Source organism: Takifugu flavidus, chromosome 2 (genome assembly GCF_003711565.1).
Source record: "Takifugu flavidus isolate HTHZ2018 chromosome 2, ASM371156v2, whole genome shotgun sequence".
Taxonomy (NCBI): Eukaryota; Metazoa; Chordata; class Actinopteri; order Tetraodontiformes; family Tetraodontidae; genus Takifugu; species Takifugu flavidus.
Genome location: NC_079521.1, coordinates 10,566,165 through 10,826,309, shown reverse-complemented (window position 1 = coordinate 10,826,309; position 260,145 = coordinate 10,566,165). Strand labels below are relative to the sequence as shown.

At 44.0% G+C, this 260,145-nt stretch overlaps 7 protein-coding genes and 6 long non-coding RNA genes across 24 annotated transcripts in view; 6 read left to right on the top strand and 7 right to left on the bottom strand.

The window, feature by feature from the left end:
• Positions 1-14,125: 14,125 nt before the first annotated feature.
• On the bottom strand, positions 14,126-28,972 carry LOC130517475 (uncharacterized). Its single transcript, XR_008947721.1, has 3 exons — positions 28,810-28,972; positions 14,884-14,994; positions 14,126-14,807 (listed from the first exon to the last, which is right to left on the bottom strand). It is a non-coding gene; the product is annotated as an uncharacterized LOC130517475 (long non-coding RNA).
• Positions 28,973-40,371: 11,399 nt separating this feature from the next.
• Positions 40,372-60,214, bottom strand: slc6a5 (solute carrier family 6 member 5). 2 transcript variants are annotated; one of them, XM_057025447.1, is made up of 16 exons: positions 59,641-60,214; positions 58,365-58,832; positions 57,168-57,315; positions 56,762-56,893; positions 56,482-56,655; positions 55,192-55,342; positions 54,855-54,987; positions 53,851-53,985; positions 53,682-53,785; positions 53,190-53,314; positions 50,509-50,621; positions 48,605-48,736; positions 48,301-48,400; positions 46,464-46,564; positions 44,938-45,105; positions 40,372-44,025 (listed from the first exon to the last, which is right to left on the bottom strand). In XM_057025447.1, exons 1-16 carry the CDS (start codon positions 59,641-59,643, stop codon positions 43,870-43,872), a joined length of 2,343 nt encoding a protein of 780 aa, XP_056881427.1. In that variant the 5' UTR covers positions 59,644-60,214; the 3' UTR covers positions 40,372-43,869. The 2 variants fall into 2 exon arrangements, with proteins under 2 accessions (XP_056881427.1, XP_056881426.1); XM_057025446.1 differs by lacking the exon at positions 59,641-60,214 and having other exon boundaries at positions 58,365-58,841.
• Positions 60,215-62,301: 2,087 nt separating this feature from the next.
• On the bottom strand, positions 62,302-94,062 carry prmt3 (protein arginine methyltransferase 3). 2 transcript variants are annotated; one of them, XM_057025126.1, is made up of 16 exons: positions 93,990-94,062; positions 93,607-93,727; positions 93,335-93,417; positions 93,203-93,252; positions 92,996-93,101; positions 91,926-92,082; positions 91,331-91,472; positions 89,837-89,902; positions 88,662-88,783; positions 86,579-86,678; positions 80,963-81,041; positions 77,219-77,406; positions 75,357-75,443; positions 69,372-69,422; positions 68,745-68,832; positions 62,302-62,534 (listed from the first exon to the last, which is right to left on the bottom strand). In XM_057025126.1, the coding sequence occupies exons 1-16, from the start codon at positions 94,009-94,011 to the stop codon at positions 62,425-62,427; spliced, it is 1,572 nt and encodes a 523-aa protein (XP_056881106.1). In that variant the 5' UTR covers positions 94,012-94,062; the 3' UTR covers positions 62,302-62,424. The 2 variants fall into 2 exon arrangements, with proteins under 2 accessions (XP_056881106.1, XP_056881105.1); XM_057025125.1 differs by having other exon boundaries at positions 93,981-94,040.
• Positions 94,063-97,024: 2,962 nt separating this feature from the next.
• On the top strand, positions 97,025-101,146 carry LOC130521636 (uncharacterized). Its single transcript, XR_008949396.1, has 4 exons — positions 97,025-97,149; positions 97,237-98,064; positions 99,300-99,481; positions 100,829-101,146. It is a non-coding gene; the product is annotated as an uncharacterized LOC130521636 (long non-coding RNA).
• On the bottom strand, positions 98,708-102,151 carry htatip2 (HIV-1 Tat interactive protein 2). Of its 3 annotated transcripts, XM_057025349.1 has the most exons (8): positions 101,645-102,142; positions 101,503-101,548; positions 100,801-100,990; positions 100,618-100,725; positions 100,185-100,322; positions 100,038-100,099; positions 99,234-99,468; positions 98,708-99,130 (listed from the first exon to the last, which is right to left on the bottom strand). In XM_057025349.1, exons 1-7 carry the CDS (start codon positions 101,658-101,660, stop codon positions 99,252-99,254), a joined length of 777 nt encoding a protein of 258 aa, XP_056881329.1. In that variant the 5' UTR covers positions 101,661-102,142; the 3' UTR covers positions 98,708-99,130; positions 99,234-99,251. The 3 variants fall into 3 exon arrangements, with proteins under 3 accessions (XP_056881329.1, XP_056881328.1, XP_056881330.1); XM_057025348.1 differs by having other exon boundaries at positions 101,503-102,039; XM_057025350.1 differs by lacking the exon at positions 100,185-100,322 and having other exon boundaries at positions 101,503-102,151.
• An 18,157-nt stretch (positions 102,152-120,308) lies between these two features.
• On the top strand, positions 120,309-127,439 carry dbx1a (developing brain homeobox 1a). The gene is made up of 4 exons (XM_057012585.1): positions 120,309-124,758; positions 124,857-124,961; positions 126,409-126,611; positions 126,727-127,439. The coding sequence occupies exons 1-4, from the start codon at positions 124,416-124,418 to the stop codon at positions 127,012-127,014; spliced, it is 939 nt and encodes a 312-aa protein (XP_056868565.1). The 5' UTR covers positions 120,309-124,415; the 3' UTR covers positions 127,015-127,439.
• LOC130513694 (uncharacterized) lies at positions 126,335-126,864 on the bottom strand. The gene is made up of 2 exons (XR_008946804.1): positions 126,630-126,864; positions 126,335-126,522 (listed from the first exon to the last, which is right to left on the bottom strand). It is a non-coding gene; the product is annotated as an uncharacterized LOC130513694 (long non-coding RNA).
• Positions 127,440-127,475: 36 nt separating the features above from the next.
• Positions 127,476-198,031, bottom strand: nav2a (neuron navigator 2a). Of its 7 annotated transcripts, XM_057012506.1 has the most exons (41): positions 197,263-198,031; positions 180,458-180,575; positions 178,380-178,432; positions 171,416-171,488; positions 170,843-171,074; positions 170,589-170,645; positions 169,571-169,704; positions 162,833-164,036; positions 161,782-161,891; positions 161,592-161,700; positions 160,577-160,987; positions 156,063-156,185; positions 146,894-147,023; positions 144,930-145,248; positions 144,154-144,838; positions 143,382-143,601; positions 142,274-142,548; positions 141,455-141,520; positions 140,869-140,913; positions 140,245-140,399; positions 139,920-140,102; positions 138,424-138,476; positions 136,951-136,974; positions 136,567-136,641; positions 135,379-135,462; positions 135,177-135,300; positions 134,916-135,088; positions 134,797-134,817; positions 133,024-133,196; positions 132,784-132,937; positions 132,353-132,539; positions 132,159-132,259; positions 131,789-131,884; positions 131,513-131,690; positions 131,188-131,423; positions 130,858-131,009; positions 130,639-130,710; positions 130,338-130,534; positions 130,140-130,258; positions 129,856-130,056; positions 127,476-129,727 (listed from the first exon to the last, which is right to left on the bottom strand). In XM_057012506.1, exons 1-41 carry the CDS (start codon positions 197,479-197,481, stop codon positions 129,602-129,604), a joined length of 7,467 nt encoding a protein of 2,488 aa, XP_056868486.1. In that variant the 5' UTR covers positions 197,482-198,031; the 3' UTR covers positions 127,476-129,601. The 7 variants fall into 7 exon arrangements, with proteins under 7 accessions (XP_056868486.1, XP_056868507.1, XP_056868496.1 ...); XM_057012527.1 differs by lacking the exon at positions 170,589-170,645 and having other exon boundaries at positions 197,263-198,030; XM_057012516.1 differs by lacking the exon at positions 134,797-134,817 and having other exon boundaries at positions 197,263-198,029.
• LOC130513705 (uncharacterized) lies at positions 135,217-139,903 on the top strand. The gene is made up of 2 exons (XR_008946808.1): positions 135,217-135,707; positions 138,055-139,903. It is a non-coding gene; the product is annotated as an uncharacterized LOC130513705 (long non-coding RNA).
• A 26,940-nt stretch (positions 198,032-224,971) lies between the features above and the next one.
• Positions 224,972-230,258, top strand: LOC130513698 (uncharacterized). 2 transcript variants are annotated; one of them, XR_008946806.1, is made up of 4 exons: positions 224,972-225,847; positions 227,868-228,073; positions 228,580-228,684; positions 228,772-230,258. It is a non-coding gene; the product is annotated as an uncharacterized LOC130513698 (long non-coding RNA). The 2 variants fall into 2 exon arrangements; XR_008946805.1 differs by having other exon boundaries at positions 228,580-230,258.
• A 13,532-nt stretch (positions 230,259-243,790) lies between these two features.
• Positions 243,791-246,444, bottom strand: LOC130513703 (uncharacterized). The gene is made up of 2 exons (XR_008946807.1): positions 244,528-246,444; positions 243,791-244,388 (listed from the first exon to the last, which is right to left on the bottom strand). It is a non-coding gene; the product is annotated as an uncharacterized LOC130513703 (long non-coding RNA).
• A 6,483-nt stretch (positions 246,445-252,927) lies between these two features.
• e2f8 (E2F transcription factor 8) lies at positions 252,928-259,197 on the top strand. The gene is made up of 13 exons (XM_057012607.1): positions 252,928-253,202; positions 254,162-254,412; positions 254,497-254,650; positions 254,777-255,091; positions 255,171-255,332; positions 255,441-255,590; positions 255,666-255,887; positions 255,971-256,052; positions 256,138-256,618; positions 256,696-256,956; positions 257,046-257,175; positions 257,267-257,592; positions 258,575-259,197. Exons 2-13 carry the CDS (start codon positions 254,242-254,244, stop codon positions 258,740-258,742), a joined length of 2,622 nt encoding a protein of 873 aa, XP_056868587.1. The 5' UTR covers positions 252,928-253,202; positions 254,162-254,241; the 3' UTR covers positions 258,743-259,197.
• A 373-nt stretch (positions 259,198-259,570) lies between these two features.
• The window catches only part of csrp3 (cysteine and glycine-rich protein 3 (cardiac LIM protein)), a 2,541-nt gene continuing 1,966 nt past the window's right edge, over positions 259,571-260,145 (top strand). The window contains exon 1 of the mRNA XM_057012596.1: positions 259,571-259,711. The gene's annotated coding sequence lies outside the window, so the exon portion shown is untranslated. The remainder of the gene's footprint in view (positions 259,712-260,145) is intronic.

Sequence of the window (260,145 nt, the reverse complement as noted above, 5' to 3'; positions counted from 1 at the left end):
GCAGTTTTGGAGGTGAGAAAGGTTTTTTCGAGGGAAAGTTAGAAGGCTGTTCTCACGCAGAGAATATCCTCCGACTGATCTCTTGAGACAGATTAACAAATTAGAGCAGATTTAATGGACATGACGACGCTTTGACAGTGGGAAAATACAGATATGTTCGTGGGGAAATTCTAGCACATCAGAGGCACAGATGATCGAGATTCTCCTCTCTGCACCCCCATAACATCCTCCACTTTGACTTATCTTCCTCCCACCTTTCCCATTCTCACAATCCCTGGGATTTATGAGCGCTGCTACTACAGTCCCCTCTCCTCTGAGGCCTGTCCTTATTGGGAGCCATTAATCATACCATTCTTTTGCTGCCTCTAATTTGTGTACATTGTCAGCTTGTCTAGGTTACCTTCATCAAAATCGAAGCGAGCGGCACATTCGGCTCTGTGATTATGCCGTGTGCTCCACACCGGATGGTCTGCTTTGTGATGTAGGTCATTGTTTCACCTTTTCAAATTAGTCTGTAAACAATAGCAGCATTTCTCAACATGATCCACAGTTTCACAACTACAAAACCACAAAGGAAAACATTTAATCGCAGGTTGCAGAGCTGCGAGGAGGATGAGGAGAAAGGAATTTTAGACTGTTGAAACACAATCAGGATTGTTTTGGTGAGAGCTGGTACAGTTTGTCGCTTTGCAATATTGTTGTGGTGTTTTCAAAATGTGCACTAATATGTCCACATAGGATTACAGCTACTGGTACTGGGGGAGTACAGGCTGAACACTGGGATAATTGGCTCATTTTGGGGAAATGAAAGCCAAGTTTGTTTGACAGTCATCACACAAACTACCTGACATCCAAAAAAGGCCCTTTTTGGTCTTTCCATGACTGGTTACTATAGAGACATGGCGTGGGCATAAAACACATCTTTATTTATAAGTTATGCTAGAAATGAGGTCTACATAGTTAGGCCAGATTTAAAATTGGAGTGATTCTGGCGGTGAGAGCCGAGTGTTGGATTGGAGGCAAGGAGACAGAAGTCTCACAAGGATCAAGAAGCTGAGGCACAGGTAAACACGGTGTTAGTTGGGATTCAGGTACGGATTCAACGTGAGAAAATCCCCAGCCGTGAGGTTGGCTGTGGCGTTACCCCAACTGAACAATCTTGGCCTGGGAAGCAGCGCCGGGATATACATAGGCCTAAAGCCACAGGAGTCACTACTGTGCAGGTGAATTGGCAGCTAGAGAAGAATCCTAAAACTACGTTCTGAAAAAGAATGATGGTGAGACGGAGCTGCAAGAAGCAAAGCAGCAAGAAACACAATTACAAGGGTGAACAGCGGAAACAGCAGTGCTCTAAGAGGAACACCCAGTACTGGGAAATTTAGCGCCAATTCCACTTCAGCCCAGTACCGTCAGGTCAATACCTTCTTTATTCTTCGAATAAAATGCAGTAGATTTGTTTTAGAATTTTTTTAAATGTTATTTAGCTCTGTTTAGCTCTTTGGGACCTGTTGCCTGCATTTTTAAACTGTTCAAAAATTTTGCCTGGAGGCACAGTGGTCAGTATTATTGCCTCACCACAAGAAGGTTGTGGGTTCAATCCCCAGCTTCAATAGACCTTTTTGGGTCTCCCTGGGCTTTTTCTGTTTCCTCAACCATTAAGAGCACGCCTAGATTGGCCTACAGTGGAAGAGAGGAGCCATTTCATATCTGTGTGCATATATATTTATCATGTGCTCATCAAATCAGCTAGTACAGCCCAGTTCACTCAATGTGGAATGACTCCAGTCAGTGGACCTCAACCACAATACAAAAACCAAGGGAGACCAGAAAGAAAAGTGGATGCACACCAGTTTGCTGAAAACTGACAAGTTCGCCTTGTGGAGGACGCTGTTGTGTTTGTGGGCGGAGCTTAGTGTCTATTCTAAGTGAGCAAAAACAAGCGGGGAACATCCAGAAAACACCAGCTTTAATGCTCCATTTGCTCTGATGCAAAATCTCGGAGCATGCCCTGCAGGAACAGAGCGAGAGAATCTTCAACCATCTGTCTGTGCAGTTTGTGAGAGTTTGGGGCTGCATTTTTAAAGCTGGAAGTCATAATCCACAATTGTTGTCTTCTTTTACAAAACAAATGACATAACATGAGTTGGCTTGAAGCTTGAAGATAAAGTGAGCCTTCAGTATCTGGAAAAACCAAAAATGACATGCATATTATATAACTTGCTATACCTATATTATTGTAATATGCTGCAGGATTGTTGTCTGCTATGGCTCCATTTTGTTTCTCTCTTAATTATTTTTTTTTATTTCCCCAGACATAGTTCATTTATAGTGCGTTACAGTGAATCCTCTGCTCGGTGGCACACAGATGTTGTGACGTGGCATCCTGCTGCGTCACGCAGTCAAATTAGGAGGCAGGATTGTGATGACAAGGCTGATTCTATTACTGAGTGCAGAAAAATAATGCAACCCAGGTAGACACAAACTTCTGACAGGGCTTTGAACACAAAGCTGAATGTTATCACCCGGTTAGGGAACACTGCCGAGTCCCAGGGGCAGACCCCCTGGGACCCCCCCCTTTTAAAGACAAAATAATCACATTGCTACTGTACACATTCTTGTAGTTCTATGTATGTGAGGAATTTATTGGCATAATGGATAACCCAGCTCCTTTCACTAAATCCAAATCTAACCTCAACTGTTAAATCATTTAACCCTCAACCATCCTCTGAAGTTTTGACGACCAGTTGAAATGTCCTCATTTCCCAAAAATGCCAGTTTGCTAGTAGGATGGAGATTTTAGTTCTTGTATTATTATTATTAGCGAGTACGAGAACACACAGGTGCGGTTTTCTTCATTTTTATTCTTGTGCTGTTGTATTTTACAAAGGCTGACCTCAGAAATACAACTGAACCTGCCCAGATCGGGATCTTCATTCACTGGTCAAGTAGATGCGCATCCACGCAAGAGTCGAAATTATTTTCCATCTTATTTTCAAGCAAATCAACTGAAACCATTTGTAGGCCTGTCTGCTGGGAGCTCTTACACACACACACACACACACACACACACACACACACACACACACACACACACTTTAGACCTTGAGAGAAAATCTTACAAACTTGACATCTAAGAAAGACGTTTTTTTAATTAACTAAAATGTTTGTCTTTGATATTTCCTCACCATACTTTGGGAGAGAGCAATGTTTTGGGGTTTTAGCGATGTGGGGGAACATGGCTCAAAATGAATTGTGGTTTAACCGTGACACACTTTAAGTATATTATCCTTAGAAGAAGCCCAGACTAGCACTGGCAGTTTTGAACATGCCATCAGGTGGTTAAAACAGAGAGGTGGAGGTGAAGCCTCAGTAAACAGTGCGTGTTATACCTTTCAGCAATGCTGTGATGTAGTTTATGTCCAATCTGGCTTTAATGGGTTCAGCAGTGGGGGTGCAGAGTATCTGAGGGTTATGAGTCTGCACTATTGGAGTCTTATAAAAACCGGGGGCACGTCCAGAGGGACACCTTAATAGCACTCAGGGGAATCAATGCTCTAACTTCATTTTGTCAGCCACAGTTGAATCTTCGTTCACTGTCACTTCTCTGGGAGCATGATTAATGTGTTCCTTCAAGGTACTTGCACCACAACAGCGACAACAACAAAAAAGAGTTTTGCCAGCGCGCAAATGCAGCAGTGTGCATTCTAAAGTGGTGCCATTCAGTAGTGACCGAGCTGCAATGATTCCACAAACCCTCATCTCGAAACTGCATTTGCTTTGCCAGAATTTTTAAAATGGTTTTCTGCATTCATACCAGAGGGGGCTTCTGGCAGGTGGCTTTGATGCTTTTACTCGAGCCAGCTGTGAAAGCAGAATAACGTGTATTGAGTGGGTACCAACAGTGTAAACTGGTGCATTGTTCACAAAAACTGTTGCCGGGAGGCAATAATCAGGCTGCACAGCAACTCATCTCTGGACATGATGGACATGAATTGTCCCAGCAAGTTGGGTGGTGTGATTCCTTTGTCAAATCCAGAAGCACTTATCCCGAGCCTGACCCACTTTTGCTCTCAACTTTCTTCAGACAGGCAGAGGTAATCATCCTTGGTACAATTTAGATGGGGGGGGGGGGGGGTAAATGCAACATCTCTCTTTTGCGGACTGCAGCAGTGTGAATGGAATGCCAACCCACTCGCACCAACCCCTCAAACTGAACTGAAGAGATTTTTGTGAGCTATTCACTTTAAACCAGACTGTAGAACATTAATACTGATAATATCAGGGATGAATCAAGATGCTGCCACTGCCCAAGAAATTCTGTAAGAGGTTTATATCAAATGCAGGAGCGCATTAGTGTCAACTTGCAAACAGCAGCAATAAAAATAATTAGGAGTATTGAGTGTTGCCCTTACAAAGCCAGAAAAGATATGTTTCCTCTTGAGTCTGCATGCTCACACCTCATAATGAAAAAGCAATACAAAAATGCAACAATTAGGCTGATTGAAATGATTGAATTTGCTTTTTTTTTTCTTTTTGTCTCAAAGTGCAACTCTGGGGAAAGACAGATTAGAAAGTTTGAGATATTTGCTGATATTCTTCAGCATGTGATGTTTTCCAAAGTGCAATAATCAAATCAAAGGGAACAAAGTTATTACATTTAATCTTGAGCAGAGAGTGAATTTGTCTGTTCAGTAGTTTTGTGCAGAAGCTCTTGGCGACTAGAGGGTCAGATCAGGAGGCAGAATCCTTTAAGTTTCAAATGACATCAATACCAATGTTCTTACAGCAAACAAATGAATTACACACAATCACACAACTTACTGGAGGGTTACCGTCTCATATTGACAAATAAGAGCCCAAGAAAAGTAACAGTGCTGAAAGATGACACCCGGAAGAAGAGAAAGAAGTAGTCACACCATTAAGTGTTCAGATGAAGGTGCAGATTCTTCTCTGCTTCAATTGTTTCCCTAATCTCAGGTCTTGAGCAAAAGCCCTCAGGCACGTTTTCTCATTGCAGTGAGATTTCTCTCATTTACCCATTAATATGTAGAAGCTGAACATGTTTATAACGGCACTAAAGGTTATAACCAAAAAGGCGGCTTTTATTCTTGGTGCAAAATGAATGCAGCAAATAAGGATTAAAAAGAAAGGGCTGGAAAGCTAAGTGCATTTTGCTTCTTCAGAACTATCAAGCCTTCTTTTTTGCTTTCCTATAGTTGAGCATTAGGCACTTGCTCCTCCATGGCAAAAATCCAGCAGCATCTCATTTTCCAGACCGACAGCACTCACTGAAACATATATTGCCAAGGCTTGTGCAATAAAACCTTTTTAAAAGGTTAAATACTCATAAAGCAAGAACACAATGCATTAATAAGTCATCAACTGTCCCACACTGCGGACAAATGTCCTCCTAAATTTACAGATTTGCTGTTAATCATGTAATCTTCCGTATGGAGACGCGTCCTCATAGTTACAGCCAGCGGTAGAAAGTATTCTGCGTGTGATGCGTCTCATCTCTCTCGCATCATAACCCACTGAGTCATCTCATTATACTTGCTTCATTATGCAACTGCCTTTTTAAAATCAGTGCCTCTAAGAGCAGCACTAAACACAGCTGATGGTTTATGGTCCTGTTTTTTTTTAAATATTTGTATTATGCCATAATGTGTAATTTACACAAATGGAGCTGTGATTATTTCTAATTGAGTGAAGTGCTTAAAGATGATTGAACCTTGATAGCCATCTCCTGCTTGGGATTATTAGAGTACAAATGACGTGTTGCCTTTCAGTAAACAGAGTGCAGAAAAATCCTCGGTGGTGCATTATGCCAGAAAAACAACGGTGAGATCATATTTGTCTGTTGTGGGAGGCCATATGGACTCCTCCCCCTTAAATCCTGAAATTCACACCTTGGCTGTTGACGTGGGACCATAAATGTAACATGAACAGCTGCTGTTATGAACATTGGATTTTTTAGTTTAATAACGTATCTTGAATTTTAATAACGTGAATAATGTAGTTATTATTGTGTTAGGTGATTACTTTTGATATAATCAACATTACAATTCAATAAACTTTGTGATGCTTTAATAAACAGGGGGAACAAACATACCAAATAGGAAATAAACCTTTTAAAAATCATAATTTCAGCATAATTTACATACAAAAAAATAGAAGCACATAGAAGTTTAAAAAAATCTCTGCTGGAGGTCTTGCTTGAATGGCAACAAGCAGATCTTAGAAACACTGAAAATTCCCGACAGCATTCAGTTCCCTGAAGCCTCCGCGGTGCCTTCAAGGACAGCCCTTCTTTCAGACAAAGGCTGAAACTGTACTTTGGCCAATATTGCAAATAATCACCTACCATGTGAAAAAGTTAGTTTAAACATGGAGAGCGACATAAACAATGAAATCAACGCCTCGTGCCCACCAGTATATGTCTGGACTTTTTCCAATGGCACAAATGGATTGAAAAGGAAAACCTCACATGGGTAATATTCTTGAATCCCCCCATTACAACAACACAGGGAGGAAGTACTTCATGACTTTTTAAACACCTCCATTCCAAAAACATGTGGTCTCAAAGCTGCAAGTCCTGCAGGTACATGCAGTATTTTATCTATGAGCAGCAGAGAGAGGGAAAGCGTTATTAATGGAACCAGATTACACATTACGTCATAGATTGAATTAATTATTCATTCATTTATAGCCTTTGTGTTATCTGTGCCCAAAATACCCACCGTGTGTTTGCCTCTTTGAGCCATTCCACCCTATCTTTTGAAGTCGGTGTCATTATCTGATATGGGGTTGAAAAAAAGCCCATAAGCCATTCTGCAGCACAGTCTTCAGCACCTTTGTGGGAATCTACTGACTTTCTCATGCCGGACGAGTTAAAAATAATCCATTCCCTTTCCATTTGCTCTATCCAGTAGAACTCCAAAGGGAAGCATCGATGTCCAAAGTTTTATCTGAAAGACCAGCAGCTTTGTGGTGTTGAAGATTCTTACCCTTTCTCCAAGACTAATCCCAGATTACCCACTAAAGTGCTCTTAGTATTTCTTTTCCTTTCCTATCAGTCATCATCTGCCGCCTTTAGTCACATGTGAAGAGTGCAGTGCGATCTATCCTTTATTTCCCTACAGACCGACAGAAAAATGCATTGCAGCTTGTTCTGGAGATGGTGCCCTTGCATAAATAGCCAGAAGAAGTGACTTCTGTCAGTGATTAATGGAAAATTCAGGTAGATAATCCCAGCGGCCAGAGGGCCACGCTGATACTAAATGACCTCGAATGGCACATATGAAGCCAGACTGCTCCTTTACCCACACCACACTGAGAATTACAGACTTTCCCCCGGCCATTGTCTTATGAGCTTTGTGGGAATTAGACAAATGTAATCTGTCTTCTGTGTCTTCTTCAGCATCTCTAAAACACCTTCAGTGCACCAATATTAGGGAAATGTTATCATTGTAGGACATAAGTCATCATATGAATCAAATATCTATAAAACCCTGTCGACATTTGGAAGGATGTCGTGATCATCTTCTGCTTTTAGGAACGCGTAATGGAATATGCCGTGTTGTTAAGCTAATAGTAGTTAAGTAGTTTGGGAAGACTTCCTGTTGAGAGCTTCATTTGTGGGAAATCGGAGAAATGGGATTTGAATGACGCATCGCAGCAGCTGTAACGGCGGTGCGTCGTTGTCAATAGATGTTATATCCTCATCCTGCACTTGTCAAGAAACTTACCTCACAGCAGTCCATCCATGTTGAGAGATTATGTCAAGAACTACAGGGAATCATCATCAGCATCTAATTGAAAGCCCAAGATTCATGTCCTCAAGCGCTAAAAGAACGCCTCAAAACGTTCATGCTGAAAATGATGCCATCATCTTGTCCCGCTTCTAGAAGATGGAAGCTCAGCTATTGTTACGGGGAGCAGCTAATTACACCAACTGTACAAAAAGGAGACAAGCTTTTTGTCTTCATGATTATCATGTGTTTCAATCACTATCATTCTTATTGTTCTATTTTGATAAACATAATGAGCTCTCCATTAATGCAAACTAATAAAGTTACTGAACAAAATCCAGATTTTCATCCATTAGGCAAATTTATTGTAAATAACTAGACACAAACTTCATTTTCCAGTACATTACTATTAATTTAAACAAATCAGTCATACAGATATCAAAATAATGTTGATACTTATATCAAAGCTGGGGTTTTATGTCTTTAAAGTCCAAGAATAAATATTCAAATAATTTTCTGACAAAGTACAAATTCCCAAGGTGCAATTGAATATCCCACTGGATACGCAGAGTTTTCAGTCCAAAAGTTTGTTGGAAATAAAACATTTTATATTGCAAAAGGGATAGAACAAAGCAACTAGAGCGATGCGTGCTATTAACAAAGACTTGCATTTACAATCAGTCGTGTCCATTCTGGGCCCCTGTGGAAACAGGGTGGTGCTACGTTCCAGCACCCATAGAAGGGACCCGGGTTAATATCATTTTTGGATTTTGTACCGCCTCATCTAGTGGCCCACGTTGAGCCCAGAAAAGAATGTCATCCAACCACATCCCAGTAATTAAAGTTTTGAATTAGATTTAAGAAAAGCAACATTTTTGCTGACAAAATATAGATTTAATGGATTTTAGCAGCACCTCAATGTTGGGCCTCATTGCTGGCATCAAATTGGACAAAGGTTACAATTTCATTCATGATTTTTCCACATTTATATGTTGAATTACTACTTGATTTAGGGTTAGCCAAAGTAAAATTTGACCACATTGTGAATGATATACATAATGCGCAAGTGCTGACAGTTTGAAGATGGATTTCTGTTTTTACGTGATTATCAAATAGTTTGGATGCAGGTTGGCCCAAGGTGGGGTTCATTTTAATAGCTTTAACTTTGAGATTTTCTCTGCTCATTAATGCATACAGCCTCAGCAGCCTCATTATTTAAGCTAATTAGAAAGAGCAGTAGGAACGTCAGAAGAACATTGTTACAGTGAATGAAATATTACAAAGGGCAAGAAATAAAAGTATTTCTGCAGTCAGTAGGACGCAGATTTATAGAGCATTTAAATGGTCAAACTTCAAATGAAATGATCAGTTCGTTTTACAGTGATGAAGCTTTTTAATCATTTTAGATGATTGATAGAAGTAAAAGTGGGTGAAGAGGTCACTAATAATGTGGCTGCAATGCTCCGTTTTTGTACCGAGATAATGTGATATCATATAAATATATAACCAAATACTGGCAATATGTGAATTTGAGGTCAAGCTTTGCGTTGTTATACACAATACAAACATCTCATCCTGCTCTGTCCTCTGCATCTTCTTCTCTCTCCAGCTAATGTCATGTCCACTCTAACTTTGTCCATCTATCTATTCTTGGTTCTCAGTTCTGCATTCTTCCCCTAGTTTAGTCATTTATTCTCCAAATCATCTCAGTTTGGCCTCCCTGACTTAATCTCAAACATCTGACATGTGCCGTCCCTCTGATGGACCTATTCTTGATCCCATCTCTGCTCATTTCTCCAAAGACAACCTCAACCTTTCCATCTCTGCCACCTCTAGCTCTGCTTCTCCCTGCCACTGTCTCTGGTCCCACACCATCTTCTATACCTTTCCCTTTACCATCTTTATACCTTTTAATTTGCAGGAAGGGTTAAAGGGTCATATCCTCTCCGTCCTTGGCTTATTTACAGTTCAAGTACAAGAGCGAGCTCTGGTTGGTGTTCTGTATTTGGTGCTTATGCTCCTTCATGGCATCAGGCAACACATGGGTCTCCAGGAGAATAGTCTGCAACATTTTTCGTCCCCTAAGCCAAATTAGATTAGATAATGTGCAAAGATGTGAAAAACAGAATAGGAAGATTTTCACCCACATCCAGCCATCATAAGGAAGATGAGAAAGAAAATGTGTCACAAGAGAACTTTGACTTTTTCATACTGGGTGTTAATAGTGCCAGAATTAAATTTAAATATTTAATTGAAAAGAGCAATGTTCAAGGCCAAGGCAAGAGCCCCATATTATTTGAGTCATGCTCCTCTAAAGACTGATACATATTAGATGTAATGCAATAAATCAAAACTTTAAGGCATGCCAAATTAGTTTCTTGCATTTTATATTTCTTTTATTGACCATATATTGCAGCTGCTGCTCCTCGGCCCCAAAAACCAAGAGCATAATGTGGGTTTTTTCCCAGCCGTCAAGTGTAAAATAACTGACATCTCTGGTTCCAACCAGGATATTAGTCTTGAATCATTTATAAACATGCATCTGCTAAAAACTAAAGTTAAAGTCCCTCCCTTAGCAACAGAAAAACCCAGTGAAAACAGTTTATTAAAGCTTATGTCACGATTCGAAAACATAGTCACTGTGATGGGAAAAGTTCCCAAGGACTCGATCAGTCAGGGCTGCCAGAACAAATAAAACACTACATCAGGAAAAAAGGCAGCAAAACGCCACGGACAGGTCACCAGCCCATCACTGGGCACTCAGACCTTTGGGTGTTACAGCGTTGTATAGCAATCATGCGGCTTAACCTGCACATCAGGACTGTGGACAACAGAGTCGGACACAAGCGTCCAGTAAACACAAACATTACATCGCGTTACTCCAGTCAGTTCAGCATCGTGTATGATTAAGTTAGAAGCAGCTTTTATGTTTGTAGTGTTACCACGTGCTGCTGATGGTGTTGCCTTGCAGCACTTTGACTCCCAACAGAGTGTTTAATTGAAAGTTAGCACACAGCGAGTGAGACAAGCCAGGAAGGCTGTAACTGTCTCATAATCTCTCCAAGCATAACAGCGATCACTACCTGAAGGAAAGGAAATCACTACAATAAAATGGGTGATTTTACTCAAACCGCTTTAAAGACGGTGTTTAAAGTGCTGTATAACAATAATAATGAGGAGAATCTCTGATTAAGCAGTTGTCTTATCCAACTTCCCACGAGTCTAAATGTCTTTTCTCACTACAGAAATTATACAGTGTGGATCGCACTGATCTCATTCCTAATTTACATCATAAATGTACTCTATTCAGTGGGACTCTTAATAAGCCAAACTGACTGAAACCTTAATTCAATATGAACAAGCAACCTGGAGAAGAACGTTATATCCGAGCAAGATAAGGTTTTACTCCTGGAACTGGGATGAAAATAAACTACTGCATAATTCATAACAGCTATATTTATATATATGTATTTTTCAGTTATTCTTCCCGTGCATGTTTAAAAATGGCTCCAGACACCTTTGATTTGCGGGTGTTTTCATGCCGCAGATTAAAAAAAAAAATCACCTCAAACCCAATCCAGTCTGATTCATTAGACTCTCTCCTGGGTCGTGAGGAGGCTGTAATTTGTCCCACTTAACAAAGACCAGTCACGTTTATGCCTACAAACAATTCTGGTTCACCAGTTCATTTGACTTGCGTGTCTTTTCGATTGTGTTGTCAAATACAACATGCAATCTCCACACAAAGTTTTTCCCAATGTCTTTACAAGATGAAAAGGGAACAATTTGCCCTGGGAAACGTGCTGTTCTGCAGTCTATTACGCAGGGAGGCTCTGTTTTTAAAGCCATACAACAGCTTGTGCTGCTGCAGAGCATCAGGGGAGGAAGGCAGGCTTGCTTTGCATGATGCGTTTGTTGTTGGGAGCTTATTACTTTGGCTCTCCATTATCACTTCTGTGAGGTTCTGACTGGGCATTTTATTGTGAAAGTAAACAATTTTAGGCCCCATTTTCTGAAATATCTTTTATTATAAGTCACATTTACGATTAAATCTGAAAATCATCGTCGGGCATCTTTTGTTCACCTTCCCTCCACTGTTGCAGATTTCTTGATGGTCTCGATTTATCTTCCGTTAGGTCTTGGTCTTATGGTGACGCGAGCCAACAACTTCATGAGCAGTAAATGCAACCGACTCATTTACAACAATTGAGGTTACATTATGACTTGTGAGGGAGCGGAGTAATGATTCGAAGCTGAGCGCAGGTCAATATTATTTTGCTTCCATTTATCAGCTGTTGCAAATGTCCAATAAACTGTAATATCAATGCATTATAATTATTGGCCAATGATGATTCAATATTAATTTAAATTTGATCAAATTTCTTCCGTTCCCATCTAAAAATAAAAAAAATTGTACAATTTGTATAAAAGGGCAACTAAAAGACAAATAACATTTGAATTTTATAGTCACAGAAACATACAATTAAAAGCATCCCATCATCTACATCTATCAGGACCCTGGAGCTCCACTGGCTCTGTATTCAATGTGTCCTGGTCTCATCACAACCATTTGACAGTGGTGGCTGCAGCACTCATCTTCCTCTTTCCCTCCTTTCTTTGCCATTTTCAGACCAGCGTTTAATATAGCAAGAATGTAAATGTGGAATGTTCTTAGCTTTGTCATTCTTCTCCCCAGTTCTCTGATTAGTTTCTCAGGAAGTGCTACTTGCCTGGAACAAAGCCTCAACAGAAGTTAATTCTTTAATTAAATGGAAACACAACGTGGCTTAAGGGTTCTGCTGCATCCTAATGAGTCGTGCAGCATAAAAACACGTGTCACTGTTGCTAGGATTGTTTGCAAAGCATTTTCACGCTCTCTTGGGCTAATTTCACACATATGTTTAAGTGCAACATTAAACATTCAGCTTGGTGCAATTACAGCATTCGGAATGTACTTTACACACATTTGTGGCTGATATCATCATTGATTATTTTATTTAATGACCTTCACCCTCCCTTGCCCTTTGCTAAAATGTGAACGTTCTCTTTGATGCCACAGATTTGCCTTTAATAGTCTATTAGAGAGAAATATCTGAGGAGCTGGTTAAACGAAAGCAAAGTCTCAGCTTGAGACCAAGCTAAAAGTGCACATTTGCTACGATGGAATGGTTCTGCCTCTGTGGTTATAAAGCCAGGATTCTTATCTAATAAGCGCGTTGAAGTGAGTTCTTCTCGGCTTCACAGCTCTTGGCAGGACACGTCATGGAGGACAAAATATTTACAAGGCAAGAGGTAATTGCAAGACTCGACCTTTCAGCCCAGCCAAAAAAAATAAATAAATAAAATAAACCACAAATGCTGGTTTTTGGACTCGCTAGTGGAAAAACTGGTCACCGCCGAAGACCCCTCTGGTGGGCACACCATGGCTCCTTGCTTCAGAGCTGCGCAGTGGTTCTCCAAGCTGAGCAGTGAGAAGGTAGAACGCGTCTGTGTGTTACTCACCGCACAGTTGGCAGGAGTGCAGCCGCCTCTGTGCAATTGATTAATTTTACACTCTTTGACTTTGAAGCTAAGGATGATGGCATTTTTGCCGGAGCCTGTTCTTCTGGGACGAGAGCTTCATGGTGTGGGCCTGACCTCGTCATTCTTAGCTCAAGCTTTTCAAGTTAATAGTTTTTCATTTGTCTGACTAATGGATTTACTCAAAGTTGTTTTCATTTGTGATCACCATTTCATAGAATATTGGATCTATATTCCCTTGTGCAGGGAGAACATTAAAGTGCTTGTAACGCTGTTTTCATGCATTTATATTCCTGTTTGCACTGCTGCAGTCAGACCTATTGTGTGTGTAATTTGTGTGACAACTCAGATGGCAAAAGGGACCATATTAGCATCATGGAGGCTTTTAAATTCATTAAAAATACACAAAAGATTTCATAGTAAAATTAAAATGCCAAATTAGCATTTAACAGACTCAACATATTAACAGTAGAAAACTAAGCATCCAACTTTTGTTTTTTGTTTAAATTCTGGCAATACCAAACTAATACTAGTAATACTAATACTACTAGCTAGTGCAGTTGATGGGGCACACACAAAATACTGTGTTACATTTGTGTAGAAATCAATAGAGTTGCACAGTGCTCGGAACGCGGGTGCTGAACATGCATAGCTTATTTCGAGGTGATAATCTCCTACTGATTTGATGTAAATCCATACCCTCTCTGACACCGAGTCAATGATAATCACACCCCTTTTCTCCCCAGATATAATGCAAGCGCATCTCTGCAGAGTTGGGATTGATTTGTGAAACTCCATCTGCAGACTTCTTTGGAATCAGTTCGACCAAGAGGTTTGCACAGCTAAACCTCGTGTTGTTTTAATCTCTAAAATAGCATTTGTGAAATCGACTGACTTCAAAAAATTGCTGACAGCATCATTCATTTTTATGCAAGAAGATCAAACTGATGTATTTTAATTTGAAAGTTCTGTCCATTAAATCATCTCCTACAGCTTCAAGTTACAACATTTATTTGATACATCTTAACACTTCAAATATCCCTTTAAAATGTCTGTCAAGTGAGCACTCAGATTTGAATCCTCCGATTTGATAGTTCCTTTTGCGCGTTGATTGTACACATCTTTTGTGCTGTAATTGATTTGCTTGTAAACAGCTTATTAGTGCAAAGATTGCTTTAGGACTCAAACTCATCTCATTAAGACTGAAACGCATTAGTGCCGATAAATACAGAGCTTGAATACTGATGATGCGACATGCAGGAGAGCGTCAGAAAAACCTGAACAATCATCCTTTTACTTGGAACAAAAAACAAACAATACACTTTCAAGCCTGCAAAGAACGCCGGGAAGTATGTCAGCAGCTATCTCGGCTTTTCAGTCCATCTGGTGCTCTTATTAGTTTCAAGCCACACGTGCTCGCCCAAGTGCTGTGCAGGATGCCAGTGGGCAGTGCGGGTGTGAGAATGCCATCTGTAGTCACACCATCACATCCACCCTGGCGGCTGTCCAAACTAGACCCTGCTTATTTATCAGTGCCTGGCAGAGAATCTTAATGCTAATTGATTTTCCAAAGGCCTCCCCTAATGCAGAAACTTGGACCTTGTGCTCCTACCTCTACACATCAGCGGGATCCCTCCTGCTGAAACTACGGGCATCGTCACCGAACTGATGTGCTGGTTATCATGTGTCACGGAGACACGACAGTGCTACTGTAAATAATAGGCTGTGGAGAGAAAACAGAGATCAAAGGCTATGAGTGTATTGCACATGCAGTGGAGCATGTGACTGGATTGTGCGTTTAGCCATGAGGCTCTAGTTTACGTCTCCAAGAGGAAAATGAAGGAGCGGATTGACAGCACTGCTGCCGAGAACTGCTGCAGCGGGAGAAGCGCTGCTGCGACCAGCAGCGGGAACAATGATGGTGATTAACACTCCATGACTATCACAGACGCCCCGATGTTAAAAATGATCTCCGAGTCTGAGAAGACTCATTAGGAGTCAGGTACACAGAGCGGTAGTGTGGTTCTTATGGCAGATAATCAAATTTACTGGAGACATTTCAAAAGACTTTCTTCTCATCTCCGTAGATGAACAAACATTGTTCCACACGGAGTATTTGGCACTTTAGAATGGTCTCAAAGTTAAGAGATTTGAGGGTTTCGGCCAGTTGGTCCTCATTATCGCAGTGGAGATTTTGCATTTTGGTGAGAATGTTGTTGATTAAAAACTGCATCTTTTGAAGAGAGACAGCAATGACTTGCACATTTATATCAATACTAAAAATGTTCATGTGGAAGATCTGTGAAATTCTTTTATAATGTCCAGGGAAAGATCAGTGGCAACTACCTTCCACAGTGATACAGAGAAACATAGCCAGGATCCAAGCCAAGATCAGCGATGGAAATAAAAGCACATAGTCCGCAGAGAACATCACACACATTTTATACAGCAGGTTTTACATTTTTTGTTTAAAGTGTATATTCTAATCCTGCTCAGATGGCAAGAAAGACTGTTGCCTCCTTCACATATGTTAGGAAGTTGCATTATAAGGATACGTGTTATTTATGACATTTACTGTGGGGGTTAGGTTGAAGACACACCAGAAGGATACCTTAAACAGTTGTGATGTAGATACAGTGAACAGAAACACATACAGATTGTAAAGGTGAAGAACATGTTGGTCATTTATACATTTTAGGTTACATGCATGCATTTTCTCAGTCGTATTTGAAATAGTTGTTTGTTTTTTTATAAATCCTTCCACACTGACATCACAGAGATCTTAGATGCGCACAGCAAGAGATTTAATTATTTTTTTGAAAAACTGACAAATCAAATTAAAAAGCAATGTGAAATCCTGCTGTGGCTCGCATTTAAAAATAAAGCTATAATTTATTTGACCAGCCGTGATCAAGCTAGCTTCCACCCCCAGGTTTACCTGCTACCCTGTGCTAAGTTCTTCCTGATCGCCATTCGAGACTACTGTTCCTTTGTGATTGCGTAGCCCCCCCATCTTCATTCTTATTCATTTCAGGATAGATTCTAAGGGTTTGTTTTTAAGGCATGGGGGGGGGGGGGTCATTCTGGATCATCTGTCTGAGTTATTAAACTTTGGTCTGCATAACAGAGCTCAGAGCTGGAGGAACAGAAAAAAAACAAAAAACAATGAAATTAGGATAAAGAAACAAAATATTTTAGGTATATTTGAGAGGTGCGTTAGGTTGCACATGTCTGTACTCTCAAAGCTGTCCAAGTCAAGTTTTTATATAAAAAGATGGTTATGTTCTGCAGCAAAAGATGAATTTTCTTAAAAGTAAATCATCAGAATTCATGTCAGACAGTGGGCCATCACATATTTAGTTCAAGGACAGGAGCCATTAGGGGCTTCCTTCTCCCCTCTGTGGCTGGATCTTTGCCCCACAGATCTTCAAGGACAGAAGCTACAGTGGAGGACTAAAATAAGCCCATGATGTGCCTGGCATAATCAATGGCTCTCCCACAGCTGGCCTACTTTAGCTTCCCTGCACACTGAACCTTGAGCAGAAAAAAACAACATCTAAACATATATGGAAGCTCATTTCTGTCCTCTAATCTCCTCATGGGGGTTTCCCCCACCACACCCTCAGTCTTGTCATCTGTGGAAAGTTCGAGTCGCTCAATTAAATTTGCATCATAGCATCTTAAAATATATCCTTTTGCAATCAAACACTTCAAATGACACTTTGTATGCAATTTAACCATAAAAGCAACTTTAAATGGTAAGTGACAGATGCACTGAATTGAAAAATGCTTACGGCCACCTGAACATAAAGGCAAATTGACAAACTGAGCCAACACTTAAATAGGTTAAGTGCTTTTTGACAGCAGTCCTCGGGTGACTGTCAGAAAAGTACGGTAAAGCTAAATCAGTGGCTGAGCAAACAAAAGTCAAGTTTGAGAAATGTCAGCATGAGGAGTAATCAGGAATGACACTATTTCCGAGTCCCATTATCTGGTTTCTAACAGTAACTGCGCACGGCTTCATGAAAACGGAATTATACTCAGAAATGCAAAATGCATTGTGTGGTTTGAGTTGGGGTTTTTTGTACACTGCAGTTTGTCATCCTGCATCACAAGAGGGTTTTTCAGGCTACCATTTGTCCACGAGTCAAACACCTTTTGTCCTCTATTGACAACTGGCAGGTGGAATTCCAAGCAGTCCCACATCTGGTGAGGTTATCCTATAGATATTGTAAAAATAGGCTGAACATGTTTGTTTCAGGGTATACTTTAATTGAATAAGAGACGCATGCATATACCCATATATGGTTGATGTTGCCATGGCATCCACGGGGTGGAAGCCGCCCCCCATCACATCTTCCTCTGCCAAGAAAGCCTTTATCACAACAGTGGCATCTGTCAAGGTTCTAACATCTTAGGTTCCAATCAGGAAGGAAGGAGAGCCTCCATCCTGGAGATGGTAATATCATTTTACTGCAGGTTTAAAACTCATTATATACTGAACGTACCAGTTTTGTTTTCAGGAAGAAATTAATATTCACAGCCAGTGAGCATACAAGTTAAAATCATCATCAGCCCACTAATTTTAAGCTTAGCACCAACCAAATGATGGGTAATAACTTGTGCAGTCATAGCTTGAGGAAATCGATAAAAGACTAGTTCCTAAGGACCACCACATGCACAACACTTTGGCGGCAGGTGATTACCCCGAGTCTGCTTTTATTAACAGCTCATTATATGTGCGATTTATCTTCTTGGGGAAAGAATATTTCCATATGTGAGAAGGTGTCTGTAGAGGCCCTATAGAGGAATTTAAATATGATGTCATTATCGCCCTGAGGATGATGCCGTGTGAAATCTGTGGAAGAAATGGTGTGAACAGCAGACCTCCACCATTTCTTTGAAAGACCTAATTATCCAAACTTCTTCCAGGTAATAAAAATCATTTTCTGCCTCAACTGATCAAAAGAAAAAAAGACTGAAAAAACATTAACTAGCAGAGTTGTGGATAGGCTTCAAACCGATTAGTGTGTGACTGATGGTGCTTGTCTTTCTTTCAATGGATGCTGGAACGGTAGTTACAGCTCTCAGAGGTAGGCCGGATGATGAGGCTCCATGAAGTGTGTGTATAAGAGGTTTCTAGGACCGCAAACACACATGAATAAAGAGCAGTGATGCACGAAGGGGCTGGTAGAGAATGCTGACATACAGGATGTGACAGCCTTTGATAGATTATGAATAATGTAATCCAGAAGGGGAAGGACACATCAGTTTTTAAAGCTATACAACTTTGATTTCTATCATTTATTTATGAACAAATTTATTATCAACTGGTCAATTTTCCAGGTGATTGTGATAAGGGCTTTTAAACAATTCAGCTGAACCCTCTCCACCCCACTACCCGTTGATGCCTATCCAGCATATTTCAATACATTACACATTTCCTCACTTTTCCTATTTAATTCTTTAATTTTGACCAATTTCTCAACAACCAGAGAATTATCAGCCATGGCAAAATACACCATCTACCTGTGCATAAGTTCTGTTGATTATGAATGTTCCAGTAACACAAATAGGCCTTCCTCTCAGATTCTGTTACTTTGCTCTGAGCTTTTGCTTCCAGCTCACCAACAGGATTGTGAGTAAATGATGGATGATGACGACTGGCAGCATTCAGAGAGAATCATTAGGAACTAGACAAATAGACGAACAGAAGAACAGACACGTCCTCTACCAAACCGCAACAAAATGGTTTAATCCCATTTGTTCCAAGATTAACTGTCTCATGTGGAATTAAACTAAAAGTGCAGCACTTCTGTCAAGCACACTTTTCAGGGGTTCTTTATTTTTCCAAATAAATGAAAACATTAGTGTCAGCCGATGACAAAACCATGATAAAAAAGGGCCGAATGTCTCTACGGACCTCGAGGACCAAAAAGAAATAATACTTGCGTCAACAGTTTTGAGATGGACTTTGTTATCAGATCACAGAGGACAATATAGAAGAAAAGATAAGAGGAAAACAGATGTAATCATTGCTTTCATTGATGGATTTGCCCTCTATTGTCCCGTCAGCAAATTACAGGAAGACGGTAAATGGGATTAGGGTTACTTCCCAGCATGCAAAGAGCAAGTCTATTGCTTTTCTTATGAAACACAATCACAACATAAGCCAAGTGTATGTTTGAAAATGAAACATATTACAATATAATCGAGTAATTTAGCTTAGTTTGTCAATGGAACTGTTATCTCATTTACATCCAAATCTTATAAGCCCTGTTTTTCTTCCAAGAATGGTTCTTAAAAGTCCAAAAAGTTGGGTTTTAACGAGTAGCCTGTAGCCTTCATGTCTGAGAACAGATCCGTATACCCGTTTCCCGTTAAACTCCGTCCTCGTGGCGAGTTTGAGAACATTGGCCGAAAGATTTCTCTTATATGGCTCAATGTGAGAGATCACTTGATTCATTAAGTTTTATGAAAGTAAAAGTGATGGCTTCATCAATATGCAAATGATGTAACGGTATCGTCTGTAGAGCCTAGAGGTGGCTCAAATGCGTTTCAGCTTGTTTCCAGTATCAACACACTTAGATAATGAAACTTACACCCTCATTTGCATACATTTACAATTCAGTTTTTTCCTCCCACCAGAAGGTGGCAGATCACAGATTTTATTAGGTTGCAGCTCACTTCTCAATTGGTCTTGTTCATAGTGGCCATAAATATATATACACCATATTACCGGTATATAAATTATAGTATAATAAATGTACTCTTGTAAATGAGCATTCACGTGTTAAAAAGTGTGGGCTCTTTAGAAACGTGAGAAAGTCAGGTTTCATGGGCAATACATTGTTGTACATTCCACCCTAGATGTGCTACATTGCTGGACTCAAAGTTAAGCCCGTCTGCTTTGTCTCTTCCGGCTGCCGTCTGTCCTCTTATATCCTTTCCTGTGATCAATAACTCATTGCTTTGTTTTCAGTTCCTGGGTGGAAGAATTCATTTCAGAAACCAAAACAAACAGGTGAGCTTAGCCTGAGAGGAAGGAAGTTTTGTTCTATTGATCAAGAATCCTTTCAACTCCCATTGATGTATTGTGGTCACTTTCTTGTATGGGTCAATAAAAAATAAAAACACAATAAAAGGGTCATCCTAACCTCATTGTATCCCTTAGCCAAAAGCCTAAGGTTACAATAGGATTATTGATTATTAAGAGAGTAGATAATTCACAAGGAGGCTGGCAGTTCAGCTTAAATGTTGTTACTACCAACACGTCGATTAATAACATCAGGTGCCACCTCGGGCTCCATGCAATGACACATTAGTTACCCTTAGAGCATCACACAGGTGCTGATCAAGATCAGCGTTTACTATAATTAAGTCCACCATGTTTAAGACATCAAAACTAGAAATATTGGGTTGGCTCATCATCTGCACCTTATTGAGAAATAGTCACTCAAATGGGGGCGTCACTACAGAGAGGTATATCCCATCTGTAAACTAATGATGGTTTTAGAGGGTTGTAAGGCTCACCTTTATTTTTGAAGTGTGTGTATGCCATGGAAATGTCCCAATAAACAAGGAAATGTTTAGCCATTTAGGAGCAGCGTAGCTACATGAGGTTGGCTACCGGATGGTGATGTAAAGGGGCAGAAGAGATTAATCACAGGATCAATCACAATACTGTGGTCTCATTCAGCTAAATGAGGATCTAAGCTACATGTTAGGTGATTTTACATGTATCATGAATGAAGCGGGTCTACTTACACAAAATAAAGCACTTCAGATGCAGTGTCTTAGCTGGTATCAGGGTGCAGTCATCCTGAGGTAGATTATGCACACCTGCACAGCTTACACTCTTTAATCACGGTCTGCTACAACTCATCAGCAGCTTAGTTGGAAATATGACGTGCGGCAAGAATGCAGTCGTGTTGGTGGTTCCAGAGAAACTCAGCTGAATTCCAATCAGTCGTCAGCAAACCTCACATTTTAATTCATCGTTTTTGCAGTGACAGTTTACACTGCAGCAATTCTCTCTTACAAGTCCTGCAAATGGAAAGTGCTGTGAAATGATAGCAGCCAATATGCTTTTGTATTTATGAAACTCAAAGACGCTCAGACAATTTCAATTAGTCAATGTATTTTTTTTTAATCAGGCTTTTAAGAAGTCATCAGTGAGCCGTGTTTCTATTTGACATGACCAGGCTTTGAAGGAGAAATATTAGTACACGAAGGCCAACCTAATTTAACCGTCACTGATTCGATGCAAGCCAGCTGCTGGAAGACTTTAATGGGTCTTCCAAACAACAGCCTCATACATTCATGCACACTGATAATTCCTGAACGAGTGGGTACATTAGCTGAACAGATAAGTGGATGAGAAAGATCTTTATCTGGTCCTGAAAATACTGCATAGAATTAAAAGAAAACCTCAAGATTCCACCAATGTGTAGGTGTCAAGTAATAACTAATTCCACATATTAGTGTCTTAAAAGACTTCTGTTCATTTATAGGAAAAACACCGCAGGTGAACACAGGCCATGGGGCTGCAAAATAATGAGCTCCTGGATTCTGGCTAGCCAATATCTCTAAAAATCCTGAAAATATGCCATGGCTCCACTTCTCAGTTGCAGCCAGAGCGGCTTTAATAATTAGCACAGTAGTGCTGTAAAACAGTAACAAAGCAGAACGGGCCATCATGAAATTGATCTTCCACCACAGAGGCACTGAAACAACTGCTGAAAGCTCAACATGTGGCTCAGCCACTACATTACTGTGCATGATGTGGGATGGGGGGGGGGTAGAGGTCATGTAAATTAGAAATTACAGAAATGTGCTTAATTGATATCTATAGACAGTATTTGTATAAGTGTTTCAAGTAATGACAGCTTGAGTTTATTATTGATGCAGGAACTTCTGCCAGTTCTGAGCCAACATGGGAACAAACTCAAGGAAACATTATTCCTAACCAACAGTAATTTATGCCATGTAATATAAAAACACAATGGCACCAAAACAAAACGGCAAGAACTGCACACTGGACCATCAGGGTCTGAAGCAGTAATCCTAAAATCTTCCTATTCAGGCCCAGCACTCTCCTGCCCACACTACAGTACATGGCTGACAGCAGCCACTGCCATGCTCCAGAGATCAGTGTCCTAATTCAAGGGGGACTGGAAAATGGTGGCATTGTGCCACTGAAAGCCAACTGCCAACAAGCAGTTGGAGGCAGGAACAAAATAAATGGTCAGAACCAGCCAGTTCTGGCCTGTAGGAGGAGCCAGCTTCTCCGAATGGATCCAGAAGGACATCTGCACACTTGAAAACCTCATGCTGATAGAGGCCACAGTCATTACAATTTCCTATTTTAGCCATCAGCGAGGCTCTCCCAGATAAGCAGTGGAGATCTGATTTGGTCAAGTTGGCTCTCGAGGCAGAATTCAATCAAATCTCAGTAGCAAACATGATGGAACAACACTGCAGTTGCATATTAGCATTTGTATTGCGCAGCTCTGTTGTTGACCAAAGCTGCTGTGCCTTATCTGTCAACACAAGCTTGTCAGGTCTGCACCTCACAGCGAGCGGCTGCTGGAGCTTCCCATTCAGGACTGAAGCACCAGGAGCACCGACCAGCCTGGATGGGAGTTCTAATCTGACAGCAGAAATGGATGAACAGCATCCAGGCCACACGTGTGGCACAGCCAGCACATACACACGCAAATTCTCCTCCAGCTGCTGCAAAGAACCCAAGGTTTCTGTTCCCTTTACAGCAGGAGGACATCTAGTGGAACTGCACACATTCCTGGACAAGGTTGCCATCACTTCCACCATGACATTCTTTATTCTGAGAGTTATTCAAGTGACTTCTTCACCGATTTTCACTTTATCACATGGTCGTCAAGAAAGGGCTGCTTTACTCACGCTTCAGGGTTTTTAGATCGACAGCTTTTTTGGGTTCTTTTCAAACTCACTTTCATGATATTTTAGCTTTTTATTAGACCCAAACAAGCAGAAAAGAATTTGGGTTCATTGAAGAACTAGGGGCTTTGTTTTTGAACCAATTAGAATCTGTCAATTTAAAACCAAGATTAAAGAATTTAAATGCCACAAACTAATTGACTCCAACAGATCGACTCCTGGCTCATTTGCCCTTTTCCATCCAGAAATCCAACAACATACAAGCTCAGTTAAATAAAAAGGTATCACCCTTAAATGATGCCTGCACAATTAAAAAAAAAAAAAAAAAAGAAATACCACACACAGCATTAAGAAGAAAATAATCCAGAAATTCTTGTCTGTACCTGCACCTCAGCTTCTACCCATCAAACACTGAAAAGGAAGATTCAGCTTTATTGTTCTTTGCTGAAGATTCCAAAGCTTTTCAGGCTTAAAATCAAACTCTGCAGAAGGCATTTCTGTGATGTGTCATATGAGCCCCTTTCATCATCATCTCCATCATCCAATGAAGCATATTTTCAAAAGGGGGGGGGGGGGGGGGGGGTTGAAAATGTCAACAGAACCAGGTTTTTCTTAACCTTGGATTATAGCAGCATTAAAAAGGAAACCGAGCTAAGACGGCTTGAAAAATATAAATGAGGCAAGACTGCATAAAAGCTAAAAGATTTTCATATCAGAGGCCATACTGCTGAGCTTTTTCCACAGTTCTGTCAATCTAACCTTGGTTTCATAACATCCCAGCGGCACACCACTAAATCCTAATGTGTATTATAAAATCAAAGTACTCAAATTTGACTCTAAACCCATACACACACACAAACAAATGCTTGTTTGTGTTCTTGGACCACCCTCTGTGCATTGTTGCAGACTCCAGAAATTATGGGGGAAATGATTAACAATTATAGTAATCAGCATCCTTAAGTAATCGTGTTGTTCTCAATGACTGATCCCAGATGAAGACAAAAGAAAACAAAAAAGGCAGAAGGGAGTTGCCAACACTGCAGGTGAATGAGGATGATTGCAGCTCCATGACGTGTATGAGCCATGGCAGGTAATTCCAGCGGGCCATTGTTTGTTTGACAGCACGCTGCTCCCTCCAACAGCTTCCGCAATCACAGAGTTTATATAGCTTTGCTCTACATGGAAAAAGTGAAAAAGGCCATGCTGACAATGGCAACAGCCGACAGAATGGCCAGAACAATGGCAACGGGAAAGCAAATATATCAATTCACAAATTTATCTAAACGAGTTACCTGTAGAAGAAACCAGGCACCTCATTATCTGTAGGTGAGGGACTCACCTGAGAAAAGTGTAATACACTGATAGAAGCTCACCGTGATGTGGAAATTGCCATTAGTGCAGATTCGATGTTTAGTTACTGGCGTTTGCAAAACCAAATGACAAAGGTGGGCTTCAAATTGTTCAGAACTTCAAACAAAACCCAGACTAGGATACATAAATTAGCAAAAGACTTGCCCCCATATCAGCCACCATTTGCTAGCAGCGTTATTAGTTATTATACTTGCTAACATGGAGGCTAAGAACGGTAGTTAATTGGACAAGTAAATAAGTAGCTCCGTGATGTGTTGCGAGGCGTCATGAAGCAAAGCTTCGTCTAAATGAGTCACATTGATCATCTGTCAGCATAACAAAGTGGAGCTTTAAAAAATAAAAAATAAAAATATTAAATAAAAAGATGTCTCTCTGAACATATCAGCCAGTGCTAAACCAGAAAAGAAAAAAGAAAAAACAAACAATGGATATCTTCAAAAAGAAGGTTGATGTTTTGGATGGATATTTCCAGCTGGGTTCTCAGCAGTTTGCAAAGCAGCAGGGTCACACAGAGGAATGTGCAGCTCAAAACCTCTCGATCAGCTTGTGCGTTCTGTCTGGTATATTTGTCATCTATGCCATTAGAAACAGGCTAATTCACAGAGACAAAAACAGTCAGTATCTCACTTTGTTCTTCTTTCTCTTCATTAACAGGTCTACCTTTATAATTAACCAGCACTAAACGTTGCCTCCTGAAACATTTTTATTTACAGCATAGATAACTTGCCTTCCTGAAATGTAAATCATACGAGCACATTTGATTTATGTTTTTCAAAAACAAGAATGAACTGCGCCGCAGTCCATGCTTACACTTTGAACTTACATGGCTTTAATATATTTAAACATGAATTTGGGTCCATTTTTATGCCAAAACATCTTTAAGATAGAACTAAAACAATTTGCAACTAAAGAAAATACTATGACCATGAAACCAAATGGGATTTACAGCTCCTACATACTTTAATAGAAGCTGGCTTTGGACATCAGTTATGATCCCTCTCAGTTCCACTATAAATGAGTTACTATAACTATAAATAGACCAATTTAAACACCTACAGTGTACCATAAAAAGGTGATATATTTAAATCACCATAATAAAACAACATTAATGCACAACATCATTAAGACACGTTTCTTGAGAGTTCAGAGTGATTTTCTTTATAGAACATTAGCAAGCTCGTGAACACCATTTTAAACAATTCATTAAATCTCTTCAGTCAACCGAGGGCAACAAGACACGTGCTGGGTTTTCATAAATCTGCAGGCTGTTTTGATAGAACCAGAGGGCGTAGCCATGAAATTTAAAGGAGTTTACTTCTGCTTCCATTATTGTTTCTGATCAGTGAAGATTTCCTCTATTGGCGTTTCAATGTAGAATTAATTGACTGACAGAATTTAAATTAGAGAGGAGGGTGAATTTTTTCAAAATTGGAAAACAATGAATTTATCATCGATAGAGTGAATGCAGTACACGGCAGGAGAATTTGGAAGAATCAAGATAAAATTTCCATTTAATCATCAATATAAAAATAGTTGTGAGCTCTGTGAGGTCACCAGTTACAAGAAAAGTTACCAGTGAAGCCTGAAGTAAGGGATCCTCTGACCTGAGGTTTTCCGTGCCGTCGTCAAGCTTTGTGCGGATCAGGTTGAAATGTTTTAATGTTTCAGTATTTATGACAGCCAGAATTCCAGAGCAAGCACTCAGAATAAAAGATACTCATAACGTTCATAAATGTGCACTTGCAGCAGACCATCTATCATAATCATGGGAGCATACTGTACATAGCTCAGTGGGCCCAGCAGTCTCTTTCCATCCCAGCTACTGACATTCAAACAAAGCACAGCGACTCCTCCACTTCTCTGCTGGATCCCAACGAGAAACGAGGATGAATGAATCACAGGCGGCAGCGGCAGCTCCTTTGCTTCCTTCACGGCGTATAAAATGTCAATGCACACAACAATTCCTTACAGTGATGGATGCTAGACTCACAACGCAGAACAGTCCTGCAGTTCGCGCTGCCTACACGTTTCATACTTCTTTGTAAATGTCACCCACGAGCTTCGTACACAAGGTGCGTGCTCAGGTGTCATTTTACTGAATGATGAATTGAAATTTGGAAACGATATTTATGTTGGAGTCAAGGCATGAGTTTGAGACATTCATGCCTCCAGTCATGTGACCCTGAATACCCCCATGGCAATGAGAGCTATTAAAATAACATATTGAAACAAAAATGTTACTATTAATCTCAGGCGTGACACCTGACTCTGATGCATGTAAGTAATTAATGAGGTGTGCTTTTGGATGTGCGGTGGCTCCCTGAGCCTCAGGGTCCGTGGCCAACAGAACACAGCAAAGCTTCAGACTACAAACGGACACGACTGCAACTTGTAATAAGCTGTGAGTTTGAGAGGTTTTTTTCCCCCCCGTCAGCAGCAGGAAATTAAAAACATGTGAGTCAGCAGGGCATCAGCCATCATTCGCTTGGAGATTAAAACAAGACAAGAATTAGCACACACACACTCATGTCAAAGTGTGCAAAAGTTATTCGCACAAAACAAGCACGGTCCACCAGTATGGCACTGGGAAAAAATGAAGGTCTTGTATCAGCCTCAAATGTCTTGTTTTCTAGAATGAATGCTGACCTGAGGTCAGTCTCTCACAACGATAGTATGACCACTGATCATTTCAGACGTTATGGAACAATCAGAAACAAACGTCACACACCTAAACACACCTGAGGCTGCACAACAGGTTAAATGTGGACGCAACATCCATTGATAACAGCTCCGTTGTGAATGCCAGATGAATTGAAATGAGCCCAGTCGGAGTTGGCCTCGACCTTTGGAAAATGCACGGACACACCGCAAAGACATTTATCATTTTCTAATTAAGTTGCGTAGCAAAGGTCCATCTTGTGTGCCTAAAGTCTGTGCAGAGATTGGTCTCCATCAGGGTGGAATTATTACAAAGCCATGTTTAATTAATGAAAATATGACCCAAGTGTCAGAACTAATATATCAACAGGCTACAGTTTCACACCAGCGTGTGGCAGCAGAGTTGGGGCATCAGCTGGAAGATGGTGTACAAGTACAGACAGGAGAATTTTCCTGGCATGAGTGAATTGAATGAGTTTAATTTAAAAACTCAAGAGATTTGCTGGTATACAAACGAGAATGGGAAAAGTTGAAAAAGGAATAAATCAGCTGTATATTGTTGCACTACTCTAAATCAGTTTGTTTCTTTTTCAAGATACTTTTACAATTCTGTCTGCTGAATTTAACAGCTAAATCAAGCCATTAGCTCTTTGCTGCATCCTGATCTCTTGCTGCTGAAGCACAGTAGCACCAAAACGCACCCCTTGCCAGCGATTTGACTCCCAGAAGCTCTTTTCCGTGCATGGATGAAATAAGCTGGTGCGGACATACAAATGTGTGGGTTCAGTTTACCCTGCCCTCCGCCCAACTCGCTGCCCTTTGCCTGCAGCTGTTGCCTTTAGTAGTAAAAAGGTCTACGATGTTGCACAATATCCGGTTTACTGAAGACTTTCAAAGTCACAGAGCCGACATGAGACTACTGACAGTCACTGCAGGGATTTCTCTTGCAACCAGCTCCACATTCAGCATCTCCACGCAAAGTTTCTTCAAGTTCAGATAGGTCAGCAGCACAACAAAGAAGAGGCTCTTTTGTGTCAGTGAATGCAACATGATTAGAGAGCGGGCCTCTACAATCACACATTAGCTAATTTTGCTTCTTGGCAACGGTCTGAAAAAGTGTGAGGAGAGCAAAGCAAAGGACTTTTAGAGGCACTAAAAAAATAAATCAGATATTAACTGAACATATATAGCACACACAGTGTGAGCCTACCAGCAGTGTTGTGTATTTATGCCCTTGTGCATAAAAGGAACCCTTTCCAGCATGATGGCAGGATGTTATATTCTGTATGCTGCGCTTTAGTGTCTGTGATGTCACCGAGAGTCAAAGAGGAAAAACATCCACACACAGCTCTTCCTGAATATTAAAACCACCCACATCAATATGCTGTCAGCATGCTGACTCCTGTCAGAGTGTAACACTGCCATCCTTCCAGATAATACATTTCTCTCACTATGGATCCACATCTTGCCTCATCTAATCAATCTTAATCACCTCACTTCAAACACTCTGAACAACTAGAGTTCGCTGATCTGGAAATTAATGTCACGTGTTCATGAGTCGAATATTCTCATTAAGAAGAAGTAAACTCACCATCCTAGAGATTGGCCAGGATCCACATCCAGCTAGCTTAATCAGCACACAAAATCCACTTCCAGTCCAGAAAAAACAAGGTTAAAGACTCAGAGAAACTAAGTTTAAACATGGAAGTGCAAATCGCAATGACCTGAAAAAGACAAAGGAAAATATATGGGTGTGTGTGTGTGTGTGGATGGGGGGGGGTTAAAGCAGCACAGAGCACAGATGAAACACATTAAGGCAATCACAGGAAGACAGGTGGGGAGGGGTCAAGAACCTTCAAATTTAACAGGAGATGACACAAACAATAGGAAGTACAAGAAACATAAACCCAAAAATAGACTTGAAATCATGATTCTCTCAAAACAAGAACCACAAATATGTGTTTGATAGGCAGCACTAACCAGGTGTGGGGGAGAATATGGACTTGATGGTTTGACAACAGGGACATCATGATGGGTTCAAGATACAGAAGACGCCATCATGCCACAATAAATCCCATCCCAGAATAGTTCACGGCAGCTTAATTACAGGGGGGACTTGTTTATATGGCACACCTGAGGCTGCGCTTAAGAAAAATGTAAAACAACTATTGGCTGAATGGGAGGCACAGTGAGCTGTAGCTGGATTAATAATAGAGGCTGGTTAGAAAACACTTATCTTAACTATGTTCCACCAAACCCCACCTGGGATCTCCAACCATCTGGAACATAGACAGCAAACTCCGTTAGCTAGACAACACAGAGAAACAACAAAAAACAGCAAATATAGGAAATAGAAAGTCAAAATATTTGAGTCAATAACAGAATGACAAGATCAAAGGTAAAGAACCAGTCTGTTCTTTGAAAAGAAATACTGTTACGTGATATTTTACAGCTCTATAAATGTATTTAATCAGTGGGGAAATATTCAGTTTCATCCAAAACTTTAATAGGCAGTGTTAGGAAGTAAATTACCGGGTTGGGGATCTCACAAAATGTTAGAATTGTCACCCAGAACAGTTTACTTTTCTGTTAATTTTTACAGAAAAGTAAACAGTGTAAGAACTATCATCGAGAGGTGTGAAAGAAACTTGACAATTTTCATGTCTAATGAGTTTTGATATTGTCGTTATTATCTTGTGCGCGTGGTGATCGGAGAAACACGTTTCCTCCGCCTCTTCCCAGTGTGGATATGTTTCTTGTGTGAATCTTTTTCCTGATTCCTCTCCCCACAGCAAGCTCTCCAAGCAAGTGTGTTGCTGCGCCACTGAGGCTGGTAATCTTGCTGACATTTGTGTTCACTGCTCTGGGGCCCAGACAGCATTAAAAGCTCAATTTGATGAGTTTGATGTGTTTTGGGGGGGTGGGAGGATTTGAAGTGAATAATTCTTTCAAGCTTCCAAAATAACGGAGTTGCTCACCAATCAAGTCAAATCAGTCAGTCAAAATCTCATTCGAAAGCTCCGACACCAGCTCCAGGAGTGAGGGTTTCACCACTGAGGGCAGTGAAATAATCTCATTTATTCCAGTCAAGTAGCCCCAACAAATTGGACCTAATTAACTAAATGTTAAATAAGGTAACGTTTTAAAAATAATAGCTTATAAGTCATGTGTAGACCACATTTCAATGATTTGGCAGATCTGACTGGTGCATTTCTGAGTCCGAATCTCTTTGTATGACATTAACAAAAAAAAGACATATGGTAAAATGGTTTAGTGAGTCAGTGGTGAAACCTTCAGGCTGTTACGTGGACGTTAGCTCAAAGAGCTCGTTTCCATTTCCTCCATACTGTTTCTGGGCTCAGCCGGGTCAAACTCATTCAGGACCTCTGGATGTACAAAATGTACCTGTTACATTTAATTTACACAAGCCGCAAAAAGGTTAGTTCCCAACATACAGGGTATCCTGGGGAGATTGATTTAAGAGGAAATGTAAATTTGGCACCAGACTGTTTTTCTAATTGCTCAATAAGTTTAGTGTGAGTTTAATGAATAAAAAATTTGATTTAATGGGTTCAATTAACACAAGGCAACTTCTGGAGCAACAGATGGGCCGATTTTGGCAATCGCAAAACACATTTAGCATTTTAAAAAAACATTTGAAATGGTCTCGTGAGAAATGTCTGATGCACACAGCTGAAATGTTTAATTGTACAAATAATTGACGGCCTTCTCCAAACACATAATTCTAGAGTTTATGCATCCATTGAAATAAACAACCATATTCATTTATTGTATATTTCTGGCCACCAGCAACACCAACTTTGCATTATCAAACACAACACTTAGAGTCTGGGAACACTGCTCAGATACGGCTGTGATTATGACCCCTTAAAGACGGTCATGTGACTACTGTTACAATCAGGTCATTTTGTAAGTCCCAAAATGGCCTCAATGGTTTAATTTCTTTAACTAGGTAATTATAATATTGGTTATGTTTTTTTCTCTTTAAAAAAAAAAAAATTCTGGATATTCTGAGTAATGGTTATACTATATGAAGCTCTTTTTCTTAAGCCTCCTGTACTCAAATCACGGAATATTTTCTTCAAAGGAGGAAAAGGAAAGGAAAAGGGGAAAAAAAGCAGTGATGAATATTTTCAAACCAGATGTCATAAACAAGAAGAATCAACTGAAACCTGCAAAAGACAATGAAGCAGGTTTGGAACAGAGCAATGGCTCCCAGGTGCAGCACTGACCAGAGCAGAGAGGAAAATCAGATCCACGTCTCCATCCAAGCCTGATAATCTGTCAGCAGATCTCATGAATAAAGTAATATGATTCTTGGAAGGCTTTTAAATTATACACATAAATACTAGTAACAGGGGGCTGCCTTGTAGACTGAGAGTTCAACTGCAGACAATTGCTCTTCGAGGTAAAGGGCAATTGTCAATTATGTTTCACTGAATTATCTAAAAAATGATGGTAGATTTGGAGGATTTTCAGGTTGCCTGCATTCAGCCAAAAAAGCAACAGAACTCTGTTCTGTAGTTTTAAAAAATTACATTTTTGCATGTGACTTTGATCCATTTTTTTTTTCTCATCCAACACCGTAGTTGTGTAATTAGTTGAACAAACAAGTGTTTCCTCCTGTTTGGAAAGACTGCAGTAATCCCAGAAGGCTGAGAAACTCTCCGGGGCTCCTCCTGGCTTCTCATTTTCCACCTCCAACCTGAGGCTGTTGCTGAAGACAGCTGCTCAATTACAGCAACAACAAACTCGACAACAGCCGGCACAGACAGAAAACACGGCGTGAGCATCTACCATCCTGCCATGTGAATGTTCTAACATGCACGGAAGAAACACAGAGTTGGAGTATTTATTAAATCTGGATGATGAGCTAATGATAAACACATGTGCCTACTGGGCTGTTAAACATGCCAGATCGGTTCCTAATAGGAGGGGCATGGTCACCTGTTACCTGTGTCGTATAGATCCTCTTCAGTGATTGGTTAATGTCTTCTGGAGACAACGCCGTTCATACTGGAAGACAATGAAACACCTCAACTGGTAGTTTGTTTCTGTTGCAGGTGACACAATCTTGGAATCTTGAGAGGGATCCACTTCACACCACTTGTGTTCCATCCAGTATTTATTTGCTGATGTTTTTCGCCACCTCACCCTGTCATGAAAGGTGACCTACTCACACCTCAACACTTATATTTGAGCTGCTTCTCCTGCTGCTGCCTAAAGTCTCTGTTAGTCTCAGACATTTTCACTACCACACACACAAACACCTACAGGTATTGCCGACCCCATTAGTTGTGCACTGACCTGTCAACCAGCCCCACTGAGTCATCCACTTCTAGCTTAATTCTTCTGAGTAATTAATATCTGAATGTTAGGTGATGATCACTGTACCCTGTATAGTGCACTCAATGTATCCCATAATGCAATTGCAAAAAGTAATAGACAACCGATGCTAACCAAGCAATATAGCTTATCAAAAATTATTATCAATGGCATAATACTACATCAACAAATGACCAATAATCATTTTATACTTATAAATAAGTGGAGCAAAATTAAATTACTCGCCTGGCCCTGAAGTATTAATTATAGTTCTGCTTCATGATTTCCCCTTTTTAGATATTACAAGTGCAGGCTGGTCGGCTACTCTGGAGCTATAGGATGCCCAGTTATTTGGCTCTGTGTATGTCCCAGGGAAAGTCTCCACCATTGGATCAGACCCTGAGTCATTTGTTATTGCAGTGATGACTTTGTGAAACCACAGTGCATGGCATCCCATCTGGACCAAGCACAAATCAAAGAGCCCATAATAGGCCAGACAGATGTTGTTCTTCCTCCGCACACAGCCTTTTCTGTGCTGATGCGGACAAATATTTGATTCCATTCTCACATTTAGCATGTAATGGCAACGGTGTCCCAAGACTCGGCCACAGATTACAGACTAATTAACACATCTCAGTGGCATTAGCAGCTAATGTTGATTTCTGTAGGTTAACGCTGAAAACTGAATAAATGACAAATCCGAGGAGGGCTTTCAGTGGACGGGGTGGTAAATTGAAAACAAGGACGGTACAAATTGCCTCTCCTAGACACACAGATGTTGACCATATGTCTTGGTTTTTGAAGAAGTGTAAATGGTGTAAACGTTCTGGTGTAAATGAGGCCGTCTTGTTCCAGAGCTGTTGTGACTCCATCAGGCTGAAGCTGCAGAATGATCCTACCCCTCCCAACAGTTCCAGCAGGTACCAGCACTGCTGAATTATAGCAGACAAGGTAGGACAGGAAACTGCTGTATCCATACTTTTGAAACTCTTTCAGAAAGAACAGAGAAAAATTGGACATTTAATGTCATATTTTTGAATCACTGAATCATTTCATGGTCAACACTGATTCATGACCGCCTATTTTCCACCTAAACAGACCCCTAAGCCTAACCCAAAGGCAGCGTACAAAGGCCGAGATGTTCACCCCCTTAACAGCAAACAAAGCAATTGTCAAATCCTAAAAGTCGATCCAAACAAAAATCACACAAAGAGTGATGGCATGGACAGAAAAACAATATAAATCCAACAAGCAGGCTGATTAGAATGACAAAATCAGCTTACAGTTAATACTGGAAACACACTAAAAGAAGCAAAGAAAAATGACTCAGAAAGAGCATACAGGCGTATACAAAGGAAGTGGAGATAATTGGATCAGTGCAGTTAAAATGCATTAGGAAAACGTCAACTGTAGAAGTGGAGCAAAAGGAACGATGTGAGGATGCCTAAATGGAAACACACCAGCAGAGAATAAAGTTAAACAGGGACTAACAGAAATAAAAACAAAGACAAAGGCACTATGAGCAGTCGCTTTTTTCCACCTGTTCTGTATCTGCTATGTTCCAATCTTCTCTTTTTAAGCTGGGATCAACTGTTAAACGATTGTGTTCCTTCTCCTCAGGATTTCTCTCTGTCCAGCTGTTCCTCATTTACATTTGTGGGACCTTCACTGAGGGGAACTGACCATTGGCAAGCCAGCCTGCTGTCACCGTTCCCTCAAAACCGATTTAGAACGGCAGAAGGCCACACACGGTGCGTCAGCAGGAACAGCAAGGAAAGGTGTCATTTTTGTGATTTCATTTAGAAAATGTTAGTTTGAGTTGGCAGTTAATTTGTGCATGGCACTGTTTTGGGATTCCTGTGGTGCTCCACAAGTGAGCTCCCACCAGAGATTTCATATAATTATGGTTGATACAACAGCCATTGTTTGGCTCCACTGTCATAGGAGTATCAGGAGAAGCTTATCTATCACAAATGTCTCCCATGGTGGCAGGACCAAAGGATGAAGGAGCATATGGGCCTCCGACAGGGAACCAGAAAGCATTATTACTGGGGAACTGGTGTAAGCAGCAACAACAGACACCAGAGGGTTCTCACCCTAAATCCACACAATTGAGCTAAGGCTGGGTAGATGCTAGCAGGTCTTTGGCTAAAATGGTGAAAAATACACAACTTGTATATCCCAAAATTACAAACATTGTGTTATGATCCTGTGTCTGGTCTGTGGTGCTCTGCTTCTCCACTAGGGGTGTGGGTGACCCACCTCTCCTGCTGGCAGCCTCGACACCTGCAGCTGATCAGGTTTCTTAGCAGACCTTTTAGGCAGCCAGCACCAGATGTCCTGGGTCAGATCGTTTCGGCAGTACCAGTGGTAAACCGAGTGCTCCAGACTTCTATTCCTTGAGCTTGCTGCATTTAGGTCACCACGTCCTCCCTCCAGGTCCAACACCTCACTAGGTTTTGGCTTGGCATTTTGTTCAACGTCATTTTCACGAGTGGCACGTGCACATTCCTTCACTGTTGTAAATATTTTGTAAATAAACTGTTGTTCACTGAAGCTGCCTTCCTTGTCTGTCTTCTCAGGTCCCGCCTTGTGTTTTGTCAGTGAGTTCTAACACATTGTTTGCCTCCGAGGGCTTTTTGAAGCTGCACTGTTGTGACATTCCCTGTCATTAGATCCTCGAACCAGGTCAGAGAAAAACCTAAAACCCTTTTAGAGATAAAGAAGAAACCTGAAGGGGAGCCACAGCTGGGGCATCCCTTTCCCTTGGACAGACAGATGTGCAGTAGATGCCTTATGTACTGTATATCACCAGCTCCCTGGTGGCTCTCTACCAGGAAGAACTCACTGCTGTTTGAATAGAATATTGATGGATTGATGGAAAATGAGGAACAGTTACTTAGACAGTGATGATGGGCTCAAAGGTCTGCTTTCGTCCTAATCAAGTCCTCTAATCTGATGATTGCCTCCATTCACTCGCTGCTTTCATGAAGCAAAGGTCATTGATTTCTGCTGGTTTGCTGCGTCATATTGTGTTAGAATTATACTGATGCTTGTCTCCTCAGGGACCTGGATAGTGGATGTTTTTCACATCAAGGTGAAAATTCATATCATCGTGTCGTAACCGTGGTGCTATGTTGCATCCACAGGACAGCTCTGACATATGAGCTCAGGTACGTCATCATATGTATTAGGAATTACTCCATCCATGAGAAAACTAGGCTTTTCATTTGGCTTCACCTTTCATTAAATTCTTTCATAATCCACCACAACATCCACCAACAGTTTTGTTTTCTTACTTGTTGCTGCTTGAGGGTTTAAGAATGGAGAAAGCTGATTAAAAAAACCTAAAACAACCTCATTTTGAAGTGATTTTCTACTAGATTAATGATGTGATGCAAAATTAATGGCCTCAGCTTGCATAATTGTCTCCTGTCATGAAAAAAAAAGAGAAATATTTGTGAAGTGAGGGGAGATTATTCTGTATTCTTTGAAAAGAAGGGAGACAAACACCATGCAAACCGTGTGCTGTGACATTCCGCTCACCTTAACTGAGATGATTCGGGCTGGCACTCTTATATAGTGGAGCTGACACACATTATTCCGTACAAGGTAGCATCCTCCATGCAAAGCTTCCTCCCTGATCATAGCAGGTGCTGCCCTACGATCAGCGCGACCTTCAGCTGAGCAAATTGTTTTCTGCGAGTGGAAATTTAAAACAAAAGAATACCTTAAACACTACAGAAGAAAGAGTTGCAAAGCAGTTTTCAGTGCTGCTACCTGACAGTTTTTCAGTTAATCGGTCACTCAAAACCTGTCTGTGGTTGTAGAAACAATACACGTACGCGGAGTTCTATAAATCTGACACACACTTGCTTTTGTCACCTTCACATCATCCGTTTAACAACGATTCTTTTCAGTTTTACAGATGTAATTCACCAATAATTGTGACCACAAAGAATATGTGACATCAATTCAAATCAAGGTCTGGTAATTATTAGAGGGGAGTGAGTTCAGCAGTATTGCTGGACCTGAAAATGATGAAAACTGGGACCTTACCAATTTTATCTGACAAATCCAAGGATAAAATTGGATTAACAATCTAACGTCAAGTTAAAAATTGATGTTACATTGTTATCAAGTTAAAAATTAATCAAATCTCTGACAATGCACTGAAATGAAAAGGAATGTTCAGGAGGATGGGACAGGCTCAACTATTAAGCTGTTTTCCAAATCCTTCAAAGGCGAAAATCAGTGTATCGTTGTTGCTGTTGTGTGAATGGATGCAATAAAATTAGAAACATTATTTACATCATTTCAATCCCAATGGCACGCTTGGATTCCATATTATTATCCATTACCCATGACAAAGCTTTCCAGTACTTTAACCTCACCTTATGAAGGACTCAGCGCTCGGAGTGTCCCGTCCAGCGGGCGCCGTTCCTGACCTGAGGACAAATGCAAAGTCATTCTTTTAAACTTTCAATCTGAGTAAATGTCCCCACAGCCAACATCTGGTGTGCTGCCAGTCATTTTCAAGTTGGAGCGACTCCTCAAAGTCCATAATTAAGTTTAGCTTAGCATCATTTAATTTGCATTTGAATTAAGGGCACCTTGCTCGATTTAACATTAAAGCTGCAGAAAAGGCTGCACGTTCGTTTAAAGGCGGCACTGGAAAAACAGGTCTGACTTCAAATCACTTTGAAATGACTTTAATTCCAGCATGCTGGCACAGACACATCCACACACTGGTTTTATACGTGATGAGGACTTGATATGAGAGCTCCTTTGTCAGTGGGGAAAGCGCGGTCTGCAGAAGTGCTGTGAAATCACACAAAGACACACCTCAAATGTCTTAGTCTGTATTTGGATCAGTGGAATGTATTTTTAGGTGTCTGAGCCACTCTTTCTTTAGGGTACATTGGTGAAATGATGAAATACGAACGCTGGTATGTTGAAATGTTGAACTGGCAAAGCTTCAATACGCCTTTCAGTCTTCCGCCGTCTGTATAATTCACCTTTCATGGAGATATAGTTAATGCATCTCTGAAAACCGTCCATGTATATATTTTTGGAAATACGGAAGCAAAAACAGTAGCTGGTTACAGTTTGAACGGGGTTTGCTCTGCTCTAAAGTTCCAAAACGAGTTTGTGTTATTTTACTCTGCACTTCAGGTGCAGCCACACTGACGGACAGGAGACGGCAACAGCAGGGGAGGGAAACTATTACCCTGCTGCTGATGGAGTGGCTCTCCGAAAGTGAGCACTATCTGGGAGGAGTTCACAGACGAAGTAATAACAGCGCTCTCTGCATTGTGTCCTCCCACGCTGCCTTTCACATGGCTGGGTGTGGGTATGCATCATTCCACTTCAGTGCTGAACCTCTGCTGTTGTGTATAACCCCCCTCCCCCCTCCTTCCCCCTCCCAGAGTGGAGGCTGCTCCAGGTGGCCATGACACAAACAATAATCTGACCTTTCCTGAAAGGAAAATTCTTTTTTTTTTTCCCCTTTGGAAGTCCATTTATTTTGCTCAATCCTTTTAGACATCCCTTTATCCTTTTCTTGTTTCTAAAGATTCCTTTTGCAGGATAAACACAGCTTTGGGGAAGATAACCCTTGACATACAGTAGTTCTGACAGTGCTTGGACGTCCTTAAACAAAAAGAACATAGACACTTTTCAAGCATGACCTCATCCAAAACTTTTCATTAGACTCTTAATCTAAGACCACTTCTAATATGCAGGGATATTTTGCTGCGAATGCTCACAGAATGTGGGGGGTCACCACTGCGAAACAGCCAAGAACGCACTGCAGATGTGCTCTTGGTCCTGTACGAGTTTGTCCTTGTTTCCATCTAGAAAGGTTTTGCAAGTTAACACAGGGTCACCATGTTTGCTCTCCTGATTGATGCCCTCGAGTCAAAGGGAAACACTTCACACAACCAGGGCTTTCAAATATTTGCACCAGGCAGCATTCTCAGCCATCCTCTTACTTCATGACAGGCCTCAATTGGCAAACAAGGCACGGCTAAGAGCCATTTAATAATCATAGTTCTGTTTTAACATCTTGCAATAAGCTAAATTTAGACTCTTTAAAAAGAACAAAACAGAAACATCCCAAATTCATGTAAATATTTTAGATTTAAGCTGTTATTAGCTGCATTCAGAAGATCACGTCGTCCTTCCGGGACGATGAGTCGTCATCTCTTCAAGGACAGCTGCCGCCTGCCTTTATCTCATCAGCTTTCATGGGATGATGATGGAAATCAAAGCGGATTTTCTTGTCAGCTGAATACAGGCAGGAAACTGTCACGTTGTCTTCAAGTGGAGGGCCCGGCAACTGTTAACTGACGGAGATGTAAACAAAGAGGGTGTCGTGAGGGCGGGAAAGCCACAGACAGAATGCAAATTGTCTGAATGCCAGCACCTGCGGAAGCAGACAAGATCTCTCAGCTCAGAATGTCTTCACATCAGGATCGACTGTAAATGATGCAGGCAGGTTTGTGGGTCCAATGCTTTGATCCACTGGAAAGACTGTTGAAAGTATGAGGTTTATTTGGGCTTTAATTGATGTGATTTTTGTAACTAAGGCATATTTTCTTAATTGATTGTTGTTATTTTGATGTGGCTCTATATGAACGTAGATGAATGTAAAGGGATTACAAGGTCAGTCAAGGCCAGTGGTCAGCATGGTCAACTCATATCAACAAGCTTCTGAGCTTAATTCTGGTTCAGGCCTTCCTTTATGGAGTCAGCAGGTTTTCTCTGTGCCTGCATGAATTTCCACCTGCAGCCCAGAACCTGAAATGAAGACTCCACATTGCCCCCAGGAATGCCAGCCCCCGCTCAGTGACTTATTAAAGAATAAAGTCTGGAATACTATCAGCTCATATCCAACCATCCATCAGACATGCTCCTTATTCCTTAAAGGGTAACAGACAAAGGCAACCCCCCCCCCCACACACACACACACACACACCCCTCCGACTGGCCACCAGGGGGTTACGATAACTCAGACTTTACACCTGACTTCTTATTGGAGGTAATTTATATCAGGCATCGCGTTCGGCAGCATTCTTTTGTGGTTCAAAAAGAAAAGGACTTTTATTTCGTCTTGGGTTTTTTTTTGTTCGTTTTCTTCAAAGGAACGATTCTTTATTCACCCCCTGCTGGCCGCAAGAAACAATACAGCGTTCAAGTATTAGCACACTAGCTTCGTTGCTCAGATTCTGTTTTATATCATCAGCTCCTGCCTCAAATAAGGAGGTGCAAGATGCACTGATCACAGGTTGATTCCTGGAAATCATATATAGGGCTTACTTTGATCAATTTTTGGCACACATTATTCACACTACAAATGAATAATCAATAGAGCCTAATTCAAGCATTCTTTAGTCTTTCTGCTCCCTGGCGTTGTTACAGGATTTCTCACCGCTGCTTTGTTTGATATGCTGGATTCATTTAAATTTCAAATTCGCTTGAAAATGAAATATTCAAGCGTGTCTGCCACAGGAAGTGGTGTTCCACAGCCGAGCCTCTACCAACAAACATCACACCGGCGGCAGCAGTGCTTAAGTCATGATCTTTGTTTTTTTTTTCATTAGCATGTCTTCGTCTTCCAACGTGGTTTTGTTTTGTTTACAGTCGAGAAATAGCGCATGTCAGGATGCATTCGGTAATTTTGTAGCTGAATACAAAAGCTGATGGATAGTTTGCAGAGGGTGACGCTTACCTTGTCCTATTTACTTTGCTGCGATCATTCAGTACTCCATGTGCGGCAGGGTGACAAGAAGGTATTGACAACGAAGAAAACAATAACATTTATTTATCGATTGATAGGTTATACATTTCATGATATAATAGCGATATATTATTATTGGCAAAGATACTATAATCCATTTGCATTTCTATACATAAATACAAAATCTGAGGTAGGGCCTCAAAGATTGATGACAATGAAAATAAATAAAGGCATTTCACAAATATGATATAGCTTCTTTTTATATATATATAACACGCTAATTTTAAAATGTATTCATAATATATTTTAATCTCTACTTTTAAATCATGGATGTCGTGAGCTGTAGGAGGCACATATCTATATCCATAGGCAGCAGTGCCTCATGTAGAACACACAGAAATATATGACATTACTCAAGTAATTGGAAATTTAACCTATGCATCCATAGGTCAGACCTTAAAGTGCCGAAATGACACAACAGACATAACAATAGGAATACTGGTACCATACTAGACAGACAAAAAGCTATTCTGTGGTGTTATTTCTGAAGTACATACAATATTCTACCATTAGAGGACAACTATAAGGCCAATGGTTACCTGAAAATGTCTTGTAACGTATTGGCAAACATCAAGGAACACTACGTGGGGTATGAATGGCAGTTTCTCAAGCCTCTATATGCAGATGACACATTCCAATATTCTTAGTTTTCTGTTGTCGCTAAAGACTCTAAAGTTTTCTCTCTTTGGTTACCTGCAAGTTGACCTGCAGGCAAAGCAAAACAACCATTTTCTCAATTTTTTAGTCCCCCTTTTTTTGAAGGACAACAGCAAATGTTTGTTTCTTAGCATGATGCAGAACAAAAAGCTCCCTGAAGTAAACATGCACAGACTTCTACGACTGAGGGAGAAGGGACAAAGTTTACGCTATATGGACACTGACTTACAGTAACACAAAGTGCACATGCACGCTCTTAGTTATAGTTGCTTTTTAAGCCCTAGCCACCTCTTTCTGTCAAAAATAAAGACAGAGAAGCGCAGCAGGAATGGAAGCATGGGGACACAAAACATATAGCTTTTTTTTTTATCTGCGGCCCTAAAGGAAATCATTAAAATCTATCTCAGGGCATAAAAGGCTTTTCAAGTCTCACAACAAAGATAGTACCATCCAATACATGATTCAAAATCCCAGCCTGCTTCCTCGAACGCTAGCTAGTGTTACATGTGTACTTATATATGAGGTGTTTAGGTTTGTGTCGTCCAGTTTAAGTTCATATTTGGCACTTTACATCCTTCAAAACATTCTGCAACCGACAGCCATGCTAACATTTAAGTGATATCTAAATGGAGCTCTGTGAAACTACAACAAGCACACAAACCTACGCACATACAGTAGGTCCTCCTTCCATATAAAGCCAGACAGCGAAAAGTCTCAACAGAAGCAACATCCTACAAGCTAACTATTAGCAACAGGGCTTTGTGCTCATTGATTAAAGTTTAAAATAGCACTGCCTCTTGAATCATATCTGTGCTGTTGTGAAAAACATGGCTTAGAGGAATAGTCAGGGAGACCCTTAAACCTCTTAAATGACTTATTGCATCCATCCCAGCAGGATCCATTTAAAACGCATCAGCCACTCAACAAGAAATGCCTGCAGTGTTAAAGGACAATCAAGTTTGTGGGCCAGCATGGAAACACGTGACCAACTGGTTGAAATGTCTGGTGGAAAGGACATAATTCGGCTAGCGAGGAGGCCAAAGAAGCTCGTAGCATGCTCACCAAGCCTGAATACGGTGACCACAAAGCTGCTGAGCTCTTTAGCCTTTTGCTCAGTGTAAAGCAAAGTCCCATCTCAAAATTGATTTATCTTCACTATGTTCACTCACACAAACTGTAAAATTGTCCGTTTTGATCCTCTTACAGACCGCTTTCATCACATTTTTGTGTAAAAATGGCTCGTCACTCTGTTTCCTATGTACTTAATGTTGTCATTTCCACAGCTGCAACAGTAGTCAGCTGGAGTCGAGTATACCTGAGACCCTGTTGGTTGTTTTTTTTACGTGGACACACAGTGAAGCGAGAGGCATAAGTCTGACAGAGGATGGCAAAGAGGTCTCTGGAGCTCTACCACAAACATCGAGAGACAAAAGTACACTTCCAGAGAAGACGGAGGCCTTATTTCTAATGTAATCGACACCTACTCACACACAACAGCTGCTCTTAACACTGTGAGGACGCACACGCATACGCACGCTGTGAGGACGCACACGCATACTGAACCACTTTAAATAATATTTAAACAAAAGTGCACTGTACAAGATATTACACTAGCAAGACAACTGTGCTCCACAGAGACTTGGAAAAACACACGTACTCAATCTCTGCCTTGCTGTATCTCTTTGTCAACGGCTAAAATATACTACTGCCAATATATGTACATTTATTCTGCTTTTAATCTCTAACTCTAATGATTGGAAGTACATTGTAAAGGATTTGAAGGTGGCTTAACAAGATCACGACACATATAGCGATAAATGCACCTCAGGTCAGGCTTTTTGGAGACGCAGACAGATTAAATGGCCACATTATTTCCTACTGAACTGTAGACGACTCTAGTGGAATGTGCTACTTCACATTTAAGGATAATACGGGAGACGCTAATAAATATACTAGGAGAGGGTATCGTAGGGTCCCTCGTACTGAGAGAGAAAGATAGGCCCGGGCCACCTTTTATCTACTCAGAGTGTTAATGGGGATGCATTCACTACTCTGCTGGGACAGAACACAAACCATAAATCACGTAATCTATTTTAAAAAGCAGGAGGAAATGAGCAATAGCGCATGTGAATATATAATATACACCCCAGGACAGAAACAGAATGTAATGCTATTGCATACTGTGATTGCTCCCTCCCCGGGCCCGAGGCAGTTGATATTATTTGTGTTGCCGATGAAATTTTGTACACAGATGGAACAAAACAGAGATCCCGTTGAGCTTGCTGAACTGCTGTTTCTCTGCTGCTCAATTTCCCTTTTTTTTTTTTTTTTTTTTCTTTTCTTGTTTTCGGGTATCTGCTTGCACCGGGGTGGTTCATTATCTCTACACACAAGTTTGATGGCACACAAACACACGTATACGCACGCGCAACTCCGTAGGGAGCAGCTACATTGAGTCTAATATTGCCAGTCTGAGCTCTGTCACTTTATGGCACTATTTTTTTAACAGGATAAAGATCCCTGGGAAAGGGTTCAGGAGTGGTCACTGGTCAGGTACGGGTGGCGATAGTCACCGGCTACTGAATAAGAAGCAGCGGTGGAGGCGTGAAGTCCACCGGGGGCAGCCACTCCTCCTTTACAGGAGAGTAAAGGCGAGGGAAAAGGGAGGGGGGGAGACAAAATGGAGTCTATTTCCATGAAATCTACTACACAAGAAGGTTGCTTAGAGGGTTTAGGGAGAAAGAGACAGGCAGGAGAGAAGAGGGGGAAGAGAAGGAGAGGTGGTCAGCCCCTATCCCAGCGTGGTGCCTGCAGGGGTTGGAGGAGATGTCTGAGCTGCTGCCAGGGCTACTGATAGGAGCCAAGCTGGAAGTCCTTGGGGGGCAATTTGAGACCCAGAGAGTTGGTTCCCAGAGGGTCAATCATGTTCTTGTAGCGTTCCCCACGGTGCTTCATGAGGAAAGGACCCCAGTCGGGCTGGGGAGAGCAGACCAGCTTCAGACGCTGCAGAGAAGCAACGTGAACATGGTTATAAATAGTCCCAAAATAAGTGGGGAGGATTTCTAAGCAGTCTGAGTTGAGTGATGGTGGAAATGGGACAAATATGGAGCTGTGATTTGTATTCTGTGTTTTCAGGAATGCTTTTACCAGTAAATATTACCTGTTTCCCAATGAAAAACATCCTCTGCTGAATAAAACCCAAAGTGCATTTTGGGCAATCAGCCACAAACCATGACAAATTTACTGGTATCACTTAATTATTGTCCTGTTGTAAAGCAAATTTCTTTGCCATTGCAGGACCCACACGTAAACTACAGCACACAATTTTCTAAAAATGGCCTTGGATGTCCACATTGGAAGAAATAATTGAAACACAATTTAAAAACAGACTTTAATCACAGGGAAGTATGAGTCTGATTTGATTAAATTATTCAATTTCCAAAGTAATTTACATTATGTGGCACTTTGCATTTAAAAATCAAAATCGAAACCCGGGATCTGAGGTGAGATATTCTTGCAGCTGAACCATTAAAACATCATTAACTGTTTGATGATTATGCAGTTATTAAGCAAGAGCGAGGATGGTGTGTGATTGAGGCGGCTGACAGAGGGAACAGGGATGTCAGGAGACAAAGCACAGATCATCTTCCACTCATCTGGGCGTTCCATTTGGAACTGCTGGGCTCCCAGAAAAATGGTCAAATAAATTAATTAATAGTTAGCCAGCACTCCGCCTTTCCCTAATGAGCAAAGGATGACTATTGATTTTTCAAACAGAGCACGGAAGTGCGTATGTGTGTATGTGTGTGTGTGTGTGTGTGTGTGTGTGTGTGTGTGTGTGTGTGTGTGTGTGTGCGCGCGCGCATGACATCCAACGCTGACATCATCAAGCAATGACTTCAGCTAAATGATTACCTCAATTAAGGTGCCAGGCGCGAGATGCATCTTTATGACAAACATGATGGGGATCCAGATGACGGAGCATATGACCATGAGCCAACCCAGAACCATGGACCAGGTGGGGTAAGTGTAGTCCTCATATGTCATCACTTTCCACTGGTACAGGCTCAGTATCAGGATGCCCTGTGTAGAGATGAGAGTGCAGGAAATACAGATAAGCTGGTTTCTACACAACTGAACTTCAACACAGGAAGTATCGCGAGCTGAGTCCTGTTAGCATCAGCAGCTAGCCTCTGGTTCCTGACAAGAATATTCTTTTGAAGTCCTCAGCCAATTATTAAATATTTATCTGATTGATCACAGTGATGATGAAGCTGCTCACAGACTGCTCAGTTTTCCCAGATAAATATGATGAAAACCCTCAGAGTTTGTTTAATGTAGTTGATGGTAGAAGAAGGTAGATGCAGCGCCAAGACTGCTGTTGCTTTGCATTAAAGAGCAATACAAATTTGTTTGCTAACTGTTGTTTTCATGCCCAAACCTGCATAAGGTGAGCTTGGCTAGAACCCACTGTTGAAGAAGCTACTGAATCATGAACAGAAGCTTCTGATGTTGCAGCGTCATGCTGCAGATCTAATTAGCTGCATTTTCAGAGTGTAGAAACTTAGCAGATCTGTGTCAGTGGCAGGTGAAAAGCTCAGTTTTTTCTTCCTTCTGCAGCCAGATTTTGGTTAAATTACAGTTTTATTAATAAGGCGAATCAGAAGTTCAAGCTGTGTGGGTGGTGAAACAGGTTGATTCACTCGGTTTTGATAAATCTGGACTGTATTTGCATTTCTTTCCAAATTAGGAGCACAGCTCAGTGTCCCTTAAAGCTTAGACTGTGTCCACTCCAGCATACGCATTTAAGATGATGAACTTCCTTTTCTGCTCGATGAGAAGCAAGAGCCAGATAGAGGGAAGCAGCAAACAAATCGACAAAGACAGATTAGAATAAGTCAAAGGAAAAGGAAAACAAACCGAAAGGAGGCAGACAGAAATAGATTAGCCTGCAGTTGTGCATCAATGAGCTCCCTGAGGAAATGTGGTGTCACTGGGGGAGGAGGCCAGCCCGCCCAAATGCTGCTCCATTTGTCATCGTCACTTCTGTTTTGGAGCTACAGTGGCTTCCGTTATAATTAGTAATGGCCGGCCAGTGTCCGGCTCTGACGTGCTGTTAAAGTCTGTGCAATGGAATTTACAACTTTTCTTACAGACCAGGGGAGAAATAAGTGGCCATTTTGAAGAAAGCCTGCTCAAGAAAAACATGTACATGTGTCTGTGCTACTTTTGCTAATGGCACTCAGCTCTCAAACTTGCCACGTGGTGGCATGACAGGAAGTAAAGGGAAATTTCTGGCATTTTAGTGCAACAGGAACCATTTCTCCAATGGATGTGAAAGGTGGCAGAAGTGTTAATGGACCTATCTTCAGCTGCACACACCTGTGCGTGTCTCCATATATCAACAAGGGAACAAGATGAAGAGAGGGACAAATATGTACCGTGAGAATGGTTGGAGTTACAAAAGCCCAGCAGAGTCTCCAGAATTGGTTCGGCTGGAATCCGATCATCATTTCAATGTCCTCGCAAAACCTCTGTAGACCTGAATTGAAAGAAAAGAAGTAGGAAAAGCCAGAAAAGGGAGACAAAGGGAGTGACCCAGGTTTAACAAGGGTCTGTTTTAGAAAATTCAATCCATTCTTAGGTGCATGTTAGCAGAGAAAGATCGGTTTCTGCCATCCTTGAGAGAAAGCGAGGGAGCAGATGGCTTCATTCGGCCTTTATTGATGGATAACAGTGAGTGACATGAAGAGCCAGAGTCACACAATCATTTCACTATGTCACCTGTACCGCTGCTCTGACAAACGGAAGCAGAGGCGTTTGTTTCTTGATAACAACCTGCTGGCGCACACCTGAGCTCCTGTCTTAGGCACTTCTATGTGACAACAGCGAGACCTAGTGGCCACGGCTGGTATGCCACCTATGCAGTCAAGCTGAATCTGTATCAGGCAGGCAGGAGTCATGTTCTGCTTGCTTCCCAGACGGTACTGCGGTCCAATAAAACCATGCAAGGTGTTCCTAAATCACTGAGTGCTAGCGCCACCTAGTGGCATATATCTGTACAGCGACGTGGCAAACATCTGACCCTGTAATATTTTCAAACTAAGGTGCTTTTAAGTCCATTTACATGATGATGCTACTGCAACAATAAGATGGAGAGAATGCAAAGTACACGATCGTCCCCTCCTAAACACTAATGGGGGTCCTCTTGATATAATGGTAAATGAGGGCTGAGAGAAAATTTGACTGTTGGATGATGGGCATCTTTGCAAAGGTACAAAATGGAATTTGCTAAATAGAAAAAAGCAAAATTTGGAACATCCGCTCTGAACAGCATATAATCCGTGATTAATATCTGGCAGAAACGGAAAGCCCACATATTTCCACTGTCATTACCTGTGACTCACAAAAGCCCCCCAACGTTTGGTGAGTCATGGAGTGATGATGATGTCTCTCTTCGTCTTTAATATATCATATCACTGATGTAAATAGAGACAGACCACATCTCTGCGTTTCCCCTGCAGTGCATGAATCCAGCCAAAATAAAAGGCATCATCTTGAATTAATGATAAATTAAGCAGAAATTAGCAGAAATGTGGCACCAGCTTCCCAAAACACACCCACCACCCGCTGGCGAAGCTCATCTGTCAATCATCACATTTTACCCAATTTTACCCAATAAAATGAAAAAATGCCCATAATAAATGTTGAATTTGATACCACTGAGACCAATACGTCAGCCCAGCACCAGGGGGGAGGTCAAAGATTTAGCAGCAGTTTTTGGAAGCTGTTTAAAGTGTGATGGGTTATAGATGTGCTGGGACTCTAACTCTTTTTAAGATACCAGAAAGCATTTAAATGTTCAATGATCTTTGGCTGAAGAGAGTTTATGATGCTGATGACTGCTAATTTATTCAGGAAAAGTTTAAAAATAAAAAAGCTGCTGACAGAAGATCCTTATGAGGTATCAAACTCTCCATTAGTTTGTACAAGTTAGAACAGTTCTTTAGCTGAGGGTATTTCATTTATTATTTATTCACTCGTCTTTCGTTGCACCAAAAGATCAGAATCTCATATTTCTGAGATATTGGTTTCAGACAGCAGAGATAGGGTTCATATTTTTACATTAAATAAGTGAGGCCAACAAGTTTCTCATCAAAGACACACAACAAGGAAATGTAAATGATCTTTTGATCTATTTGCATTTTAATGGTAAAGAAGTAAAATGACCAAAGCGCCACCTGGTGGCAGGAATGTAAACATGTCAGACTGACTCACCATAAAGGTATGAAATTCCCACCAGCTCAAAAATGGCAATAATGACCAGCGAGTAAGAGGCTGCAAACGTGTCCACCAGCTGCAGCATGTACATCCCGTTCTGTTCAACACACAAAAGATTCCAGAAATGAGCCGTAGCTTCACATACTCCTCTGCTCCACTATGTTTTCATACCAGACGGTTCAGGGGGGATTTGATTGTTTTAAAGGACCCAAACCTTTGTTCTGTTTACAGGACGTGTCCTCTGAAAGCATCAGGAATATATTTCACTCAAAGAAAAGGTGGATGAGCGTTTCCTTCATACCTCTGTGATCATTGGGAATCCCAGGATGAAGAAGGAGATGCAGCAGGCCAGGGTGAAGAGCGGTTTGTGCTTCCTCAAATACTTGGGAAACTCATCCGAAACCGAGGTTACGATGGTCTCAATGGTGGCAAACTGAAGAAAAAGGAGGAGATAAAAGGATTTCATTCAGAAAATGCGCATTAAATAGCACTGTAAATATTTAAAGAACATCAGGCAGAGGTCAGGAGGTCAGAGGTCAGAGGTCCTCTTCTTTGAATCCAGAGCTGCTGCATCATGGTTCACTGTTGATGTCTGTCTTCACCACATCCGATCCAGCAGACTTTCACTGCACTTTCATTCATTTCCCGATACAGGAGCCCCTTCCTAATCCCCAGCAGGAGACGATTTGTAAAGGAATCGGCTTGAAGAATTTAAATGACAATGGGGAGACCTGACAGGTGAAGTCTGGAGATTAGGAAACGTGAGATGAGAGTAAAGGAGGAACCCGGAGGAGGCCAGTGAGTACACAGACCAGCACACAGAACACGCTGCGTTCAGCTGTCTGACACTTTTGGCTTCCCTTTCCCCTCCTAAACTCCCCAAACTAATTTCCCACCAGTATCCCAAGCGATTAACACCCCCCCCCCCCCCCCCCCCCCCCCCCCCCCCCCCCACTGCGGAGTAACATCATCATTTGCCGTTAGTGTTGACTGGAGCCTTAATGCACCTCTGTGCCCTGTGTTCCTCCACCCCGCCCAGAGGAACCCTTGAAAGAGTTCCTGTCTCATCCTGGGGGTGCTCTATCCTGTTTGAGATCGCACCAACATGTCCTCTGGACGGGGACAGCAACCCTGAGACTCCAGCGTTTGTTCAGCAACGTCAAAGTGGGTTTGTTCTGGGAAAAGAGCTGCTTTAAAGTGACTCTCAGGTGTCCTGTGTGTGTGTGTGTGTGTGTGTGTGTGTGTGTGTGTGTGTGTGTGTGTGTGTGTGTGTGTGGTGTGTGTGTGTGTGTGCAGTTTGGGGTTAAACTCCAAACTGCATATTGATATCATAACAGGTTAAGGCAACATTTGCCCTCTTATTCGCTATATTGTCCTAAGACAACATCTTTTTTTCATTTTATTGCTTTTGTATTTACTTAAATTAGAAGAAATTGTGTAATTAAAAAAAAAGGTCGAAACAGAGGACTGGATTAATAGTGTTTGAAACCAACCATGGGCAGAACTGAGGTCTGTTCTCTCCATTTCGGCAGCCCAACAGTGTCGCTGCAGTAGCCGATGGCCTTTGACAGCTGCAGTCAAGGTTTCTACTGGTGTATAGAACATAAGCTGCACTCACACATGCGGACAGTCTCCTTGAGAATGCTGTAATCTACTTCAATGTATTTCCTTCAGTGTTCTTCCCTCACTCCCGTCGTGCTGCCCAGACGGCAGCCTGGACTCCGTTTGGGTCATCTTCATAATTAGGTCAACGTGTGCAACATTTGTATTTAGCTGCATGGCGCTCCCAAAGTCCAACGTGCCTTTTCCCCCAACACCATTAGAAAGTGAACATATGGACCCGCTGGTGTAATTTTCTACCCTCAGCCTGCTCGTTCGTCTCGGGTTTAATGCACATTTACTGCTTGGTTCAGTCTCGCTGCTCACATTATCCTCACTCTCATTAGCATCATCCAACTGCTCTTCACAAAAGGAGCCCTACTATATCTAACAGTACCACATAGATAAAAGAGACCCTGGGATGTTTAGCCATGTATTATATTTTAGCAGAGAATGGTGTGAGCGTTATGATATGTTTTAATCTGGGTTTCTAAGAGGGGACAAACTTCACACCAACAACAGGGGTGATTAACCCTTCTCTTTGGTGTTCATCTTTCATTTCTACTCACAGACACACATCACACACAGTGAAGGAGCAGTTGTTACCATGGTATCCAGGCCAAGAGTCAGCAGCATCAGGAAGAAGATGATGGCCCAGAAAGGAGACAGAGGAAGCCTGGTCAGCGCCTCTGGGTACACCACGAAGGCTATGCCGGGGCCTGTCAACAACACACAGGCAGGAATCAGAACAGCTAACTGTAATGCCGGTTGTGACCATGTGGCGGCGCACTGAATGGTTCATGGTGGAATGAATGGAGAGATGTCAAGAAATAGTTTTCTAGTTGCTCCCTGAAGGTCGTGTCCTTGAGTATGAAGTATACAGGAACAATACATGGTGTCCCAAGTTTATATCTCATAACAGAAGGAGTCTCGAGGCACAGCTAACTAGTTGGAGGAGTTTTAATGATGTGGAGAGTGAGAGCAGGTGACTTGCTGAGCTACCGAATATGGCGATGTAAGGGCCAAATTGTCTGAAAAACTGCAGTTCAACCCAAAGTTGGATTTGGGTACCACCATAGTTCAAGCGAGGCGTGAAGAAGCAACAAGCTGTTCTGCAGTCAGCTGATTCATCAGGGCAAATAGATGCAGCGTCTCCTGGCTCCTGGTGTAAGCCATTGTCAGCCTCAGCCTAGCTCATCCGAGTCAAAGCAGCGTGCGAAGTGTGTGAATAAAAAAAGAGGGGACGGTCTGCAGATGTGTGCAGATCAGCTCAAAAGTGGGACTCAAACGCGTGAAGTGGCGGCTTATCTAGGAGCTGTTGACCATCCACAGCCATCATGGACTGAAATACTTACCAAGAATGGTCAGAAGTTACACTTTAAAGTGCATACTGGTGTGTGTGTAACCGCTATCCCAGAATCCGAATATGTACAGGACAGATATGACAGCCGCCTCTCTGAATGACAGCATGCACTTACCCTTTAACGCGCTGTCATCCAGAGAGGGAACAGGACCTGATCGCACCCTTATTGGGTCTCCCTGCCATTCGCAGATGATCCCTAAGCTCTGTGGCACAGTGACATAGAGCCACACCCTCTTAAGCTACCAGCCTTTAAAGGGTGAGGACAACGGGAGTGTGATATCGGAGAGAGGCACATGTTCCCAGCAGCAGGTGAGGCGCTGACCACGCTAGAACGAGATCAGGCTTCTGCCAGGTACCGGTCCATAAAGACTATGTTGTTGAGCACATTCATCACACCAGGGGGCGACTAAAACTTCAAGAGGTTGGCTTTGGGTGTGTCATCAACATCCGAACATTTCCTAAAGAGGAGCTCTCAGCTGATTGATGCTGACGATATCCGTGTCTCGGGAAGGGACCGGCCAGAGGTGACGAACAGCTGCACACAGTACTGCACCAATAGAGAAGCTCTGAATGAGAAATACCAGTTTACCATGACGGACATTTGCTTCCTGGGCCGTGTTATTAATTCTAAAGGGACGTCTGACCTAAGACGAGTCAAGATTTGAGCGTACATGAGGATACTTGAGGTGGCTGGACTTTTTAATTAGAACTAATCACAAAGCACTTATACATAGTTCAGAGCACTGGGTGGCCTCCCTGATCATAAGGTTGAGAGCCAGGCTGCTCAGATTCCGTTATCAACATTATCCACACCTGATAACAACTAATGCCCTGTCCAGGGTGCCCCCTCCAGCCACAGCTATGGGGGGAGCAAGACTTGGAAAAGGAATTTAAGGCTGCTAGGTATATTGCTATTGCTTTGCACTACTTCGAGAGTTACGAGAGTTACCGTATATTGTGCTTGCACTAACGTTTGATTTACCACAACAGCACTACGTGATAAAAATGTTGCACTAAATCGAAGATTTATTAAACTCCACTACATGATAAAAATGTTGCACTACCTGTTATAACTCGCTGTTATTAAAAGAACTGTGTTACGAGAAAACACTACGTCACTCGGGAAAAATAATAAAACAGCTGTTTATTCATTTTGGGAGTGAACGGAGTTGTGAGAACGCCGGTTTGTATTCTATTAATAAAGTTTGACTGACTTATCTGACTGTTTTATTAACATTCCCGTTAGCGCAGCTCGATCTAGTGAATGTGTCATGAAACCGCAGGCACTACCATAGTTTCTATGCTATGTGCCTTATAACGCGGTGCGCCCTATATATGAAAACAGTTCTAAAATAGGCCGTTAATTGAAGGTGCGCCCTATAATACGGTGCGCCTTATGGTCGTGAAAATACTTGAAGGTAGCATGCATGATAGAAAACCTCCCAGCCAGACTATCAAAGCTGGAACAAATTTAGAGTGCATAAATCTCAGATAACCCTGCAAATCTCTCAGATGATACATTGTAAATGGCTGGCCTGAACATAGTAGAGATGTGCACGAGCTTCCGCTGGCCTACTGGCCCGAAAGGACAGTCCTGCATAATGGAAGACTGCCCATGAAAGGCCTACAGCGATTTCACCAGGGGCATTAATGTCTAGTAATGTCTTTGTTAATTCTTCCTGTTGAATGTGTTTCATTGACTTGAGGTTCTGCCAAAACATTTTAACTTTCATCAAAAAGGGGGAGGTGTAGTTATGGCCATGGCCATATGATGGCGTATTGACTAGTTTATGGTGGAATGAATGGAGAGAAGACAATAAAAGTTATCTAGATGCACTCTGATGTTGTGTCCATGTATATAAAATAAAAACAAACAATGCACTAACTAACATACAGTTTAACAAATTAATCTTTGGCGTCTCACCTTCATCTGCTACCTTCTCTATGGGCACCTTCAGCTCATGTGCCATGAAACCAATGACCGAAAAGATGACAAAACCAGCAAATATACTTGTGGCACTGTTTGTACATGTCACAATAACAGTATCCCTGCAGGGGGAGAAAGAAAAAACAGAGACAGTTGCCAACTGAAATTGATCTGCTTTAGCTGCTAAAAATAAAATACAATTCATGTATGTTGTAGTCACACTTTGTCTACACATATAAGAGACGCAATGTCACCATCTAGCGGCAAATATATGCACTGCAGTTTCTGAAACCTCTGACAGCATTTATATAAACTGACCACAAGAGGGCGCACAGTGGCGTCTTCATATATTTCAAGTTTTTTCCTGCTTTATAGTATTGTAGCGTAAAGAATACATACTCTTTGCTACATCATCATAACAATGATTTCACCTTAACAGAGTGATTTCTCAGTGGAGCCGAAAGTATGGTTTACCTTTTATGTGTTTACCTGTAGCAGTTATTGTGGAACTTGTTGTAGGAAGACAGGGTGATGAGGCCTCCCCACGCAGCCGACAAAGAGAAAAAGATCTGAGTGGCTGCGTCTTTCCACACCTGGCAAAGGACGACAGGTTAAAGACTAACAAAAATACAGTCGTTGCTGGTGGATATGTGGGTACCTTAGCGTCATTTAGCTTCTCCCACTTTGGTGTGATAAAATAAAGGATGCCATCAAAGGCGCCGGGCAGAGTCACTCCTCTGATCAGCAGAATGATCAGCACAACATAGGGAAAGGTGGCTGTAAAGTACACCACCTGTGCAAAGATGCCACATGATGAAGAGTTTAAATGTGTAGTTAAGGAAAGTAGGAAAAGCTCAAATTCAAAACATTTCTTTACATTCCTTTAGCGTGCTTTTATGAAAACCTTCCTTTGGAAATAGACAATAATAAATGAATGTGGAGGTTCTCAGACCAATAAAAATAATTTAGAACATTCACAACAGTTGATGTGATTTCTTAGGCTGAAATTAAATTAAAAATTTTGGGACTCAAAAGTTTGATTTAACAAAGATGGTGTCTCCATTTTGTCCACTAGAGGGAACCATTTCACGCGTATTCACGAGAGTTTCCTATTTTTTATTCTGAATCATTGCAATAAGTGATCAAATTCTTTAATTGCCTCTTGGAAGAAAGGAAAGGCAAATGAAAAAAAACATTTTGATTCACATTTTCAAACACGTCTTAGTGTTGTGGGGTTTTTCTGATTTCAAAAACTCCAATCCTACACATGTTGATGTAAAGAATTACTGAGCAACTGCTGCTCTAACAGCTGCAGGCAGATTATGGTTAAGATATATGTAATTATGGCTGCATGACTCTAATCTTTCTGATTAATGCGAGAAAGGAAATCTTAATTTATACAAACTGAAAGCTTTCAACTGTTTTTTAGATGCCATCTCAGCTTAAAAATTATTATTTAATTAATTTCCAGGCGTCTTATTTTCCCCTTATTTCCACAGAATGTGTTTTATTAATGAAAGAATAATAAACGTACAGTTCACCTACAGGACTAATTTAAAAAGCTGTAATAATTATAGCCGCCAGGGGGCGACTACGACCGAGAAGTTGAGGCGAGAGAAGCTCCGATGGAAAATGATGAGAGCAGTGATCGTGTTGCGTCACCTTCCCAGACGACTTGATTCCTTTGGCTAAAGAGGCATAAACGATGAACCAGGCCAAGAGCAGACAGCCTGCCAGGGGCCAGCGGATGTCTCCGGGGAATTCAATTCCTTTAGAGATGTGTAACACATTGTACCTGCAGGGTGGCGTTTATGAATTTAAAAAAAATAAATCAGTCTCAGAATGAACAAACTAAAATACAATTTTGCATTAATAAAATAGCTGGTGTAAATCTATTTAAACAGCGCAATTTTCCATCCATCCCATCTCATTAAAATGTCTGTGCAAATGTCCCTCTTCGATTGTTGTTTATTCATTTACATATTTTAGTTACACTCACTTGAAGTACTCCTCACTGGGACTGACGTAAGTCTTGTTGCCCTCCACAGTCATGTTGATGAGCTTGGTTAAGTTTCCCACAGCATTGGCGGACAAACAGAAGCTGGAGTTCATGACAGAGATGCCGCTTCTGTCCCGCACGATGCAGGAGTCTGTCCGATCAGAAACCAAACACGCACACGTCAAAGATGCGGAGTGAAGCCAGAGAGGAGGAGGATGCGGAGGCTGAAGAGTGGCTCAGCCTCACGGGAACAGGCTCTTTTATTCTTCCGGATACACGACATCTATGTCCTGGTGTATCATGCATATGTGAATAATATCTCTATTATTTACATTAAAAGGCGATATTTATTTTACAGATTCTGCTTTTGCGTGCAGAAAATTCAGACATGCAGGACGGACAGTTTCCTAAATTAAAGCCAACAAAACAACGATATATTATCGTTCCATAGAAAATTATTAAACCCTTCAAATCCAAGAGCCTTTAAAATGAATGTGCTGAGTAAAGCAGGGTAGACGTAAGATATTACAAAGAAAATCCTCCCCTATTTTTGGACCATACATCAGGAAGTCAAACTAGTAAATGAATTATCCCTACAATGAGTGACTGTCGTGTAGTTGTTGTTTGTACAATTTCCTAATTTTTTGTTAAATTATTTTCATATTTATCACGTTTTAAATAATTTATAATAATGATACGCAATTTCTTTGTTTTCCATAATGTCGTTATTTCTCTTTAACCAGTTTTTTTCTTTATTTTCCAGAGACGTGTTGAATGTGTGTGTTTCCTGTCCTGACCAACAGGGGTCACTCTCGCGCTCACTGCAGTACTGCAGTACAGTAAATTTGTCAAGCAAGCAGTTTTTCTGCTGAATTCACATATTCAAAACGGGAACATTTCACACTAAATTCGATTTTTTTTTAAAATATTACTTCGATGCAGGTCGATACACAACATTTACGAAACATTGACGGAACAATGCGCGCGTTTCCTTTCAATTAAAAGCATGTGTTACTCATGCGTAATCACTTACACCTGTAAGGGACGGATTTTAAATCTGACATTATCACGCAGAGAAAATTGGAAATGCAAATGCTGCTTTCCCATCACGAATAAGCCGCATTTGTGTGCGGGAAAAACCCGCAGAGAGCACAGGTCAGGATTCATTATACCGCAGGACACCTCAGCAGGGGAGTCGTGACGCATTGCGCAGTGTGGAGAGAGGGGTGCTTTAGGTGTGTGCGTGTTAAAGTGCGTGCGTGTCTGTGTGTGCGCGCGTGTGTTCCTTACCTAACAGCAGCATGTCTTTGTCCTTACATTCCACCGTGTTCCAATCATTCCTACAGTTAGCCCATGGCAGTGAGCCCTTCAACGAAGCGAACAGGTAGTACAGTGTCCAGCACATTATAATGTTATAGTATATGGCTATCAAGACAGATATTATCAACATGGCAATCCCGCAACCTAAAATAAATAAATGAGACGAAATATATACATTACTCTTAAGTAGAGGAGAAAAAAAAGAAGCTTTCATTTTTGCTTGAATGTTTCCTGGAGTTCAGTAGTTTACCTTGAAGAGCTGGGATACATTTCCACACAGACACGGGCCCCTGGCTGGCAAACTGGCCCAGGGACACTTCCAGCAGGAAGATGGGGATCCCAGCAATGCCCAGCATGGTCAGGTAGGGGATCAAAAAAGCCCCTGGGATTAAAAAAATAGATATGTCTCAATAACTATAAGTCGAATTCTTCTTTTTTATTATTATTATTATTGACATGCTATTATTATTGACATGTTATTTTGGTGCATTTTCTCTCATGTTTTTGGTCTTTTTAAAAAATAATAATAGTTTTTAATGTTCAGCCAAGAAAACATCCAGACGCTAGAGGACACAGTGAAAAGTATTAATGTTATAGTTTTTTTGTTTTTTTTAAAAAAGAGGGGTTATTTTAGAACTTTTCTTTCCTCCACTCACCTCCGCCGTTTTGGAAAGCGAGGTAAGGGAACCTCCACACGTTCCCCAAACCCACCGCATATCCCACCATGGACAGGATAAAATCCATCTTATTGGACCAGTTTCCTCTGGCCTTATTCTCATCGCCTCCCTCGTCATCGTCGTCACTCTAATAAAATAACGATTATTATTCAGTTATTCATTAAAAATCATTTTAGTCGTGCCGGACAAAATATAAATATATATCTGAAACATTAAAAAAAACACTTTATTTGGAGGGAAAACACCTGATATATATAAACTGATATAAATTAATGCTACATTTAAAATCGAAAAAAATTCTAACAGTAAAAGGGTGCCATTTATGTAAACCACATTATCATTCCTGGTTTAAACAAGTTCAGTATCCTTAAATAAAAACATGCATCTTTCACGTTTCCGGCCCTTCATCACCAACCACGAAATGACACCAAACACACCACTCAAATAAATCACCGCAGACTTCATTCAGAGAGTTAACTAATTATAATCACACAAATGTGCGTGTGTGTGTGTGTGTGTGTGTGTGTGTGTGTGTGTGTGTGTGTGTGTGTGTGTGTGTGTGTTGGGGGGGGGGGGGGTTCCCCTCCTATAAAAAATGCTGCATCTCATCAGGAGAACACCTGAGCTTCCGCGACACAGAAATTACCGCGAGACTTCAGGATTTCGTTTTCTTCACACACAAACCGCAAACGTGATTCAACAGGTAACTAAAACATCCTTGTTCCTGCGATCACCGACATTTTTAAAGTTCTTATGGTGGTTCAAAATGAACCATGATGAATCATTTCCTTTGACCCTTTTGCTGTAGCGACAGTCGAACCCTTTTTTTTCCAATCGCGTGTACTTAAATTAAATTTCAAATCCTACACAGAGCAATAATAAAGAGGAAAGGGGTAATTTCAGGTTTTAAGTAAACATCTAGATGGCTTCAATAAAACACACCTGATTCAGCTTTAAAGTTTTGCGGGTGCAGCTGATTACAGCGCACGTACGCGTACATGCCCCGTTCGCATGAGCAGCACGTGTCTACTGAGACTCTACCGGGAACAGAAGCCCCCCCGGGCTTTGCTCCTTCCCTGGCTGCAGAGGAATACTCTCAGATTTGTGATCTGCGGAACATCCGCGCCGCCCCCGCGCCCTGCCGCTTCGCTCCCCGCGTCATTTACGATCACTTACCGCCGTCACGGTCCCGGGCTGAACAGACGTGTTTCCATCTGTTCCCAGTATGATGGTGGTCTGGCTCATAGCCGTCCAGTTGCCCGCCGTGTTGTTCTGCTCTGCAGTGGCCCGGAGCGGGTCGGCGTTGCGAACGGACCCGCCGCGGGCGGAACCGGCAGAATCCTTCCTAAAGGCCGAATGAACGGCCGCGGACCCGGGCACCGCCGGAGCGGCGTTTTTAAACGTCCCATACGCTTTGCTGCTGTCCAGTTCTCCAGGTTTATTTTCCGTGGGACAAAAACTTTTGCTTTCATTGCTCGGTGGTGGAGGCGCCGGGTGATGGTGAGGCGCCGGCGGGGGGCACGCTGCTGCGTTATCCGGTTGGTTTGTTGTAAGTCCCGCAGCACCATCGGGCTGCTGCATCGGGATGTAGCTGCTGGGTGCACAGGCCGGCTGTTTGGACATGTCTCTCTGCTCAGAGGAATCCTGGAACATGAGTGACAGATTAGAAAGACAAAAGCAGACGTGAAAGCGTGACGCTGCTGCAGCCCATCCCAGCTCCGGGACTGGAAATGCTCTGCGTTCTCAGCGTTTCGGCGTTTTTCTGCAGCATTTTCCCTGGCTGTTCTGTACTTCACTTCTCACTCTGGCGTGTGTGCGTGCGCGCGCGCGCGCGCGCGTTTGCGTGCTGTGGGAGGGGGTGGCTTTGCTTCTCCAGTCCTCGCTTTCTGCAAGATTCTTTAATTTTACGGCCCATTTCCCCCTCATGTCATTCAGCCACACACATCCACTGATTTTTATGGGCAATAGACAAGCTGCTGCGGGTCTCCGGTAACTCCGCTGTAGCCGGCAGGCATGCGAGATCACCGGCGTTACAGCAGCGAGTGGACCCGGGGCGCTGGATACACAAATGATGCTGTAAAATTTTGCATGGGGACCGTTGAAGCAGTAGAATAGGAGACGAGGTTGTTTCAGAAAAGACGGTGAATTTGGGTTTATTAATAAAAATAAAATAAAAAAAATGTTGGCTATAATTGCGTCGATTACAAGAATAAAGTTTGAAAAAGACAACTCAGCGTTTATGCTATTAACAAAAAAAAAAGATTTGTGTTTTGAAAAAGTGAAGTAAAAGTTTTTGAAATGAGGTGGAAGCTGCGCGTCAGCACCGCGGACAGCGACGCGCGTCAAAGTGCGTTTAAAAGTCTGGAAATGGCACAAAGAATAAAGAATAAACTCAGGCAATGTTCGAATGCGAAAGTGCAAAAATGAATAAAGTGGCTTTTTAAGTCCTTACCATGTCTGGAGAGCGCTGCTGACAGTGTGGAATCAGCTGTAAAAAGCGGCGGAGAGGACTGAAGCGGACCGAGAGAGTGCAAAGCTTCTATAGGTCCGTGGGAAAGAGAACAGTTTGCGTCAGTGCAGAGCAAGGTGCCCTTCCCCTGACATTTTCTTGATAATAAGAGTTTGATAAATCATTGGCCTTGGATTCGGATTTTTAAAGGAACAACCGGAGCCAAGACGCAGGGGGCGCGTGCTGTGCTTGCGTGAACGCTGTGCGTTCCAGTTACGCAAGGTGCATGCGTGAGCGACGTGGATGGACTTTCAAAGCTGATTAATAGTCTTGTCTCTGTGGACGGTTCTGCGCACACATGCACGCATCTCAGAGGAGCAGACAGCTGGTGGCAGAGCTCCGGGTGTGGGCGGCAGAGCCAATGCTGAGTCTGGTTATTATGGTACAGTTAAAAGGATTGTACAATCACACCAGAAAGAGAGGGGCAACAATATATAGATTTCTCTCTTTTCCTTCTTTTTCTTTTTAAAATGTAGGCAGCAGCTTTAAAATCCAAGTTTTCTCAAGTTTTGTAGCGACATATAACATATATAAGAATATCCCACAGCACTGTGTATTTTTTCCCATTTGTAAACGTCAAGCATGTTGCGGAGTATCTAAAGAAAAATGAACTATTAATAGTTTTTGCGCTTGAGGAGTTTTACGCACGTCAGCCTGCATGTGCGTCCCTGTGTGCGTCACCGATACCATAATTGATCAAGTTTTTTATTGGGCGAGGTCTCCATAAAGCTACTCATTTGTTTAAATCGTGCACGCAGGGGGGTTGAAAGGACCCGGACCCAACTGGAGCCTGTGTGGAAGCAGTGACAGAGGAGGGGGTTGGGGGAGTGCACCACTGGAGATTAAAAGCACTGCATTGCGCATACCTTTGTTCAACGGTGGAAAACGCTAATTCTGGCTGCTGATATGTCCAAACCAGAGGACACACAGACGTCCAGCAGTCTGTCTCATTACTGATAACTTTTTAATTACAGCCCATTTTATCTTTAGGCCTTTAACGGCTGGGTCATTATGAAGCGACTGGAGGAGCATGAGACCATGCGCACAGAAGCAGACAATTTGTAAAGTGTAGAAACATCCCAGAGGCCGCGCGGTCCGTTAATGGAACTATCTGGATAAAAAAAAAAAAAAACAGCCGCCAACCTCACCACTGCGACCGAATCCAACTGGTTGTGGAATCTAGAATGTCAAGCATGACAGTTCAATTATAAATGTACAGCATTTAACGAAAATAACCAGCCAGGCGTGTGAGTAGTTGCTTAGCAACCGCGTTTTCGGGCTCGTTTTTGCAGAACAAGCGATAAAGCGCCGGAAGAAATAAATAAAAAAGAATACTATAATAACAATAATGGGGGATTGGGCAGATTTTTTGGCAGCTGCGGAGCTCCTCTGTGCGGAGAGCAGGCCGGTCATTTGACATGCACGCTGCGCTCCCTGTGCGGGCTCCAGATAAGAGGCAGGAGCGGTTGTATTAGCCGCCGCCTTGACTTTAATTACATTGTCAACAGAGAATAATTGTAATTGATTCCTACTGCTCGTCTTTTCTCAGGTCTGTGAACGCGCAGCCGCACGGAGGCACACCTGAGAACTTTCGAACGGAAAAACTGATTTAAAATTCCACTTAAATTCAACAATTTAAAACTGAGCCAATTTCATTTCCTCTCCCTGCTCTGAAACGACACAGCCCTGCAGAGAGGTTGGGCATCTCTGCTTAATTACAGGCGATGCAATTAATTACACGTCACGTGATTAATCGATCGCTCCCAGTCTTCGGGGTGATAAGAGGCCTGTGCAGCTGGATCTTCAGGCAAAGAGGGTTCGGGTCAGTGGGTCGTCCGAGGATCATTAGGGTCCATTTCAAGTGCATAGAAAATCTGTTTCAGATGCAGTTTTGTTTGAATACCAAGGATGTTAGACGGGATGTGAGGAGCAATTCCATCCACCCTGTTCCTCTAGGAGCTCCCGCACATGCTGCATTCATGAAAGAGGCCCAAATGATGTTTTTTGCGGGTGAATTTAGTTACAGGATTGCCTCCTTCTCCCTACTGTTGTATGTAATTGCCAATGAGCTCCATGATTCAGACGAGCAACATTTCCATCTCACTTCCTTGGTTCATGGCTGCACGGTTCCTTCTCCTCTCTGTGTCGGACGTCTTTAACTCCACGTCCTTTGTAGTTTTGTCACCTTTTTCTCTGTGTATTTATATGAAGGCTCTATGGCTGGGAAAATACATTTAATGATTTGCATGTATATCTGTTTATTGCCCTCCCCTATTCCCCCATTCCTCTTCCATTACCTGGCCAGCCATCAGCAGGAGCACTGAAGGTGAATTTTCTTCCAAAGGAGGAGGGAAAGGAATAAATATGGTGGGAAAACAAGAGAAAGCTGAACAGCACCTGGGACATTTTAATCACAGGTCCTCTTGGGTCAGTTTAAAAACGCTGCACCTTTATCCTGCTCACCGATTCACAGCAGGAGGTCCAGGAGGGCCGACACCAGATGTGGCGCATGCATAAAGTCAGTGAAGAACAGCGGAAGAATGAATGTACTGATCAGACAGGATCAGGGTCAAAGGTCACCCCTTAAGACAAAACACTTCAAAATGAAAGGATCTGAGATCAATTTTATTACAAAGAAATAGTTCAAACATTACACATGCAGCTTCCAGCATACAGATGGAGGTATATGAACATATACATGTCCATTTTCCACACAGAATCCATCTGTTACTGCAGGCTGTATGTCAGCTTCCTGTCTCGGAGGTCAAAGGTGACCAGCAGCGAGCGGGGGTCCTTCTTGTTTTTGCGTACTGTGATCTTTCCTTGCAAATCCTCTCCTATAAACGAGAAGGAAACAGAAAATTACGAAGCTAAAGCAACATTTTCTGAACGCAAGACATTGAAGTTCCTCAGCTCAACTGTGTTTCCAAACGCAGGGCGAGCGGGAGACAAACTCTTCCTCCGGTTTCTTGGAAAGACGGAACTAAAACAGAAATTCCTCTGATGCCGATGAGCTGCTGAGAAATGCTGTGTATAAAACCGCGGCGGGTTGATGGATGCTGATCAGCGCACGTGCTTGTGCTGCCTATGATTATCACACATTATCACTGTGATTAACTTCACGATTGGCTGCGTGACGTAAATGAATGTTTATCCAGACAGGCATCCTCTCTCTCTCTCTCTCTCTCTCTCTCCTCTCTCGTCTCTCGAGAGTCTCCTATCTCTCTCGAGAATAGCTCTCTCTCTCGCTGAGCTATATCTCCTCTCTCTCTATTATCTCTCTTACTCTCTCCTCTCTTATCTCTCTCTTCTCTCTCGCTCTCTATCTCCTATCTCTCTCTCTCTCTCTCTCCTCTCTCCTCTCTCTCTTCTCTCTCTCTTCCTCGCTGGGCTGGCCGTGCTTCATCGCTGGAGGTTAGCGGAGGACACAGAGTGAAAGCGCTGAGCGGGGCTCTTGCTCCGCTGAAGCGTCCACTATCACCGCTGTCGCCTCCTTTTTGTTACTAGGGCAACACCCATGTTACCGAGTTGTTACTGAGCTGGTGCTGCATTCATTGCCATTGTTGCAGAGTGCCAGTGTGCTGCAGAGAGGATGAGGGTGGCGTGAGAAACCGGAGTGTTGCGTGCTAAAGTCCACGTTTGGACACCTTACAGACACTAACATCTATGGGAAGAACCTCAACTAATCAAATTTTAAGCCCTAATCAATAACAATCATGCTTTACGAGACCATATAATCTAATAAAATAACCACTTCAACCCAAAAGTAATCAAACCATTGACACATGACAAAAACAGCTAAGCAGCACCTTGAAAACACAAAGTCCAAGAAGAAGCAGAAACTATCCCAGATAAGAATACCAGCTATGGGACAAAAATTAAATTGTGTCTCGTACATATTGTACATTCATATAAATATAAAGGATTGTAGGTCTATGTTGGGTAATAACTCATGTAATGTGCTTTCTCTACGCTCTAGTTTGCACAAACCACATTTCACACACTACCACACTTTGATGTGAAAGACAGAGAAAAGGACAAAAGAATTAAAGCGGGTTGTTCCAAAGCCTGGCCATGGTCCCCTTCAGCCTCGATTCCAGATCATGGAAATTGCTAAGGCTGCTAATTTGCTCTCTGCTCCTGGCAACAGAAAAATTCAAGCAGCAGCAGTCCGAGATTTATTTCGCTATGATTCATGAGGGATAAAGGCAAAAGCGGTCCATCAAATAACATTTTACACTGACGCCGGTTTATATCACAGAAAATGTACAGACTGACCGAGAGACAGGAAACCAAAGCTCATTAACACCAATCAACCTGAGGGACATGGGGACATGATGTTGTCGTAGTCACGCCGTCTGATTTGTTTTCCCAGACTTGAGGTTTTTCCCAGGTAACAACAGCGCTGAATTGACTGTTTAAATGTGTAAACAGGACTAGACTGCAACATCTGAGCATGTGACGTAACCTTGACTTTTAATACCTTAGCAGGCAAGTGTAGGAGTAATTACAACACCAGATATATTGATAATGTGTAGAGATAAATGCAAGGTTAAAGAATGGTTCCCTAGTGGTTCATATGTGTCACGGTCACTAGTACCAGTTTAAATAGCAGGACATTAGATTCCTGTGATGAAATATGGATGCAGTTAGTGCCATGCTCACTGAAACTCTGTGCCAAAATGTGGATGGAAGGGATTTTCCTGACATTTTCACCCTATTACAAAAATGGTGCAGATGGACAAAGGGATACACGAGCGAAGCCAGACCATAATCCCTCCAGCCCAGCTCCAATGTAATGAACTGAGTCAGTGCTCAACATGCTGGAACAACCCAAGGAAATGCCAGTGAAACCCTTGGGTTTATCCGAGTGGGTGAACACTTGGATCTGTGACATGGGACGGAAAAAAAATGGAAATTATATCGACAACCTTCAGCGATCAGCCATCAGTTTCAGTTAGCCGGGCATCCGCCAAGTTTCAGCAGATGCTCAAAACTGTAAAAATGTACGTTACATCAATAGACATGACAACTTCCTGCTGAGGTTGCAGGAAGTTGGCCAACTAATTCAAAAACTTCAAGTCTGGGAAAACAAATCAGACGGCGTGACTACGACAACTCTACCCTGACAACCTGCCCCCGGTCCCGATGGAGGAAGGCCCAGCTGACTTCAGTAATCTGGCTACTCAGATGCTGCAGAAGAAGAGTTAACCATGTGTAGCAATGAGTGGGGAAACGGAGCCACCATGTCGTACATCAAGGCGCCAGTGTCATTAAGCCTGGGCAGGCCTGCGGAGGCAGTCACACGCAGCCGTTCTCCATGAAATTACACTGGAAACACGCGACATGCTTTGTGATTAATTCACGCTCTCTTCATGTATTTTTTATTTTATCCATTTGTCTATACTTGAACTGTATCTGCCTCTAATATCACGGAGTGAGAATAAATAAATGCAACTCATTTGTTTCTAAATTAACCACAAAAACAAGATTTTTCACCATGGATCGGTTTAGTGTCACCTGCACTCGGAGGGAGATGAAGGTGCGAGCCCAACGCTATGATAAATGTTTCAGCCAACAGCCAAAATGGTTAGAAGCCCATCTCCCAGTTTGTCCCTCCTCAGCAGTGAAGGACAAACTGACATCAGTATTGGTGCCAAGTTCATATTGGGTACAAGCAGAGTGATGACAGCTTTGACCTTCTTCGCTCTGCTCAGCTGGTCTCCTTTCCCAGCTTCCTGTCTTTTCAAAACTATCATATAAACTGATGTGAATCTTGGACACCTTTGTTAAATCGGCACTGTCCTGTAACCGGCCGCCCTCATGAATTCTCATTTAAGTCAATAATTCTCCATAATATTCAGTTTAACCTGACGCAAAAGTGTTCCAACATGTGCAGGCTGCACAAAAAGCCTAATCGGAGCCACACCTGCATCGTTATATTAAGTTGCAAAGAAAGATTGATTACAACCATTTTGTTTTATTCCAGACTGAACTGTCTTCGAGATGCGTATCGATGTTTCACAATTAAATGTACACCTGTCCTATCGTATGCTGAAGGAGCTCGGTGGAGAGAACCTCAGCTCTCAGAGGCTGTAGAGGGTGAAAAGGAGGAGAATCACAAACTATTACTAAAACAGAGGAGGTGAATCATGAAAGTTGGTGGCAGCGTGCTTGCCCAGGTCACTGCCCCTCCACGAGGATTAAGGGACTTTGTGACCTCCTTCCTGTGGTAAAAAATTAAGTATAAACTATGATGACCCTCCTCTTCAATACTCCAGCTACGTAAACACACCGGAGCATGACAAATGATTTGCTGTTTAATTTATTACGCTGCCAGTTGGGATTGTTTGCAGGGATGTTTTGTTCCAGGCTGCTGCGTGCCTTCTTTCTCTTCTGCCAGAGCCTCCCACAGCAGAGTGGTCTCACAGTTAATTACTGTCACACTTGTACAAATACATCAACATAGCTCTGGCGCCAGATAAATCACCGCCGACAGAGTCTATATTAAAACAAACCGCTGGATATTTACGTCTGACCCTCAGTGCAGCCCGTCAAGGCAGAAGATGCTCCTTGGATGATTCCTGTGCTGATGAGTTTAGTCATTTTCAAGGTGCCTTTGGAAAATATTCACCTAAAGCCGCACAAAAAATTTAACAGCGATGCTAATTTTTAGAAACAGCCCTGTAAATGTGACCATTTCGGGATGCAGGTGTGCTCGGAATGGTGCTACAGGAAGCTGGTGGATGCTGTTAAAAACTCAATTTCTGGTTTACAGCCCTCGGAGGAGGCTGAGGACTGTCAGCGTGCCAGGGTGGAGTAAGGACATCAATAATCTGCTGCCCCCCCCCACCCCCACCCCCATCTCGTGCAGTCCTGAGTTTTTACAACTTTTCTTGGACACTCTGTGTGGTGATGGAGCTTTGGAAAACGCAGATTAAGATGAAGCTTTTGGCACTGTGTGTGCACTCTAGAACATGCATATGCACATGCACATACATAGTGAAGACCAGATTATGTATTTGACCTGCAAATTGAGGGCATTCTGACAAGGCTTGACAACTTTAAAGCACTACGTGAGGGTTAAGACTAGTTTTGAGGTGAAGGTTAGCGTGAGTTTTAGGTAGGACACTATATGATCTAAGGTTTCAGGTTATCCTGTGCATTATGTACGTATAACAGGCAGAAACACACTCGTGTACAGTGTTAGTGCGCCATCATCTTCAGCTCTCTCGCTCAGCTGTGTTTATCTGACCTAGCAGAAGTCCTGCGATAGCGTTTCAGCAGCATCAGAGATTTTGATGTTCTTATCGAGGGCCTAGTGTGGCTGAGGGCTGCTCGACATCGGGCGCTTCCTGCTCCTCGTAGGTCGTTTATTACAGTAGGCTCCAGCAAATGGTGCCGGCCCCTCAGCCTCATCCATCCTCACATCAGACAACATCCCAGATTTCCATTAGGATAAAGAACAAGAGGGCCTCAGTTTACAGCAGATAGGCTCATTTACGCAACATGGCGGTCATCGGTGTCATTAGACAAAATTAAAAGCTTTGTAAAGATTACAGGTGGTATTGTTAGGGTTGTGCATGCACGTTTGGGATTTTTGTTGGTATCATGGTATAATGTTCATATTTTTATTTCTATTTTTTACATGTTTTGTGTACAGAGGATTTCTATTCCTATATCAATTTCTAATTTGTATTTATATACTTATATTCTATTCTGGAATGGATGCAACCGTAACGCTAATGTTCTTAGTAGTATGACAAATTAAGAAATGACAATAAGAAAGAATCACATCAAAAGAGATTCCACTGTCTTGTGTTTTGGGACTGCACAGTGATTTCTAAATAATTGTAAAACATTCAATTATACATGGAAGAAACCCTGAAAATGGTGAGTCCCTAAAGGTTTGAGACCTTATATCAGGGTTAAGACCAGAAACTGGGAAGGGGTCAGTGTGACAACAATCACAAGGAGATAGTGGAGAAAGCTTCCTCGGGTCAAGGGCAGGATCACAGTGGTTCTAGATAATATTGTATCGACGTAGCTGACATTCATTCTTAGGACTGAATAAGATAAATTTGACAGTTTCTGGAACATCTGGATAAACTGCATAGAATCTTACAAATAAGTAACTGCGTAAAAAGATAAACCCACTTAGTTGTGACTCCACTGATCTTGTTCTGTTAGGAATGTGAGGCAGCCAAACTCACTGCTATGGATGTGGTCATTTATTTACATTTGCTGTCATTACAGTCTTTTATCTTAACGTTATGAACCATTATTTATCCTTTCCATAATCTTAAAAGGGCTTAATGTACAGATAATTCTTGTCTTAAAATAATTCCAGTGGTTCCAGTTGACATGTCACTGTGCAGATGTTCGTACTGTACCTAGTGGGGTACTGTGATAACGGAGAGTGATGAGATAATTGGAAATTCTACTCTCGTTATTTGGTTTGACAAGACGATGGGGACACGAAATTGTATAACCTTTGAGTTTCTTTCAAATAAAAACTTTTAGAAAAATAATGCAATAATTGTAAATACATGAGGATCTTTTCATAATGTAGTAAAAGTCTCCTGACAGGAAGCTTTCGGTTCCATCCCCCCAGTCACTAAACGGTGTTCTGTCCGCCGAAATTGCGACTGTAACTTTATCACGTTTGTGCCCAGTCAATGATAAATTACACTCAGGTTAACACAAAAAGTCAAAGAAGATGCTCCATATTTCAGAGAACATCCATACATTCCATCCATCCATCAGGGAACAAACCTAAATCTGCTGATGCAGCCATTCTGGCACAGGGGGCTCATCTTTAATGTGGGGATCTGAGCGCTGGGAGCAGCCATCAAATGGGGTTTTACATGCTGTCTCAGATGCCTGATAGTGATCTGTTTGGACCCACTGTCTTTGCAAGTGACAGATAACGGGTGTTAGGGTGACTCCTTGGTGAAGCGGACTGTCAAGTACCACCGATGTCGTCGATGGGAAAACAGCGCAGCGGGATCGCAGCCCCGTGTGGAAACTGTGTGAGGCTGACTGACCTGCTTTGACGTGAAAAGGCCGCTCCAGCAGAAAAACCGTCTGTTTCCAGTGGGTCTTCGGGACCTGAGGACCCGTGGAGAACATCACCTGCAACAGTAGCATGGGATGAAAAAACAGCAATTCCAACGAACACACCTCTCAAAATCTCACTTTGAAACCAGAAAAAAAGGTGAACTTTAAAACAGGAAATCTTTATAGGTTCCTGATTATTAGGATTAAAATAAAGCTCATCTTCTATTTCATGTTTTTCTTTGTTACAGTTCTGTGTGTCACATCTATTTGTCAATTCTTCAAACTGTGCTGTATTTAACGCTGAAACAGATAATCTCCTGTTACATTGTTCCATTCGTGAAGCCCAGAAATGGAAATTTATGAGAGCGTAGATAGAATGCAGTTAAAGGCTGAGGTATGGAGGGGACGTGCAATCAAAAGGCATAACGGTGTTGCTCTCAAAGCTTGGCTTGGGCTGTTCCAAACCGCTGCCTCTGCTGGGTAAATGCTTATATCAGCAGTTGGAAAAGACGTCCGTTGATTGCTGGCAGCCGCCTTAGGGAGGAGGAACACGCTAAAGTGTGAGCATAATTGAGTTTCCGTTAAATGGCCTGGTTGTTGCCGCTGCTGCTTACCTTGGTGCTGCAGCCTTTGTCAAAGAAAACGTCAAAGTAGCCGACAATCGCCTGGAATGAAATATGAGGGGCGTGTTAGAAGGTGACAGTACATTAAACCCCTGGATTTGTTTGAGGTAAAACAGTGCTGGTAAATCTCAGTAAAATGATCAGTTTAATAGGATTCAAAAATTGCTGTATACATTTAGAAGTAAAAAACAATTTGCAAACCCCTTAACCTTCATTCAGCTATAGTAGGTCATGATAAGACAGCATTTCCTTTAAAATCAGCCTGATTTCTAGTAAAGGCTGAGTCAACAACTGCCCCCACGTGCTCGTGTTCACCTCATGGGACACTTGTCAAAGAAATAAATTATGAGACAGCCATGATGAAACGACGAGAAACTGCTGATGCTCAAGGAAAAATATACAGTTTAGCGCGTGAAATTAACAGTAGGTGGCTATTTGTGCAGCAGAGTTGTGACTTTAATAAGATACAATCAGTGGTTTAGGCCAGACTGGCGTGATTTAGTTAGATTATATCAAAAGGGAAGAAAATAGGATGTGTGCTATTAATATAAAATGTTTAATATTCTTGTTACATAGAACAAGTTCCAAAGTTTCCCCCTTTTTAACCACGCTGTAGTTACCTACCAATGCAATTAAGCGAAGGCTAAATCATCCACTTAAACAAAAGAACCACGTTACTCCCGTTAGCAGAGGTAAAAACCAACCCCCAGGGTTGTTTTCATCACACTACTCCCCCCACTGGAGAAAGAGAGGCACTCTATCAATCTCATGCGTGCGCTTGTAGTGGCAATGATGCAGAACTAATAGCTTTTAATCCTGACGCAGCTGACAACTTGGAGGCCAGCTCTCTGAGACAAAGAAGCCAAATCGATGTAGAAGAGGGAGGAAGAGGGAAACAGCAGGATAGTAGAAGGGACAGGAAGATAAAGGAGGACAAGATTGTGAGAGGAAAACCGGCAGACGGAAGATGAAGTTAGGAAAGCAGGTGAAAAAGAAGGAAAAGCTGAAACATCATGTAAAAGCCGAGGAAGGGTTTCTTATTTACAGCATTTTTAGAAAAAATACTTTTGTATAAATCAGTGCAACATCTGTTCGCCACGTTTGTTCACTCCTAACGGACAAACCACACAGAGCGATAGACATGTGCCAGCATGTGTTCAATGCACGCCTCACACCGAGGCTTCAATCAACCTTTATCGACTCCGACAGGCACGGGCGGTACCGACGGCTCCCAGCTAAACTGCCAAAAAAGAACCCAGAGTGGATAAAAGAGCATGTCAACCAAATGCAATTATGGCTTTTAATGAATGCTACCGAGACGCTCGGTGCTGAGGTAATTAGGAAATTAGCTGTAATTACTCGTCAGGCAGAGCGGATTCACCTAGTTCAGGCGGAGAGTCACAGATCATATTCGCCGCGCCTCGCCGGTGACGGAGACTCGTAAACTAGATTTATTGTCACTGCGTTGGGCGTCTTTCACTTGGCAGTAAGATGAGCAATTTAAATGAAAGGAAAACTTCCTGCTGCATGTACAGTATTTCTCAAAGGAAAACTAAGCTCTTCGTGATGAAAACAAAAGAGTTTGTGAAGTGAAGAACTTAATGACTCCGACCTAACAGCACCTTTTTATAGTAGAAGCTAAAAGTTCATCATGAGTGACAGAGAATGTAAAGTACTCAGCTTTTGGGTCCTTGGTCACAGCCTCTAACAGAGGTCTGTATAAATTATGCAGATCAGAAGTAAAACTATCATGAAGTCCAACCATTTAAGTTTGATAATGTGTTCAGCTCCTGGCAGTGTCATCAGGGATTGTGCTGTTCTGGGCCGCTGGGCTCGTAGCTTATTCACACAGATGGGACAAGATTTCATAATACAGGAAATGCAGCTAATGGTCCTCCTCTATGCACTTCCCTTTGGGCATTTTAAAATGTAAATATTCTTTGCATGGTGGTAAGCATCAACTTTTCCTTCTTTTAACAGAGATTTCTCACCACCTGTTAGCCTTCCATCATTGTTCTCTTCTCAGAGTATACATTTGTCTGCCACACCCCTTTTACAAATACTGTAGGAAAGAATGTTGTTGGTTTTCCTCACAGCTAATAAACAAATGAATTAATCAATGAATGCATCGTTTGGTAGCCTTACAACAACTATTACTAATAATAACAATATTTCCACAATGATTTTCAGCCTAAAATGATTTGTAAAACTTTTTTAAACCAATAATGTCTCTGTGTGACAATCTACAAATGAACATAAATAATCACATACACGTTATAAATACATATAAATCAATTACAGCTTTTCTAGCAGTAGGCAGTGAAGTGTTCACAAAGAACTGGAGGACTGAGAATGAGAAAGAAGAAAGAATGGGGAAAAGAACAGGTTTGAGTTAAAACACAAGCAAACACAAAAACACAGGACATTTGAGAATGAGTGCTTTTCATTTTCATCAGCGTTTCAGCCTTGGGCCCAGCCTCTGTCGGTGATAAGTGATGATAGGGGGCTCTGTGACGGCCCACGGAGGAGGCGCCGTTACACCGCAGTTCTCCGGCCCCCATTCTCCGGCTAGAGCAGGGGGAAAATTAATAATTATCATCGTGGATAACACCAACAGGGAGCAATTCATCATTGCTCCCCTTTTGCCCGACTGTGTGTCAACGAGCCGCGTGGCCCGGCCAGATACTATTATACAATGGTGGGGGAGGAGGAGGGAAAGGGGAGGCATCGTATGGGAGGAAGGGAGGGACGGGGGGGGGGGGCTAATGCGCTTTTGATGGTGTTTATCCAGGCGTGGAAGCTTCAAGCACGACCACCTCACTGGCAGCTTGGTGTGAATTTCCCCCTCCTCAACCCCCCCATCACTCATCTCTGACTGCTGCCACTCCGGAGAGGTGGAGAACTGTCATCACCAGCTGCAGCCACCGTTCCACGCCCGTGACACCTCAAATGCAACTGTAAACGTAAACGGGGATCGCTTTTTCCCTCTTATCTTACAATCAAACATACGGGAAACTTTTTGTATTCAACTTTCAAATTTTGAGCAAACGCTGAGCGCATTCATCAGTGTTGACGCTCCACAAGAAGCAGCAACCGTCTGCAAGTTCCAAATGACAAACCGCAAATGTGTTGCCGTGCAGGCATCATTAACCGGCACAACTGTTACTGGGAGAGGGACTAATTGGGTCTTTTACTACCTTTGGTTACTTTTCTGAAGGTTGTTAGTAGACTCTTCATTTAAGTTCCAGCTTATAGACCCAAGTGATTGATTCACGCTTGAGACGCAGCTGTCAATCATGATCTTTGTGAAGAGTGAGCAGAAGCTTCAATATCAGACAACAGATCAGGCTATAAAAGCAATAGAGCATTTGAAGCAAGAGGAAAAATATGAATGCAGCTTATTAACTGACTCAATAATTTATCCATACAGCCATGTTATGCATTTGTCTTTGTCCAGCCATGGAAGACCAGATGCAGCATAGAGTCTCTGGTCTTTTAGAAACTGGATCTTTGTGAATTTACCCACCACTCATTTATAATAAGGGTGTTGGGTCCCAGCACTCACCAGACAGCTCACCAGTCCATCATAGGTCAAACACCACTTACACTCACACCTAGCGGCAATTTAATGTGCATGCGATTAAACTGGAAAAGAGAAAAATCTTGAACTGATTTCATATGTTTCAACAATATCAATGGCTTATATAGGATAAAAACTATTTTACTAAAGCTGCATACCAACAACTAAACGCAACAAATAAAGTAGTGCCGTCCGGGCAAATCTTCTAGTGTGTTGACAATGAAAATGTCAATTTAAAAGCTGTCGATACAGTTCTCGTTGACAGTTAGCTGATAACCCACCCCTGAATACTAAGCACTGTGCTTCCGTCACACTCGTGAGAATTAAAGAGTGGGTTTTTCCATGAACTTCTCCCTTCTTGGCGTGTTGAAAATCGCCCTTGAAGTTGAAGAGTGCTGCCCTGTCAGTCCAGAAGGCCGTTCTCTGCCTCCACAGAATGTAAATTTGATGGAGGGTAGGTGAGAGATGGATTGCGGAGACCGCGTTCTCTGTACGCTACAGTAGCTACATCAGCAGAGGTGTTAAAATTAATTACAGGCAGAATGTATTCTGCTCTGCCTGTGTCGCACTATAATTGTGCGTCCCTTTTCCGTTCTTCAGGTAAATTTTACCAGGTGATACCAGGGCTGGGACTAAAAACGCGGTAATTAAAATGACATGGGCAAATTTCTGCCGCAGGTTTTAATATAAGTGTGTCTCCTGTTTGTGGCTTTATTGTTTGTGAAGGCGAAACATTCTAAACAGCACACGTGACATGTAAAAAGTGCAGCGAGAATTTGTTGTGCGTGTGAATGGCACAGACTCGGGGGTTGTGCTGTTCATTTAATGCAAGGTTAGGCAGGCTGAGCTGATGAATGGACTGTCGACAGGAGAACAAAAGCAGGCGCTCCATCACAGGATAGGAGCTCTCCCTCACCAATCCACACCACGCGCCCATGAACCCTTTATGCCATCTAACTATAACTTCTACTAGGGAGCTCCAGCCAGTACTCAGTGCAGAGCACCAGCTTTCTGCGGCAGTGTTTTGCTCCACCTCAGTTGAAGACGGACTCCACTAATTCTGCATCGCAGCTTGAAGTAAGAGAATGAAACAGAAAAAAGAAAAATTACACCTGTGTAGTGTTTGATCGCATCATTTATCTCACAGTGGCAGAACACTAACATGACTAGACTCCTGGCCCAGAAATAGACACTGGATGTTTTCAATTACAGAGCAGAAAAGACAGGAAAAATGAGAGGATGTTAACAAATCCCATTAAATTCCCCAGCCTTTCCCAGGGAGCGCGGGCTAGATAATAAGGCCCTATTGATTATCCATTGAACCAATATGCCAGACAGTGCAGTAACACTGCAGCACAACACAAAGCTGCTGCAACACAATGAGCTTTATTCCTAGAGACACATCTCTTCACACAAAGCATCCGAGCCTGCAGCATTGACACCCTTATGAAGGCATCGGGTAACTGAAGATGTCTTAGAGGGAGGGAAAAGTTGCTCGGCCAGTGGAGATGGTCCTGCTGAAGTGGGTGACAGTCAGCACCCCACAAAATACACTTCCTATGCTCTGGTGCCTGCTTCTACAGTTCTTCAAAACACACACCTACAATTTTATCTGCACACCTCAAGGAACATTTTAGGGAAGTTATCTCATGTTCTTTTTCTTAAAAACTGAATACACTTAAAAGTGGTTGATTAATTATAATGTGTTTAAAATGATGTATGCAAGTTTGCTGATAGGAATAATAAAGAATTATTAAACAACACTAAGCATGAATTACACGTCACCGTGATTGAGGGTGAACTGCATCAGTTGATGCCACATGATGTACTGTTTGTGTATCAGACTGTCTAGTGACATTTAGTGACACTTATCACATCAGTTCCAGACCAGATGTGCACAGCTCTGACAAGAGGTGCACAGCACAGACTGTGTGAGGTGTGTATGCATTTGTCTTCAAGTGAGTGTGTTTGAGAAACAGTAAACATGGCAAGCAATCTAAACATTCACTGTCTTCTGACATGTAATTCAATGTCATATGCTGCTTTCATTTCATTTGAGATGCTTTAACCATCCATCTGACAGACAACCTCTTAAATATGAAACCATAGTCTGTCAGGAAGGGCACATGGATGCTGCTGCTGTTTGTGAGGCCTCTCTGTAAAACCATGCATCTCATACTGGGAATGACAGTTCATGGGAGAGCTTTTTACACGTGTTTTGGTTTTTAATACGTAAAACCAATTATGTTCTTAAAGATAAGCCCGCCTAGTGTAGGTAATTAAGCCCTTCTTTCAAGGGCTGTACATGATCATGATCGCTATAATGATGGTTGAAGAATACAAGGAAGACTGATTTTCAGGCTGCAGGCGTGGAAGAGGATAGTGTGTATACTTACTGTGCATTCTGTGGTGTTTGTTATCTTCAAGCTAAAATCTGATGTGAACTCCAGCTCAGAGAGACACACTCTGTTACAGTCAATTGTCTGTAGAAAGTTAAAAAAAAAAAAAGTAAATTCAACATACATGAATCACTGATTCACTGAAAGTGAATTTGAATTATGTACAGTATTTACGTATCTCCTCGTTAAATGTTTTTCTTTCACAGGCACCAAACACATGACAAAGTATAATTTCAAATATATTAGCTTAAAACCTTGGACAGCTGGTTAACAAAATCCAACATTGGTACAAAAGTAGCAACTAGTTGTAGCTAATATTATGCTAATACTTTCAATCTCATACCAAGTGGGTCATGCAGGGTAACCACCTTACCTGCTAATTTAAGCATGTTTTGCAAATATATTTATCACTGGCAGATTGACGTGTGAATATTATGTATGTTTAACTTTTAACAAAAGCTGAGTCTTTTTAAACTTCTAAAGTGTGTGCTAAACACATTTGTTTTGCAAGAATTTATAATTTCACGAAAAGGCCACTCAATTTTATGGAATAGCAGCCAGACTTAATGGAATACTATTGGATCGTATCAACGGGAGGCAATAGATGATAGCCCATGTAATTTGTGCAAAGGCTCTGTCTATTTGTCACTGGAGGGAAGAAACTATTGATTAGAGGATTCAAATTCCATTATGTCAACTTCTGCCCTCATTCATCACATCCACAGCAGAGAAGACGCTGTGAAGCAATCAGGCCACCCTGCAAAGAAATACACACTTCTCTGAGAGGCACGAAGGACCATAGTGTCTACACACACAGGCTCGGAACTAGAATCTCGGCTCTTGTTTGCTTAATGTTAAGAGAATGTGTGTTTTTCCCCATGAGCCCAGTGAACGCTCATCTATCCATCAGGTCCTAAGTAGAAGGAAGTTTCCTTAAAAATAACTAAGACGAGCCTCAAACAGTTCGATCCCAACATTTATGCTCCCTTCCACAGCACACCCCTGATGTCCTATCTACAGCTTCAGCAGCACACTTCCTAAAAACTTAATTTGTCCTATTTGCTGCTTCAGAGATCTTTGCACACTAGGATCATGCTGATGCAGCACTTCATCTATCTTGGGCTCCCTTCTGTGTCTCATATTGGGGGTTATAGGGGAGGGTCTCCTCCCTCTTTTACACTGATGCACCTGATTCCAGCCAATGCTGGCTAGCAGGAAGTAATAAGAGCTTCCATTGAAGTCACGTCATAGGAGTTTCCAGTGTGAGACGCTCACTCATGCTACTCAAGATGACCGGGGTTACGCAAGTAACCTAAAGTTTTGTCAAACATCAAACACATCAAGCGTGTGGTCATCTACAGATGACAAATCTGTACTGCTACTCCTTTAACTACAGTTTCATTATCTTTAGTTGTGGAAGAATTTAAAATTGTGCATTTCATTTGAGAAAACCGAATAATAATAAAATGTATCACTGAGAGAAACAGGCTGTTTTCTTCAGTCCACCTGATGATAATTGTCTCATTCCCACTAATGCATCTATTCCATTGTCCAGGAAAGCAGAACATCAATCCAGCTCTGAGCTGAAGCCCTTAAGCTTGGAACTAAAGTGGTTTGGACAACACAGGAGCTTAGTGTGATGCCAATTATGTGGGCAGGTAGTTCTTAAACAGAGTGGTTTCCAACAGTTAACAGTGTTTATCTTGTATGTCGTCTTCTGGGTAATGATTATTATTCTGTATTCTACAGCCTTGTTTGAACCCTTAGTTACATTTTTAAAAGTAATTTCTCCAACATCTACATACAGTAAGTAAACAATGTCTACTAAAACACATTAATTATAGAAAGCCATGTCGAACCTGTATGACTGTAGGTTCAGATATGAGTGTGTCAGCCTTCAACACTTCCACCACAGCCTCTGCCACCACAGCCGTCTTCATGCACGCCATATCGAAGCCGTACACATCCTCCCAGAATGCAATGCGGTCCCGGTGTCTGTCTGTGTCTCCAACTGCCGCTAGGCTGATGTTGCAGAGATCTGGATACACTAACGAAGGAGAACAAAAGACAACTCTCAAAACAAATAACCCAGGAAAAAACAGGAGTCAGACAGACATTAACCTCCAAAAGAAAGGAGATAAAAACAGGAAGATGTCCAGTGTGTCACGCACAGAGCAATTAAAATCTTTTCTTTAGTTAGTTTACAGCATCGCCATTTCTTTTAAAACCTGGTTGTCTAATTTTTATTGACTAAACACCTTCTGAGAAATTCTTTTTTTGCTTGTTTCAAGCAAGTTCATTGCTATTATTACTGCCAAAGTAAAGAAACGGGCAAATCTCACTCCCATAATTCTTACTGCTGAGGTCAAAGACAAACCTTAAATTAAATTTATTACAAATTTAATCAGAGATGGCTTTCGCATCTTGTGGGTGTGGTGCTTTACATCAATTTCATAAGGCTGCTGTAATGACTGTATCCATCACGCACTTTTAAAAAGATGGCTGATGAAATTGTGTCCTACTTTGGATTAGACTTTACGATCCATACAACACATGGCAAAGGTATGCAGAAGGTGTTTTAAATGGTGGACATCCTGTGTAAATTACAGCAAAAAATTTAAGCTCACATTTATTAAAACAATGACGTTTCGTGACAATGAAAGGGAAATTACACTGGCCTTAAACTAATGTATTATTCAATAAGAAATAGATTCTGAATTACAGTGGAATTGAGCACTTTTGTTTCATGGCCAGAGCAGATCTACACATCCACGGCTGAGCATCTCGCAGAAAAGTGGCTTTGAATTGAGTTGCTACCACATTACATAACAGTGGTGATTGAATTAACATTATTCCTGATTAAAATGACCATTAAACACGAGTGCTAACATTGTTTCATACATAGCTTCACTTATATAGATATTATACTTGGTGATTAGGTCAGAGCATGGATGCTCGAAGCCTCCGTATCCCCACTGAGAAGAACATTAGCTAATGCAGAAGCCTTGGGCCTGAGCTAAACTTTAGAACACAACTCTGTGGATGAAAAAAGATTTTTTTTCTCTGTTCTTTGCATTCTTGCTCTGATCCAGAGAAAACAAGCTTGTGGATATCCTTTGTTTGGTGGTACTTCCTGAAACAAACAGTGAAATAAATGAAACCTACATTCTCACTGCAGCTGAACCAACCAAGTCCAAAAGAACAGTGTCCTACAGGGTGTACATTCTATTTATTCCATCGAGCATACATGTAGATGCTCAGTCTTATATAACCTTCGACACATCAGACCATAAACTGAGTGAATGGATGGTGACAGCTTAGTGATGGGCAACTCATGGCCTCTCATTATTAGCCAGAGCCTTCGTGTGACCCTGCGAGTGTCATCATGCCTAACGACTGTGCACATGCATATTTACACACACAAACAGAAGATTTGTCATTTCATCATTCTCTGATTAGTGAAGCGAGCAGGTAATTACGAGGGCCAGGTAAAAGGAGGGGGCAGGGGTGCTGATTGGTCATAATCGCGATCGTCACCGTTTGAGCGGTGCATTAAAAAAGAGAGAGGGCAGGGAAGAGGGAGATATAGAAGGAGAAGAAGGGGGAGTTGTGTGAGGGAAGGGCAGAAAGGGGGGTATACACACAGGCGTTCACAGATTCATGGCTTTGACATCTGCGTCCTTCTCGACTCACTGCTCAGAGCCCGTTTGTCATGCCCCCCTCCACCACCACCTTCCTGCTTTTGCCATCTCCCTATTGGTCAGCTCTGAAAAAGGGAGAGAGAGTTTGGGAGGGGGCACAGGGAAAAAACAGATTCCTTTTCCCTGGACGTTCTGCAGTGCGAGGCATGCAGGGACACATTTAAGGATGAAGCGGGGGTTAATGTAGTGGGGAGAATGACGGAGCCGCTGTAACTTTCTAGTAATGTATCTTAAACACACATAGCAGCAGCAGTGCTGCAGAACCTGACTGGTGCTGTTTACTCACAACTGTGACAACACCAAAAAAAATAGCTTAAGAGAAAGAAACCGCTATAAATGATGGAAAAATATAAGGGTAGAATTGTTCAGAACGGTTTATCTTTGGGGGAAAACACAACTTCATATCGCTGATTCACTCATGTTCAAATTATACTCTTGTACCCCAGATTTCTGCTGACAGACGTCCACAAAGCTGTGATCTTGGTTAGATTCATTTTTTTATGTGTCAGCTGACCCAGTTGAGAGTAGGTGATGTTGGGATCATCATGGTTAAAGGTTCATGACGACAACAGGGCCACCTCTGACCTGTCACTTTCTGCATCGCCCTGTTCACATTTTTGCTTGTCCAACCTCCACTAACAGATTCGTCTCCATACATGCAGCTGCTCTCTCTCTTTCAATGGGCGCGTGCACATACATGCACTCCGAGAAAAATTCCTCATCCAGTCAGTGATTCTTTTGCTGGGTGCAAAACATTCATTGTGGTCAGTGACAAATGTCAGACACAAACGCAAAATAATGCTAATTGCTAATTCTAATGGCTCAAAGTGCAAAAGTAATAAAACTTAAGTTGACATCACTGAAGTCATGATTCTTTAAACAGAATAAGGCAACAAGTTGTTCCACTAAACAGCTTCTCATTTCTTCATTAACATCAGAGGTTGCGTCTCATAACAGAAGGCTGAAACAGTGAAATCTGGCTTAACAACTATCCAACTCATGATTGTTTCATGAATGTATAGTAATGATTTTTAATATTCAAGAGGTAATGTGCATAAAATATCATAGGAAACGTGTTATGATCTGGGGTTGTTCATAAAATTATGTCAGTTGTCTCTCTAAATATGCTGAATAACATTTATTTTCTTCTTTGAGTATTATTTGAGCCAGACTCAGGCAAAAGTAATAAAATCATTTTTCAGCTACAGGCCAATAGCAAGCCTTCTTTTGAGGAAATTATCTGAAAATAATTTGAAAGAAAACTGTAGCAGGGTTTGTGATATCCTGGAGGCGTTTCAGTCGAGCTGTAGATCACACCACAGCACTGCTCTCACTAAAATCCCCTCAGAGTAAAGTCTGATGAGAAAAAAGTTTCATTGAAACAATTACACAGCTCTCCTGAACCCAGACATTAGCTGCATCACTAGCAGTGTAAACTAAATGAGTAATAATTTCATGAAGCTAAACAAAGACTAAATCAAGATTCCCCCAAAACTAAAAAAAAAATGCCTTTCAATAATTGTGGAAAAAATAAGTCCCTAAATTAAACCTGGTATTCTCTTATTATCTCTTTATTTTAGTATTGAGAGCAAGTGCTTATTTTAGAGTGCAGGTGCTCGACACCTTCTTTTAAAAACTGTGTTAACACAGTTTTTAAAAGAATTAATTTGAATCTTTATGTTTTTATATAAAGGATAATTCTGGGATGGTTTGATTTCATCACCATATTACTGAGTATTGATTTTTTTTTAATCAAGCCTTTTATTTATCTGTATCTGAGATTTTTGTATCTGATGCAGTTAGTGCTGGAGGTCTTGAATGAAAAGCACTGTACAAATAAGGTTTACTATTATTATTAGTAGCAGTAGTCATGGTTTGTGTGAAGGAGGTAATTTGACCTACCAGAGCCACTGTCAGACAGGTAAAGGTCTCTTGCGTACAGGACAGAATCCAACATGGACTCAAACAGCAAGAAGTAACCCTAGAAAGAGATCATTTATATTAGTACAAACCTATGGACCAAAAGACAAAAGTGCAATAATATACAGGCCCGTCTGTGTCTTTAATGTTTTAAAGCTGAAACTGAGAGGCTGTGAGGAGAAGACTATACAACCACTGGACAATTCAATTACCTTTTAATCTACTACGGTGAAAATCTGAATTACCGGTGCTGTCAAGTGATGCTGCCACGTGGTCAGCATCCAAAGGTGCGACCGAGAAGTGACCTCCTGTTCTGCACCAGTAGGCGGCACATTAACCATAGTATTAATCCATTAATGCTGAAATTGAGTTTTGTCAACATGATGTTGGATTCAACCAGAGTGGCAGATACTGCTGACAAATGGCTTTTTGCTACCGGCTAACTCCGCAACCAGCGAATCAGCCAGTCATGCGAGCTGCTGGTGCTTTGAATGTGGTTTATTTGAGGTTAATATTTGGATGGGTTACACCCCAAACATATGGGATGGAGTATTTCCATCTGGGATAAGGAGGCGGTGAAAAAGTGCATGTTTGTTTTATGGAAGCAGATAAACCACATCTGTTCACTCAAAGCTGTCACGATGTTGAGTGACTGCTGCACAAACAAAACCAGAATTCAGAAATCTGTACAAGAACATGGAATCAACTTTCTTGCCTCGGTTTTAATTTTTGATACTCTTGTTTGTGTACATGATCGATTTTAGTTTAGTGCAAAAGCCCAATTTATGAGCAAATGGAAGAAGCCCTGAAAGGAAGTGAATGTTTAATTAGCAGACTAATGCTTTAAAATGTATTGTATAAACATTAAAAAGAGTTTCCATAGTCATTCACTTCAAATGAAATAGAGCTTGATGCATGTGAGAACAAGAACTGAAGTGTTAGGATGACGGGGAAAAAGGAACATCCAATAAGTATCAAGGTACTAGAGGATAAAAGGAGAAGGGAACATGATGGAAAGAAAAAGGGGAAGACTTAGACAGGGTGGTGCAGTGACAATAGTGATTTATTTAAATAAGCGTCTTATTATTCAAACAAACTCAACCTTTCCTGGCAGAGAGAGAGAGAGGAGCAGAGCAAGGCCTCACCAGGAAGGAAACAGCCTTGATTTATAACTTTGACTCCACTCTTGTCACCATCTCTGTCACAGGCCACAGCTGATAATAACAACAACGATGAAGCAGATATACCTGACTCATCCACTACAGGTGATTAATGAAACTTACTGTTTATCAACCGTGGTCCGGTCCCAGGCCTAAGCCAGGTCTGCTCGTTGTTGTGGTCTAGCTGATATCCTCAGGGGGGACGGCCATTTTTTAAAACTCGCGCAATGAATACAGAGGCCTCGTAATTTAGATCCCAATTTCACGGGACGCCGATTCACTTGAAGGAAAAGGGACATTGGACAGAGCAGGATGCCTGAAAGCAGTCACGCTTTACTTATATGGTCAACAAACCTAAATTGTTGCCCCTTTTGCTGCCTTCCAGCAGAGACCTCCCGGCTGTAAGCACCAAACCACTTCTGCAACGCTGTTGACCCCAAACGAGAAAACTTGAAATTCTGTTCCATGAAAACCTGAGAGCATGTTGCCACTGTTCAGTTCTCCGCACAGATTTTTATTTCAGTAAAACTGAAGGGGAAAAGTCAAAAGCTGCCATGTGCTTTATCATTGTCCTGACAATAAAATGCACAATCATGCACGCCCCTCAGCATCTACGTGGAGTGCAGCTAGACCGCCCTCCAACACTGCTAATAACTCAACAGGAGGCGTTTCTCAATTAAGGAAATTTGTCCCAATGCCGATTGACTGCAAATCTCCATCCTTTCCCTTTTTTAGAATGCTTAAAACCAAGGTCAGCCATCCACCGTGGGTCCTCCCTGTGGAGGCAGTGAGCAATACTTTATGGGCTTCGGTCACATTTACACCTCGACTTGATGTATCTGCCATCCCTGATATGTTGGTAGATCAATAAACTTGTGTCAATGTGGATTAATGCTAGTTTTAGACTTGTTTTTACAGTTTCCGTTTGCAAGATGAACTAAAGTAAAGACACACCTAGAACACGTGACCCTTCCTCCTTCTTCATCAGATGTGATCATTTATCTTTTTTTAATCATTTATGTTAAGGAAAACATGATTGAATGACAACACGGGGTTGATTTACGATCTTTTCTGATTCCATTTTCACTAACTGACTAATCTGTCTTGACCTGTCTTGGCTGGCGGAGGTGTTCGTCACCTCTGCCTGCCTGTTTCTTTAGTGTCAGTCAGCCAGGCTGGTGCCAGCAGTACAGCCACTGAGCATTTCCATCAAAGGGACTAATGAAAACCTAATGAGAATGGGCTTGAGCAGCTTACATGCATTAACAAAATTAGCATATAAAGCACATTCCCATGGGTGCCCTAACGTGCAAACACACCTACACATGTGCCACTGACGAACATCAAACCAAAGCATCAGACGGTTTTAACACCCCTCCAGTTTTTGGTGCTTAGAAAGGCTCACTGTGATAGATTCGATTTGTCTCCTTCATTTGATTTGATTTCTACATCAATCCATCCAATCAAAGAGTGAGTGGCTGCCTTAGCTTTATTTTGGGGTTGTTTTTTAAAATATAAATTTGTTTAGTTTCCTCTCTTTGTCCTCGTGCAAGTTCCAGTAGCAGACAGAATTAGCTTAATTTCCATATACAGACACATAAATTAGGATGATGTCTCTCCAACAGTATGCACTATAGCAACAAGGTTATTAGAAACAGGGTCTTCGTGTGTTTTAAAGAAGCCATCATCATTTACGTGGACTTTCACATTACGGACACAAAAATATAAGGGAATTGTCATGTTTGCAACATTCTTAACAGTGTCCCCTGTCTCTCCAGCAACCTCGACAATCCTGATCAAACTTTTCCCAGCAGCAGATTCACAATGAGCACCACATATAAACCGTTCAAGCACGGCTCTTTTAAAAAGAAATCTGAGTGTTTCTGATTAAACCGGAATTAACTTCTTTGTTAACGTCTGTACTGAAAGAGAAGACAATTTTGTTAAACGAGAATTGGGGTAAAAAACACTTTTCCTGGGTAACTACAGCCAATAAATCCTCATTAGAACAGCGACACACACGTGGCACTCCCTGTGTGTGTGTGTATGTGTGTAAGTTTGACTGACAGCCACACTGAAGGACAGGATGACTGATGACTGCTGCCTACTTCTTGAACAGGTGAGACACTCAGCGCTGATAATGAGGCTAAAGAGAAAGGGCTGCCATTCATTTGACTTTACACTTTAACCACGCACAATGATCAGGAGCACTGTACAGGTGGCAGCTTCAAACTCTGTTTACATCAAGGAACTGTCAGAGCGCTGAGTTTAACAAAGTCTGTTACAACAGAGTTCAAAAGGACATTTCTATATGCGCCAGCTTGCTTTCATATTATAATGATGGAACGCTCACCGCTTCTGAAAGTTTCTGATGTCAAAACTTTCTGATCTGCAACAAGGTCACTATTGTAAGTAAGTGACCTAAGTAATTATATCAGAAGCTGCATATTCCAGCATTGTCACAGTTACCTTAAGTGTATGTATTATATAACAAATGAAGCCTATTTCCTTGTGAGTTGCTGCTTTCCTTCCCAAAGTGCATCAAAGTAATAGACCTTGCAGTGATTCTTTATTTAGCCTTTGGGAAACTGGGACCTTCTCCATCTCAACAGCCCTTAACCTCCCTTGTCTTATCTTCTCTGGAGTGTTTGTTTTCTCCATGTGTTGAGCACCGATCAATGTTGTGACTTATGAAATGACAGGAGTCCTGCTACCGGCAGTCTCTCAAACACTGGCAAAGCAGAGAGACTCCCATTTGTGCCCTTCCACAGCACCAGTGATAAACCACATTCATCACCCATCTCTGTCTATTAGCCCCCCAACTACTGTCCATCTGCTCGGTCCAACTACTGACAGATGGAGTTCAGTGATATAATCAATGGTTACTCTTTTAAAATAGCCTCAATGATCAAATAAGTTGCTCACAAATATGATTTAATGAGAAAAATAAAGTATGGTTTGATACTAAATGAATAGTGTGGTACCAGTAGGACCTCTTTAAACCATAGTCACACGTATTCTCCTGCACCTCTCACTCTCAGGGAATGGGTCTCTTGTTCTCTCAGCTGGATAAATAATGGTGAATCTTAGTGACGTGAACCACACACCACAAGTTAGTTGTAGTGAAAGAGAGTTGAGCTGGTCAGTCTTTTTCCAACCCATGGTCATAATCAATTAAAACATTATTTAGTCAAGACCAAAGATGCCAATCTGTACAGCAGCTAACTATGAGCCCATATGAGATAAGGCCCAGCATATTTAGTGACATATTTAGGTCAAGCCAGAGGTTTTTAATATTACAGCTCACCAAAATCTTTTAAACAGGAGAAAGAGGCTCACTGCATCATGTTATTGAAAGCATTTCTTTGCAGATACCTAAAACTGCATTAGTGGTAATTAGAGAGTGAAAAAAGACTCAATAGCTGTTTTTAAGAGCTTTAACAAAGAAAAGCTACAAAATGTTTTAGTGAGAATGAATTTCATAAGAGGTTGGGATCTGGTAGATAAAGCATATAAAGAGTGATTGATATAAAATAAAACGCTTGTTTAGAAAAATCATTTTCTATTTTTGTTTCAATGAATGAATTCAAATCCAATAGTACAAGAAATAAAAACCACTCTCAGGACTTTACGCTGGAAGCAAATCAATTTCAGTTTATTGAAGATCAAACCATCTAAACTGGCCAGAAAGTCAGCTCCTGTGACAAATGCTCTCCCATTTCAGACAGGCAGATTTCTGAATTTCTCTCAGTCTGAGAAATACTTCTCATCACTAGGATGAGAGGTGATGAGAGATTTTTTGGATTTATTAGTGTTCTAGGAGCTCGAGTCATCAGAGATTACATCCCCTATCCCTCACCAGTGCACCAGCACATCAACCACCCCATTTCAATTTCGTTCATGAGAGGATGGGAGGGCTCTGCCTGGTGACCCCTGCTCGTGACCCTGGGGTTCAGGATGGATAGAGGAGGTGCAGCAGGGACAGATACGGGATGCTCATGAATTATGGATGACTTCAGCAGAGCAGTCAACTTTGGCCGGCCAGTCTATATCGCCACAGAGAATCTCCCTGATAAATGGCCATCAAAGAGAGGGAAGACAGCTCTTCCTGTTTTGGTATTCACAGGAGCTCATGGTCAAGTTTGGTGATGGTTACACCACGTTAACATGTGCAATGAAGCTACGGGCAACCTACAATCTGCCGTCTCATTACAGTATATCAAATATACCCCAATGTAACATCAGTTTTAGTCAGTTTAGTTAAAAGTTCAAAAGAAGCAACATGACAATGTGAAAGAGAAATGCCGAAACAGAGAGTCAGTGCAACAAAGAGATTAGATGGTCTACACCGGGAAAGGTGGGACAACAGGCTGGTTATTCAAAAGTAAAAGAAGAAGACGGACATTTACAGCCAATAACAGGACTTTAATGCTCTTACCATCCATTCTGAGATGATGATGTCAACCTTCTCCACAGGAAGTGTAATGTCTTCTATGCGGCCTTTGATCAGGGTGATCTTATCTTCTAGCTTGTTTGACCTGGGTGTAACACATGAAAAGGCAGATGAAAAAATGGTTAAAATGACCTCCTCCAAGGAGGTTATGTGATGACCGGCGTTGTTATTGCTAGTTAAAAAAACATATATAAAATAACTTAAGAATGGATTTTAATAAGATTTTCAGGAATCATTGATCATGGACCAAGGAACAGAAGATTATATTTTGGTGATGTTTTTGGATTCCAAAGGGACTTTGACCTTTGGCTTTAATCATAAAGCAAGCTACTATGTTGCGTAACCTTGTATTACTCCTGCCTATGTATTTACTCCAGTATACTAGAAGTGTAAGGCACGATATCTGGGGATACAAACAGCTTTGTTTTTGCAGTTCTTCTTGTCAAGTGTTTTTTTCTGTTCTGAAGAAGGCTGAGCAGACATCAGTCTAATACGGTCCCTTGTTTTCAGTCTATCCTGGCTTGTCCTGTGAGTGTATAAGGGAGAAAATGCAAGTGTGAGCCTACTGAGGTGTCAGGCTCAGCTTTGGACTGTTGGAGTAGTGCTTGCGTTTAAACGAGTCTTGCTTTGAGACTGGCCAGTCTGGGTATCAATCTCTGTGAATATTCCATTATCATGACAGCTAATGTTAGAGAGGACAGAACAATTACTCACAGAGGCCCAGTGAGCATTTCTGTGGCAGTGATCCTTATCTTGAACTGTCTCTCCCCTCTCTGCTGCTCTGCTATCACCTGCTCCCAGAACACAACACCCCCCACCCCCATACACACATTCACACACAACCCCCCCCCCCACCTCTTGCACCTTTCACAAGAAGGAAACACTGTAATCTCATTATTGGGGTAATTTAGAGGACAATGTCAGGACTCTGGGGAAAGATCTGTATAGCTTTGTAACTGTGTGTGCGTGTATGTGCGTGTGTGTGTGTGTGTGTGTGTGTGCTTGAAAAAGATAGAGAAAGAATAAGGAGGTGCGGAAGGCAGAAAAAGTATTTAAACCCATAAATCTTTGCTTTTATTCATTTCTTAAAAGGATGACAGACACAAACGAGTACATTTACACATTGTTCTGAATTCTCAAACCCAATAATTTCACCTGACCTTCGAAAGAATGAGTTTCAACCATCTTGTTGATTTCCACTTTGTTACAATTCAAAGCACTCTATTGGATAATCCATCAATTGAGCTATTTAAAAAAAAAACGTATTTGGCCATTATCCATTAAGGAAGTGACTGTGAAGGAAGGAAGTCACATCTAGCTTTTCATTTAAACTTTGCCGATGGAGTGGAGACAGGAGATGGATGCTCCTGCTTAACCAACAGGAGCCACTTTAATTACAGCCCTGATATTAACGTTGAGGGGAAGTGACACACAAAGGCCAGCTGCACACACACACACACACACACACACACACACACACACACACACACACCAAAATGAGCTTCACAACGCAAGACAGCCAAAGAATTAATGGCACCCTGAAACCATGTAGGTTTCAAAATATGTGACTTTTTTGCTGCATACGCATCAGAGTCTTTAGTTCCTCCTGCAAAATTTTCAGTTCTTGGGAACTTGTGACGGAGCTTGCATGCTAACACACACCCCAACAGCGGGTCAGTGGGCTGTAAAATTAAAAATGTCCTTTTTTTCCAGCAAACCCCATTGTTTTGCTTATAAGACACTCACTTGCATAATGGTGGCAATAGCACTTATAATGGCCCTTAAGTCAAAAATGCATTTTAGAGGCAGGGGTGTGATGAAATGAGTGCTGCAGGTAAATATACAGAGCAGAAGCTCTGGTGGAGGTAAATGACTCCACTCTGAAAAACTGGGAGCACGTGACACTGAAAAATTGAAGTGAGGATCATATTGGAAGGTACCAACTGGAGGTCATCTGAATGTCCACGTGTTTTTGTGAGTGTGTTAACTGGGGGCCTTGGACGAAAGGATAAATTCTGTGCATCATGGCCAGGACAGGAAATACCTTCAAAAAGTGTGTGTGACTTACCTGACAATGTCCATAGCCTGATAGATGATTTCTGATTGGTCAACTGCAATGACTTTTTTGGCCCCTGACCTGGCAGCGAACATGGACAGTATTCCTGTCCCACAGCCCACATCAAGCACCACCTGCAGGTTAGAAGGTCAAACAGTTTTGGGATCAGAGGCCCGCAACATGAACACACAGGGTCATGAACACACAGGGTCAACTGCAGATTTACGGGCTTGTTTCATTTCATTAATGAAAGGCTGTGGGCTCCTAGTGTGACTTGAATTATTCAAAAAAGGAAGATTAAATCCATTGCAAGAGTCAGGAAGTTGATTTGATTAAAAAAAAAAAGTGGTATCTGGCTCTTCAGCTTCCACATCTATGTGTTACATCATCTGATAGTTAATGAACATTCCTCTGGTTTCCTCTGGCATGTTTAATAACACCAGTGTCTTTGAGTGCCTCTATTTTTGGTTTTCATAGGATACAGTTAATTTCCTCAGCTCTGCCTCCGACTGGTCTGAAGTGAGTGAAACACAGCTGTGATGCCTGTACCACGATGGGTTAGAGCCTCTATTTAAGGGATTTTCTCTGTTAGCATCCTGCAGGTTCACAGAGGGTCGTCAAACGCGGTGCTGACTCAATGCCGCGATATGAAGCCTGGTTTCTTGCTCTTCCTGCAAGATCTTTCTGTATCCTCCCCATCTCAACAGAGGTGGGACAAGGCTATCATGTCCCGTTCCCCATCTATCGCTTCCTGTAGGTGACACTTCTCTCTCTGCCGAATGTTTGGCTCTGACAGGGATAACGTACGTTCCCATCAACGCTGCCTCCCTCCCTCCTCCCCTACAGGCTCATCCTAACCAGAAGCTACCCTTATAATGGATGGCCATGATACACACTACTGCTTCCTGCAACTAACGGCAGAGGGAAAATATAAAGGGGGGGCTGCATTGAAAGGGATTTTATTTTTATTTTTTTGGGGGGGGGGGGGGGGTTGTTATAGGATCTGTGCTGAATTGCATGTGTCTGTTATCAGTGCTCTGCAGTCAACACTCGAGGTACTAATAAAAAGACAGTGTTTTAAATCAGACAATGTCACCTTGTTAATGACCATCCTTCAGAAGGCTGTGCAAGCACGCTGCCCTGCACTTCCTGTAAACACTCCTATGTTTGCATCCCTAAGAGCTTACCTTGTCTTTGAAGGCCTCCGAATTGCAGTACATGAAGTCTCTGTAACTCTCTGTGCGTACTTTATCCTAAAGAAATAACATTCCAATGTTTACAACAGATTACAAGCATTTGTCCTGCCTATGACAGCTTCCTACAAAATAAACAAACATTATATCCAGTGTCAGCTAAAATTATTCACTGCTGAAAAAGAGTCCAAAAAATGTGTACTGTGACTATTAATACCACAGACAAAATCTGGAACTGTTACAGATATTTAACCAGAGAAAAGTTTCTAAATAGTAGTGGTGATTGTACTAACCGATGCTCCTTCTCACTGCAGCTGTGAAGGAAGCTTTATCATTTAGCTACAATGTCATAAAGAATTTCAATTTAAAGAAGCACAACTAACAACACTTGGGATTCATCTACAAACATCTTTCTGTGCATCAGTTTGCGCTGAGCTTTATCTGTTAACACTAAAGAAAGAATCTCTACAAATTTATTTTTGGCACAAAATCATCAAGTCACTGTACATGGGATGAGTCATTCATAATTTTAAATGATTTCCTGGCCATTGATTTTTGCATTGTTTCCATATTTTAAATCATACCTGTGATTACTTCACAAAACAAAAAATGTATATATTTGAAATGATTAAGGTGCAGTCCACATCTCCTAATATGTCTGGATGGTATCTTTAAAACATGAATCAAAACGTCCGTCCTGTATCATTTCAATTACAGTATTGTCAGGCTCAGTTTAGATGCCAAGAATCAATGAAGCAAAGCGAAGCAGATTCAGCATAAGGCAGCATGACTGTCACCACCTGATACATTCAGTTCTTTTCATTTCAAATAGAAGCACTATATGCTAATGTCAAGATATGACCATTTTCATCTAGCATCTCTCTCTTAAATGCACCATGCGTCACAGGTGATGCACTTCCCATCAACTGGTAAAGAGTTGCACTGCAACATCTGATCACGTGTTCTTGGCCCCTCCTGAGGCCCTGATGGAATTTACAGCCTGACGCACACACTACGCAAATCTTAATGGCGCTTACCACCAATCAGGATCGCCAAAAGAATATATTCAAGCACTGCGGTAAGTAAAACTGGATGGGAGGAGACAAAGTTGAGCACACCTACACGCGTGCAAGCACACCCTACGTCTGCCGACAGCATCAGCTTTCCGTGCCCAAGTTTGCCAAAATTGAATTATTTTCCCATTTTGAGGGTTCGCCCTGCATGGCCACGTCTCACATGACAGCCGATTGCTGATTTGTTACTTTTGAGAAAATGTCCTCAATATAAATGCATGCGGAAAGATAATTTTTTTTAAAATTTATGTGCTACATGGAAACCTTCCATCCAAGACAGGTGCTGATTAACCTAATTTTCTGCTGTGTAGCACCTGGCTTCCAAGGGAAAAACTCACAGGACCCTGATGAAACCTGCTGGCCCATTCTAGAGCTTGTGTCTGTGTTTGTGTGTGTGTGTGTGCACAAGCCAGACCTTCAGCATCTCCTCGTGGATGCCGTAATGGCCGTAAGAGCTGAAATAGGCCTCGTCTTCGTCTTCTCTGAGCTCGGACACAGCACCAAGGTTACTGGATTTGCTGGTTTCTGCATTTAGAACCAAACCCTGAGCCAGCAGCCTGAAAACCACACCGGACAGATTCAGCTTCTCATATTAGAATATTAAGCAAGTGGAATGCACACAACCTTCATGCAGGGCGTAGCAGTAAATGGAGAAGATGGGAGGCATTCATCTTTCCAAGTCCCCCGCCTACTCCCAGTCTCACTCTTTCAGTTATTTTCCCACATTGCACACCCGCCCCCACCCCGTCACCTCCATGCTGCAGTGGAATTTTCCCTTCCCTTTTTTATCTTTCCCTTTCCTCCAAACTTTGGCCATATGGTACTCCAGTTAATCTGCCGTGTAGTGTTCAGTGTGGCCCCCTGCTGGGGGCTGCGCAGGGCTGCACTCAGACGAGCAAACTGAGGCTATGGCAAGTACTCAAAACAGAAAAATAGAATCTTTCACTTTCTAAGAAGCAAATGTTTAATAAATGTAAAAGATAAAGTGAAAATGGTTAATTGTGACTGACTTGAGTGTGTGTAGGTCTTCCATGGCTCTGGCCAACGCCTCCTCTGACCGACGGGCTCTCTCCTCAGCAGCCTGTGCCCTCTGCAGCAGTGCATCAGGGGTCCCCGGTGACGGGACTGACAGGTTCGACTCATTATCCCCACACAGCTCTTCAGGGTCTGCACATACAAATGAATGACTTCAGGGTTTTCAGTATTATCTAGCGGCATCTCTACGCACATTCTAAATCTGAAATGATGCACAAAGTGATACACAGAAGTGTAAAATTGAGGATTTAAAACCCTGTACAAGTCATTAAATGTGACATGGTTGAGAATAATACTTTAAATGTGACATATGTCAAATAGTGGACTGATCACGACAGAGAAGGTAAAAATCATAGTAACAAACTGCATTTAGTGCTTTTTCATAACAAACACATGGATCACTCAATTGTGGACCTTCCTACAATGTTCATGGTGTCTTTTACTAGTACGGAAAGCTGCTGCAGTTCACTTGGCTTCCAGTTTAGAATTCATTTTAAACTCTTTGTTTTTAAAGCCATTAACGGCCTGGCTCCTATTGAACTATCTGCCACCAAAGCAGGGTCCTGCGTTCCTCTGGCCAACTTCAGTGTCCTGATGTGTCATTATAGTGGAAAACCATCCGTTGGCTGTCGCTGCTCCCAGAATGTGGAATAGGTCACACCATGATAACCACATGGGTGTTGGCCTTTTCACATAGAAACTCAGGACACATCTATTTAAATTGGCATTAATTGACAATCATTCTGTATTTTATTATTCTGAGTTTATTTTATCTATATATCTTGAGATTTTTATTATTCCTTTTACTAGTTATTACACTAGTTATTTTAGTGTTCCAGTGATTCCTGCAGTTTTGCCCACTTGTTTTATTTATTTTTTAATTCATTGTCTACACATGGTTTTTTTTGAAGATCTTTAGGTACCTATTTGGATTTTTTAAAGTGCTACATGAATAAATTTGATTGATTTGGATAGAAAACTCACTTTACCTTCACTTTACTGATTTGAATCTGTTCTGCTAAAAACAATTGAAGGGCTGACTAACCTGTCTGAAGCAAAGGGTCATCCTGTAGTACTGGTCGCAGGAAGTCTTCACTTTGCCATGGTAAGGAAGTATTTGACAGCCCATTTAGACAGGCTGCATCAGCTTTCTATACAAATACACACAAACACACAGAGTAATTAGAAATTACTGCTAAACATCATATGTTCTTTAGACTTAAACCAACAAATTATTATGGGCTGTACTTACTGTTGACCGGATAAAGTTGATCATTTTGATGTAACCGTAGTCATCCAAGTCTAAAATGAGAAAAAGTTATCAGACAAATCCAAACTCCACCCTGGTTCTTTAACCATGCTGAAAGGCCCGGAGTGTTCTTACTGTATTTTCTGATCATGTCTACGATGTTAACCTGGTGCTCAGTGGCGCAGTGCTGCAGGGTGGCAGACACTGAACTCAGCAGCCTGCAACAAAAAGGGAAATCCGCCACATTCAAAACGTGACAACATTAAAATCGATTTTGAAAGCTTAGGGAAGATCTTGAGCAGTATTTGTCATATACATAACAATGCAAAGATACACTGTAGAACAAAGGTAATGCAAAGCTGTGCGATTTTGTCAATCGTTCGAAATCAACCGTGCCATGATCCCACCTGTCACAAAAGAGACAGGGAACGCTGACCCGCTCTGTGTCCCCCTCTTCCATCCACTGCTCTTCGTCATCAGCATCATCATCACCATCAGAGAGCTCGGGCATTTCGTCTGCATCACAATCTAGAAAAAAACGTTACAGCAAAGGCATGTATGCAACATGGAAAACAAAAAGCCACGAAACCACAAAGAAAACCTTAACGGATCAGTTTCTCCTGATTAGCTTGAGCTTTTGAACAGCTAAGGCTAAACAAAAAGATGCTAACACCTATATGTGTCCGTCATTAAAGGTAATCGCTGTAAAAACTATCCTGAGTCAAAAAAAGAGTTTCTAGTTTTATCATTTACAATCTGGGGGTGTCAATTTGTTATTTACCCAACTCACGTGTATCTATGTATTCAGCCATGATGTCGCCCTGGTTTTAATCAACTTCCGGGTGACGGGTGCTGACGTAAAGACAGACGAGCCGAGAAAAGCACTTCCAGAAACAATCCACAAGATGGCGCCATATCGCAACCTTCATTACCACAGACCACAAACTTGATATATGAAGTTCAAACTATTTTTAAATTTTTTTACAACTATTTCAACTATGTCAATACTGCAACCTTACTCGCAATAGCTCTTTCAGACCACAAGGGTGTCTTCTGCTCTGTAACTTTGAACTACATCTCCAAACGCGCTGTTAGATGGCGCTTCAATACCTCATTACTTAAAAACGAAGAGTACACCAAACAATTTGTTTCAGGCCTCAAAGAGTTTCTTAACTTCAATGTTGGTTCTGTGGAGGACCCCAGAATCCTTTGGGACGCTATTAAAGGCTTTAATAGAAGCAATACTATTTTATTTAGCTCTAATGCGCACAAATCAAGATCCCTTCATTTACAAAATCTTGAACGAGAATTTACCAGGTTGGACTCCATTTTGCAATCCAATTTTACAGAACAAGTTGCTCTACAACGCACAATAATTAAAAAGGAAATCAACAACATTTTGAAACAGCAATCCGAATTTCAAATTCACAGGACCAGACAAAAATATTATTTTCATGGTGTGAGATCGAGCCATCTCCTGGCTATGAGAATTAGAGCTAGTGACCATTTTTCAGACATTCCTGCCATTAAACTGGCAGATGGCAACACTAGCAATAAATTAAATTGCACATTCCGAACTTTTTACTCTGAGCTATATAAAACAGACGTGTCCTTGGATAAAAGTCAATATGACAGATTTTTAAATCAATTAGGTTTACCCCAACTACCAAGAACTGACTCCTCTCACTTAGAAAGACCAATTCTCCTGGAAGAACTTCAAAAAGCTGCAAAAACAATGCAGATAGGGAAATCACCAGGCATTGATGGCATCCCTCCTGAATTTTACATTACTTTCTTGGAACATCTGGGCCCATTTCTTTTAGATATGATTGTGTTCTCGATTGAAAAAGGTAGATTTTCGAGGGATGTTAACACAGCCCTCATTGCCCTACTGCTGAAAAAGGATAAAGACACCACTGATTGCTCTAGATACCGTCCACTCATCCTCCTAAACTCTGACTTGAAGATTTTTGCTAAACTCCTTGCTTGCCGTCTTGAACGTTACATGCCGTTGCTGGTCAACCCTGACCAGGTAGGTTTCATAAGGTCATGTCTGGCAACTGATAATGTCAGGCGTCTTCTTCACATTATTGAGGCAGCAACAGACAACAAAACACCTATGTCTGTACTCTCAATGAAGCCATGAAAGCTTTTGACCGTTTAGAGTGGCCATTCTTATGGTCTGTCTTAGAGACAATGGGCTTTGGCAAGAATTGTATTGGAATGATTAACTGACGTTTGACTGGTCAAACGTATTCTTCTCCTTTCTCAGTTTCCAGGTCCTCACGCCAGGGCCGCCCGCTCAGCCCTGCATTATTGGTACTTTCTCTGGAGCCTTTAGCCGAAGCAATTCTTCAATCCAATTTGATCTTTCCTATCTCCGTCTACAACACCCGGCATCAGCTGTCAATATATGCGGATGATGTTTTAGTTTTCTTAGAAAATCCAGCTCAATCTACACCACACCTACTGGCTATTTGGGAAGAGTTTGGGAATTTATCAGGTTTTAAAATTAATTGGTCCAAATCTGCTCTCCTACATCTCAATGAGGCTGCTAAATGTTAGGAAATGGTGAGATGGTGCCATGGACTGTCTGCAGGATGCCCTGGAGACCACCAACCGGTCTGTTCTCTGTGAACCACATGGTGAGGACCTGGATGGACTGACAGACTGTGTTTCTGACTACATCAAGTTCTGCACTGAGAACTCCGTCCCCACCAAGAAGGTACGCTGGTACCCAAACAACAAACCATGGGTGACAAGTGACCTGAAGGCCCTTTTGAACAAGAAGAAGAGGGCTTTCACTGCTGATGTTCTTGGCCTTGGGCTTGTTTCTTCTGTATTGTTTTTCTGCCTTTACTTGAAAATAAAAAATGTGATCACAAACATTTTTTTTTACAGTGATGAAAGTTCAGACAAGATGATAAAGATCAATGATAAGACATTAAAATAGCATGTAAAGACACCATCAGTACCTTCTATCTTAATTCATGGTAAAAAAAAAAAAGTTACAAAATGAGACTGGATTTAATTATATACCTTATAAAAATATACCTTCAATTTATTTAGCAATTCAATGAATTATACTAGTAACACAAATAAAACACTTTTAAATGTTATCTATATTGAGTTCATTTAGCAGGAAGATTGACTACATATTAAAATGATCACATTCAAAAGAAAGTTTATTCATTCTCAGTAAATGACATTTTTCATTCAAGTAAAGATTCAGCTAGTTCCTAGACCAAGTACTAAAAATGAATAATAAGACCCAAATGTTTTGAAAAGATAATATAGGGTCAGACATTTACTCAATGCAAGAACATTTCTGGATGCATCCTCAAGGCGCATTTTCCTCTAGTCTGCAGCCTTGGTTCCTAAGGGAAGCTTCAACTTCTGCTGGACTTCAGCGATGCTTACTTTTTCTGTAGCCTGCAGACTTGGTCCCTGTGAGGGGAGAGCCAAAGTCTGGTATTCCCAAGTTGATGCTTGATGTTCAAACCCCACTATCTGGCCCTCAGTTGGCAGGTGTGCAGTGGAAATGGTGCTTGAATCTCCAGGAGACAAAGGGACACTTGTGTAGTTCAACTCAGGAAGTACGGTCGTCTCTCCAAATGTATTGGAGGATAAATATTCATCATTACGAGGGTGCTCTCCTGAAAGTCTTTGGAAAGGACTGAACTTTCCCTGTTTTTGTGCTCTATGTGGGTGAAAGAGACGCCAGCTGCCGGACTGTTTTCTTGGGCTGTACTCAGACTCAAGATTGAAGTGTCTGTCACTTGATGTCCTCTCAGCCATTTGTTGCCTTGTGTCAGAGCCAGGCTTGATGTGGCGAACGTAGGCATATCCTTTCCCTCTGGACAGCTCTACACTGACATATCCTCTAGGACTCTGGGATGCATTAGACTTGCGCTTGCCATCTTTTACTACCAAACTTCCACCAGAAACAGGTCCCTTCTTCACAGCTTCAGTCGGCTTTTTCTGTTGTACCTGTGGACGTACAATCTTCCTTGGGGGGCTTAAACTTCCGGAAACAGGTCCCTTCTTCACAGCTTCATTTGGCTTTTTCTGTTGTACTTGTGGACGTACAATCTTCCTTGGGGGGCTTCGTGCATGAATGTGAGGCTTTTCCTTCCCTTTTCCTAAAGCAGTCTCATCTCCAAACAGAAATAAGACCTCCCACTCTTTCCGCTCCTAAGGCAGATCTGGGTTGAGCTAATTTTCTTACCGGTGGTTTGTTCACTGCAGCACGTTGTCCTGCTTGGCCAAATTTAGAATGGCTGACTTGTTTTGGGGGAGCATTTTGAGAACCTACAGACCTACGATCATCAACTGGGTGGTAACTGGTACCATTCCATTCTTTATAGGTCTCATTAGCCTTTTGAACTGCCACTGTTGCTTGACCTGCCTGGACATTTCCTACAAAAAAACAACAATTAAAAGCAAGTTTTCAAAAATATTCTTGCAGGTGAGGACACTTTCTTACCTTTTTCTGTCTTCAAACAATGTACCTCAGCATCCAGCAGGCAAATAGAAAGCACAAGCAGCCTGAAGAGAAACACAAATAATCAAATTCCAAACTACTTTAACATTCAGTTAGTTACAGGTCTACCAAATGAAAACAAGTTTACCTACCTAACAAAAGCCAGAAGTCCCATTTTCATCTCTGCAACAGCATTTAAAACACAGGCAGACAAACCTGCTGGAACAGGAATCACAGACCAGTATTTAGGATCTTTGCCCAGCATGAGGCAGAAGAATCCAGCTGATGGTCATGATGGACTAATTACTGCAAGACCAAGATAGAAGCAGCCACAGCTGCAGGAGGAGGAGGAGGAGGAAGAAGGAGATGTTCACTCAAACAAGTCAGTTGAAGCTGCTTGCATTGTATTAAACGTTAGTGTTTAGTGCAGAGAAAATTGTGTCAGTGCACAAAATGATGGCTTATGAAGGAACATATGGTGTTAGCTGTTATTTTCTATGTTTAGTTTTCTGTTATGGAACGCTTGTTTTAGACATGGACGGTTTCAATTTAAGTCAGGTGCTGAAAAACTTTGCTGAAGGTTATTAGCAATTAAAGGGACCCCTCACGTTATAATATTCAATTGGCACAAGTGATTCATTTAACACAAACTGGGTGTCAGGAAAACACAGGTGTTATTAACATGGATGCTTAATTTATAGTAAACTGGGGTTAGTTAATAAAGATTTGATCTAGATTACCTAATGTAGCTTTGGAAGGACCAAAAGCCTTCATGTGGAATCACTACTAGACGGCAGGACGATCGTTGAGTGACGTGTATGAAGCGCAATTAATCCAATAATATTTGACCACAGGGTGGCGCTATGATACCAAAGCCAGAGATGTCCATAAACATTCCGGGTTGGTTTGGTTGGAGCGTTGAGTCGGTTTGCACAGTGCCTAAATTTAACATTTAATGGCAAAATGGTATTTGAAAAGGCTACTAGAACTTTTAATTACATCTTAAATTAAATGAATTGAAGGACTTGGTGACCAAGAAAGTTTATTCACATCCTCATATTTAATTTATTCACACTGTGTATAGAAAGGCACTGAAGTAATTTAGTGTATGAAAACATTAACTCTGCTAACATCTACGTACAATAAAGAACCAAAACACATGTGTAAATGGATACTGTTTTCCTCAAATCTCACACATAAATAAAAATAATTACATTATTTAGAACATGTAGAGGATCTTTAAAAAGTTTAATGCAGTCATTATATTAAATAACCAGTTTAGCAATAGCTGCATCCATCGAACGCATGTTAACAGATTATTTCTGCTCGGGGAACAATGGAGGGGCTGGATTCTCTCAAAGCAATTAACTTGGCAACAGTTCCCTGATGAAAATATTCCTCAAATAATTCATCCATCATCCATTGCTGCATCCCTTGAAATAAAGAACCTGTAAAAAAAAAAAAAGCAAATCTCTCGTCCATTCAATGTAAGATGTATATCATTAGAGAGAATGGGTGACATCTGTTTCTGTGTGAACTGCCGTGCCTCACCTGCAGCTGATGACTTTCTTATTTCTCTGCAGGCTTTCCCAAACCAATGATGTCTTTGTTTTCCAGGATCTCTGTCTTATTCTCGGGCTGCAGCAGAGTGTTTGAAACCATGGCTTTGACCACCATTTGGATTGGAACAGACATGGAATTGGAACCCAGTGTTGACAGAGCACAGAAGAACTTCCTGGCGAGCCACTCAGCAGGTCGACTCTCCTGCCTGTCTACCAACAAAACGCTGGAACACAAATGTACGCTTGAGTTTAGAGGTTACTGGGTTGGAATAGGGGGGAAAAAAATCCAGATATGTGTAGCACTTTAATCATAATATTCAACTAACTGCTAATTCCAAAATATAATTTGTTTTCCCTCTCTCACTGAACCAACGTTAATCATAATCAAATATCCGCACACAGCTAACAAAAAGGCAGAGGTCCCATTCCATCTTGTATTATAATATGGGTTGTTTGTTTATGTGATCTAATTATAATCAGATGGTCTTTGACGATATGAAGATACCAAAACTGAGGATGGATCTTAATCTGGCAAACCAGCTTTGCGTCAAACTTGCAGCTTTTCACTGCAGACGTGACATTAGAGCTGCTTTAACATCAATTAGCCACCAGATGCCGCTGTCCCCGTTGAAAATAAAGCCTCAACTTTTGAATGGCAGATATAAATGCAAAATTATCCACAACGGCTGATGCACTTCTGTTTACAACCAGGAATAAATGTGGTCACGGACACGTGAGCATCAGCCATTGAGAGTTCAGTGAAAAGTTGGGACAGAATACATGGTTGACTCACCCTGGTCTGTAAACGGCAAATCTGTCAAAACCAAGCGCTTCGATCTCTGATTCCACTTGTCCCTAAAAGTAAGAGAGTTTCTTACTGATGTTTTACCCAGTGTTTGGTCTCACTGTCAGTGTGTCAGAGTTCATCTATATTTGCTACCTTGACTTTGAGATAAAGGAAACTGCTGTTTTTATCGGCTCCTCTGGAGGACTCCAGGTGGAACTGTGTGCAGCCTCCTGACTTGGCAAGCTCGGCAGATTTAAGTACATAGTCATGATCGACGCGGATGAATCCGTCCTAAAATTAAATGTGTAAATAGATATTATAAATTTGACATGTTTTAGAGTTGTGAAAACTACCCAAGGAATATATTAAAATTGTATTACAAATGATATGGAAAAGATTTGCACAGCGTAACAGCATGTTGACTCTGTAAGAGATGTTAATATTTGCTGAGGTATTGCTACTAAACTAACCTCACCAGGTTATTTTCCTATAAAGAGCTATATACCTCGAGGATTTACATATATATCCCACAATATAGTATTGACATTAATTTTAAAGGTAGTCACGGAGTCATGGCTGAACTTACAGCCCCGACTTTGGCTCTGGTGGTTCCCAGGCAGCAATATCCTACATCATGACCCTGGAAGGCAGCAGCATAGTCATCAAGCTTTTCAAAGTCCACCACTTCCTGCACCTGAAGAGACAGAGAAATCGTGCAAAGAATAAATATAATTCCTTCATCAAGATGGATATGAGGACAACTACTTACCACGTTTTTGTACGTCTCCTCCTCAAAGGTGAGCTTCCTCCTTCCGATGAGGGTCACCCTGGAGAAGATGTTTCGCTCCAGCACCTCTCGGAGCAGCAGCTTTCCCGTCTCTCCAGAAGCACCGAGGATGAAACAGCTTTTGTTTTCCCCCCTGAAATTTTCCTCCAGGGTCTTCATGTCCTCTGCCATGCTGTGTGCCAGATTTAGTTCCCTTTAAAACACTCCCAGGTAACTCTAGTACTGTTCTGTTGACATGTATTACACCTGGTCCACCATTTGCAATCTTCTCTATATAATCCCTAATGCATTATAAGACACGAAAAAAATAAAACAATTATTAACCGCACCTTCACTTCAAGGCGAAATATAGGAAAAAGGCGTGGTTTGGCCACGGTAAAATGTGATTGAAATAAGATGGATTTAATTATATCTGCTACAGTTGGATTGCGTTGGCTTGCACAACAAAATCATCAGATTCAAGGAAAGTTCACTCCATTATGCAATCCAATTCTGAAAAAAGCGTTTGTTTTTGCAATCAAACTGCAGTTCTTACGATTATCTTGACGTTGGTGGTCGGGGATCATTTTAAATAACAGTGGTTGGTGAGAGGTTGGGTAAATTCCCATTACCTCGCATATAAATCAACAGAAGCTAACGAGAGCTCGACTTGCAAACCAGGTAACATGCAGATTTACAGTTTACCTGTCGTATTTAGTGGAACCAGGGTCCTCGAAGTGATACAGAACGACTGCGACGACAACAATAATGACAGAAAAGAACCAGAGAGCTTTTCTGAGAGCGTCGCACAGTAATTCGATCACAGACATGCCAGGAGCTCACACACTTCCTGTTTGCTTCATCTTTATGGGCGTTGTTCTCCAGATAATGGTGGGGAATCGACGTGAGGTGATCTCCGCTGTCCGAGAGTGGATGTACTCACCACATGAAACTCTGCGTTAAGACGAATTTTATTCATTGATTTCGTGAAATTCTGATCACGCTAAACCCAGCAGAAAACCATTGTTATTGCCCGGACCGAAACGGCGATCCTGCGCATGCGCACTTCCTGCGGCTGCGCTTGAACCTTGAACCAAAGCTCCCGCATTCTACTAGCAAAGTGAGGACATTGTGGCTTGGCCTCACACCGACAAGGGGCTTGGTTTTAAGTGTGTGTCATGTATAATGTTATTGTGAAGAATTGGGGATCATTTTCTGTGGCAATGCATATTATTAAAAAAAATATATGTTTGGTATATTCAATGACCAAAAATCAAACACTATCGGTGTTTTCTGCCCATTGTGAATGTAATTTTAACTCGGATCTTAATCACTTTTATTTAGGTGCTCTGCAAAACATGTATGGATTCATTCACTTAGTCAAACAACTTTATTTATGCTAAAGGACATTTGGTATATAGAGCATAATAAAGAAAAACAGGAGTATGTCAGGCTGTCATGGTTTGTTCTAAACTGGAAACACACAAGGCTAAAGAGAAATATGGCTAGTTGAATTTAACACTTTACACTTGGTGTGTTTTCTTTACCGTTTCTTTCAAAATGACTCATGGTGCTGCTACTGTAAATGTGGGCTATAATTTTATCTTTAGAGATTTTGAAAAGGTCCATTACAACACCAGATGCATGATTGGTACTGAAAAAATGAAGGAAATCCAAATTTTCTCTTTGAATTTTCGTTGCAAACTCGTTTGACGACAGCATGTTGCATTAATTTGGTCAGAGAAATAGAGCCCTGCATGCAAAGCTAACACTGAAAAATATCTTTGCCTTTTGTCAGAGCTTCAGGGGGTTTCATTAGCCAAAATCTCCAGACAAAAGAAAGCAAGTCCAGTCACATGCAATGAATTCATCAACACCCCATGTTTTTAACACCCCTGCCACTTGGAACACAAGGTATCGACCCGCTTTAATAGAATATGGTGGAGCTCGGGATGATCCTGTAAAGATGTCAGCAGTGAGAGACAGAAAGAAAAGCAGTTGAGGTTGAGAGAAGAGGCCTTAAACTGGCACTCTGCTTAAATGAAATGTCGCCTCTTTGTTCCGTAGCCGCAGGTGCTAATTGGGCCTAACTGCAGGGAGGAAAACTGCTGCTGGGCTCCTGTCTGTCGCACCTGTTGAGCCATTGTTTCTCACATTGATCAGACAGGAAGTTGGATCAGGCAGGCTTATGCCTCAGTGGGTGCGTTGCAGAAATGTGGTTCAATTTCCTTTTAGAGCGCCACCATTAGAGGTGGAAATACCAATGGCGATCAGTGGTCAGTGGCGTTGGTCCATTGATTAGCTCGTACTAAAAGACGTATGGATCATTAGAAGTTTGTTCTTTGTTGGTTGGTGCTCTACTGTCTGCATCTCCTCTTCATGCCTTTTCCCTTCTGACACTCTTCACCCAGTCGTATATAAACATGTTAAACCTGTGACAGGTTGACCTGTCATCAAAAACGCTGATGTGTTTGGTTGATCTGTATCACGAAACGATTATCAATAGTTCTAACTATATTATATCAGTAGTTATAAAGTCTATTTGTTCTTTTACCTCTTCATGCCAATAATGCTGGTTTAAAATCAGAAGCCAGTTATTCACTTGAAATAAGCACATTTACTGGTAGGAGGCTCTCAGATTTTGTTGCCTCTTGATGGACTAATGCATAGGATGGCGAGCTGTAAATTAAACATGCATATGCGAATCTGGCTCCCTTTGGCCCCGGCCTGTCGTTCTGCCATGATTTCTGCCCTTTTATGCGTATGACAAAGAACGGCATCTGCTGGTGCCTTGGGGGGGTTAAATTTTCACAAGACAGTACAAATCATAACAATGTTAACACACCAATTCATGTGGATGCTTATCTCTCCACAGGGGGGCTTGCAGAAAAAGCCAGATTGTTAAAATAACCATGGATGTATGTAGTATCAAACCCAAACATGCACACAAGTGACAATAGCACCTTATTGAAATGGTATACATGCATCTCATAGGGTCAATTATGTATGCCTGCATATTTACACAAATCACACAACGTATGCCGTCCACAAGCACAGATTAAGGCTTTGGTCCTCAACTCCACAGACTTTGGAGTGTGATGCTAATGATGGAAATTAATGGAGCCTGACAGCACAATCTGCTGCCCATTGTCTCCCAATAAACAGCTTTACAGTCCACAGAGGGGATGGGGAGGTTTAATCTGAGGCCTTAGACGGGGAGAGCTGGAGACGGACTGAGTGGAGGGTCAGACCTCGGGGGACAGTCGATCCTGAAGTGGGGATTAGCTCAATTAGAGCGGGGCTGTCTGATCAAGATGCACGGTTTGATGGTACCCGTGGTGGGTGTGTGTGTGCGCGCTCACTCGCGGAGTCTGGACAAGGCCTCCAATTTCGGAGCCGACTGTGGCCGGCATTTGTTGCTGTTGCAGCTGGTGTGAACAATGGTCGAGATGACATCTTTGGCTGTTCTATGACCCTCTGATAGATATCCATTCATTGTCATGCATTTTGAATAGAATTATTTACCAATCACTTTTATTGTCAGAAATTTACAAGGTCAATGAATTTTTCACTATTTCCAATTGGTAATAAAGTGTTTTAACTTTTTTATTGCCTTGCTTGGTGGGGGGGTTACGGATTTGCTTTGCAAATATCACAGGTAGAATAAAGACAGAGGCTCTGGGTCTTCCGTGGGCTCGGCTTTGTCCCGGGCTCAGACAGGAGGCTCAAAGCTTCACAATATGCTGGAGGTGAGACAGAGTATCAGGGGTGCTAAGAGAAGCTTTCCTGCTCAAAGGGCCGCAGCTAAGCAGCACCGAAGCCTGCTTCTCCTCCTCTGAGGAACAATGAGCTCCTTACAGGAGCAAACAGATTATCACTGTCTTTCAATGGAGGCTGCCAAACAGGAGTCTGGGGGAACCTGGAGCTTCAGGCAGGTTCAGATGAGATGCAACTTGCACATCTGGCTGGCCTGCTGCGGACTGTTTTATCAGTTTCTGTTTTAGATAAGTGCCCCATTCAAATTATTCCAATTTAAATGGCAAGCCTTACACATTTTTCCTTTAGTTAGAAATTAAAGTATATTGATCCAAAACTGGAGTCGCGTGAGAATCTTGAGTTGGTCTTAATGTTTTTTTTCTCCACGATCATGCCTTAATATTTGAGTAGTGAAACAGATTCATAATAGATTTTTTTTTTAAAAATAAATGTATTTAAAAGTTGCTTTTTTAAAATCTTGCACAGGAAGAATCAAAGTCCTTGACATCTACTGCCCCTTCAGAATATTCGGGGTGGTGAAAGGCACCGATGTTGAGAGTAATCCCTGAGTAAGCAGGGTGAGGTCCAGCAGCACAGGGGTGGGAGAAGAAATGTCAGTCAGGTACGTCCGAGTTCACACTAATGAACAAAAGACCTTCTCACATTTACACAGCTGACAAAATATAGAGGAGTCTGTTGTGATTGTTTGCAGTATTGGAAAGACATGGTGTTTGCAGCACAACTTTCAAATCGGCACATCCGGTCATTGTTTTTTCTGCATCATCAGATGTGCCTGATGTTTAAGATGTACAGAATAGAAGGAATATATAATAATGAATGGAATAATGTAGAAATATGTGCAATTTTAATCAGCAGACGCACCATCAGATATTAGAGGGAGACATTTGTGTGTGAAAGCAAATAGGTTTTTCTTACAAATGCGTTTCTATAAAAGTAGAAATTAGCTTTTTACCGGTTTGTCAGTCCTTTACTCAATACATACAATCAACATAAAAATAATTTTATACCAGACGCGAAAACATATGGATCAATCTAAAGAAATGAGGAGCAGAAATTTAACTGTGAAGGTAAGGTTGTTTCCTTGATTTATACTAGACAATAAGTTTAACTAGGTGGGCAAGTAATGTATTAGTACCGCCTGAGCTAAATTAGTTAACGCGCATTGAAGTAAAGTTAATTTTAGCATTTTCATATTTTTATGGGCAGAATTGTTATTTTTTTGCATTTAAACTACGCAGAAACTACCAACTCTAAAGAGCTGTCAGTTCGTCTTTCTATTTCTTACTAGGTGAGATGAAACGATTTGTCATGAGACTTTCCCAGGAGAAAATGAGACTTGAAACAGTTAAATCTGTGTGCTCTTTATGGGGGCGTAATAACAGCATAATGCAGAAAAGCCTCTTAGTGGATATTTATGTTTGGTTTTGAGTTTTCGCCATCAGATCTATTTGTCTGTCTTAAATCTCCCCTTTGTGGCACAACTGCCCAAGCTTAATGACTGCTTTTGAACTGCCGACATCTCCAACAGAATGGCTTTGGGAATGTCATCCGGTTAACCTTTGAGTCTCTTTCCCACATCCAGCAACAGCGAAATGCTGCTCTCCACCTATTTTCATCATCAGTGCATCTTTATGTCCATCACTTATGCGACGAAGGAGAGTTAATGGAAACTTTGGTGGTATTCGCATTCTGTTTTCAGGGCGCTCATTTACACATTTAAAGTTCCAGTTCAATTTTTTATTTATTTTTAACTGATTGCCATTCTGCCATTCAAAACTAAAAGCATCATATTGTACCTTCTGGTAAAATCATCTTAATTAAAAAGCATGCACAGAGTATACTGTAATAAGATTTGAAATATAATTATCTGACTACACATGGATATGGCAGAGATCATTTTCATGTGGTTAAAGGCTATCACAGATGAGTACATATTCATATTTAGAGGTCTAATGATGGTCATCATTGTGCATTTGCAGTCTATTTGGGTCTGGTCTTTGTTGGGGTCTGATTGGTATTAAGAGTTGATTCTCCTGGATGGCTGGGCAGTCCAGTAGCCTACAGAGTTGGTGAAAGAAGGGAGAAGGGAGATCATGTCGGATCATACCGGACCCACCACAGCACAGAGACCTCCCTGCCGATGAGCAAACACTGCTACAAATGGCAGAGCTGGCTGGACAATCAGCTGGTGAATGGAAGCTAATTAGCTGGAGTCTAATGCCAGTTTACTAACACCTGTATTAGCGTGCTTGCCCAGTAGGGAGTCACGGCTGGCCAACAAGCGCTAATCCCTCATAAGCCCAAAGTTCTCCTCCCAAGAACCTGCATTAGCATATTCTGCTTTAGCCAGCTGTTGCCAGACTAAAGCCAGTGGAGACGGGCTTTCCTAGCAATGTGTTGATTGTGATGAAAGAGGGATAATTTAGGATTTTACCTGCGTTCCCTTCAGCAGTAATATTCCCACTGAAGACACAAGACTCTCTTGGGGTTTCTTACTTTACGTGATATCCACATTACACAAGCAAAAAGGGAAAACTAAGCTCCATGGGAACCTCCCAAGTGTACATGTGTTCACTTTTGGTTTCATTCCTTTGCTCCTCTCCCACTGCCTGGGTGGTGGAGTCATCAGCCAGTAGCCATGTGGGTATCACAGCAAGTGCGAGTCCAATGTGTGTGTAAGGGATTAGCACGCTTTAGCATTAACATCATGACCGGACTGGCTACATTCCCTCGCTCTGCTTATAATTTGGTGGGAGGAGAGAGCGGCTGGCCCATTAGCTCAGTCTGTTTGCTCAGGAGTTGGCCGACTCTGATCCCCTAATTTCGCTTGCTGATTCCAAGAGGATCTCTGGCTTTTGTGACAGGGATAGGAAGATAAAGGATGGGACGCACTGATTGAGAGATCACCATCCTCTGTACACTTACCAAACTAATCAGCGTGTGTAAACACAGCGAGCCGTGTTGAGGGCTGTTGGCTAAAAGGCCCGGGTCTCCGGGGTTGATTAGTGCTGATGGACCACACTCGGTGCCTGGATGCTCTGATCTGCAGTCCAAATGCAGCTTGGCTCAGACAGATTTAAGGTGATAAAGAGGTACAAAGTGAATCTTCTGAGGGAGAAATGAGGAGTATCGCCTTGGTAATCTCAATTAAATCCCAAGTATAATCATTTTAAAGTGATTATTGCAATTAAACAAAGGCTATAAACTTGAATTACACTTTTTATTTCTGCACATGCTGACATAATATTGATGAGGAATAATTGTAGTTTTATAGAAAAAGGAGCTAATGCTGTAAAACCTGTCAGTCTTTTATTTGTTAAACAGCAATATTGCCATAGAACAGACTTTTGGCATATGAACAGTTCAGCTAAACTCTTCTCCTGCTTCCAGAATACAAGCATGATGATCATTTATTTATTTGGTATTGGATGTAAAATATTTAGTCATCCAAGAAGGCAAATATATTGAGGAAAAACTTTTTGGATATTTCATGTGCATTTTAGATCAAAAAGCCTTCTGTGCAGGGACCCTCCTCTGTGTTCTGCAGTCATTTGGACCAGTACCATGAAGTAGTTTCAAGTAACTAAAAAGTGGAGTTTGGGTCAGGGTCGAGATGAATTCATTTCTACAGTTTGAAATTTTAAAATATGAAAATGAGCCCCGTCATTTACATTGGACTACCGTTTAGTCACATTCATCCCAGCAAACCTAAAATTTACTAATATGAAAATGCAGATCAGATGAAATCAGATTTGACAGCAGAGCTTGTATGATAATAACCCATCAATCATCAGATCTTAAGCTGCCTCCCAGGGGAAGAGACTTCTATCAGCACACTATGACTCAACATTGTCTTCATTTTAAGTGGACATTGGGTCAGATGTCACTATCAATTCCCCAAAGCTGCCACCTTTTGTTAATACCCCTCACAGCCAATTAGAGGAGGCGATGGTAACAAACCTTCAATGGCGGTGTTGGCTCACTGGTTGGAGCTACACATGCTACCCTGCTACTGTAGCTGTTGTCGGTGGGGACGGAGGCTAATGGGCAATCACAGGGGGGCTTATGCTGCAAATCAGCTCTGATCCATAGGACTCTACTGGGGATTCCTGTCCAGTGGAGGCTCATTCTGCAGCTTATGATCCAGTAATGGGTGCTTTGGTGGACATCTGAGAGGCTCCTGTGGGAATACGCTGTCCAATTGGTCCAGGCGTCCTCGGGCTAAGAGAGGCTTTGATAGGCAAAATAGCCGAGTGTAGAGAACATGGGGGAACAGGTTCCTGCTGATGAGATGTGTCACTTCTCACTTGTACAGAACCAGCTGACCCTCTGTTTGACAGGCAGACAGGACTAACTGGTATAGAGAGATAGTTGGAACATGTGGTTTATTAGCAATACATACATGTTATACTTAAAATCGAAACAATATCAAAATATTTAACTTAAAACTAATCTTGTGTTGATTACTCTTTTAAAGAATATTCACTTCACTGACATCCCATTTAGTGACATAAGTCACATTCTTGTGGTTCATGTTTAGTTATAACGAAAGACTCGTCTAATTGGAATGAGTGGTCAGAAATTTTGCATTTATCAACATTGTGTCGGTCGGCAGTTACGTTACTGACACATCCTCACACTTCATAAACCATTGCAACATTTTTAGTGTTAATTCCTGAAGGCTTGTAGAGCTTTCATATGCAACAAGCAGTGAAAATGTTCTATGCTCGTGGGAAAGATTTCTTAGTGGTTTCCTTTAAATAAGATGTTCTGACAATGTTCTTGTTGTATTTTCATCATGAGTTTGCATTCGGGTGAGACGTGACGGTCATGTTACACAGAAAGGTGAAATAATCTACAATTTTCCGCTGTCTCCATCAGGACCTGCTTCAGTTTAGCCACATGTGTCCTCCCCGTGTTGACATGATTGAGAAATTGACCTCGATCGTCTCTTGTTGCTCGGTATTGATCTCCTTAATCCTATAAAGGGAACAGTAGCCCTGTGTGCGTGTGTGAGGGAAAGGGGTGTTGAGACTGATGGGTTTATGCCGTCTGTTGGTCCTGTCAGCGGACGGGTGGGTGTGCGGTGAAGAATGGTACGGGCAGGTGGTGTGACTAAAGCGAGGACTGGACCGAATTGGGCGGATGCAGGCTTTAGCGGAGGGAGGAGGAGATGGGACAGGGGTGTCACCAGTCGACAGGGTCTGTCCAAAACAGTCCCGCACACCACACCCACCCAAATGTTCCCTTTTTTTTTTTTTTTTTTCAAAAACGCCCTTCTGCCCAGCTCTCTCTCTCTCTCCCCTCTCAATTTCTCAGTCTGGCTTTACTTCTCTCCTCCTCTTTTCTTTTCCAAATGCATTGTTAACAAAACGGTTTACAAACCCTGGCTGGTACATTATCCACGACCGCCTCCTGTGAGATTGATTTAAGCAAATGCATTCAGAAGGGGAGGGCGGGATATAGAGGGGGGGGGTTGCTGTGCAAAAGATGGAAAAAGGAGAAAGTGAAAAGGGGTGTGTTCCTGGGCGCAGCAGCTTTACAAAACCACCACATGGGCCACGTTGAATATTCCTCTTTTCTCTGCATTCTAAGGAGCCATACATTAAACGCTCATTATACAGCCTTTATCTGCAGGAGGAGGCACCGCTTCTGTGAGGGCAGAGCGGCTGAGGACGGACTATGATCTCCCTGCATATGCATGCATGGAGCATCTTTAGAAGCCCTCTGACATGTATGATATCATCATGATCGAGAGATTTGACTTTCATAAAGCCTGCCTCAGGAAACGGAGGGTGTGTCTGTTGCAAGGCTCATTTTTACGGTGGAAATCAGATTGTGTGTCATGTTTAATAAAACTGACTTTTCAGTCTGCCACCGTGTTGACGCCGCCCAGAGAGTGCTTTAATCTGAAATCGTGAACTGGATCAAGGTCGATGAGATCACAATAAAAATCACGCAAACTCTAAATGTTGCAACTGTTCCCCCCCCCCCCCCCCCCCCCCGTTTGTGGCTATTTTGCTTTCCTGTTTTGGGAAAACTGATGGTTAGATTTTATGTCCCTTACACCTCATCCACTCTCCATCTCTCTTTTTTAACTTTCAATTTAACTTTTTAACTTTATCATTGCACTTTCAGTCTTTATTTTCCAACAATAGGATCCTTCGCTTTTTTAAGGTGTGTGTGTGTGTGCTTGTGTGTGTGTGTGTGTGTGTGTGTGTGTGCGTGTGTGTGTGTGCGCGTGTGTGTGTCAGAGGGGGGCAAAGGTTGAACTGGGCATCCTATCATGATAAATCACTGGTTAATGAGGAGTCCATTGTATCCTCACACATTGTGCCCCCCCCTCCTCCCCCCTCCTCCTTGTGTCCCTTGGACCGCTACCTTTGGGTTGTTAAGCTGACACAGATAATGAACTGGCTGCTTTGAACTGTCCTCACAATATTGACTGGTTGCACACAGCAGATGTCTCGCTGGCAGAAAGCAACTGGTAAAAGCACATTAGGTTAACAAAAGGAGCTTTGCTTTGCAGGGGTGGGGACTGGAGAGGAGGTGGCAGCAGGGTCTGTGTGGGTGTGTTGGGGGGCGGAGGGCTGGGGGAGCAGAGGGCAAGCTTCAGAGTTGACAGATTTTAAGGGATGATATCAAAACAACACTTTAGTCAAATGTTGATTAGCATCCTGGAGTCGACGTCTTCGCCGGCCTGCGCCATGCCCCAGATATGGATGTGTGTAATGTGTTGGTTTTTAGGTGCATATTTGGTGAGCAGGTACAAACATCTTCTAAAATTAAACAAATTTCTGTTATTTTGTCACTAATCGCTCTGTTCGGGCTGAAGAACTGACAGCAAAGAAGCCTTAAACCTCAATGAAAGTTCAAGAACACGTTAATTTGGTAGGTCAGGATCAGATTTCCATGCCGATAATTGAATTTAAATGAATCCAAATTTACTGAGAGGAACTCAGGATCGGGGACTTTTAATGTGTCCACGACAAAAGTTGCATAAAGAGGCAAACTCTGACATCTTCTACTGTGGCCCTTTAATTCAACAATCTCAGTCAGTTTGGCACCAGTGAGTTCCTTCATTTTCTGCACAGATTTTTTTTTTTTTTAAATGATTAACTAACGTTTTTAGCGTCCCTTTTGTTGTTGTTGCTGAGCAGCCTGTTAGCCGACTGGTTTCTTTCTGGCAGTGGGACGGGTGTCTAATGGGTCAATAATAAGCCGTGACTAACCGTCTCCCTGAGGAGCAGCTTGGCCAGACACACACTCACAGAAAGCAGCAGAAAGGTATGAGCCACCAACACTGATTACCATATAATTGCAGCCATTGTATTTGACATGGAGAATTAGTAGCCCGCTAGGTGGCTAACTGGCCTTTTATTCAGCTTTACACAGAACAAAAAAACACACCCACGCACGGGCAGACGGACAGAGCACGATTCATACTAGATGCAATATGCATTTATGTTCGCCCAATTATTTGTGCTGCGACGAACCTGCGCGGTGATTCAATCTTTAGTGACCAGAATGGGAATTTGGGTACTTGATGACCAAATTATGATGAAAAGCTCAGTTGTTTGAACTATTCAAGTGTTTAAAACATTTATATGACTGAAGCTGATGATTTCAGTAGATATCTAAACGGCTACACTCCAGAGAGGCTAACTGGCATGAATACTGCAGGAAATAGTTCTCACCCATGTAAAGATTAATCCCTGGCCTTCGTCACACCTGTGGGCGCTTGCAATCAAAAGAGAAATGGGACGAACACGGTTTTACCCCCTCAGAGTTGAGGATCACTGTTCTCTGTTCCTGGCTAATCTGCCAGGGCCTTTAACATTTCTGCCTTCCACTTTGAGAATTACACACGCCACAACGTCCTTAGACTCTGAGGCACGGAACAATTTGATTTGGTTTGTGGCATATGAGTCAAGAGGGTTAACAAGGCCCTCCGCCATGGAGCGCCTTCACCCCACGTGTGGCTAAACGATCACTTCCCCGCGCGCTTCACATCGCGACAAATCTCTTTTCATGATCACTTTTCACTCTTTCTCTTTCTTGCCTGACTGGGTCTTTTTAAAACTGAGAAGGGAAAGAGAGAGAGAGCCGGGGAGAGAATTTCTCTCCCTCTTTAGGGTTTTGTGTGAGGACGGCTGGGTGAGCGCCCGTTATAGAAAAGGCCCAGACCACCACTGGATGACCCTGCTAAGAGTGACAAAACACAATTGGTCACGGCCGCCAGCAGCTAATGGGCCAGAGAGGAATAGCCCTGGGTGGGTAATGACTGTATTCTCTGCTTTTCTCTTTACGCCCTTCTGGTGCCCTCGTACCCCCCACCTTACCCCTGCAGCCACCAGCCCCGTTTCCTCCCAGTACCCCAGCAGCCAACCCTCGGTGCCCCCCGGCCTTCTCTTGTCATCTACACTAACACGTACGTCCACACAAAGCTGTGGTCCCAGTGTGTGTGAGGAGCACTTGGCAGCAGATGCAGAAGTCAGAGCAGGCACCATATGTCTGAATGAGAGGTGGTCGTCATGCTTGTTCCTTCACAGTGGAGGCTGCGAGGATGGAAATATTCCCCAGTTTACTTCACACTGAGCGATCAAATGGGCAGTTTAAATGGAATTTTAATGAGTCTAAGATCATTCTCAGACCACAAACACCATTAACACCACAACCAGGTTCTATTTTAGTGTTTTAAACCTCCTGAAAGTTACTCGTTCAGTGTCTTTGGTATGTTTTCTGTGTGGTGGTGTGAAGTTCTGAGTCGCTTCAGATGTTTTGAATTTGTTTATTCATCAATTGAACTGAGAAATAAATACGGGAAAACAGTAATTGTATCAGATATATTAAGTTACTGGGTCATCTCAGGATTTTTATTCCCATAAACATTTTGACTTGAATTATATGACAATGATCTTTCGTAAAACTCTAACATTTTCTTGCATTTATGTCATAAACCCCAGACAAATGCAGGCATACATTTGCCATAAAGGTGCAAAAATCTTTTCTGTGTGCACCTTTGGAACAACCTTTAGCATAAGTAGCTTATTTGATGCTCTGATCATTCAGAAAGTGTTCTAATGCACTTTTGGCAGAAAAAAAAAGAAAATCGGGAACTGTTGAATAAAAATCCACATCACTACTCTAAATTTAATGTAAAATGTCAACTTGCATAAAATGTAAAATGTTTCAGTAAATTTGGAATTTTTATTTTACAAAATCATGCTTGAACTCACCAATAATGTGTCTTAATGGGGAGTGTTCAATGTCAAGAAATAGAAATCCATTTCTCCAATAGATCACAACTGAATAGTGAAATATGTCCATGCAGGACCTTCAGTGTTAAATTTATTTTTTGGGAACATAGAACATTTAATACTTGTAAGTTTGAAGCAACGTTTCCTAAATGTTCCAAAACAAATGCATCCGAGTGACTTATAAAGGGTCCTATAAAAGATTTATCCATTTGTTGGCATAAAAATGAGAACTCTGGCCAGGAGTCGCCGCTTGTTTGTGGATGAGAGGTTGATGATAAAAGCACTTAAAGGCGAGTCTGGTAGCTGTGGTTGGCAGCAGATAGGAGGGTTAGCTGGAGCACAGAGGAGGTGGTGGTGGTGTGTGTGTGTGTGTGTGGGGGGGGGGGGGGTCACTCTGGCTTTTCTTAGGCCTAAGACAACACCACACAGAATGATAGACTCTTCATGATTGTTTGTCCCTCAAGGCCCATTCTCCCTCCTGTCTCCCTCAATGGCACCCTTAGCTGCACATGAGAGGCTCTCACAGGTATAGTGTGTGCGTGTGTGTGTGTGTGCATGTGCACACAGGGTGGAGCAGAGTGGCGGAGGTGGGGTTGTATTTTAGAGATAAAGCCTGCAAGTCCTATGGTTGATTGCCCCGCTATAGACACTTACTCAGTGGTTCTGAAAGGCTCCTCAGACACCAGTGAATAAACTCTTACTCTTACGCTTCCATACATCACCCTCCACTCTTCTCCTCTGGCAGATCCCCGCCACACCCCCCACACTCTCGCTCACTTTGAATTATCTGGGGATTTGAACACAACTATGCAATACCTAACTAGTAGGTTTGCCATCTATATCAAAAAAGAGAAATTACCCATTGCCTTTCTGTATTAAATTAAATGTAAATGTATCTATATGTCCGTTACAATGAAAACATTTCCTCTGCTTTCTTTACAAAAAGTTAAAAACATTTACCTTTTGTCACGGTGATATTGACACATTGATATAGTATCCCCACAGCATTAGCATGAGTGCTTATGGTTAGGTCAGTGCTAAAACAAGTTGTGCACATGTGCACGACTCCCTTTGACACCGGGCAGCTGCTCAGGTTGAGTGACTGGACACAGAAGTGCTGCCCTCTGTCAGCAGTCTTCCTCCTGTTAACACATGAAAGAGACGTGCTGAAATGGCGACGTTTCCTGCTAGGCTAACCATTAGCTAGCATATCTAAAGGAGCCGGTTAACGCTGTCATGACTCCTGTCAGCAGTTTCCTGGCTGCATGCAGGGAGAACCCATCCAACACACCGACTAGACAGGATGAGCTGACTAATTGATCCTAAGTGATCAGAGATTGGGAGGGAGTTTAATGATTAGCACTTAGCGCAGGGCCCTTATGTTGACACCTTTACTGGACATTGGTTTCTGACGCTTCCAGCTAATAATGTTGCACTTACTGGTGTAACTATTTTAGAAGTTTGCAATACTGTTCTTTTGAAATTACAGTAGAATCCTTAATACCAATTAACCTGTATACTAAATTAATGATGACACTCAAATACCTTCAAATATAAAATGGAACAAAGTTGAATAATTACAAGAACAGCTTCAGTTCCAAGGTTACAGGGGGATATGTAGCTGCATTTTTTTTAACTCTTGGTTATGGTGCCAGCTCAGCTGAATGCTGTGTGTGTAGATTTGTGCAGGTGGTAAAGTCGTTCTCAGGCGCCCTAATTAATTTGCTGTGCAGTGTATGAATGCAGCTCTGCTCCAGTGTGGAAGTGTGCATTGAAGACGACGGTGTCGGCGCCCTCTCAAAGACTGGGGCGCTGAAGCTTTCCACACAGCAGTTTGATTGACGCTGTCTGTCACAGCCAATGAACTCAACTGGTTTTTCTGGCTTCTGTCCTGACCAGTTTGTGTCTGTATACGAGACATTTAGAACAAAGTTTATACAATGAAGCTTTAGTTGTTTTTGTTAATTAGTCTTTCTCAACACTGACACTACTCAGACATTAATTTACACCGTTTACCCCTCGACGTCTGACTTACTGTCAAGCATTTACATCTTTAGAACCTTTATATGTAAAGCCAAGTGGCCAGAGGAGCTGAATGTGGTCTCCTTATGGTGCAGCCTGGTTTAAGCCATTCAAATTCTGCCTCGGTGTGGAGATGCTGGGCTTTGCATATTCCACAGTCCTCTGGGACCTCAGCACCGGCAGGCCCACCTTTGTCTGCACCTCAGCCTGTGGACTTCGGGGACTTCCCTTCTCTGATCAGGCCTCCACTTTAAACAACTGAAACAAAACCAGCATTTAAACCAACCAGGTTCTCTGCAGCAGAGATTTATTTGCCAGCTGTTGCCCTTCTGCTCTTCATCTGGTGGTCTTTGCATTATCATCTCTACCTTCTTTGATTATTTCTTGGTATAATGTTCAGAAACTTCTGCACAACATACTTGTTTTTCAGTTCAGCCACTTGATTGTGGTCTATTTTAATCATCCCACTGTTATTTTCTTTTTAATGACACATTCAGACACTGGAATTGTTTTCAACAATAGGTCTCATATAGGGCCCCCCAGCCCTCTTCCTCACCTCTGTTTCGATCGTCTCATACACTTGTGAGGAACTGAGGCTAAATTAGTCTCCTTAGAAACACAGAAGTGCCTTAATTAAAACTTCATCCTCTCTCTTCAAATCCCCCTCTTTGCTTTATTCTTCTCATCCCCTTTCCTCCTTGCGCGGCCGCGTCTCATCCAGCAGACAGAAGGGGAACATCGTTGACTTGCACTCCGAGGCCTTCGCTTGCTTGCAGGCCTGAATAGAAGCCCCCCGTTAGACACAATGACCTTGCAAATTAAAGGAGTGACTGTCCAAATTAAATCAAGCAAGGCAGCCCCATGCAGGCAGCCCAGGCTCCCGGTATGAGCTTAGTCTGCTCTATGCATCCCCCCCCCCCACCCCCCCACCCCCGCAACCCTTCAATCTCTCATGAGTGAGAGGTGAGCAGAGAGTGAATGGAGGTTTTCTTCACAGTCCTCCTTGAGATGCTACTTCTTGCTAATTAACTGGTGCTCTTTGTCATCTCCTGAGTGCGGAGGAACGGGAAGGGGCTGAATAGAGCTTTCCCAACTGGCAACCCTTGCCAACTGTCTGTTGCTCTCGTGTACTCCTCATACTGCTGCCTTTGTCGAGGTTGCAATAGCGAATGAATTGATAGCGCTTCAATTAATTAGTTTTCTGAACACCGCTGGTGCCATTATTGTGGTTAATTTGAGAATTTCTGCAACAAAATCCCAGCGGCGATTGTTATTTATGCACTTGCTGGTGGTTTCACATGAAGGGAAGCAACAACATTTACGTTCGAGGGTGTGTGTTTGTGTACATTTGCGTCTGGTCTCTTTGCATGTGAATGTGGGCTGGACTTGAGGTGGCCCATTGTGACCCTTGATCTTTAATCCTCAGAATATTGTACCAGTTCAATGACTGGTGTAAAATTGGAACATATGTGTCATTATTCTGTAAATCCTTCATTATACCACGATTGCTTGTTTTGTGTTTTGATAATCTAATTCCGTGGCCTCTGTTCGCAGACAACTCCTGGCAAGCTGCAAAAAATAAGGTCTTTTCTTCATGAAACTTCTGTTTTCCCCAATGGCTGAATGATTGCTGTCAGTTAACTCCAAAGAGGAAAAAGCCATTTTTGCCCCACTGTCTGTGTTCGCAGAGTTCTGTAAAGAGCGAAAAAACAAGATGAGGGTAAAATCAAATTGGAGAGAAACTCTGTGTGTGGTAGCAGCGCACACAATGGGCCGTTTGTGTTTACATTTTCATATTCCTGAGCAGAATGCAGGTTTAAGAGCCCCTTACATCATTAACCAGAAGGATAACGATTCTTCACCAGGCTTTACCTCAAGTGAGTTTTCTGAAGTTTCAAATTCCTGGTCTGCGGCTTGTCTTTGGAGTGGACTCTCTCTCCAGCCTTTGTGTTCTCCTTGACCTTATGTGTCTTATCATTTGACCCTGGAGAGCAGAGGTCACAATGCAGTAGCTGACCCCCCCGCCTGCTATTTTTGGCTTTTGTAGAGATCTCCAGGAAGGCACTCCAGCAAAGGATGAGCTAAAAAATACTGTGAGAGAAATTGAATTCCGCTAATCTGAATGATGAAAACTACAATGGAAAAATCTGAACGTGGTTGGTCAAACCTAAATGTCCAGGCCAATAACATGTCTGGATAGCTCACCTGACAGCAAAGTACAATTATTATCACACAGGCTCTGGTTTTAAATATGAAACAGGATTTAAAGATAATGTGGCTGCTAACAGACCTGGACTATAATTCATGGTACAATAGGCAAGTGATGGTTTGCAGAACAGACAGGGGGCAGAGAAATCCTGGTGCAAGTAAGGTCACATCACCGAGGGCCTATTAAACACCCCATAATGCAATGATGGGATCAGTTACAGGCCACACGGGGACCAGCACAGGCCACTGGCTCTTAAAGGCCGTACGTGACTTGGTTGGTGGTTGTCAGTACAAGCAAAGACCATCAGCATCCCGATGGGCTTCATGCCTCACAGAGTCTGAACAGAGTAAATGGAGTGGCTGATAGTCCACATCCGGGTTGAACCCACCTTTAGTGGCCCCTTTGGCTCTTGCTGCTGGATGCCAGTGAAATGCCACCTCACACAGAGACCAAAAGAGAGCTCCAACCAGGACGGCATGTTTGGTCTCCACATCAAAATGTCATATGGCTGTCTGGGGACTGAGGATGGAATTTAGTCTCTGGGACAAATATCAAATATCTCTGGGACATGGGCTGTCTAGAGAAACCATAACAATTAGTCATGTGATTATGCAATTGCTGTGCAAGATGGGGCCACAAATTGTAGTCGAACTTTAGACGGTTTAATCGTCCAATATAGACATTTATTCACTCTTTAGCATTTTTGAACAATTTTCCTTTCAAAAGGAGCACAGGAACACCAATATCACTGATTAATTTCAGCTACAATGGGCAAGAGAAAGGAGACATGATCCAGATGTTTGTATTGTGGCTCCTTCTGTCTGGATGCAAAAATAAAATGTACGTTTGTGAAAAGCATTTAACTTGGTAAATTAATATCTGAATTGTTGGAGGATCTTTGAAGACATCTGTTTAAAACTCCATTGCATTTAATTAAATATCTACTCCGGATGATTTAGCAAAGGGACAGGTGGATCCAGGGTGGATCCAGGGTGCACATTATCAATGGCAGCTTTTTTTTTCATTTGTGGCGTCATAAATGCTGCACCCCTGCTGTCAGCTCTGTTTTTGGTGGGAAGCGGAAAACAGCTAAATCTCCTGTTTTATTTTTTGTTGTTGGTCTTTAATTAATCAGAAGAGGCCAAGTGCAAGAGCTGTGGCCAGCCTTGTTTATGCAGACACACACACACACCCTGGTGCAGCAGGAGCAGAGGCAGCCCCTGAAAAGATCACTGGTTTCCTCCTGTTATGCAAATGCATCAAAACGCTTGAGTGAGAATTATATATGAATCCAATGAGGCTTTTTCTCTCTTTTAGAAATGCTTAGCCACAAGTAGTGGGAGCTCTCAATGGCAAGCGTCCGCTTCACTCCCTGGCCATGCGTATTATTCAGCTTGACGAGACGCAAACTGACATAAGCACCCAGGCTCACTTTCACCCACTGGCAATCCGATTATATGGCCAACACGGCATCAATGCTACAGGGCCAACAGGCAGTGAAGTCCGTCAAGCATCCCCTCCTCCACCCAAGCCCCTTCTTTTCCCATTCATACCTTCATCTCCAACTGCCCTGCACAGTTACTCCTCCCACAGAGACGCACACTTCTTCAAGCCACCAACCCTAGTAAATAACAAACTGCACAACCCAAAATTTTGCTCCAGGAAAACAACAGTAGTCTCAACATTTGCTGTTGACTTTATATTTGATGACCATTTGATTTGTGCACCATCCAGCAACGCAGAAACAACGTTGTGGCCGTATCGTACAACCCAAACTTGTCCTTGCAGAGCACAAAGACAGTATTAGGCAGCTGCACGCGGTGGCCTTGTGAACCCTGCCTGTTCATTTCACAATAATCGCACATTAGCCCCAATACCTATATCTTTATCAAACAAGCGCTGCAGGTCAGCCTGGGCAGGAGAGTCACCTCTAATGTCATGATGGGGCTCCTAAGCTAAACCGGTGTTGACAACCACACCGATCGGCCTTCTTTTCCGTGCTGCGCTGAGACGCTTGGGTCCTCAGACGGGGCACCCGTCGAGGCAGTGAGTGTTTACATGACGCTACCCAAAAAGACTGCCAGGTGCTCGGGTGGAGGGGGGCTGTGTCCGTGAAACTAATGTAGAGATGAGATTAAACATGCAGAGAGATACATTTACAATTGATTAACGCTGAGCCACTGTGACAAATTGGAGATGTGTGTGTGTGTGTGTGTGTTGTAGAATGTAGTTTATTGGTAAAACTAGATTTTGGTGCAATGGTGACTAGTCTGAGTCTTGGTATTTGTGAGCATCAGATGCATTTTTTAAAAATAATTTAAATGTGCATTTTTGAATTGACTTAAATGCTTTCAGGTAGTTTGTTGGTGGGGCGGAGGATGTTCCACCTGCCTGCCGCTACCATCTTAAACAAGGATTTAGATGGCCACTGTGCTTCCTCTGCACCCCTCTGTTTTGTCTGGTATTAATGAGCAATTAACTTTGCATACAAGGTCATGGACAATAGTATTGGTTGTCAGATTATGCTAATGCCTTTGGCTGTGGCTGCACTGAAAGAGGACAAGGAATCCCTGTGAATAGAAAGGGCTGTGGCCTTTCTCCAAGATGAGAAAATGATATGCAGACTGTACCAACATGCACTTTAAGAGGATTAGGAGCCCACTCAACATCTACACTGACAACTGCTAATAAATGAACAGCAGAAAAAGGGGAGACGATTGTCTTAAGAGAAGGATTCTGCTGCAAAATTCTCTGTGGATCTCTGGAGACGTGTGCTTGTTTGGAAAAAGTAAACATGAAATCCTGGTTCTTGTTGTTGCCGCTCATTGAATTAATGTGGGGGTGAAGAAGAGACAGTTACAAAGGCTCTACTCAAAGACTTCAGTGTGGGGTGAAGCAGAGATAAAAGCAGAGCCTGGGGTGAAACTAAGAAGTTGAACTCCCATGGCCGAGTGAGAGTGAACAGGTGCAGCCAGAGTTCAGACAGAGCGCTTTGTGCACCGATACGGCCGCAGTCCATTTGTGCACGAGGGAGGGGCCCATGTTTAATACAAAGTTAATATCGATTTAATGCTTGTCACTGCGCTTCTGAATCTCGGGGCATCGCTAATTCGCTCAGTGTTGAGTGGAGCTTCTGCACTGCCGGCGCCAGATGCTGCTGGGACCTTTGTTGGCAGTGGTGAGTGGAGGTGAAACCACGGCCAAAACACCCCGAGTGGGAGCTGATGCAGAGGTGAAGCCCAGTCACAAACCGAACCAATATAGATGTTTGTTTAACGTCCCATGGCATGAATAGGAGGCCTTAAATTTACTGCTTGGAGATTAAAGTCTAAACTGCAAAAGTATTTAGAAATAAGAATATTGACAGATATCTTGTTCAGCATTCGCTCCTTTTTGGCTTATATTTGGCTTGGTTAAAATTTGAAACATATACGGTAAGTAAAATAAGTGTAACATGCAAAATTTTGAAGAAAATTGAATACTTTCTTGCTCGTCAAACCAGTTGGAAAGAATCTTCGAGAAAACCAGTTTGAACTTGGAAAGAATCTTGTTAACTCGGTTAACTCGACGGGTGGGACGTGTTAACAGAAATTACGCGTGTCTTTCACCAAAATCCAGATTGAACTGGCCACAGCTGAGATGGATGGACTGGTGACCAGTGTCACATACACGAGGCTGCAACCAGTCAGCACAATCTGTTCATCCGCAGTTAAGTGAAAAGACGGGGAGTTCCCTTTTCCGCAGCGCGTCCTCGCCACCGATAAATAATGAGGGAATAATAAACAGTTAACCACCTGTCGGACCCGCAGCACAATGGGAGGGTCCATACAGAGCCTCTCATGCATGGGTAACATATTTACTCAGCCCCTTTCACTTAACGAGGCAGAAAGAGAGCCAAGACAATGGTTAAATTCCCAAATTCAGCCGGAAAACTGCGCAGGCGTCTAGAAAATTCGAAATTAATTTAAAAAGTTGCGTAATTGATGCAATGATTCTGGATTACATGAAATAATTAATATTAGAGCGATAAGCATCAGGAATTCCCTATGGAGTGGTTGAAAGATTAGTTATGAATACTGCAAAACTGTGGCTCGCGCTATAAAAGCGCTTAATAAATCCAGAATTCAAAAGACGGACCGTGAATGAAATGATCATCGTGTGAACTTTAACCTGATATTTAATAGTTTGCTGCTATTTCTGGGCTGTAGGAGAGGGTGGGTGTCGGCGCTGGTAATATTTCAGAGATGTGCTTTTAATGGCTTTTAATTCGGCCACGGGCAGCTGTTTTCTCTTTCTTTTTTAAAATCTGGGCCTGGTAAAGGAGCAGGGGGACGTGGAAAGCTTGCAAAGCTCGTAGAAATTAGTCTCGGTCAGCCAGAGCAGCCCATGCTTCCTGCTAACCATCTGCTTACCGCGCACAAAAGGAGGATTTCGGGCAGCCAAGTTAAAGGAGTACGGGGCTCATAAAAAAGCTTAAAAAAGCTTTGAAGGTCTCGTCGCTGGCTGGAGGTGTAGCTGCGCTGTGAAGGAGCGCCTCATGCGTCAACGCCTTGTTTGTGCGTCGTGCGCGGACGGGCCAGACGCACCTCTGATAGTGCTGGCTGCCTCCAAAGGATCATTTCACGGAGGCGTTCCCTTCTAATTATCGGATTGTGGCCGGTTGATATTAAATGGATGTCGAAGCACTTGTCATTACTGAGATAATCCTGAACGATGCAAACTGACTGACTGGTTCACTTCGTGCACAAATGAATAAAGTCGACTGGTTAATGTGGACCGGCTGGGTGCCTTAAACAGGTTTGTTTGTCTATAGAAAAGTTGGTCTTAATTTAAAAAAAACAAACACGAACAACCTTAAATAAGTAACGGCGTTGGTTTTCTACGTATCTTTTGTATTTAATAAACAATTTTAACGTAAAGGCATCAACCTATTAACATTAGGATTATTATTTTTGTTTTTAAGAGAGACATGAAAAGGGCCAACAGGAGAAAACAAAAAAAAAAAATGAAAACATTATAAAGATTCCTCCATCGGTGACCTAAATGCAGCCAAAAATAACTAATCTGGGCTCTTAATCGAACTAAGGATAATTAGGTTTTATCCTTTCTGTTCGCAGAGCTTTCGCCTGATCGCGCTGCTTTAACGGGTTTTTATGGGCAAAGCTGACAGAACACGACTACCAGGCTCCAAGTCGCTTTAATAAGAGTTTTATTTGGGGTCTCGGTGTCCGCTCATATGAATGCGTTTTAAATCAAATCACAGATGCACTTTTATTCAGCCGGTTAAAATAGCAGAACAAAACCGCCTTTAGAAATAAAGCTTTTTTTATTCCTCTGGGCTTTTCGGAGGCGAGTGAGTGGAGGAGAGAAAGGCCGAGGGGGGCGCCTCCTCCGCAGCTGAGGGTGACAGTTAGTTCATGGTTAACAGGATCACGGGCGCACGGCTCAGGCCGCACACTTCTCCTGTGCGCACTGAGCCGCCGTTCCGCGCTCTGAATGAAGCCTGTGCAGAAAAAGAGTGATATTTAACACATCTGTTAAAGCGTTTTGATAGCAGAAATCCGTTTAAGACATAATTCCATGACGAGGGCCAGATTGAGTGTTGAGAATCCAATGAAACCCTTAAACTGATTTACATTTGAGATCCTGCGCAGCGTCTGCAAGTGTAGAAAAGTTGCAATTAAGTATAAATGTGTTGAAAATGACTTGAGCAATTTGGCCACATTTCAGATTTTTCTCAGACAAGAGTCTTATATTAAGAGTGGAACGTTTGGTCTATTTTATCAATCGGTACTTATGTTTGCATCCCTGAAAAGGAATAAAAGAATAATTTAGCATTTTAACGAGCGTATTTTTTTTATATCCCAACAGAAAGACTCCCTGAATGGATAAGAATAATGTTTCTTCTTTAAGAGTACTCATTAAAAGCCCTCCTTTTAATGAGTGAATCTGTAAAGATTGCTCTTTAATTAGGCCGGTTGCCTCTGCCAAACAAAACAAATTGAAAAGAAAGTGGTCAACATGCAAAATTGATGACTGGGGCTCTTTTGTGGGGGACATGGTGTGTTGCTTGCTTATGAAGTCTAATGCAATCATAAATTGCGTCCTCGGGCCAATCAGCGGCCCGGGGGATGTGGCATGAAAGCGACCCATGTGGAGAACTTTGTTGAGCCCTATTGTTGAAGCTGTCAGCACTGAGCTGAAGTCCGTGGGGGGGCAGGCGGCTATAAAACTACTCTCCCCAGAGTGAACGAACCAGAGGAGTGAGCTGCCATCGCACGAGTGATTCTCTCCAGACTGTCACACGGAGTATCTCAGATTTCACACTTGATAAATTTCTACACGGGACCATGATGATCCCAAGTGTTATCGCGCCTCCTGCCCTCTACCCGGGGCTTTACCGGCCCGCCGCCGCTTTGCCGCTCCAGCACACGCTGCCGTCCGTCTTCCCAACGCATTCCAGCTTCCTAGTGGAGGACCTGCTGCGGATAAGCCGCCCCGCCGCCTTCATAAACCGGACTGTCCCAACGACGAGCGCCTCACTTCCGACAGCCACTAACACAGTGTCCTTCAGCGGCGCGAACGCGATGACGCACGATTCGTGCTCACCTAAAACGTCACTACCGAGCAGCAAGGATCCAACTTTTCTCAAGTTTGGCGTGAGCGCCATCCTCGCCCCGTCACCAAAGAGCGGTGAGTTCAGACATGTGGTCCTCTCTTTAAATTCACTTATTTGATACCTCTTTTTGTCCTCGTCCCGCGGTGTTTTTAACATTTGTGTTTCTTTGCAGCGACTTGTGCACCGCCTGTAATCCACAGCCTGCACTCAAAGACCATCCCCATCCCCTGCTTTGACGGAAACTTTCACCCCATCTTCAGGACGCCTTATTTACCAGGTAGGAGTCCCTTCAGCCTTTTTGGCTACATCTCTGCAGTCTTTAGAAGGATGTTTCAGCTAATTGCATTTAAATGTAAAACACTCTCACCCCGTCATAGATTGTTTTTTTTACTAGAAAAGAAGAAATCACTGTCTTATTAATGGGGACCCGTTGGCTCTGGGCCCTGCCCGGACCCACCCACCCCCTAATTAACCAATTATCCCAAATCGTCACGCTCTAAATTTGAGGCGGGTTGGCCAGTTGTGTTCTCCCATGCTTCCCATTGGGGGGCGTTTTGGCATTTCCCTCGAACCGCGTTTTCCCACAGCGTCCGGGGGGCCACTGGGCCGCTACGGCGGTCAACAAAGCTTTCAGAACCGTGACCAATTTGGTCAGCTCCCACCGGGCGAACCACCCACATACCCTGGAGACTGACTTTTACCAGGGTGGGGGCAAAGGCGTGAACCAGTCATGCACTAATTTCCCTATTAGGCGCTATTGAGTGTTTTCAATATTCTCACAAGACCACATAGAGCGTCGTTGTTCCTGATTCTGCTGCGGCCGCGGGGCAGCTACAGTCAGGGGGCGTCCGGTGGCATCAGCGTAGAGAGGTAAAGTGGCCCGAGTTGACAAAAGTCCGAGTGTACCAAACTCTCTGCTGGGGGAAGGTTTACCCCTTCGTCCTGCACGGATGAGAGGATCCGATGGCACTGACCTCAAATCCTCACTCTCTCTGTGCCCTAAACGTTCCTCTATTCTTCAAGCGGGCCAATCAACGAGTTGATATAAAGAATAATCTCTTAGAAAAGTCTATAAAGTCGCTAGTCCGCGCTTTCATTCAGGCAAATCATAATGGAGGAGCCTTTTCATGGGCTCAGCTGAATGCCTCAACAAAACAACTCCAATGTCCTGAATAGCTTTTCGTGTTCATTTAATGAAAATGATTTGAAGGCACGAAGAAAAAAAAAAATCCTCCAACCCTTCACTACCCCCACCGAGCATCAGTATTCTGGTATGCAGTTGTGTTTAGTTTGAAAGTGTAAATCTCCTTTTGTTGCGATAATATATGGCCTTCGCCGCCTGTCCAGAGTCTTTTCTGCGTTAGTTCATTACTACACAATTACCGTTCACGCTTTATTAACTCCTCTATCCGCCCTCACCGGGTTCCTTAAAGGATATGCCTCCTCTTTACCATACCAATGCGCCTGGGGACCGGCCAATGTGCTAATTAGTCACCTCGTGCCATTTCACTCAAAACGGAGACGTATTGCACAGTTCCAGAAAGAGAAAACTTCCAACACTAACTGCCTGAAGCCTGCAAAAGAAATGGTCTCATTTCACTTCGCTCATTTCCGCGCTCAGTTTTCACGAAAATAAAGATTAACAAGCAATTTTTCTGCCGTTTAATGTTAAGAATTTTTTATTACTTAAATCTAAAACAACCACTCTTCTGTTTATTTGGCAGCGTCATCATCTGTGGTTCCCATCCCCGGAACTTTTTCATGGCCCCTGGCCGCCAGAGGGAAGCCCCGCCGAGGGATGCTGAGGAGGGCGGTGTTTTCCGACGTGCAGCGCAAAGCTTTGGAGAAAATGTTCCAGAAACAGAAATACATTAGCAAACCCGACAGAAAGAAACTGGCCTCTAAACTCGGCCTGAAAGACTCTCAGGTAAGAGTGCGCACCTACTTCAGACGCTTCGATTCTCGTGCGTAATTTGTGCGTAAGGACGCATTTTCTGCTTTCCTGATCCGCTCAACGCCGACATTCTTCTTCTGCTATTCAGGTGAAAATCTGGTTCCAGAACCGCCGAATGAAGTGGAGGAATTCCAAGGAGCGCGAGCTGCTGTCGTCAGGGGGCTGCCGCGAACAGACGCTCCCCACCAAAGCCAATCCGCATCCAGACCTGAGTGACGTCGGCAAGAAGAGTTCCGCTGACGAAGAGGACGACGAGGAAGATGTGTTTAGAAGAGAGCGCTCCAGGGTGGCGGGGTCCATCATCTCTTCTCCGTCTCTCTCCAGTAAACACTCGGACTTCTCAGAGTCAGACGAGGAAGAAATAACGGTTTCATAACGTATTAAAACACCTGCAGAGATTACCCTCAGTGTTCGATTTCATAAAGCTGTGAACAAATTAGCCAGAAGCTGCCACGCTGGAACAAACCCCCCACAAACGTCCGTGACTCAAAGAAAAAGGTTCCGATAACGTTGGTCGATTCATCGGCGCATGCGCACTGTACAGACTTTCTGACACACTTTGCTGTTTTGCACAGCTTTGGTCGATTGTACTCGATTTTGTACAATTTTGTATGGAAATTTTATGCCAAGAATATTGACTTTCTTTTACCTTGACCATTAATAGAGTTGTTTATGAAAAATGTAGCTATTTCGTTAATAATTTATATGGATTTGTTTAATAAGTATGTTGTATTATGTGCTGTATATATGTTAATTTCACACCCGTTTGTATCAAAATGCCAAATAAAACTGTAAAGCATTTCAGACATCTGCAGTTTTGATGAAACCTCAACATCATTAGATCATAAATAATAAATTTATTGAATCACAATAATTTAAGACTAATACAGTGATAGATTTAATCCCCCAAAGTCCTAGACAGACCAGTAAAGACAAAGAGCACCAATCCGCTCTGATGTAAAGAGACTGTACACAAAATACTCCTTTTTCAAGTACTGTTACAAATAGTCTAGAAAAAAAGTCATCAAAATGCAAGATAATCAACTATTTACAAAGTTATGTTACATATAAAATTTACATATCAAAGAAGGCTAAACATTCGTAGTGTGTAATAAATGGAACGGTCAAATGCTTCGATAGCTACACCTCCTAACGGGTGTTACACGCATGATGGTCTCGTTTTGTGCTTACAGGGAACATAGCAGGAGGACTTCCATAAATATGGTTACAAACATCTCAGGTCTGTTCTTGCTGTATCGGCAGTGCTAAAAAATCTCTGGGGGGGGGCAAAAGCACAGTCAGCTTTGGGCTTCTGTTGGGACATCTTGCATAGGATCGGTAACAAAAACAATGTTTCATGACCCCGGCTGGCTGGGGGGATGAGACTTAAGGAAAAAAATAAAGCTTTTTTAAAACGGCTTTAAAAAGAAAAGATGTCAAACTGCTGACATGACCATTCACCCACAAAGACCTTTATATTTTCTTAACTTTGATTTTGTCACTATAAACAAAGCAGCATTTACATTAGTTAAAATGATTTGAGCATAATTGACAGTTCATCACAAATCAGATGATAAAGCCAGACTACAAATATGGTGACTGCAGAGGACGATGTATAAAATCTTCCTAAACTTTCGTCATCCAGTCAACCCGAAACATTCTCGATTCAAACGTGAAAACATTTATGGATTCTTTCATGCCGGCAGCCCAAATATTTACACTGATGAGCCATACATGCGTTCATATTTACTCTGACACCCAAAGTCCTGCTTCTCATTCACGTCTCAAAGCCACAGCTTTAGTGTTTGATATGACGAGAGGTCGACGCCACTCCTCCAGGAGGGTCGACTTTGAGCCCTATTCACTTTACAGCCATCTAGAAGAGTACAGAAATGGCTAATGCACAGAAAAGAGTAAGGCATTGATTGTAAAAAACAGTCCAGCACCAATATTTGTGCTACAAAAGCCTGTTTGAGCCAATGTGTATGGAGATCACGGAGGTTATTTGCTGACAAAGTATGAAATGCAAACGTATCACTATGAAATGATATAATTAATATAATCAACATTGAAAGGAGAAATCTAAACATGCGAGTGTTAAAGACCCAGTGGTCTTAATCATTTTCTCATATCAGACAGTGTTTCCAGGTCTGTGTGTTGTTTCTTCAGTGAAATGTTTGAATTTAAAGGAACTCGAGTCTGGATGAAAACCAGTTTCACAACAGTGAGCCTCAAAGCCACCAGGTCTGACTGAGCACTGGTTATGTTATGATATGAATATCTGGCACAATCTGTGGGTAAACTGTGAGTAACAGCTCATATTCAAACACAAATCTATTGATTAACTTCAGGAAAGCACAACGATGGGAAAAATGCCTGTGATTTGTCTTGATGAAACAGTTGGAGTGGTTTTAAATTTTGACCATCATGGATGTTGACAAATGCACGTTCTTGAAGGTATCAGCACATGAGTAATATTCCCTCAGGCTTGATTTGATCCTCCATCCTTCACGTCTCGAGCACAAAGCGGCTCATCTGTGCCCACTGATACTGTATCGCCACCTTCAGGCAGTTCGGATGCACTACAGCTGATCCCCACCAGCGTTAGTGACTCTTGCCTGAGGATGCGTCCCTCCAGGTCAGCGGAGTACTCTTGGTGATCACATGGTGATGACGCAATGAAGACACCTCAGATGACTAACAGGCAGTGTGCTTTTATTCTGTCTATTCCTGACAGAGGAACTATGGGCCACAGTGGTGAGTAAAACAAATAAAAACACAACACAGCGCAGTGCAGTAGAAACCTGTGTTGCCTGTTCTTTCTTGTTTAAATATTTGGGTTACCCGCACCCAAAGTTAAGGTGGCTGGATTTTGTGGCATGAAATCATACTCGTTCTCACAGCCTGAACAGTTTTGTATGAGGAAAAAAACAAAACAAAACTTGTGCTCGGTTTTTGTGTCATCACAAGGTCGACTCCAGCGATGAGTCCAGGATGTCGTCCTGGTGGCTGTTGCTATTGGAGTCGCTGTCGTAACTCTGCGGGCTGGATGATGTCGCTGCTTCCTTCAGACGCATGAGCATGTTCATCTGTAGGATTAAACAGCGCTTAGTGTGGTGAAGGTATGAGGTTAAGTGTGTTGACTCGAAGTTGCTTTAAGAAAGAGGTTACTTGATGTTGTCCACCGCCGCTGTCCATGCCATTTATTTCTACTCACCAGGGGATCTGCGTCGCTGTCGCTCTGAGGCAGCTCTTTTCTGACTCCTTCTCGTGGGGCAGAGTAGCCATCAAAACCCACATCTTCTGGGCGAAGCTGCAGCAGTGGGGGCCATTCAGTCAGAGCGGGGCTGGCCGACCACGGGTAAGTGTCGATCACCCAGGCAGCAGGGTCCTCCCATACAGCCCTGCGACCGTAAAGCTACAGAAAGGGACAGGATTACAGATACACTCGAGAAACTAAAGAATCTCGTTATATTTCAGATTAATGCACATTCACACTACCTGCAGTCCCTCTCGTACAGCCTCAAGCATATAGGGTATGATGGAGTAGTTCCACAGGTCAGTGAACCAAACCCGGGATCCCTCCACATCCATGGGACAGGACAGGAAGAGACGAGGTCCTGCGTGCCACAGAGAAGACCGGTAAGATGCTGCGTTAAACCAAAAGTTACTGCTGACAAATCGCATAGTTCCTCCTACCGATGGTGACATCAGAAGAGCTGTGTGTCTCCAGGAAGCGGTTGAGATGGTGCCAAACTCGTGGGATCCAGTCGATGATCTTAACTAGCTCCAAGCTGCGAGTTCTGCTGCTGATCTCCATCTCGATCAGCTTCCTCCTTAGGTAGCGGCCGAGGAAGCCTTTCACTGGCTCCATGTGATTGGCACACAGCACCCACCTGATTACAGACCACACAGGTACATTCAGAATTTGGGGGAAAAAGTTCAGCTACACCCACAGAACCAAACTTCCTCCAGGAGGGAGAGTGGGTGGGTGGTTTACCTGAAGTTGTGGTGAAGCTGGAGGTTGGGGGCAGATGATGTGGCTTGGCTCATAGTGCCAATAATGTAAGGACTGCAAATAAGAAAAAACAAAAAACCTGGATTTTTCAGCCACTGAATGAGATTTTAGGACAGCAAAACAACACTGTCGGAGTAACAACTGTTAACAAACGAGGCACTAGAACATATTTTAAATGACCACTGTAAAGTCTGAACTAACCAGTGTTGGTAGCTGCAGTTGAAGATGCCGTTGAAGATCTCTCCGAGTGAGCTGACGTGGTGTAGGTTGTCCAGAATGACCACCAGGGGGCTCTCTGCCCCCGGGACACCACTGCACTGCTCAGCCAAACCTGAAAGGTACTGGCGCAGCTCCTACAGTGAAATATTTTAATCAGGAAGATGTTTTATAGTATTTAGAAAGAAAGTTTATGCAAAAATAAAGATTATCATCCACCATCCACTCAGGACTGTTATCGGAGAGGAAAGTCCCCATAATACTTTTACAATTGTTTAAAATTAAATGTTTTGAACCTGTTTGTGTATGTTTTACCTTGCCAGACTTGTGGTCTACGTTGAAAGTGACAACGGCGTGGGGGGTCAAGGGTCGGCCCTCCATTAGCAGCAAGTGTCGAGATAACCGATTGGCCAGGTAGGTCTTGCCCGTGCCGCTGGGTCCTGAGAGGATGACGCGTCTGTGCTCCTTCAGCAAGGAGACGTACCGCTGCAGCATCGGCTTCGGGATCAGAGTGTCAAACGCGAGCGAGTCCACGTTGTCGCTGCTCACACCTGAACCCACACAAGTCACAGACGTGTCCAGCCCAGATGTGTTTTCCTGTCAATTGTGTTTATTAACACTGCATTTTCCAGTGAGTCACCTTTGAGCTGGATGTTGATGGTGTTGCTGTCTCCCACCAGGTAGCCGCAGGGCAGCAGCTCCGGCATGTGTGCAGCGCTGGTGCTGCTGGGTCGGTGGATCTCTCCAATGTTGTATCCCTCCACGCTGTCAGAGCTCAGACCCAGCTGCGTCATCGGATCCACGTGGGTGATGTACTCCTGCCAATGAGACACAAACTCTCAATGTAATAAATGTTTCTGTGACAGACAAAAAATATATCAACAATACTGACATCATATTGAGCCCTTTTCCTTACCTTAAAAAGGCGTCGGACCACTCCATCCAGGACGTCCCATTTTGTTTTCCCGCTCACACCAATGCAGCCAATCAGAAAATGACGAGGCCGGCCCTCCTGTGCGGAACATAGAAGGGTGTGGAGGTCAGGGAAACGTTCAGGGAAAGTTCAGCCTGAGATGTGATTGATTGGAATTGTTAATCTCATTATGATGTCATTGTTTTCTATCCTATTGGGCGTTTTCGTGGAAGGTCACATGTCACACTAAATTATTAAGCCACACCTGTACAGGCAGCATGGGTGGAACTTTTACGACTAAAGATGAAAACATGGCTCGAAATATTCCAGCTGGAGTGAAAGAGAATACATCTTCAACGACAAGAGGTCTCACCTCTGTCCATGTGCTGTCTTCGTCCAGGCTGACAACCATCTTCACATGTCGCCCTTCCTTCCTCATCCCTCCTTCGCCACCAGTGTCATCAAGCAGCATGTCTGACCCGAGAAAAAAAGCAGACACTAACTCGTCTTTTTCCTTTAATAAACAATATCTCTGCAGTTCCTCCTGTCACGTCAATGCTGTCTTACCCAGGCTGGTGGATTCGCTGGTGGTGAGGTTGAGGCTGTGCTGGGGGAGCCCTGGCCCTGTTCCCGGGACCTGGCTGTGCGCGTGAGGGGGAGGAGAAGATGAGATGGAGACCTGGGAGCCGGTTCTGCTGCCCTGATTCTCCACCTTCAGTCGGTCATTTTCTGCCTTCAGCTTCTCAATCTCCAGCTGCAGATAAAGTTAATGAGCACAAACAGATGTTTATCTGAAAAGGATCTACGATGGATGACAAAAGTGGAGAACCAGTAAGATGTGAGGAGTGCAATCTGTCCCAGATTCCTTACTCCTGCCCAAAGATACATCCTGGGAGCATCCTAACGTACCTCTTTATTTGAACTAATAAGCCAGTTTTATGGAGCTATTTTATTCTCCAACTTTTTAATTGAAGCTGATTTAAATTGTGTGTGCAGACCTGCATGCGGTTCATGGCCTCCCGGAGCTGGTCCAGTTGATGAGCCGAGCTGAGAGCCTCCAGGCGGATGTCCGTCAGCTTCATCTCCTTCTCCCTCAGCTCACTGCGCAGCTGCATCACCGTCTCTGCCTCGCTGTCCAAACACTCGGACAATCTGTCCAGACACCGTCATGTCAACTATTAACACCGAGTTATTAACGCAAGTATTTTTATTCATTTGCAGTCTTGAGGTTTACGCACATGGAGTTAGAGTGTGTGTTCCTGAGCATTTGTCCGGAGGCTCCGGTGCCATTGTGAGGCAGCTTTGGGGAGGCGGGCAAGGAAGAGTCGGTCATCTCCTCGATGTCGGAGTGAGAGGACGCAGACTTGGGAGATTTCTTCTTGCTGAATGCTTGTTTGAAAGAGCTGCGCAGCTGCAAAGATACAACAAAAATGGACAAAGATGGTGAGAGAACTATTGTGAAAAACACACCTCAGAGAGTGAGGGGAGTGGGGTGCTGGGGAGGGTGGAGGAGAAAAGCTGTTAAAAAGTGCAAGTGAGTCAGGCAGAAAGAATTCTAATAGTTTGGGTTCTGATTTATAACCTACTCATGGCTCAGCGTTTTCAGCAAAAGTCATCACTTTAGATTCAGCACGTGCATGTAAACTGATATGCATTTGCCTCCACTTTTGCTTGGACATTTTGTAAAGCGAAAACGAGGAGCCATATTTAAACATGCAAACTAGTAAAACCTTGTGGAATTCACTTCCTCTGTTCTTTCGGCAGGGGTTGTGAGTTTGAAGAAGAATCCACCACAAATATTTAATGCATAAAAGATTCATGTTTTTGTGTTTGGAGAAAAAGTCTTTTCAAAGACAAAACACAAAACATATGTTAGCATGCTACTTTCTGACTGTGTTAAATATTTTCAGATGGATTATTCTTTTCAACAGCTGGCTCAGGTGTCAAGAGAGCAGCTTTTCAGGGAATAAGAAACAGGGGACAGTGGGCAGAAGACAGAGGTTAGTAACCTAAAGAAAAGCACAGGGTTAGGCAGCTTCTTTCATCCCATACAGCGTACCATTCTTACCTCATAGACCTGCATCATAAAGCGAAGCAAAGGAAGACAGAGAGACAAAACAGGACACGTTCATATGGGTTCAGGGTGCGTTAATGTGTTATGGAGGGACAGATTAAACACGGACACTTCTACGGGACTGAAGGGGTCTAATGCTGCATTACGACCACCGTGAAGCACTACTCTTTCATGATCCATTACACACTCTCAGGCACATACAGCCCCTATACACTCTACATCACCCATAGTGCACCTGTGTGGAAGAGCTTCCTCTACACACACACACACACACACACACACGCACGCAGGAGGGTTGTTTATTATTGCTGCAGGAAACTCTACACGAGTCCATGTCTTGTAATTCCGCCCTAAAATTCAACATCAGGATCAAATGCCAGCAGCTGTCAGGAACAAGGGAGGGGGCAGAAACTGATTCTTTGATATTATAAAGTCATAAATCTTTACACTACTCACATCATTCACTATATATTAATTTGGTCTCACCTAATAAACTGGCTGAAATAACAATCTGAACCTTAGTAGCTGCAGGATTATAAAGACTGGATTTTGGACAGATATGAGTGTCATTTTTAAAGAAAAGTGCAGTTAAATTTTTGACTTTATAATAATAATAGCACACTGTCATAACACAGTCAGCTACCACAACATCAGCTCAATCTAGCGGACAAACAGCTGCCTACTTCATCATCTGACACGACTTGTCCTCCGGTGCACAAAAATGCCTTTCAGCAGCAAAGAAATGAGAAGTTGTGAATACGACTGTGTCAGATTTTGTTGTATGATTGAAAACAGCGAATGAGGATTTGACACCAGTTGGTGGGCAGTGCTTTAGTGCTTTCTGGTCAAATTATGATCGCTTTGACCGTTGATTTTCTTTAACCTGAAGGCACTAAAAACACTCAGTGTTCAGAATGAGTCTAGGGTTGGTATTCACCTTGTCCCCAGTGAAAGAAGCCTGAAGAAGAGAAACCCAAACATATGACACATAAAAAACATTAAAAAGAACAACAAACCAGCATCGCAGGGCGACTGTTTCAAATCGTCTCATCTTACCCAGTTCTTCTTGTTTTTTTTCTTGTTTTTGGCGTCGGCGTCCATGTTGGAGCCCACGCTGGAGTGGCTGGTGGCGCTGTTGATGCTGCTGACGCTGTCGGAGGAGTGCTGCCTCCTGATGCGCAGGTCAGGCTGCTGGTTCTGCTGCTGCTGCTGACTGCCGTTGCTCCCAGCTGGGGAGGGAATTAGACAGAAGAGTCAGTACTGAGTGTTTGTTCTCCAATTATCACAGAGCTCTGCATGTTTGCAGTGTGTCTGTACCCGTCTTGTCTCCTTTAGGCACCAGTTCGGGCGTGTTGATGACACCATTGATGGCGGCCTGGGCGACAGCGTTCTGCTTCTTCAGCAGCTCGATGGTCTTCCTGAGGTCATTCAGCTCAGAGTCCTGCAGCGAGACGAAGGTCAACCAAATGATGCAAGTCTGATGATGCAAGATGTTTCGCAAAAAAGAAGCTGCTTTCACCTTCTGTTCTGCTGTCAGCGTGAGACTCTTCAGTCTTATGGTCATGTTGCCCAGACTCTGTTCAAACGCGGCCACCAGGTGAGCCTGTAAGAGAAACATGAACGCTTTTAAAATTGACCAAACGACTTTAAAAACGTGGGTTTTTAAGTTCTGCATGAGTTCTGGTAAGTTTAGTTACCCACACACACTTTTGTTCGGCGATAGCAAACATTGATCATTGTATTATGTTCCTCTTTACATGTATAATCTTTCTGATCCCTGAAGGAAGTGTGGGAGAGAGTTGAGTAAGCAGCAGACAGGCTACGTTTCTCTGCCTTGAGGCCATCAAGGTGTGTTCAGACAATTCATCGTCCTGTCATGTTATCAAATGTTCGACCACAGCCCCTCCCGTCTCCTCACCGCCCCCACCATCAACTATGTTCTTTCGGTGTTTGTCAACACTCGCAGCACGCCTTCTTGCACCGAGGCGCCTTTGCTGTAAATCTCCAGTCCACATCTGGGACGGTCCCTCGGCAGTCTGCCGAGACGTGACTGTGCTGTAATCAAACACCAGCGCCGTCCTTCCATGTCTGTGTACCAGACTCGAACCAGCAGCGCTGGCTGCAGATTACAAGCGGAGCGTGGCGAGACTTGTGCAACACAGACGGAAGGAGAGCAGAAAGGAGCGCGACTGGAGACACTTTAAGAGATTTTCTGATAGTTCTGCCAAATGTAGAATTACACCTTCCTGTGTAAAGAGCTCTTGTTGGATCATGTATCATCTCTGCAAATATCCTTGAGCAAGAGAAAACCCCAAAGGGGTTTTTTTTTTTTTTACTTTTTTGAGGGCAGGAATGATTTTCTCTACTTTGCTTTCTGATAGAAGATAATCAGGATCACAAGAACAAAATATGATCTTTGTTATCTATTCTGTGACACCAGTTGGTCGCATGACTAAATATCTTCTTTTTTATTGAAACACTAAAATCTAACAAATAATACCATTTTCAGAATTTGTTGTTTCTGTAATCCCCCCCCAAAATGTTAACTATTAGTAAATTTCATTTGGGTTGACAAGCTACCTGCTAAGCTAATGACCACCATCAGAATATAAGTAAATACATTTTGAGATGCGTCACACCTCAGGCCCATTCTCACTTGGAATGAATCGTGCACGAGAGGGTGCGTGCTTTGCATGTTTGTCCTTACATTGGCACTCAGCTGTGTCGTCAGGGCAGAAACCTTTTCCTGGGAAGCGTCCAGCTCTCTACGCAGTTTACGGATCTGCGGACGTAATATACCGTGACATCAAAAACAACGGCAAGAAAAAGCACACGCACCTTCCCAGTTATATCAAACACATTCATGTGCACACATCCTGACAAATAACGTAGCAGCAAACATGGGAGCGCTGATGCATTTAGGTAACGCAACAGATAAAAACAGACACGCGGGCGTACACAGGTGTTCATGAGAGCCCGTTACAGGGTCACACTCACACGAGTTACTGTAAAAATCCCCCTATGTCCCAACAAGTTGGCACCCAGAAAATGAAAGGCCAAAGAAAACACAGCGTGGCGGCTTGGAGCTTACCTCCGACTGAGACTTCTCCTCATTCTGTAAAAGCAAACACAAGAGGGAGAAAAAACCATTAGAGACATTTCTGACAGGCTGTAATCACAAAGAGTATTTCGGGCTTCCTGTTTGAGCCATTATCTCCATGGAGACGGGCTTTATACACTGTGGAAGAGACTGGTGTAATGGATCTGGTCAAACAGAGACACCCTCCTGAAGGCATTTTACTGAGGCGTGTGTGTGTGTGTGTGTGTGTGTGTGTGTGTGTCCTATTTTCTCCACAGCTAAACAATAGTAAGATGGGACAAGCAGAAAAATACACACAGGCTGTGAGCAGGCAAAACAAACGCTCGCACGAACCCACCAAAACACGCAACACCCATGTTTACATGTAAACACACAGCTAAAAATGCATCACATTGCCTGTTTTTTTTAATTGACATTCCTGTAAAAATGAAAAAGCCGCCGCTGGTCAGTTAAAACTGGCCCCTCATTCGTGGCTCTTATATGGGAAACTAGACACACACATAGAAGGTACAAGAGGATCAATTGAAGAAAGATTACATGAATGTCAAGGGTGATTTCTAATAAATAATAATTTTTCAAGGCCTATAGGAGCCCCAACATCTTAGGCAGCTGTAAAAACATTTTTTTATGCCGCTGAACGTTAAATGGGAGTGTTCTGTGACATGAGCAGGAAGCATCTGTTCACACATGGTGGATCAATCATGCACGCCATCAGTAGACTGTAATCAGTCTGAAGGCACCACAGACAAAACAGAAATCTCACTATGGTGAAAATTCCAGCACAAACCTGCACATGAAAAAGAACTAGTAAACTTTCCATTGGACCATTTCATCCAATGAGCTTTCCAGCATCACGACACCGAGGAGAGACTCGTTTGTCTCTGAACTCGAGTATTTAGTTGAAGAAAATTGACTGTTGCATGAGAATTAACTGATGTTTACTCGCTTACTGCCACACTTTGTTTATGTGGCGCATCAATCTACCTGCTAACGGCCTCATCCCTACCGTCTGCTGCCAGGATGTGATGGTCCCCGTCAGGGATAAAGTCGCCATCATTTTGCCTGCTCTCTCTCTCTCTCTGTTCCTCCTGTCAGATCTGAAGCCTGTCAGTCAGCCAGTGCTGATATCTGCCGTCTGCGCGACGGCCTGTGCGTAACACCTGCCCAGGTGAGTAAACCCCCACCCACAGAGGGAGGAGCACAATGCGATAGGTCTCCGTCTTTATGTGGGCTGTCCTGACTCGTTTTCATATATCTGGATGGACGTAACAAATTTTCCTGTTCCTAAAAATATTCTATTACTTATTAATTCATTTAATAGCAGCAATAGAGCTGAGAAAGGTGAAGAGAATGAATTTGCTCCCTCAAATGAAAATACAGCGCAGAAGCTGTGTCATACTGAAACCATAAAAAAGCTGAATGCTTTGTTTTGTCACACAGTATAATTAAAGTTTGTGTACTTACAGTGGAGTAAATGGAAGATGTGCTGGAGACCAGAGACAGAGATGATCCATGAACTAAAGAGAGAAAAACACACAGGATTACAAAGCACATCTGTACATCAGAGACCCACCACAGCCGGCTCGTACGCTGCCCACCCTGCATCAACCCAACCCAACCCACTCGCTCTTCCTCCCAGTGTTCCCACTCCACTCCCCTGTGCCCCTCCCGGAGGCCTGTGCTCATAAAGATAAGACGCCGGAGCGTTCAAGCTGTGGCGCAACCGGCACCAGTCTGATCTTTAGGCCAGTAATTACTCACTGATCTCTAATCAGAACTCAGCAACGACACCAGCGCCATTTCCTCCCTGAGCACTGATTGCAAGGCAACAGCTGCAGGTGTCCAACCTACAGGAAGCACTTCTGTCTCAATTGAATCAATATTGAACAAAACTGGACCAAAGTCAAAGTTGTGACTTTTTTGGCAGATACAGGAAGCTGAACTGGAGCTGGAGCGCCGGGGGGAGGTGGGGGAAATGACAGGGCGTTATGGTTACTCTTATCCAGGACAAAGTGCTGGGTGGATGATGTGACTTTTGTCTTGTCAGGTTAACAACAAGCAGGAAACTCTACACCCTCGTGCACATGCACACGGACTCCATGTCATTGCCGAACCTACACGCCGCGATCTCTCTCACTCTCACCGCCACACAAAGAGAAAGTTATGCTGGAGGATTCTTGTATGTCATCAAGTCGCTCTCACGCCTCTCTGTGATCCCTGTAATTATCCCCTCTTCTGAAAGTGAAGACTAGCAGGAGGAAAGTGGGAGGCTGCAGCTACAGGGGGGGTCTGTAATCATAAGTGTTAGTGTGTGTGTGCACATTAGGTGTGGTACCTGAACTTTCAAGGTGATAACAAGAAAAGCCTCAAATCGCATCAAAAGTAGGCTGGACAACAAAGGCCAACAAATGTGCTGCTGGAGGGGGGTTTCAATGTTTCCTTCAGAATTTAAGGGTGGAAAAACAGCTTTGATTGTGTTAATTTGAGGGTTCTCGCAGCTGCACGATCATCAAATGCATCCTCATTACTGACTGGTAACGCGGATTATAAGAGGCAGCTCCTGTAAACGACTTGGTCTAAAGCATCTAGGTGGTTCAATCACTTCCTGTGAGCTGTTAGAATCATGTTCTTTTTAAAGAAAGGGTGCAAGAAAATGTTTCTCAGTATAATGCCCCTCCTTCTGAGGTTTTCCTGTATGAATCAAGTTGGCTCCAAAGACTGAGCCTCAGCTGGGGGGGCTGCCTACTTGTGGGAAAAACACTTTTTCCAATAAACAAGTTGAAAACAAAGCCCCACCAAAGCTGATTATGGATTTTTGAAGGGATGGAGGGCTTTTCTTTCAGGAGCGGTTGTAATCCCCCCTAATGTTCTCCAAACACATGGAATAATAACTCTGTTGGCTCTGCGGGTGTGGAATAATAAAAAAAAGGGTAAAAGATGCAAATGGAATATCTTCTCACCTTCCTCAAAGCCATCCCTGAAAGAACCCGACCTGCTCATGGTGCGGGTTTTCTCATCGAGCGACATGCAGGAGTTTCTGAGGCGGCTGTCGCTGCAGGGGTCAAAGGGGACGTCCTGATTACTCAGGCTGTTGTTGCGCAGGCTGGTTAGGTTCATCTGACCAGTAGAGGTCGGACTGGACGCTGTGAAAAGATACAATGAATGAACATTCAAAAAATTGCACATTTGCCAAAATGCCAGCTTGATGGTCATGTAGCCGAGCTCACAGGGTGTGAATAACTGGATATGCCCAGAGTACTGATGGCATCAGTGTGTGCAGCATACCGAGCTGTCCAAAGTTGAAGCGGGTGCCGGAGGGGGAGGTCAGGCTGGGGGAGAACGGGGAGTTATTGGCCGAGTCCTGCAGCCCGCTGGTGGAGTGGGAGCGCAGCCAATCGCGGCTCTCCTCATGACCCCGTAGCTGTGGGGACGGCCCGTATCTAAGGAAAGTCAAAGAAAAGGTTAAAAGCAATGAAAAGATAAGACTAATTGAATTTTATTTTATTTTTGAACTGAAATGAGATGATTTTAACTGAAGAACAAGATTTATTTTCCCTCTTAGAGAACCAGATTAGTATCCTAGATTTAACATGTAATGAACTGGACGATTACAACAGTGCCAACATTGACCGATCGTCAGCCGTGAGCAACAGAAACTGGCAGAAAAGAAGCCGATTGGGAATTTGACCCGGAACCAAGGCTGCAACAGAGTGACAGCTCAGTGTGACATGCTCTTCACAGAAACACAGTGTGACGAAACAAGTGCCAAACAGAAAACAAAAGAGAACAACATCAAGCGTGAGCAAAAGCCTCCACTGAGGATGTAGACGCAGGAGAGGAGGAGGACGGAGGACAGTTTGGTGAGCCAGTGTGCACAGAGCGCAACATAACCAGCAGTGACATCAGTACCTGAGTCCTTTCTTAGGCAGAGTGTTTCTACCACAGTGTGGTCCGCTGCAGGAGAGAAACACTTCAGAGCAGGAAAGAAAAGGAAGCAAGACGGCACGTATGCATATATCTAACATTACGCAAAGATATATGTGCACTGCAAAATCTCAAATTTAATTTATAAATACTGGTAATATGAAACTTTGTTTACAAGTAGTGAAACATTCTTAAACATGGAGACTTTTGCAGTGTAAAGTGAACAATACACATCTTACCCTGATGCTATTTGGTAAATCTGCAAACATAAATTCTACCAGCAGATGGCAGCACTAAGCAGCCAGGGCAGACGAGAATGGACCCCTAACAGAAACATGGAACACTAGCCTATGTCCACAGAGACATTGTCACATTTGCACGAGTTCCTATTCATACACTCGCTCAAAACAACCACAGTCGCACACACAACTCCTCCAAAAAACCAATCACATGGAGTTGAGGTTCTACTTGAGGCACTCTGTGTGGCGGCAGGTGGTGGTTTTAGCATGAACCTCCACAGCGCTCTCACCAGAGGCCTAGCACTGCACCTAGCACACACAGGCACATTTACCTGTCCTGTTTCCGAGGCAGCGTGTTTCGGCTGAATATTGGGCTAGCAGAGGGGGAGGAAAGGGGGCTGATGGGAGACAGGAGGGGAGAAACGCACAACAGACACAGAAAAGGAAAACTTTAGAGATACATGAACAAACGGTTCAGAACAGAGGTCAACTGCCAGGTTCTTAATGGGAAAGCTTAGCAAAGAGGGTGATGTCATCATAGCCCCGGAGCTTTGACTCCAGAAGCTATTCGGTTTCCCCAGAGACATTCCTGTCACATTACAGTCAACCTGTCAGGATGGAATCTGCTACAACGACCACAATTACTGTATAATGGACTGGTGACGGCACGGGGTTCACATCTCTGTTCTACTGCAGACAGAATGGCATAGAAGACGCGACTCCTCGTGATGACGGATGCATCAATTCTGGATCCTTTAAAAAAGGAATCTGCACATTTAATCAAGTCAGCACTGGAATTCAAACTGAGGCACTTTATTGAGTTTAGCGCCATTATCTAAACTGCATGGCATGCAGAAAGTGCTCGGTACACGTATGGGTTTGTAGGTTTAAATGAATTAACTCAAGTGTTTCATCCACCAGATCCAAAAAACCCTTCCAGAAATAGCGACAAAGCAATAGTTCATTTATCCAAGAATGCAGTTTAATGAATGGAACAAACACAACCTCTGAAAAGTTGTACCAAAAGCATGGGGAGGAGGGGTTTCTGCGTCTCACGGCTGATTCAACCCTGATAAATGTGCCAAACTCAAACACGCTAACAGTGCATTAACAAAAGCTGCACAGCCAGTATAGCAGGTCTGCACATTTACCTCTCGGATGCGCCTGTTTTGACGCTGCTGGTGCGGCCCAGAGCAGACAGGGTGTCCTCCTTGTGGGTCCCGTGGCCGGCACTGCCCAGGCTCATGTCGATGGACTCGCTGCTGGTGTGCATGCTGCTGACGGATGGGTATCCCATGCTGCCCGCCCCACTGTGCCCGCCCAGGGTGCTCTCTCTGCTCTGGGCCGAGGAGCTGCTGAAGGTGGTGCCCCAGGTCAGGCTGTTGGAGGGGCCAGTGGAGGAGTAGACAGAGCCGGGACTGGAGGCCTGTTATGAGATTGTGGAAGGGATGCGTTGTATGTATTTTAGATTCTGGGAATTTTGCAAATGAAGACAGACCTACTGATTTCACAGATCACTTTAAACTTCTGACCCAACAGTTTGAAAAGTCACGTCAGCGTTCTAAACAATGGCTAATCTGTCACTACGATTAGGAAATGGAATAATAAAACACATGATTCATGTGGGAAAATGACACAGAGGTCATGTTTGAGCACGCTCACATTTCCGCTCTCCTCCACTGCATGAAATCGGTCAAACGTGTACCCACTCTGCCCTCCTGAACATCTGCTGAATGGGCTCATACACTCAACTCAGCAAATTAGTGGTATTAGTCAGATGAGAACTAAATAACGCTCCCGTCTGAGCCAAGTCACTGTCATCAGCTCGCAAACACCATCATCGTCACGCTGACTCACGTCAAGGCTGAGACGCACATCATCACTCCTGAGCTTTAAACCAAACACGCTGGCTGACACTTATTAAAACTCTTTAGCTTCTCAGCGCTGCACGCTGTTGACAGCCAGTCTTGGCTGTTGGTCTCTGGGAGTGAGGTGGGTGGTTTTACAGTTGGTCGGCATGTCGCAGCCAATGACCTCTACTAAAAGATATCTGAGGCACCTCTGCTCATAAAAGAAATTCAAAATGTCATGTGAAAAGAAACTATTTTCTCTCTCTCCTTTTTTTATACAGTGGAAATCACCCATTAGTTGTTGCAATAATCCAGTCTGAGTCACAAAAATCAATGGGAAAACACTGAAAAAGGTGAACCCTCACATCTAAAATTGAACAGCATCTTTTATTCTACAGAATTCTTTTACCTGCTCGCTGCCCAGCGTCCCCATCCCCGATACGTGCACTCTGCCTCCAAACAGGGGGCTGTTGGTCTCGCTGTCCACGCCACCGACCCCTCCGTCAGGGGACTCCAGCACGGTGGTCACGTGGTTCAAGGCGGCGTGGGGGTTCGAGATAACAGTAGAGTTCTTCATGTTTTCTGCTGTGGTCACAGGAGCTTGTTTGCTTGTCTTCCCACCAAATAACCTGTGAAAAGTACGAAGGAGAGCTCAGGTTAAAGCAGCAATAACAGAGCAGAGGAATGTTCAGGAACATCAAAGGCATTGATGTGAATGATGGGTTTCAACAGTTGCAAATACAAGCATCATATAACACAAAAACAACAAAGAAACACACACACACACACACACACACACACACACACAAGAAAAAGAGAAGTAAATCCTGGCTCTCTGCTAATCCTGATTTAGAATTAAATGCCAGCCAGTGATGACTGGAGCCCCAGTGGGCGGTAATGGCAGCGTGCAGCCTCTTTGTAGATATCACTGCCTCCCATTAAGAAAGGGAGAGTGCTGAACTCACCCCAACACCACACCCTGCCCCCATCATCCTCCCTGCACCACCAAGGCTGAGGCTTGGCAGCTGATCAGCTCGGCTCAAGGGCTGGCTGTTACAAAGGCCCTATTAAAGCTGACTGAACTGTAATTGTGTGTATGTATGTCTGTGTGTGTGTGTGTAAAAACAGCCTTTACCTCTGTTCCTATTTATTAGCAAGTGTGTTAACAAGTGTGTTTTTACCTGCGCAATGTTGGCGAAGAGACCTGCTGTCTACCCGGAAGGGGGACAGTTGCCGCCCCTCCGCCCCTGAGGTTGTCGATGTCTGTGACGCCCTTCTCACGGTCCGTCTGATTGGCTAGAAGCCCCGAGCCGTTGACCTTAGAGACACTCAGAGGGTTCTTTGCCTGCGATGTGACTGAAAGAACGGCGGCCTCGATGCTGCTAGTGGAGGAGCGGTTCCCGTTGCGTGCGGCCGCTCCGGAGCGGCTGGGTCTCGGCAGGCTGCGGTACTGCAGCGTGGAGCGCGCACTCATGGGAAGGAAGCTATCGTCGTGGTGACCCAGAGTCGATCCACCGTCCAACCCACCAGTCTTCAAACCTACGGTCAGAGAGCGGCCTCCGGATTTGGGCAATTTGCCTAATGTGGCAGAGCCGCTTGTGATGGTGGCACCGCTGGCAGTAACCATGGCAACCATCCCAGGGCATGGCTTCTTGAAACCAAAAGTGCTGGTAGGGGTACGTGAGGTGAGCATGTGTGTCTGGGAGAGGGTGTCTGAAGCGGCCGCCGATGTGGAGCTGCTGGGAACCGACTGTTTCTTCGCCTCATCACCGCTGCTGCGGCCTGCGTCCGAGGGTGAGCGGTGAAGGCCATTCGCCCGGGGAGAGCGGCGTCCCTTCTCTGACACCTTGATGTCATCAGTTTTACCTGCAGGACAGGGAGGGTGTATGGGTGCTACAGTTAATGATGCTGCTAATGCATTAACAATAACTATGCTATAATGTCACGTATTTGCTACCTGAACTGTGGGTCTTGATACCAACAGACCCCGTGGACCCTGTGCTACTGGTGCTTTTTGTCCTGGGCGACGTGATGCCGACCTGAGCGGTCATGCCTCGCCTCCAGGAGCCCGTGTGTGACACGCTGGTGATCTTCCTCCCTGAGCTGCCCTTGTCCGACTCTTCAGACACATCGGAGGGGGTTCTTCGGGTCCAGCTGGAAGCCGACTCCATCCTGACACCGTTGTCTGACCCGCTGTCTGCCCTCTTAACCTCGTCTCCCGACCAGGCCTGGTGTCCCGCTGTGGAGGCCGAGTGCTTCTCTGCATCAGTCACAGGCTGAGACAACACACACACATTTACCGCCGATGAAGAAAGCTTTTGAATCGCTGCCAACAGCACTTCAATTTCTGCATAACCTGACCCGAAAACGTGAAACAAAATTGCAACATACACTGGAAAATAAATATAGCATATTACATATTGAATTTTATAGGATCTGGATTTACTTTAGCCATCGTAATTATGGGACATTATGGATCCTCCGGTGACTCAGACTTCCACCCAGAGTGGAAAACAGACCATGTTGACAGGATTTCCCACAGCATCGCTGTTTTAGTCTCTTTCTACACTGCAAAAAATTCTAGTTCTGATTCCAAAGACAAGACAAGTATGACGCACCAGAGGAGCTGGTTTCGCTTCTGTTTCAAACATCAATCCTCATGTTTAGAAGTTGGAAGACTGGATGCACTATATTTGGACGTCATCGCCATGGCTGTTTTACCTCACTTTTCTGTTGCGAGTCAGAAAGTATTTGGTCTGCTTAATTTGGTCATGATGGCTTTACAGGACCACGAAGATAAAGACGTTCTCCTCAGCAAAACTTTAATAAAGTGCTAATTTCCCATTTTAATATTTGTAGGCAGTGTTTGGGATCATTTCTTGGAAACCTGTCTGAAACAAGGGTGATAAATCCAGGGCAGTAAAACAGGTTGACAGTTTACGAAGTCTGCAATACGAAACAGGTGTTAACAATAAGGTTCATGAAGTGGTCTCCATGGATCCTCCTTGAAGGAAAAAGAATGACCATCAATAAAATATTTTCCTTGCAAAGCTTTGCTCTCTTATGGTTTTTCCTTTTCTAGACCATTTGCACAATTCTTCCATCGGCTGGTTTTGAGATGGCAGCTAATAGAAAGCACAACCCAGCTGGCGTGTGTTATCACCAGCTCTGGCCAACCTGAGCTCCACCAGTCTGCTGAGTCACATACAGACCTCTTTGTTTCTTTCTACAGCACCTCTGAGTCTGTGACAGGACACACATCACGTGGTCAGCTCCTCCACGGCAACCACAACAAGGAGTGTGTGACGCGCACGTGATTCAGCTGATATTTTCGTCTCGTCGATCACAATCACTTTCTTCACCCTTACTTGGTCTTGATAAGTGTTTAAGGGGCTGAGGCCAGTCAACACCCGCTTTACTTTAGCTCTCAACTCCTCCGGTTCAACACCGTCTTACATTCTACCCTATGCAAGCCAGGACGGACAGCACTGAGGGGAGGAATGTTATCTGCATCAGTTCAGAACAAAGAAATAAATTTAGGCAATCCTCCAGAAAACCTGCTGTTTCTGATTTGTATGAAGCGGCAGTTCCACTGGAACAGGTTGATTGAGATGGAAGCATTACACATTGATCTTTGTTTCTACTGTCGACAGTTGGGGACACTGCAGAGTGGGCGGAGCTAAACAGCCTGCAGTCTAATGATTGGTCAACATCAACCCTCGTCGGCCACGCTATGAACTTGGTTGACAGAACTACGACCATCATTTCCAAACTGTTGCAAACCTACTGTGCAGAAGCACACTGCTAAAGGACCAAATCCGAACCCCCCTCAAGCTGTTATACAGACATTAACCGACCCCGCAGCAGTAACACAGTGTGTGTGTGTGTGTGTGGTGTGTGTGTGTGTGTGTGTAGTGCTACCTGTGTGCTGAGGCCCTTGCGCTGGGCAGCAGGCGTGTTGGCGTAGGAAGAGATGGATGAGCTGGTGTTGATGTCATCTGTGTCGATGTTGTCGCTGATCCCGCTGCTCACCGAGCTGCTGTCGTCCCAGCTGGACAGAGAGGTGGGACACAGACAGAGAGCAAGAGAGAGAGACAGAGAGAGGGGAGATTTACTTTAATTCTCTTTAAACAATAAATCTCCCGCTTGTCCACTTGGCTCTTGTTAGTCGGCTGCACCATGGGAACGTCTTCTTCCCCTTTGAAGAGTCAGACACTAAATTCACTCTGCAGACAGACACAACGGCCTGAAGCCACAACAGTCAGGTTTGATGCTAAAGCTGTTCTGCTTCAGTCTGCTGACCTCTACAGGGACAAAACTGATTCATGGAGCCTCAGTGAGTCCTTCATTGACCAAAACAGAGTTAAAAGAAAGCTCAACTCAACAGTGGGGTGTTTTTTTTCCGCAAAAATAGAAAGATCTGGCATCTGCGCCTGCTCACTGACTCCCTTCCTTTATTCTTTATTGAAACCAGTTTCATCTTAAGGGGACAAACACACACAAACATCCTGAATGAGGCTGTCTGTCACATGAACAAAGGCCTGTGTTGGAGGGGCTGACATCATGGTGTGTTTGTGTGCATCTGTGAGTTGTTCAAACAGAGCCATCAGCAAACACACCAGGAGTTAATGCGGTATATTGCTCTGTGTGTGTGTGTGTGTGTGTGTGTGTGTGTGTGTGTGTGTGTGTGTGTGTGTGGTGTGTGTGTGTGTGTGTGTGTGTGGCCTGAGGGGGACAGGAAGACTGGCCAGTTGGCAAACATTGGTTTGAAAGAAGCAGAGGGGAAGCTGATGGTGATGGCCAGGGCAGAACTGGCTGCACACACACGCGCGCGCGCACACACACACACACCACACACACACACACCACACACACACACACAAAGAAAATAAAGTTCCGACTCAATAATCAGCTTCATACAACAAAACTCTGAGCTTTTTATACACAGATAGATTTTTTTGTTTTTAAATCTTATGAAGATTTTCTGTGAACGAATCAACTGAAATAAACAGTTGTGACATTTAAATCTTTGCTGAAATATTAAATATGAACATTGAGGTCAGATCTTCAGCCACATTTGTAAGTACTCAACATTTACTTTCAGCAACATGGACATAACATCATAATTGTGGTTTTGAGATGCTGAACAAATAAAAGCCTGTTGACTCACCACCAAAACCAAATCAGCTGGTTTCTGTGAGATTTCAAGTCAAACCTAAACATATCTGAGGCTCAGAAGAAAGAAAGAGAACCGCAAATTTATCAAGCCAATAAATCCACAGTGAGCAGTGACACACTTTTAGATCTAAAGGAATTTGTGGGACCAGTCAGCTGAGAGGTGCTGAGAGATTTACACAGAGGAAAGACCCCCTCCCCACACACACACACACACACACTAAAGCCACCACAGTAGACAAAAACAGAAAGAAAACAAAGTTTACATCCTTTAAAAAATCCGATGTGTTTATGTTGCCTTAAAAAAGAAAAAAGTACAAATGAGTTCCTTCTCTCTCTCTCTCTCTCACACACACAAACACACACACACGCAGACACATGCGCGGACTCACAAATGTGCATCTACCTGGTCAGGTTGCCAAGGTTGCCGTGGGAAATAGAGTGCTGCGGGAAAATGCCAAGCTGGACAGAGAGTTTCATGACTTCTTGCTGTCGAGAGAGTCCGCGCAGCCAGAAATCTCCCCCCTGCCTCTGCCCTCTGTATCTCTCTATCTCTCTCTCCCTGGCTCTAAGGGCTTGTCTCTCACCCGCCCTTTCGCCCTCGCTGCGTATCTAGACGTATCTCCTTTGTCACTGCCTGCACTGATGCTTCATCCCTCGGGCATCGTTCATCTCTCCGCGGACTGAGAAAGACTGAAAGGGGAAGAAGAGGGAAGGACCTGCCCCGCTGCTGGTAACATGAACCAGCCCCAGGACTGTTAACCACTTCACTACTGCAGCCACACCAATAACAGAATGCAGACCGAGACCTTAATGAGACACTTCAGCCCATCAACGAGTCAGAGGCACACGATCAGAGGAGAACTCCTCTGAGGCTGAAGGACAATCCTCTCCCTGCTGCTCCCTCTGTGTTTCCAAGCTACGCCTCATGTGTATCTATGTCTGCGTGCACAGGACTGCAATTTCCCAGACAGATCCACCCTAACTAGCTGACAAGCCAGTGCTAATTAGAGATCAGGCCAAGCGGCGTGGCCCAGCCCACAGTCTCCCGCTGGCACAAGCAACCCACCAGTTAACGACCACAAAGCTCTTTACGGCCAATCACAGGAGATGGAGACCTTAGTTGTGGAACACGGTGCCAAATGCAGGCTGGAATGACTAAAAGTTAATAGATCATCACACAGAGGAAAATGCTACCTCACTGTTACTTTAAAACGATCTGCTCTGACCAATCGCTGAAACTAAATCCCACTGACCAGTGATATTTTAGGGTTTTTCTCATTTCTGATTATAGCAGCGGAGGTATTATGATGTTGTGACATTGGGTAGCCTGGCCCCTTAAATCAGCATATGCAGTATGAATATTGAAATTCCACCATTATTGATGAAAAAACAGGCCACAGGGTTCATGACCTGATCAGAGAGGACAGTAGACAAGTTTAACGGGCCTGAATCAAGACATTCCAGAGAGAAACCTCGTTTTTTTTTCTCCAGGGTCCCTTTAGAAAAAGGTTGTGCTTTGCCAGCGGGGTCAGAGTTCAGAGGCCGAGCTTCTATGGCTTCAAAAGTGGAGTGGGGGGAGGTGAGGGGACAGAAGAAATAAAAAAGGCTGCCAGTTGGGCGACCAATAGAAATTCAGAGTGTCCTGAGAAACGAGCCGCTGTTGTGTTTGTTTAACTGTCCTTGTGTGCGTCCTCTGGGACTGCGGTCCCGGCAGGCCTGCATTACTGTAAGCCCCCTGCCCGAAAAATGGACGTCAACTCTGGCATACAGACACAGGAACTGCACCGCCGAAGTATACACACAGGCATGTGGCCACAACAGAGCTGTGAAGCAGAAGTAAGGGGATTTCCTGTGTTTGACAGGCGACTACTGGTCCTCACACCGCAGATGGATCATATAACCCCAAATCACCGTCTGTGTCCATGCCGGCAGTGTATGAGGGGGCCTAATGGGAGATGCGACTTCTTCCCAACCATGCAGGATGTGTTAAATCCTGCAAATGTTGTATGTAAACACTACAATTAAAGGGTTTTTCTCCAAGCATGTGATGCAAATAGAAGCATATAGCTTCTTCCTACAAGTCTGACTTTTCCCAGTGCTCACTGTCAGTGGAACGCTTCTGCCCTGTAGTGCTGATTCACCCAGATTAGGCTGAGACAAACCCTGTTTATCTTCATAAAAAATGTTACATGTGGTGACACGTACGTGCTCTGAAATGAATGTAAATCAGGTTACTTTAGAGAGAATGCAAACACAGCAGAAGGATCCCTTAGGTTCTGCAAGGCTGGTTTTGACTTAAGGAACATTAAAATAAATTGTGAATGCTTTGTTTCCTCTGAGCAACAGTTCGAAGGGGCAAAGACCAGGAAGAGAGTGTCCAGTGGCTCTGCCTTCCTGTAACTTGACGCTGGACTTTGGACATTAAATAACGCCTATATTTTTCTGTTTATTGTGACATACAAGTGTGATGTGGATGTTTCTCTCACTAATGTGGTCTCATTAGAGCTTAGCTGAGCCAGCCGTACCTTCAGATACAAAATAATACAACAGCACCGACAGGCTGGTGTTGAAAGAGCTACTCAGGGCCTGAGGCTAGTAACTCCAGATTAGATTAATGGTCTTTTCCCTGAAAAGACAAAGCTACACAACTTTTGTCATTGCAAGTATAATCAAACAAAGTGTGAAAGAAGCAGCGGAGGGGGGCCACTGGGACATGACACATTCCAGGATGGAGACCGGCAACCATGTGGTACGAAAATGACACGGCCGTCCCACAAGTGACATGAAATAACAGGACTGTACTGGACAAGCTCAGGAATGTCTCCCCCCTCTGACGTCTGGCCCATTGTCTCTGGAAGAAAACTTTATATCTGTATTTACTGCAGCATTTAACCCCCCTCCCGGCTGCTCTTTCGCACACGTTTTCTCACTCTTCCTCTGTTTGGTTTGTAAACACATGCTTTTCAGATTTGACCAACGACCCGGATCCACAGCGAAAACACGCAGGTTTGCGAGCATGTGACTCACATTAGGTGTACAACTCTGCTCTCCTGAATCTAACCACACAACAAATAAAAGGGAAAAAACAACAACAACCAAGGCATGGGACAAACCTGTTGGACTTGTGACGGTTGTGCAAACACACAAACAAGTTCTTGTTCAGTTCAGCGCAACAATGAGACCTAAACCTGTAGCACCTGCTGTTCTGTCTGCCATCCATGAAATACTGGGGGTTATATTGAACCTTGGACGAGGAAAACTCTGGAGATATTTGAGAGCCAGTAGAAGATGCACGCAGACTTTGCAGAAGATCTGCCACTGTTTACGCTCATCTGGTTTCAGAATACCACCAGATGACAGATGATGATCTCTTTTAAAGAAATCGAACTTTTCCAGCATTTCCACCTGTTTTGTTTCATCCTCGCTCAGGTTTTCCACAGATGCTCTCAGTTTCTTCCCTATCTGAGCTTTGAATCATGCAAAAACGCGCTAAATTCGGGTTTACAGCTATGTGAAGAGCAGAATAAAGGAAGCAGAAGTCATTTCTCTTGTGCTTGATCATTTAGAATGATGAATATTGACAAATGGCACTTCTGATTTCATGCATACCTACTGCATTTTAGAAATTTGAGGCAGGCCGACATCATCACAATAAGCTGCCTGAACGTCCATGCTGTTGGCATGTGGCTCCTCCAGTCATCAGAGCCTTCAGAGTCAATGCTCATCCCTTTAGCATCAGCCACACACTCAGCAGGACTCAGTCCTGATGACAATATCAGACAGTCTGAAAAGAATTAGTGGATGAAAAATGAGGAAACCTGTGCATGTCTTTCTGTGAAAGCTCTGAATGCCGATGTTCGCTGAATTTCATTTTGCAGGTCCCGAGTGCTTCCCAAACCACTGCTGATTGAGGATAAACTCACATCCAGCACGCTCTGATCCTTTGCTCTACTTTCCCCGTCTGTCTCCTCGGTTCAGATTCCAGTCTGGACCAGAGGCGTGGGATCGAACCTCTGACCACTGCTTCTCAACTACACATGGTTTGCTGGTTGCTTCAGCTGGCAGAGGCTCACGCAGCAATCAAGATGTCCTGGTTTTCAATTTGACCTCTTACTGCACACCGATATTTTACTTTGTCTCCACGGGCCGATCATTCATCGTGCTGTGCACAGCTGGGCAATAAAGCAAATAAGCAACACAAAAGCAGAAAATGTAATCAAGTTTAAACAAATACTAGCAACTGAAAAGAGGGAGCAAAGGTCTGACCAGCATGGCTGACGTGTGAGGTGTAAGGAACTAAACAAAGGACTTGTTCCTCAAATAGTCCAAGTTACAGTACCTGAGTAAGAGTCCACAGATCTGTAATGTATGAATGTTTTTCCGGGGGTTAGGGGTGATGCTCTGCTGACACAGTAACCATGGAAACCAAGACAAATTTCTCAGCGGACTAAAAAATTCACCTTTATTTTCACGAGTATGTGATTTTCATTCTGCTAAATCCAAACACTCAGAATCTTAAGTTCTGCTCCCTCCAGCTGTTAGACACATCTCCAGTGAACACCTGAAGGTTCCAGAAGTGACCCCCTGTTGCAATAAATCCTGCAGTGGTGGGACATCGAGGCACAAGACCGTGCAACATACCATACTAATAACGACTCTCCATAAGAATCTACGATCAACAGGAATGATCCCATCTTGAACAAATGAGCGCAGCTGAGGCTGCTGCAGTGTAGGTGTTGTCCTGCAGCAGCTGGGGCATCAGGGAATGTGTGGGAGCATCAATAACTTCGGGAGAAATTTGACCTCACATTTTGAATTAAATCGACATGGACAGCAGGTCAGGCTGACTCCTCCAACGCTTCCCGGCAGCACTATAACACACTCTCCGCCGCTCAAATGTGCTGTAAAGCATCTATAATATTCAGTATCCCAGCAGAGTAAAAGGCTGCGTGAGTACTGGCTGAGAAAAAGGATTTAGTCAAGGAAGAAAACAGCAGATATGTTATGATTTCATGGTTTCAGTGCAGTCTTTAGACTAGCGTACTGCTTCAATAAAACTGCAAAAACCTGAGAACTTCACTGAGAACAAGTGAAGCTTTTCAAGTTTCACCAGGGCATAAACCCACTGAGACCCAGACACGGTTGACTGTGAGCCGACACCGGTTCAACCCGCTCCCTTGTCACTCTGCCATCCTTAACCAAACACCCCAGGGTTTTCAGACCAGAGTCACACACACCAGAGCGCGCCGTGGTGCAGGATTCATCCTGAAAACACAGCAGAGACTGAGAAAACCCCAAAAGGACTCCACACCCAAACAACATAAGGATGATTAAGGCTAAAAAACAGGAAGCCACATTTGTGAATAGCAGACAGAGTTCAGTACCTGTGGGGAAGAGGATCAGATGGCTCATGAAAGTACAGAGGGAGGGGGACAACAATCAAGTGATTGCTAGTGAAAGCCCGGAGGCAGACCACAACAGAAACGCTGTTAGAGCGGAGCAGGTGGAGGTGGGGTCACGCAGGACAGGCATGCAGGAAAAGACAGACACAGGTGAGGTGGAGCGCCAGATGTTGTTGGTAGCAGAGTAGAAGTGCCGCTTCCTCCACCTGAGGCCAACTGTGTGAGCGATTCAAGTCCAGACAGGAGAGATAACAAACTGGAGCTTCAGGGCACACGTGCGCGTGTGTGTGTGTGTGTAAACAGCAAAGTTTCGTTGCACCAGTACAGGCGGGTGACAACAAACCAACACTAGCATTTCATAGTTTTATCAATATCTCCCCCAACATCACGGGCATCCTGTTAAACACATGGTTGATGAGGGGAACAGCGAGATGAACGGCACCGGCGTGGCCACGTTCATTATAAAGATTTATAATCTGCTGAGGCGAAAACATCTGTCGCTGCCCTGGTTTATGTGCCGCCTGTCTAATTTGAAAAAGAAAAATTATATCTTCCGTTCAACAGTGAGGGGGGGGGTGTGTGCTTTGAGGGGGTCTCCTAACCCTCGCCGCTACGACGGCGTCGCACCACAAAGAACTCTCCTTTGTCTGCTCCGACAAAGGAAATCCGAATCAGAAGAGGGATGGATTTAGGAGGCTTCCTCTCGCTCCTGCTCCAGAGATAAATGACAGGGATGAGCACATTCACACACACATTTCCAGCCTTTGGTGGCTCTGCTTGTTTACTCAGCCTGGCAGACCGTGTTGCCCCCAGGAGAAGCAGCGGTGGCGGCGGCAGCCACGTCAGTTACACACTCGGCTGACAAATGAGGAGCATTCTCCATGTTGTTTTCATGATTTGTAGATCCGTCCTTTGCTCTCCTCGTTAGTGAGGCTTTGGTCTGATCTGAAAGGGTTTAGCGTGAAGGTTTAACAGGTTTACTGAACGCACTCAACTGGGAGCCGCGCTCTTTGAAGACTGTGACCTCCTCGTCCGAGGGTCACAAGGTTCCCCCCCCCAATGCTGCAGTGACACCCAACACCTTTCCTAATCCCTCACTCAGCTGGTTCGCAAACCAGACGATGCTTAAAAACTGCAATCAGCAGGTTTATAGAGGGTCACACACCCGGACAGCAAATACAGACCAAAGAGATCAGAACTTCAGCTCTAAAGAACATTAAAGACCAACAGAGGTAGGTAGAGCAATGGAAAATGGTCCCAAACCGCATTTATCCATATTTTATATTCCACATCTTTATGTGGCCTTTCATACACCTTTTCTTCTGGCCCACGTTCAGCTTCTCATTAATCCCAACTTTAAAGCAATGAGCACATTCCTTCAGGGGAAGGAGGAACACTTTTGACCTCTCTCTGTTTTTAAACTCTCCCCAACTGCTTCACAGAAGCCACAAGAGGAAACCCCCTAAACTTTATCATGTCCTGCTTCTCATTTAATTGATTTTAATTAAACAAGCATGAGTGAAATGAAAGGTGAACGGAGAGGGGCGGTGTTTCACCTAAGGGCTTAGGCAAATAGAATGTGAGTGTGTGTATGCGTGCATGTGTGTGTGTGTGTGTGTGTGTTTGTGTAAAGTTACGAGGCAGGAAGAGAGCAAAGGTCAAATGTCTGAAGTATAGCAACATTGCCACACCTGAGGATTTATGGAAAAAGGTCCTTAAAGCTCTTCAGGCTGTCCATCAGCGTGAGAGATGAACAAATGTAGATTTTTGAGGTTGTTTAGTTTTTAAATATGCTGTTTAAGCACCAGCAGCAGGTCTTCGTAATACATTAGGGGGAGAACAACTGTCTCAGATGCAGGAAAGATTAGGAAGAGCTTCAGCAGTCCAACAGCAGCTTGAGCTAAATGTCAAATATTTGGCACTGCTGGCAGTAAAGTCACTTCCTTTTTTTGTGGTTGAGGACATGTGTGTGATCCTGTCTCAATGTCCATCATTGTTCTTTAGTTCTGTTAGCCTGCAGCCGTTTGGTACAAGCCCATTTGCATTTCAATCTTAGCCCCTCTTTTCCAGCCTCTATCGTTCTACCTCCATCCTTTTTCTATCTGTCAGTTCATCGGGAAACCAGAGTCCTATCCATCTCTGTGACAGGACAAAGACGGCCGCATCACCCCCAACGCAGAGGCCACCGCTGAGAGAATCTCACACAATCGAATCCTTCTTCTCACCACGCGACGCCCACCAGCTTCCCCATAAAACAAGCCGATATTTCCGTTTATGAACCGTTGGTACGTGAGCGGTGAAGTATCTTGAACCAGAATGAGCGGCGTGAGTCATGATTTATAATAAAATGCAAATAAATGAACACGCCCCAACAGATCCTACTGCCTCATACCTCAACAAAAGGTCAAGCCGGGAAAGGAACGCTCATAGCCATATAAAGATATCGCGATGTAGGCAAAGACCTGCCTAGATTTTATTTGTAATATATAAAATAGTTGAAGATGACTCACCTGTCACCGTCTCCTTGTCCAGATGATGCGTTTCTATGAACCGTCTCTCTGACGGACGCCATGGTGTCAGGCAGACGATTCAGCCGCCGCGTGTACAGACCCAAACCACCATCGGTCATGTAGCTGCAAAACACAGGGAGGCTCATCAGTTACAGTCAGCTTGGTCACAAAGAGAGTACCAGCATCTACAGACTAGGAACTGGAGTCAGGGGGCCTAAAACCTTCACCACTGAGCTCAGAAGAATAGATCTGTGCCTCCCAGATGTCAAGAAGCTGGAAAAGACAGATGCTACAGAGACCTACAGAGACATCCACTGACAACAATGAGATGGAAGCTAGCCAAATGAATCTGAGGTACCTGAACCTAACATACAGTATGTACTGCATCTCTTCACATTCACTTACATTTAGAGGCCAAAATTCTAGATTTTCACCAAGGTATTTAATAAATATGTTTGCTTACTGGTGACACAGCTGATAAAAACATTTATTTTTTTTAGCATGGAGATGAAAGTTATGATTTTTGGCCTGTATTTTTCTGATAGTCAGTCTGACCGTTACATTCTGAAGCACAGGCTGATCCGGCGCGCTTACACAGACATTCCCATTCAAACTAAAACAACACCAACTAATTCCCTAAATATTTACCCTTGGAGGAGATTCCTAATGGAGACAAATATTGACTTATTTAGTCCAGGTGTAACTCAAGGAAGTGTTTGCTGATTTAAAGTTGGGGCTGTGTATCCTCTGTGTGCCACTGCATCAGTCTGTTTCTGCAGTTAAGCGAGTAGAAAAATAAGCTGAGCAGAAGTCTGAGCAGCTCAAGAGCCTTCTGTGTTATCTCCATGACGATCTCAGACAGAGCGAGCGCACACAAGCGCACATTTATACCTACATGCATGTACAGTACAGACGAGCGTTAGTGACACACAGAGCTCCTTTGTGTTGGCCGCAGACGGACAGAATCATCATCTGACCGCAGGACGGAAAATCAACCGAAAGCAAGGGCTTACAGTAGCCCAGCAAACCACAGCTGCAACTACGAAGCTGCAATTACTGTTTGTTCTGGTAGTTCTGGTCCACAGAACAAGCTGGAAGCACCACGATGACAGTTGTTATGGTGATTCATTGTGCTTCAAGCTCTGGTCTAATCTCCACCAACCTACCGAAGGTATCAGATGCTTGGCGGTTAATCTGAACCACCGTATGTGGGGCTGACTGCTGGAGAGCAAAAAGGAAGGAGGCTAAGGACCCCTGCAGGATTAAGGAGAACTGGTGATAATTTACTGCAGATAAAGATAAAACAGCCTGGGACTGGTTTGATGTACCCAGCAGCCAGTGAGGAGAAGAGGTTCAGCAGAAAACATTAAAGCGCCAGATGTTGTATCCAACATGGATGCTCTACAAACGCTGCGGCTACTACCCGGTTCTCAGGTCATCTGGTAGCAGTCTGCTAACCATTACAAAGAGTTCAAACCCAAAATGGGTTTCTACATTTAAGCACCAGAGTGGACCCAACATCAAGAAGAGAACCTTTAAACCCAGCCATTTAGGGTATCACCTACCTTTGTGAGGAAAAATACAGACGACTTCGACTTTTGTGCTTGATTTTAACATATTAGTTCAAGCAGTCAGACTTGTTTTTTGTAACAGGCTTGCAACACTACAGTTCAATATTGATTTAGCTCTAGCTTAAAGATATTTCTCCTGGTATTAGGCAATACAAACAGACAGAAGCAGGATTGCGACTGTCTGTCAGTGGGCTGAACTGAAGAGTGAATTAATCAGGTAGATCTCTGAATACAGAAGAGTGTGGGTGTGGGGGAGGATCAGGCATCATATACGGCTTGCATCCACTATCCTAAAGCACCTAACACTGCAGCTATCCAGACGTGGCACAAGCCCCTGCATCACTCCCTCACACTACTGATTAACAGAACCGCCCAGTCCTACTGCTTCAGTTAACCTGTAACCTCCTGAACGGCGCCCAACGTGCCCAAACAAGAAAGTTTACAGGCCGAGACTTAGCAGACAGGTACAATTTACACAGCTGTACAGCTAAGAGAAGCAAAAGTACCTGAGCAAATCAAACTGCAGGAGCGTGACAAAAGGAACGCCACAAAATGTCACATTCAGCTTAAAGCAAACAGCTGCTCGAACATGGTGACATACCTCTCAGCCTCAAACATGGCAACTCGGACAGTCCAACGGAAAAATAATCACGTCCAGGTGAATGCTGATCCCTGTTGACACAAATCCCCTCAGCAGAGGTTCTCCGGCGTCTGCCTGCTGTCTGTGATCAGGTCTGAACCTGCTCTCCAGCTCTGCTCTTCTGGCAGAAATATCAGCAGGTGAGAGCGTGTTCGCCCGCTGCCTGATCAGAAGTGCTGCCACTGGCAACCTCGGAAAGAGCCATGCACGTGCGAGTGTGTGCGAGTGTGTGCTGCTCGGCTGGGGCTCAGTGCTGGTATGCAGCCTCTCTCCACAGCTCCACATGCTCTTCCCTCCTGGCTGGAGGTTGGGTCTCTCTGTGTTAGGTGGAACAGGGATGGGAGGGAAGGGGGCAGGAGGAGGGGTGGGTGGGGGGTAACATCAGGGAACATACCCCCGAGCCGGGGTGTTGGCTGGTAGTGGAGGGGGTCCCAAAGGGCCAGAGATGCCGAAAGGAAAAACAGATGCGAGGGCTGGAGACTGGATGTAGGTATTAATGGAACCATCAGTCATGTCTGTGCAAAAGCTACACTTAAATATGTTATTCTAGACCAACATTGCAGTCTAGGCTGGGCACACACCAATGAAATTATAGGATAATCTTACAGACCATCATTAATTGTGTGTACTGACACAAGTTGCATAGTTAACAAAGGAAGAAGAAAGATAAAAGTGACTAGAGAGATAAATAACGGTGACAACTGGTTTAATTATTTATCGTTTTAAGGGCAATAATTAATCTTGTTTTACACCAAGATATTATTTATCACCAGTCTAAGATGGATTTTAATCCATTTTCTTGCCAAAGTAAGTGTTTGTGGTGTGTTTGTGGCATCTCATATGACGCAGAAGAGCATTTCTGTTGGTCAGAGTTCTGCACTGTCAGCATTTCTCACCGGTTTTATGAATAAATGAATGCATGCGCAACCGGATAAAATTTAACTATTTAAGCAGAAAGCAGCACTGTTTTAGGTCTATATTGGTCAGATTGTCCCACTGAGACATCAGCGGGACCGCTCTCATGTGGAAAAGAACAGGTCATCTTCACATGTGTGCGGTGTGAACATAAAGAATCCACGAACAATACATGCAAACTGGTTCTACATTAGCAGAATATTCACTAAAAATGCCTTCAAAGAGTCTTAATCGCTGATAATCACCTACCAGAAACATGTTTTTACTCCTCGTGTGAGCTCAGCTAAACTGTTGTGAGGAAACTACTTATAATTGACTTTTAAGTAGAGGTAAACTGTAACACTCATCTAAATGTCAGCTCCTCCTCTGAGAGTAAACACCGCAGCATTGTGTGGAAGAACCTGTTAGTGGATGCAAACAGACCTGTGAAGGAGCTTTACAGTCGGTGGAGGTGAGAGGGGTGGAGACACGCATGGGATACATGAATAAACCAAAATGATAAGGGATGAGACCCTAATGAGGCTGTTGGCCAGCCCTTCTGACAGGTCTGAGCCAGCGGCTGAGATAATATCTGAGCTGCTTGCATCAATCACACGTCCAGGTGTGGCTGCTGCTTGTTCTTTTCTCTCCTCATCCAGATTCAGACGTATCACGTGTCGTCTAAAGCACTTAGCTACAGCCGCAGGGTGACTAGATCAATGGATCCAGAAAAATCATTTCCACCACAGCTTTTTTTAAAAGCCCCTCACTCTGTTTAGCACATCGGTCTGTAGCGCTTCACCAGCAGGGTGTTTTATTTGATAATAATGACGCAGCGTCCCAGATCAGCCTGTGAACCGGGCCTGTTCCGACACGGAAAGCGGCGCTGAAAGGTGTTATCAGCATCGCAGCATCTGTACACACACGCAGGATACTTGTGGACACACAGAGTTGCACCTCTGAAGTGTGGAACATCAGCAGATCACGGGCAGAAACAGTCAGCAAGGAACTCTACTGCCCTCTTCTGGATTAAGGCATAATCTGCATATTTTTGCCCACAAACACGGGAGAGCAGCACAACACGCAGAGGGTTCTTGGTTCAAGCAGACAAAACGCAGAAGGTGTGAGCACTGCCAGGGTGCCCTTGAGCAAAGTGCCAAACCCCAAAATGCTCACATTGGGGCATGTATCCTGCCTTCACAAACATGCACCTCCTCTGTGACCCGGACAGGGGACATAAAGGTCCAGGAAGGAACGATCCAAATCTATTTCCTTTTCCAGGCTCCAGATGGTGGTAATGCACCATTAAAGTAGTTTTTAACCAGACCAGTAAATGCAGCGAAGTCTTGTTAAATTGTAAATATCCGGCCCAGCAGGGGATTAAAAAACAACAGTTGAATTCCCCTTACCCGCTGCTGACATCATCAGTGCGTGTGATGTTCTTGCTCAGCACATCTCCATCGCTCATGTAGCCGGTGACCTCCATTCCTTCCAGGTCAATGTCTTCCCCGGTCCTGTCCCCGAGGTCCAGGCTGCACAGGCCCCCTCCCCGGGCAGCCAGCTGCCGTCGGAGGTGTCCTGGGTACAGGTAGCGTCCTCCCTGGCTGCCGGCAACGCGGCCGCCATAACTGTTGGCCATGGAGGGGGCGTCCCCCGCCTGCAGGCGAGGGCTGGACTGGCCCAGTCGCCATGACGACAGGGAAGGACGAGAAGAGGTGAGGCTGAGGATGCTGCGGCTGCTGCCGCCACTGTTGGTGACCGTTCCTCCAGTGCTGCTGATGTCGGTGGTGACAGTTCCATCAAAGGTGGTTTCCAAGGTGCTGAACAGGTAAAAGAAACAAGAGATTAAATCAAATCTTGCAGTGATGGTTGATGGTTCCGTTACAGGACAGATCAACTGTTGTGTGAGATGTGCAGAGCAGAGACCCACAGATTCAACCATTTCAGTCCAGCACTGGTGCAGATGTGAGCTTCCATCTCTGCTCATCTCAACCCAGTTTTAATAATTAGCTGTATGATGGCTGAAACGGATGATTCTTTATAGGAAAACATCAGATTCTTCTTCAATATTCTATTATTTTTGAAAACTAAATATGAGGAATGTGAAAGCTCAATAGTCAGAGCTGAAGCTATTAACACAAATCGAAAACATTTAGCCTGATTTGGCTTGTTTAACCCCCCCAGCTGCAGCAGCATACGTAAGGCTACACACACCCATTATACCCCAACAGTGGGCTACTGTTCTCCACTGTAAAACATTTTATAAAATGCATTTGTAAACCGTGTCAAAGTTTCAACATGAAAACCAAGAAATTAAACACAATCACCACAGTTTCTTCATACATGTTCAGTTATTCGAAATACAAAGATGTTTAATAGCTTCTTCAGGTCCAAACCTCCATAAAATGCACATTCAGTCCGTACCTGTGTGTGACCTGAGTTCCCCGTAAGCTGGACATGGTCTCTTCCAAGTTTTGCCGCAGGTCAGCGATGTTTTTGACGGTGCGCAAACGCCTCGTCTCCGGGTCTTCACCTGACCGCCAGACAGAACAAAACTGCTTACGCGGACACAAAGGGGAAAGGGGCCACACGTGCAAAGACGGCAATTACGCACCAGAGAGGTCCTCGATGGAGAGCTGGCTGTTCTTGGTGAGGGAAACGTCTCCGCCGAGTCCTCCTGTACCTGTCTCCTCGTTTGGCGTCCCCTCGCCGTCTATTTGGGATCTGGGAAAACAAGTTGTGCAAGGGGATCAGAGAGGGAGGGGATTCCATTGATTGTGAATTACTGTGCATTTAGTGGGAACCTAATATTTAGAAAATATGCATGAAATAGGGATAAACCTGATTAAGCCTTAATTCTGCTGTTTCTGGTCTTGTGACCAGGGTCCAAACTGAAGCCTGCTAATCTCTGGATGCCAGCAATAATCGTTTTTGAATATATAAATCAGGGTGGTTTCCCTTCTGCCAGAGCCAGTGTTTACTGAGACGGCGGCGTTGACCCGGTCATGCACAGCTGCCTGATCCTGGACTTTGTCCTTGGTTAAACAGAACCAGGGTCACTTGACCATGAATCTGTCACAGGCACTATTTGATTTTTTTCTGTTCATTTGAAGATCAATATCTTTGTTTTATTGTCACAGATTTACTCTTACAGAGTGGGGAAAACAATAAAATAATACTGAAGGTGGCGGCTGGTTGGTTAGCTGCATGTCGGGGGGGGGCAGGAAAGTAATGACTGTGAGGGGCTCTTGTTCCTTATCACAGCGGGGTGAGACAGGGGTCAGAGGTCCACTTGCTCACATGTTGCAGGCACAGGTGCAGAGGACACACTTAAATATAAACAGGCAGGTTTTAGAATCCCCTGCAGGGTCACAACGCTGAAGGTTACATCCAAAGCTTATTTCCAAATGATGTGTCTGCTGTAATGAACTAAAATGTAAAGATTTTTCTTTAAAAAAAAGATCCAAATCTCAGCTTTGAGACTGATCTGAGAGCAGTCTACTAATATATAACCCATTCAAACATGATTCAAGGACCCTCCCACCTCCTGTGCAGGCCCCGCCCATTTCAGGTACAGCTGACTATAATATGGAGGGCGAGCTGTGTTGACCTCCCCGACTGTTTCATTCAACAAAGAAGATTATGATGAGCAGGTGTGGCCTCACCTGTACATGAACGGCGCCACGGTGGCCATGTTGGGGTGGCTGTGGTGCTGTTGATTCTGAGGTAGCTGCACGCTGATAGTGTTGCTGGCTGTGCTCTGTGTAGTGCCCCCTCCTGCCACCGGGGCGGCGCTGCTCTTTCCCTCTGTGGAGGCCAGACTGGACGTCGAGCTGGAGTGCCTACTGTCCCTGTCCCTGTCCAGAGGTCCACGGTGCGTGGACAGACCCCCTACTAACCGCATGCTCCGAGGCCTTTCCCCCGTCTCCTTCGCTGAGGAAGCTTTAGCTGCGACTCCTTGGGCTTTGCCTCCTGGCTTTGGTATTCCGCTGTGTGCTGGGGTGGAAGTGTCCTTTTTGGTCACTTTTCCACCCTTGGGAATGAAGCTGGTGATTTTAGAGGTCCTTTTTGTTGAGCTGTCAGTGTCTAAAGCAGCTGGTGCTACTTCCTCCTTAGGCTCCTCCCCCCTGAGCTCCATGTTTCTTTCACGCTTCCCCACCTCCTTGACTTTTTCCTTTCCTTTCTCCTTGTCCTTGTCACTGCCTTTGACAGAGCCCTTCTTAGCAGTCAAAGCTCTGCTGAAAGTGCGCTGGGCGATGCCCCTGAGGGCGATTTTGGGGCTGCTGGCCGTCGTGGAAACAGTCGTGCCTGCAGACGGGGCTGCACCGTAGGCCGTCCCATTGCTGGTCCCGTTCATTCCGGGCCGAACGTTGCCATCCTCCTCCTCCAGGGGGTCAGTGTTAGAGCCCGTTTCTGCCCGCTCCACCTGCCCTGCTCCAGGCTGTTTGGCCAGGCCAGCGTGATCAGTCTGTGCTCCGATTCCATTGGAGCTGGAGGATTTGGAGCCGCCTTTGCTGTTAAACAGCTTAAGCTTCTCCAGCATGGACTTCTGAGTGGCAGCCTTGGGGGCTTCACCTGCCACAGAGGCTTTGCCCGAGGCTTCTTTCTCCTGCTTGACGGACAGCATGGTGGAGGAGGGAGCAGAGGCAGCAGCGTGCTTGGAGCTCATGGACTTGCTCCTCCAGGGTTTGCCGTTACTGTTGGGCTGTGGAATAGCCGTGGTGGAGGAGGAGGAGGACGATGACGACGGGGGGGAGATCAGCCCGGAGGTAGCGGCAGAGATGCTGGTGGCGGAGCTGACGGTCACTGCAGATGACGGGACATGCTCGGTCGTCACACAAGGCTGCGAGGTCATCCCCTCCGAGGAGTCTGCAGGACACGGACATTTTAAACCAGAGCTTCTCATTTGCATGCAAAAAATCAAGAACAATATTTTAATATTATGAATTCTGGAACGATGTCCCCCGTGTAGGATGAATGTAGCATTTTCTGTGTTCATACACACACGGGGATGAGTGAGACTCTCCATTCAGTTTGATTTAAACACATCAGCAACGACTGAAGGGTAAAACCCTGGAATCAGCAGCATTTTCAGCAACTGAGCAAAACTTCAGAGGGAGAGCAAAGGGGAATAAAACACCAACACGGGCAGCAAAACATCCCTCTCACGCTTGTTATCTTTAGACGGATGAAGACCAGAACAAGAGGACGCTCATCCCTCTCGGAGAAAATGTGTGTATTGTGGGTGGTCTGTGCTGCATGTTCACTGCATGTGCATGGTTATTTTTAGCATTTGTTCCTCCATAAAACGTTATAATGGAAGCAGCTAATTCATGAGGGGTCCCTGCAAATTAATACAGGATCTGATGAAAACTGGTGTGACAGACGTTTTTATGCAAGTTTAACAATAAGAAAAATACGGAGGCTGAGCGCGACTCTTGGTTCACCCCACACAGAGTGTCCTTATAAGGGCCTGGAGGGGCCTGTGCTGGTTCCTTTACTGTCCTGCAGGCTGGGTACCAACACTGACAGCACTAACCGTGAGTGGAGCCCATCACAAACTGTTTACAGGAACAAAGAGAAGTGCTGTAAAGTCCTGCCAGCCAGGTCCCAGCAGGAACAACCTACAAGGCTTTGACTTATATGGGCTCTTTCTGCTCAGCTGCCCCCCCCAACCCCCCCCGATATAAAGATTCACTACCTCTTGCTGACAGGTCACTGCTGGATTAGAATCTTAAACCCTTTAATTCGGAGATAAAGTCCCGAGTACGCAGCCGCACTAAAACACTTTTACTGTTGGCTTCTATTTCAGATAAGGGAGATAAGGGAGTCGGGAGTAGCTCAACTTACCGAGAACTCACAGAGCAGCACTGAAAACCAGAGTTTCCAGAGAGACTCCCAGTTGAGACCAGTAAGATTTAAATAGTTTAAAACAACACTGATGGCCAATGAGAGAGAGAGTCAGAGCGCCTGTGCAGGGCTTAATCCCAACTGCTGCAGGCAGGCAGGCAGACAGACAGACAGGCAGGCAGACAGGCAGGCAGGCAGGCAGGCAGGCAGGCAGGCAGGCAGGCAGGCAGGCAGGCAGGCAGACAGACAGACAGACAGACAGACACACACACACACAGGCAGGCAGACAGGCAGACAGACAAACAGACAGGCAGACAGACAGGCAGGCAGACAGGCAGGCAGGCAGGCAGGCAGACAGGCAGGCAGACAGACAGACAGGCAGGCAGGCAGGCAGGCAGACAGACATTTGCCAGCACCGGCCAGGCTGTGACGCTGTGATGAGGAGGTGTAAAGACGTTCAAGTCCTCAACCATTTGGGCTTTGGGATGTTTCATCCTTTTTATTTTGCATAAAGCAATTTAAACTGTTGACATCGGAAATCGGACAGTCATTCCAAATGGACGACGTCTCAAACCTTTGAATGATATTCATGTTTATTAAGCTTTTCAGATTCTTAAACATTCACTTGTTTACCTCTTTTCCCTTCTGGCTCTTCACTTTATTTCATTTTACGGCTCCTTTCATGTCCTAATTGGAAATAAAGACTCACTCGCAGCCTCTCCTTTCTCTCCCTGTTTAGCGTTTAGCGAGAGCAGCCTGAAACAATGCAGCCATTAGGAAGTGATTAGAGCCCAATTAGCCGTGCTAGCAGTTAGCAATTGGGAAAGTGGGTCAGGTTGCTAATAGCCGGCTTCCTTTATGTTTCAGCTGAATGACAGGCGGACCTGCTGTGATTATGGAGCAGGCACTGAGAATAACTGGTGCAGCAGGTTTGAGATGAGCGACGCTTTGATGTGGGCCAACAGGCAGTCTATGCGGTTCCCTTGATTTGGGTCAGCTTGGATCTTTTTCTTTTTTTTCTTTTGAGTTGGGAAGGACACAGACAGGCCCTGCACACTAAGAGCTGGTCATTGTCGTGCCTGGACCCGGTGACCGGGACAGGACACGCTCCAGTTGAGTTGCTAAGGGGGCAGAAAGGTGGTCAATATTCAACGTGTTGGGATGAACTGGGCACAGCTGCAACTTTTCAAGGTCTCCAGCTCCGACTGATCTTAAAATCAGATTAACGCGTGATCGTGCTTTTGTGAGCTGAGCTGCTATTTTTACTTTTAAACTGTGCACTAGACTGCACTCACGTGTCTTGGCCAGACACAGAAACTGGTATATATTTGGATATATATGGTATATATCTGGCTCCATTTTCCTTATCAGCACTAACTGCACTTAATGAAGCTTGTTTCCCTCAAAATAAACACAGAAAGGTCCCAACATATTCAGAGAATGGGTCATTGACCCCACGACCCTTCGGAGCCTTGAGCCAAACCCTTGAATAAAAGCAGCTCTTTGCTTGCGGAAACATGCTGAAAGAATTTCACTGTTTGCAAACTGAACTGCTTAATTATAACGGTCAGAGTATAAAACTGGGAGCAGAAAATGACAGCCAGAGCCTCAGAGACCACCGCCGCTCTTCCTGTCCGACCCTCTCTCGAGAGAGTCTGCTGGGCTGCCTGCTTCTGTCCGAGCCCCCGATAATATCAGGGCACTTTAAATCAGCCAAAGTGGACCCAAAGCTCCCGTCACACGTGTGTGTTTGTGTGTGTTCCTGAACCTTGTTAATGGTTCTTCTTCCACCTTCTACCACCGAGGAAAAGTGTGCCAGCAGAGGTCGTCTGCCTCGGTCAACACGTCTCCGCATGCACGTCGGCTCAAGGTCAGTGCGGAATGTTTGTCATTCTCGCCAACTTCTAACGGCGTCTCTCCCAAAGAAACACACGCAGGAGCGAAACGTGACATTACCCTGGGCACAATTTCCTGCACGACACTCCTGAAACCACGTGTGAATGGAATTAGCGCTTAGCTGTCTGGGCGCCCTGGGTGCAGGTGCACGGCAGGTCTGTGGTGCGTCCGTAGTCATTTTTAGCAAGCGTGTCTGATAAAGCACTTGTTGCAGCAATATTGTGCACTGCCCCTTTAAATGACACTTCCCTCTGCAGAGCATCGCGACCACTCGCACACATAAAAACAGGCAGTAAATGCATTCGAGGTCACAGCGGCTGGCACCGTTTGGACCTCGGGCCACCGCCTGCCGCCCTGGTCACACACATCAGACGAAACCTTCTGAGTCTGTCGGCTAATTCAAATCTTTACTTACATGAATACGTCTTTGCTGCCACCATGAACACATATTTGCGCTGTAGAAACTAAGATGACAATCCTTCCTATTTGAATGGCAAATCAGGCTCAGATTTGGCACCATCTCTGAGGCTGCAGGTTTCTGCTTCCTCATCATGTCCCGTTTCAGAAGCCTCCTCTTTCTCTCTCCCTCGCTCTTTTCCTCTCCTCACTTATTGTGCTCGGAAAAGTGAGAGGGACAGCCGGCCTTTGTGTGGAGACCGAAACTTTTAAAAGTTTCTCCACATGAATTCACTCAAACAGTGACGCTGGAGCTCATCAGAAAGCTTTTCATTCAGGAAGAGCATCGAGCATTCAGAAACACACACACACGGATACAGTCGGAGCGCACACACAAACACACAACCACAGGTGCCCCCGGACCCTGTCACCATGTGTTAGGACAGAACAGGGGACAGGATTTGGGCCTGGTTGCTCACGCTGCAGCCGTGCACTAATGTGATTGCCTGCTGGTGTCAGGACCATTGACACAGAGCAGATCTGGTCCCAGAACACAGGCTGCAGGTGTGTGAGCCCCCCCGGCAACAACATTTACAAGTTTAACCACACATCTGAGGAGAAAAACACGCAAATGCATCATCTAAGGAAACGCAGCATGAAGAGAAAGCAAATTACCAAAGAATTCCACATTGGAGCAACAAAGATTTGACAGATCTGAATTCCTAACAGAAGAATTGAAGCAACCAAAAAAAAGACCCGCTGCTGTAAATACACATCTATAAAACTTTTAACGACCAACAACAAAAGAGTAAAAAAGAATCACCTGAATAAGCTGTACTTAACAGTAGTTCAACCTTATACACGTTAAACTTTAACCTGCAGAGTGGCGACAGGTGAGCTACAAACCTCATGCACGAGAGCTGCAGGGGTCCAAGAGGAAGAGAGACAGGAAGAAAAAACAGGAGGAGATGGACAGGAGAGGAGGAAGAGTCCCATACTACAGCCAACCATCCAGAGAGTGCAGCAGGAGGAGGAAGAGGAGGAGGAGGAGGAGGAGGAGTGTGGTGCCTGACTAAAGAGGAGGGGAGGGGCTTGGCAGCATGTAAAGCTCAGTGCGAGGAGGAGGAGTGTGAATATGATCGACTTCAGACACAAACATGCTAACATACATGTTTTTACCAGAGCAGAGCCCAGTTATTGATGAAAGAGTTGTGTATATTAAAGAAATGTCAGAGGACCTCACACAGGTGGCTTAAGCCAAGCTAAATGATGCTCACATTAGCTCAGCTGCATGTCAGGCTAAATACTGACAACCTCTCAGCAACTGTGAGCCAAAAAAAAGCCCAATCGTCCAACACTTTTTGCTCCGGACCACCTTCCGATTATTGAATTGGCCACCAGTCCAAATGAGCAGGAGACGGCCACTGATATCAGCACGCTCCTCAACTCTAAACAGAACTACATGCTAACTCCTGGCCACGTCTCAGCGGACCTTTTCATGAAAACGCTTGCTTGTTCTGCTCACACCAGCCATTGTCCAGGGAACCTTTTTATCTTCCCCACACACAGGAGAAGCCCTCCGCTGTGCTGCTAACAGTGGTGGCCCCAGTTAATTTGTCACTGTTTAACACACACTCAAACACACACCTCGTATGTCACCCTCTCTCTCTCTGTAGGCGGTCAGAATCCTACTCTAACAAAGGGTAATGAGTTTAGACTGAACACGGCCTATAAAAAGCTTTGTCCCACTGAGTTGTGACAGAAACTGTTTCAACATCTTTCTCCCGAATATATAAGTACAGTTCGTGTTCCGCAGGACACACGGGGAAACTTGAGCATGCGGATGGCAGAAACCAGGTCTGTACTTCGGTCTCGGCCTTCACGACCATGTTCTCAACACCAGTTGGACCAACTGTTGGACCATTCAGCAGATTCTTCGCTTTGGGATACCGTGAATGCTCAGATCACATTGTTCTCCAGCCTCTACAATCAAAAAGAAATCGTCCATGGGCCTCAAACACTAAGCAGAAAAGAACATTTTCATTCTAAGGTTGTTGGTCAACTTTAATGGTCATCTAAAGCAACTTTATAGAGTTCATACAAAAGTACCCAACCCAGAACTTCTGATTCAATGCACCGAAATTATCACATGTACAGAAAATCAAATACCTGCAAACCAAATGACGGCAGCTAACAGCAACTGTAGGTGGTAGCTACATGTTCCAAACCAAAAGTGTGTGCCTCAGACATGAGGGGCCTACCTCGGCTCGAGTGTGAGCTGGTTTTGGTCTTGTCGCTGAAGCCCTGGCTCCGGCGGTTCCCAGCAGCGCTAATCGAGCCTCTTGAAGGGACATCACTGCCGGCAGTGGACACCCTCGCCGAGGGGCCGGGAAGTCTGATGGAGGGGGTGGGTTTAACTTTAAGTTTATGACAGATTAAAAGTTTTTAAAAAAGGGTTAAAGAAATCATTCATCATTCTTCTCCTTCCACCCTCTTCATTAAACTGAAGAGAAACATCCATGTCTAGACACTGAAAGCACCGGGGAAGGAGCTGGCTGTGCAGTGGCCACAGATTACATGTTAGATTCCTAAATTTCCCCTCCACTACGTTCAACAAGCAGTTTATTAAAAATCATTGTCGTACTGTGGCTCATTGTAAAAAGCGTCGTCAAAACACAAAGTCATTCTACACAGTGGCCACATGGTGGTGCCATTGCACTGCGGCTCAGGAGATTCAGGGATGGGAACGTGCAAAACTACATTTTAAATCCAATTTTGAGGTGTACCATCACACATTACTGCACTGCATGCAAGATGAATCAATATGTTTATTATGAAATACAAAAAGGAAAAATCTGAGCAACAAATGCACAGACTGTCTAGGTGTTATTTATAAAGTTACATTAAGGGGAGACGGGAGTGCTTGTCAGGCTTACATACACACAACCACACGCATTTACTTAAGGGTTATCTAAAGGTCCTTCACAGTCCATTTAGCAAGCTTGTCAAATGAGGCGCACTGCCAGACAAACGGGGAAGTCCGAAAATGGAGCCCAGAGCTTTCGTTTATGTCTGCTTAAGGCTACCATTCATGCATATTAGATAGAGTGGTAGAAATTGCCCTTGATCACTGACAAAGACACAGCATGAAACTCATTTCAGTATGTCAGAATTGTTAGCCATCATTAGGGGCAATTACTAGTTCCAGGAATGGGGAGGGAAGGAAGTGAGGTGAAGGAAAGAGAGGAGCAAGAAATGAGACAGGCAGAAGGCGCTGACCTAGAGGTCTTTTTCTGACCCAGGGAAAACTTGAGAAGTTTACTCTGAGAGCCATCCCTAAAGGAGAAGCACATAAAATGGCAGAGGAGAGAGAGGTCAGATTTACAAATGACAGGAAGTGGGAATGTGAAGATTGAGGTGATCAAATGAGGGATTAGCTCAGCAGAAACGAGTGAAGAACTCGGACGAACCCATTCACCCAGACTCAAGGTCAAGAGTTCAGAACCTGTCTGAACGGACCCGTCCTGCCTCACCTGGACTGCATCTCGGCCTGAGCTGCTGCTTTCTGGGCTGCGGTGGCAGACGTCCCATGCGGAGCGTGGCCGAGCTGTGCCGGGGAGCTGCTCTGGTGGCTCAGCGGAGGGTGGGAGCTCTGGGGCAGGTACGGCTGCGAGTTCTGCCGTTGGGCCTGCTGCTGCTGCTGCTTGAAGCGGGACAGGCTGAAGAAGAGGCCGAGGATGGCTTTCAGATTACCATTCCGGATCTCTGCGTGTCAGGAAGGACAGTAGTAATCATCATCAACCATAATAATAACCAGAATCATTATAGGAAAGAGCGTGCACACACACACACGCACTCACACACACTCACACACACACATTTGAAACCTTTCAGATAAGCTATATCACTGGAAGGTTTTAATCCAGACAGTTTGGATCAGTAGTTTTATGTAAATTATGATGTTGTGGTTGAGGGTACTGGTCTGTGTCCTGGGAAGGTTAAGATAACACTGTTTTGATGCAGCCAGGACTGGTCTGGTCTGGTCTGGTCTGGTCTGGTCTGCCTCTCTGCCACCAGTAAGAGCTGCATGCAGGAGCCCAGCTTACCTTCCGCAGACAGACCCTGGGTGTTGATTCCTTTGGCTGCCAGGAACGTGAGGCAGGCGTCGATGTTCTCGATCTGGACAAAGGGACACAGATGCAGCTGTAAGACGCTCAACATTTGCATCTACGTTTGCATATTTGAATAATATGAGAGGAGCCAACTGCTCTGCAGTGGGAGACTCCTCCTCGCGATGGCAGGATGATAAGTGAAGTTTTCGGCACTAAATATACAAAGGAATCTTGAACAGTACAAAAAAATAGACTAATCTACAGTGCTATGAAAGCTGGCAGCCCGGGCAGACTGCTGAGCTGTCGCTGGACGGCCAGGATTGGATTTGAGGGGCAGACCGGCTTTGTTTAGAGCCCATTATGCAGCGAGCCTACTGCCTGGCACACGTAATCACAGAGTAAACTAAATAAAACAAGTCACCCGGCAGATGAATGGGCCATCCCAGTTTACTAACTGTTGTTTTCAGAGAGCAAACACCCCACGAACAACAGTAAAAGATATCAATATGGCACAGCTGTTGCTTTCCAGAGCGCGTACAGGGGATGGGGCGGGGGGGGCGGGGGGGCGTGCAGTTAAGTCAAGAATTGACTGTTAAATGGGCATTTAAAAGCATTTTACAGTATGTGCAAAGGTTAAAGTGCTACTAAATCTTTTACAGCGTGACGTTCATTTCCAGTGAGTGCAGATTTATAACAGCAGGACGAACCTGCCACATTCTGCTGCTAGAGGTGGAACACATGGGAAGCACGTCCTCCGTAAGAGAGACCGGTGTGGGCCGTGAGCAGGAGGGTCCCGCTCACTAGAGATTCATGATATCTTTACACTAAATACACACCCACTATATATAACTGACCCACAGCTCCCGCTGCCGGTTCCCTGTCAGGGAGCGTGTGGGTCTGTGGTGAGGTGAAAATGTCTTCAGATCCTGGCGACAGAGCAACAGCGATCCACCAATGTTTCCAAATCAACCACAGTCTTTACAGTAGATCCAGTATAATTCCACTCCACCAGCACTGGTTCCCCGGTGTTGATCATGTTTACCTTTAATAGACAGTCGACCACTTGCATATTTCTATTCACTGAAATGTCAAAGCCTAAAGACAGACAAACATGTTCCTGGTTCTGGGATCGATGGACTAAAACCAGTGCAGATCTTCACATCTACCGACACAACATTAACCCACATTATCATGAATCAATTTCTGTTTGATTGCTCCCGATTTGACCTTTGATATCAGCAGCACGTCTCAGCCTGAGCTTTGTTGACGTCCAATTTTCTAGGGGGTCACAGAGTTAAAGCAGCAGTGCAGCTCTTGCCGTCATTGCCGTGACCTCTGACCCCAGAAACAGCTGCCGGAGGGGCAGACACGCTTTTCAGCTGAGGAGATGCGGCAGAACATGCAGGAACAACGGGAATGTAGAATATGGCCCGATACAAATACCAGCGCTTAAAAATAAACCTCTGTGAAATATACCCCCCACACCCCCCACACCCCCCACCCCGAGTCTTTCTCCCCTCAGATTAAAACTCTTCTGAGTAGCTGACTAAACTGTCCCAAATTCCCGGGTGCAGCTGAAGGGAAAACAGCAGCCGCCTGCAGAAATGCTGCTTCGTTTATAAATGTCAGCCCGTCCCCGCCGAGATGCTCCAACCCCCCCGCCCGGACACACTCGAACGTTTTGCTATCAAACCTTCAGGGGACCGAGAATTTCAAGTGAAGTTCTCAGAAAGAAACGTCGCTGTTGGGATCTCCAGGTTCCTCCATGCTGAAGCTTCCATGGCTAATGGCAGAAACATGGACCCAAGCCTCGATCTGGGCCAAGGATTTGTCCAACAAACGCGCAATAACAATAACACAAACATTTCAGTGGGACAAAAAGCCACATACGCTACAGAGAAGTGTTTTAAATCCCAGCCAAATGGGGCATTTTTCCTTTACAAACTGGGAACAGGTGAACATGCAAATATGGAAGGTGAGGGGAGACGTCAGTGCAAACGTCTGTCCATCATGACTGAGGACAGAAACTATTGTCGAGAGATGAGGAGGACACATAAAAATGACTCTGAGCTGCTGCTCACTGGTTTCCCTGGTCACTGGTTTCTTTACAAAAGCAATTTAAAAAGAAACAAAAGCCTTAAACCTGTCTGTTAGCATGTTCAGACATTTGTCACTGTGGTCCACGAACAATCATCACACGCCTGTCACAGTGAATTTTAACAAGTTCTCAGGAGCACAAACCGTGAAGCAAGTCAACCTTAAAAAGGAGAAGCACTCCTGAGACTCACAACAAAAATGCCTTTCACCGAGCTGGGAGAGCAATCCGCTCCGGTTGCTGTCTCACGCTGAAGAACGCCGCCGCTCTCCTACCTGCCCGGCCGGGTGATCCGTCCCTGCCTCAGCTTGCACCTCTATCATTTCCTGCTCTGGTTCCCAGCAGCAGCGTGCAACCACCAGCCTCTGAGCAAACACTTCCTCCCATCACACACACGCTACTGTGATGTGTGTGAGTGTGTGTGCGTGTGTGTGCGTGTGTGTGTGTGTGACTGATTGAATGAGAGAGAGAGAGCGAGAGAGAGAGAGCGAGAGAGGACGGGCTAGAGAGAGGGAGGGTGCATGTCTGAAAACTGATAACTAAGCATGCGGCTACCAATCACAACATATAAAGTACACAAGTGAATAACAAAAAGAGATCCCATCAGTGGTCTCAACCACTGCTGAGTGTTATTTCAATCAGACAAGTGAGATTTTAGGACTCATCATCTGGCCTTTGTCCATTTTATCAGACACCTGTGCCTCTTGTTTCTGCTTCTAAATGACGTTATTGTGCACTCTGCAACACGGGTGGACAATAAACGCACAACCTTCGACCTGGTAATCTGGAGGTCACATGACTGAGCTTTTAGGCTGAACAAAGAAAGTTTGAGGGGAGAAACAGAAGACCAAAGACAAATGAAGCAATCTTTGCCTTTATAGATCATCAACACAACACTTTAAACATGGCATATAATAAAGAGCCCAAATTTATAGTGCAGACGTCACACTTTATGACATCAGCGGCTATTATCATGACTCACCTCTAATATAAAGCACTGTTTTAATTTACGTGCAATCTAAGGCAAACTAGGTCAACAATCATGTCACCATTTTATTGCATTGGTAGATGTGGAAAAAGGAGGCATGTTAACAAGTGTGTTAGCATATAAACGAGGGTAAAAAGCTTAGATATATTAAAAGTGGTTCATAATATGTGGAAAACTGTGTATATCAACAAAAATATTTAGGTCAGGTGATGGTGATGCTCTGATGCATCAGGAAATACTGGATTCATTTAGCAGATGAAGCTAATTGCCCGCAGCAGTTAGTCATTTGATGCTATGAGAGTGGAATCTCATGGAATCCGCCCACGTGGCCGTGCTGCCTCTGTAGGGCTTCATTCGCAGGAGTATTGACGGATAACAGCAACCAACTTTGCCTGTTGAACATAGAGAATTACCTCCCAACAAATGAAATGACTGTCTGCTTTGACGAGCATAACCCAACGTCCTGCGGCTAGGCTAACGTTGTCTCGCTAAGCTGTGCACAGAATAATTAAGATGCTTCGGTTTGTCCTCTAAAAACCTTCCACTTTCCAGAAGGAATATGCAAGAACAAACAAGGTCACATTTTTCCCAAGACTGAAGAAATGCCTGGGCTTTATAAATATAATAATTTCTTCCCCAATGAGGACATTTAAGGAGATACAAGCATGTAAATCTGGATGAATGTTTACACAAACATGTTGGTCATGATCACGTGATCAGCTACTAAAACCAGCACGTTTGTTGCCGTTCTGGGTTATATTACTGTTCAGATGATTCTTGCTTTTTGTGAGTCTGTCATGTGATGACCCACAGACGCACTTGTCACATCTATATTTCTCCCACTCAGCAGACATCAGCTCCTCCTGATCGAACATTAAACCCATTCGATGAATCATGAGCGCATCTTTTGCTCTCTGCTTTCAGTGATCTTGGCTAAAGATCCCCGTGTGAAGGGACCCGGGTAAGCTCTGGGTGTGTTCTCATAAAGCACCTGAAGGTTAAAGCTCTATTGTCAGAGCAGTTTAACACACAAGCTGCACCAGCTTTCTGCTGGTTTTCTGATCTTATTTCTCTCTTTGCAGCAGGAGGTAATCTGCAGGCTGAAAAACCAGTCGAGCAAGATGGCTCTGAACACAGGTGCTTATTTAAGCAAGTGTTAATGGAAATATAAACTCCTCTCATGATGAGATCTACAGTGCTCATCTTACTCAAGAAGGAGTTACGCGATCCTCTGTACAAAATCCTCAGGGATGGACTTGGGAACTCCTGGAGTCTGTACTTGGAGGTCTGTAAATTTGCCATTGCTGCTGATGTTGCTGGCTGAGGTGAAATGCATTGTGGGATACCGAGGCACGCGTAATGCATACCTGATACAACGGGCATTGCAAGGACACAACCAAGGACTTGGAGCACACTTGTTTCCCAAGACCCATCGAGAGTACACAAGTACAGACAAGTGCACACAGTGAGAAACAGCACTACTTTACCTTTAATGCAGTTCTGATTGAATACACCCCTCAGAACGCCAGATTCTCAGACAACGAGAGAATGGGTTCATGGCAACTGCAACTGTAACACGGCAGAGCTGTGGCCCAGCATGCACCTCGGTTAGACCATTACATAGCCAGTATGGTACGTATGTGATGTCCTGCCTTTTAAAGATTGGAGTATTTCACACCAGCTGGAGGTTTGGACATGCAGGATCGTGACATTTGTAAGTGACCGTCACTGATGTTGGCGTGCGGGGGGACATTCTCGCCCTGCATACTGATGACGGACACACCGGCAGTGACATTAGACAACCTGATCCATCACCCGTTTCAGTAATAATAGTAAAGACAGTAAATGTTCTGTTACTGTCCTTTAAAAGCAGCAGCAGTGTGGACTCTGGCAGGTCTGGCTGGTTTCCCAGTTAAGAAAATAAAATCCCATCACTTCATAAGGTTTTTAGTGAGGAAGTTGGAACAAAACAGCCCAGGTGTGTTTAATGTGTGTGTCTTGCATCCTGTGTAGTTTCAGCAGCTCAGTGTCAAATCAAACTCTAGCTCACACACACACACACACACACACGCGCAGAGACACACACAAACACACACGCTGGGTGGTTTAGTGATGACCTGACGGTAGGGTTCCATTTAACGAGAGTGAGACAGTTGTAAAAGCAAGCTTGGTAGCCAGCATGCTAATTAGCTAGTGCAGAAAGAGATCGGTTTCCTCCATGCGTGGTGCTCAGTTGAGTGTTTATTAGTTCAGAAGGTTAAGTTAAGTGTTGGTTTAATTGGCAGCAGCTCTTGGAAGCTTCTGGAGGTTTGAAAGCAGTGAAACATAGCTTAGTTAAAGTGGCCGCTCTGGCTCCAAACCAGCTGTGAGCTGATCTCTCGTGACCGTAGTGTGTTAGTGTTTGTTTGTGTTTGTTTTGACAGTGATTCAACCCACACAGCACACATTTGCATAATGGCTGTGGTTCCACCTGCCCTTAGCGCTGCTTGACTGCTTCAGATTTTGCCGCAAAGCTGACAAACCTACTGAGATTATGCACAAAATCCATAAATACTCACAAACGCGCAAATCTGAGCTTATCCAATGCTCAATAAAGGCCATTCTGACAGCCATTATGCAATTAACAATGTCACAAAGAACACTCTTTGCTGCATGACTGGCAAACACCATTAGCAGAATCACAAACGTAGAGTTGTAATACAGAAGACGTTTATATTGGTTTTTTAATGTGTTAAAGTTAATGTGGAGGCGCGGTCAGAGGTTTAATGTAAGCAGGGCTACACCTGATCATGCCAGCCCCCCCAAACCAGGCTGGACAAAGTGGTTTGGAGTCCTCGGGACCCAGGAGTCTCAGAGCTCTGATGCTTTAAGGATCAATGTCTTATTTTAATTTTACAGAAATAAGCAGGACGCCAATAAAACCACCTGGAATTATCTTTAATTTATGTCATATGACAGAATTATGCATCGCTGTCGATAGAATCATGGTGAATTCAGCCAGAGGATGTAAAAAAAACAAAACAAACCACTAGATATGGGGCCATTGTTGCATTCAGAAGACAAAACTTTAGATTGCTCACTTAGTGGGAGCCAAACTGCAAAGATCCCGGCTGCACCTGAGCTCGAGACTTTCTATTTTACTATTATTTTAGAGTTCAAAGCATCTGCACAGAAAAATGGCAGCAAAGAGAAGAGATTGCTGCAATTTAAATAAACCAGGCCGTGCTCTTGAGCATGGCAGTAAAGGTATTGTAATGAAGGGACGGGGGATCAGCTGTGCCTCCAGCTCCTCCTCAGTTGTTAACTATGGGCGTGTTTCTCTCTCTCTGGTGCTTTGAGAGGCTTCAGCGTCTGGCTGGTGGCCAGAAATAGCCCCATCAGCTGGCACACTGGCCCAATTTACGACCCTACGCATTCAGCCGGGGGCAGCCCCGCCACAGGGCACCGTCGGCTGGTTTCCCGCAGAGGAGACCAGACTGTGAAAACAGTGGAATGCCACCAGCGCCGTTCCAAAGGTGACGACACGTCCGTACCTGCCGCCTGCCAGAAGTCACATCATCATCATCGCTGCCTCTAAACGCTTCACTTTCTCATCCGTCTCTGCACGTGTAATCAGACTGACCAAAACCAAAAGTCTGAGATGCTCCGACTGAGCGCCAGCTTCCAGAAGCCTGAGCCAGACGTTAGAGAGACGACAGCCCGCGCCACCGCTCAAGTGAATATAACTGAAGGAGCAAGCTCCATCTACGACCACTCACAAATGACTCTGGCATGAGGAGACATCAAAGAGGGGCGTTACTTCTCACTCACACTCACACGCACACACACAATGCATTTCACAGCGGTATGCCATAACAAACTCAAAGCTCACTCACCATCTGAGAACGGCTCTTGGGGCAGCCATTGATGTCGTCAATCTTCTCATTGGCTGAGGACAGACAGAAAGAGGTGGCAGAGGAGAAGAGTTAAAAGAGGGCAGGATGAAGACTCTTTCCAGGCCTGTTTGCTGAATGTAATCCCTTTATCAGTGTGTGTGAACCAGGCGGAACTGGCCGACTGACTGACTGAGGAGAGCGGAGGTGTCCGTGCCGGTGACTGCACCCCCCCCCCCCTCACCCTCTCCCCTACTGAGACTTGAAACAGTATCTGGTCACGGCAAATGGGACACGCGGCCATTGGGGGCCCGTCTGGGATGTGTGTGTGTGGTGTGGAGGATTCCTCCCGTCTATTAGAGGCCCAGCCCAGAGCAGCTGAGCCACTGCAGCTGACAACTGTGCCAACAGCATCAGGAGGCTGACTGAGGCCCACGGTGCAGCTTCACCACAGGACCACTGCAGCGGCCACGCTGGGAGAAAACACCCCTGTCAGGTTTACGTCAACACAGTGTGTGTGTACACCCCTGCCAGGTGTGGATACACACTGCGTTGATGTTCAGATTACTGGAGCTCTTTCACCCTGTCTTTCAATTGCTAAATTAAAGAATGTATGGAAAAAATGTGCATTTCCAGGAATGAGAGTGAAGATGACTTGTGAGTTAAGGATTCGTGTCACAAGAAAGGAGAAGTAGCACAATAACACAACAAAATATTGTTTTAATTCTTTTAGTCCTGGGAGTATGTGACTACATTTCACTGCTAGAAGCTCGGCTAACATATCTAAATCCAGGACACGTGTCCATGACTCCACAGCCGAAAACACTTTCATGAATGCAGGATTGTTGCAGGAGATTTGCGATTATGTAATTTGACTTTCTCATATTTTCCTGGCAGCTAAGGACAACATTTAGTAACATTTGGTAATTCAGCATGTATTTCAGAACGTAATTCACAGCTTTTTAAAAAAAAAAAAAAAGCATCATTAAGTGCTGTCTTTCATATTTATGGTCAATAATTAAGTCAAGCTTAACAAGAAAACCTTTGTGTGTTTTGCAGTTATTGTACGTGAAAAAAGTGAAACTAAACACATTTGTTAAAACATTCAACATGCAGAAAACTTGAAACCAAAGGACCCTGAAATCAACGGAGGGCAGTTCGAATCCAGTATAAAAAGATATAAGAGGAGGAGGAAGAAGAGGAAGGACCTCTGCGAGATGAAGAAAACTCCCCCTAGTGTCAGAAAGCCTCGACAAACTCCTAAAGAGGCTGCAGAGAACAGTGAGATTCTCTGCAGGAGCTATAAATCTGGGAGACGAGCAGGCAGTCAGGAACACGCCGAGTCACCAGTCAGCTGGTGTCAGCAGAGTTCAGCCTCGGGGCCGTCGGCACACGAAACGACCTTCTGGCGACGGCCAGAAGAAATGACAGGACGGAGACGAGTGTGTGGGGTCCAGACTAGTGACAGAGCACAGCTGGAGCTCAGCCTTCAACCTAAGATTCAGAGTGACACAAGGATCAGGTCCAGCTTCTGCGTCAACCCCAAAACTGTGCGCATGTTTGGAACTGAGCAACATCTAAATATGACAAATATGAAGCAGCCTTGTATAAAACCGCCAGAGCTTCTTATTAACGCATCATAAAAGATTGATTAGAAAAAAAGCCCAGTTGTGTCTTTTATGATTCTGCATTTTCATCCCTGCGTGTTGTGTTCAGGGACCTTCAGTTTAAAATGCACAAAAACTCATTTTTTTTGTCTGAGGCTAATTTTTCCCGAGTAAACAATCCTTTAAGGAGAAACAGAAAGTATTTTGTCCCGATTCAATCAGCACCCTGCTGAAGGAATCTATTCAAGCCTGCATAAGTAGATGAGTTTTGCCAAACTTGTGCTGAACCTTACATAATTATATCAGATAATAGAGTTTCATTTTGCAGCAGTTCTAGAAACAAGAAGCTCTTGTTATTTGATAATTATGCAAAAAGTTGCCATAAAGTGGTTAAAGGTTATTAAGTATCCAGTGGTGTGATTCACGTAGAAAACAACCATGCTGACCTCGGATGTGTGTGAAGGGTTTCCTTACCGACGACCTGGATGATTTCGGCCAGCAGCACTCCGTCCGTGACGTCGGTTTGTAGGTCCTTGATCAGGCGCTTGTGTCCTGACTTGGCAAGGTAGTGGTTGGCCCAGTCCGTGTAGATCTGCAGCCAGACGCAAACACGACGTTTCAGTCACAAACGGGCAAAAAAACCCAAATCCAAACGGGGGTGACCCCCGGAAGGGTCATCCACGCGTTTCAAACTCTATAAACACTCAAAAAACCACAAAAGGTGTGAATGAATGTGGCAAATTTACAACTAATAAAATAAGAGGATGGCTGAATGGGAGCGGAGGAGTCCTCTGTCTTTTGTTGGGGCTCCGATCTGGCATAGATCCGCATGGTATTCAAATTGGGGCCATTGTGCTCAGCCGGGGCATTCATCTCAGAACGCAGGGCGGCTGTTTTCAATGGGCCGCGCTGACATCACTCTCTAGGGATAGAAAAGACCCTTCTCTGCCCGGTGGGGCAGACGAGAGGGGGGAGCAGAGCAAGCATCTGAATAATCTGAATAGCTGCCATCGTAATTAGTGGCCAAACTCTCTGTTCACTCCCTCGGATCAAGAGAGTTTCTATTTTGGGTGGGCTAAAAAAAGGCACCGAAATGGTTGAGGAGAAAACGATAAAGACAAAGTTATTTTTAAGAGTTGGAAAAGAACTGTCTGGATCTACAGCGCAGTCTGTTTAACGGTGTCAGATCAGAAACGTGAGACAGCTCGGCTAAATAAAGACGTCCCTCACAAACTGCCGTGTCAGAGCGAAGACGGCAGGAAAGACGGTCGATGTGTCCGAGCAGTGACATCTTTAGTGTCCTGGAACCCAGACAAAGATCAGGACCTATACAGACATGTTACACGCACCTTTTCCAGGCAAAAATACTTTCCAGATCGCTCCCATTCGAACTGTCTAATCTGCACAGGCGGGAAGCTGAAGGGTTAATGATGACATCACACCAAATAGACCCAAAGAAGAGACCAACGAAGTCGGCAACAGACTAAGAAACGAGTATTTTTGGTAACATTCTTGAGCATGGAGACACAATACGCACGGCAAGGTGTATGACACCGCGGTGACCCCCGTCTCTTTGTGTTTGCACAATAAACAGATTTAGGACCAGCTTGTGGGATGAATCATTGTTCTCAGAACTTCCAGCAGGTGTGTGCACTTCAAACGCGCGCACGTCCACCGATCTTTACGCACAAGCTCAGATGCAAAAGGTTTACAAGAGTACACGGCCACATATTAAACACAAAGAGCCTCTGAGTGACATTTTAAACCGCTGAGGCTGCATACCCAAACACAAACGCACAGTTAAAAGACTCTTGAGTGAGGCAGAGCTTTCAAAAAAAAAAAAAAAAAAGCCTCCGAGCTGCAGGATTAGTCTTTATCCTTTCCATTCACACTCTCAGCTGGACAGAGAGAAAAGGAAGTGCAGCACTGAGAGGCTTTTGTGCATCTGTAAGCTTTCTTTGAAGTAGTTTGGGGCAGGTAAATTGAGGGTTTTTGGAGCGTTATTAAAATGGAGGTGAAATGGGTAGATGTCAGATACTGGGGCTGGGACGACAAAAAGAAGGTCAAACATCCGAGGGTCAACAGAGGGGCGGGGAGAGGGAACAAAAGGTTACGGTAGTTAGTTTTAAAGTTCTGGAAATCAAACACATCCAATATCTCTGGTGTCTTTAGCCTTAATGTAAAAAAGAACACTTTTGGATACAGCAGTTTTGGTGTTTAATGCCAAAATAATGGTATCTTGAGACTGCAACACTTTCAAAGTCCAATAAAAGGTTTTGTAGTAGTTTGTAGTTTTGTCAGAACTGTAAAATGAGTCATTTATGTAGTAAACAAACAAGATTACTGGTGATTTTGGAGGAGGTGGAAAATAATCCAACAAAAATGACTGTGTTCACATTTATATTACAAACTTCAGCTAGCTAACAGCAGTTATTGCTGACGTACACAGAGGCAGAGGCACAACTAACATCTACTTGTCCACACTCAGGCTGCAAACATCAGCACCAGCACATGATGCACCAACATCCTGGATATCATAGCTTCAGTGTTGTGCATAAGCACATAGCAACAGCATCTCATCAACCAATAAACTTTTTAAAGCCTCGTTTTTTTTAGGGCATATTGCGCCCTCTACTGGTTAAAGCCTAAATTAACATATTAACTTTAATTGCTAAAATATATATTGGTCATTGATTTCAGTCACATTTTAATGAACAACATGGGCTTTAAAGATCTCTGCTGCCTTAATAGTTACTACAAATCCATCAGACTGAAATGATCTGTCGCTGCAGCAACAGGAGCTTCTGCACAAGAACAAATATTTTAATGAACATTCAAATTCATAAATGACTGAGAGGTTGATAATATCACACCTCCAGTTGAATTCATGGAGTGAAAGTGTAAAGCATGAGATCATCATCTCATGGGACCCCACAATTGGGGCAATTACAGTGTCGGGTCAACTACTGAGGACTGTAAGGTTTGTTGTCGGGAAGAAAAACTATTTAGAAACCAACACCTCTAACACCAAGTTTTCCCCTCCATGGTTTTGCCCGTGGAGCCACACTTACAAAGACACACTGAGAGGTCACTGTCATCCAAACTGATCTACTATAGTCACAACCAGGGGAAAATCCCTTCCCACAGGATTGACAGGGTGTCTTTTTTTGGGAGTTGTAAACTGGAACCAGTGTCACGGACATTCCTGTCACCAGAGAAGGCAACACGACACCGCCTCATTCGCTCTGAACATGTCGTACGTGACCTGTTGACCCCATTGACCTTGAGCTTTGGCAATTAGTCAGCAGTAGAAATTAAATCTGGAAACTTGTGCAGGTTTAATATTGACCCTGAACACTGTAGCCACAACATTAGACAACTCAGGTCAACATGGCAACATGATACGAAAGTAGACTTTGCTACAAATCTGTGTTGGCGTCCAGCAGAGAGGTCTCCAGTGGACACTTGGATGGAATAAATGGAAGCATGATATATAGATAGAATCAGTAATCAATTTCAAAGTCACACCATGAGAAAAGGGGTAAAACTCCAAAGGAGACGATGGGGCCACAGTTTATATTTCACAAAGGCTGAACTTAGACTTGTAAAAAACAAAGCCAGAAAAGACCTGACGATGACTTCAAAGCATGTTTGAACACACATGTGTGCCCACACAGTAACAGCCTATTAAAGCCAGTCAGTTCCTCAAAGCTTGTGATAAGTGAAGATGAGTCACTCGTTCACACAGCTGTGTCTTTTTTCTCCTTTCACGCAAACAACTCAGCCTCTCATCCAGTTTTCCTCCTGCGCTCGTCTGCTGAGTCACAGAAGCGCGTGATGAACAGAGACCATCATACAGCGCCGGGTCAGATGGGGCAACATGCTGGGTGCTGCCCCTGAACTGAACCGGACTTTCTGGAGTAAAAATAAGTTTGGGTGAGTGAGCAGCAGGTGCAGTCCGAAGCTGAGCAAAAGTCATTTCTCTGTATTTACTGGATCACCTTCCTCTTTAATCTGCTCTTATTTTCTGCATCTTTTCATTTATGAAATGTGGAATTTTGGGTTCACTGTCATTATCATAAGACAAGGATCAGTAAAAGTTGCAGTAACAACCACAAGCTCAAAATATCAGTGCCAGACTATGATTAGAATCGGATAGTCTCGTTAGTCTTCTTTCAACATCTGTATCTGGATAAATGACTTGGTGATTAAATTGCACCTGCTGTTGTCAATCAAAGAGGATCTGTAGTTCGAAAACATAATTAACTTTTTTCTTTGTGTCAAATCCCATCTTGTAGAGTGAAATGCAGCAAAGATATTCACAGTTATGTCCCATAATCTCAGACTTGTATTATGTTACATTTTCACACACATCTGTCAGGTTCTGCATCTTGAACCCTGCAGAACTCAAACCATGAGTAGATATGGATCTGATGCATTTCTCCTCCTCCAGATCACCGGTCCAGATACAGATTTATTTTAAATCCCTGGTGAAGATGGCTGGTTTTCTTTTGAAGTTCAAATATGTAAAAACCACCAGTTCTCACCACCAGCAATACTCACATATACAGTACATCCAAGAAGCAATTTTGTTGATAGCTTCAGGCCTATTAGCCTTATTACCTTCAGGGTTCAGTAAGCCCCCTAAAAAAGTGCTGCAGTTATCCTGCCATTATGAAGTAATCGCCCAACATGAACAAGGACTAGAAAGAGAAACCAGCAGGAGCTAAGCTGCTGTAAAGTGCTATCTCTCACGAGAAGCTTTCATGGGATCTGCTTCTGAACGTGCGCCGATAACACCTCTTTCGAGGCAAATCAACCTTGCCAACATGGAGCTAAGAGGTGGTTAAGATGATGGACTCTCAGCGACCACTGTTAGACAGCTAAATTCTACCTGGGATGTTCCTGGAGGGCTGACTAGAAGCACTAGAGGTACTTTTCTAATCACCACAGAACTACTCCTAACACCACCATCAATGTCTTACCACTTTGTAGCTGCTGCAGGAGAAGCGGCTGAGGCTCCTGACCGGCACCTTAAGGCCGCCACACTTGGGCATGATGTGGGACCGGTCCGCAAACTTCTGAAAGAGCAAAAGACGAGGGCACTCTGATGTGAAGATGGAGTGGAGCGGCGGGGGGTAAATATAGGCCGGTGGTTTGATGACTGTCCCCCTGACAGCTCTGGAGCAGCACTGTTTAAGCGTCTGACTGTAACATGACATGTTACCCCACTGATCTCCCTCCCTCCCACCCTGAGTCACCCACTCTGAGTTAGTTCCCTCCTCTTCAACCGGGACAGTTGATGAGACGTTTCTATCTTTCAGCGCTGTGTCTTACTGTCAGTTTGAATCACTTTCATCTTAATTGTTGCATTTATGGATGTGAAGCAGAGAGAGCAGCTGCAGGTACCGACGGGCTCAGAGAAGCCCAAACTTGTTGTTAAAACATTTTAATTTTTAGGGCGTTAATGGATGCAGGCCCGGTACTGTATGTTCAGTTGTGTTTCCATCTCAGAGCATCTGTTAATGCCCAGACAGTTCCGTCACGCTCCCCTACATCTCCTCCACAGGCAGAACGTGTCTGGGGGAGACTGTGTCAATATAAGAGGATATGGCAGGACCCTGTGTGAAAGCGAAACCAAATATTCCTCCACCCAGGTGGTCGGTCACACGCGGCCTCAGCATTTCACCCGCAAAACTCTTTTAATGCAAAACCAATAAAGTCCTACATTAAAGTTGCACTTAGCTGCATCTTATAAGGGGCGTCCAGACATACTATAGACAGTAATGTGAAGACAACAGACGATTGAATTAAAAGAACTAAAGGAATCTTTCCTTGTCTCAACACACACAGCTCACAAAGAGGTGTCAGATCCCACCTGAAAGACCTTTAGTCCTCAGGTAAAACTTATGTTGCATCATCCCTAAGCAGGATATAGATCAAATAAATGCTCTCGTATGAAAGCTGCCCTGATCCATATTCATGTGCTAACATGGCGAGTGCAGCCTTTGAAGGAGGAAACTTTCCCTCTAATGGAAACACACATCTGTGTTTTGGTAGTAGCATGAAAAAAAAAAAGCCAAATGTGATAAGCAGACAGGATATTGATCTTTTGGATGCCTGATGCAGAGTCAAATCCCTTGTTCTCATCACACTGTCAACTGTCGTTCTTGACCTGAATTCCTTTTTCAGACGATGCTAAAAATCCTGCAGTTTTCCCAGCGATCTCTTCTCAGGGTCTGATGTCATCGGCCGTGCGCGACACACGCTGACCCCCCGAGCGCTGGACAACGCTGCGCAGCAGTGATAAAGAAGCTGCTGCAGACTGGGGGGGACATGTGGCGGAGCATCCCCTCTGACCCAGTCTGGGCAGGCTGGCAGATGGCTGCTGGGAGAATGATGGATACACTCAGAAAAGAGGGGGTGGGGGGTGATCGATGCGGAAGACACATGCATCGGGTATCAAACTGTGCGTTTCTGAGTCTAAGATAACACAGACTTAACCTGTGTGTTTAGCACCCCTGCTCAGCTCAAGCAGGTCCCGGGCGGGTGAGGGCAGGACAGGTCAGTGGACAGATGGCCTCTGGGACATCAGTGTCCTTACGATGAGACAACAGAAGACTGCGGCGTGCTCCGCCAGCTGCTGCGCTGTTTTACATGATGCACAGCGACCAAAACGCCCGACCACAGTCTGGACTGATGCGTCCCGGCTGGTCAGCACAGATGTCGTCAAAGCGGTGCAGCCTGGTTCTTCAGCATGACTCCACATTATCGGGCTGCAGCTCTCCTCTGTTTTCACGACTTTATCACCGTTCCCGGAGCTTCTTGGTTTGCTCCTCGAGAAAATCAACTTGTCACAACGTCCTTGAACAGGACAGACAACTCTTTGTGTGAGTAAATCAAGGACTTATCTCTAACTATTAGCAGCTGTAAAAGAGGAGAAAAGCAACAGAAATGCATCAGAAACGTGATTTACGGCAGCTGTTTGACTTTCCAAGAGTTTGTCGCTGCTAGAGGAAAAATAACAGGACTTTTTTCCCCACTAAGCAGCCCAACGACGCCGCAAACTTCTCATTTCAAAGAGGAGTTTACATCGTGAACCTGCGGCGAGCTACTATGCCCAGACAACCGATCTCATTTTAAAAACATCCCAAGTTTTTGCCCTTCAACTCAACCAGCGGCCCATGAAGACTCTGTCCTTTTACGCAAGGACGGTCAGAAATGTAAACTGAGATGTGTTATTTTTTAAAACCCAAAACCTTCAAAACTGCCTCAACAGGCTGCCTGAAGGGATTAGCACGATAAGTCATGCACAGAATTGGTGCTCGAGTGTATTTATAAGCACCAACTGCGTGTTCTTTGAGCAGAAACCACATGGAAGCAGCAAACATTCGTCTTCCCTCGCCTCTCTATCAGCGCTGCAACTGGAGCTGCTGCTGCCTCGGCTCTGCCCCCAGCAGGATGGTCTGTGGGGGCCCCAGGCATCTCAATTGGCTTCAGCCCGCAAAAAGCTGAAACTCGCTGCTCCGACAATGAGCCCTCGTGTCTCTGGTCTCCATCTGACACATGAAAGTCGTGGCTTTGCAAACCATGGAGGCCACAACGGCCGCATGCTGCAAAGGCCGGGGCCCAGAGTGTGTGTGCACACCCAACACAGCAGCCACGCCGATACTCCCTGCTGCCTCAGTGCAGAGGGGCACAGGTTTAAGGCGTGACGAAGCAGGTAAAAACGTATCCTCGATCAGAAAAATACCAAATAATTTAGGCTTTTAAATCCCTTCAGTTTCTGCTGGCTGGCACACACACACACACACACACACACACACACATGCACACACACAGCTTGATGCACAAATGGTTGCTCAAGTGTCATTAAAAGGGCTTTAACTGGTAATAGGTGCTGCATGAATCAACACACCACCCTGCAGTGACATGATTCATGCAGAAATTAATGATCTTTCAGGCAGAGTTCAGAAAGCAGCTCCTGGATTCTGCTTTGGTCGTTCCTGGACAAATCTTCAAGGTCAGAATGGTTAAAAAGTTAAATATACGATCCAAAACCTGCTGTGTCGACAGGATGCAACCAAGTATCTCTCCAGGCAACACAATCGCCAGCTCACAGCAAATTGCATTTTCTCCTTTGACAATCAAACCCTCAAACAGAGCACTTTGATTTATGCTGCACAGTCCACATGTTGACATAAGAACCATGACAATCAAATAATCAATGGACCTACACAAGGCCAGTGTGGATTATAGACCTCCTGCACACTTCTTAATAAAAAAGGAAGGTCAGTGTTATTTCTGGAAGTGTGCGGATTCCTGTCATCCCTTTGTCGTACTCTCTCTCTAACACACACACACACATACACACACACACACACACACACAGACACACACACTGACCCTGCAGCCCACTGGCCTCCTGTCAGTCACACTGGGTGGAGGTTAGCTGGGTGTAATTAAACTAGCCTTCTTATCCTCTCATCTCTAGACTGTGGTAATAACCTCCTGTGTGCTTCCATCTCCTCTTCCTCCACTGGCTCACAGCAAACCCAGATAAGGACCAAGGCAGGAAGAAAGAGGCAGAAATGGCCAGAAAAGACAGACAGATTTCCAGGCACCTGAGCTGCGCGCTAACTCAACAGGATGCTCATTACCCCAAAATTACTTTAAATAAAGCTGCGTCTTATCACATTTATCACCAACATCAACGCTCGGGAAGCTTTTCTTTGCCTCATTTGTTTGCCAGACGTCACCAACCAGCACCTGACCCCCCCCCCCCCTCTGTGTTTTATCACAGCATCCCAGACCCTGCTGAATATTTACCATCTCATTGTACTTAAACCACAGCAAACTGCGCCCAACAAAGCAGAACACGGAACTGTCCCCGTCTTAATCATGCCTCAACCCACACACAGAGTAAAACATCCTCACTAAGCCTGATTTAACTTTCCACAGACATCAAAGTGGAGCTGATATCAGGTGAGGATGAAACTGGGATCCACGGCATCAGCGCTCGAGTGTGTGTGGAGAACAGCGTTTTCATTCAAACATACAAACCCAATAAAAGCTGCGGGCGCAGAAGATTGTCAGCACGAAAGAAGAACCGAGGTACCAGGAAACAGCCTACCAGCTTCATGGTGATGTTCTTCTGCTCCCAGCGGCACAGCATCAAACTCATCTTCTTGTCATATAGAGACACCTGCCTCACAGGGAGGAAGGTCAGAGGGGAGCCATCAGAAACAGCCCTGCAGAGCTGCCGCTACAAGCACAGACGCTCCAGAGAAGTATCAGAAGGCTGCAGGTTTGGAGGAAAAAGTCATGAATGAGTAGATCCAGAGGAAACCACAGAGTTGCTGCTGCTTGATCCAACCCCAGCAGGTCTGTGAAGCTCGCAGGCGGAGGCAGAGTCCAGCCTCCAGCTTCTCTCCACCCACTGTGGGACACTGAGGAGGGAAAAATAAACCCAGGAGGAGAAAGACAAGAGGAGCTCTCGGCCTCTGCCGCCGGTCTGAGAGCCAGCCAAATCCAACGCACCCAGAGAGGGAGGAGGAGCAGGAGGTGGAGGAGGAGGAGGCCCCCCTCTTCCCCTCCTCTCTCGCCCTCGGCAACACATTGTGCTATTGCTTTTCAATGGATCGGTCAGATGGAGGGGGAGAAATGAGTAGAAAAGGACAGATATCTTAACCCTTCCAGGTCCCCTCCCCCAAATGACCCCCCCACTGTGACAGAAAGTGAGGAGACATGACAAAAAAAAAGAGGGCAGATCATGAGCACGGGCCTGATAACAGAGCGTTGAGTGGGAAGAGACGAGAGGCCAAACCACGCGGGGCTCAACACTAACCCTCACTTTCTATTTATTATTACTCCAACCGTCTCCTCTGTTGCCGGTTAAAAAAAGAGCAGTTTTATTTTTCCCAACCGGAGACGGAGAGCTTTGGTTTCCCACATCACACTGCAACAGCTGTGTGCATGTATTTATGTGCATGTGTACAGCGGGTTCATAACCTAAGCATTCATGTATGTGTGAGAGTGTGTGTGTGTGTGTGTGTGTGTGTGCGCGCGCGTGTGTGTGTGTGGGTGAGAGAGAGAGGCTCGGCAGCACAGGATGCCCTCCGTTTGAGAGCTTTCCAGCCCCCTGAGTGTACGCACACCACACCGCTGACCACAAATTACAAGGCGAATTTGATTTTTGGGAAGGGCCCAAGATTTACAGAAAGTTCCCACAGCGGGGGGACGTTTGATCACTTCCAGCAGCCCCAATAAAAAACTAACCTATTTAACCTATTAACCTCACACACATACATTAACAAGTTTGGACCGTATTAGGGGATGACCTGCGATGTTTCACACAAGTAAAGGACAACTCTCCCTTCCTGCTTTTAATTTAGTCTTATTATTTATTTATCCCAGGTCAAAAATGCATTTTGCCCCCCTTCTTTCACACTGATAGCGAGTGTAATTACACTGGGAGAGACGGAACAGGTCGAGTAACTCAATAAAATATTTTATAATAGAAAATATATAAATACTTTTGTTTGCACAGAGTGTTGATGTTTATGTCCACCACGCTGCAGGGGCGGGGCATGATATGCACAGTCAGCATAAAACAGAAAAACAGGAAGCACTTCCTGTGTTAGGACACATCAGTCGGTCGTGGAACGTGAAAAAACGTCTGTCCGGGTTCTTCGCATCTTTAACTTGTTCTCTGCTGCCTCTCTATTCTCAGCGTTCCTGAAACATCCCTCACGGGAGCGCTTGAGTGAGCCCTGATTGGTTCGTACTGTTTCCCGCATTTGTCTTTTTTCCCATATCGGGCCCATGATTGATGATTTGAGGTCTGCAGTTTGTTTCAACGACAGCCTGCGTGTGCAGTTACTGAGTGTCCGCAGCCACCGAGTCCAGTAAAACCAACAACTAAAGTGGAAACAGCAGCATCTCCTGCAAGAAGAATCCTGATCAGCTTTCCAAGCTGAAACATGGAACTGTGACCTCCAAAGAGAGAAGAGACGCAGAAGAGACACACGCGAGTCCCCCACTGCCTCTAAAGCGACACTGATTTAACAACATTCCGACTCCGCCGGAGGAGAATATGTCAGCATTTAGTGCCTGTATTTAACTCTTTTAAAACAGACTTGCAACAAGCTCATTAAGTGCCGCTGTGGTGAAAGGAGGGAGAACGAACCCTTTCAGAGTCCCAGATAAACCGCAGTGTGTCTGGGACAATAGAGGATACCCTGCAGGAGGGGGGGGCTTTTGTTTTGGGGCATCCCCACCTCCAAACTCTGGAAGCTGCGGAGGAGTGGTGGGGGGTGCTGTTGTAGTTGATGTGGGGGGCTGAACCTGCTGTTCTGGGAAGGAGTCGGGGGTGTGGGACATATGGACATGCTAGGGGTAAAGAGACACACACAAAGGGGAGAGGACAGCAGTGAACACGGCAGAAAGACGGCCAGCGAGTTTTTGTTTTAAATCGACTTCTTTCGGAGAAGTTTAGTTTGTGTTTGTTATTTCCTGAGGATTAACCCAGATGACAAGTCCAACATAAAGTCCTTCATTTTCATGTTCATTTATTCTCATTGATTTTAATGAATTTTTGGAAATTCAACATTAATGGAACAAAGAAACTGTGGACCACCTCAGTGATAGAAGTGCGGTTCACGGCTATTAGCATGTAATTTAACTTCAAAAGGAAAAGCTTACAGCCGTGTTATAAATGAAGGAAGAAGTTCCACTTCCAAAGCAAAGTAGAGATAACAGAACCTGAATAAATTCAGTTTGTGCTCCTGCCAAACAGACTATCCTGGGGAATAACCGAGCAGAGCAGACATGAGCAGTTTAATAGAGCCGATTTTAAAGCTACTCACTGCTTATCTGGGAAAATGTGTGAGCACATAAATGACAAAGACAGACCTGATTTGGAACAGGGAGACTAATATTTGCAAATACATTTAAATATTCTGAAAATTTGGCATTAAATCCTTCACCCAGTTCTCCTTGTTGACTGAGAATTGCTGTAAAACAGAAGAAATGCTAAAAATAGCTTAGCATAAATAGTGCTAGCGAATGAAAAGTGTTAGCCCGCCCATCATGGAATGAGTTTTTCCCATAATTTTAGAATCAAACAAAATGAAGTTAAGTCATCACACACTTCAATGAAAAAATTAAGATGTTATAAAAATCTCCCAAAAAGGCTTAAACAAAGGTTTAAAATAATTACCACCAGACAGGAAGTGGAGTGGTGCGGAGACACATTAGACGTGGATGAGGTCATTAGGACCGGCGCCATCTGCCACACAATCTTGCACATCCTCTGAAACACCTGAGCTCTGCAGCAAAGTGGAATTTTTGTGATCAAATCACTCAATTTAATGTTGGTGTGAAACTAAAATTCATCAGCACCAGTTAGATTATGCACCAATATTTGCAGGATGTCTTCCGAATTGCAGGTTTGGTGGCAGCACTTCATAAATCAGTATTTTATATCTCTTGAACATGAACTTTTTATGGTTTTGAGATAAATTTGTGCTTCTAATATATGACAGTCACATAGTGATTACATCAGTGACAGATTTATGGGTATTACATGCCGTATACCATTAATGTTTTCCTTTATGAAGGAATAACTTTGATTTGCTGGTTCCTAACCTGACCATAAGCTGACGTCGTGTTCTTATCAAACCTGCCTCTGGGTCCTCGTTGACCCTGTTCAGGGGTCTCAGGGGAGGCTGACTTCAGCCCAACTGACCTCTACCTCTTGGCTCCCCTCTGTGTCCAGACGGAGATGGAGCTGATTGTGTTAGTCGGACTGCCTCTGCAGGGCCGATTCCCCAGGGGGCGCTACTCACAATGACCCATTTGTCTGGAAAAAAGTGTTTCCCTGTGACAACTAATGCAAGAGTGAAACTGAAGTGTGGAGGGCACCTTGGATGGGGATCAATGGAGTGATGTTGACTCAGGACAGATGGATGCCCAGCGGTAACGTGGTTATGTCCTCAGCCATGACCTCACACAGGAAGCTAAGGTACAGGAAGTGGAATCTGATCGAGCCACATTAGCCACAGATGAGGTAATCACGTCTGGAGCCTGCTAATATATCTAAAAAAAACTCCTAAAGCTGAATAAACTGGTCATAATTGCAGGCTGTGTAGGATCAACCAGGAAGAGTGGACATGACAGCTACCTTCAGCTTCAGCCACCCGGGCATCTAATTTCAGCTGCCAACGGTGACCTTTCACCTCCTGTCACCGCCTTAATTGCAGCCTTCCACCAGGGGGCGCTCAATACACTTTGACCTCTTATGTCAGAGTCTTGCTGCTCTTATCAACAGAAACACGGGCGACTTCCTGTCTGATACTGATCTTTTGGGCAACATTCCCTCATCTCTGAAGTCTTGATTTCAGTTTTCTCTAAATGTTTCCAATTTAAGACATTTAAAACAACCAAAAACAATTACCAGAACATTGAATTTGTTGCCCATCCTGCATCTTCCTCCTTCCTCCTTTGAGCTCTTTTACAACGTCCCCTGACACCCCCTCCCAAACCACCCACCTCTGAGTGGACAGTTTGCCCGCAGGTTTGGCGCTCTCAGTTCCATGTCAAAGCCAGTCAGCACTGCCCTTCCCAGGATCCAGTGGGGGGGGGGGGGGGGGGGGGGGGGCTGGAGACACCAGCAACATCTGACTCAAACTGGTTTCAAAGGCTGATGCTGACATTTGCAAAATTCAAATGCAGCTCTGAACTATTCCGCATCGTTGCGTTAAACGCTTTAACCTGACCTGGATGTGATCTTCAAAATAGGAGCGTCCGCTGCTGGTGCAACACGTCCCACCGGTCAAAAATATTCAGCTATGATGGATCAAAGGAAAGGAGACTGCAACTAACCCCATCATAATGAGCCCTTGAATATTACAGATACTAGAAGTACACTATGGTTTTATGCCTTAAAACCTCACATCATTTCTATCAGAGCCAATCACTTGCCATTTGAGGTCGTTTCATTAACTTTGGCTCAATCACAAATAAAGGGAAAGTCACACGTGTGTGTGAGCAGGCGCGCTGATGAAATTACGCTCAATTATAATAATTCAAATGAGGGAAATTAGAATCTCAGTCAATTACACATCTAAACAGTTGAATTAATGAAGCCATCACAGGGTTGTAATATAAAACTAATGAGCTCATATCCACAGTAATCTCCTCTCCTCTGTATGGCCAGCATATCTAAATTGGAGACTATGGTTTAGTTGTGATAAGAACGCTAATGGTTAATAGTAGCTGAGGTGGCCTGTGACCCTCATTGCTGGTTCTGCTGTGTTTTTATGTGATTTGGACTCAGCTCCTGGGCTGAAATGAACATTCATAATGAGTCTAATAAAACCACAGAGCCTGACAAGAGCCTTTATCTACAGAGATACTTATTAAGATAGCAGGCGCTTATCACAGCAACACACCAGCAAGTCTCTGTTTTACTCCATTGTACTGTGTGTGTCTGTGTGCGTGTTGCAGGATGAATGGTTAAAAAGCATGGCAAAGAATTAAAAATATAAAATAGGAAAAAGAGAGGAGGGGAAAACAGTTGATCCTGTTAAAACAAACACACGCAGGCAACATGGACATGTTTGGTAATGGATTGGTGGTGAGGTAAACTGCTGCCACTAGAGGGCGCTATAGAATCACAGCACAAAGAGCGTCAGGGAGGGTTAAAGGTCAGTCTCCATTCCCCCTCCCTCCCGCCCACACATGCACATACGCACACACCTTCAATCCTCCATTCACACATTTCCAGGCTAGCACCTTTACACCAGATTGCAGCAGATTGTCTCCTTCTCTCTTTCTGATACAAACACACATCCCTGTATATCTATCTTTGTGAGGATTTTCATGGATATAATGCATCTCCAGCCTCCTGCCCTCACCATCCCAACTTACCAACCCTCCCACCCCATCACTAACCCAAACCTCCCCCCAACCTTCAATCCAAGTCTTAACCCTCAAACTGTCCTTTTAAGTTGTACGGAACAGCCAAAATGTCCTCACTTTGCTAGTAGAATGCAGGTACTCACTATAGAGCAAGTACAAGAACACACACACTGCTGCGGCTTTAATATGGATTAGTCTGTGTTCCAGGTGTACACAACATATTTGTTTGTTCAGTGCCACCTGGGCATCAAGCTGGCTGTTTGTTTAAAGCCATCAGATTCACAGTTATGAGCTGTCAAATCCTCCGCACAGCCTCTAATGCGGGCTGCTCCTACCCGCCTGAGGAGCTTTCAGCAGTTACTTTTAGGAATTCCTATTTCCCACAGTTTTTGGCATCATCCCAGGCTTTCAAACAGTTTCAGGATTATGACACCTTCCTCCTGAAGTGCTGCATAATGGATCGTTTCATCCAGATTCAATACATGTCAAAGGTAAATAAAGATGGGGACAACAGGCGCAGTACTGCAGCTTTCCCTCATCTGGACATGATTCTTTCTAAGGTCTTTCTGCAGATACACTGGGTGCTGGTATTGATCACTCTCTCCTCTGATGGATTTTCTTTCCTGTATAACAGGAGCAGCTATCAATAACCTGACAGATCACTGATAGCTTCAGGTGAATAGGTTTTCCCTGGTTATTACTGGTAGTTGAAAGGAAACAACCTCGTTATTTCTTCTCGTGAAGGAACTTAGTGGTGGCAACACAAGAAAAGAGAGAATACACAGAACAAAAAAACCATTAAAACAACCCTCCCCAGGCGTCCCTGGAGAGGCTCGTCTCATCTCACTCTGCCCTCAAACCAGATTGGGTTCATGCGGACAGCCAATGGCATCTGTGTGCGCTAAATCCAGAGTGGGTTGGACCCGTGGCGATGGCGACGCGAGAGGAGGGATCAGAGCCCTCTGCAGCAGCCCTGGTGCAGTTAGTCCCGGGGGCGAAGCCCTGCAGTCCAGAAACGAGGACGATAAAAGGAGCTATGACGAGCATCCCAGCCACGTCCGCTCTGCGGCATCTATATAACGTGCCTCAGCGTCCCAAGGAGTCATCGGATTTGTTTACTAAAGAGGGTTTTCTTTTAAATTTTAGACTAATTGGACAAATTACGCTGCAACAGGGAGGATAGATATACTGGGACAGACCTGCTAAAGAGCTAAAAACTACTTACTCACAGATTGTTTTACTTCAGATTAGATTTCAGTCCTTCAAATCATCCATTTTCATCCCTCACTTGAATATAATCTGATCATCTTTCTACCAGTGTGGAAATGTTTCATCCATTTGCTCTTATTAATGTATTGTCATAATCTTTTTGTGACACTCTTGTTGGTTCTGACCAAACAGGCAGAGAGCAATAAATCACAATGACAATAAAATCAGCCTCTACAGTCACACAACATACACACACACACACACAGAGCTGCAGGGGGGTCAGGGGTTAACTCAGCTGAGGGTGAATACGGCTGCTTCATCAGCACTGCAGGGATGGAGAGAAGAACAGAAAGGAGGGCAAAGAGGAGAGAAAGTAGGTCAGTGAGAAAACATGATTGTGCCACTAAACAAACGGCACCGGACGAGCGTCCCGTCCTCCCGCGACCTGCTTCCATACGTCCTCCTCACATGACAATCGCCGCGCTGCCTTTGAAACCTTCTCATCGACGGAGACACGCTGGAGGCCTGACAGACTCCAAGTCACACATGCTGTCAAGACAGGTTGCCAAGCGTGCACTTGCTGGCTCACCGATACACAGTGCACGCATCCAGTACGCACACACACACACACGCACGCACACACACACACACACGCACAGACACCTCCTTCCCCTCGCTGCCTTACATGGCGTTGGAGCGATCCAGCTCGCCGGTGCAGCCGTTTGTGCTGGGTTGCTAAGCCAATAATTCACAAACACAGCAACCTTGATATCCCACTGCATGACCCTCCTGGACAGCAGACACGCCGCCGGCTCCAGCTACTTTCAGGACCTCTGCATTTTTGTGTCTCTCTTATACAAAACTGACTCACAGAAACTGTAATGATGGCATAATTCCGTGGAATTCATTTGAAAAAAACAAAGGTCTAATTTAAGTAAAGAGAAAAAAACTATTCGGTTAAACAACACACACAAGAAATTGCTGATTGTATTCTGAAAAATAAGGGTGGTTAAAGGCGTATTTATATCCATTAATGACCTCAGATGTTTGATTTTGTCACTGATAATATTAATATAGCAGCAAACTGTTTGAGAGTAAAACCACCACAGACGGGAGAAGTGGGGGGTTTCAGAGATTTACACTCTGACCTGAGTGGTTCCGCCAGCCTCTGAACCTGCTGCGCTGCTTCTCGTGGGTCTGGAGCACACCTGCTGGCCCACCGATGGCACCTGGGTCTTGACGTGCGCTGCTGGCAGAGCCAGGACTGGCGGTCTGCTGTGGGTCTGCGGTATTGGTAGGGCGCTGTGCACCGGTTTGGGTTTGGGGAGCCCCGACTTCATCTTTGAGCCAACGAGGAGGGCTGGCATCTTATTCTGGGGCCGCCTGGTGACTGCACGCTCCCCTCCGTCTCCTGATCGGGATGGGAATCCAGCAGCTCACATGAGAAGATCCAGGATCCTGTCTGTGAAGGCGTCTCCAGATTCACCACTGGGACAGGGTGGGTAGTTTGTCCACTGATCCTGTCGGATCTCAACGGGGGGCACAAAACTCCCCCAAGGGGCTTAAAAAGCCACAACTGCCACCTGTTTATGACCACTCTTAATCACATTGAAGACAAACGACAGAGGTGGAAATGCTCCACTTTGCAAAGTCCAGAAGAATAAAAAAAAATCACAGTTCCCTGTTCGCACCGAGAGGAATTCCCATCGGCTTGGCAGCGGGTTTTCTCTCCATCCACCTCCAGCACTGACAGACGGGAAAAGCGAGTGATTCCTCTTCCACTGAGCCTCCTTAATTACACCACCTCCACCGCCGCTTCAGCGTGAGAGAGGAGCAAACGTGACGCTGAGGCAGTAACTACAGAACGAACGCTCTCCCCAGCGAGTGCTCAACCTGTGACGGCGCAGCCTTGAACACTCCTCTTTCTCCGTGCATGTGTGTGTGTGTCTCTCTCAGGCTGTGACGGCGCAGCCTGAAACGCTCCCCTCTCTCTGTGCGTCTCTGTGTCTCTCTCCCCCTCTCTCTCCTTCTGTGGTAAGCATGGTTAGCAGCAGGTGGGGCTTGGATCAGGACCGGCATATGCAGAGAGAAGCTCAACACATCCAGTCAGCATGCTGCAGCCGCCTGCTCCTCCTTCACACAGATCTTAATAAACCTGAGTGATTATGGTACTCATTGGCTGAATTTTCAGTTTCAATGTATAATAACTGTTATTCTAAGCTTGACTGTATCACTTTGCATTGGACAACAGGTATCAAATTTCTCAACAATGTTTAGATTGAAGGGTTTGGCAAAGGTATTGTATTTTTAGCATTAGCCTGTTTTCATTTGGAGGTGTGACTTAGAAAAGAGCTGTATTTCTGAAACCAAAGAGCGAGTCATTGGGCCGTCGAAGCTAAAGTAACTGACAACTGTAAGGATACCGTACTCTAGGTCCTTAAATTAGAGTTTTCTTTACAAAAATGGTGGTTCCAGAGTTAACTTCCCTGTGTGTGTGACCTCTGGCTGGTGACACTGATTCACAAACATTTCAAATATTTCAAATATCCTGTAGCCCCTCAGATTCTTCAGGCAAACAAGGCAAAACTCAAACTTATTTAAGACCATTTCAACTAGAGAAGAAACTACATTTGCAGTAGGCAAAATCTTAACAGAAGACAAGACACAGGTGATCGATGAATCACCAGCAGAGCAGAAGAGGAAATTAAAGCAAACCAAGATGTACTGCATCCAAACACACACACACACACACACACACACACACACACACACACACACAATTAATAAGAGGGGTGTGATTATTATGTTAATCCAAATCTTGTTACATTAATAACAAATTATGCAAATACAGAAAATTTGATTAACTATGTGTGTGTGTGTGTGTGGGTGTTTGTGAGTGTGTGTGCAGGCTTGTGACACTAAGAGTCTGAACATGTGAAGCATCTTATAAGATTAAAGATTTAAATGAGTTTAACTCAAAATCAAATTTTCTTCCCAGTTCAGGCAGGGATCAAACTGAACTTGACGTGTTCGTAGACAAAGATTCTGATTCAATCCGTCTCTCCAGATCATCATTCCAACACTCCCGCATCATCCCAGTCATCACAACACTTTAAGCCTGATTACACAAAGCCATAATTTTATCTTTATGACACATGTAAAACAATTGTACGCCATGGCAGCTGCCTTTCTGTTAAAATACACCCATATCCTGACAGCCCACACACACACACACACACACACGCACGCACACACACACACACGCACACAGGAACTGTGCCTGAAACACAAACATGCTGACTCCACCCGGTTCCAGACTCTGATGTCAATCTGTCATTTACAGAGCTGGAAGAAGACAAACAGCCAAGCATGGAAAAACAGGGGAAAGTTCCATTATTTTCCTACTCTCCTCTACGAAGGACTGAAAATAAAAGCAACCGTACGTGATTTATCAAACAAAGCTTTTGAAGGCACCTGATGAGAGAGCTGCGGTCTAATAATAGAGCCCGTTTGGCTGTAAATGGGCGGTATTGACAGTAATAACTAGGACACCCACTGCTCTGCCCCTTGTTTATACTGTATTGCTTCATAGAATAATAAACACATGTGTGAGGTTGATGGTGGGTGTTTGCTGGGAGCTCTGTGCGCAGAAAGACAGAGATTAGTGTCCGCTAAGATTATATACCAGCTGAATAGGTGCTGAAAAATTCGACCATTAACGTCATCAATGTGACCCCAGCTACAAATTTAACTGGACAAATCCCTAACCTGCAAAATTAAGTCTCAATTGAGGAGAATGCATGAAAGGGGGGGTGACAGTGAGTGTTCAGATGTTGATGGGGCAATCCAGGAGGTCCCGTTTGATTTATGGAGGTTTAAGAGATAAGAACACATCTGAATCAATAGTAATGTGGTTTGAAGTGAAGGCAATTCTAAATATAAAGACATCTATTTACCAAAGTATGAGGTTTTCTACTGGATTTGTTTCTAGTGTCAAGATTTAATTCAATTTACTGGCAGAAGATAATCTTCACTGCTGCCAAGTAAAGATTCACTCGCACTGCTATAGATTCACACCACCAGGAGCACAAAATCAATATTTGCTTTGATTAATTCACGAACATTTGACGTTCTATTGTGGGATTTAAGAGCAGAAAATTAACTCGGAACAATTTCCATAGTGTACATTTATTTCTGTTCTACCACTATATTTCACACAGGCACACACACACACGCACACGCACACGCACACACACACACACACACACACACACACACCTCCCTTCCTGATTGTTTTCATTAGCAGAGTCAGCAGAGCAGAACAAGTGGGCTCTCACTGACAGGAGCTAGACTAACTGGAGCAATGGCCTGACATTTCTACCACGACAGCATGGGATCTACAACTTCGCCCACCCACACACACAAACACACACACACACACACACACACACACTTATTCACAGTGATGTACACTGGCACTGCTGTAAGGCCGGATCACAGAGGGGACACTAGCCGAGTCATGACGTCCAGCAGGGCTCTTTTATGGCTGAAATGACGACAGATTAAAAAGACACACACTTACACAAATGTGCACACACGTGTACAGTGTGAGCGCGCGCGCACACACACCCGCCCACGGACAACGCCGCTACTATATATTCAACATCAGCAGCTCAGGGGAGCAGCGGAGGAATGAGACCTCTTTGCTTTAGAAATAAAAATGAGAGGGAGCCAGAGCAAAGGAGGGTGAGAGAGAAAGTGAGAGAGAGCCATCAAAGTGTCCGTTTGGATCCTGCTGAGTGTTCTTGTGCTGTTGCCCAGCTCCAGATGTGACACGTGTGTATGTGTGTGCGTAAATGTGTGAGAGGGAGATATAGGGAATCTAAATGGGGGTCCCAGCAAGAGGATGTCCTGTCCCATGGCATCTAATTCGGTCACACATAAAGGAAAATATTTTTCTTTCTTTTTTTTAGATTTGCCACATATGAAAAAACACAGATGTATCTTAAAAAAGAGGGAGATTTTATATTTAATAGTTAGAAAATTAAGAGCAATCAGCCTTTATTTAATACAGCAGCTATAAGAGATATAAAAGTCAATACGTTTCAATAAAAGATGATCAACCATTGGCTGTCAAGTAAAAGCAGGAGGCAAAAGAACACACACTAACCTGTTCCAGTCTTATGTTTGCACACACACACACACACACACACACACACACACACACACACACACACACACACACACACACACACACCGTTGTCTAATCTGAACCCTTACCATGGCTAAACCCTGACCTCAACCCAAAGCAGAGCCTAGACTTGCCCTCAAAACCAAGACTCGTGTTATGCAAAGACACAAGAGCAGAGCTGAACCTGCAGGAGCAGAATCATTAAAAATACACATTGTGCAGAACACACTGGGCCAGACAGACAGTCAGACATGGGGGTAGGACTGAGACAGTTGGAGGCACGCGCACCCAAACAACAGTCTCCCTGCGGTGATCTGGGGTGACAGATAAGGAGACTACGGAGGTGTGTGTGAGTGTGTGTGTGTTTCTCTGGATTTGTGCAAACTGGAAGGAAACTGACCCCACTCTAGGACACAAGGAGGACAAGGAGAGAAAGGGAATAAGAAAATGCAAATGTAGAACATAAAATGGAATTACACATAAAACATCTTTTTGTTTATACCCTGGTTAAATATTCCAGGTACAACTTCTAAGGCTTCTCTCAGATGTTCATGTTATGGTTCAGCCGCTCTCACTTGCAGGAAGAGACAACGGTGAATATTTTATGAATGAATGAGGGTGAAGGAGAGGACAGCTGATGTCTGGGAGCTGGAATCCCAGCTGCTGGAAGATATATTTAATGTCCAGGAGTCAATATTTGCAGATCTGACCTGTTTTGAGTCCTGTAGAGACGCTGCTGCTTGGCCTAAATATCTAACAGCCTCCATCCACACAGCGGAAGCATTCTGCTTCAGAGAATAAGGGTGAGCCATCGTTATGGCCAAGATTTCTTCAAGAAACTGCATCATGTAACATTCTATCGAATGAGGTTGGGTTATATTTTCCCAAGCGAACAAAAAGTTGAATCCCCAGAAGCAAATCCTTGCAGATTATTGCCATTTTACAACAAAGACTGTTAGTCAATTATTTAATCTCCATCTGCAGGACATTTTTACACCCAAAAAAAGATTCAAAACAACCAGATCAAACAGATTAACTGTTTTCCTCAGCTCTTTTATGCCTCATTAGAACACATTTATTTTGGGTCATATTTGTACTTCCTTACAGATTTCTAGTTTTTATTTTTATTTATTATTTTGAGGCAAAACTGTCATCTGAGCAGACAATGTGGGTTTGAAAACACCAGTATGGCCAGAAAAGACTAGACAGATGCTTTATAATTGGTACGATAACACAGATCAAGGAAGGGTAATTGTCAAGGTCAAAGGTCATGACAATTACAACTCAAACTCAGAGGTCACATTGCTTTTGAAGAGTTTGAAGGTTTTGTTCACCGAACTAGGTGCAGGAAGGTCTGGGAACATTTGTTGAGGTGAATTTTAGCAGTGTGCAGCATTTATTCATGGCTGCAAAAAAGGTGGCAAACCTTTGTTTCCTATATTTGAAACTGAACCATATTAGGCACGTTTCTATGATGACAGTTTTCATTATGTTGATCTAAGTACGGTGAATTTTAAACCTAAACAGGGGAACTCTGGTGAGACGGCAATATTTGGAGGGATACTCCACCCAAAGCCTTCTAACATCAAACACTCGTTTCCTGTTGCCATCTGTGAAAATTTTCAATTGTATTAAACAGCAGATGTCGGCAGCTTGAATTCATTTCTTTTACAATGATTTCCAATGGTTTTACACCGGAAAAACTTCGGCGTGCAAACCTCTCAGACTGCCCTGCAGCACGGGACAACTATCAGCTTCTAGCTGAAGGTTAAAAATGTTATAATTTAGCCTAAAATCCCCAATGACTGCTGTCAAACAACCATCAACTGGCAAATAATCATGACTGATTATAAGGCTTCATGAAGTGACCTTCACTACCCCTCACTGGGAGGACCTTTAATCGTGTGAAAACTGGTGATGGTTGGCCAACATTTGAGATAACAACATTTGGTACCACTCTGTAGCTTCCACCCACATTACTTTTTGCACATTGAAAGCAACTCTTTCAATAAATCTTCAGCTTCGATCAAGTCCAACAAGACACAGTGTGTTTCTGTAACCAGTGTGTGAGGACAGAAACTGGGAAAAGGAGGCAAATGTAGTCAGGAAGAATCAACCTGAATGGGTATTGGAATAAGGAGCAAAATTCTTTCCAAAAAACAGAAGAAATTGAAATTGGAATAGTGTAAATACAACAGTTACACTCCCACCCTAAGAGATCAGTGTGGTTGGTTACTCTTCAGCACACGCACACACACTTAGACGCATGGTTTGTGTCAGTGTGGACAAATAAAACACACAGAGAGATTGCGAATCATCTCGCGGCACCTTCTCCCTCCATCAAACCTCCATCTGGCCCACATGTGTGAGCTTCTGTGGAGAGTTTGAAAGAAACTCAAACGCTGCGTAAAGCAAATGAGCTGGCTGGGGGGGTGGGGGAGGGGGGGTGGTTAAAAAAAACAAGCAAACAAAAACATCTCCTACCTGCCAAGACAGTTCCAGCAGAAGACAGCACAGAAGAGAAGTAACAGAGAGGAGAAAAGCCTGTTAGAAATGGATAAATTGTTTTAAATTCAGGGAGAAAATGCATTTCCCAAACCAACCCATTTCTGGGAACTTTGGAGCCTCTCTGACAGGTCGTATACTTTGAATGGGAACCGTGAATTGGCAAATAATTTCACACATTTCACAAGACAGTTTGGAAAAACTGCAGAAGAACACACGAGTGAACAGGTAAACGTGAATCCATCCTTCAAAAAGGATGAGGTAAACCTGGGAAAAGCGTTAGAAAACAGGGAGGTGCATTTGGGCCTCGACCAGGTAAACTCACCAGGGAGCCACCCTTCACATTTACGGCCCGTTTGTCCCAGCAGGGCGGCGAGAGTGAAATGTGCTGCCAACTACCGCCCACCCAGCTCAGCCCCATTTACTCACTGCTTCCATGTGAGAGGAAATGTTGTTTGCACGGTGATGTCAAGCCCATAAACTCCACAAACAGGCCAATTCAACCTTCATGAGAACACCTGCTGAAACTTAAGACTGACAGGGGACGAATGGCGCCGAGGACCCTCAAAGCAAACAGGAAATTAGCACCGACCGGCGACAAATAACTCTTTAATATAAGCAGATTTGTGATGCAGGGAAGAAATCGAGGCCTCATTTCCTGCCCCGAAGCTTTGATGGAAACTCAAAAGTTACAAATTGAATTTTATGAAATGCTGTAAAAAGGTTGAAAGGAGGAGTTTTATAACGTTCAAAGGCAGCCTGTGAAGAGGAAATCTGTTGGCCACGAAGTAGGAGGACAATTAAAAAGGTTCTGATTTGGCGGAGGCGGGCAGGGATGTTTCTAATCGACAAGCAGAAGCTAAAGCTGCTGAATTAAACCAAGAGCGACGTCCTGAAAAACGGAGCCGGGCCCCGTTCAGTAAATGATTCATAGATGGAACGGACAAAATAAACATTCAGCGTGGGTGTGTGAAGAGTATGAACAGGGAACATGGTTTGTTTCTCAGGGAGCTGTAACACACACGCACACACACACAAAGCAGCACTTGGCAGAGCAGCATCAGCATCAGTATTCGCTGCAGTTAATTGGCCGACCTCTCCTCCAGAGGCTGAGTGGAAATCTATCTGAGCAGACTGAAAAGGTCCACAGTGTCCTCGCCAGTTTGGCAGCCACGAGTTTGACTCCACACGGAGGCACCGACGCCTCCGGCCGTCACAGTCTGAGTGATCCTCGCCTTTCTCACGCTGTGCAAGGGATTGTGGGCGAAAAGTTACCTGATTAATGTGGATGTTTGCACCACTTTTCTTATCCTGCTGCCTCCACTGAGAGGCATTTATACACATAAGATGCAAGAACAAAAACCTACATGTGTTCACCCGTTTTACTCTCACAAAGACGTAGTGTTGTCCCCAGTTCTGAGCCTTCAGAAACTTTATTTACATCACTATCACAGATTTTTATATGTGACGGTATGAAGGGCTGCAACTATATCATTTTAGTATAAATTAGGTTTCACAAATTAAAATGCTTTCTTTATCTGTCATTTATTACATTATGTGTAAATTATCTGAAGAAATGAAGCACAAAATTTGGCATGTGTGAACATGATGTTGAATATAAAGCTTATATGCTTAAGAAACTGAAGTAATGGTGAGATTGACAAACATGAACTGGGGAAATAATGGCAAAGCTTTTACTGAGAACAAAGCACTCAGTGACAATCCCTTTAATGCCCGAAGCGGCAAAATAAAAGAAGATATAAACAGGAACATGTATTTAAAAAGCAGTTCTAAAGATATAAACAATCAAGTGGCCACCCAAGAAATGTAAGAACCCTTGGCCAGGTCCTTAAATCCGTTCCCGAGTTATGGTGCGGAAAAAGTTTCTGATGTTACGACGTGTCAGGAAACTTCACCAGACGTTGATGTAAAAGCCGTTGTGCGAATTGTTGGGTTACATCCAAAAGGGTGTTTTGTCAGGTTGCAGGAAGCCAGGCCTTAAAGTTCCCCGTGACATTTTATTTAGATCAGCCTTGAATTCAAATGTTCCTGCTCTATACGAGACCTGCTGGAGAAACGGTCCAAAGGCTCGTTGCTGCAGCCATATTTACTTCACAACGTTTGTTTTTGTACTACAAAAACGATGAATTGTTTTGAATTTAAGTCTCGATGTTTCAAGTTGCTATAGAAACACTGCCGAGCAACATTTTAGCAGCAATGTGGAGCACCAAAGGCAACATATCTTTCACCTGGTTTAGTTTCCTGAAGGCTTGCATCTGTGGAACAAATGTTGCCACATGACTGAAAAGTGTGGGGGCAGAAAACTTTGGGGAGTAATGAGACTGTTCTGTGAAGTTGTGCAAGCGTGTGTGAGAAATCACAATCACATCGTCACACGCAGCAGCTATAAGAGAAGGGAATAAAGACCAGACAGGCGGTGATTGTCAGCTGAATCATTGGGAGTCACAAATACCCGTGTGGGAGCGGAAAACCTGAGCTGGGATCCTGCAGAAGAGGAATCAGAAGCCTCCAGTTTGGCTGGATCAGCCTTCGCTCACACAGCTTAATTGTATCGTTCACATTTAAATACCAATGACGCCGTCCTTGAGTCTTCATTCCTCCACAAAGCAGGAGCCTCTTCTGTGCCAGTGGAGCTTCTTTAGCCACTTTAAAAGTACTTTTACCATTTGTGACAGCAGCAATCTGGAGATCAGATTAAAAGGTGTGTTCTTTATCAGCGAGCAATCCTTTAAAGAGCTTAAGGAGTGTGCCCAGTCTGCCACCGACAGCGTGCCGGGTCGGGAAGACGCCTGCTCCCTGTCAGCTGCTCTCCGCTCTTTGCTAATCCTGTTTTCTGTAGCGCGTTCATGCCAGCGCCGCTCCGAACATTCAACCTCGGAGACGGCAGCGGAGGAAAGGTGAAGGGAGAGGGAGACACATGGGAGAAGAGTGTTTATCCTTGTGATGACAAGGGAGGATTGAGCAGGATGTGTGTAAAGAAGTGTGCCGAAGGCCGCAGAGCTGTTCCGTTCCTTATGCCCTCACAAAGCATGAATTAATGGAGGCTAAAAGACACCTTCAAGGCCTAAAGCTTGCATTTAATTATGAATGGACCGAGTGTGATTAAAAAAAAAAAAAACATTACTTTTCTCCCAGCTTGTTCAGAAAGTAATTTTTTTAATGAACGACATGTTTGGTGAAAGAGGGAAAGTCACTAAAGGTTAAAAATCCACAGACGACATTGCATTCATTTTAATCCAATTTATTGGTCACTTTCCACATCCATCTAATCTCTTTTCTGTAAATGGAGAATCACTAAGATTATAAGCAGAGAGGTGGAGCCAAAATAATTACTACTGGGCCTTTTCCCAATTGGTTTCCTGTACCAGAACCTAAAGTAAGCAACCAACAGGCCACAACGAGTAGCAAACCAATAGAACATCAAAGGTGATGAACAGTTCTTCTTAATCTCTTTCTACCTGTGAAGCATGCTCAGAATGCCCAGACCAGCTAGATTTCAACAAAGAACACCAACTTCCATAAGAGGTGAGCAGAGGATAAGCTCAAATCACAGCAATCTTCACAGGCAGCGCTCGTCCTGATCAGAGCCGGACTGAAATCACACGTGCAGTGCGTTTCTATGGCGGTTTCACTGACAGATATCCTTGGTTTGCCTTTACCCTCAGCGGATTTACTCACAGTGAAGTGGCTGTGACAGATAATGAGGTCAGGCCTGCACCTTCGCATCACCACGCAGCTGTCACACTGGCTGTCAGTGGATGGAGGGTGAAGCGGTAAGAGACACATAAGACAACGCTAAAATTAGCAAGATGGCTACAAGGCACAACGCCTAAACAAACCAACAGCAGGAGGAGCCTGGTGGGTCTGGCGATGCTGTGAGGAACGGGAGAGAGGATGGAGAAGCGGAGGTGGGGGGGGGCGGATCTTCTTGGTCCGCTCTGAAAAGCCACGGAGGCCTGGAGCGTCCTTTACCAGCCTCAACCATGTCAGATCACATCAGCGTCGCTGCCAGCCCCTTCCCTCTGCCCGTCCACTTATGCACCACCACGCACACCCAACACGGCTACACAAAAGAGGCGGTTGCGCATGAGCCCACAAAACGCCTTTACGGGTCGTCCCATTTCATGGAAACAGCTCAAGAGTTCAGCCCTGTTAAACATGAAGACGTAAGCATGTTTACTGGTTCAATCCTTCACCAGACAGACCCTTCCCCGAGGATTTCCCCACAGTTCTGCTGGTTGCCATCCTCTGTCGCATTTTACTCCCTTCTCTTATCTCTCTTCTGCTTTTTCCTCCAGTATCATGCGTGACCCAGTTCAACTCACTGTCGTTCTCTTTAATAACAAGGGCTAAACTTTCCTGCGGAGAAGCGCATTAGTGCAGCGGCAGGCTGCGCTCGGACTGACTCCCTGCCTGCGGACGACTTCAGTGCAAACCAGCCACTCTGTACAAAGTTAAACTGGTGTCTTGACCTGACAAACTCGCTCCGAGGATTTAGAGTTCGGGCCTCTAATGTTGCTTGAGCGTGATAAAAGTGAGGATAAGGACAGTTTACAGTTTAGATCGGCTGCTATATGGAACATTTTTGTCGTCGTTGATTTTTCCTGTTGCTCCGTCCAGATCCCGACTGCAGTTTCTGATGAGGAGACACAGCGCAGAAATTAACGTCCATCTCTCTGATGTGGCCGCACGTCCATCTTTACGGAACAGAACAATCCACTCGGTCAATCAATGCAGCAGCTCTGCCTTTTAAGTATGCAGAGCGGGCAGCTAGCTGGAGTCATTAACTCCAACTCGATGCAGGAAAACTTTTGATGAGCACTACAAGAGTTCTGATGAAGCAGAAGAGCAGTTGCCGTCAACTGCCTCTCAGCGCTGTGGGGCCCTCCACCGTCCACTGGTAGTTACCCCGAGGCGGCTCTTCAGCGGAGGAGCGTGCGGCGGGTTCAGATTGAAGCTTCGAGTGGAGCCTGAATGAATTTATTTGAACAAAAACATTTCCCCATCTCAATAACGTGTCACGTGCACACATGAGAGATTGGATTGAGAGCCGGAGGGGAAGCTCAGGACAAGTCCCTCCCCTTCGTCTCCCTTTTCCTTGTCTAGAATAATTGGTTTGCTTGGTACAGAGGACAGTATTCCTGGAGGGCTCGGCGAGGGAGGCTAAGCTTTCCCAATGAAGTAAAGATGAGTGCCTTCACTCATTGGGTTTGGGAGAAAAAAGTCTATTATTTAATAAATGTTGCATAAATAAACAATGGAATTATTTCACATGCAGATTCCCTCGAGAGAATTTAACAAAAACTCTTTGGTCCAGAGCTCTTACACAAAACCCTGGATCAGCTCGTCAGCACAAACGGGGACAAGATCCTGTCTGTGACACTAAATGTGGCCGACGTGCACTTTGGCCAAATGACCACGTAATTGCAGTCAACACGCGGCCCTGTCTTCTGGGGTTTACGTTAATAGGGTCTCCTGGAAGGGAAAGAAGCACGCAGCAGGTAATCTCTGGGAAAAAAATCCATAACGGGTTATTGGCTCATAAAGTGGGGACATTTCATCGTAATCCTGCTTAGTCATGACTGACCCCGATGACACCCGGGGATATTACCGCCACCGCAGTGTGGTGTTGTTTCTCTGCCTCTGCCCTAAAGCCAAGCGGGGGTGACATCACATAGAGGTGATCTCTACCCTCAGGACGGCCTCCAGCACCCACTAAAAGGTCATTTTAGGCTTTAATATGAACCTGCACTTCCATCCACAGCTCCTATGAGGAGGTTCTGGTGCGAAGTCAAGTCTCGTCACTCCCATAGAAGACACACATCAGGAGCATTTCCACGACTACTCGAGGTAAAAGCATTTGAGGAAAGAACCCATGATCGATCACATGAAGCAAAACAATGGATTACAGCATCATCACCTCAAAATAAAGCCTGATTGGGGGTTAAGCAGACCTGGTGCACACAAGGAGATTTATATTTAAACTTAAGCAGGTTTGACAGCTAGCTCTGGAACTGGTCCCAGACTGCTGCTGGCCATGTCCCAGCAGTACCTCTGCTCAGCTGCCACGGCTCCTCTGGACTCTACAGTCGGCCTGCAGAACCATGCAGAGAGAGAGCTAATGGAGACAAAAGAAAACCAGGGGCGGGTGAACAAAAGCTATCAAATGCTTTATTACATATCTATAGTCCATTCAGTCCCAGGATGGGTAGAGGATTAAGGCTGAAAGCCATCCCAACATCTGACAGTGATCAATCCGTTGATTGATCTAACTTGTGTTTGTCAGTTGTATTAACCTGTTGTGTTATAAAGATAATAGTCAAACAACACCTAAATGATAGTGACAATAGTAGCAGATAAAATAACATTGCTGGGAAATTAATTTGGGTTTTTTTACATTCATTTACAGAATTAGAGTCCAATCAAAGATGATCATCCCGTCTCTCTCTGTCTTTATCCAGGTCCCACGGAGCTACAGATGGGTAGATTACTGTGACTGACGTGCAGGCTAATAAACATGCATATGTCTCTCTCCCAGGGCGAGACGGAGCGACATCTCGGCTACTATCTGTCAGAGTCAGTCAGGGGGTGATAAAAGGTGAAACTGATGTGATGAACAGAAGAAAGAAACGTGAACGGATTCATAATCACCAGCTTCTGTAATGACACCCAGGAGTTTTCATATCTGTGCTTTTATACATAAAGTTCCTCTCCAAGCTGGGTCATGTGACCACCAAAATATGTTGCAGTTGCGAGCTACAGCACTGTGAGTTTTTTTTATAAATGTCAAATTGGGTCAATATTTAATAGATACTGTAAACTACCGTCAAGGCCAGTCCTCCTACTGTGGGGGCTGGAGGGCTGCTATGGCCTCAGGCTGCCTGAGCTCATTACAGCTGAACCTGAGGAACCAATCAAACCACAGTCCAATCAATGTGACATGTCAAATCCTGAATGTGCGCCGCATCACCAAAGAAAGGGATTTAGCTCTCCACCTCTGAGAAGGATGCCTGGACACTTCAAACGCCGGCATCAACGTGCATTACCAACGTGAGCAGGACCGAGCAGATCCACCGCATGAACGCTGGAGCCATTTCGACCCGCTACGTCTCTATCACAACTGACGCACTCGCTGCACATGAAGCGCCGTCGTCATCAAGGCCGCCGTTTCATGGCAACACTGCCGACACACACCTGTGAGTCCAACATCCCCTGCAAACAGAGCGCATCCATACGATACGCGCGGGGAGAGGCCTTTCTGCTGCTCACATATACCCCCGCTCGCCCTCTTTGTCTGCTGTTTCCATGGCAACCTGCCGACTCAATCCGCAGCATATTGATAAAACCGAGTGAGGTGCACAGAAAATAACAGGGCAAGCTATTTCTGCTCATTAGGTGCTCGCTGTGGCAGAAGCTGCTCAGAGTCTTAATATCTCATCACACATTGACACAATCTGGACCCAACTAACAGAACCTCTCAAACAGCCCGTCGCTCCAGTGATTTCATGCTATAACGACAGTGCAGGAAATATGCACTAATAAATGTGAATATACTCCAGAGTCGGCAGCTTTAATTTCCACTTTACCTGCAGGTTTCCATAATAACTGTGGCTGCATTCACAAGTGTTCGGGGAAGAAGCCCTAATGAGCTCAGACGTGATGTAAAACGGCAATTAGCTACAACCAGTGGGGCAACAATGATTTCTAATTGGGCTCAGCTCTGTTCTAACACTTGAAAATGCTCAGCAATATCAGAATGCCTCTGTACATCTTTATTGATTCACTGGAAACCTCTTTCTGGAATCAGTAACAGCGGTGCTGCATATTCAGTGTATGCGGCAAAGCATACACAGAGGGATTGTGCATAAAAAGAAAAACGCCTTCTTTTTTTTACAGCCGCACAAACAACCTGAATGTATACATTATTTATGCTACCAACACTCTGTGAATGTCTCGGGAAGTGGTGTGTGAAGGCGTACACATGTGGTAAATAAGCACTCTATTAACTTTTATTCTCTTCACAATCTAAATTAGCAAAATCCATCCGCGCAGGAGCACAGACAGATGTTAGCACGCAGGAAAAGGCGCGGCTGTCACGGGTTTTATTAGCGCCTCAGTGACGCACGTGCTGGTTGAGACAGGAGGTGAAGTGGCAGTTGGGAAATGGGATTCGGGGACCACCAAGGAACCCTGAGTGGCGTTTTCAACGAAAGAAAACAAAATATTATCTATCCCCGCAGAACATTACTATTAAAACTGGTACAGCTCAAGTTTATTTTAATTTTAAAATGTCACGTTTTATTTTACCGGTGCTGACACCACAGGCACTTTGTTTTTTATTAGGTTTTTTGGGGGAACATTTCACCAGAGGGTTGAACTTTCCTACAACACTTTCACTGGTTTGATCGGCTTCATGTGTAAAATATAAATGAAATAACGAGGAGAGAAAAAGACTAACATGAAACAAAAGCACAGCAGCTATGCGCAGATGGATGAGTAGGGAGACAGGTCATCAGCGGATCTCAACATTCCAGTCGCATGGAAAATTAAGTTTCACTTTATCAGTTTTTATTTTTGAACCCACCATCCAGCCATTTCACTCCAGTGGCGCCACATGTGTGACATGATGAAAGGTGGCGGCTGCGTTTTGAAGGGGAGCTCTCACACAAGTGTGACCTCTAAAACAGACAGGTTCAAAGCAAACGTCATTTATTTCTATTAACCCACTGACGCAAATTAGGCTCTTAATTTATACACAGAAATGCCTGAAACCCACTAATAGAAGGCTGCGAGGTGGAAAGGAGCAAAGCCACATAAAGGGAATTGGCCCCGCGTCCCAGCTTTGGTTCCATCCGAGTTATTTTCCACTTGAAACATATAGCTAAACATCTGGTGCTCAGCATCCTTCTCCACCTCGGCCTCTCCCAATTAGTCTGCTCAGCATGCTTCCGTGACGTTGTGTTAAGTGTCACGTTCAAAAAACTACAAGCTGGACACAATCGAGATCACGGCCCGTGGTCATCAAAACTGCGTGGAGTTTATATTAATTACACGTTATTTCAGAGCTGACTGGCGGAAAAGGCAGTTATGTACCGGTGGGTTTATGACACCCCGATGGACGCCTCCACACCGGTAAAACACTGACCCCAACCTGAACGCCAATGAAAATATCTGCTTGTTTAATCAAACGTTCAACTTTAAAGTACACACTCCAGAAAACCCAAACCACTTTTTTTCTGCCGAGATGCAATAGACTGGTTGTTCTGCAGGTGTGGTCACAGACGAAACCCATGGAAATAGTCTGAGCTGGCGCTCCGAACCACTCGGACTCAAACACACAACTGTAACTATGGAAGACAGAGTGATCCTTGCCATTACTGGTGCCGTGTCCTCCCTGAAAGACGGGGACAGATACTACTGTCCAGGAAAGCTTCACTCCCAGATAAAAGGTGTATAAATAGACCTCTGAGTAATGAGGCATCGTGGGTACGTAAAGGCAGTCAAGCTCACTTTCTTCATATATACGTAATTAGGTTGACACAGAGAAGTGAGAGTATATTCTAAAGTACTTCGTCATGCTGTAAAGCCAGGACAATGCTTTGCTTGGCCGTCACTGGAGCGCCCACAGCGCTGCGGTGAATGACAGACTCTTTTGGTTGCCGTGGTACCAGCCCCAGTTGCCAAAAGAAGCAATAAGGAACAAGCCAATGCGGAGGCCAAGTGCTGTGAGCTGCGGTAGACGTGACCTTTCATTGCATCACCTGTTGAATTAAGAAGAAGAAAGCGCAGCAAAAGAAGGGGCTGCTGGGTAAACAGGCAGCGATGTGTGGGGACGGCCAGAGATTCAGGGACCACCGGCGTGGAAAGGGCAGCAACACACACATGCGGATGACAAGTGAAGAGGCTGTTAAACTCACACAGAGGTGGCAAAAAAGATGGAATGTAAACATGTTTGCGGATGACATCATGGCTTCGTCAGCGTGGACGTCTTCTTGTCAGAGACAACAGGGTTGTTTGTTCAATAACAGAATGCAGCAGTAATGATCATTCAGGGCCGAAATGGCTCCCTCCCCAGATGACTGAGGAACGTGACCCTCAGCCTTGACCAACTCTGGATGCTAGCTTCTGCAGACAGGAACAAATAATCATTTGGTTGGAGTTGATGTCCAGCAGATGAGTGTCCAGTTGTCTCCCTTGATGTGTGTGTGTGATGTGTGTAAAACCAGACAACCGATATGTTTATGAGACTAACCAGACACATCTTCTTATCAGTCTTATAAAAACAGAACTATCAGCAGGAGCAGGGCAGAGATACAGCAAAACCACTTACTGGCGATTACAGTTTCATGCAGAAGCGTCTTCATTAAAACTATAACGAGAAGAAAATATGTTGAACGGAACTGAGGCACAATCTGAACTGAATTTGCTGGTTTTTTCTAATATACATCCTAATGAGTTTGGATACCACCGTGATAAATTTGGACCTTTAGTCTCTTTATCGGCTGCTTCTCACGTCCTCGCACGCAGTAATATTACACCAATGGTGCTTATGCTGAAGAAATATTGACATTTAATAATAAAGCTTGTAGCTTGCAACAAGATGGTTGGGGGAGTTGCGCAACAGGCTCACGCTATAAAGGTTAAAGAGGCAAAGAATTCATAGTGATATGTATTCGATGATAACAACAGACCTGCAACTCAGTGAATTCTTTCACTTGATGTGAGGCCATTTAAAATTCTCAAAAGAACAGAAGAAAGTGTTAAAATAATAACAACTAAATATTTTTGGGTTGTACCGGATTTAGTGTCATAAATGGCTCCATACAGTAGCCTGTTTCCAATGAGACAGGAGCCCAGTTCTTAAGATAAAACAAGTGGATTGCAATGCCCTCTAGTGGTCGTTTGCAGCGATGCACATACTTCTCCAAAACCAGCAGTTTAAATCTGCATTCATCAAAACGGGCATTTTTACTGCTTATTGTACACAAGAAAGAATTATTTGAGTGATAGCTCAAATGCTGTGCAGAAGGTGGAGGCCTGTTTAGTCCAGAATACAAACATGGCCTGACCCTCTCTGTGTAAACACAGGCCCATGAAGGGGGGGGGCAATGAATCAAGCTCAGCCTCTTTCTCAGGGTGATTTACTCCACTTCTGCCTGTTTGATCCAACTCACAGTGCAGTGACCAAACAAAACAAATATCCCTCTGCAGACAGTAAATATTGAAGTCTGCATTTGTGTGTGAAGGCCCGGCAGGGCTGAAATATTAAAAACAAAGGTGTGATTCAAGCACTTAGCTCATTTGTTGCAACCAAACACCAGAAAAATCTCTGGCTAGTAATTGCAGCCTCTAATGCTAATGAAGCTGAGAGGCCTTTGTCTACTTTACCCCCAAAACAATCATAATGTTTGTCTTTAATTGGACAAAACACATTAAAAATGGTTTCATATTCAACAAATCTTACCCCGGGCGCCGTTTTATTTCAATTAATTCCCATCGCAACATATGCATGCTAATTTATTAGCACGAGCGGTTCCCTCAATCCTTCTTTACACCCCAGATCGGATAAAAACAACCTTAGAGGGAAATAGAATAGAATTTCCTCATTTGCATAAATTCCCCTTTAATTAAGACATTAAACATGATCTTATGATTTAGTCACACATGAATGACACACACAGTAACAAGATTACAGTCAGCCTGAAGACAAGCGTGCACAGAGTGATTTCACACCCATTGTTTTATCTGCAGAAAAAGGATTAACTGTGACTGAGTCACGCTCGTCTCTGTCACGTTCTCAGTGAAAACAGACTCAACGGCTCAGCTCACACATGTCGCTATAACATCATCTGCAGCAGTAAATGTTCCCCACTGAGCTGGAAACACAAAACTGATCCATGCAGGAACTCCAAACCCACAATTCATAGATATTATTTCAGCTATTATTCGTGATGGCTTCATCTCCATTGGAAATCTAATATGTTCATGTGCGGCCGCTAAGGTGTCTTTCCACGCCACATTTCACCCATCAGACAAAGAATTTGATTTGCATCTGCAACATGCATTTGCAACAGCCAAAAGTACCGTATGTGCCAAATATGAACCACCACTAGGTGGGGGTAAAGAGGTTACGGAGAACCGGGGTTTGACCCGCTGGAGTTTGCTTTCAATGGATGATTTAAAAGAAAAATATAATAATGTTGTCCATCTTTATGACCATCCAGGCAGAAGCAAGTAGCACAGAAGCTTATATGACTTTAAAGTAATATCACTGAAGTATAAACGTGCCTTTAATGAAGGACAGATGTTTTCATCTCTTCTCTGTGCAGCATCATCAGCAGAAAAGACAGCAGTAATGGCGTGCAGTAAAAATGGATAAATAATGTAGCGAGGAAAGAGGGTGTAAACCCAGGCCCCCTCCCAAGACATCCCCACGATATTAGCATCCCTGCTGCACCGCGCGCACACACACACACACACACACACACACACGGGCATAGGATGAAGGGTCTGTTTCTGTGTGGGGAAGTGGGCAACATGGAGAGGTTATTGAAAAAAGGCAGGATACAAAAGCTGCATCCATTAGAGGGTCTGTGGGAAAAACAACAAATGAAAAGAGCTTCCAGTTGTTCAAAAAGCCCATTACCTCGTTTTCTCTCTCTCCCACACACACACGGACGCGCACACACCTCCGAGGCCGCTGCCCCCCTCTGCCACTCATGTCAGCGTTCGCATAGACAAGTTTCCTTCGTGCAGTACAGAGCCAATTAAAATGCCCCGCTGATGTTTTAGTACCAGCATGCATGGATGAGCAGGGGAAACACAGAGCGCAGTGGGGGGGAGGGTCAGGGGAGGGGATGGAGACAGAGAGGGGGTCAAGGTAGTCGTGGAAACCTGATGGGAGAGTGCAATCTATGTAGCGACGCTTTAATCGACCTCCCTAGTTACCATCCGTTGCTGTGATTTCTAGTCAGAGAGGAGATGGATTTGATGCAGTCAGCTATACCACGTGTGGTGGTCAGAGATGATTCAGCATGTGTAAATATCAACATCCAAATACAGCAACTCAGAGGGTGTTGCAGGTGGGTTTTAATCCTGATTAGACATAAACTGTTGGATTATCACTTCTACAAACACAAGCTATCTGGTTACCACGGGTGCTAAGTAAACACAATAAAAAAATATTCTGCCTGAAGAACACTCCTCAATATGTCTTTAAAGCAACAGGGAATAAATCATTTGGTATTGATGCTGTTGATTGTCTCTGCTGCTGGTGGAGTGTTTGAAGAACAGCGGCAGAAAGGATTGTGGGGATAAAGCAGCAGCAGGTTAAACACTCTGCTGCTGTTCCACCCCTGGGAATAAAAAAGCTATAAGAGCTGGGATCTAATGAGACCAAACATGGCCTTCCAGAGCCTCAGGCTGGCAGAACAAGCACATATAGAGGCATAATTAAGTTTTATAGCACTTCACAATCAGCCACCAAAAATTACTGTTAATCATTAAAGCTTCTTATTGCCTTTTTTCACCCGTGTGGATCAAACACCACCAATGAATCACCTCCACCTTATTTCATTACTTTCTTCTCCTCGTGTTTTTATTCCCTCATTGTTTTTCTCCTCCACAGTGCATCTTCTCTCAGACCATCAGCTCTGAAGGTGACTGCAGATTCGCTGCATCTCGTGTTTTTACAGGATGATTCAACACCCCTGACTTCACCCCTGACACGACAGGCGCGGCTCACCCGCAGCCTGTCGGTTGCCAGGTTTGACACAGTCTCACCGCTGCTGAAATCACCTGAAAGGTATCAGCTGGCTCAAGCTGTTGACATGCCTCTACACACACCTCCCTCCTCCACCATCTGCCTACAGCTGCCCAATGACACCTCCGCACCCCCGCAAACACCTGACTTACTCTTGCGCATTAATGAATGTTACCAAGTTCAAATAAATCAGTTTATCAAACTGTGCGTCGCCGGGAGGTGGCAGCTATAGTTACCCAATAGACCTACAGATGCAGTTATCTTCTTGTCCCATCATGCTCCGGGCCGCTCTCAGCCTTCCTGAGGAGCAGCTTCCTGGATGGGCAGCAGAGCTCCATCCTCTGAGCCCAGAACTAAAGCCCCCCTCTCAGGAGTCTCCTCTCTGCAGCCCTGGCTTTCAATCCTTCCTCTCGTTTTCTTTAACCTTTATCAATCCCATTCACTCTATTTCGTAATCTTCACCTCCTTCCGCCCCTCCCCTCCTGTCCTTCAACCGTGCACGGCTGCAGCCATCCAGCCGTCATGAATAATTCAGCCGACATCAGCCGTCACCAACAAAAGACCCAACTGGAGGATGGGAACTGGGAAGTCACATCTTCCACTCCGTGCACATACATGAGCGTCGCGTCACCACAACGGTGCAAATCACAAGTTTGGATTCCAGGAAAATGAATATTTGGTATTATTATTGATTGCCAACAGGAGAACTCCTACATGATAACACCATGCAGCAGTCGCCCCTTTAACTGCTGCAGTTCTTTCTCTTTCTGCCTTCTGTCTCTGCAGCGAGGATTTCCTCGGAGCGTCCCTTCCACCCCAAATGAGATTACATGAAATTACCACTTCCAATTCTCCCTTCTTTTTGTGCCTTATAGGGGAAAACCTCCATGAGCACATTTTTTTAATCTAGTTACGGGGGGTAAGAACTTAATCACATTTTACCAATTCATGTCTTTTCCCGCTTTCTGCCGGGATTCCTTTATTCCCGTTGTGACAGGGAGCGCCAAAACGGACGCTGCCTTCCAGACTTCTTCCCTTGATTCGCTCGAGCTGCCCGCGGTGACAAGACATTCTATTCTTCGCCCATTCCTGCTGAACGGTCCAATGATTCATCCAGACAAAATTCCATTTCTCCAGCTGACAGGGCAGCCCTCTCCGACTCCGTGTTCTCTCTGGTGCTCCCGGGCTGCTAATAGACGACCAGCCATTAATGAACAGAATGGATTCTGTGGCCTTTCTGGGTCCCAAGAGGACAAGAGGAGCTAATAAATTTTAGGCGGGGGCTCCACACGAGTCTGTGACCCCGGATGGATGACCCTCCCGAGCCAGATAGGAAGCAAAGGGAGCTAATGCAGGGTGGAGGTTTGAAGAACCAGACCCAGAAAAAGATGGGAAAACTCCACAAAGGACCCACCGTCAAAACCACGGAGATACTCTGTCCTAGTTTACTATTATTAAATGTGAGAGCTACAAGAACACGCATGTCTAATGATGTGGACATAATGAGGACAGATAAGGTCACCCCGGCAGTTGTGGTGGTGCACCCGTAGGGGCCACGGCAGGAGAGGTGGAGGAGAGGTGTGATGAATGGGAAATGGAGTTTGGCTACACGGCACCAGCAAAACAAAAAAAGGGCATTATCACCACTATCACCGTCATCATCAGCCCCCCCGTATCACCACCTGCATCGCCATCTTCGGCATCCGTCATAGATGTGGGCAGGAGCCGAGTGACGGCTGAGTGAATGCAGACGGAGCAGAGCGAGGCGGTAATGTCTTCTCTCTGCTGACACCTCCACATCAGATCCATCGTCACTGCGGAGCTCTGCTCTCCTCCGTGTCCCTCCGTTACTGCCCGACTCGTATTTCATACTGACACAGCACGCCAAATATTTACCTTTGTCATTTTGCCTCAGTCCACAACAACACGGATCTCAATACCTAACTGTTCTACCCATAAAGGCCTCATTAAAAGCTTCGTAATGTGTTTGTTCTTGTAAATATGATTACGCACGTCAAAAGTTAACATCAATTTAAAAAAGCGGCGAGAGAAAATCCGACCTGTAGCTGTCGGGTTTCTTTTACAAACCAATAAAACCACATCGTGTGAAATGTAAAGTCGAGGCCTGACTCCTCTTCACTGGCTCAAACAGTCACATCCATCATGTAAGAACAGTCACTGGGGCACAGTCACACTTGACCTTTACATACAAAGACACTTGTTACCGTTTCCTGCTACTTGAATCACCATCAAGTCTGATGCCTGCGCTTGTGCGTGCCACGCTGGGATAATGCACGTCTGAGTCACGGGTCCATCGAGCGCACGCCACCACGGCCAAAGTCTCTGACGTTAAGCAACATTAATGTCACGGTGGCATTCGTGGCACCAACCAATCAAAGCAAACCCGCTCGGCTGACGGAGCGACAGGAGACCATGAACAACGGGGGAGGCGCCGACCCAACAGGTACCCGGGCGGAGAGGCAGACAATTTCATCCAAGGTCACGCCGCAAATGTGCTTGCTCACGCGGAATGTAACCTGCACAGTGAGCAGCTCTGCACCAGCCTCCAAATAAACTTGGCTGACTTTTGATATCAGCCAACGTCCCCCCCTCCTGGGGCGGAGAAAGCGGTGACGTAAGCTGTCTTCTGAATTTGACCCTGCGCTGGAGAAGCTATTCTGGAACAGTGACAAGCGCTGTTTAATAGCATCACTTGTCATTCTGTCCAAGGTGGCGACAACTCCAAACCTCTCAGAGACAGAGAGGCACAAAAATCTCCACTGTCACTAATACAGTATCTGAGTGGCTTATAAAGAAAGAGCCCCGATGGGTTCCGAATCAAAGGAACGTTTACAGAGATAAAGAATTTTCCTATAGAGCCGAGGCTAAGTGTCAGCTGCTCATAAAGCAGCGATTAGCTGCATGTGATGCGCTTTAGCTGCGCCCTGATGACAGTAGTGCTCTCCAGGGAGCTGTCAGTGGGATCTCCATCACTGCTGCCGCTGCCATTGCAAGAGGACTTGAGCTGGCAGACCCTCCAGGCCAGGAGCATCTGCACCCCCAACCCCCCACCCCTTGCCCTAAAGGAGTTATAAATCACCTGGACCCTGACAGCAGCAGCATGCTGAGGAGTCACCTTGGGTGGAGCCTTCTCCAGCAGAAGTCATTCGCCAATTAGTCTTGTTCTTACCCCCTCCATCATCATTTATCCTCCCACGCACATGCTAAAGGTGTTAGCATGCGGGAAGCTGCGAACTCAGCAGCAATCCTTATTTTGTGCCTGGCGAGGAGCCCTGCTTGCTGATCATCACAGCGAGTTTGAATGAGATGGTTCCGTTGTGGACAATGGGAGTTAAAGTCAGCATGAAAAGAACCCAAGCTGTGTGTCCAGGAAGCTTCACGAATTACCACATTAGACTTTAAAGTCTGATTCCATCACTGCTGCAAACTGTCAATGTCTTCACCTCAGAAACATCAGGATGGTAATCTTACAGAATCTGAAGTGCCTGAAAAACAAACGCCTCACAAACGTCGCCTGTTTCAGGACCTGATGAAGAGATCGTCCAAATAATGGGTGCAAAAACACCAGAGCGTGCAAGCACTGACAGCTTTCTCACATTAGTTTTGTCTCTATGATTACAGTAACAACCTTATTTTTAGCTAGAAAATTGTTAAACGAGGTAGAAATAGCAGCTGAGATGAAAAATGAAACATATCAGATAACATTAAAAGTGGGACATTGTTGATTTTAGCCCATTTAAATATAATATAGGAATTATTTTGTCTTATTATTGACATATTATTGACATTATGTATGCTGCTAAAGTTAAAAAACATAATGACGAATAAATTAGAACTAAGACACACAGAGATAACCTGAGAAAACAGTAGCGGTATGAACTCAAACAGCCATCAGTGACTTCTGTTCATCCAGGACGGCTCACAGAATTACGTCGCAGCTGCACACTTTTCACAATGAGCCACACAAAAGCACACAAACACAGCTACACATGCTGCCCAACACGTGTGTGTGTTAGAAACAACACACAGAGCCCAATTAGCCTCCAGCCTCCTTCCTGTGGCTGAAAGGGTCAACCAGACATGACCTTACTTTACACGACTGCACAGGGCAGGAAGTTTAAATTTGCCCGAAACAAATTGGAAACGGTGAACTGATGTTAATTCTAACCCTTAGCAATAATAAACAATAACAAAAAAAACAACAGAATAATAAAGGATAACAGTAAAATTAGGTTTTCTGAACAAATATTGATCCTGAAGAGATATGATTGAAGAAAAGAGGATAATAATCCCCATCAGATCTGTGGTTTTTCTTTACCAACATGGCAAAATGTGGGTTTAAAGAGATTTACTATCAGCAGAGAGTGCAAACAGAATTAAACTGTACAAAAGAAAGCCCCAAACACTGTCACAGGGTTATTAAGAACGCACAACACAAGACAAAGCTGCGAAAAACACAAAGAAAGCCTCCGTTTCCATAGAGACGGGGCACTGTGGACATATTGAGGATTTATTAAAAAGCCTCCTTGGCAGTAGTATTCCCTCTGCTCTGAGACGCAGACTGTCACCACGCTGCAGGAGCAGCAGAAAACACAAAATCTGAGAGAGGAATTATTCACAGTCTTATGCTAGCAGGAGGTTTTTGGTCACGGAACAATGCTAATGATGGTAGCAAGGAGCCGCCGCAGCGATGTTATTATAGGGTTACAGATGCTGACGGGGAGGCCAAATGGAACCAGCCACAGCTCTGAAAGATGGGGGGTTCTCTCTCTGTGACTGGATCTTATACTGGGTGATCACCAGTGTCGACTGCTGGTAGCAACTGCTGCAGGACTTGGAGTGGACAGGTTTACTCCTCCAGGAGCAGCAGGCCCCCGTGGAGCAAAACACTCCCCCATTTCTGAGACATTACAGTTTCAAAGGGTGATGAAAACAGAGAATAATGGCCGCAGATGTGCTTCTGGGTATTGTGCATAAATATGTTGTAATATCTCTGAAAAAGGTAACACTGTTCATGTCAGATTCAGGGGGGATGGGGGGTACTTTTTCAGAGATGTTCTTTCCTTACTATATCTGTGAATCTGCATATAGTAAAGAAAAGACTCGTGTTTTGTACGAGGGCTCTTTGACTTTTGATCGGTTTGCAAAATGTTGAGTAAGAAACCAATTCTAACTCCCTTTCACTGAGTTTTTAAAGTGGGGGGGGGCAGAAATAATAATAATGATGAAAAAAAGAAAATCAAAACTGATTCATGTGAGGTGAAAATCCTACTGACGTTAGCAGGAAACAAAAATAGAGAGAATTCGCGCACGAGAGACACGACGTGAGAGAAAGATAAAAGCGGCGTGATGGATGAGCGGTGGACGGTGGTTGCACCAGAGTTCATTCCAGGAAGTGAAATCAGCTTCCCCAAGGCTGTTCCAGGCTCCCCGCTGCCTGAGCCCACAAAGTGGACCAGAGCTTTTGACTTGTGATGGAGGGAAAGGAAAAAGGAATAAAAACAAGAGAGTCTGTCCATTATTGGTCGTGCACACTACAGGGGATGTTCCTGTCTCAGTGAGGAGATAGGTTGGGGTTACGCAGGGATTACCAGGCTGACTGCACATCAGGATGAAGGAGGCACGTGGAGCAAAATGGGAAAAGGAAGCTGGGAAAGATAAAAGGGCGCCATTCCCTTTACTGGAAAGATCAAATGTGACTTACAGAGGACATGAGAGAGATGATGAAACAGAGCAACCAGAAGAAAGCTGAAGACACTCGGGGACAAAGAGTGAAACCAGACAGAATTCATGTGTATCCATTTGTACAGTTTTAAGTCACCTGGGAGCTTATCCCCGACCCCCACTTTCACTTTTTCGACTCTCCCCTGAACCCGTCCGTCCTCGTACGCGCCTTGTATCACATCCCACGCTGTCACCTTTGAAGTTGTCTCGCATGCAGATTCTTTTAAAAAAACCATTGCCAGGGGTCCCAGTCAGGCACCCAGAACGTGGCGAATGGGACTGAAATGTGGAGCTTGGGAGGGGGTCCTAATTTAAATTTGAGATCACACAGACTTTGAACCTGAAGCAACGCTAAAATTGAAGAGATATTCCTCCAAAAGAGCGATCGAGGCAGCTGGCAGGGGAGAATATCTTGTTTCAGCCAACATGGGACAAGGTCTACATGAGCTGACTGGTGCCAGCAGAAACGCAAACACACAGCCTCTGGCCTGTGGGAGGGTGGGAGGTGGCAGTGTGGGGGCACAGAGGATGGATCAGAACCCCTTCAGGCACAGGTAATGCTCTGATTAAATTAGCTTTGGTGTTCAATTAGCTTCGTCTGCAGGAATAAGAACGCAGAATTCCCCGACTGTGAATCACGACATCTTTGATCATTCCAGGAGTTACTGGGCAGAGTGATGAAGATCAAAACAGTAAATCTAAAAGGTAAAGTTAAACACGTGTGTGTGTGTGGGGGGGCACAAACACAAAAGTATGTGCAAACTACATCTGTGTAAGTGCAGCAGAAGATGTAAAAGCTTTGCAAAGTGAGCTAGAATTCTGCTGAATGACGCTCTAACCAGCAGACCAGCAAAGGCGGTGCGATGGTCCAAGCCCCGAGACGGTGCTCAGCACAGACTGCAGGATTTCAGGGCTCTTTTGGATCGTTTTACATGACACTGATGGTAAAAAGAAATCCTGAAATAGATGCAAGCGTTTATCCTCTGGAGGATACTCGGGGCCGTCTCGAGCGAATAAAAGCACGTTCGTTTCTGTTGCCTGACGTCCATTGATGTCTTTGTCGTTTATAAAAATATGAAAGCTTCATCAAATCCGCATAACTTCTCGTCTCTACCGAGAGCTGCATTTTTTAGCACCTTGGGTTTGATGTCAGTTTTGTAAACTCTGATTTCAGATCCTCCTGACACACAGCAGGGCTACCAAAAAATATCTTTAACTGATCTAAAACATGTAAAAGTGTGCAGACAATAATTGCTATTCCTTCTTCTACCTTCTATAGCTGAAATGACAGAAGGTAGATAAATTTAGCTGCCCTGCCTCGCCTGCCCTGCTCCTGCCCACCTCCCTCTCTCTTATTGGCTATGACAGGACATCGGAGGCATCAGCGTCACATAAAAAGATATTGAGGTGCGGAGATCAAGGTGATCTCTCCTGCATTATGCATTTATTCAATTCCCACATCTTTACTTTCATTTCCTTTTCTGTTTTTATAACTTCCTTCATCAGTATTCCCTCTCAGCTTTGGCAAGGGGGGGGGGGGGGGGGGGGGGGGGTTCGCTTGTTACAACACCCACATGAAGTCCAGACAACCACTAAGAGCCGACCGGGGAAAGAAAAAAAACTTTCTCTTTCATTCACTGCACCATTCAGAAAGACACAAAAAGACAAAGCCTTCAAAGACTGTCCATCGCTTTAGCTTCTCACTTGCTCTTTTCACATGACAGTGACCCTCCCACCCCAGGGATTTCTCCTGTTCCCACGGGTGATAATGCCTCCCTTGGAAACAGAATGAAACCCTGTGCGAGGCACAAGAAGCCCGTCCAGTAACAGCAGACATTCTGCTGCAGAAAACCAAACACATGCTATTCAAAACACTCAAATTAGCTCCAGTTAAACACCACAGTGGTGGTCACTTTCTTAAATCTCATCAGGACAGAGGCTGTCTTATTCTGGAATTAAAAGCAGCCCCCGAGTGTGTTCCTGCAGCAGCTTCACAACCACATCGGACCGGAAAAACAGAGGGATTAGAGGAGAAAAGGAGCGCGGTTCTTACCAAACTTCAGCCTTTCAGCGGCACAAGTGTAGAAAACGCTATTTGTGGTCTGAACGACTGCAGCGCCTTTTCGCTCCCATCTGTGATCTCCCAGTTTAGATTCAAACCTTAACCACCAATCGTTGGCAGAAAAGGAGAACTTTGACCTTTAGCGCTCAGATTTGAACGCCACTGCTTCCTGCCGAGCCGCCGATGTGCAGAGTTGAATATTAACGACGACGACACAAGATAATCCTGCGCACAAATACTGATAAGGAAAGAAGTTTGTGCCGCGCTGATTACCACCCATTTGATTACATTATTTAATAATTCATGTAAATTCAACTTTCCAAATCTCCTTTCAGACAAAGTCATCTTGGTGGAACACCTGAGAAACTTGGGGAAAAGCAGAAAAAGTCTTTTATCAGAACTGCGGGCCTCAACCTGACAACACTCTGGGCTTCGTCTCTCCCCTCGGTGGGTAATTTTCTTCTCTGTGACTCTTCCACAAGTTTAACAAGGCAACAAGTTTCTCTTTGATGTTTTACATTTCAAAGCAACATCTCGCGCTGTGATTCTAATGGGGATACGCGAGCGGTGTTATTATTTCCACATTTTGCTCGGATATAAAGGGTAACCAGCCGGCAGCTGTTTATCAGTGCTATTAAAGAGGGAATTAGACTTTCAAAACAAAAAGAAGCATCCCTGCAGTAACGACGTTTGGGGGATTAAATCAATTTAGAGCAGAAGTTATCTGAGTCCCCTGAAGAGAAGCACCTCCTGAGCGATCCTCTGCCAGAGCGAGAGGCTCCATCGAGTAATTAGACGCGTGCTTGGCCTTATTCAGCCGCAATGTCTGATAATTAAGGATGGCAGACTTAAGAGGATTTTACCTTTCTACCTCCTCCTCCCCTCTATTGTTTCATGGCACTGACACGTGCACATCATGCTGCACACCTGAACGTGTCTAAATGAGATCTTTATTGCTTCATGAAGACTCGGGAGTGAGCGCTGCTCTCTAAATGGAATCTGGGCGTGGTGGGTAAAAGAGACCGCTGGAGGCTTCATTAGCAGCTAATTGATTTCATTTCTGGAAAATGTCTGATTGCGTAACAAATTTTCTGCACAAAAGCTCAGCGTCAAACGATTATACCTATTTGATGATTACAGGTGGGAAATCAACGGCACATTGTTTGGCGGGAATGGGAATAATAGACTTGGATGTGGTCCGTGATACAAAGGAGGCATACAAAGGACTCTCAACTAGCTCTCCAGACTCTCGGCCTCTGTTCCCTGTGAATAGCGAGGTATCCGCATTAGAACTGTGTGATTAGCGCCCAGGTAGCGTGGCGAATCTGCACTGTGCCACTGGGGAGGCAGGAAAGACCCTTTCGGTGGGGGGAGGTGAGAAAGGTGAGGTGGCTGATTCGTGAAGTGATGGTCAAGAAGAGAATAATGGGCATCGGCGCTCGCTTCAGGCTCCGACGTCAGTCTCATTAGACTGAGAAATGAAGGCAGGCCAACAGTTGTTCTATTATGGCGTTCAAAGAGGCGTTGTGCTTGTTCCGTGCGCCAGCAGAGCGGAAGCCATAATGGCCACCGCTCTGATTGATGAGCATGTTAGAACCTATCAAACAGCAGTCTGGTGGATGAACAGGGGGGGTGGAAAAGCTGGGCCCCACTGGCCCCTGCGTGAAAAGAAAAATGACCTTGCACATGTAAATCTTCAGGGAGCCTTCATTAGCCCACCACAAATCCACAAAGAGCCATCACACAGGCTCTAAAGGCTGTGCAGTCGGCCGCCCGGCGATGCTGCAGTGTGGCGTTTACCCTCCAGTCCTTCCCAATTAGCCAGGATGTTCCTCATTCTTCTGGCTGGATCCAAAAAAAAAAAGCTTGATGATTTGATCCTGGTTTCCACCGCGCACCCTCTCAGGAGCTCACTAGCAACGGGAACATAAAGCAATAACAGCTGTCAAATGTATGTTACCCTAGCAACCATCTCTGTGGCAACTGGAGAGGCAGCGGCCCCAACACCGAGAAGTTACTGTGCAGAAGGAACAACAAATACTGGATGGCTAAAAAGAAACTTCAGAGGGAAAACATACAAAAATAAAACATTCTGAGGACTGGGAGGCAACAAAGAACTGCTTTGATGGCATTCTAGATGTAACCGTTAAATCTGACATGTTGCTCTTTAAATATTTAATAAGTACCTGAAAAAGATCCATCAGAGAAACTAGACCAAGACCACATATTTTGACAAGGCTTCCTGGGTAAAAATACTGTGGACTATTGGGCCCTTCGCAACAGTAGAATAGCAAAATACTGGAATATTTTTGCAGCGTTTAACCTTAAACGACCCTCTAGATGGTGTTTTAGTTCAACCAATATCCAAAATGTATTTCAAAAAAGGATCATTTCAGTTAATTTCACACAATGACCTTTACACTTTATATCCCTCCTGTATTTTTTTACTTTTTTGCGTTTCATTTAGTGTCTGGAATCAAATATATTGGAACGTAGACCTCTACCAGCAGGACTGAGTCAACTGCAGCCTGATTTACACATCCATCTTCCTGTCCAGTGCTGATCCTCTCCATACTCACTGAGGTCCTTAAATGGGATCGTCACATCTCGTCTGTAGCCTTGAGACGCCACCGCCGTGCACTAACGGGCAGTGTAATGAAGCCAGGCTGAGAGGTCGGTCACTATCTCGGCTGTGCAGATCAGCACCTCAGAACCAGAGTTTCGCTCAGTCTGGTCTCACATCCACAAAGTGCATAAAAAAAGGTCAAATTCCCTGAAGCAGGTTGCTGAAAATGTCCTCAGACGTCAGCAGTTGCTCTGTATGAGATTAAAAAACGACTCTCAAAGATCTCCATGATAAGGCGACAACAGAATCATTCAGAACAGACGGAAACAGACAAAAAAGAAGCTTCCGCCTCCTCTATGCTTCAAATTTAAAGACGTTGGCCGTTCTTCATGATTTGAGCCGGTCTAGACTCAATGCACGATTTCGACCTCTGATACTGATCATTATAAAAAGGGATTTCAGCTCCTTCCCCGTTTTAATATGATTTGTTGCGTGCTGGAGGCTCAGTGAAACCTCTGGTGATGGATCCAATCATAATATAAATGTAATCTAAAGTCTAAACATAACCAGGAAAGTCTCATTAGTCTCACTGCTGCATTTGCTGTCACCTCAGCATCCACAAGCAAATTCATTGCTCTCCGCTCAATGACATGACTCATTATGGGATGCCAGAGGTCCTAACGAGACTGGCTAATCCAGGCGGGTGCTTGGATGTGGGGTGAGAGGAGGTGCAGTTTCTCAGTTTCAAGGCTGAGGCCCGTTAAGGGCGAGATTACAGCACTAATCCAATGTTTGTCTGACACAGGCGCTGATCCTGTAATCCAGGCTGCTCCCGTCTGCCTTCTCCAGCCAGCGAGCCTGCCAGCAGCCCCTCGCTACCCAACACACGAGCACACGCCGGTCACAGACACCAGCTGCCGGCCTCAGCTGTGTCGCAGACGTGGTCGTGTGTGTTTATATAAATGCAGACATACATTTATGCATACACAGATGGTCCAAGTGAGAATTGCTCAGGCACAGAGGAATGCATCAGTTTCCCGGGCAGCGAATCAAAACCACAAATCTGAAGAAAAGCACAGATATTGACGGTTTTCCCAGTTCTGGGCATAACCGGACTTGGACCAGAGGAGGTGGTCAGCGTTGTGGTTGGCCCAACTCATACTAAATTACCGTAATTTCCGGACTATAAGCCGCTACTTTTTTCCTACACTTTAAACACTGCGGCTTATTTTAAGCTGCGGCTTATTTATGTTTTTTTCGTGGCGCACTATCACAACTATTGTGAATCAGTCATTTTTTCTAACCCTCATCAACATGGAAAATACTAGAAGAAAAGCATATGATGCGACTTTTAAGGTAAAAGCGATCACTCTGGCGGATGAAGAAGGAAATCGAGCTGCCGCACGTAATTTTGGCAGACACTTGGCAGAACTGATCTAAAGCAAAAAGACGACAAAAGCTTTTAGACGTAAACATCGCAGGTGGCCCAAGCATGAAAATGTTCTGGAAGACTGGGTGAACACACAGAGAGCAGGCGGCCGCGGTGTTTCCGCTGTACAAATCAGACGAAGGCAAAAGCAATCGCCACCGCCATGAAAATAGAAGATTTTAGAGGTGGCCATCGGTGTTTTAGATTGTTCATTGTTTGAGTAAAAAAGCATAAACAACGTAATTTGTGTGTAGCTGATACAAACGTATATTTCAAGGTAGCTGCACTACAGACACGTTAGAAAAAAAAGCATTTACTGGTACAATATATTTGTTTATGTTGCTAAGCGGATTAAATTAAAAGTTAAAAAATCCTGACGTGATAAAATTTGAATTTAAGGTCTCTGTATAAACATACAAGTGCAAAGAGTGGCTGTTGTTTCTTACCTGTCTGTCACTCGTCAGTGACTCGTCTCTTAATAATAGTAATAGTAATAAAAACATATACCGGTACTGAATGTTTTCGATCTAATTTTTCATATTACTACGTGGGATACCTGCGGCTTAAAATCCGGTGCGGCTTGTATAAGTACAAAATTAATTTTCTTTCTAAAATTAGATTATGCGGCTTATAATCAGGTGTGCTCTATAGTCCGGAAATAACGGTACATTGTAATTTTGTCATCATGACCACGTCTAATCTTAAATCTCGACCACATTGTAAAACTCTGCAAAAACATTCAAATGCAACTCAAAGCAATGTAATATCTCACCTGGCAAAAAGGTTTTTCACATAGTTGCTTCTACTTAATGATGCATGTTTTGTTTTTCCTTATCAGGATTTGGTTTTATGGTTACATTGAAAATAAAATCAATTCCACTATCAACCATTGTTAGTTAGGCTAATTGTGTTGGTTGCTTTTTTGCTGCATTGCTACACAAAATCCAACTTTCCATCACTTAATTTGCCGTGCAACGTGCAATAGCCATATTTCAGGAAGGGAGCTGTGGGAATCTCGAGGAATGCACAACAAAGGGGGAGTGATCCCAGCAGTGTGCAGCAGTAAACTCATAAAATGTGGGCAGCTAACAGCAGGAGGAAGGCTTTGTAGTCCCCCCCAGGTACAAGCAGAACCAGCCTGTGGCTCACACACAGAAGCTTTTAGCATGTGGGTGGTATACAGGACTGTCCTGATGGATCTGAAGGCACGTTTAACAAGCAAGTTCATCCCATCATTGACCAAATGCAACCGAATGTCAACACAGGACAACAAAGATGATCTGAAGTTAGAAACAACAAAGTTTCCAAAACAACTGAAAAATTTAATGGATGGAACACTGCTCATATGATGAATCTTCCATAGACACATGTTTTAAAAGAACACTCCTGGTGGTCGATTCCAATGAAGGAACAAGCTGAATGCGGAGGACAATTCTGAGATAGCATTTCACTTACAATCTGCATTTCACCCCCGCACATTTTCTCATCTGGTGATTAAAAACAGCCTCTCTGGCTGGTTGATCTGAGCTGAAACACAATGTAGGTGGGCTACAAACAACGGAAAACCACAGGTTTCCACTTTGTGAGCCAATGCAGAAAATAATACAGTCTGTGGCCTGAAGTAGGACCGGCAAACACACAGGATGAGTAAACTCACCCACTGGTGTTCTTTCAGGATGTTAAACTAATGGCAAGACAATGGCCCAGCAGCGAGGCTAACAGCACTCTATTAGAGGAAAGGAGGTTTTCATTTATGTGAGTCTCTCATGTGAAGCCAGGCTGCCATAAAACACCACATTACCTGAGGACTTAAAGTCTACGTGCAGACATGACAAAACCTACAAATTCAGATTACATTTTCCTTCGTGCAGGAGCCCAAAGAGGGCCTGTTGTCAGCGATGCAAATGTAAATGTGCTGCTTAGAATGATGCTTGTTTATTTTGTTACTTTTCCCCCACACAGAAAGTGTGAGCAGCAGGCTAAAATTAACCCAAGGTGTCAATCTGTTATTCTGTCAGTTTCCAGATGTTCCCCGCACCCATCTGTGGATTGAAGGTTATCTGCATCCTCCCGTCTCTTCACTTTGCCCCCGCAGCACAATGACAGCAAAAGCGCCCGAGGCAGACGTGTAATCTACGCTGCATGGGCACGTGTATGTACTGCACGCTGAGGTAAACCCTTTCCAGGTTTGAATTAATAATCTGTTATCAAGGTTTCTTCCTGTTGCCGGGTGAGGGAGTTTGATAATGTGCACTCGGGGTTTTGCAGACAGATTTTGCAGCTACATAAAAGCAGCTACAACTTACAATGAATTTCTGCCATCCTCACAAAATTCATTTGAGTAAAATTGTATGTACTGGTCCGAAAGGGAAGGTTATTTTGGTATCAGAATTGCAAAAAACTCAAGACAAACTCAAAATTCAAAAGGTTTATCTTCAAACCCATTTCAGTACCTGATGGCTGTCTCCATTCTCATTTAGTGGCACCCGCTTTTCCACTTTTATGCACATTTTTAAAATAAACGTATAAATGAATAATCTTTCATTTAAGATTTTTGAGAGTTAACTAAATTGCACCTAATGGCATTTCAGGGCTGCGCCCCATCACATTCCCCCCCCCCCCCAATCCATCAGTGCTCCATAATGGCCCCCCACCAGGGACAGTTTATTTTGCAGGCGATATGGGATGGTGCAGAGCAGATCCTCCCGGTGCTCGACACATCCTCCTCCCCTCCGGCCCGACTGCTCCCGTCCCTCTGGGGGACGCTCACCTGTCATCATTAATGAGGCCTCCTCACTCAGGAAGAGGGAGAGCAGCGGAGGGATGGGGGTAACGAGGGGGAGGCAGTGCTCCTACAGCACTTTCCTTCACACGGATGATAGATGTGGATTAATAAAACTAGCAGAGCGACTTCTGCTTGGAACGGGGCGCGCTTCTCGTAAAGATGGTAAATCGTGATTCTGTGAGGTTCTGCTGAAGCGATAAAAGTTTGCTGTTGCTCGTTTGTAAAACTGTCTGCTGCCAACTCCTCGTTAACTCTGCCACAAGAAAATATCCCATAATGTCTGCAGGCATTTCCAGTTTGGGTAACTGTACTGCAATTATCCCTCCTGGTGTGTGTCGTCTTCTTGTACTGAGGTCAGGAGTGTCAGGAAACTGAAATCAAACCACACAACAGTAAGATCTAGCATAGAGCATAAGTGCATCCCAGTGTGAAGAAGCATACCCTCAGGTGCACCACCTGCTCCGAGACCCCCGCCACACACACTCGCACAGCCTCAGAGTGTGCTCAAAGGAGCGGAAGAACAACAAAATATGGAAGACACCATAATTTGACAACAAGATGGGTCATGAAGGATGAAGCCCTGAGGACGAGCGTCAACAGCTCCTCGTGACAACAGCCCACGTGTGGATCTGAGTGCACTCAGCACAGCTAGAGATGAAGAGTGTCCACACATGAGCGACGAAAACCAGCAATTAATGTCAGGAGACAACAGGCTCTCGGATGAAGGGTGAAGAGTTGAGGATATCAAGAAGGAACAAGGGAAAAATAAGAAAAAGCAAAGCACTCGGTGGCATGGTCACTGGCCATGGCCCAAACCAGGATGAAGCAGAGGCTCTTTGATAAGCAATTAATAAAGCTTTGTTGGGTTTTCTTTATAACTGGAAAGGGTACTTAAATCATTAAATCCTGATTTGTTGCTTTTTCTCTGCGAGCAGGTTGGTATAACATCATCAAATGAAAAGTGAGCATCAAGGTTCCCTGGACTGGAGGACACAGAAAGCTGCGACGTCCATATCTGAGGAGGCAGCTGCAAATGCAAAACATTTGATATGACTGCTTCATGGAGAATGACTTACCCTGGAGGTCTGACATTCACTGGGCCATTCTTTATCTCTTCATTGTTCTCACACTTTATCAAAATACAACAGGGAGATCTTCAACCCCTCCCACTAAACACGCCCTCCATTATTCTCCCATCTTTGCTCTCAAAGGTCAGGTTGGTTGTGGAAGGTGGGTCATCTTCATTCTAACCCCCCCCACCTCAGATATACGGTCCAATTAAAGACCCCTATATTTAAAGGATATGAATAACGATGGAAATCATGATGGAAATGAGATGGAAGATTTATCAGGAAAGATTACATTTGTAAGGTTTGTGTTCGTTTTTTGGTTCTTGTCTCTGCAGCACTCACAGGTGTTGTTTGCAACCTTCATCTCTTTGCGTCTGCTCATCTCAAACATTTTTCTTAATCAAACACATCTATTTTTGGTTCCTGTTCATGAGCAGAATCAGGCAGGTTTTCAGAGCATCTGAGAACTGAGCTGCCCGAGAAGATTTCACACCTCCAGACGTCTGAGTGCTGAACCTCCACGTCTGAGACCGAGGCAGCGCCCTGGTCTGACAGCAGATGTGCAGAGGTTGTGTGATGTATATATAATGGAGCAGCAGTCAGTGAGCCAGGCCAGAATGTGAGTAAAGTCTGAGGTTGGTTTTTTATTATTTATAAAGGGGACAAGGATTCAGAAATCACTGACACTTGGCTGCTACCACACACACACACACACACACACACACACACACATTAAAAATGTGGTTCTGCTGGGATGTGACAAGACATTAAATGGAGTCTCATACATGAACAAATTCTGCAGGATTGTCACCACTCTGAAATGATGAGGTAGTGTGTCCATCATAAAAAAAATAATCTTTTGAAAAATAATGCAACTGTGTGTTCTTTGTTTGCAGCGATACAAGCCTGATTCCATATCTCACATTCACCATGTGACTAATAGATGCCAACCTCCTGGATTTTAGTATTGTATTATCATCTATCTCCCCCAACCAGTCAATAATCAGAGAAAGAGAGAGAGGGGGAGAGAGAGACAAAAGTGTGTTACATTCATCAGGAAACAGTAAACCAGAGATGCTGCAGACTTTCATGTGTGGATATGAATATAAAAGGCGAGGAGAAGAAGAAGGAAAAGGAGCAGGAGAAGGAGGAGAGGAGATTGATAAATACTGATCTCATCACCTGAGGGGATGCACAAGTCAGTCTAATTTTTGGAGTGTGTGCAGCAGTCTTAATAACCGTGCAACTGGGGTGAGAGCACCCAATAAACAGCACAACGATCAATGGGAATTAACCTGAGAACCTCAAGGCTGCACAATAGATACGAGGTTAGAAACCAAAATAAAAGAGAAAACAAAACACCTCCATTACACTTTAATACCTTAATACCAAAAACAGCACAATAGCAAAGGCAGAGCTCTGCCAAGCAGGTCCTTACCCCACATAGTGTCACCTGTACCCATAGTATGGTCGTAATATAGGAATAATACAAGGTTGCAACATGGTAGATTGCATTATCAATCAAAACCATTCTTCATTCAAAGCAAATGAGCTTTGATCTTTGGAAGATTCAAGTTCAAAGTCCCTCTGGAATGTAGAACAACGCCCAAATTAATTCATGTGTTCATTGGCTCATTCTTGGTATTTCATTAAAATCCGTAAATGATCCAATTTTTTTCACAGATGCCGGCTGTCACATAAAATTGGCAGCGGTAACAATAACCAACCATTTATTATTGTGCAGAATGTTAAAAGTGAACGCAAAGAAGTCCCACCAGCTCCACTTCTGAGAAGGGCAACAGAACAGCCGCTGAACTCGAGACTCGAGATACTGTAGATTTACATCACAGCATAATTTTGCTGCACACCGAGACACTTTCACAACTTTTACTGTGTCTGATCATAGCTCATAAAGAATCACTGTGGGTGGGCCTGTTTCTGAGCTGGTGATAGGAAATCCATTTATGTTGAAATTCAGAATTTCAGGCACATTTTCATCTAATTTTTGAGTAGAGTCACAGCATCAACTCCAGAACCACAGTCCCCACTGCATCCAAAAAGGAAGTGCCTCAACCAACAACCATCATACATTATAGATTGGGTTATGTCATTGTACAGTACAGCTAGTATTATTTACTTTGATGGATCACTTGTCTTTGATGTTCTGTTTTGTTATTATGTTGTGTCAGAGAACAAGTGATGGAGAGAAGCTTAGATGAGCTCGAGAGACATCAGGAGGTGAAGGACATCTGCCAGCAGCTGATTAAAAAGAAAAAGAAGCCATTCCGTTTATTTAAAAAGGGTCAGAAAAAAGAGAGCAATGAGAAAGAAACTGAGGCCGAAATGATACGTGCAGACGCACAAGTCAAAGAAGGAGGCCAGAAGAGGAGGAAGAGGGGGGGACTGGTGAAGGGGATTCAATGGGTTCAAAAGGAAAAATAAGCTTCTGACCAATGGACCCACGTCCTCGTCCACCTTCCCATTATTTTTTCTTTACAATCGTCTCTTCCCATGAAATACGGTCAAAGCAAACGTAAATGCAATTTCTTTGTTCTTTACATTGAATTAGAAGCCTTGAAGCACAGTACAGCAAAGTTGTACATGTGTATTACAAGATGTGTAAAGATAAGGTAAAATAACTGGTCACACTGGGACAAAGGGGATAAATAGGCTTATTACAGCTGGATGAAGATGATGACCGGACTGGTTATACTGGGACAGATTGATTTTAGAAATAAATGAGAAAAATCCACACTTTCACACACCTTTCTGTTGTCGGGTTAAGTGTTGAAGCCAAAATAAAATGTTTTTCTCCAAAGCAGAATACGCATCTCCGACCCTCTACATGTGCATTAAATGAGTCAAAACAAAAATCTGTGAAATATGCAATATTTATTCATCCCCCGTTCCTACCTCAGCTCATTTGCATATCCATCTATTCATTTATCTTGGTGCACTCCTGGAGACAGAAGCAGTAGGTATGAGTCATTTCCAACCATCATTATTATTCATACATACTGTTTTTTGTTTATTCTTCATTGTCTGACTTGGACAACTAGTCAACAGAGAATTAGTCATCCATGGATAAAATTGCCTTTTCACATAAAACACACTTCTAGATAAAACTGTGTTCACTTTACATCAGAAGCTCAGCCTGTGCTAAAAAACGATGCCCATAAATCAGAACTCGACTAAATCTAAACCACCATCACATCCATAGACTGAGGCCACTAACTGTACTTTCACTTTTACTGAGCCACTTTTTTACTGCTAAATTGGGTCCGGGAGTTCAAATGAAGTTCTCCGACTTATTGCTCGTTCACTCGTATCTCATCAGTCTACAGCACACTGCAGTGAAGTGCTGCTTCACCGGGGCACAGAGAAATGGTTGTACTGATGAGACAGAGCAGGACTCTTCAATTTATACACTTGTAATCGGACCTGACTTGAATTCCAGGCCTAGTTTTGTTATTTTACTCCTCAGATCATGAGACATATATTTAAACATCGCATGGATCTTGAATACAACAGCTTCTATAGGAACAAAGAGCTTTTTTTATGCCTAATTTGTGTTTTACTGCTTATAATCTAAATTTGTCTAGTCTCGCTGCTGTCTGAGTCAAGGAGTTGAAGTTATGCTTTCTTGCCACTGTTGAGTCTCCAATTACATCACCAAGTGAAACAAAGCCCTTTAAAGTTGTAGTTTGAAGCTTCATCAGGAGCAGCATGTGATGCAGAGTGCGTCGGGAGTGTCACTCTTAGAGAGCGTTACGTGCAGTTCATTGAAAACCCTATATTTTAGAAACACCACGTCTATATACGACGGCCCCCTAGTCTGTGACCTTTCACCCTGAAGCATGCAGAGGGTAGCGTAGCTGCGTGTAACACACGGACAAAAACGAGACCCAACTGTCTTGGCTGAATACAGCGAGGAAAAAAAACAGATTACAAAATCACCAAGCTGATGTGGAAAAAGCGTTCTGTTATCCCCATCAGCCAACACCCTCCGTGGAGCCATAAATCCTCAGGTTTTCAGTTTACCATACTGAATCACAAATCTCTTCACATTAAAAAAGAAAAATATTGACGCACACATGGTTCAATAACCGCGAATTCTAATATAGAGGCCAGCCACCTCTAAGAAAAAATTAACTACGGGTCGATAAACCCCCAGAAAGCAACGACAGCCGAGCGCCTAAGATGAGATCCTGGGATGTGTGGAGGTGGGGGTGGAGGGTCGGGCGATGGCGACAGAGGTGTTTTAGAATGGAGGAGTAATCTCCCCCCTCGCTGATGAATGCTTTTCTTCAGCCCGTACGTCTTCAGCGAACGACAACACCGCTGGTCTGCGGTCGATATCAGGCCACAACAACCATGTGATCGCGCCAGCGCTCGACTACTTTCAGAATCCAATGTGAGTTTTGAAAAATATCCTGGTGTGGGAAATTAAAAGGATTCACCTGCTTTTCCCTGTAAGATGGATCATGGCATAGAGTAAAAACGAAAATAAGACCGGTGGCCCGGAGAGACCGGTAACACCTGTGAAGGCTTCACAAGGAAATCTCTTGTAAAAATGGGCCACGTTGCTGTGAAAAACTGCTCTGACGACACACTTTTACTAGCACTCAACAAACACAAGACCTTGAGAAGTTGTTTCCAGGGCCTGACACCTGGGTCTCTGCACGCCGATAAGATTAGAGATGCAACAGGCCAGTAATCAGCTGGCAAATCAACAATCATCAATCACAAAGGCTTTGCAAATCAATTCTGAGTTCTATTTATCTTGGGTCGAGCTTTGGGAGTTTGAAAGTCCAGCTCAGGTGTCAGGATCATCCTCCACATTCCCATCAACTGTGTTTTTATGGTGTTTCACGTCAAGTGTTATCTACAGTTCACCCACAAGCCCTATTAAAATATGGTAAAGTTGAAAGATAAAGCTGCAGCTCGGTGGATGATATATGCTATTAGCACCGTCTTCTGCCTCCAGTAGAAACTGAATAATGAGATAACCTTCACGACCTTTTGCTTCAGCAGCAGTTGTACCAAACGTGTTCTCAAATAACATTTCTCCCCTTTTTCTGAATTTCATATTCTCCTTTAGGCTTCCTGGTGTGATCAGCTGCAACAGCAAAACAAACGGCTTGATAAGAGCCAGGAGACTCCAGCGTGCACCGTGCATTATTTAAGCACTATTTTCTGCAGCGAGTTTTGAGTGAGCGCACACTAATCCAAGGATTTTGGGTTTTAAAACCACATTTTTTATTGAAATGTCTAGAAAACAAGCGATAGTCGGTGCGGGCTTGGCGTGATCGGTGGTCTGTATTCTGCTCACGGCGGCTGCACAGGCCCCTCGCCTCCGCCGCGATGCTCTAACAAATCACCTCCGCTGCTTGTTCTTTGTCCTGGGAGAGAACAGCTACCTCCACGTAATATTCCACAATAGTTATTTGAGCGTAATCCCATTTCCACTGCGCAGCGTGTAAAGCTCTGGAGGCTCTGCATTTCCCACTGCATTTCAATGGGCTATTTTCTACCTTCCAATAGGATCGTTATCACCCATCTCCCAACACTGAGATATGGCTCAGGCTTTATTGCATTTCCATGGAGCTGAGTGTTTCTCGGCGTTATCTCGGGCAGCTTATGGTGATCTTTCATGAGGACTTACTCCACTCATCAATTCTGCCTGTCGCTCCACTGAACCTCACATATTTGATTGGTTGCTAGCTCAGGCTGCCTCATTGGAAGCGAGCTCTGATTGGCCCGGCTTGCTTCTTCATTACAGAAGACACGGACAGCACAGTGACCCTAAGAGTTTCCAGAGCATGTTGTGATAAATGAGCTTTTTTTCCCTGCATCTTCTCACCATCTATTCACAGTTTAAGAATATGAAGAGGCGCACGTGCCCCACCATCCCCCGCTGCGGTCACCAACACACCAGATGAAGCTCAGCAGCAGCAGACTCAGATTGCAAATGAAGTTCACCTTCAGTTGGAAGTGTTACTGTAATCGAAATGAAATTATGCAAACAAGAAAACGGACTCATTTGCATTCAGAATAAAGCAGATTTGTCAATGTTTGGCAGCAGCTGCTCAGCTGACCCTGACAGAGAGTCAAACAGGCAGAAACTCAATGAGATCTGCATGAATCTGCATCCTGCGTCTACTTGCAGTTAGGAGAGAAAGAATCTACCTGCCTGTTACGGCCGCTAAGATTCCATTTCTGTTTCTGATGAAAAATAAATAATAGCCAGGAATATGAAAAAAAGAAGGCAAAGAGATACAAAGAGCATTTCAAATGACAAATATAGTATGCTTAAGTTATTACGATCTACTGATTTCTGCACTTGAAAGCATATAAAGTAATTTAACAAGATTTAACGAGGTAACTGTGTAGGAAAATACATGTTGAAAAATATTCTTGGCCTGGAGTCATTTTTGTCATATTTGCTGACATACACACAGATATCAATGCAGGCATAATACCACTTCAGCACTTCTCAGTTAACTTCTGCTTTTGCATATTTTCAATACCGACTTCAAAAAACAATTTGATTTCTCACCATCATTGAAGTAAGCACACACACTCACACAGTTTAGTGTCATATGTTTGGCTCTGCTGCAGCTGCCCAACTTGACATTTTCAAAGTACAAACACACACACACACACACACACACACACACACACACACACACACACACTATTATGTGTAAGAATGTACGTGCTATCTCCCACTTGGTATTACATGCCCCTGTGTGCAGCCCCTCTGCCACTGAATCACACACCATCATTCCGTTATCACCGCAGCTCCAGGAGGGTCTCCTCAGCTGAAACCCCCCTGACTTTCTCGCCATTTCAGCCAACTGGCACCACCGCCTGCACCTTTGCTGCAGCACCTCCTCCCCTCCATGCTTTGCTCCTGCCAGCTCCACAGTTCCCACAGGGAGGGCTGATGTAAGAATGTTAAGAACCACCTGCCAATAGCTCAAGCAGCTGGAAAAAGAAGCTCAATGGGTGAGAAAGCACTGGCAGGGAATTAACCCCATGAACCTGACAAGTTAAAGAGCAATAAACCCGCTGGAGATGGCAGAGGAATGGGCAGGGAGATGCAAATAAATACCCGCCTATTAGCACAATCTGGACAAGCAGCAACCCTGTAATCTCTCCACCCAAACACTCCTATCGTCAGATTTTTGAATAATCCTCTTTCCTCCCGGTAACAGGGGCCAGAGAGAAAAAAAACCCTCCCAACTGCCAATAAATTAACACAATTCTACATGCTGTTATCATGTGGGATTAGCATGAATGTTGTTTGAGGAGGAGCTGCTATCGTGTTTGTCTCCGCCTGTCAAATGTAAGGCTGCTGCTGGCTGATCAACAGAGCAGCGACGCCTCACACAAAGATGTTAATGCGCAGTGATTAAACTGTAGGTGGTATGATCGATATCTGACAATATCTCCTCCCAGTTCAAGACAAATAAAAGATTAATCCGGCACTGCGGCAGCATCCTGGTAGAGAAATTACTCCGCGGCAACGATTGATCGATCCATAGAAAATTAGCTGTCAACGAGCCACCCATTCTGATGACCATCTGATCTTTCAAGCTTGTTGGAAGTAAAAATGTCACATTTGCTTCTTAAATGCAAAAGATCTGCTGCTGTTTTTGTGTATTTTATGGACTTTGCAGGGCTGGTGGTCTTTAAACTCAAATCACCTTCAAAATGAAAGAGAAGCACATAATTCTACAACAATGGAGCTTTTAAAACCAGTCAAATATCTGCTTCTACAAAACTAGTACAAAAGTAAAATAGCCAACAAGTGGATCAACAGACAAGGAGACAGACAGGCAGGCAGGGAGTCTATCCCCCTTTCACTTCCTGGATAAATATTTGATCAGCGGAACTCTGATGTGTATTGATCGGAGCCTCTATCCGCTCTTTTATCGATTTTCCCTGACTGTGATCACCGTTAAATGAAGCATCGAACCTGCACAGAAGCTCCAGCATCCTCTGACTGTCAAGCAAGAATAAAAGGTTAAAGGTTTAAAGCATTTAGCGTCATTTAGGCCTTCTGTAATTAGATGAGGGTAAACGTGCTGATAGGAGATAAAGAAATGTTCCTTTGCATTTACACGGAGGGGTACACAAGTGGCCGCTCTCAGGTTTCAGTGCTTTCCCACTCGCAGGCTATTACAGCCTCCCTCAGAGTCCTGTTAACAGCCAAGATTACATTACTGAGATGTCCTTCAGTGCCACGCAGGCTGACCTCTGTTGTCGCACTCCAAACGCTTCCGCCTCTGAAAATGATTCCAACGCCCCCCACAACGCGCTGGTACGAGTGCACATGTGTCACGCGAGGCTCGTAATGGAAAAGAAGGAGTCTTGTTTGCTGTGAAGCGTGTCACCACAACACGGGAGGTGAAACACGTCGGTCTGACCCCGACATCAGTAGAAAATTTAACAGAGATGAAGAGAGCAGCTTCAGGTTTACGGGGGGGTGCAGGCTCAGGATGGGGTGCTGATTCAGAATTTTTGCACCAGAATAACACAAAGTTTGCAGCAACATTGATAATCCTGCTAAAGAAAAGGCTGTAAACTCCCTCGTCACAAATGATACTGATAAAACAAAGCTTTCTTTCTGAAGAAGAAACCTAACGTAATCTTCAAAGACAAGACAGACTCCATATATCTGCATTACATTTACATCCTCCCACACACTATCCTCCAGCCAATTACACAAAAGTCAAATGTACTTCCCAATTATGACTAATAAACTCAGTAACTTTCATCAAATACGCATCAGTGGACGTTCTTTTAAACATTAAAGGGCACGTTAGTCATACAGAAGTTTAAAAAAAGGTATAGGAAAATGAAAATGCAGATTTAGGGACTCAACTCAAGTCCCTGAGGTGATCCTCTGTGGATGAGGTTTGAACAAGACTATGATCTTCTCACACCTCACTGATTCAAGCATCATATCTAATCAATCACAAGCATGAGGCTCCATGTATTTCATTAACTCGGATCAGCTGATTAAATTAACGTGCCAGATTTGAAAGACTGAGACGTTAAGAGTATTTGCAGGTTACAGAAACAATTTCATTTGAGGCCCACCCCGTGTATGAATCATTCAGTGGCAAAGGCGTGAAATTTGATTGGATCTGATTATAATGATTGGCTCTGACAGAGGATAATATGTCCAGATTAGGAAGGTAGAAAGGGAGATAATTGAATTCCCAGAATGCAGTCACCATCCGCTGTCCTTATAGAAAATGCTGCCTTCAAACGGCAGACGAGATTTACTCCCATCGGGCAACATATGAAGCTCCAGGAAGACATCAATCATACTGAGGGACACAGCTGTGACGGCAGCAACATTCCTGCAAAATAGACGTTATTAGAACTTAGAAATCCATTGAGAAAATATTGAGAAATGACCTCTGTCACCAGGCAAGGCAAGATCAATGATAAACGACACACATTTCTTCACATATGCTGCAACAAAGACATGATCAAAGTTCTGAAATTCTACCTCAGACGTCATTTTGAAAATAATAATTCTATGACAAAGTAATTCCTAAAAACTCTGATCGGTTACAGGGGCCTTTGATCTTCGCGTTCAGCCTTGATCTCCGCTCCAGGAGATGCCGATGAGCAGGTGCCGGTGATCAAGTGTCTGGTCAAGTTCTGGCTCCTTGATTCCAGGCAGGAGGCCTCACTCGGAGCCCCACAGCTGCGTTTGCACCACTTCTGGATCAATAACAGCAGAGAGCCTTATTGATTAGGTGTGTAAGTGATGCCAGACTGGGGGTTGCGTTGGAACAGGATGAATGGAGGTGACCTGGATCGAGGTAACAGGAAAACAGACATCGTGGTGACCTGAATGAGTGAGTGTGTGCCGCTACGTTTCCTCCATATTCCTCCACGCTCTGGTCTCTCGGGGGGGACGTGCGCGAAATGCGAGCACACAGATGTCGAACCGACCGACACAAGTCGAGACGTCGTCTGTCTCTGACCTTTGCGAAGGGCCTGACCTCAGGCAGCTGACAGACTACACTTTCATGCGATTTTTTTTAAGCTACACGGTGTCTGGAGAGTTGGTATTGATCGCAGCGTACATATGTTGACGTACAAATGAAGAGCTAAAGTGTTTCGGTCTGGAGTTGATCAATTGATGGATCACCCATTAATAGTCTCAGGCATTGTGTTACTAACTCTGCTTGTTCACGCTGTGTTTCATGTGAAGACCATCAAGACTCAGTAGGTTAAATATATATTTTGGAGCATCCTACAGTCTAAAATCATATGAATATTAATATAAAAATGTTCCTTCGGGTTTATTTGTACAAACAATGCAATAATCTCTTTGATTTCCTGGAGGGGCCGCAACACAACTGTTTGTCCTATTTTGTGATAAAGCTGGTGACTTACCCTTCAATCAAAAAGTACTGAAACTACAAACACCCTGTATGTTATAAGATTTGGGGTTTGTTTGACACGTTCTCACCTTAATTTGGAGATAAAACCCATTGAAAATTCAAAACACTCCAACTTTAAGGGCTTTAATGATTCATGTCCAATATTAATATTTACAAGTAGGCTCCCCTCCTCTGAAACACAATCCCTGTGCTGTCTGTCACTCCAGCTGTCTTTTATTTACATTGATTATGTCTTGAACAGCTGTTGTAACACCGGCTCGGCACTATCCTGGGATTTGAGGAGCTCTGTTCAGCAGAGCTCTGCGCTGCGGCACTGTCCTCCAAAATAATGCTGAGGCAGCAGCCCGATGCCAGCATGGGGTCCACGACGTGGCCTTCTGGGAGCAGAAAGTCTAGATCACGACTGTAGATCACATGTTTGTGTCTATACTCTCAGGCAGCGAACGTTTGCAACCATTAAGACAAACTCTGCAAATCATAATCTGCTTTTGCTATCGCTACTGCTGGTGAAAAACTTCTTCAAAATGTTGAAAAGAAAAACAAATTAATTGGGACAAACAATGATAACATATCAATGTTGTGTAAGCTAATATTTTGTGCTGCCTCCAAGTGGCCAGCGTGACGTTACTGCAGGGGATTACACTGATTTACTGCACGGATGTATTCAGGAAATCGATCACGCATGTTCTAAGTAAGGAAATGCTGCAACGATAAGAAGCACAAATGGTTCCAATTAACACTGGTCCAACAGTTTAAACTGGGCTGCACAACGAATTCAAGTGTAACTTGCAGAGACAGCTGTGAGTACAAAGCCCTGTGGTCATTAAGAAGTACATCCCACCTCTGCAAGCTGGGGAAGTTATTCATCTTTAAGATTCTCAGCTCCACTGACCTGCTTGCAGCACAGACAGAACGAGCATTAAAATGCAGAGAAAACCAGCAGAGGTGTCTGAGAAGGTGGCGAGAGACCTGAGGGGGGGAGTTACTGCAGACGGAAAGTCGTTGTTTGATTCATCATTGTTCTGTGGGTTATACGCTGGGAGGTACACCGGTGGAGAATCAGCCTGAATTTTACAGGATTCTTCATTATGAATGATCAAAACAAGAGGGGGAAGCATGAATTCCTCTGCAAACCTGAAAAAAGTAATGAAAGATTCACACCCCTATATTTTATGAAGAAAAAATCCTTCAACCCTCCTCATCACAGAGAAAAACCATGAAATATCAGGGCAAATAATGCTGACCTAACAACTATTGCAGTACCCATTATGCCATTCTGTCCTCAGGTCCTTTAATCTTACTGTTACACAAGTTTTGACATCATTACACATAAAAAGATAAGAGAATTATGGGTAATTACCTGCTGTTTTGGGAGGGTACTAAGACTTAATGGGAGTCTCTAATGACCAAGTCTAACCATTTATGCCTGCGCTAGAGTATACTGATTTTCACATGTCTCATGCATTTAAAGGAGTGAAACATCCTCTGAGGGAGCCGGTATAGAGGACCTTGCTTATGTTAATAACACAAGCAACAGAGAGGTGAAGCGATTTAGCAACATTTAAAGGATTATGCTGTTTACCAAGAGAGTTTTCTTCATAATACCACACAGCTGCAGCAACCTGGGCAGGCTTGAAAAGACCAACAGCAGAAAGTATATTTAAGGTTGACTGATAAGATGGTCGATTAACTTAAGCAGTGTAAGAATACAAGTAATTGATTTTAATGCATCATAATGCACGAACGTTGCGTGGCTGAGTGAGGCACGCATCCTTCCTTCTTCCCAGTTATTCCAGTCACATACAACCTTAGCCTGAAGCGATCCCATCTTGTCTTGCTCACACAGAATTTTGATTTTTCTTTTTCTTTTTTTATGAGGCTGGAACAAAAAAAATGCAATAAAAAATAATAATTCAAGAAAATAACCTATGGAACAAGTGGTGAGGTAAGCACTCCACAGAAACCTTTAAACCTGCTCCAGTTTCAGAACTGTGGCTCCTTAAGTGTGTGGCTACAACAGCCACAGAGGAAATCCCATCGCCACAGGAACGAGATGAAACACCTGTTCACCAGCGAAGCAGATCCCCTGAACCAGATCCTGCCCGCTGACCCCTGGCCAGGGACTACACAGTGAGTGAGGACAGCCCGACCATCGCACACCCTGCTGGGTGTGTAACTGACACCATTCAACCAGCCGTACAGTCAGCAGTCGTCACACACGGCGACGCAACAGAACAGCCATCAAAATGTGCTGAATTGTGTTCAGACTCTGTGTTGGGTTTAAATCTCTCATGAAATGGAGCTTTTATATTCCAGCAATGTAGAAAATTAATGAAGGCTTGGGGGAAACTTGCCGGCGCTTTTAATAAAAAACATCTCCTCATGCATTTAAAATGAGGGGAGGATGTGCAGAGTTTGTACATACACTCGCACTTCAAGAGGCAGGTTCATTTGTAATTTCACATATTTATACGGGTGTCAGTATAAATGCTGTTTTACGAAAATCATTCTTTGGGAACCGAACACTGAAGGAAAAAGATTGGAGTCCCAGCCTCATCAACCATCACCATGGTGATGCGAGGCTGTGTGTGGAGTTGGTTTTGTTGGAGGTTCAGCTAGCCAATCCTGGTTCTCCATCTTCGAGGTTGAGGACATCCCACCAGCCTCTGCCACCTGTCCCTGACCCCCCCTCAGGGTCTGGGGAGAGGCTGAGGACCAGATGGCTCTTGAGGTCCAAGCAGCATCCTGAACGCAGCATCCTCCCCACCCCCAACCACACTGCTACATTCCTGGTCCTACCTCCACCCTCTGACCCCCTCCTCCCCTTCCCCGGTCTAAACCCCTGAGCCCCCGTGCTCGTCAGTGCTGCATGACTGGGCAAACACAGTCCTTCACCAAAACGCATCCCATGTCACTCCTCTGCCGCTGCCTTGGTTCGCAAGGAAACAGACATGACAATAGTGAGAGCTGGTCGCCATCACAACAAAGGAGCAGCTAGATGGTGGCGTAGAAGATCTCACATGACTTCTCATCCGTCATCCTGCGATCCAATCACGCTAGAATTACAGCTAAATGAGCAGCGTACGGCTAAAGGTGGTCACATGTTCAGTCAAGCCCTCAAAGACAAATGATCACCTCTCTGGGCAATCAGCAAAGAGAATAAATCTCCAGGTCCAACTAGGCGAGTGTTACGGTCACAAGGATCAGGTTTGCTGTTCAGTGAGGGGACGACCACAGCAACCTGGCCAATGTGTGACTGAATATCCCCTTTTTCTGTCCAATAACTTTTGAGGATTCCATACCATAAACCATAAATATATCACAAAACGCACGCCTGATCTAATTAGCTCAACTGTTTAAGTGAAACTGATAAACTGGTTTTGCATTGGCTCATACGACCTGAGGTTAAAATAAAGCCCAATAACACTATCTTAATACAGACTCACATCAGGCAGCACTTAAATCTCAGTAACTGATGTGTTTTCATCTTAACCGCAATCTAAAAAAAATTGCTATTTCAAGAATATGGAGAAGTAGGAGGCAGTTAATGTGGTTAACCCTCGACACCTCCCAATAGAGTTATCACAGGCTCGTCCCACAGGGAGTGCAGATGTCTGCTATTGGTGGGATTACACCAACATGACATGTGACAGTTCCACCTCCATGCTTGGATGGACTGTCAGATCTTTTAATAAACATCTGACATAAAGGAGTGAGGCTACTGGACTGTTGGTGTGAGACAAGTAGCATCTACAAATTCTTTGTGCCACAGCTTTGCCAAAGATTAATTAATACCCCTAATTTTGGGCGGGATTGAAGGATGTCTGGTACAAGACATTCATGGGAAGAAAACCTTGTGCTCTCCCAGCAGGTTTCCCCTGAAACATGTCCTGGGGGTTCAGGATTAACTCCATCGAGTGAGGAAAGAGAGAGCTTTTCCCACTCATTTGTTTCTGTGAGCTAATTATGAGGCTTTTGGGGTCTGCAGAGGAGCCGTCAGCACATGAGTAAACACCTCCTTATCCTACAGAACCCCACCCAACCGTATCCAACGCCTCTTAATGAGCAGTTAGATATGAATAATGAAAATAAATACAGATATTTGAATGGTTTTGATTGAGCAATTAGTGTCACATTTCCTTTCATCCCCAATGAGCTGAATCAATAATGAATTCCATTACAGAATTCTGTCTTTCACCTTTTCAGATGCCCTTCATCATACCAGTCAGACAACAGAGGGAAGGGGGGGTCGTCATTGGCTGTCAGATCCCCATGAAAAGGTCTGGGATTTCCAACATAATGACAATCTGGAGCCCTTAATATCTGCTAGCTTCTTTGCATGCAAATGCATTAGTTGATGTAGTTCATGCTACAACTATTTGTATCTAAAATCATTTTACATGCGACAATTTCAGATGAGGAAATGAGCACAAGATCTCCCAACGTTCAGCACCGGCACAGTAAATCTGTGCAACAATCAGAACATAAATCCAAAAGCGCTTCAGTGACAGAACTCGGTCTCGAGGAGAGACGGCGGCTGTAAATACGGCGGACAGGCACTGTAAATCAAAGATCAGCTGACAACTCCTGCTCCTTTACTGGACACTGATAAATTATGCATCCCTGGCTCAACCCTTCTGAATGGGATTTGGCACAGACCTGTAATAGTGAATCAAAAATGACAGCCGTGACATCAAAACAGGTTGTCTTTTGTGAGAGCGCCAGATTACTTGGTGTAATGTTGGGATTAAGTAGCTTATCTTTGCGAGGGGACATTGCCAAAAGTGTGGGATGAGACTGAGGGATCTGCGGCTGATAACTTGTGATTAATTTCATATCATCCGGTCACACAAGAATGAGTAAAAACCCCAAACGGCTGCTGAGGCTGCAAAGGTTACATACATCCTGTCTGATTGCCATCTAAACATGCTGCATAATTCACAAACCAAAGATCCAATCTCATGGAATCCCCGGTCAATGAATACCAATTGACTACAAATGCACTTCTGCCCCATCAAGCCCTCCATTCACTGCAGGATAACACCTCCCTGATTCTCCTGTCCTGCTTCCACGTGCAGCTTCGTGATTGCTCAATGAACATTTATATATAGCAGAGAAGAGTGAGGGCAAATCTACAAAGGGACAAAATCCAATTACCTCCTGCTGGGGCGGGCATCAGATGGAGCATTTCGAACTCACACAAACGAGGTAATTGACAGGGGATGTTGAACCTCACTGAAGCTTTACGTTATACTACAACAATAGCAGCCCCCATGTCCGGTGCTTTCAATTTATTTAAGTCGGCTGATGTCCATTAAGTGGGAGGGTCAGTATCAGCTCAGTCTGAATCAGCCCTCCTTCCCTGGAGAGCCTGGAGCTTCTGCCCTCGCCTGGTTACCGACTGATGACGGCTGCTCGTGAAAAGCAGACATGGTGCTGCTGAGGGCTTCGTATCAACTACAGTTAGATCATCTAACATCAAGATTTCTGGAGTATCAAGCTCTATCGCTGGCAATGGAATTGTGATCTGATGCAGCTGGGAGTGCGTGGAGCGGGGGTTAACTCAAGAATGGTGTGGAGGTTGGTTTCCACAGCAACAGAAACAAAACAATCAGCAGATCTTTCACTAAGGGTTCATGGTGTGAGAAGAATTATTGTTGTTTTTACTATTATCGTTTAAATGCTTGAATGAGTAGATTTAGAGTGTTTAAGGAAGTTTAAGAAAATGAATGTATGAGTGTTTGAATCAAGTATTGGAGCTGTTGTGTACCCAGCACTGAGAGATACCATGTTCAAGGACACAAGGAAGTCGTGAAGATAGGAAGAGAAGGAATCGTGAGGTCAGGTTGACATGAATCTTGTGTGCACCAAATAAAAGAGGTGAGTGAGCAGCAGATGAACGGAGTTGACAGAGGAAGCTTGAACTGCTGCTCGACTCTCCCTTGCAAGGAACTCCTGTTGTTTGCGTGGTTGATCTGAGTCTGGTGAACGAACAGCGCGGGTGATCAAAACTTCACCCTCACAATGGTTAAACCATCATGTGGTCAGAAATGAGCTTGTCTCTCTTTTTTGCAGCTTAGTGTGTCAATTAGTATCCAGATAGCAGCTCTGCCATGTGGAAAATTGGAAAACAGCAGCTGGGATTTGGCATGCAGCGATTAATATTCATGTTCTACATAATCCCAAGTGATTAATTTACCACACCTGACCAAATCAATAATTCACGGGAGAGAGGGCCATAAAAAGAAGGAAATGAGGCTGATCCAGGAAAGGAGCGTGGGAGTCATCTTCCAGCATCCGTCTCTAGGCCACTGTTCCACCAAACATTTGGAACAGAACAAAACTCAGAAGGTTACCAGACAACCTCCCAAGCTAAGGCGAAAGTAAGAGGCAACGCTAATCCATCAGCCAAACTCACAATGTGGCAGCAATCTCTACATTGTGACTGATACAATCAGATTCAATTAATGCTCCCTGCTGTGACTCTACAGCAACAGGTGACGAATTAAAAACACCTCTCTCACAGCACAACCTCCACATCATTTGGAACCCATCAAGACTTGAGGCAGTGACTCAACATCCGGGAGGCATTAACCGCTCAGCCGTCCCGAGCAGCGGACAGAGGAGACTCAGCTGTGATCTCCCCTGCTGAGGATTTGGAAATCCTCAATGCCTTATTACAACACTGTTAATCACATGGATGGGGATGAAGGATGCAGCAGTAAAATCAACAGCATCTGAGTTGACTGCACACCCGTGGAAGAGGTTCAGCCCTCCCTGCACATTAAAATAACGACTAATGTGGCATGACATCTGTTTAGCTTTTACAAGGCTGTCCCTGGTGCTTCCGTGCGGATCTGTCACAAATCCACATCACCAAGAGTCGAGTGAAAACAGCTGATTTTCAACACTGAAAGCTTTTAACACCCCGAAAAATTGGCTCTAATTCGCTCTGGCTCTCACATCCAGTCCAACTCAAGCTGTGAGGTTTGCCTGCATGCAGAGGGAGAAGCAGAGCGGAGCAGAAGTTGGTTTCCAACATGAAGGTCAGGCAAAGGAAAAGTGCCGCAGATGCGATTTCCTGCCTGCTTTTAAATACAGTAAAAGCAGTTCTTGTCGAGGTTTGCTAATTAAGCAGCAACAGTTTAGTTTAACCAGATTTCCCATAAATACAGTATCCAAAGGGCGGGAAGGCTGATCCCTCCCAAGGAGAATTAGTTGATAACTCACCCTTTTCTGGTCCTCTAAGGAGTGCAGCACAGCTTTCCTCCTGGAAAGATGTTGTGGACTAGCCTCTGCTCCAGACTCCATCTTCCCATAAGTGAGCGGGCACTTCAGTTGTCTTACGCGCTGGTATCCAGGCACGACCACAGGGCGACACCTGCTCAAAGTATTTACACCCCCTTCCCGCTCGGTTCCCAGTCGTGGTGCATGAATGTATGTAATAATTTCTCAAAGTCGTCTGTCTATCAACTCTGCTCCATGATGCCAGATCCATGCGAGGATGCCACCCCAGCTGCTCGCCTGGTCTCAGTCATTTCTCTTCTCTTGCTCCCAACCGGAGTGACTGTCAAGAACATCGGGGCAGACGACACAATCCCGGGCCATCCAGTCAGCTTCTCAAAAGCATGACTGCTGACATGGAGGCATCGCACCGTGCACTCCCTCTTTGTTGCATCCAGCAAGAAGAAAATGTCCAGTGGGTGTGGGATGAGAGGTCAGTTACAGCTCAGAGGTCAGCTGTCAGCTCCAGAAAGGGAACAGCAGCTTCTTCTAAAGGAAAGCATTAGACTGGGGTCAGAAACTGTTTAAAACAACGCATTGGTATGAACGCGCTCTAAAACAACAAATTGTTTGCAGTTGTTGTTTTCTGCATCTATCAAGTAGCAAATTCGCGGACAGCAAACGCCAACCAGCACTTTGCGTCTTAACGGGCTGCCGGCTGATGGCTGCAGGTGTGCGCGTCACCATTCAAACCACGAACAAACACTAAACACACAACTTTTTAATACTCACAAAATCGCTGCCGTCCGCTCCAGCAAAATATAACAAACGCAACACTTAACACATCTTCAGTCAAATGTTGGAGCTGATATGAAAATTCCTTGCCGGCGTTTAAAGCCACTGCAGCATCCCTGCAGGACATAGTCAGATATATCTCCCTTCAGCGGCTCCAGGCTTTGCATTAACTGTATTGCATTAACTTAATAAAGATACATTAACGCCGGAGCAGTTGTTGTGTGTGATAAGAAACGAAGCTCACCTTATCACTTGTGCGTTTGTTTTCTTCCCGCCGGAGATGGTCTTGCCTCGTGTGTGTCCGTTCTGCGGGCAGCGAGCGGAGCAGCCAAATGCTGCGTTCATGACCGTAGGAAACGTTGCAATGAAGGGTTCTTCTCCGCATGTGAAGTTTTGCATCTCTCATCACACAGAGAAAACAGCTTTATCGTCAAATAGATACAGTTCGAAGCACTGTAATTTACTAAAGCGCTAAGATATTGTAACCGTATCATTCAAAAATCAAAACTCTACGTGAATAGAACAACCCCATGTAGATAAAACAGAATAAACCCATATTCAGGAAACGCAGCCCAGATGAGTTCCAAACATTATTTGTTTTCCGAGAGTGACTTAATAATTTTCAGCTTTTGTTCCATTACAGTTCTCAGTGAAGAACAATCTGGGCTACTATAATATCCCCGTCATAGTGAATCGTTTTAATTTACGGTAGCACGTGAATGCAGCGTCGGTATCCGAAACGCTCTCTCTCACACGCGCATCCTTTAACATTACGTCACTCGGTACTTGCACTCTTTACATCCTTAAGGCACCCATCGGTTTCCACGGAGACTCCCGATGACGTGGCTACAGAGCCACCTAGTGAAAAGAAGAAGACACTGCATGTAAAACTACGTAGAAATGTAAAACTTTTATTGTAGTGCATCATTGAAAGTAATAACTACAATTATCAGAAAACCTTATTAACTTATTTACATTCACCTTTATGCAGCCACCACATATTATAACAGGGTATCGACACAAATTGTGAATTTTCAGAAGATTTTTTTTTTTTTTTAAGTATAGGGTTCGTTTTTCCAATTACATAAACATGGTGACTTTGAACGCGCGCGTGTATGTGTGTGTGTGTGTGGGGGGGGGGGGTGAAACCCTTAGTTGAGCAGCATGTACAGTAGCCAATCAGCGGAGGGCCCGCCTAGGAAGTGGGGGTGGTGTTCTGTGACGTAGGTCGCATGCGCACACCGGACTGGGCGATATCACTGGTCATCGGTTTCTCAAACTTTTTCCCAGCATTAGTAAAGTTGACCAACAAGGTATCACTCATTATTCGCTGGTCAGCGTAAATTGTGTATGATCGCAGTCTACTGTTCTTTTTTGTGGCATTTCTTATATTTAATTCGCATCAAAACCCTCGGACCCTCTGTTTTTGGACGTACTATCTATGTTTTACAGTGAAGATGGGACATTACTAGAGCGAGGCTTCCTTATTGGATTGGGGTGAGTCTATAAACACTTACAGTCTTTATTTTCATTTTAAAAGATTCGTTTCACCTAAAGTTGTTTTGGTGTCGCCTGGTTACCGCCTCTATGTTCATAAAATTTATTGATGTACCTTTTAAAGCGTCACTCGTGTCTTTATAGAAAGCTGTTGTTGAATAGATTTCAGATTATCTGGTTTAGTGGTTTTGTTATGCAGGTTAACCTCGGCGGTCGTTTGCAAGTTACTACGTAAAATCACAACATTTTAAGGAATCAAACATGTTCTTTTTAACTTATAGATGTTCGGTGTGTATACCCTTTTGATTTTTTTTCTTTTTTTAAATAAATGTGGAGGTTTATAGTGAGACGCCGCTATTGCGACATTCCGCGCCAAGGATTTCAAAAACATTTTACCTGCGCGGGACACTATTTCCACTTCCGCTTCCCTGCGTCGAACGGCGCTCCTATTGGCTGTTGGAAGGCAAAAGGGGCGGGACCTTTGCGTCCGTTGAACGCGGCGATTCGATGGAATGCACGTCGATTACCGCCAATATAAATCCGGTATTTTTGAGAAATAACTGCGATTTATTTTTGACCAAACAAAATCTTAAGAGTCATTTTAATTCGAAGACTGCTAGAAAAAATAAACTAAATGAAATGTTTACAAGCGATGAAGCTTAACTATTATACATTTTAAGACTGGAAAGATTTTCTATTTTGCTTTACTAAATTGTACAGCTCTTATAGTTTATAAGATTTGGAGGATTTTTTTGCCTTGTCCCTGAGATTAATTATTTGGAGAATAAATGCAAGATCATTGCAATAAAAGTCCCATTTTGTTGACGGAAATATCAAGATTTGAATGTTTAAAAAATGATCTAGAGATCCCTTTCAGGGTCCGGTTGTAATAAATGTGCCAAAGAGGAATTACATGTCAGATTAACCATTCTGTTTTTGTCCTTTTTTAACCTGTTTAGGGTGATGACCTTTGAGTAAGCAAGGTTCCTACAAATACACCAAAGAAATCATCAAGTCAATTTTTTGTGGATATTTTGTCATGGGTCCCCTCACAACACCTAAAAAAGGAAGAGAAGTCGGTTCTGTGGATCCCTGGACACCAACATCCAATCTGAAAATGCTTATCAATGCTGCTATTCCAGACATCAGGAACAGAGAGAAAGGGCTGGAAATGGACGCTGACGGGCGAGAATGTGTGGACTCTGCACAGGTAGAGAAGCAAACACAAAAGGATGACCTTCACATCACTGTGTGCGGAAAGAAGCATTCCTTACTGTGTCCTATTTTCTGGCAGGACACTGAAAATGGAGAAGAGTCTGAAAGATGGATCAGTAGGAAAGAAAAGAGCCTGGGTCTGCTCTGTCGTAAATTTCTCGCTCGCTACCCAGATCATCCAAATCCTGCAACGAACAACGACATCTGTTTGGACGACGTTGCCACCGAGCTGAGTATGTCATCGATGCAAACCCGTGGTTATCAAACGTGTTTCTCTTTACTCTGCAGATTAATGGGTGATTGCAGAACCCCCCACATAAATTGTGTTGTAATAATAGTTTGTGTATTTGCTGTTACAGGTGTAGAACGCAGACGCATCTACGACATAATGAATGTGCTGGAGAGCCTCCACATGGTGAGCCGCTCTGCCAAGAACCGCTACGCGTGGCACGGCCGGACCAAGCTGAGTCAGACTCTGGACATCCTGAAAAAGGTGGGCGAAGATCACAAGTACAGCCAGCAGATGCAGCAGATCCGGCAGGGCCTCCTGGAGAAAGAGGAATTTGATGAAGAGGAGAAGGAGAACGTGGAACAGGAGGTGGAGGTGGAGGACAGGGAGCAGGGACAGAAGGAGCTTTTCTTTGTGGAGCTTCCAGGGGTGGAGTTTAAAGCTGGTGAGAAATGTTCTGTCAACATAGTTCACTTTTATTCCATGTTAACGTGAGCAAAAAAACTCATTTATTGTTACATCAGCTTCTGTCAACAGTCGGAAGGATAAATCACTGAGGGTCATGAGTCAGAAGTTTGTCATGCTCTTCCTGGTGTCGAATCCTCGTGTGGTCAGTCTGGACGTGGCTGCTAAGATTCTGATTGGCGAGGACCACGGTGCTGAGCAGGACAAGAACAAGTTCAAGAGTGAGTGGAGAATCGCTACGAGCAGCCTGTTTCTCAAACATGCGGAGTGTTTCACACCATTCCAGCGGAGAGATCAATGTTTCCAACCACTTCTTCTTTCTTGTGCAGCCAAAGTGCGCCGGCTGTACGATATAGCTAATGTGCTACGAAGCCTCAAGCTTATCGAGAAAGTCCACGTCACCGAAGAAAGGGGGAGGAAGCCAGCGTTTGAGTGGGTCGGACCGGAGTTGCCACACGTCAAGGGGATCGGTTCCTCTGGTATTTGCACATTTTAGCTTGCAGTTTCATTTGCATATTTGTTTAAGTTTTTTCCTTCACGCCGCTTTATTTTAGTTTCAGAGCTTCAACGCTCCTCGTCTCAATGCCCACCCAAGAGTAAAGTTATACTGGAGCCGCGCGCTAATGTAGAAAACTGTGCCAAAAAGCTGTTTTCATCCCCCGGGGCCAAACGCAGCTTCACTCGACACCCCTCGCTCATAAAAATGGCCAAAAGCATTCAGGACGACCGGCGGAAGATCAACTCGGCCCCCAGCAGTCCTGTCAAGAGTTCAGCCCGTGAGTTCCCCACCGGCATTCCTTCAAAATAAGGATGTTGAGTTGGTGTCCCTGAATCCTGGTGACTTAATGTCTGATTTCAGGTGATGCCTCAAATCCTGACTTTCCAAACAAAATGGCCCAACTTGCTGCTATCTGTAAAATTGAACTCGACCAGGAAGAAGCGTAAGTGTTTATAGATGGGTGACGGCATTTGTTCTAGACCTCTGTGGATAAAACAATGCGATTAAAAGTTCCGTTTCTGTTGCAGAACCGGTCAGGGCCGTAAGAAGCCTGCTGCTGTGAATACGGGAAAGACCTGTGGTTCTCAAACAACGCTGCTCTCCACTCCAAATACCGACCCCAGCGTCAGCGCTGCTGCTCAGCGCACCCCCCGCACCCCCCTGGCAGTCCTGCCTGCAGGTTCTGTGGCATACATCCCAGCACACTGCCCGTCTCTGATTCCAGTGTTGTTACCTCAGCACCAAGGTGGCGCTCCATACGCCATCTATCTGCAGTCACCTTCCCCCAGACCCAACCCTCTGGCTCGGCCACAGCCCACCAGCTACGCAGTGCGCTCTATGACATTCGAGGACAAGACGGGTCAGAGCCCAACCGGTCAGTGTGCGGTTCAGGCTCAGTCGGCGTGCAGGGGGGCAGACATCAGCCCTCTGGCGCAGAAGCGGATGGGTTCAGTTTCAGCCTGCGAGAGCAGCCCCCCAAAAGCCAAGAGGCCGGACAATATCTCCAAGGTAAAACGTTGAAATCTCTCAAAAGCACTTCGATGTGTTTTGATGTTTTCCGTTCCTGAAAGAGATTCTTCTTCCAGGACACTTCTCCAAAGCTGGGGGGGATCCTGCAGGCTCGCCTGAAGTCTTGTCTTGGCGCTCCGCTGTCCAGCCGACCCTCGTCCCGTGCCCTCCACCTGGATCCAGAGTTCATCAACACCCCTGGTGGAGCTGGAGCCAGTCCGATGCTGGAGCAGAGCTTGGAGAACATCCTGGGACGAGAGGACAAGGCTGCCAGTGACAGCGAGTTGGTGTCAACGCCAGTCAGAGTCGTACCCCTGACACCAGGGCGGATCACTGAGGTGAGTGCTCCAACACGCCTCCAATGCAGGTTTTGTCTGACATCACGAACGCTGCAGGGCTGTGAGTGTGTGTATTCTTTTGCTTTCAGACTTTAGTCCCAGCCGGGTATTACATCCCGATCTCCCAACCAGGCGTCAGAGACAAAGAAATTCAGGATCTAGCAAAAGAAAACAAGGCTTCAACCACGACGTACAACATCTACCAAACACCAACCGCAGGTAAAGATGAAGTAGCGCGTTGGTGTTCATTCAGGAATAAATGTATCAGTCGAAGGAAGGACAGAGTTTGAACTGTTGTTGTCACCAACAGGATCCAGACCTTCCCCCGCCCGGGAGATTACACCCACCAGCATTCGCCTCCTCAAACCCACCTCTGCTGCTGCCTCCCCTTACAATGCACAGAAGGCCCAGCGCCCCAGTCCTGCTATCCTCAACTTCACCCTGCAGAACCTCGGTTTGATCTCAGGGTCCAGTCCAGGAAACGGTTATGCTGCTTCTCAGACTCCCGAGCACCTCAACACTCTGGCCAGCCCCGTGTCTCTGCAGCAGAGAGGCATGGTTTTCATCAAACCCGTGTCTCCTTTGCCTCTGCAGCCATCTGTGCCCGGACAAGTGGCCCTGATCAGCGTTCAGCAGGTAAAAACGGGAAACGGAACAGTCACGTTTTCTGATGGTTGTGTATTCACTTTGAACTGTGTCTCGTTAGAGGAGTTGTGGCCAGTAGAGAAGACATTTCTGCACAGTTAGCTGTGCAGTACAGTGTGTGTAGCATTGATGTTTTATTTGGATGACCTAACAACCAGGTGAGTGTGGGTACCTTCATAAAATAACAACAAGCACTGGTCAACCGGTACACTTTACTGTGCTTGTTTAACCACCAACACCACTATTTCCAGTCCAAGAACACGGTAAACATCATTAGCAGAGAACACCTGGATCACAAAGGCTACCAAGTGCAAGTGGATTTGGCAACATCTGATTTTGAAGAGGAGAATTCCACTCCAATACAGAACAATATGCTAAAATACACTGTATTTTAAATTCTTAAGTACGAAAACATGACAAAGATTGTACCTCCTGTTTAAGGTATAACTATTAGCCAGATGAACAACTGAGTCCTATTGACTCCAAAAGGAAAGAGAGCATCAAGTAATCCCCCAACACTCACCTCAACACCATGAGCGGGCCCCTTAAACTAATTTCTCTTTTAACACAAAACAAGCACCCAAAACCACGACTGCAAGAGGTGGTGTATTTTATACTAAGGAATCATTTTAATCGATATTAATTGTAACACCGTGACTCCAATAAACTCAAAATAGAAATATAGAATTTGGGGATAGGCTTCAGCATCTTCCCAAGACCCCAAAACTGGACAAAGCAGTCAAGAAAAGAAAAATAATTACAGAACTTACCCACTAGTGTGCGGTGGACTTGTCTGCTTTTCAAAATAAACGTTTTATACGCACACTTTAGTGGCTTTCAACACAGTTTACGGTCTAGTGTTACAGTCTACCACTGCTACACACACTTGTCTCAAACCATGTGGACCATTCAGTTGTGTAGCTGCAGCACTTTTATGAACATGTGGAATAAGTGTCGCTCTTCTTTTCTCCAGCCTCTGATGGCCACCCCTAAAGGGACAGGGCCCCCCCAGCCCAGCTTCTTCCACACACCCGTGCCCCTCTCTCCTCTGGCTGCTGTGGTGCCCGCCAGCGCACACATGACAACCAAACCTGTTTACATCCCCCAGAGAAAGCTGGATGTGTCCATGGAAGACCCCTGAGAAGAACTTGTGGGGGGGGAAGGGGGTGTTCCTGTCTGTTTACAGTATTCCTGATCTCTGAGCATTTGCTGCTCTAACATCTGTGTATCTGATCGAATCAGATAATCACTGTTGTCATGTTCAATGTGGTGCTGGAAGAGTCTGATTTGGGATTAAAATAGTGAATTTAATGGCGGGAAAGTTATTTTCTTACAGTCTCCGTTATTCTTGTGAAAATTACATCAATGAATGACCAGTAAAGTAGGTAAATTTCCTCCGGTATTTAAGAGAAAACAAGTTGGATGGAGATGGTTGACTGTGATATAAATTAATAAACTGATGGTTCTCTTTGAAAATGATGTTAAGAATTTGTGAATACTTGATTGATCAAATGTTTAGAGTTTAATTTATAAAGGAAATTATTTTTATTTTCCTCATAAATGTATAACGCTAATTAAATTTTTAGTCATTTTTTATGAACTTGGTCTTTTTTTTGGGCTGATAAAGATACCTGTGTGTGTGTGTGTGTGTGAATTAACTGGATGAACGGGGAGAAATGGACTGGTTTTAGCTGGAAAGGTCATATCACACATTCTCTGACGAGCAGAGACCAAAAAAATAAACTATAAAACAAAAGTCTTTGACATTATTTCACCTGAATTTTCGAATCGCTTACTTTTCTGGAACTTAAAGGACTTATTCTAGCTTTTATTGGCTAAAACCCACCTTCTGGTTTGTCTCTGTCCACTCCTGTGTGGAACCACGTGAGCGGCTGCAGCTGTCATTGTTAGAGGGCTGATGTTCAGACCCCCCCCTGAGCCTGTGCTGACGGGCCGGAGGGCTTCTCTTTGTCACGGGTTATTTTAGGAGCATCGTTTCATCAAAGCGTCACCGTTGGGCCGGGGCTGATGCCGATGTTGGGGGGTATTTAAGCCCGGTGCCAGAGTTCATCACTGCTTGGGGAGAGAAGAACACCAGCTTAGGTTCAAGGTAGGAGTTTCAGTTATTTCCATTGTCCAGTTCATTCAATTTTTATCTCTTTTTTTTTAGCACTAGAATAAATAAAAGGTGCTTTGGTGTGTTTTTGAGGAAGGTTACAAAAGCTTCCAGCAACCTTTGATGGAGCAGGACTCAGTTTGGGGGGTAGAGTCAAGCAAGTTCCTAACAAACAGGAATATTTGGTTGATCGGAGACTAAATTCTTCGCTCTGCGTGTGTGTGTGTGTGTGTGTGTGTGTCTGGGGGACCTCCAGGGTGTAGCCCAGTGACTGCTGGGATGCCAGGCAGGGACCAGAGATGAAGGATGAATGTCAGGCTGGGTTTTTGTCTGTCTGGTGTTTAAGTGAAACATCTATTCCTGGAACCTCACATACCAGCGCTGTGAGAGTGGTGGGCTGCCTCTGATACTGGCAGAGGCAGGAATGT

What these genes read in the sequence shown, in the direction of transcription:
- e2f8 (XM_057012607.1), top strand. Translation starts at nt 254,242, where the DNA reads ATGGGTCCCCTCACAACACCTAAAAAAGGAAGAGAAGTCGGTTCTGTG. An exon ending in GGACAAGAACAAGTTCAAGA is followed by an intron (nt 255,333 to 255,440) that starts GTGAGTGGAGAA and finishes TTTCTTGTGCAG; the next exon opens with CCAAAGTGCGCCGGCTGTAC. An exon ending in CAAGGGGATCGGTTCCTCTG is followed by an intron (nt 255,591 to 255,665) that starts GTATTTGCACAT and finishes GCTTTATTTTAG; the next exon opens with TTTCAGAGCTTCAACGCTCC.
- htatip2 (XM_057025348.1), bottom strand. Translation starts at nt 101,627, where the DNA reads ATGTCTGTGATCGAATTACTGTGCGACGCTCTCAGAAAAGCTCTCTGG. An exon ending in GGTTCCACTAAATACGACAG is followed by an intron (nt 100,991 to 101,502) that starts GTAAACTGTAAA and finishes TCTGGCACACAG; the next exon opens with CATGGCAGAGGACATGAAGA. An exon ending in TCCTTTATCTCAAAGTCAAG is followed by an intron (nt 100,100 to 100,184) that starts GTAGCAAATATA and finishes TCTTACTTTTAG; the next exon opens with GGACAAGTGGAATCAGAGAT.
- dbx1a (XM_057012585.1), top strand. Translation starts at nt 124,416, where the DNA reads ATGATGATCCCAAGTGTTATCGCGCCTCCTGCCCTCTACCCGGGGCTT. An exon ending in CGCCCCGTCACCAAAGAGCG is followed by an intron (nt 124,759 to 124,856) that starts GTGAGTTCAGAC and finishes GTTTCTTTGCAG; the next exon opens with CGACTTGTGCACCGCCTGTA. An exon ending in TCGGCCTGAAAGACTCTCAG is followed by an intron (nt 126,612 to 126,726) that starts GTAAGAGTGCGC and finishes TCTGCTATTCAG; the next exon opens with GTGAAAATCTGGTTCCAGAA.
- nav2a (XM_057012506.1), bottom strand. Translation starts at nt 197,481, where the DNA reads ATGCCAGCCCTCCTCGTTGGCTCAAAGATGAAGTCGGGGCTCCCCAAA. An exon ending in CCAGGGTCTGTCTGCGGAAG is followed by an intron (nt 171,075 to 171,415) that starts GTAAGCTGGGCT and finishes CCTGACACGCAG; the next exon opens with AGATCCGGAATGGTAATCTG. An exon ending in ACAGCGACGCAGATCCCCTG is followed by an intron (nt 129,728 to 129,855) that starts GTGAGTAGAAAT and finishes TTAATCCTACAG; the next exon opens with ATGAACATGCTCATGCGTCT.
- slc6a5 (XM_057025446.1), bottom strand. Translation starts at nt 58,841, where the DNA reads ATGTTCCAGGATTCCTCTGAGCAGAGAGACATGTCCAAACAGCCGGCC. An exon ending in ATGTATCCCAGCTCTTCAAG is followed by an intron (nt 56,656 to 56,761) that starts GTAAACTACTGA and finishes TATTTATTTTAG; the next exon opens with GTTGCGGGATTGCCATGTTG. An exon ending in GAATCAAGTCGTCTGGGAAG is followed by an intron (nt 53,986 to 54,854) that starts GTGACGCAACAC and finishes ATCTTTGCACAG; the next exon opens with GTGGTGTACTTTACAGCCAC.
- prmt3 (XM_057025125.1), bottom strand. Translation starts at nt 94,011, where the DNA reads ATGGCTGAATACATAGATACACGTGAGTTGG. An exon ending in CAGGCTATGGACATTGTCAG is followed by an intron (nt 86,679 to 88,661) that starts GTAAGTCACACA and finishes TGTTACACCCAG; the next exon opens with GTCAAACAAGCTAGAAGATA. An exon ending in CCTGTCTGACAGTGGCTCTG is followed by an intron (nt 77,407 to 80,962) that starts GTAGGTCAAATT and finishes CTCCTTCGTTAG; the next exon opens with TGTATCCAGATCTCTGCAAC.